Here is a 288,358-nt window from a genome sequence, read left to right on the forward strand (position 1 = left end):
CACCATAAAATCACATGTACGATGGTGGTACAATCTTTCCTGGTGATATTATAACCATATTATTTGTGTAAGTAAAAATCAGTATACTAGGTATACTTTGCAATGTTCTCACAAGGACAAAGTTGTTTAATAAGACATTTCTCAGAATGTACTATAATGATTACATAGTGTACAAATAATGATTACATAAACTGTGATTTTATAGTTCAAAGATGTAATTTGGGGAATTGATTAGAGCTTAAATAGTTATCAGTCAGAGAGAATACCTTGCATTATAGAAGTCCAAAGTTATGTGGAAGCACAGAGAAAAAAATGTTAATGGCTGTATATAAGTTAATAGACATATCTGTTTTCTTTAGGGGAATCCTATTCATCAACAACACGTGTGGATATTAAATACATGATTAAAAATTTAATGAGACTGTAAGGATTCATTATAATATTGCAATTTAAGTCTACATCAAATATATTTTAAAATTTTAACAGATAAATCTATACACTCAGAGCTCACCAATACAAACATAGATTGAATTATTGATTTTCAAAATGTAAGACAACAATTAATTCTATATACACCACAACAGCTAGGCTTTGTTGAAAAGAAAATTATAATTTGGGTGTTACAAAATTGATGACATTCTATTTCTTACAGTGAATTGAGAATTCTGATATTCACTTCATTACTCTTAAAATCAATTCCTTATCAATTTTATAATTTCTTGGTTATTTAAATATTTCAAAATCCAACAAAGATCACTGTAAAACAGAGACCTTGCTTTTGCAATGTGGAGAGTCCCAACAAGGTATCCGTTCTGCAAAGCATCTTATTTTTACATTTGCATTACATTCATTCTGGTATCTCAACAACACTGGAACATAGGAATTTTAATTACAGGCAACTTTGAAAAGAAATTGGTTTTCTTGCTTAAGTCTTCAAAAGCAAACTCTTTTTCTGTTAATAAGGATGAAAACACTTGCATCTGAAAAATAGCACTGACTAAAATTACCATAATATTAATTTGTGAAAGTTTTAGTTATGGTTATTTTAAAAATATTCCACACAGTGAGACTTAAGAGAAACCAAAAACAAGGAACTCATATTTTGGGTGAAACATTCATGACAATCTTAGTGACACACACTAATTTTCCCACAATGACATTGTGTTTCACAGTATCTGAATGACAGTGCTTACTCCCATTAGAATATCAAACCTAACAAGATTGCCTTAAAAATAACAAAGTCAAGCTTAATGGCCTGCTTTAGGGCATGAAGTAAACTAGAGAAATGTGAAGTGACAGATTCTTGCTGAATGTCTGACAGGGCAGCAGTCCTGACTGATAATTATTCCTGGCACCATCCTACTTTGAAATAAAGTTGTCAGAAAACAAATCATAAGTGCCAAATTTTATTATGTTGCCAAGCTTGTTTTTACTTTCTCAACCCTCATTTGTTCTTAAAAGTTAGAGTAAGAAAAAGTCTGACAAAATGTAGTGATTCTAGCATTGTAGCACTGCTTAATTTTGTCTATTATGAAATGTCTGTATTTATAGAACTCATTGATCTATCTGTATGATCTATCATCTCCTATATGCGGTTGTCCAGAACTACATTTTTAAAATTTTGTTATTCATTAAATTCAACAATATATATTTTTAGTTTGTACTAGCAAATTGAATTCTTCCCCTTTTACCTTGAGTCCCTATTTTTTTTTTGTTTGTCTTAGTTTTTTTTTTTTGTTTGTTTGTTTTTTTGTTTTACTTTTTGACCATCTCAAATTTTCTTGGATCTGTCTAGTTTCTATAATTTTTTCAGCGAAGTATATTCTTAAATAACTCCTAATTAAAATTTTAAAGTTGTTTCTTTAAGAAAAGTAGGTAAAACTGAGTAAAAACAACTCATACCAAAAAAAAGGTCAATCTCAAAAGATTGTCTTATAAATTTCTGTAGACTTTCTAAATGACAAAGTGATAGAGATAGAAAACAGATTTTGTTATTTCCTTGGTGAGAGTCAGTGAAGATACTTTTGACTTTGAGGAAATAGCATAGAGAAATCTTTATGATAATAGGATAGTTTTGTATCTTAATTGTTAATGTGATGCCATAAACTTATCTAGAGGAAAAATTAACATAGAGTTATACATAGATTTAAAACTTAGTTTTAATTTTCTGGTATTGATGCTGCTTTATTCTTATGCAAGATAAAACCAGTAGAGAAAGATTCCATACAACTACAGGTAAATATATAATTATTTCAAAAATAAAAATTTTAAAAAGTGACACAAAGTTATATAAGAAGACTGTTGATTATATTTTATTTAAAATAAATTTATTTTAACTGATGTATAAAAACACAAATTGTACACGAGACAGTAAGATTTTTTTACATAAAGATAAATTCTGTAAATAATCCTTTGCTATTAAATGTATTGGCATCTATATCTCCTTTTAAGAATATTAATATTTGATTTATATACTAGTGTGATTTGATATTGAAGAAATACATATTTTTTTCTTTTTCATGAATTTAATTTTCATCATATATAACAAACTTCTTTGTATTTTTTTTTACTGTCTTTTATTTAAAGTCTACTCTTTTTAATATAGTCATAAGTACACCTGCTTTCCTTTGGATCCCATTTGAATGAATCATCTTATTTGGAATACCGCTTTCAGGCTATTAATGTCCTTATAGGTAAAGTGTAGACAACATATAGTAAGGTCTTTTTTTCATTAATTAATCCTAAAATTCTGTACTTTATTGGAGAATATAATATAGCTACATTCAAAGAATTATCAATATTTAGTATTTTACCTCAAATTTTTCTTGCTTTTTAGATTTTTTTGAAATCTCTTTAGTTTTTATTTCTAACATTATTTTAGACAACTTTTGTGGTTAAGGGATTAACTTTAGAAAATACTTTGATTCCTTTACTATTATGTTTTTTTTTTCTACTATGTCTTTACTTTGTTGATACAATAGGCTTACTAAAATACATTTTGATTTTAATAAGCTATTCTGAAATGACAGCAAATTAACTTTATCATAAAATAGTAATAGTAGGAGAGAAAGAAATCATTAAAAGGAAAACTATACATTGAATCCATTTCTTCACACATTTTTAATTTTGATATCTAATTTTATATTTTTATACATGGTTTCTATAGTTTAGATCTTAAATATTCCCCAAAGGCCCATGTGGTAAAAGTGAAAGTCTTAGCTACTACCATGGCACTATTGAAAGTTTTAAAAATTAAAAAGGAGTGTAGTTGTCTGGGAGGGAGGAGTACAGCCTTTAATGTGGTGTGTGTGTGTGTGTGTATGGGTGTGTGTGTGTGTGTGTGTGTGTGTGTGTGTGTGTGTGTGTGTTTTCCTTCTGCCATGATATGAACAGTTTTTCTTCTACAGGAGATTTTGCCATTATGTACTGCACCACCCCAAATCCAAAGCAACATTTCCAATCTGTCAAACACTGAAACTTCCAATTATTTTAGGTAATCTTTTAAAGGAAAGCGTACATTAACAATTGTCTATTTCATAACATATTAAGGTAGTTAATAACTTTTATTTGTTTATTTAGTTTTTTGTTTCCTGGATTGAGCCCAGGGGTACTTAACCACAGAGCCACATTCCCAGCCCTTTTTATATTTTATTTTGAGACAAGATCTCACTTAATTGCTTAGGACCACAGTAAATTGCTGAGGCTGGCTTTATACTTGAAATCCTCCTTCCCCAGTCTCTCAGGTTGCTGGGATCACAGGCATTCAGCATCATACCCCACAATTAATAGTGTTTAATTGCTTTTTTAGTCTTCATATTAATGCTATGAATATTATTTTTATTCAATGTATACAATACAAGTCAACTAGAAAACCATTATGAATTGTTTCCTTGTATTTTGTTTGGTTGGTTTGGTTTGGTTTTTGGTGTTCCAGCCTTGAGCATCTTCTTTTTATATTTGACTTTTTAGAGTTTGATTATAAATGTCTTGGGTTAAACCTGATTGATTTAAATCTGGTGACATTTTTTTCTTCCTGTGCCTGGATACTAGGATATTTATCTAGGTTTTGGAAATTTTATGTTATTATATCTGTGAATATGCTTTGTATTTCTTTGGCCTTCTCTTTTCATTTTGAACCTCAGAAACTCCCAAATCTACTCATTTACTACAGTCTTATGTTCCTGTGAGATTTCTTCTTTCTTCTACATTTATTTTTTTTTTCTCCTGGGGGAATATTTTTCAATATCTTATCTTTGAACTCAATGACTCTTTATTCTGTTTGATCTATCTTGCTATTGATGCCTTCAGTAGTGTTTTTAATATGACTGAGTGTATTCTTCATCTTAAGGTCTTCTTTTTGGTTTGATTTTTTAAGAATTGATTCAATCTCTTTATTAAGTTTCTGGCAGAGTACTTGCTAATTTCTCTGTGTTTTCTTTATACTCATCGACTTTCCTTATAACATTTATCTTAATTTCTGTATTTGAGATTTATCCCATAGTGACTACTATCTGTTCAGTTTCTGGAATCTATTTTAAATCTTAAGTGAAGTCATGTTTTCCCAAAATTTCTTGATGTTTATTGTTATGCAATATGGCCAGGGCAATGAAGGATGTATTTTAGTATTCCTAATCTCTGTGTGTGTGTGTGTGTGTGTATTTTACTCTTTTACCTCAAATGTAATGTATATGTATGTGTGTGTATAAATAGATAGATATAGATATAGATATATTCTTAGCAGTTTGCCTATATTATCTTAGCCTGTAGTCAATTCCACTATTTCAACATCAGGTAGCACCCACATCCAGGTTTGCTGTGAGCTTTAAATAAATTGTCATGGTGTCAGCAATAAAGGCTGATTCAAGACTGTGTAGAATAATGAGTTGGATTACCGTCTTTGATTGCCTCAGAGTTGTAGTTGTACTTTGCTCTGGGAATTTTCTGTGCAAAGCTGCAGGACAAGATTGCCCAGGAGTTATGGTAATTCCCTAGCTAAGGGAGTTCTGTGCAAAGACTTGGAAGTACTTCAATCTCTACCTTGAGCTAGACAATAGCTGTCAGGAATAGAGATTCTGAGCATAACAAGATAACCACAATATCTTGCAAGCACTGCAAATTTTAAGCCCGACTTTACAGAAATTCTGAAAAAAATGGGATTCTTGGGTGCAGCAGGATAATAGCAGAATGTTCCTAGCACTGCAACAGTAGGATAGCTGCAAAAATTTTTCTAGCTCAGTAACATTTTAGTGCACAAGGAAGCCTCTTGGTAATTCAAAAGCCTTGAACAAGTTACAATGATTCTATAGTTTTAATTTCCTGATTATGAGTCCCCATATAATAAATTGTGTTGTGCTAGTTCTGAATCCCTGTTCCTCCATCAGATATCAGTGTCCCACCTAGCCCCAGCTTTCTCTTTGTAAATGTTTGTGTGTCTTCTTTAATTCCCCATTACCCCTCACTAGTTTTTAGTGTTTAGCCATGGAGGTTGTGGAGCAAGCTCAAGTTATCTCAAATTCAAAGTTGATATGTTGCTCAAAATTAACCATGAGAATGTCCAGAAAGGGCAGTACACCTCAACAAGACTCCATGGAGCCAGGGTAAGCCCAGATCCCTTATACATAGTATCTGCCCATAGGATTCTACTCAGCTCTTGGTTGAATCACCATGGAAGGACAATAACTAGGCTCCTATACCACAATTATTTATCAACAACACCAAAAAATTGTGCCACACCCTATGCTCATAGCCTGACAGAGCCAGCAAAACAGTTAGGTGGGACCAATGCCTGCATTGTTGTTCAGATGACTACCATTTACATTGGACATTTTTCCCTAGGCCACTGCAACCAGACAGTGGGACATTCAGTTCCAATGTATTCAGTTCCAATACACTGGAACTGAATGTTCTCATGGGCACTGTGGTTACTGCAGAGGATTTATCTATAAGCAGCCTTTACTATGAGATCCATTAGGATTTGCCCAGTGTTTGGTTTAACCCATCTGGAACTAAGGTCTAGTGCAAATTTCTGAACTTAGTCTGGTGTCCTACTCTCACTGAGTGAGATCTTGATTTATATGCTAAGATTAGGGTACTATTTGATGAAGGCAGTTCTTTTTTTTTTAAGAAGTTTTTTTGTTTTGTTTTAAATATCTTTATTTATTTTTATGTGGTGCTGAAGATTGAACCCAGTGCCTCACACATTCTAGGCAAGCCCTCTACTACTGAGCTACAGCCCCTGCCCTGATGAAGGCAGTTCTTTAGCCACCTAGGCTGATGATAAATTTAATTGTACCAGAATTTCATAACTCAGAATCATGCACAGTCTCAGTAGTTTATCAAGTCCCATGATGCAGCTGGTAATGATGTAGACCAAAACTTGAATCTCTCCCACTAGGATGCAGATTCCCTCCTGATATCAGGACAGGTCTAGAGATGTGTTTTGTCCTATATGTGGGACTTTTCATTTACATCTGGCGCTTCTTCTCACTATGGCAGACCTGGTAAATAACTCTGAGACAAAGACTTATGCAAAAATTTGAGTTCTGTTTCTGAGCAAGTGAGGTTTTGCTTCTCCTCTACTCCCAAAGATTTGGGAAGGGTTTGAAGGTCATCTCTTTGTTTCCTGGGGAACACATTTTCAGTCAGTCTGCAAGACCTGGCCCTGTGGTAGGAGTAGCATTGTTCTTTCTAGTGCTGGGTTTCTCCATAGCAAGCATGAATCTGGGCTTCAAGTTTAAGGTCTGAACTTAATTTTCTTTTCCTTCCACAAGTAGGAGGTGTCTCTCTCCACCCTTTAATGTTTGGAATTGGGAGAAATTGTGACATGGCAACTTTTACTTTCATGCATTCTTCAATGTCTTGTATTTCATAAAACTAACCTAAGCACCATGGTCTCTCTCCTGGTTTTCTCAGATCTTATGGAAATATTTTGATACCAGAAGATTTGCTCAGCTTCTTTTGTCTGTGGAGAGACCATTGGTGAAAGATTTTACTCTACTTAATTTGAAACTTAAGCAAATTACTAATAGAGTCTAGAGAATGAGTTTGATTGAAACACTAAAGATAATACAACTAGAAACATTAGGAATGGAACCACAATCCATCTAAATTAGATCATTGAGCAAAATAATTAAGCTAAAAAGTAATTTAAATGAAAAACTGTATATACTTTAGACATGAATTTTCAAATAAATTGAACAAAGATTTAGATATTTTTTTCAGTATCTAGCCTGTGACAAACATTTTGAGGTAGTTATACATCCTGCATTGGACAAATTTAGATTCTTGGAGGAAAAAAGTTAATTAGTAAAAATATGAAATAAATAGTGGATAAAATTAATTTGTGGAGATTGTTTCCTCACACCTATCAACTATACAAGATACTTAGAAAGATAGCAGGACAAGGCAAAGGAGGCAGTAAGTTTCAAAGCCTGAGAGCTGGAAAATCATCTGAAATTTTGAAAAATTCTTAAAATATCTTAGGAAAATATTGTCATACTTATATCTATCAAGGCAAGGAAAGACATGGAGGAAACTTACGTATACATTGCTAAGTGAAAGAAGCCATTGTGGGGAAAAAAAAGAAAAAAAATAAAAAAAGAAACATGTATAATGCCAACTACATGACAATTGCACAAGGCAAAACTATATAGTAAAAGGATCCACAGTTGCCAGGATTTCAGGATGATGCAGAAGGAGAGAGAAAAACAAACAAATGAGGAAAGGTTTTTCTTTTCTTTTCTTTTCCCTTTCTTTCTTTTTTTCTTTCTTTCTTTTTTTTAGAGCATATTTCTATTCTGTATGATACTATAATGGTGGTTATATGTTATTTTAAATCTGTCAAAACTGTAGAAAGTATGATGTAAAGAGGGAATTCTTGGACTATGGACTTTATTTATGACAGTGTATCAGTATACTCACTTATCAATTGCAACAAAAATGCCACAAACGCAAGGGGATTAATAACAGGAATGACCGGATGTACTGTGTGCGTGAGTACGCACACATTTTTATTGGGGGTGAGCACAGTATTTATAAGAACTCTTTAGTTTCCACTCACTTTTTTCTGTAAACCTGATATTGCTACAAAAACCAATTGATTCAATTGTTTATGACCAAGTAATAGGAAATAAGAAAAGATATACATTTTTTCCCTCCATTTATCAAATATTTAGGGAATGGTATTTATGGACACAGCAAGGTACTAATTATTCAAGTAGAAAAAAAAACAAGATAGATGTACTATGCTCTCACAAAGTACACAATCAATTTTGGCACTAATTACAGCTGAATTTTGCAAAAAATATATTTGGACTAACACTGTGTAAATTTTACTGTAGCTTTTGATGAAAGATAGGCCACCTAGCCAAATGGAACAATGTCTTTTATTTCAGTGATACAGAATCACTGACATTCTTAAGAATATGCTTACAAACATATTCTGACCTCTAGAATCACAGATCTGGAAGAAAGAGTTGATCAATAACTCCTTCATCAATACCTTAAAAAGAAAAAGTAAAGTCCCTGGAAATTAGTCACTAGCTGTAACCAAACTTTAAAAAGGAGGACAACATTACAATCAGATTAAACTGACAGACCTGGGAAAAATAAACAAAGACATTAACAGTCTTAAAGCATTTCAGAATGGTTTTTAAAATGAGCCCAGGAATTTTCACACATTTCAGGAATATCCATGAATTTTGAGTAATGAATGGAAGGGATTAGAATAAAGTAGATTGTTAATCAGGGGATTCATCTCAATGGCAGAAGCTTGTATTTATCTGCATAGTATTTCTCAGATAATTAATAGGGCTGTAATTCCTAGAACTGTATATTCTTTTGGAGGTCTCCAGGAAATTAATGATATGCCAATGGGAGTAAAAGAGCCTGGACTGAGAATAGAGATGGTAATTATGACAGAAATAGAATAGCAATATTCACTAGGAAGTGCACACCTTTTTATCCCTGTAATGAGCATGCAATATGTAATGTAAGAATATAATTGAAAGAAAGGTCATCTTTTTTCTAAAGTACTATATATTTCTTTAAGAGCGAGTTGGTGAGAAGTTCTATCCATAAGGCAAATATCACTAATAAAAGAAAGCAGGGAAATAAAATTGTCTGCAGTCACACATAAAAATGTAAATTATATAGAAAAACAAAAAATCAACACTTACTTGAGCACTAAAGTCTTTTTAAAAGTAAAGGTTAACCTTATTAGCAATAAAAAATTTAATATGCGGTTCCCTGCATGTAGTCTATTCTCTGGCCCTTATGCATTTGAATAAAATAAACTCTTTCTCTGCCTTCAATGACCTCTCTTGACCCATGCTATGTGAACCCATTTTCACCCCTTCAAATCTTAGCTCAAGGCTCCTTATCTTACTTAAACAATTTTCTTAGAAACAATTGCACATTTATTTTTCATGTGAACTTTGGGATTCACAACAGTAATACAACATGCCTGATAGAGCAACAGAAAATAGCCTAAACTACAAAGTCTCCATTAAGTGAAGAATAAAGTCTGAAGACCTGTATACAATCTTCCATGGCTATCAAGACTTACACATACCAGTAGTACATATTTCTAATTCTCTAGAATGTTGAGATTCTCAAATGAATTAGGGCCTTCTCCAGGCCTCGCAAATGAAAGATGTCTTTCTGTGTATGAAAATGTGTTACCTTGTGCTGGCTAAAGCCTTTATGTAGGCAAAAGAAGAACAAGCATGACAACATGTTACTTAAAAAAAGAAAAAAAAAAATGGAGCTGGGATATAGTTCAGTTGGTAGAGTGCTCGCCTCACATGCACAAACCCTGGGTTTAATCCCCAGTATCAACGAAAAAAAAAAAAAGAAAGAAAAGAAAAGTGCACACCTGTAATCCCAGCATCTAAGAAGGCTGAGGCAAGAGGATCAAGAGTTCAAATCCAGCCTCAGCAATAGGGAGGCACTAAGCAATTCAGTAAAACACTTGTCTCTAAAGAAAATACAAAATAAGTCTGGAGAGGTGGCTCAGTGGTTGAATACCCTTGGGTTCAATCCTCAATACCCAAAAAACAAAGGGGAAAAAAAAAATGATTATTTACCTTCACCTTTAAAACAAACAAACAAAATACACTTGGACAAAGCAAAATTTTCTCATCTAATTGGTATTATAACAAAACTTCATAAATACAAGTAACTGCATATTGTCAGTCTTTGAACACTAGAGAAGGTCAGCATAGCATGTTCTTACATTAATTTAAAGATTCTAGTATGTGATGTGCATGAATGAGTATAACAGTTACATTCTCTAGGGGGAGTTCAATAGCAAGGAAGGAAATATCTCTTATGTTGAAAATTCATTCAGTGGGGTTGGTGTTGTGGCTCATTGATAGAGTGCTTGCCTAACACATGTGATACCCTGAGTTCGATACTCAGCACCACATAAAAAGATAAATAAATAAAATAAAAGTATCATGTTCATCTACAACTAAAAAAATATTTTTTAAAGAAAACTTATTCAATAGCAAAATTTGCAGTTTTATATTAGGAAATACCGATTAATTGTAGCTGGTAAAAGAATTTTTTTTTCAAAAAAATGACAATATTTGAAGCCAAAATTTGAAAGCAATTGCAGTACATTCTCTGAGGCAGAAGGAAAGATTTTGGTAAGGAATTGCTCTAAATGCTTCAAGTGGAGAAACATCTGCCAAATCCTAAAGGTAAGAAAGTTAATTTGAGGAAATAAAAGGACTAGAGTTTAGTGGCAAGTGGCAAAGCAGGAAAGATGGCCAGGACAGGGTCATAGAGATAGAGTTAATAGTAATTTAGGAATTTGACTTGACTTGGGGGCTAAAGGACGCCTAAAGTTTTAACATGGGAATTACTTAGAAACAAGTTTAATTTAATATTTTGAGATAAATAAAAGTGGGGAAATCTAGATTAAGATCACTTAAGAATTTAGTATGGTAATCACTTTAGTTAGATTTATCATTGTTGTGACCAAAAGACCTAAACAGAACAATTTTAGAGGAGGAAGATTTTATTTAGTGTTCATGGTTTCAGAAGTCTTAGTCCACACACATCCAACTGCATTGCTCTGTGCCCAAGATGAGGCACAACATCTAGGAGGAAGGGTGTGGAAGAGGAAGAGCAGCTCAGGACATGACAACAAGGAAATCAGAGAGCTTCACTCTCCAGAGAAGAAACATAAACCACAAAGGCACTCCCCCAGTGACCCACCTCCCCTGTTTACTTCCTATGTGACTACAGATACAACCCAATTAATCCCATCAGGGGATTAAGGCACTGATTAGGTTCATAACGCAATAATTCACCTCTAAACTTTCATGCATGAGCTTTTGGGGAACATCTCATATTCTAAACCACAACAGTGATTTAAGATATAAATATCATCAGTTTGAAATAATACACTGGCAACAGAAAATGAGATGAATTTAAAAAGAGATTTGGTACAGAGTTTCCCAGAAGCAGCTGCAGATGAGGCAAAGATATAACAATGGAACTGAGGATGCACACACGCTATTAACTACAATGTGCTGGAAGCAAAAGAGACATTAAGTAAGATTTGGGATGGCTGTTTACACGTGTGTTTTTTTTTTAAATCTCATTACCCAGACATTATTGCAGATAAGCAACTAAACATGATATTTCAAGGATATAAAACTAATCCTCAGTTAAATGGCACCTGTGCAATAACCAACATTCAGAGCCAAATATTAAACCAGTTGAGCACTCAATCATTCCAATTTATAATTCTTCAATTGAAACCCCATACTCAAATCTCATCCTTCTTTCCTTTTTTTCTTTCTGTTTTTTTTTTTTGGGGGGGGGGGCAGGGCAGGGGTACCGGAGATTGAACTCAGGGGCACTCAGCCACCAAGCCACATCTCCAGCCCAATTTTGTATTTTTTTTTTAGAACCAGGGTCTCACTGAGTTTCTTAGCACCTGGCTGTTGTTGCTGAGGCCGGCTTTGCTCAATCCTCCTTCCTCAGCCTCTCAAGCTGTTGGCATTACAGGCATGTGCCACTGCACTTGTCTCATCCTCTTTCTCTGCCAACTTTCTCACTCAGTTATTTCCATCACACCTATTCCTATGCTTTGCTGAAACTTTCCAGCCCTGACCCTTTTGTATTTTCTGTGTATTGGAGTTGTTGTTTCTCTTTTCTCTTGTAGGTGTGGACTCTGGAGTCTGGTTTTAAATTCCAGCCTCCACTTACATCACAGAGCAAGTTACTAAAATTCTTGACACATTGACTTCTTCATCTGCACTTAGAATTGACAATTACAACCAACTACAAGAGTCAGTGTAAGAAAAAAAAAATAGAACAGGCATGTGAATACTAAGTAACTCAAAATCTTTTATGAAATCATCTGTGGTTTATTACACTCCAGGTACAACAGAGTATGGATTTAACTGATTTATAATGAGCTGAAGTTTTACCTGTGCATCCATAGCATCTCACAATTTCTCATCAGACAGATAGTCAATAACTATTTACTCAATGGATACTTTGCCAATTTACAGCTAAACCCATCATCCATAGGTTACTCTTTTTCTAGCTAACTTATCCCAATCATTGCAGCATATGTTGCTGTGGCTAAACCTTTTAAGAATGCCAGGCTTTTCAGTGTGTCTCAAGGGTTAACATAATGATGATAAGAGAACTTCCACAGGGCTTATGTGTATGTGTCGGTCTCCTTCATTAGATTGTAAATCCCTGAATTGAAGAAACTATATTTTATTCCCTTCTCTATGCTTCACAGCACCTCAACAGAGTACCTTGTATTTAATATGCCCGTAATACATATTGCGTTCAACTGAGTTATTCCCTCCTTCAAATTCCATCTCAGATGTCAATTTTTAAGCAAGACTTCCCTGAGTCTTCCATGCAAAACTGATCATTCTTCATGCTATTCTAAGGATTGGTTTTGACAGGGAAGACATCTAATCTGCCTTTTAAATATGAAAATTTCTCACCTACACATATAAATGAGCATATGATTTGGTTGAACAAACTATAGTTTCCTTTTGATAGACACACTTAATTTTTGCTTGGTACAAAACAATAATTTGACTGAACCCAAGCATCCTGAAGACTTAGCAAGAAAGAAAAAGAAATCAAGAAATTGAGAAGGATAGAGTGATCCAATTCCATGTTTCTTCTATGTATTTTTAATTCTTTGTGTATAAACATTATCCAGAATAAACTGAATTTATTTAGATATTTTGTAACTTGGAACCAATTTGCCTTCTCATTGATAATCACAAAACACTTTTTTTCTTTTTATTCTTCCTTTATTCCCTCCCTCCTTTGTTCCCTTCATTTCTCTATTTCTTCCCTCCCTTTTTCTTCTTTCTCCCTTTGTCTTTTTTTTCCCATTTTCCTTGCAATGTTAAGGAAATATAATTCATTCCTATTCATTTTACCTCAAATAATTTTTAAATCTACTTATTCACACCCATTTCCATTTCTCCCATTCTATCAAAAGTGAGCCCTCATTTAAACAAATAGATGATGAATAGATATAAATATATAAGAGATAACAGAAAATTATACTGTGCTCTCACCTTCTTCAAAATCATCATGAACTTTTTATTTTACCCAGCATGAAATTGAAGCACTTTATTTTGAATTCTGTATCTCTTGACAATGCGAAGTCAGCTTCCTGACTGATTTTACAACCCCATCTACTCTTTGCTTAAAGTGATTTAGCCACACTGGTCTTCCCTTTTCCCTTGAGCCCACAGTGCTCAACTCTGCTGTGTATCTTATCACCTTTGCTTCACCCTTACATGTTTATCATGAATGGCTTAGTCTCTCATTCACTTTGAATCCCTTTCACTGAGTGATCCCTTACCTAAACTCCTAACACAGGGTCTTAGATCCCTCCTGATAGCATGACTTATTTTTATTTTCATCATAGCCTGTATTTTCATCACTCCATTTTAATCTGCTTATTATCTAACATTATCTGTGTTCCTTCACATGCTGTTCCTTCACATCCCTGTCTTGCTCATGTTTGTAACTATAAAATAAAGCAAGATGACAGGGTCATAGTAGATCCTCAACAAATGTTTGCTGAAAAGAATTTACAAAATGCAATTTTAAAAACTAAAGGCAAAAGAATAAGATTTGCTTAAGATTATACAGCTTATAATTACTCTGCTGAAATTATAATAAAGTTTTATTTTATATTTTAAAACTATTGCTCTTATCTGTTATGCCCACATCTCTAGGGTTGCTAGTGAATCTCTCTGTATATACGTAGATTCACATGCCAGCTCTGCTCTTCTGTATTCATTTTGTATGTGCTATCAAAAAATGACATCAGGGCAGGTATATAGTTTGGTTGACTAAGTGTCCTGAGTGACCTCAATAGCCTGCACCCTCCATCCAGTATTAATACTTGTAAATCCTGTAATGCATTATGGTTATATAATTTGCCGAATTACATTAAATTGGACTTTCTCAAAATTTATAGAAACACTTTGAACTTGAGCACCAAAAAGAAAAATTCTCTGAGAAACATATTACCTCATCAATTTACATTATTACATTATTATTTTTTAATCCATATAATAACCTTCAATACCAACAAAATCATTTTATAATATTTTGTTCACCTCTTTGAAGAATTGTTATAAAAGAGATTAAAACTCAAACTTGCAATACACATATATAAGCTGAAGTTCACCACTTCTGGTTTACATGACCTTGAGGAAACTTCTAAATATTTCCAGCTATCATGACATTCATCTTGTTATGTGGATACAAACAGTATCAAGGCCACAGAGTGTCTATGTGCATTATGTATTGTGGGCAGATCTGTCAGTATTAAATATATAATTATATGGATCTATATTTAAGGATAAATGTTTGAGTCCCTCCCAGATCCCATGCTGAAACTTTTGGGATGTCATAAAAATGGAGTTTCCCCAATGAGATTAGAGTCTTTTCAAGAGTAGGAAGAGAATACAGAGCTCTCTCTACCATGTATGAATAAAGGGGAAAGGTAGCTATCTTCAAGCCAAACAAAGAGCCTTGACTTGGAATCAAATCTACCAGCACCTTGATCTTGACCTTCTCAACCTTCAGAGAACTGTGAGAAAATGTTTGCTGTGTAAAGCCCCTCATCTATGTAAGTAGCTAAGATGACTGAGACTGTATTTTAGGATTTCTAGTCACATTTTACAATAGTCAGTATTACATATTTAATTGTAGGCTATCCCTAACTTGCTGGTACCCATGCTGTGCCTACATGGGGACCTAGAAATTATGGAAACATGGCATCTCTTTGGAATACCACCCTTCAGGTTTGCTTAATGGCTATGGGATTACTTGATGTGTGACTTCCATTTCTCATGGTTAATATTCATTAAAGGCACATGTTCTATGTCATGTTCTAGAGCAGTCCCTCAGGATTATTTTGTGGTAGTAATATATACAATATATACTACATCTTTCTTGGCTCTGTTATCTTCCCTGTGTCATTGCTATACTCAATTGCGAGTGTATATAGAACCCACAAAATAACTTGTCTTTGTTCTTGCTCTTAAAGTGTGGATGAAAGCAACCACTGTAACCAGAGGAAAAAACTTACCGTATTCTTAAAACAGCACACCACCTCTCCTACCTCAATATTACTTTCTTGTTAAATACTGATTTTACTGCTATTAATTCTATGACTTTGGAGAAATCATCAGAATCCACTGAGTTGTAACCTCTTCTGTAAACTAAAATTATTAACATTAAAATTACTAAAGTTTAAAACTTTAATGAAAATATTTCCAGCAAAAACCAAGCAAGATAATATAAATCTCTACTGGGTTGTTGATAAAAATATCACACAAAAAAAACCAAGTTTGCAAATGGCAGTATGAAATAGGAAATTTAGATTGTCTTTCACATTTGTAAATTAAACCTGCATTTGCTTACCAGCACCTGTTGCTGATACTCCTTCATCATATTCGTCATTTTAGTCAAGTGTCACCAACTGCTGAATCACACCTACAGGACACCAGGTGCATCGGGAAGAGTACCAAATACAGAATTGCCAAAGAAAATTTGGAAGCTGAAAAGGACACTGACTCCAATGCTCACGTCGAAATGTGGCTCTACTCCCTTTCTGGAATGATTACTGCTGGCCTAACCTTTCTAAATTCACTGATTTAATACCCTGAGTATTTTTACCTTGTCCTAGAGAAATTGTCTTATTTGACAATTGTCTCAAGTATCTGTAACATCTGAAAGGAGTGTGCTAGGACTTGACTAGACAATTAATGCACAGAAACAACCTCTGCATGATTTAATGGCTGCCTAAATTATTGTAGTATTCCAAACATACATTTTAATGTATCACACTATTCATGACTTCCATGCTGACATCACTTTATTTTGATGTTCATTCTTGCTGGGAAGAGGCTACATGTGCCATTTATTCTATGATATGCATGATTCCACTATGGCAGAACAGTTGTATAACACATTAGGATAAAGAACTACTACAGTGCGTACAGATAGGTAGTGACGACATGCAGAAGCCTGGACTCAGGAGAAGCCATTCTACCAAGACTGAGGAGAGCTGCCTGGGGAGGATGGAGTCTAGTCTGCACATGTCACATGTCACTGAACCTGAGGAACACTAGGCACTACACTGTATTACACACTCGGCTAAACTTGGTTCACTGGGTTAAAGCACAGCAGGATACTGTCTTAGAGGGATAGGAAAGACCCTGGCTTTTATGGATCCTTCCAGCTTATTTTAGGAAACAGCATTCCCAGCACCTTCTACAGTTCTGAGAACTAGAAATGAAAGGAAGAGCAGAATCAGCAAGGGCATCCTTGAACCTGTCCTGAACTTCCTGTAAGCGAGCTTGAAATTATCTAAAAGTATTCTATGAGATCATACTGTTATTTAAAGAGTAATTATAAATCTTGATACAATAAAATCAAACACTCTATGGCTTAATCTGTTTGTTGGTTTCTTTATGATTGATCAACCAATAGGCCAATAATTTCAAATCAATAAAATGTTTGCTATGATTTTGGCTAACAATCTATTCACAATTTTAATATGTATGATTTGTTGATTTTTGTATCAAATAAGAACAGATAAAAGATTGCAATTAGCTTATCATAACTATGCAGACAGTCTAAAATTTTCTCTTGAATTTTTTTCTCTTTCTGAAAGAATGCTTATCATTCATAGTTCCAGAATATAGGTAATTCAATTGGGACAAAGCTTTCCTAGAAATAATATTTGTATATTTCATCTTTATATATCATTTTTAAGTTTTTCTCTGTAGAAAATACCAATCTTGAGGTTTTTCTTTATTTTTAATAATTTTAAGTAATATATTTCAATAAGAAGAAAGCTATGACTTAGGTGAAATGTAATTGGTAGAGAATCAGTTCAAGACCAAATTGGACAACATAGTAAAATTTTATCTCAAAAAACTAAAAATAAAAAAGGAAAGGAAAAGAAAAATATAGACTTATCTTTCTTTGTGGAAAATAATTTAGTTCTTCTATCATTTACTGAGATGTACCAGCAGTCTTTGTAAAACATGAGGAAAAATATGGCTTAATGCATGTCAAAATTGGAATTAAAAGATAAGTTTGTATAATAAAGATTCACTATTAAAAAGAAGGAATTTTATAACATTTAATCTGAGCAGTTATAGCTAAGTTATCACTGATAGCTAAGTCATCAGTGTTCTTGAAACAAACAAACAAACAAAAAACAACAACAAATAGCTTGGAGGATATATTTTATGTAATTAAAACAGCATATACAAACACAACTTAGGCACAATAGACATCATACAAGAGGTCATGTGACAATGTCATAATAATTAGTCAATAAGAGATAGATAAGGGCAATTTCATATAATTTATGCATTGGATAAATTGTTGAGTGAGATAATTAGTATTGGTGTAGAGAAAATACTCAGACTGAAAATATCTTCTGAGTTCAGCAGTTTAAAGGATTATTTAGGGCTGGGATTATAGCTCAGTGGTAGATCATTTGCCTAGCATGTGTGAGGCACTGGGTTCAATCCTTAGTACCATATAATAAATAAAATAAAGTTCTAAAAAAATATTTTCTAAACAAAAGTAAAAGGATTATCTAGTGATATATTGTTCCTAGTAATATAGAGAAATATTTCCTAAATAATATGTCACACCTGCAAATTACAGTACCTGAATTAAAAATGATTTTAATTGTAAGGCAATGAGTGAGCCACTCAGGGTTAGAATGAATTTTTTTAAAAAATTATTTATCAAATAAGCTGTGTCACAAAAAAGAGTTTTTGTGACCTACATATATAAACACAAAGTTTTTTCGAACATGTGACTACAATACCTTTAACTTCCAGAGTCACCCAATTATCTCCACTGAGATGGCAGAAGAATGAGCATGAAGATACACCAAGCCTGGAAAGCCCACACATCTTCAAAACTCAGTTCATTAGGTACAATTAAAAAACAGGAACAGAACAAATGTGAGCAAGCTTGAGAAATGTAATACAACTTCTGTCTAAGTAAAAACAAACAAACAAACAAAAACAACAACCTGCTTTAATAGCAATTTACTATGTTATTTTCTACTTTGACATATTTATTAACATTTTTATACTGTTTGCACCATATTTTTGTCTCTAAATTTTTTTTGAGAGAGAGAGAGAGAACTTTTTAATATTTATTTTTTTAGTTTTTGGTGGACACAACATCTTTTTTTTATTTTTATGTTGTGCTGAGGATCGAACCCAGCGCCCTGTGCATGCCAGGCTAGCGCGTTACCGCTTGAGCCACATCCCCAGCCCATCTATATTTTTTTGTAAGAAATTCATAGAAATAGAATCATACATTAAGTGTCATTTTCTGTCTGGCTACAATTTTTTTCTAGAATATTTCTTTTGAGAGTCTTCTTTGTCTTGTGTGCCTAAGGAGTTAATTCATCTGTATTATTGAATAGAATTCCATTGCATAGCTGAAGCAAAATCTGGTTAGTTAATGTACCAGTTGAAGGGACCGCAATTGATATAGTATAATAGGTATCTATATACAAATTTTAGGGGGAATTTGGCAAATATTTTGGAGTTATATCATTGCCTAGTATGGTAAGTATATATTCAAATTCACAAGAAACTCTCAAATAATTTTCCAAAGTGATTTATAATCTGTATAGGTAATTATTTTGGTACTAAAGAATAAACATCTGGGCTGGGGATGTGGTCCAAGCAGTAGTATGCTCACCTGGTATGCATGGGACACTGGGTTAGATCCTCAGCACCACATACAAATAAAAATAAAGCTGTTGTGTACACCAAAAACTAAAAAATAAATATTAAAAAATTCTCTCTCTCTCTCTCTCTCTCTCAAAAAAAGAATAAACATTAAATAAACATTATTTCATTTTAAAATCGGCTCTTTCCTAAATCAAATGTCAACTGTGCAAATCATATCATTTCCTCAAATAAATATTCCAATTTAGTTTTTATTCTGTTATCTGATATTGGTAAATAACTTAAAAAAATAGAAATGAAGAGAGAGAAACTGAAGTTTATTTGTCTTTGATTCCAAATGTTTGAACCACACATTAAAGAAGGAAAATGTGTAACGTAGACAGCTTAAAATATTTTTGTCAGATCAATCACAATTAAGTGCATATAAATGAAAAGTAAAAATAAAAGTATAATAACACTCATTAAAATTAGTCATAGGACAAATGTTACTATGTCAACTTAGATGTTTAACAAACATTCTACAAATGAATAAGGCATTCACATCATCACACAGGAAAATTCATTAGGTCTGTTAATGGTGTCTCACTAACTGCTGAATAAAGAGCTTCTATCACAATTGCAGTTTGTTTCTTTTATTTTTTTATTTTATTTTTATTTACATATGATAACAGAATGCATTACAATTCTTATTACATATATAGAGCACATTTTTTTCATATATCTGGGTGTATACACAGTATATTCACACCAATTCGTGTCTTCATACCTGTACTTTGGATAATGATCATCACATTTTACCATCATTAATAACCTCATGCCCCCTCCCTTCCCCTCTAACCCCTCTGCCCTATCTAGAGTTGTCTATTCCTCCCATGCTCCCACTCCCTACCCCACTATGAATCAGCCTCCTTATATCAAAGAAAACATTCAGCATTTGGTTTTTGGGATTGGCTAACTTCACTTAGCATTATCTTCTCTAACTCCATCCATTTACCTGCAAATGCCATGATTTTATTCTCTTTTATTGCTGAGTAATAATCCATTGTGTATATATGCCACATTATTTTTATACATTCTTCTATTGAAGGGCACCAAGTTTGGTTCCACAGTTTAGCTATTGTGAATTGTGTTGCTATGAATATTGATGTGGCTGTGTCCCTGTAGTATGCTATTTTTAAATCCTTAGGGTATAGACTGAGGAGACAGATAGGTGGGTCACATGGTGGTTCCATTCCCAATTTTCCAAGAAATTTTCATACTGCTTTCCAGATTGGCTGCACTAATTTGCAGTCCCACGACCAGTGTTGCAGCTTGTTTTTACAAGTAGTGAAAAATCAAATTTGGAAAATAAGCATAAGAGTCTGTAACGTAGTTTTAAGGGAATTTCTATATTAAATTTTTAAAACAACTATATTTTTTCATAGAAAATTACTCATTACTCTATTAGCGACATTATCTCCCTAATTCTTTCTATCACAGTCCAATCTCAGGACTTTCCCGAGATTGGAATTTCCTTTGGTCTGCACTCTTCCCTAGAGAGTTACATGTTCCACATCTACATTTAAGTCATGGTTCTTCACAAATTCTAACTTGTCACAAAAGCCTTTCCTTCATATCAATAAATACAACAAAAATTATTTCATAAAAATTTCCCAATTGATTCATACTATTTCTTATTATTTCTTAGCCACTCATACATTCCAGTAATCCAACAAATCTGACTTCATGAGTTTAGTTCAACTATCTTCTTCATCCACAATGAAATTTATGAATTACACACTAATTGTTTATTCTCTATGAGACAAATATTTCAAATGAGTTGATAAATAAGATCAATATCTAATCTAAAGATATAAATAATTTCTAACTATAAACAAAATAGATAAATAGAAAATGATTATGATTATTTTATAGTAAAATATAAATGCATTTGCTGATAAAACATCTTTTTGGCACAAGATAGACATTGAATAAAGGACTTTCACTAACATTTTGTTTAAAGATATATTCATTGTTATCAAGTCTCAAAACTAAGTTCAAGAAACAAGTAGGTCTAATGCAATACAGTATTGAACAAAAGAGTCAAATTTAGCCAGGCAAATCATTGTACAATTATATTACAAGTTGTAAAAATTTCTAAGAAGAAAGACACTTAAATTGCTATGAAGAAGCAACGATATGTGATTTTACATATTACTCTAAGCAGAAATATCTAAGAACAACATTTTTGTTTCATATTAGGAATAAAATATAATAAGTGAGGAAAAAATAGATCCTGAGGATTCCATGAGTACTATGTTTGGAGTGCTGAGTCAAAGAAATCTGGATCTAATGGGAACCAAAGCTAGGTTCAAAGGCTGCAGTTTGTTGAATGAGGTAATGCAAAGCATCATCAGTAAGTAGGAGCTGTAAGTCCTCATGTCCCCAAAAGAGAAATATTCTCTCCTCAGACCACTGAATTGATTCCATTGGTTTTAACAGAGGATAACTCTGTGGAATTATGGCAGCTGTACTAATGATAAAATAATAGACTATTGGTGGCAGTGGAGTTAGAAACATGTGATAGTATTAGAAATACAGTTTACAAAAACAGTCTATATTTGAGAGGATGGTCTTTAAATCTGATTTACTAAAGAACCAAGAAATCATTTTATAAAAGTATTAAATAACACAAAGACATTTTGTGCTTTTTTTAAAAAAAATGAAAATATGGAGAAAATGATATATGTTTAAATAAAACACCATGTACCCAAGATAGTTTCAACAATTACTAGCTCAGAATCAGTTGTGTTTCATTTATACCTACAGTGATAACACCCATTCCATAGAGGGATTAATGTGAACCAATCTGCAAAAAAACATGTTCAATATGTATATATCTTAGTGTACAAATGCAATTTTATTTTAGAATTTTTACACCTTATGATTGAAAATCAAACATGTACAGGGATCTTGCTGGTTTTGTAGAAAAATGTTTGCACAGCTCATTTATTCTCCTATCAAAGAAATGCACATTTCCAAATTTTAATGAAAATGCTTTCATCTTTGGAGGATAACACATTATTTTTACTATTTCTAATACATTAATCTTCATTAAATATTGAAATAAATGTTCAAAATTCACTGATTTTTTTTTTAAATTAAGCTTATAGATTGTGGTACATAATGTGACATTTTTGTAGAATGCATGCCTTTTAGATTATATGAAATATTTTTTTTTCCTTTCAAGGATATCCAGATCTACCCTTAAGCATTTTCCAAACAACTAATCTGATTATGGATTGCATTCTATTTTTGACACAGGGAAATTCATTAATGAATGCACTATTAAATTACAGCATTAACAGCATAACTATTTCAATTCCATGACAGCAAACAACATAGTATGATTTAAAATGTCAGAAAAGGAGCATGTGTATGTTTCTGTGTGTGTGTGAAGAGTGAAAATTTATGTCAAAACCAATAAGACAATATAATATCTAAAATACTGTATTTGTCAAATTCTAAATATAATATAAATTATTAATTACTTGAAGATCCAAAGAACACTATTCTTATGGTCATTTACAATGAGTGAGAAAGTTGAACATTGTTTTAAGTGCTCACCAACCCCATTTTTATGGAACCGAAATATGTCTCCAAAAATATTGTGGTCTCAAATATAAATAAATTGGAGAAGCACAAGAAAATAGCATCACAAAATAATTGTACTCCAAATTTTCTTCTTTATCATTTATTCCTTTTAAAATTGGATAACCTTCTATCAATCAAATAATTTAGTTTATTACCCATGCCTTCCTTGTTTCAGTCAAATATTTACTGAACATAATACATTGCCTATATTCCCTATCACTACTTCTTACTTCTATCCCTTTAACTTCTGGTTATATCTACATTGGCCCACACAAATCAGTTATATTTATTTTTAATTCTAGCCAAATTTAATTGTCATTTTAATAGGTTACTTTGGTATCAACTAAGTCATATAACATATGTTGTTATTTTCTACAAATATTTAGCCTCCATATTTTTGGTAATCTAATTACCTCTGTATAATATATAACATTATTGTGAATTATGTTTCTCTTAGTTGCCAAACAGTGAATTTATAGGTAATGCTATATAAAAATAATTTGTAAGATATAAGTTTCATTTCTTTTTAGGAAATCTAAGTTCACTGATTGACTCTTTAATGGAAACTAGTTGAACTAGCTTGCCATGTCCCTTCACGGTGCAATTTGTAATGTGGAATTCTGTGAATCACTTTAAGTTTTCTAGAAAGACTGAATCTTTCTTTGGTTTGAAATCAAATCAAAATAAAGAAACAATAACTAGCTTATAAGTGGAAGACGGTAACCAGATCTTACAAGTCTAAGAATAGCATGAAAACTATAAATTTCCCTCCCCTAGAAACGTATTTTTCTTTAATGACAGTATTGTTAAATATCAAAATTCAATTGACAAAAACACTTTCCTTGACCACATTTTAGTTAGGCTCTCCTGAGCACTTTTCTTGATGTCTTGCCTTGGTCCCATTCTTTTTGAACTCTGCAAAATCCAGATTGAGGAGGAGTCCCTCAGAGTTTAGGAGGAATGCTCCCATCCCTCATATCTGATCATCCTCAACGATTGACCAGACTCCTCATCTCTCATCTTTGTTTCTAGTCCTTCTGGGGCTCCTTTAACAAGAACCTTGCTAGGTAGATTTATCAAGAATCCCTTGACCCTTTACCTTTTCTTTTAGAAATTTTTTCCACCACTTTACTCAGCCTGCTCCTTGTCTGTAAGTTCTAACTTGCTCTTGTTCTAATCATAATTGGTCCTATTTCTCACCTATTATGATGGTTTTGACATCTATAACAATAGTGCTATACATAGTTACCCGCCTCATTTTAAAGGGTACCAGAATAAGTATTCTTTAGCACAAGAGAACACAATTAATAACCAATACACACAAAATATAAAGATAGAAATCTTGAAATTATTTTAGTATTATTTAAGAATTTCTGTATTGTTCTTGTGTTACTCAAGTATTACTGAAATACATATTTATTAGTTAGCAAAAGAAACATCACCATGCACAAGAAAATTCTAGACAAAAAGAAAGAATTCTTTTCATAACAATTAAATCCTGTACACGAGGCTTAGAATTGGTGAAATATAAATTAGATAGATCCACTTACTGCTGCTGAGTTCTTTATACATGGCTAAAGGAAACTGTAAATAAGCATTTTCATACACTTTAAAATATTATTATTCACCTACTTAAATTTACTCGACTCTATTCTAAGATTGCAAAGCCTCATGAATAGAACATAGAATGGCCAGTGTCCTCTCTGTTAACAGTTCTTGCACTTCTCTGTATCTGCTGTATCTGTATTGCTACTAATTTGTTTTGATGTTTTTAATCTTAAAAAATAGGAAATAATTTATTTAAGGAATTATGTATTTCTTTTTTCTTTCAAGTCTACTCTCAAATCCATTTTCTACGTCTTTATTTTTCAGATTCCTGAGTATGACCTTAGACAAATCTGCTTTAAAATGAAGACAAATTTCACTTACAAATTATTTCTTTGGACAAATGATATATATTTAGCCTGATTCTTCTGTTCTATGAAAAAAAGGAAAATAGTGTCCATCTCTTAACATCCAATCTACACATATAAAGGATATTAGGTGTGATCATAGGTACCTATAATCCTAACTACTGCAAGGCTGAGGCAGGAGGATTTCTGGAACCCAGAAGTTTGAGGGTACCTTGAGAAACATCACAAAATAACAACAAAAACTAACTAAGTAATGTGGCAGTAAAACTCATCAAAAGGACCTGCAAAGGTAACACTATGGGGTATCATAGGATCACAAATGGAAATTTCCTTTTTATTGTGTTAAAACTCTTTAAATTAATGTTCTTTTGTACTGGCATTTCTTTTAAGAAAGAGTTGTGATATAGTGAAAAAGAATTTAATGGATCTTGCACACATCTTTTGTGCTTTGGGCTGGGGCAGTGCTTTCCTTGCTTTAACTTCCTCTAAGACCTTGGACAGGAAACCTGGTTCAGCCCAACTAAAGTTGATTTATATTCAAAATGAGCAAGGTGAAAGTACTTTTCACTTCTGAAAAAAAAAAATTCCACACAATACTAGCTATAGAAGGTGTTGATATGAATTATTGAGGAGAACAAAAAAAGTTTTGTATAATGAAGAAATCGGGGGATTACAGATTTAACCAAATTAAGAATATTTTACTTTCTTCTTGAATTTGCAGACAGCCAGATTTGGTCTGTTTGTTCCCCGTTTTTTAGTTATAGAGTTTTGGGAAATTTGCTTGGCCCTTTTTGAGTCTCATTTTGGCATAGAAAGGGGAAAGAATGAATTATGGGAAAGTGTTGGGCATAGAGAATGGAGAGGGTGAGTTCTAGGCAGTGCAGAAGGGCCAGAACAGAGCAAGCCTTCAATAAAGAGAGTTCCTATGTTAGCACTGCCGCCACTGTTAGGGGTAGCTCATGACTCCTCAAAGGCACATTGTATTTAAAACAAAGATTTACATTTCCTCTTCTTTTTTTTTTTAGAAAGATCAGACAGCATTTCCCAAAGCAGAAAGTACAGCTTCCTAAGAACATATGAAATTTATTTTTCTTAAAATTCAAGTCTATAGGTAGAAGGAAAAGTGATAAAAATTCCACAAGAAGACTGAAATCCTCCTTCAACCTCATGGTACATAGAATGGTAAATAGCTAGTACTTCATGGGACCTAAATTATGAATTAAGACCAAGTAGTTTCCTATCCTCAGTTGAGTGTATTTTGCCCTGTTGAATACACAGTTCATTACCTCAATAGATAGATTAAAATACATGACTATTTATAGGGTTTTTCTTTATAACTTAGAATATATAAATTTCTAATCAAGTGTGAAATATGAATACAAGGTTATGAATAATTTTTATGGCTCATAAACTATCAGATTCAACAGTTCTAAAAGGTGATTAGTAAATTACTTAAACAAAGGAGCTACAACAGAACACTCACAAGCCTTTTGGACTCACAACATTGATGGAAATCACAACTGAATGCGAAATACATACTGATAAGCAAACATTTTAATGGTTTAATCTGCATCTCATTTTTGTTTTTATAACATTTTTAAAGAAAACTCCATTATTACATTTGCTTACTCACATTTGTTTCATTTAGCATTACTTTTAGCTTTTTCTTATAGCAGAGAAATTCTTAATGAATATATTTGCTAGCATTTATATCCATAAAAAGAAAAAAAAAGTACTAAACATGGTCAAATGTAATAGAATGCTTAATGTATTTTAAACAATGGAATCATCACTGGAATAAATGCCCAGACACACAGATGCCTCACTTAAAGAGAAAACAACTTTGACAATGTGACTCACATATCTTTTAAAACCTGTTACTTTGAAGTTATACATATTTATGGGAAATAACATGGAGAAAGATATGAACCTTGGGGTCAAGTTTAAGTGATTTTGGAAAAGTTCTAAGGCCTTCCTAGAACTCCTAGTTTTTCAAATGAGACTGATGATATCTAATTTGTGAGGTTGTTTTCTGTAAAAAATAATGATATATGCAAAACACCTGGCACAGAGCTCTTCAGCCAAATATTTCTACTTGAGCAACTGTGTGGATGGTGATGACATTTGCTGAAAAGGAAAAAAAAAAGTGATGAAGTACAAGTTTAGTTATTAAAAACAAGAAGTATAATTCTGGATATATTAAATTTAATGTATTCAGGAAATAAATCAAAGTGAACCATTTGGCATAAAGAGAAGTGAGATTCAGTCTGAGATATCTATTAAACAAAAACCATCAACATGCAGATAATATAAAAATTATGAAAACGGATGAAATGAAATAAAAAGAAAAAATGTACACAAATGTGATGCAGTCCTTGTTTGAGGCCTGGAAATGGTAATAATTGCAAATCATTATTAGGGAACACACAAAATTGAGAAGAAATATCTAGAAACACATAACTAGAACCAGTATAGGATTCTCAGCTAAGCCCAGAGAATAATATGACTCATATGGAATCAAGTACAAATTTTTGTTAGTATTTTTTTTAAGAGAAAGAGAAAGAGAGAGAGAGAGAGAGAGAGAGAGAGAGAGAGAGAGAGAGAGTTTTTTTACATATTTATCTTTCAGTTTTTGGTGGACACAACATCTTTATTTTTATTTTATGTGGTGCTGAGGATCAAACCTAGCACCCCACACATGCTAGGCAAGCGCGTTACCACTTATGCCACATACCCAGTCCCAGTACAAAGTAATTTTAAAAACTCAGAGGAGTTGAGAAAACCTGAGTAACAAAAGCTAGATAAGGAGAATATTAATTATTTGAAATTCAGAAACACAGCCATAGGGTGATAGCTGGAGAGTTTTACTGTTTGCATTTTTTTATATTTATGTATTTATTATTTTGAAAACATACATTTCATGCTATTGGGCTTTAGACAACACATATATTGAGATAAATGATTTAGAAATTAGAAACAATAGCAGAAAAAGAAAGTGAATTTTTTTTTTTTTAATTATGAAAGTCTCAAAATTTTTGGATCCAGAGTTGTGAAGCCTGACACTTTGGTAGGGTGAACTGCACATCTTCCTTTGGGGATTTTTGGAGATTTGAGAGAGGTAAACTATGATGAGTTTTTTGAAGAAATGCAGGAGCAAAAAAATAGTTATACTGGGAAAAAAACAAAGGTCTTGGAGAGTTTGAAAGCAAAATTAACAAATATGTGGTAGAACTTCCAGGCAATATAAGGAGTATATTTTGAGCCTGAACTCATGCAGCTGAAGAGAATTCAGCTCAGTAATTTTCTCCAGCTTATATCACAGAGCAGATATAAAAACTCAGAAGTTCAAGACTTTAAAAGAATTTATTCAGACATAACTAATAATGACAAAAGATCAAAATACCTAAACAGCATTTGAGCAAAAATATGGAGTCAAAGGAGCTGTCACTAATTTCTGGTGGCACTGAACAATGTTACAGTCACATTGGAAGATAGTTTGTCATTTTCTTAGAAAACCAATCATTATCTTACAATTCAAAGAAGGAATTGGGCTTCCTGATATGTGCCAAATTAGTTGAAAAATAATTTCCATACAAAAACCTGCAGAGCAATGCTTATGGCACTTTAATTCTTAATTGACAAACCTCTGAAGTAACCAAGATGTCTTTGCAGTATGATAATTAATAAATGAACTTTGGTGCATCTGGACATTGGGATATTATTCATTCCTGCAAAGAAATGAGCTATAAAGCCATGAAATGCCACAGAAGAAACTTAAATGCAAACTACTAAGTGTAAATAAAAGCCAGTCTAAAGGGGGCAAGTGTATGATATTGATTCCACGTATATGATATTCTTGTAAAGAAAAAACTTTGGAGACAGAAAGTGATCAATGGTTGCCAAGTGTTGGCAGGAGAGGGATTTGATGATAGAATACGGAGTTTTAGGACAAAGAAACTATTATGAATGATGCTATACTTGTGGAAACATACATGTGTTCAAACACTCATTAAAACCCATGGGATATAGGAACCAACAGTGAATGTGAATGTAAACTATAAAGTTTGGGTGATAATGACACACTAATGTAGTTTCTCTGGTTGTAACAAATGTACCCCTCTGATGGTGAGATGTTGATCAAGAGGAATTTTGTATGTGTATGAGGACAGATTATAAGTACAAAATTAAATGTTTTCCAATCAATGTTGTTACAAACCTAAAGCTTCTCTAAAATTGTGTTTATTAAAAATAGTAATAAATTTGGAGCTGATCACTTATGCAGATCTCTGCTCACACAGAATGATGTCAGTGGCTACATATTACTTATAGTCACCACAGCTGCTGTAAGAAACAAAACACAGTGTTAGTTTTCAGCTCTAGTATTTTAAATGGTGACTATTTCTGTTTTCTCCTGAGAAATGTAAACAAATTTATGATAGTCTTTAACAATGTCCATGTTCTAACTCCCCAAACCTAGAAATATAATGTATGACATATATATGACAGTCAGGAATGTGAAATGGGACTTACTTAAGGATTTGTGGCATAAAGTTACTTTTGTTTATAATTGCAAGTTCTAAATATAATCTTCAGTGTCCTTATAAGAGAGGGAGAAGATAACTTAATCTCAAACATAGAGACTGGATTGATGCTGCAAAGAATCCAGGGATGTAAGCAACACTACAAACAAGAGGCAAAGAACACATTTCTTCTATTACACAGGGAGGGAGCCAGCTCTGCTGACAGCTTGATATTAAGCCTAGCAAGACTAACTGTAGACTGTCCCTCCCCAGAACCATAAAATAATACACTTGCAATTTTACTTTTGTTGTTGTTGTAGTTTTGTTTCGTTTTTACAAACTTCTCTCTAACACAAATTCAGATGTTAGATTTTAAGATTGCTTCTTTTTTTAATTTTCTTTCCCCCTTTTTATTCGTTCTTTTAAAACACTGAATTTGTACTAATGTTTTACAGCAACAACAACAAGAAATATAGCTAAGACAATATTTCTGCCCCTGTGCTTTTCTCTCATATAGGTCATGTTTTTCTTAAATTCTTTGAACATTTTATAAGTGTTAATTCTCTGAAATCTAAGAACTAAAAGTATATGAAATCTCTGTCTGTGAATTTATTTTTCTGATCATAAGTAGTAATATATACATCTTTTTATGTCCAGTAGTTTTTCTGGTTGAAAACTAGATACTGTAGTCATGTTCAATGACTCTCAAATTATTGGGATGTGGTAGTATGAGGCAGTAAACTTGAATTGTCTCAGTCTACAGGGTTTGCTTCCCTTATCACATAAAAGAGCTCCTGTCTCCCCACTACTTCCCACTTCTTTTTTATTTATCACTTTATAGAGATGGTCTTTGCAACTTCTTGGTCTATTAGGAAGTTAAAAATTGGGGTAGATGTTCAGGTTCTTGGACTCGGTGTTTCCACAATTTCCTTACTTCTGGATCTTTCCTATATTCCAGGTCTTTCTTAAGAACCATCCACCACCCTTTGTCATTTAAATCCAGGAAGGCTTCTGTTTGTTGTCACTTGAGCTGTGTGTGGATTGTGTCTAATTTCTAACCAGGCTCCTTGGATCTCACATAACATGAAAAATTCAGCACTTATCAATGGATTAGCATAGAGTTTATGTGCAAACTTTGGATCTCAAAGTGTGATTCTCACTTCCAAAACATTCCATTTAATAACAAATGGTTTTGCTGCTCTGAACTCTATTGTCTGCCCCCTAAAGTTTGTATATTTTAATTTTATTTTTTTAAACAATTAATACTTACAAATACAAAAGTTGTACATATGAATGGGGTATCATGTTATATTTTAGTCCATGAACACATGTGTGATCTGTAAATAATCATAAGCATAGCTATGTCCTCAATCATTTATCACTTCTTTGTGGTGAAAACACTCATTTGCCTTTCTTCTAGTACATAACAATTATCTATAGCTGTTCTGCTGTGGAAACGTTACCAGAGAACTATCCTGTTTCACCTGAGGAAAACCCCAGTATGAAGACTATCCCAGATATAACATATATTTCTTACATAACAGAATATCAGTCTTTCGACAGTAAATTATTTTAATATTTTGCACTGCCTTTGGAGATTTTCAGATTCTTCAAATATTTATTTTCAATATGTTTTATAACATTATTTTCTCCAGGAGTAATTATTCTTTCTCTTCATGCCCCATTAGCAGATAATTTATACCAACCTCTACAAATGTTTTGGATGGTGTTTCAGACAAATTTAAAATAAAATTATCATTTTAATAACCATTATTTTAATGAACTATTTTAAGTACATAAAGATCAAAACATTTAACAACTTGTAGGAATGGTTTCTCCATGTAAAATTTATGAGCAGTGTTTTTTAATATCCTACTTTATTTTGTAAAACTATTATGCATTTTATGTCCATGAATAAAGATAATAAAAAAGAGTTTGACCAATAAGAAAAATACACACACACACACACAGTGCTACTGGCATTATTTTATGCTACTTCCAGATAGATTTTCCATTTAATTTTTCAGATGGAAAGATTTCCTTTACTAAAACTATCAACAATACCAGGGTGATAAAGTTCACCCCTCTCCAGGAATTGAATCTATTTGGTGTCCCCAGACTCACTCTGTGAATTTTCCTCAGTCAGGAGTCACAATGATGCCTTCCCACTAGCATCCAGATGCTATGATTATATTTATCTTCTTCACAGCTAAACACATAGCATACTTTTATCTTTCCTACTGTTAAATAACAACTTCATGCTGTGGCATACTGAATGCCTTGGAGAATTAGGAGACGATAAGAATCCAAAAGATGTATTCTGGACTTCTAGCAATTACCCAAATTATTGTGGTTTTGTAAGTCCTTCATATTCTACTCATTAGCACAGGCATTAAGTATTTCAAATATACATATGTGTAACTTTCAAGTTATGGATTGACTTAAAGCAGCATTGCATATGAACTGAAACAACACTTTTATGTTTCAGGACATAGAAATTTTAGGTAAATAAAGGAGATATATTTAATGTGGTTCACAAAGGATAGCTTCAGTCAATTGTAACTTGAGTCATACTGAATACAAAAATGAAAGATATTTTTGGAGTCTCTAGTCATACACCTTAACAAAAAAAGACAGAATTCCCTGTTAGAAAATTTCTGAGAAAATAGATACTTTTTGCTCATGACCCCAGTAGACACAAGCTTTTTTCAATTACTAAGTCTAAAACTAAAAAGAAGATGGAATAAAGGAATTGGCTGATGTTTTTGAGGCTCTAGTTCTTTATTTAAAATGAAAATCAATAAACTAGTGCTCCTTTCCTTTCAATATTAAAGCCTTTCATTTTGATCTTTTTAATTCATAAAACAGTATGAAATTCCAAACACACAATGTGGAAAATATAAAAAAGATCATGTTTAATAGGCCATTTATTTGGTCTCAATGCTTCACATATTTGAGTTCTGTTTTATGTTAAACTCACTGTGAGATTCATATTGTTAAATCTAGGTTTACAATAACTGCAATGATTTTTACTGAGTTAATTGTATATAATTTTAGTCAAATAACCATAGATTAAAAAATGATAAAATGTTTTATATCTATATATATACCAAAAGTGGAATTACATATAATAATATTTCTGTGTTTATAATATGTAGAGATATTTACCATTCTGTTGTAGCTCAATAGTTAATTATAAAAAGTCAATTACAAAATGCTCTATATACATTTAAAAAGAATCAAGCATTCTATTACATTTAGGTCACTTATTTTAACACAGCTCTGCTATTTCCTTTTTGATTATATCTAATATATTAGGTAAATAATCTAAAAATTATAATGTTGAAAGTTTCAAAGAGACTTCCTATGGTCTACATTAGTTCTTCTGATTCCAGAGATAATTGCTTTCAAACCATGCAGCTATTTTAATTGGTATTTACCTTAAAATTCCTAAGTGGTTTTGTTCTCTTGACTCAATTTTGTATAAGAGATATTTCTTATTACTATGGCAATGGAGTTTTAACTCAAATTGTATAAGCTCACTGCCTTATACTCTCAATAAATTATGAAGCATAAAATAAACGACCAGAATCTGTGTTTTGAGGGAGGGGATGAAGAGTCTGAGAGAACACTACTGGTTTTCAATATAAAATGATCAGTTATCCTATCAGTTATGTTCAATGCAGGTTATAAAAACTCATTTGTAAATAGGAAGGAATTTGTAAAGATTAAGTACTTAAAATGCTGTGTGATTGTATGGATGCAAATAAGGCACCCTGATTCTTTGGATTATTTATTTTAAGAGCCTATGATATATATCATAGGCTCTTAATAATAACACAATAATCAGTCATGTTGTGCAAACAATTCATATGTCTACAATAATGGTGATTAGATACTGTGTCCTGACATAAGGATGCCACAAAGTCCTTCTCAACAACTGTATTTCATAATTGGTATTTCTATACAGCATCAGTAACTAAAAAAAATCACTTCCATCTTATATATACTTCCAAAAATTTAGTAAATTTTGGAGTGAAATTTTCATCAAGAACTTTATGTACAAGGGAATGTTGCTTTTAATTATACAAGAAGAAACTCAACACAGAATATTTCACTCAGGTAAAATTATACAGACAGGTATTTTTGCTGTGGAAAAATCCTCTAACTTGTTTCCTACAATATTCAGAATTTATGTGAGGTTAAAAACAAAAACAAAAACAAAAAACAATGTGTATCTATTTTCTCTGGCTATAACAAAATAACTGAAGTTAAATATTTAGAAAGACAAGAGATTTGTTCAGTTTAAAACTTTAGAGTCTGAAATTTCAAGATCAAGTGTCCTCATTTGTTCAGCCTTGGGTTAAGTTTCCTTTTGCACCAAAACAGGTTGGAGAAGTGGAAAGAAAAATGAAACATGAAAAAAGGACCAATCACATGAGGAGGTCTCTATTTATAACAATTTGCTCTTGTGTAAGCTAATTTACAGTGCAAAATCAGTATAAATATCTTCTTGGAGCAATGCTCCCATGGCTTAATTATCTTTTAGTAGGTCCCATCTCTTGAAGTTTGTACTGTCTCACACCATCACCAAACCAGGAACCAAGCTTTTAGCACATGTACCTTAGAGACAATCCACATCTAAAACATAGCAGAGAACTGGTTTCCCCACCTTTCAGTGATATTCACTCCTACCTCCATCATGGCATATAACTGTGGCATTCTCAGCACCTTTAAGTTTCTTACAGAAAATGAGGTTGGTCTCTTGCTTAGCCGATGTGCTTTTCCTCAACTGTGCAACATTTAATGTGAATATAAAGATACACTTTATGTGCTTTCAAACAATCTGTTTTTTTTTCTTCACCATAAATGTCATTATTTAAATTTTCTTTGGTAGAGGAAGCCCCCAGTTCATGGGCCATTGCTCTACTCCATAGGGTAAGTCAATTCATACATACACATTTTATTTTCCTCATCATTTTAGTATTTCTAACATTATGTTATGATTTGAGAAAACTGACATCTCAACTTTTCTTCAACTATAGAACAAATGATTCCTTTTCCTTTATGTTCTTTTAAGATGAATTCCATGAGGAAAAAAAATGTTTTATAAAATTTCCACTCTGACATATTAAACACAGATACTGCAAAATTATCCTTAGATTTCAAGGTCATTCTATGAAGCTGGTGAGTGAATTAGTAGCCCAGATGAAGAATATCAGTCAGAGAGTATCCATATACATTTGCAAACTTAGTTTGATCATTTATTTTAGTGTATATTAGTTTTATATCTAACAAAGATGGGGTCCATCATTTTGAAACAGCTTTAACAATACAATTGTTCACAATAAATAATTTAATCCATTTGGAAATATATAACTACAATGTGGGGCTGTGGTTTTATGTTTTGACATGCATATATTAATTTGTGTAATTTTTGAAACTAACATTTGTTCCTTTTGGAATCTATTTATATACATATATATGCACAATTGTTGGTTAGCATATGCCATAAACATTAAAATTAAATTATATTTGCAATGTGGTGAGCATAAATTTTAAGCTAATACAAAAATACATACATTATATTTTTTTAAAAAATTATATGCTTCGATGTAGGGGACAAACAGTATGACTATCTTTGGACTTCTCACTCAAGGTACCAATCATAGTGTTCAAGTCAATATTCTTTTATTTTATTTTTTATTTGTTGTGGTGTTGAAGATCAAATCCAGGGCCTCAGGCATGCTAAGTATGTACTATACAAATGAGCAAAACATACAGCCCAGTATTGTTTTTACCCCATTTTTAAAGAACTTATCCAGAAGAATTCACAGTTCAACTTGAAATTCAGAGTTTGCTATTCACAAATAGCTCATTTACCCTTTCCTAAAACTTTAATCATAGGATTTATACTTAAAGAATTTTGGATTAAAGTATCAAACTCATCCTCCAATAATTTTATGCTCTCCTTGTTTCCTTCTCATTTAATTGGATTCTCTTGAGTTTAATTAGGTTTAAAGCATAGTGATTATAGGAAGACTATGCTTGTTTAATGCACACACTCTCCCAAGTGGTCTTTTCCAATTCCCCAATTTTATTTAGTGGATATTCAATCACCTTACTAATTACTGGGAAGAAAACAGCTCAAAGCACATTCCCTCCTGATGGTTAGCTAATACTATCATCCTATTATAAAAAAAGATAGCATAATTAAGCTAAGAAGTTAGTAATGCTTACAAGATAATTATTTTCCACTGTTTTTTTTAAGGAAATGAAGTAATATAATACTTATCACATACTTACAGTTTTGTCCAAGTATAAAATCAGTTTGTTAATATTGCTTTAGAAAATCAACTCCAAACAAATGAATTGGAATAATCCAAAGGACCTACAAAGTCATAATTGTTTTATGAGGAGTCTGCATTCAGGGAAACACTTTTTCTTACATATTTCAAACATATATAAAAAAACATAAACATACTTTTTTTTCTCAATGAAAATACAGTGTATAGTGGAGAGAGATGAAAAGTCTCATTAAATACAATACCTGATGCACAGGGTAATTTTTACCATGTTTTTGTATTTATGGATATTTGTTGATTTGTTTGGGCCTTTTGAAATATCATTGTTAGTTTGCAGAAAGTATTAATAAAACTCATGAATGAAATTTTGAAGTTTGACTGTTATCTAACCATAAATTTTGGAAAAAAAAAAACAAGACAAAAGAATGTACATTCTGATAGCAAATGTAGTTTAAAAATCAACTCAGATTGATAAAAAACAATTCCATGAATGTTTGAAATCTGAAAAGAAAAAAAATAGAAATTAGCATATGTTTTGATATATTATTTTAATTTTTGTGTCATTCTGTTCCTAAAACCCCAATAACTTTTTTCTGTTTCCTCAGACTATGATTAATAATGGAATGTGATATTCAAAAAAAAAACTTCTTGTAATAGTCACTCTTTTTTATCGTTTTATATTTATATATTCTGTAAGACAATGCTTTTTAAAAACTTTCTGAAGATTTTCTTCATAACCTCAAACAGATTTTCTTAGTATCAAAACCCATCTATTCCTAAATTGCTAATTGCAGAGATTTATGATATCAGATTGGTCATATTTATTTGTACTTGTTCAAAACTCTCATAACTATGACTAATTATGATGAATTCAATCTATTAATTTCTGAGTCTGTATAATTCTTTCTTTTTTTTTCTTTTTGTAATTTTATATTTTTGTGAATGTTCATTTGCTGTGGACTGAATGTTTATGCTTCCCCCTACTACAAAACTCATATGTTGATGTCCTAACCCCAGTGTGGTGACACTTTGGATGGTGCCTTCAGTAAGTAGTTAAGTTTAGATGAAGTCATGAGTTTGAAGCTCTCATGATGAGATTAGAACACATACTATGGAGAGCTTTCCCTCTCCTCAGCCACATCTGGTTGCAGCATGAAGGTGCCATCTGCAAACCAGGAAGAGAATTGGGGATCAGATTGCAAAATCTGAATCAGCAAGCACTTTGATCTTGAACCTCCAACCTACACAACTCTGAGAATTAAACTGCTGCTTAAATGATTCCAGTCAATGATATTTTTTTATAAAAGTCTAAAATGCCTAACACAATATTATGAGGTTCAATATTAAGATTTAAATATTTTATTAGTAAAATTATACTTTTAATATTAAAATATTTTCTTCTGTACAATTTATAACTTTTTTCTTCTTCAGTTTTTTTTCATTTCTTGCATAATTGATTAAGTGGGTAACTGTCAGAAGTAATGAATTTACCTACCTTTGAAACAACTAAAAATCCGAACAAAGCATGAAATAACAGTTGTCAGACCTTGTACATCAGGGAACAGATAACAGTGATCCATGAGACATGGGAAACAAACCCAGTGAGCTATATGACTCCAAGGAGTTTCAAGGTGATCAGTGCTATGTGGCAGGGTCTGTAGCTGCTCTTGTTGTATTGGGTGTGAGGCTAAAAAGGAAGACTACCTTTGGTTCTACTATTGGCCATTGCAAAAATGTTGAGTTTACTCAGAATGAAAAAGGCTGTGTGTGAGCATTATTGATTAGAATTAGCATGATCTTATTCATATGAAAATAATTAGTAGTTTATGTATTTATTCATTTACTTATTTTTGCAAGGAAGATATCTGAATTCCTACATTGAATTATATGGGGATAATTTTTGACTCTGGAAATGCAATATAGGCCAGGCTGTGTAGGAGCTATGGTTACCTTGTCAGCCAGGTGAGCAAGGCCATCTGCTCCAAAATGTCTCCCTGGTGCAAAGAAAATAGTTTGGGATGTGGGTCACAAATATCTTGATCTTCTTTCCCATCTATACTACAGTTCCTCCTCTCAGGACTTCTTGTTAATCAGATCTAATGCAAGCAGTAGAGCAAAGATGTCAGAAAGAAGATGCCCATAAAAATAAACTTTGTAGGGCAGGGTGCAGCATAGGAATTGGATAGTATAGCTGGATAGTGCATGGAAGTCATCTGCCACAATTCCTATTAGCTATGCTGTATGACAGTAGAATCCTGTTAATCTTTTCACCATAGCTCCAGCTATAAAGATAATTGAGTTAGTAAGATTTCCATTGCTAAAAGGAGGAAAAGTTTACTTTGGCTCTCAGTTTCAAAGTTTCAGTTTGTGGTCAACTGACACCATAATTATCTTGTGTCCAAAGCAAGGCAAAAAACATGAAGGAAGGCCAAAGAGAAGGAAAGTTATTCTAAAACAGAGAGAAGGGGCTTCAGGGAAGATGAACCCTTCTAGGGAACACTCTCAGTGACCCACCTCTGCCAGCCATACTCCAGCTGCCTACACTTACCACCCAGTTAGAATGGATCAATTAGGTTACAGCTCACATATTCAAATAATTCAATACTTTGAAATGTTCCAGCACTAACACAGAAGCTTTGGGGGGACACCTCATATCCAGGCCATAACAATAATGCATAATGAAAAGGTCCTAGGAGACGTCTCTGATTTCTCTACTTGAAACAATCTTTTTCATACACATATTCAAATATCCTTTATTCCTTGAGGTGCAGTATAAATACCATCTCTATTAAATGTTTATTAATTTCCCTGTTCTCCTTTCATTTCCTCATTACCAATGCCTTGTCTAGGTTAAAAATAGGATAGTTTGCTTTTTCCTGTTCTTACATACACTGTCATATTTACCTCAATTATTACAATGTACTTCTTGATACACTGTAGGATATATATATATATATATATATATATATATATATATATATATATACATATATATATTTGTTGATAGGCCTTTATTTATTTATTTATTTTTATTTATATTTACATTTTTTATTTTTTTAAGAGAGAGAGAGAGAACCTTTTTTTTTTTTTTTTTTTTTTTTTTTTAAGATAGACACAACACAATGCCTTTATTTTTTTTATGTGGTGCTGAGAATCAAACCCGGGTCCCACCCATGCTAGGTGAGCACTCTACCGCTGAGCCACATCCCCAGCCCAATAGGCCTTTATTTAATTTACTTATTTATATGATGTGTTGAGAATTGAACCCAGTGCTTCATACATGCTAGGCAAGCACTCCACCAGTGAGGTACAAATCTAGCCCCTGGAACTTGCAATCTTGATGCCTCAGTTTTTCCAGTGACTAGGAATTCAGGTGTATACCATCATACCCAGCCTTGCTATTTCTTTCAGAGACTTTAGCCATCTACCATATTCTCAAAATAATTCAACTCTGCTCTCCACCTGCAGAGTAATTTCAAATTAAAATTTTCTTGCTTGTTTAATGTTTTTGTCTCTTTGCTCTAGTCCCTCCAATGCGATCATAAAGCTGAGCTGTGAATATTATATGATTGATTGTATTCTACGTAGCAAGTGTCCTCCCACATACATATGCCACTACCTGAGGAAAAGCCAAGTGACTAAAATATGCACAAACTTTTTATTCTTAAAATTCACCACATGTAATGACTAAAATAGGAATTAAAGTTTTATGTGAAGGGATGACATCTTTAAATATATAAACGAGTATTAATTCCCATTAAATAAATATATGCCTTATATTATAAAACTCAATACAGCATATTCCACAATAATACCACTAAGGGGATTGCTCAACACAAATATTATTAATATTATCTATTCTCAGATACCATATTTATGTATCTGAAAAATACAAGTTTTACAGTGAAAAAAGAAAATCTAGTATTTAGTAGGCTGGCTACTGGGTTTTTCATTATCCTAATGCATGGATACATCAATATTTTTAGCTCTCTAGAACTAGGAATACTACTAATCAAATATAAAACAAGAGATTGCTACTGAATGACATGTTCAAAACAAAACCAATGTTAACATTTAAGTGTCCTCTAAAAGAAAAAATCTTTTTAATCATTTGAAAAAAAATATTTTCAACTTATTTAAAAACAAATTTATGAAAGTTAGAAATAACAATTCCAATATCAAAATTTCAGTCTTGTGACAATAGTACCAATTGAATACGCATATAATGTCACTGAAACCCAATACAGTGTTAATTCTGATTAGACAGGGCCACAAACCAACTGTGAATAATGTGGTTCTTCTATCTTGGTGGAGTGATCGAAAGAAACTATTAGTTTCTTTTGTTATAAAGGGAAGGGTATAAAAGGGGACAGTTAATAATGCTTACTTCAAAGAGTCTCATTTAGGTTAACTTAATAATATTTTGATTTGACAAATTGTAATGACAGGCCAATATGAGGTATCTAAGAAATGTGACTATTTTTTCAAGATAAATAATTTCTTCAAATTGGACTAAAAATATAACTCCCTAGATTACTCTTTTCATCTAATATTAAAATATATTAGATATCTTTCGAATTTCGATGTTGACATTGTGATTTTACAGGTTTCCCATTCTCCATTTTCAAATACATTCATACATATTGGTAATTATTCTGTGAGAATAATTATTCTGTGAGAATGAGAAATTACCTATGTTTATTCAATTCTTCAATAGTTCATAAACAGAACACCTTCAAAATAAGTTATTTTAAATCCCATTATTATTATGTAGGTAAAAACTGAAACCAGGCAAGACTGGAGTTTATTCAATTCTGTGTAAGGTGAATTCTGGGTAAGGTGTGAGTCTCTGTAAACTAAAAGTGCTGCAGCTCTTAATGGGGGGCCAACCCCTCCAATGTTGCAGCAGACCCCAGGAGCTCACCATCAATTTCTTCTTCTTCTTCGTAGGTCTTTTCTTCTGAATTTGCAGAATGAACTCCACAGACCAGAATGAATGAGTCTAACATTAGGATTTATTGAGGAACAGGAACAGAATTTTGCAGTGAAAGACAGCATCCAAGAGTAGGCTTTCTATGTCCAAGTGTGCTCCTTTAGGAGCTTATAAAGCACTTGATTCATTGATATCAATCCAAATTTATGCTAACTAGGGTTCAGAAATGTAGTAACAATATTGGTCAATTCTTGAGTCCCAACTTTAACTCAAGTCTTCCCCACTTACATTTTATCCTGGCAGGTCAAGAAGTGGGAATTGAAGTTCACAGGATGGTGTTGCATCACTATAGGGGGTACACTTCTGCAGCAGTCATCCTCACTGTTTTTGGTCCTTGCTGCACCTAGCCCCCTCTGTGCCTATTTGGTTCACTCCACAGTGATCCTCTGATGCTCGATCACTCCACTAATGGGTCATTATATTTGTATAGTTTCTAAAATCCCCCCAATAATGCCAGCCTCAATTGTAAAGCTGAAATGTATGAATTTCCTTCCCATGTAACATAGCACTTGCATGTTGAATCAAGATATCTCCAACATTCATGCAAATTGGAATTATCTTTCCTGTAATAACTGAGGATACAAGAAGGGTGGGGTATTTAAAGCAAAAACAATAGTTCACAGGCATGTTAGAAAACAGGATACATGTGATCATTATATTGTGGTTATTTTATGTTAATCACCTGAGCCATCTCATATTTCCAAGACTAACTCCACTGGTGCAGTGTTTATTTCTTAGGTTTGAGAATGCATCATTATATTCCAGAGGTAAATATGTGCCTGGACTGGTAATAGGTTTAGACTGAATTGTTTGTGATATTTTCTACTTTCTCAGAAATGATTAGAGTAACTTCCAGTAGCATTTCTTTGACCACTTGCTTCTGGTAGACATTGGGTAGCTGTGTGAGCTCTTTATTTCTATTCTTTATGATTAAGCCCACGGAAAGATAACTTCTGAGGGGAAGCACAAGCCTTTAACTCTCAATGTCCTCACTGATGATGCATATATGACAACAATTTTCTTTTGGAAAATCTGAAATAACAATGAAGTAAAATAAGAAATTATATAGAACATTGCAACCTATTTGTTTTAGCATGGGGTATAATCCTAGAACAATATAAAATAGATGTAGGTGATACTGAATCTTCTTGCCAGATATCTGTAAAGAGAACATTGAAAAAAAGCATAAATAACTCTTTGGCACATTAAAGAATTTTCGGTATTGTATCTAAATCTAAAAGTGTACCAAATTTTGTTGGTTTGTGGTATAAAGGACTTTAATAAAATATGGATATATAATGTGTACACTTAGTAGCGCCCAAAATTCAATAACTGCCATGACAGGGTTCTACAAATGGTTTATTTTTGAAATGACTTTGTTTTTCATTATTTCATTTGAGTGTAGTTATCAAATGCATATGATGAGTAAGAATACAAATTAAAGCTATCTTCTTAATCTACCAGACAGAGAATACTGAGTGTTATGTTTTGAGGTAGTCAATTAAAACAGTGAGCCAAACTAAATTAATAATTATACCATTTTATATTTTGTTGTTTTATGTTTTAATTTCAAGTGACACACTAAAAGATAAAAGTTATTCACATTAAATGAATACCATATAATATTCAATACACGAGCACAAAATCACTACTGTGTCTGTTCCCTTGTAGAGAGAAATAAAACTGTATGGGACATAGGCTGGCTAAGTCTTAGCTGAAACAATAGGGAACCACATATTTTACAAGTTTTATAATGCTTCTTCACTTCATGGGCATGGTAAAACATCCCAAGAGGAGTAAGAAATGTCCTTCAAGTACAGAAGTATTTTTTCAAATTTATCCTGAATTCACATTTCTTAATTTCCCTCTAACTTCTAACTTTTTGTGTGGCAATTCAAATATTGTAAGTTGAGAAAAATCAGAACTATTTATGAGAGTGGAAAAGCTATGGTAATTTAAAAAATATATTTTAAACATTAAATAAAATCTCCTAGATATAAAAGGCCATATCAAAATTATCTGACTAGTGTAGAAATACAGAGGGGCTCAGAAATAAGATAATATACCCACTTGATTATAACCAGCAAGGAAATTAGTTGAGGTAGAACCAACATCTAAGGAAGATTATTTATCACTTCAAGTGAGAACAATTTTGTTTATGTAGAGGATAAAATCAGCTATTCTGTCCAAGGTAAGATAAGATTCTTGCTAAGGCTTGGATCTGAAAAATTCTCCAAAGCTCACATGTTGAAGGCTTGGTTCCAAATGCAGCAGTGTACAGAGAAGACCTTTTGAAAAGTGAGTGCATCATAAAGGCACTTATATCATAAGAGATTTGATCCATTGAAAGCTGAGTGGAATCCTGGCAGATTCTGGAAACCATAAGCAGGTCACTGAGGGTGTGTTCTTGGAAGCTATATCTTGTCCCTGGTAAATTTACCTGCCCCCCACTTTATGGTTGCCATGAGTTCAGCAGGTTTTTGGGGTTTTGGTGTGTTGTTTGTGTGTTTGTTTGTTTGTTTTCCATGCCCTTCTGCCATAATGTTCTGCTTTATCTGAGCAATGAATTACGGAAACAATGAAGTCAGTCAATCAGGGACAGAAACTTTCAAAACCCTGAGCCAAAATAAATATTTCCTTCTCTAAGCTGTTTATGTGATGCATTTTGGTCACAGTGGCAAAAAAAACTGACTACTCTCTTATCTTTCTATGTACACCTTCAGTTCATGAAGGATAAGGAAATAAATTAAGTCATGAGACTGCAGAACTTCCTGATCTTAAAGTTTAACAGTCTTTCTACTTTTACTTTAAAAAAAGCCAAAAAAACCCAGGGCATATATAAGAAATTTTAAGCCTATAAATTGATTCTTAATACCCAGAGTAAGTGATGATCAAAGATACTTTTTTTTAAAAGAGAGAGAGAGAGAGAGAGAGAGAGAGAGAGAGAGAGAGAGAAATTTTTTAATATTTATTTTTCAGTTTTCGGTGGACACACATCTTTATTTTATGTGGTGCTGAGGATGGAACCCAGCACCCTGTGCATGCCAGGAGAGCCCGTTACCACTTGAGCCATGTTCCCAACCTGATGATACTTCTTTTTTTCTCACTAGTACCCACCAATCTTGCTTAGATATTTAGTGTGCTGGAGAATTACATTTACTGGGTGAACTCCTAGGAACTTAGAGAGGTTTGTTACCATAGTATATCTTAACCCACAAAACTGTTATGAGACAGAAATCAGCACCTACAGGTCAAATATTGCCATAACAGCACCAGAAAAATATATAGTAACAGTTGGATAAGGGAATTTTGTTTTGAATAACAGCACCAGTAAATTTCAAACCATTAGCATATATTTGGTATCGTTTTCAACAGTCATTAATAGGAAAGCTGATGATATACTTCATGAAGTTGGCTGGGAAGTGAGAAATTTTCAGGTTTACTCCATGGTTGGTTCCATTGTTTGTGGCTGAGGAAATGAAGGCAGAACATCATGTCAAAAGGTCATGATAGAAGAAAGCTTCTTACTTCATGGCAGCTCAGGAGCAGAGTGAGTTATGAAGAAGCTAAAGACTGGAACAGATGGTTCCCAAGAGCATGACACCAACAACCCACTTCTTTCAACTAAGTTCCTGTATGTTATATCAATTTCCAATAGTCCATTTAGTTTACAGTTGATTGATGCACTGATGAGGACAGAGGCCTCATGATCCAATCAGCTCCCAAAAAACCTACCTCTGAACCTTGGTGCATTGGGCATCAAGGCTTCAATACATGAGTCTTTCAGGGTACCCTCACATTCAAGCCATACCAGGATCATTTACAAGCAGGAATGAAAAGGACAAGAGAGTACATACACATTTCAGGAGTAACAGAACAAGAAGAGGCAAGTGTGCCTCTGCAAAAATTTAGCAAAAAGATAAGTACAAAATTTTTTGAAGCAAATAATTCATAAGAAAGGAGTAAAGTCAACATAATAGACTTTATGCACATTGCTAAAATGACTGTGTTGATTATGGTGGCATCTATTTAGTTACTTAATTTGAAAAATTTGTGTCACACAAAAGTGACTACAATATGTATCTCCCAGGGAAATCTGGCAGGTGTAAGACACTGACATTAAGTCAAAAGACATAAAGGTGTAGTACAATAAGGAAGATATGGAATATTCTCAGGATGGAATTCTGGTGATTATCTGAGAAGGTATGGCTATTGTCCCTAAAGATGAAATGGAGTTTCAAAAAAATTCACTGATGGGAAACATTACACAAACATAATTATGAAACAAATAAACACATAACACATAAACTCATAACCAACAATACTTAAGTGATACATGAATGTTTGAACTCTAAAAATAACTATGAACTCAAAGCACCTAGGAGTAGAAGACGGGATTGGGAAAAATATTCAATAACTAGCAGGCTTTATTCTCTAATACCTACTGCAGATTAGCTCTGTGTAGATAGAAAATAAAGAACTTCCAAGAGGATGAAATTAAAGAGTGTAAAGAAAAATGGTTAGCAAGTATCTCTCAGATAATTATTGAAACAAATCAAGAGACCACTAAGACACAGAGCTCAAGAAATGCCTTCTCTGACTCAGTAACTCTGCTGCATTGTGTCCTATTGTATAATTTTTATCAGACTTTTATTTAGAGGGCAGTAAAGGGTGCAAACAGATATCCTTATATTTTATTCATAAATATGCAATCATGGAATGCTATCCCAACTCATAATGTAGATGCTGATCACTGCACCTGATGTAAAGACTATGTGCATCTTTCAAAGATCACACACTTTGAGGTTGGTAATGTGTCTGAGAATATCACCCATGAAACGTTGCCAAGTATACTTTTGAGCATGATGATGAGTGATATTTTGTAAGTAGAGGTGCAAATAATTATCAACATTGCATAGGAAGATTATCCAAATATCTCTGCTCTGTTTTAGACATTGGTGGTGTGGAACTTTCCTTCACTCTTTGCATTAAAGGTAACTATGTGACTTCACTTGGGATATGAAATTTTAATGGAAGTGTTTATAAATTATTTGAGCTGATATAACAAGATACTGTAAAGTGGGCAGTTAATAAACAAGAGTAATGCATTTCCAGAGAGTAATGTTCTGAAGACAAGGTCACCCAAGATCAAGTGTATCTAGAGAAGGTCTGCTTTCTGGCTTAGAGACTGTCTTTTAGCTACATTCTCACATTGTGGGAAGTGTAAATAAGTTCCCCTGGGCCTACTTTATAAGAACACTAATCCTATTAATGAAGGCTATAGCCTCATGACCTAATCATCCCCAAAAGACCTCACCTCATTACATCATAACTTTGGGGGTAAGGCTTTTAACATGCACTTTGGGAGGACACAGACATTCTGCCTGTAGCAGAAGATATATGCATTAGTCTCTGGAGATATGCATTACTCCCTGGTTTTCTCGCTCTCAGCTCTATACTGGTAGTGGTCACAGAGATGACTGAGTAAGCATCAACACAGAACACTGATTTATTCTGTATTCAATATAGAAACTTACCCTGTGTCTTTGGAAAAAGCAATCTTAGTAGAATGTTAATTACAGAAAAATCTATCTAACAATTTATTATATAATGGAGCTATCCATCAGTGCAATATTTTGTGAACTCTTATTATTTTAGCCTTAATATACATGATCAAGTTGAAGAAAAGGAAAGCTCGCCCTAAACTTTATGAGATGATGCATGTGTAATTTCCTTTTAATTTAATGCTGTGTTACTTTTATTGAATGTTTCATTAGGAAGGGTAATAATATGCCAGAAAGAAAAGAGTCCTTCAAATAACCACTTAAATTTAAATAATTCAAAACTGCTGCCATATTTAGTGAGAAAATATTTTCCAGATTTCAAAATCTTATTTTATAAGAGCTTCACCACAGAAATTACCTATGTCTGGGTAATTTGAATCATTTTATCTTTAACAGAGATTTCTCAAAATAAAATAATAACTACATGGAAAAAGAAGTACATATGAAAATATTTAGCACATCTTTATTTTTAAAAAAGATATCAAGTTTTATTTATAAGTATAATATCATGTTTAAATCAGTACATAATTTGATTATAATACTTATTGTATTTTTTATTTTAATGATTACAATGTGATTAAAAACCACATAATATTTATGAGAATATTATAATATTCGATATTGTTTATAGCATAAATCCCATAATCCTGGCTACTATGAATGATTATAATCCATTTTTTAACTGACACATTTCTTACCCAGGAGAAATTATTTTAAGTTTGTTCAGAGAGGTGTTCTTCTAGTTTGATTTATTATTTACTCAAATATATCCCTTAGGTATTCTTTTTGCAATACAAAAATTATCACTTCCTTTTTCTCTCCTCTAAACTTCAGATTTGTAATTCTAATGTGCAGATCTCAAATTTTCAAAAGTTTTCTGAATTAATCTTAAATATATCTCTACCTCAATGTATGTATATACCTCAACATATATAAACATTTGAATTACATAAATATGGTAAAGGAAAAAAGAAATTGTTTAAATGAAATTCTTTCAATTCCATTGGGAATTTTTAATATTTTTACCTTACTAAGAACATAATCATCAGAAAATAGCATTCCAAGTATTTCTGGAACCTTTAACTGTTCTACACATGGTCTTTGACTTTACACACAGGAACAGTGTGTGTCCTACTAGAGAGTTTCTTTGCAACTGTGTGCTTCAGTATAGGATTCAGTAAAACCATTACTCCAACTCTAGATCTATAATTAGTGTGATAAATGTTCTAGAAGGATATGCTGCATTTGAAGGAATATCAATTATATTTATCAGTGCTATGTACATTATTATCTATTCAATAAATGACTTAAATTTTTAACTCTTCAGAGAGGTCAGAAGAAATCACTTTTGTTTGCCTAGGAAGAAACACTAAACTTCTTTCTATTACAGAAGAATTATAAAAGCATTTCATTTCCTTTATGCTTTAATCCTGATAAAATTAAGAAGAAAATGTAATGAGAAAAACAGATACATTTCTTCTAAACTTATGACGTTTATAATATGTTGAAATTAGAAAGGAAAATATTTGCCTATATGTTGTCCAGAGTGAGTCTTCAGAACTCAGGGTATTTGGGATTTAAAAGGGGAAAATTTTAGACCCATTTCAAAATCCTTTCAATGATTTCTTTCCCTAGAAAATTGAATCATTGGCAGCTCTTTTTCAGGGGCTGGATTTAATGAGCACCCACTGAATCAGCTGTCTTTGGACTTGCAGTTGAAGTAGAGTGTAATCAAGCTATTTTACATGTGTGAATATATTCTGGTGCTTTTTCACAGTCACAGTTCTTTGTTTGTCAAATAACCATTTCCTATAATAAGAGAGCAGGGTGTAAACATGTTTTTCAATAATTTCTCCATCTTTGGCTGTCTGATTTTTGCTGAGGATGAACATGACATTTGGATGAGTTTTGTAACTGCACAGTATGTTTCCAATAAAATACTTAATGAAAGCAAAGTGAAAACTGAAGAGCGATATATATATATATATATATATATATATATATATATATATATCCAATTGGATCATTTTTCTGGCACATTTTCTTACTTTCAACATGTCACTGAGGAGAATACTATTTGTAAAGGAGAATACTATTTTATTTTACTTACAAAATTTAAAGGTCCCATTGCATGTTACTTTGTGTATGCTTTTTATTTGATCTTTAACTTTGCATCAGTATTTTCAGAAAAAAAAATCTCATATTTTATAATATCTGGCTTATATATGCCTGCTAAACTTTTCATAAGAAATAAAACTAACTGAATAAAATAACATCTAAGATTTTATCATGAACTTAATTTTCCCAGAATATCAAAACTACTACCCTCCCTCCAGCCTCATTCTACTGTTTTCATCTTTGTCCTGTGGGCTTCTCTCACCTGGACTTTGCCTTTCATTTTGCTTAAAATATTCTGATGTCTGAAGCCATGTGACCTCTGAGATTGTTTAATCCTGCTGAAAAATTGGTCTTAGACTTATACCCTCTAGAAATTTTAGAAAATGATTCTCTGTTGTTTAAGTCATTCAGTCTATAGTACTTTATTGTGGAAGCCCTAGCAAACTAGCAAAATATTATGACATTTAATAATTATGTGAAAATGCCTTTATATAATTATTTGTCTTCCATATTTTCCTCCAACTAGAATTTTCTAAAAACAGCATTTTGCCTAGTCCTATACACTCAACAACTAGACAATACTTGGTCAAATTTGATGGTCAAAGAATATTTGCTTGTATACTTATTTGAATGATTACTGTGAATTGACACTGTGAATTGAACACAAGTCCTAGCGACTCCAATTTTTCCTCTCAGTACTATGGGCTTATATGCAATATGTTTTATATTCATATTCATTATTATGAAATATTTTATTCTCATTCATTTTCATTAATGATTTCATCAGAATTTTCGTGGAACATGTTGTTAAGAGACTATAAGATAGGTGTTGGGGCTGTAGTTCAGCGGTAGAGTGATTGCCTTGCAGGTGTGAGGCCCTGGGTTTGAACTTCAGCACCACATAGAAAGAAAGAAAGAAAGAAAGAAAGAAAGAAAGAAAGAAAGAAAGAAAGAAAGAAAGAAAGAAAGAAAGAAAGATAGATATTGTGTCCATCTACAATTAAAAAAAAATTAAAACGATAGAAGAACTATTAGAAAGATGGATGAGGACATCAGATAATATTGGGAGTACTGAGAGAAAAGTGAATCCACAGAATAATTCACAATAAGTCCTACCAGTTTGGATACTGTGCACATAGATTTTAGAATTAAAATTACCATCTTCAAAAAAGCATAGGTAGGGGTGTGTGTGTGCTAATGCATTCCATTTGTTGTTGTTATTAATCTCTGTGTATTGAAACTTGGGAAACTCTACCAGTGAATTATTTCCACAGCCCCCCCCCCTTTTTTTTTTAATTTTGAGGAAAGATCTTGCTAAATTTCCCAGGCTGAAATCAAACTTTAGACCTACCTGACTTAGCCTCCTGAGTCACTGGAATTACAGCTGTGTGCCACTATGTCCAGCTGATACTTTCTATTTTTAACTAATCCTATAATTTAATTATCTAAAGGAAAACAAATATCCCTACCAATAGTATTTTGCCTTTGAGGTGGACACTCAGTTGGGTCAGGAATATAAATTCTTGGATAACAGATAATCTTTATTACTACGTTTCTGAGGCATTCAATGGCATTCACCTGGAGAACTCATATTCTCTCTTTCTCTTCCTCCCTTCCTCCCTCCCTCCCTCCCTCTTTTTCAAAACCTTTATATACCTGAGAATGCTTGAAGTGTATATTGGAAAGAGCATAGAATTTTAATACAAGTATTTTCCCCCAAAATTAATTGAATCTGACTCTGGATTAATGATGGACTAAATATTAGAGGGACAGTTGTGAAAACAAGATAGACACCTTCCAAGAGTCATACCACCTGACTCTGTTCATGCCCCTTTTAAATTTACATTTCCATGGTGATAATATTCATAGTTTTTTATTATTATTATTTATGCTAATTTGTTATATATGACAGCAGAATGCATTACAATTCATATTATAAAAATAAAGGGCAGTTATTCAATCTCTGGTTGTACACAAAGTAGAGTCACATCATTCCTGTTTTCATACATGTTCTTAGGATAATAGTGTCCATCTCATTCCACCGACTCTCTCTTAGTTTTGATTTCATCTGTGAAGCAATAATTCTGACAAAATCTACATGTTGATTATAGTTTGGAAAGAAATTATGTAATATAGCCCATTTTAAGCTGCAAAGCACTATCAAAATTTCTAGGGCAATTATATCAGGAAAAAAATTTAAAATGCTCTAATTCTGAGATGTGGTTTAGAGGATTGATTTTTTAACCAATTTCAAAGTTACCTTCAATTTTAGTTACAAGTATAAAGTTATTCAAACACATAAATATTTTTATACCTCTATTTTGTTTACTTGAGGATATAACCCAGTGTGTCATGCATGCTAAGCAAGTGCTCTACCACCTAGCCACAACCCTAACCCAAACACATAAATATTAATTTAAAGAGTTGTTTATAATTTGATAGTACATATATTACATTTTAATGCTTTCCGAGAAAAGTGAGAAAAATGATGAAAGAATTGAACATTGTAAAGAACTACCAACATAGAAATTATGAGCATTATTTTTAGCAGTATTGAAGGCAAGGTTTTTCATTAATTAAAATGAAAAAAGAAACATAAGCCCAATTTTTATCCACTTGCCAATTTTTGTATCCTTATAAATATGAGCAGAATTTATTTTGCTGGTAAACTCCTCTAACTGAATTTCTGAGCTCCAGTAGGTAATATATCTCTAATCAAAGCAGAATACTGTTTTTGTGACCTTGACTAGTTTATTTGACTCTCTGTAGCAATTTCTCTTGAACTGGAAAATTAAATCTAAGTAGAATCTTGGTGCCAAACAGATGCTACCTTTGGCTTGAATTGTCTTGGGTGAATTATAAAATAATAATTAATAACTCAGAGTCAATGCCCAGAAATTATGCAGGCATATCCATTACCTCTGTACATAAACAGAATCAATTTTCATTAAATATGTTAATTCCATCCAGCATCACTAGCAAAGCTTTGCAAATGCTTGAGTAGGCATTATGCCTTATTTTCCAAATCAAGCAAAACAATTTTTCATTATTTGTTTTGATTATCTTCAATATGGCCCATCCTAATTGTGTTGAGAACAGGTGCATTTGTGTTGTTAAAAAAACCAAAATAGCATTCTGAATATGAACCTTTTACATGCCATGTGGTCCAATTATTTCATAAGGATACACAGTGGGAAGTATTTTCCTGATAGCACACTTAATGCAATTATAGGCTAAATAGAGAAAAAAAGGGAGCAGGAGAATTATAAATCATAATTTACAAGAGCATCTTCTAGCTCAATCAATGAGTGTTAATAATTGTAGATATTTGAAAAAATTTTTAATTGAAACCACAAATTACTTAGAATATATTTCCGCTTCATAATTCCATTTTGGGAGGGTAAAACATTTTACAAGAAATATTCTAATTTCAGAGTTTGATTAATTCATATGTCTTGCACAATTAATAGGAATTTGCTTACTTACAAAAGTATAATATTGACATAATCAAAAAGGAAATTTAAAATGATTTCTGCATTAATTAGATAAATGGATTTGGAATATATATTGATTTTAATAACAATGGTAGTTGATCTATAAAAGATACCTATACTGATATGCATGATAAGTGGCTTATAAAATCTTATATCAAACATAAAATGACATTACTATTATTCACATCTGAAAAATCAAAGCTCATTTAAACAAAGTAAATTGTAAAAAAGCACTCATTTAGAAGCAAGACAGTTCAAATCCATTTTCAAAATGGCAAAATCTGAGCTCTACATTCTGTATAAACATATTCTTCACAATGGCACAATATTCATATTATTAAATGTCACAGGTCACTCAGGCAATAAACTTTCATAAAGTAGATGTTAATGTTTTGCAAATGTTACTTTCAATCACTTAAGTTACTTGTCTTTCCAGTTATAAATTGCTTTCTTACTTTAAATGTTCAATATTAAAGTTTACACTTCAAACTGTAATAAATTATTAGGACAGTAATAGGAAATCATACTCAAATCTTAATTATGTATGATTTGTGGAGACTAAGATGATCAAATAATAGAAAAGAGTAGACACATTAAATGCTCATCTTACCATGTGTTTCTAGTTTCTTTCCTCCATACAGATGATATGTCCCACCAGTCATGAAACCTAATTAGCTAATTTGTATAATATATAGTGTGTTTTGTTTGGTAGTTCAAAGTTGAAATGGATAGTAACTGATTTATTTAACATATAATTTTTACTTAATGGATGAGGTGAGTATGTTTGTTACAGTTTCACTGAGCTCAATGGACAATTCAAAAAAATTACTTGAAATGAAAAATAAGACCTGTTTGCTTTATCATTGTGATGTTTTTGAGTTAGTCAAGGGTGACTGGAATCTAAACTGCTCAGTATCTCATACATCTCATTGAATTCCTTTAAATTTTTTTGACCAATTCAAACACATTTTGGAGTTTGTTTCATATAAATTGGGTGATTTTTTAATTATTTTCCCCTCTGACTCATCATATATCATTAGGGAATAAAATTTATTCAGATGTTCTTTCAATAACTAAAGTTTTCATGGAAATCTCACCTTGTTTCAGACCTCATGTTTAATTGCACTTGAATTTGTAGTATATCCACATTTGAAATATACTAGTATAAGGATTATAACATATACATCTGATTATTATTACTTTAGTGAAAAATGCCTTATCTTTGAGTCCCCTGATGTAGGCATATTTGTAGTAAGTAGCACATGGTTAATATGTATCAGTAAATATCTTAAGCCTTCCATATATGATTTTTTAAAAATCTTCAGAATCACCATAGATGGGACTGGATTTGTTATTCCAAGTAGTAGAATTGAAGCTTTGTAGAACTGTTAAATAACTTTCCTCAAACCTACATGGAATTTGCGGGAGCTGTACGTAAGAACTGGTCTGGAAAATGCCAAACCAGGTGTTTAGGACCCCCAAATTCATTAATGTTACCTGTTGACATGCATGCAGAGCACCAATAATGGAGTGCTTAAGAATTCATTACTAAGGTATAACGTCCTAAAGAAGCTGTTCTCAAACAGAAGTGAACCTGTTTTAAAAATTATTATTATAAATGGCTTATTTATTACTCTCTGTGAGTAGCAGATTATTAAAAATTATTTTCGGGACTGGGGATGTGGCTCAAGCGGTAGTGTGCTCGCCTGGCATGCATGCGGCCTGGGTTCGATTCTCAGCACCACATACAAAGATGTTGTGTCCACCGATAACTAGAAAATAAATATTGGAAAAAATTCTCTCCCTCTCTCTCTCTCTCTCTCTCTCAAAAAAAATAAATAAGTAAACATTATTTTCATCATTATACTTCTTGTTTCAAATGGTTGAAAAAGAAAAAAATGTATTTATTTTTATTCACATTTCTTGATACTATTGCAACATACAACCTTGGTAAAGTTTTAAACTTTTGAAATAATTACAAACTTTATTTACATATAAAGATTTATAAATTAGCATGTTTTATGAAGTACACACATTTGAAGTTTAAGAGTTACATCTGTTTTAGTCAGCATGCTAAAAATCATTTACTTATAAACATTAAGTCATGGTGAAAAAAATAAGAATTTGAAAAATTTGAGAAATCAAAAAGTAAACAAGACAGTTGGTAATGTTAGAGTAAATAAAAATGGGACCATTCAGCACATCATGTGTTAACCTGGCTTTATGCCAAATTCAACTGAAGAATGGTCTCTCAGAAGATGATTCTCAGAAAGAATATATAAAGAAACTTGAGAATATGTTCACTGAATAGTTGAAATTTGATCTATAATCATTTCAAGAGTGAGTGAGATATCACCTAACAAGCCAAGGCTAGTGAATATATACCAGGGTAATGATTGGGTATACAAGAGTCATTAAAAATCATTCTCCCTTAGGCACTTGTTTCTGCATTTAAATAATCATTTATTCCTTTCTTCATTAACAAACAATTAATTAAACTCAAAGTGTACAAACTGTACTTCAAACTAGTTGCTCCATACTGGAATAAGTAAGAAAGGCCTGATTGTATACTTTATGAAGCTTATTGACAGACTGGGAAAATAGCCAAGAAAAAATAATGATTTGTGTTTATGAAATTACTAGTGCTATGGAATAAGGTGTAAGGCTAAGTAATGGATAATACAACAATGCCTATAATAATTTAGAAGTTAAGGAAGCATTCTTAGGAACCTGATGATTATGCAGAGACTTGGAATTAGTATGTGAATTGCTGAAGAGCGAAAATCACTGTGGTTAGAAGCTCATGTTCAGTATCTGAGGTATCAGGAAAGAAGATGTGCACTAAGTTTCAAATGGCTAGAAAGAAGGGGCTGTATAGACAATTCCTTTACACCACTTATTTTATTAGTAGGAAGCAGATGATTGATGTGGTCTAAATTTGATTTCAATATGCATTCTCTGTTTTGTGGAGATTGGATGTATTCATCCACATGTGCAGTGGGAGGACCACATAATGGAATATTTCAGCACTCAGTTGGGGCATGCAACAGGTTAGGGATGACAGGTGGACTTAAATTCATTATCAAAGGTGGCTACAGGTAAAGGTATTTTTAAAATGTATTCTTGTCAAATTATTTTCTATTTTCAGGTAGCTGTGGTCCTTTTGAGTTAAGTACAAGAAACAATGTACCTCACCAGTAAAGTTGGCAACTTAGACAAGAGAGATTAAAAAATAGTAAACACATACTAGAGATATGTATTAGGTAGAATTTCAAAGTGATAATTTTTAAAGTCCTCCAAGATTTTAAATGTGCTATATTGAAAAGTGTGGTGATTTGAAAAGAATTTTTGCAACTGTATTCACTATTTATTCAAATATTTAGAAGAGTATCTTGCACTTAGTAAGTAGTCAATATTTTTAAATGAATAATTAAGTGAGCAAATGGATGGATATTGTATTTAATGGATATTATTAATTGTAAATGATACACACATGATATTTATTCCAGACAATCTTAAGTATTATTACTACAAATGATTTGAAGTTATAGATTGATGAAGAGACAACATGCTGACATTAAATGCAGACTGAAACTTGATAAAATGAAGATGAGCAGCACTGCTTTACATGTCAAGTTTTCTGTTTTAAGTCTTTACATCCAGGTAAAGTTGAAGTTGTATTTTGCTTGTTTGTTGTTACTGTAACCAATTGTACTGGTTAATTTTATATATATGTAAATATTTTTAAAAATTATTCTATATAGTATTATGAAGGTGTTTTAGTCTGATATTATAATTTTTGTTTGTTTTGTAAACTTTTCCCTAGGTATATTAAGCTACAGTTGAAAATTGTAAAAGTATATATTTTCTGTACAACCTAACATTTTGTTATACCGTATAAAAAGATTAAATAAAACTAATATACACAAACTCACACACATACACATCACTGCACTTCACATACTTATATTTTAGGAATTTTTAAGTAAACATCACATTATTAACTATAGCTTCAAATCTGTAAACAGATCCCCAGAACCATTCATCCATTTTTTAAATTTACATATAACAGCAGAATGCATTAAAATACTTATTACACATATAGAGCACATTTTTTTTATATCTCTGGTTGTATACAAAGTATATTGATACCAATTCTTGTCTTTATACATGCACTTTGGTAATAATGATAATCAATTTCCACCATCAATTATATCCCCATTCGCCCTCCCTTCCTCTCCCAAAACTCTACCCTATCTACAGTTCATCTATTTCTCCCATCCTCCCTCTCCCTATCCCAGTATGAATCAGCCTCCTTATATCAAAGAAAACATTCGGCATTTTGGATTTTTGGAATCGACTAACTTCACTTAGCTTTATCTTCTCTAACTCCATCCATTTACCTGCAAATGCCATGATTTTATTGTATTCTCTTTTATTGCTAAGTAATATTTTATTGTGTATATCGCCACATTTTTTTTTATCCATTCACCTATTGAAGGGCATCTAGGTTGGCTCCACAGTTTAGTTATTGTGAATCGTGCTGCTATAAGCATTGATGTGGCTGTGTCTCTGTAGTATGCTGTTTGTAAGTCCTTTGGGTATAGACCGACTAGATGGATAGCTAGATCAAATGGTGGTTCCATTCCCAATTTTCCAAGAAATCTCCATACTGCTTTCCATAGTTTCTGCACCAGCTGCTCATCTCCATTGTATCAATTTGCAGTCCCACCAGCAGAGCATGAGTGTACCTTTTTCTCCACATCCTCACCAACACTTATTGTTGTTTGTATGCATAAGAGCTACCATTATGACTCAAGTGAGATAAAATCTTAGAGTAGTTTTATTTGCATTTCTCTAATTGTTAATGATGTTGAACATTTTTTTCATGTATTTTTTGATTGATTGTATATCATCTTCTGAGAAATGTCTGTTCAGGTTCTTGGCCCATTTATGATCTGTAATGTAGTTCAAGGCCTGGTATAATGATGCCATGGTTTTTTGTTTGTTTGTTTGTTTTGCTTTGTTTTGTTTTGTTTTCATTTTTGGTGTTTAGCTTTTTGAGTTCTTTCATATCCTAGAGATTAGTGCTCTATCTGATATGTGAGGGGTAAATATTTGCTCCCAAAATGTAGGCTCTCTATTCACCTCATAGGTTGTTTATTTTGCTGAGAAGAAACATTTTAGTTTGAGTCTATCCCATTTATTGATTCTTGATTTTAATTATTGTACATTAGGAGTCTTATTAAGGAAGTTGGGGCCTAATTCCACACGATGGAGATTAGGGCCTACTTTTTCTTCTATTAGATGCAGGGTCTCTGGTTTTATTCTGAAGTCCTTGGTTCATTTTTTTTTTTTTTTAAACAGAGAGAGAGAAAAGATTGAGAGAGAGAGAGAGAAGGACAATTTTTTAATATTTATTTTTCAGTTTTCAGTGGACACAACATCTTTATTTTATTTTTATGTGGTGTTGATGATCGAATCCAGCGCCCCGCACATGCCAGGTGAACGCATTACCGCTCGAGCCACATCCCCAGCCCCCTTGGTTCATTTTGAGTTGAGTTTTATGCATGGTGAGAGATAGGGGTTTAATGTCATTTTGTTACATATGGATTTCCAGTTTTCCCAGCACCATTTGTTGAAGAGGCTATCTTTTCACCAATGCATGTTGTTGGCACCTTTGTCTAATATATGATAATTGTAATTCTGTGCGTTTGCCTCTGTGTCCTCCATTCTGTTCCATTGGTCTACCAGTCTGTTTTGGTGCCAATGCCATGCTGTTTTTTGTTACTATTGCTCTGTAGTATAGTTCAAGGCCTGGTATAGTGATGCCACCTGCTTCACTCTTCCTGATAAGTATTGCTTTAGCTACTCAGGGTCTCTTTTTTTTCCAGATGAATTTTATGACTGCCTTTTCTATGTCTATGAGAAATGTCATTGGAATTTTGACTGGAATTGCATGAAATCTGTATAGTGCTTTTTGAAGCATGGTCCTTTTGATAATATCAATTCTGACTATCCAAGAGCAAGGTAGATCTTTCCATCTTCTAAGGTCTTCTTTGACTTCTTTATTTAGGGTTCTATAACTTTCATTATATAGATCTTTCACCTCTTTCGTTAATTTGTATCACAAGTATTTTTTTTTTTTTTTGAGTCACTTACTTGTAAATGAGGTCGTTTTCCTTGTTTCCCTTTCTGAGGATTTGTCACTGATATACAGAAATGCCTTTGATTTATGGGTCTTGATTTTATGTCCTGCTACTTTGCTGAATTCATTTACTTGTTCTAGACATTTTCTGGTGGAACTTTTAGGGTTTTCTAGGTATAAAATCATATCATCAGCAAATTGTGCCAGTTTGAGTTCTTCTTTTCCTGTGTGTATCCCTTTAATTTATTTTGTCTGTCTAACCTTTTATCCATTTTAAATGACACTTTACACCTTTTAAACAAAGGCTTCTGATTCTTCCCAGTCCCATTTCTTGACTGCAACCATTGTACTCTCTACTTCTATGAGTTCAACTTCTTTACATTCCAAGGAAAGTGAGATCATGCAGTATTTGTCTTTCTATACCTTATTTAATTTAGGAAATAAAATTCATCCTGTTTAAAAATGACAGTTTACTTATTTTTGAGGCCAAATAGTGTTCCACTTATGTATGTGTGTATCAGATTTTCTCTATCAATTTCTCAATCAGTGAACACATAATTAGGTGAAATCGTAAACACACTAGAAGAAAACATAGTGGAAATGTTTCAGGACATTGAAATGTAAGGATATTCAGGACAAGATCCCAAGCCCTAGTTAAAGGGAATTAAATGAAACTAAACAGAAGAGGGGAAATTTAAAAAACAGAAAATATAATCTATAAAAAAGCAGAGAATACTTAAAAATTCCACATCTGATAAAGAATTAATAGCCACATAAGTGAAGAACTCATACCATTAAACTACAAGAAAACAAATAATCCAATTTTAAAAATTTGGAAGAATTTGAATAGACATTTCTAAAAAAAAAAAAATACAGAAGTGACAAACAAGTATGTGTGAAAATGTCCAATCTCCAAATTTAACCAATATCACTGTATTCCAATCAGAATGGCTATATTAATAATAATAGTAATAATAATAATAAGACATATGTTGGACAGATATGGAGAGGGGAACATTTTTACACTGTTGCTGAGGATGAAAATCTATGCATCCATTATGGAAAAAGAGAATAAAATTTGTGCAAATATTATAAAATAGAACTGTTGTAGAATACAGCCCCCACTTCTGTGTATATCTAAAAAAAAAAAAAATTGAATTAGTGCATTGAACAGCTATCTACCTCCAGGTTCATTACAATGTTATTCATCATAGCCAAGGTGTGGAAATTTGCATTTGAATTGATGAACTTTTGTTGAACAGCTTTTGGCATTTTATATTGTAAGTGGGACTGCAACCATTGTACTCTCTACCTCTATGACTTCATCCCATCACTTAAAGTCATAATTAGAACATCCACAAAAAGATATTCTCCAGCAGACTAACTTTGGATTTAATCTGCTGCTCTTTCTTAAATACCTAGCCTACTTGTCTCTCCCAAATTGAACACTCAAAAGCTTTATGATCAGATTGGCCAATCCCTTACAATAAATATCTTTCTATACACATGAACATCTTACTTGTTCTTTGTAGAATACTAACATACCAATGACCATCAGAATCCAGACAACCCATACTTCAGAGTGAAGTCTCACACTTTTTATCACACAGATTGCATTTTACTTCTGTCTGCTAGATTTGACCTGACTTCTGATTGCTGAAGACACAAACTCCCAATTTTCCACTACCTGAGATGCTCTTTTTGAGGGAAACTATATTGAATTTATTACATCAGATAGAACAAAACAAAAATAAAGAACTCAAACACAATTCTGTTTTTAAAATATAGGTTATTTTGACCCTAACTTCTTTTCCATGACTGTGTACTATTACCTCATGTATATATGTCTTTGTCATTTTTGAAACTGTGGAACGGGTTTAAACTGACTTTCTGTCTGAATTTTTGACTCCTTCTCGTGCCTTCCCATCCCTAACATTGTAAGCTGTTTTTCTAGACCTACATTTTCCAAGTGCTCAGACTGTAGTTTTCAGTGCAAAGGATTTCCCCTGTTTTTAGTGAATGAGGAGCACTCTCAGGTGAGGAAGTTGCAAGCACAAATGCCAGTATGCAGGACTAATTTCTCATTATGAATCAGCATCCTTATATCAGAGAAAACATTCAGCATCTCGTTTTTTGGGATTGGCTAACTTCACTTAGCATTATATTCTCCAACTCCATCCATTTACCAAATGCCATGGTTTTATTCTCTTTTAATGCTGAATAGTATTCCATTGTATATATATACACCACATTTTTGTTATCTATTCATCAACTGAAGAGCATGTAGGTTGGTTCTACAGTTTATCTATTGTGAATTTTATTGCTATAAACATTGGTGTGGCTGTGTCCCCATAGTATGCTATTTTTAAGTCCTTTGGATATAGACCAAAAAGTGGGATAGCTGGGTCAAATGGTGGTTCCATTCTCTGTTTTCCAAGGAATCTCCATACTGCTTTCTATATTGGCTGCAGTCTCACCAACAATATATAAATGCGCCTTTTTCCCCACATCCTTGCCAACACTTTTTGTTAGTTGTATTCTTAATAGCTGCCATTCTGACTAGAGTGAGATGAAATCTTATAGTAGTTTTGATTTGCACTTCTCTAATTGCTAGAGATGTTAAGCAGTTTTAAATATATTTGTTGATTGATTATATCTCATCTTCTGATATGTGTCTGTTCAGTTCCTTGGCCCATCTATTGATTGGGTTATTTGGGTTTTTGGTGTTAAATTTCCGAAGTCTTTATGTATCCTAGAGATCAGTGCTCTATCTGACGTGATTGTGGTAAAAATTTAATCTCAACCTGTAGGTTCTGTATTCACCTCATTGTTTCTATTGCTGAGAAAAAGCTTTTTTAGTTTGAGTCCATTCTATTTATTGATTCTTGACTTTAATTCTTGTGCTATTATAGTCTTATTAATGATGTCAGGGACTAATCCAACATGATGGAGATTTGGACTACTTTTTCTTCTAATAGGTGCAATGTCTCTGGTTTAATTTCTAGGTCTTTGATCCACTTTGAATTGAATTTTGCAGATGGTGAGAGATAGGGATTTAATTTCACTTTATTACATATGTCCAGTTTCCCCAGCACCATTTGTTGAAGAGGCTATCATTTTTTCCAATGTATGTTTTTGATGCCTTTGTCTAATGTAAACTAACTGTAGTTATGTGGGTTTATCTCTGTGTCCCTGTTTGGTACCACTGGTCTACCAGTGTATTTTGGTACCAATACCATGTTGTTTTTGTTACTATTGCTCTGTAGTATTGTTTAAGGTCTGGTATACTGATGCCACCTACTTCACTCTCCTTGCTAAAGATTACTTTAGTTATTCTGGGTCTCTTAGAAATCCAGATGAGTTTCATGACTTCTTTTTCTATGTCTATGAGGAATGTCATTGGGAATTTTATTGTAATTGCATTAAAACTGTACAAGGTTTTTTGGTAGTATGATCATTTTCACATTATTAATTCTGCCAATATATCTTCTAAGGTCTTCTTTAATTAGCATTCTGTAGTTTTCATTGTAGAGGACTTTCACATCTTATGTTAAATTGATTCCCAATTTTTTTTGAGGGTATTATAAATGGGGTAGTTTTTCTCATTTCCCTTTTAAGTGGATTTGTCAATGATATACATAAACGTCTTTTATTTATGGGTGTTGATTTTATATCCTACTTCTTTTATGAATTCATTTACTAGTTCTAGAATTTTTCCGGTGGAATTTTTTTCATCTTCTAGGTATAGAATCATATCATTTACAAATAGTGCTAAATTGAGTTGTTCTTTTAGAGAGGATGTTTCTAATTTTTCTCCATTTAGGATGATGTTGGCCTGGAACTTAGCTTAGATAGATTTTACAATGTTGAGATATGTTTCTGTTATCCCTAGTTTTTCTATTGTTTTGAACATTGAAAGGGTGCTATATTTTGTCAAATGCTCTCTCTACATCAATTAATATAATCATATGAGTCTTTAAGTCTATTGAGGTGCTGAATTACATTTATTGATTTCCATGTCTTGAACCAAACTTGCATCCCTGGAATGAATCCCACTTTATTATTGTGCACTATCTTTTTGATAAGTGTTAGTATTTGATTTGCCAGAGTTTTACTGAGAATTTTTGCAACTTTGTTCTAGAGATATTGGTCTAGTTTTCTTTCTTTGATGTGTCTTTGCCTGGTTTTGGAATCAGGGTGATACTGGCTTCATAGAATGAGTTTGGAAGTGTTCCCTCTTTTCCTATTTCATGAAATAATTGAGAGCATTGGTATTAGCTCTTTCTCAAAGGTCTTGGGGTACTCAGCTTTGTATCCATCCAGTCTGGATTTTTTGTGGTTGGCATCTTCTATTTTATTGCTTGAAACTGATCTGTTTAAATTGTGTATATCATCCTGACTCAATTTGGGCAAATAATAAGACCATAGAAATTTTTCAATGCCTTTCATATTTCCTATTTTATTGGAGTACAAAATAATTATTTTCAAAATAATTTCTAATTATCTTTTATATTTCTGTAGTATCTGTTGTGATATTTTCTTTTTCTATCATGTATGTTAGTGATTTGAGTTTTCTCTCTCCTCTTTTTTAGCATGGCTAAGAGTCTGTCAGTTTTATTTAGTTTATCAAACAAGCAACTTTTTGTTCTTTTATTTTTTTCAATTGTTTCTTTGGTTTCAATTTCATTGATTTTATCTCTGATTTTAATTATTTCCTGTCTTCTGCTTCTGGTGTTGGTTTGTTTTTCTTTTTCTAGTGCTTTGAGATGTAATGTTAAGTCATTATTTGTTGACTTTTTCTTTTTTTAAGGAATGAACCCCATGCAATGAATTTTCCTCTGAGTAATGCCTTCATAGTGTCCCCGAGATTTTGATATGTTGTTGTCAGTATTCTCATTTACCTCTGAGAATTTCTAAATCTCCTCCTTAATGTCTTTTACAACCCATTGTTCATTCAGTACTATATTATTTAATCTCCATGTGTTGGAGTAACTTTTATTTTTTATTGTATCATTGATTTCTGGTTTCATTCCATTAGGATCTGATAGAATGCAGGGTAGTATCTCTATTTTTTTTTTCTTGCTAAGAATTTCTTTGTGGCATAATAAGTGATCTATTTTAGAGAAGAATTCATGCTGAGATGAATGAGTATTTGCTCAAAGGATAAAATATTCTATATATGTAAGTTAAGTCTGAGTTATTGATTGTATTATTGAGTTCCATTTTGTTGTTATTGTTGTTGTTGTTGTTCAGCTTTTGTTTGGAAGTTCTAGTCAGTGATGAAAGAGGTGTGTTAAAGCCACCCATAATTATTTTGTTGTGGTCTATTTGACTACTGAACTTGAGAAGAGTTTGTTTGATGAACGTAGATGATCCATTGTATGGGGCATATATATTTATAATTGTTATGTTCTGTTGGTGTATCGTTCCCTTGAGCAGTATGCAGTGACCTTCTTTATCCTTTTTGATTACCTTTAGCTTGAAGTGTACTTTGATATCTGGATAGAAATCTCTGCTTGCTTCCGGAATCCATGTGAGTTTTATGTTTTTTCCCTTTCCTTCACCTTCAGTCTGTGGGTGTCTTTTCCTATAAGATGAGTCTCTTGGAGGCAGCATATTGTTGGGTCTTTTTGTTTGTTTGTTTGTTTAATCCAGTCTGCTAGTCTATGCCTTTTGATTGGTTAGTTTAAGTCATTAATAGTCAGGGTTATTTTTGAGACATGATTTGTATTCCAGCCATTTTTGTTTATGTTTGGTGTTTAACTTGATTTGGTTTTTTCTTTGATTAGTTTTTCCTTTAGTTTAATAACTCCCTCGGCTGTTTTTCATTGTTGTTTTTCATTTCCTCTTCATGGAATAATTTGCTGAGGATATACTGTAGTGTGGACTTCCTAGTTATAAATTCTTTTTTACTTTTGTTTATCATGAAGGTTTTTGTTTGTTGTTGTTGTTGTTTTTTTCTATCATAAAATATAAAGTTTATTTTGCTGGACATAAGATTTTTGGTTGTCATCCTTTTTCTTTAAGAGCTTGGTGTATGTTATTCAAGGGTCTCCTGGCTTTGAGGGTCTGGGTTGAAAAATTTGCTTATATATGAATATGTTATCTGATTCTTCTCTCTTGAGGCTTTTAAGATTCTATCCTTATTCTGTATGCTAGGCATTTTCATTTTAATGTGACTTTGGGTACATTTGTTGTAGTTTTGTACATTTGGTGTCCTGTAAGCCTCTTGTATTTGATTTTCAAATTCATTCTTCCTGTTTGGAAAATTTTCTGATATTTTCTCATTGAAGAGATGGTGCATTCCTTTGGTTTGAAACTCTCTGTATTCTTCTATCCCAATAACTCTTAGATTTGGTCTTTTGATGTTGTCCCATCATTCTTGGATGTTCTGTTCATGGTTTCTTACTATCTCTACTGTGTGGTCAACTTTATTTTCCAGATTGTATACTTTTTCTTCATTATCTGATGTTCTGTCTTCCAAATGATCTAGTCTGTTAGTGATGCTTTCTATTGAATTTTTTAAATTTGGCTTATTGTTTCTTTTATTTGAAGGATTTGTCATTTTTTTTTCAGAGTCTCTATCTCTTTTTTGAAGTAACCCCATGTTTGATTTCTTGTGTCTTTGTTGGTTTGATCCATGAAAAACCTGTATTTGCTCTCTTATCTCTGTTGAAATGATTAATTTTTGCCTGTATTTGCTCATTTATGTAATTCCTTAATTCACAGATCATTTTAGTTATAAACTTTCTGATCATCTTCTCTGATATTTCATCAAATTAACTGTTCATAAGTCCTGCTTTGCAGTATCCTGCTTTGTTTGAGGCTCTTTGTTCTCTTATTTTTTTATGTTGTCTATGTGTCTTCCTTTCTTGCAGTGTGGATCTGAGATATTATATTTTCTACCTTACAATATTATAATCCATACAGATTATCTGTACCTGACCTTGATGTTGGGCTTCCAGACCCTGCTGGAGTCCCACAATGGACTATATATAACTAATTATATATACACACACTATAACTAATGGTAGTGGTGGCAATAAGTGGAGATAACTTGAGATTACTGTAGATGTTCCCCAAGATGGATATAATGTTTTTCAGAGATGGGGCTAAAAGAGTGCACCTTACGCTGGCTTTCAAATTCCTTTTCCAAGATGCAGATGTTTTGTGGTCATATCTGTTGTCACAAGATAAAGGCTACTGTGTGTGGAAGGCAGTGTCTCAAGATAGAAGTGGGTTAGGCCTGGGCTTATAGGTGGGATGATGACGGACTTGGGCCTACTCTGGGCCTGTGCTCCTACCAATGTCCATAGTCTTTCCAGTGTAAATTCTGTGTGATTAAGTTTCATTTAAATTGGCAGTAACCTTCTATGAAATAGGTTAGTTTCAAATTTTTTTATTTTGGATCAAGGCAAATTTAGCATTATATACTTGTACTTGAAATTCTATGAAACCAGTTTTAGTTACATCTGCAAAACTTTTCAGAGCAAGTAGGAGATTTTCCCTTTATTATGAGAAACAAGGTATTCAGATACTGAGTACATTGAATACTGCATTGCAGACACTGAGTATATTGAATACGGCATTGCTTTTCTATCTTGGGACAAAATTCATATTACACATGTTAATTTCCTATGAGAGACTTAGAAAAATATGTTTATATTTTTACTTTGGAGAGGCAATTTGCATATTTCTGGCTTACCAGTGGAGCAGACAGTCATATCTTTTGAACAATCTCAATGTCTTAAAATTCCAACAACATGGAGTAACATGAAACATGTTCTAACACTCTACCCACAAATCCCACTGATCAAATGAGAGAAGGGTTGTATTGATGTTGCAACACATAAAGAATCAATTGATTCCATAGAACTGTAGAATAATCAAGCAAGCCCTTAGCTATAGTACCTGCAGGGGAAACCATCTTTGTGGTTTGAGATAAAAAATTCAAAATTTGCTCTGAATAAGTTGATTCAGCCATAGACATATTTATTAATCAGGGCTGTGTGCTAGGGGTCTGTTATGATAACTAAATACCTAAAGCAGTGTAATTCATCACACAGGAGATTCACTTTTTCTCATAATTTTGAAAGATCAAGGTTGAGGGACCACATATTGAATCGTTTTCTTGCTGGCAGGGCACCAATTTGACCTTGAGACAAGTGTCAGAATATGTATGCTGTCTCTATCTTCTTACAAATACACCAATGTACAATCATGGGGGCTCTGACAAATGAATTGTCTAATTCTAATCATTCCCCAAATGCCTTACATCTGAATTTCATAGCCATTTTAAGTTTCGACCTTCTTTTTTCATTTAATATGTTTTTGTTTATTTATTTTTTTTACTTGTAGATGGACCCAAATACCTTTATTTTCTTTTACTTATTTTTGATGAGGTGTTAAGGGTTGAACTCAGTACCTCACACTTGCTAAGTAAGCATTCTACCACTGGGCTACAACTGCAGCCCTGGTTTCCACCTTCTAAATAAGTGCCTTTAACATATGACTTTGGGGATTAAACTACTGCATGAATATCAAGAGACAAACCATATGCAAAGGATAGCACATGGCTTCCTATAGTAGAATTTGGTCTCTCACCATTAAATCTATGTACTCATTCACAGAAATTTGATCTCAATGTTCTAACTTTGGAACATTGTAGTTTAGATTTTTTTTTAAAACAAGATTCACAAAGAACACAATAAGAATTCAAAGATTCTGCACATTGAAATTGAAATTTATACTTGACAATTTTGAGGTTTTTATATCATCAAGGAAAATATTGAAAAGTGAATTGTGACTTTGTATTGGGCAGTTACTGTTTACTATCTTATGTAAATACACAATCAGTTTATTACATAATATTCATGGAATCTGACAGATTTCCTGCGAAGGCTCTCAGTAAATATATCCAGTGTCAAAAGTTAATAAAAGACAATAAATTGATTATAAGCTGAAAAATCAAGGACTCATATCCCTTAGGAATAAATGTTAGAGATGGGGTTTTGGCTCAGTGGGAGGGTGCTTGCTTGGCATGTATGAGGGCTCTGGGTTCAGCTCTCAACACCATAAATAAATAAATAAATAAATATCCACAGACAATTAAAAAAAATGTAAAAAGGTAAGGGTCATCTCACTGACAAATAACTACAAATTTAAAGGAAGTATAGGACAGCTACTGAAATTCATAAAATTTTAGTCTTGGATCCAGTTGCTAAAATTAGAAATATGTCTTATACCCTCTACCTATTCTTTTCTTTCATTATTTGTTATACCTTCTCAACATAGGAACAAAGTGAAACTAAAGAAATTAGACATATGTGAGAAAAGCTAGACATGGAATTGGTCTTAGGGCTGGAGGATACTGAATTAAATTTTCTTGACAATAATTGGGTCTTAAGTATATATATACACACATTGTGAAAATTTGGGGAAGTTGCATAAATTCTAGTGTGAATAAACACAGGAAAGTTGCTAAGTACACTGTTAAATTATTCAACCTCTTTCCTTCCAATAACTGACACTAAATTTCCACTTGTCATAGTTGCTATGAAAGCAATCATTCCCTAGTAGCTTCTGAAGGTGATTGCAAAATGGTTTAAGTTAATTACTATATCCTGCTATACAGTTTACCATAAAAAGATCAGGGTTAAATATTGGACCCAGTTCAAGACTTGCAGAAAATAAAGAAGATAGCTGACATAATGTCTTAAAGAAAAAGTAAAATCTCCAGAATATGTTCTCTATCCTCTGGATGTGACTAGAATTCAGGTGCCAAGGACTTACTGAGTATCTTGTTTTAAAATTAGAAATAGCTGGCCACAGTGGCACACACCTGCAATTCCTGTGCCTCAGGGGGCTAAAGCAGGGAGATTGTACCTTCAAATCAAACCTCAGCGACTTTGTGAAGTCATAAGGAAATTAGGGAGACACTGTCTGAAAATTTAAATAAATAAATAAATAAATAGACAGAGATGTGCCTCAGTGTTTAAGTGACCCTGGGTTCAATGTTTGTCACCAAAATAAATAAATAAATAAAGTAGCTGATTAAAAATAAATCAGAAATAAAGTTCATCCTACTTTGCAATTGATCCTTAAAAAGGGAAAAATAATCTCATCTTGGTGATATGACTGGATGACTAAAATATGACTTGCTTAAAGTCTATATTTTCTTTCACATTTTTAGTTCATAATCTGCATAAGTCAATACCTATGTTTATTCTAAAATTTCAAAAAGGAAGTTTTCTTCTAATTGCATTGTAAGGAACCACATTGTCAGTATCCCTCAAGGAGAAAGAATGTGGAAGAAATGATTTCAATGATTCAAAATAGAACTTTAGATCATCACACTCTAATCCAAGCTCTTAATATGGAAAAATAAATTGGAACAAGTTGTAGGTCCTACAACTTTGTGTCAACACGTATGTACTCATTTTGCTTTTTATGTACATTTCCATAGCAACCACATAATTATAATTATCTCTCTGTAGAGGTGGGAGTCATTTCTTAAGTCAGATTTTTAAATCAGTCATATTCTGTCACTTTTAAAATGACCTCTATAAGAATACTATTAATTCAAACATTTTTTAAAAAATGAAAATTTAGAAATCAAAAATACCAACCTAACTTCCTAAAACACTACTTCCTTCAAACACAAATATTTAATTTTGAAATTACTCAAGATTTTATGGATGAAAATCAATAAATATATTCCTCTGGCTTCTATATCCATCTAATAGATAGAAAATTGATAAATAATATAAAGAAAAATATTATACTACACAAAAAAAAAACTTTTTAAAAGAAACTTAATTTCTCCCAAACAAAATTTGTTATACCTTCCTATCTATCTATATTCTACTTATCTGTAATTTAATTCTGAGTCTAGGAATGAAAACAAAATCAATATGTATTTGTTGATTTTAAAGGTCTATACATAATATCCAGCTTCATAATTACCTTTTTTCCTGGATCTGTGCTATGATGATGTCTTCATTAAAATGGACACAGTTTAACCATTAAAATTTTCAATATTTTATCTGCTCCATCGTAATATTTTCTCCTAAAATATACCTATATATTAGGTTTTTTTTTTTTTACATTCTATAGGTAATTTTATTTTTTCCCATACCTTTTATCCTTTTTGTTTTAGTTTGATGACTTTCTACTGAACTAGCTTCAAACTCACTCTTTACATCCTTGAGCAGGTTGAACCTATTGATAAGCCTCACATGGTATACTGTCATAGGTCTTTTGGTTTCTAGGACTTGGTTTTGATTCTTCCTTACAAAGTCCATCTCTCTCTACATATCAATGATCATTATCTGTATGTTGCTTGTTTTTACATGTTGTTATTACTGCATTATAGTTATAAATATTATCAAAGTTTAATTTGACATAATCATACATACTTAAATATAATTTCTTCCACTTCAGTTCCCAGTACTTCATCTTTCCTTCCCCTTATTCCTCCACCTGTTCCTCTTCATCTGCTCTACTGATATCCCTTCAATTTTCATGAGATGTGCCCTTCTCCCTTTCTCCTCTTATTTTGATGTAGCTTCTGCATATCAGAAAAAAAAAATGACTTTTGATATTTTTGGACTGGTTTATTTAACCTAACATGAAAGTCTCTCATTCCATCCAATTTCTAGCAAATGTAATAACTTTATTCTTCTCTACACCTGAATAAAACACCATTGTCTATACACCCATTTTCTTTTATCTATTCATGTGATTATGGGCAACTAAGCTGGTTCCATAAATTCACTATTGTGAGTTGAGCTTATGTATAAAATAAAAGCATGAAGAGAAAGTCCACAGAATGGGAGAAAATCTTTGTCAGCTGCTATTTCAAAAGGAGATTAATAACCAGAAAATAAAAAGAACTTAAAAAAAAAAAGAAAACACCAAAAAAACAAATAGAGTTGGGGCTGTAGCTCAGTGACAGAGTGATTGCCTTACACTATGAGGCATATGGTTTGATCCTCAGAACCACATAAAAATAAACAAGTACAATAAAGGCATGTAGTTCATCTGTGGGAGACCAACCTTGCACGTGACTGAGTCACACTCCCTGGCTGGGTTTTTTGAGGTGTCCAAGTAGCAGAAATGCAGCAGGACTTCCACACCCTTCTTGGGTTTAAGGGATGGCATCTTGCACATGGGCGTGTCTTGCTACAGCCCCATGGGTGGAGCTATGCTCACCTGTTTCTTTGTAATATTGCCCCTTACCCTGTTTGAAATAGAATGTTCCATGGAAATGACTTTTGTGTGTCCCCTCTTCTTACTGTCAACCTGCTGATAGCAGACATCATGAAGCTAGACTCAGCTCCTTGAAGCCTGACCCCTTGTCTCATTTAAATAGCTTCTCCTCTATAAAAGGGGTCAGCATGTGTGGACTCTCTCTCTCTCTCTCTCTCTCTCTCTCTCAACCCTTAAGGTCAGAGGAGCCATCACAGCAACCCCAAAGAAAAAGGTATTTCTGTCTCTTTTGTTTTAATTTCACACACCCTAGTCAGCCCAGTTCCCCTGGAGTGACCCCTGAGCATTTTAGTCATGAACAAAACCAGGCATCCATCTGCAACAACAACAACAACAAAAAGCCTAAATAGTCCAATCAATAAATGGTCAAAGAACCTTTCAAAAGAAGAAATACAAATGGCCAACAAATATATAAAAAAAATCTTCAACGTTTCTGGTAATCAGGGAAAGGAAAATAAAAACTGCTTCAAGGTTTATCTTACTCCAGTTAGAATGGAATTCATCAAGAACATGAATTATAATAAATGCTGGTGAGGATGGGCATGCTGGGAGAAGGCACACCTACACCCATTATTTTTTGTGGTATTGCAAATTAGTAAACCATTCTGAAAAGCAGCATGGCGATTCCTGAAAAGAATAGGAGTAGAACCGCCATGAGACCAAGATATCCTACCCCTTCACATTAATCCAAAAGAACTAAAATCAGCATGCTATAGTAATACAGGCTGCTTCCTTTTCTTTTCTTTTTATTTACTTATTTATTCATTTATTTGCTTACTTATTTGGTGTAGGGGTCAGTACAGGGGATTGAACTCAGGCTCACTCAACCATTGTGCCACATCTCCAGCCATATTCTGTATTTTATTTAGAGACAGAGTCTCATTGGATTGCTTAGCACCTTGCTTTTGCTGAGGCTGGCTTTGAAATCATGATCCTCCTGCCTCTGCCTCATGAGACATTGGGCATCACCCTGGCTGGCCTTCCTTTTCCTCTTAGAGCCTTAAACCTATTGTTTATTTTCCTAGGGCTGTTACCATGAAGGTCCATAAACTAGGTAGCTTTTTAGAAGAAAAACATATGCTCTCATGATACTAAAGGCCAAGGATAAAAGATTAAGATATCAGCAAGATCATATATATCTGAAACTTGGTAGAATTTATCCTTTTTTTCCCCCTGCTTATTTAAACAATGCCCCTCAATTCTTTGCTCTGTGACTAGCAGCTGTATGATTTCTGTTTCTGCTGCAATGCTTGCATGATAATCTCCTCTTCTTTCTTCATGTTCTGTCTTACTCCTCTTGTAAATTCAGGAGCAATATAGTATTTAGAGTATCTTACTGATATCTTAAGTACATGAAGATATTTATCAAATTAAGATTACTTAAGAATTCCAGAGATTAAAATCTCAATATTCATTTTAGAGAAACACAATTTAGCTCATAAAAATCATTCTCTTTGGCCACTTAAAAAACACATAATTTTTTTCTTTTTTTCTTTTCTTTTTTAGAGAGAGAGAGAGAGAATTTTTCAAATATTTATTTTTTAGTTTTCGGTGGACACAACATCTTTATTTTATTTTTATGTGGTGCTGAGGATCAAACCCAGTGCCCTGCGCATGCCAGGCGAGCGAGCTAATGCTTGAGCCACATCCCCAGCCCAAAACCACATAATTTTGATGTGAGAAAAATACATCCATCTTACACCAACATCCCCCAGTGGTGTTTATCCCTATCAGCAAGTCAAAATCAAAATCTCACATGAATACAATAACTCAAAAATTTCAAATCTCATTTTTTATATTGCCAAAATTAGGTGTGGGTAAAATATTGAGTATGGACAAACTGCAGGTTTAATTTCTCTTTGTCATGTATATAAAAATCTAGAAAACAAATTTATTTGCTTTGAGAATTTAGTAGTAAGACAAGCATTATATACTGTACTGACCCCCCATCAAACAAATAAGTAAGTAAATAAATAAAAAGAAAGAAAAGGAAGCAGCATTTTTACTATAGCCTGTATAAAATACACACACACACACACACAAACACATACATATATTATATGTGTATATTTTATACAGGCTATAGTAATACATACAAACACACACACGTGTGTGTGCATGTGTGTGCGTGTGTGTGTGTGTGTGTGTGTATTTGGAAAGAGAATTCTCTTTCCAAAATAAAGAATTTGAAGAATTCAGAGGTTACCATGAACCAGGCCGGGTACCCCCATTCAAAAGACCCTTGCCATAATTAAGATTCTCTTCTTCTCAGAACGATCTTTACAAAGGGTATCAAAAGGATATCTGTAAAATTTTCTGCAAGGGCATTGTGGTATGAAGCTTCATTTCTTCCTATAAATGCCAGGTTTGCAGACAAAACTTTTGAAACTTCTCTCTAGCCTAAGAATATGGGACAAAGAGTAACTGTTATATAACCACCAACTGACATCATGTAACCATTCACTGAGTATAAATCTTAAAAAAAAAAAAAAAAAAAAAAATCCCAGACTCAGAATCCTGAGATATTTTTAGTTACAGCTAAAAATAAATCTACTTTCTGAAAATTCTTCTGGTATCCAGCTTCATCTGTCCTACATCAACTGGTTTTAACAAAGTTTACAAAAAATCAAGGGAAATTTTCATTATTCTATTTTCAAGCTGGAGAATAATTTTCTGTAGCTCCATGGTCTGTCCTTTTGAGACAAAAATCCAACTCTCAAATTAAGGAGATGGCCCTTCCCCTAAGCTTGTGTCCACTGGGACCATGATTATATGGTAGAGTTGATGGATAATACATTGTCCTTGAAATAATCCCATTTTCATTTACTCATCTCTGTCCCTTCATGTCCAGTAGGTTCCAGTTTCTGCTAATATAAAATTGTGACAAACACATTATTACTATTTCAGGGATGTCAAGAGGATACATGAAGATGCTGGGTTTCTTTGCAAATCCTTCCAGAATAATCACATCTAGATGCTGGGTTTCTTTGCAAATCCTTCCAGAATAATCACATCTCTATTCTTGATTTTAATTGAAAAGGTTGACTGGATTATAAAATTACGCACCTAGTCTTTTTATCAAAAGTTTTTAAAGACACACATTGGTCCTAACTCCAGAGAAATTTCCAAATCATCAAGTAATAGAATACTTTGCTTGGTGTTGTTTTGATTCTTGCTTGGCCATTATTTCCTCAATTTTACCCTTCTTTTGCAATTTTCTATAAGCTGCAAAAGAAAACCATCCTGCATCTTGAACATATATTTTTATAAAAGGACACAGTTCTACAATTGGCAGCAGCTCTCTGATCCCCCTCAAATAATACCCTTTTCGTGTAAAAAAAAAAAATGCATGGGCCCCATATCAGCATTCCTAAATTTCTTAATCCATCTCAGCATCAACACTACGTTCAAAATCTTCCTTCACAAACTTAGGTGTGGTCTTTAAAAATGCATTGAAGACGTAAATTCAGATGAGTTTATTCTAAAATAGTCTGGTAGGCCCTTAACCTTTTATCTCTGATGAACTGAAAAGAAGGCGTGATGTTAAGTAAGGACACGTCACAAGAATGCCATGTGTAGATAGAGGTGGAGTTTAGAGAGATGCAACTGTGAGCCAAGGAGACCTAGGGATTGGTGGCCATCCCCAGAAGGTAGGAAGACACAAGCATTCTGCCTAGAGCATGGCCCTGTTGACTCTTTGACTCTGGATTTCTAACCTTTAAAAATGTACCAAAAAAAAAAAAAAAAAAAAAAGCTGCTTTAACCCACCCAGTTTGTGGTACTTCATTATGGCAGCCCTGAGCAAAATGGCCTGGTGTTGGTACTGGGAAGTACCAACAAATGCTCTAACAAATACCTAAAAATGTGGATCTTCTGTTTGATATACATACAGTTAGTATCTCAATATTGCTTCAATAAATTAACAGATTTATTTAATAAAGAAAAACACAATTGCTACATTGTAAGGAAAACAGGAAGTAGAGAAGTGAGATTTTAATCTATTAAAATTAAATAAAAAGCTACAACTATATTTTCTGCTCCCTAGGTAGAATGGATGAATGGGAGATTAAAGTACAGAGTAGTGCCATCCATATGGATGTTATGGAAGTAAGAGATTTTTGTCTCCTGTTTTATCTTTTTTGGGATAAGTGATAAAAGGTAAGAAATTGTCCATTTTTCATGTTATTATTCATTTTCATTTTGTTTACTAAATTAGAGACTAGAAATTTCCTAAAATATTTTGAAGATGGAGAGAGCTTCTGACCTGACTAAACTTGAATTACATTCTTCTGAGGTCTCTCTGCTCAGGTAGGCCTGAATTTTGGGTTTCTGCAGTTTTCCTTACGTTATATAATTGTAGCTAAAATCATGTGATGTCAGAACCTCCTACCCTTGATGACATCTGATCACCCTCTATTGCTGACCCAATTCCATATCTTTTACCATGTTTCAGTTAATATCTGATCAACTTGGACGGTCCTCAGCAAGGATTCTATTATGTATGTTCAGCCAGAATCCCCTTTACTCCTGATGGTTCCATTTAGTAATTACCCATCCACTGATCTCCATCCTATTCCTTTAGGTATAAATCCACATTTTCTTTGTTGAATTCAGAAATGAGCTCAATCATTCTACTTTGCTGCCAATACTCATTCTAGCAGTTCCTGAGTTATCTGTTATCATTTAAGGAGTCATTACCACACATTAGATTTTTTTTCTTTATTACACCATGTAAAAATCTCTGAACTTTCAGTTTTCAATACTAAACATTCGAAGATTGAGCACCCTTACTTGACCATTTACCATACATGTAAAAAGTATGAAGGCTTTAATCTTCTATCATTTCATTGATTTTACAGACAGCGGAAATGTCACTTGACAATGTTAGTTATTTAATTGACTGATAGAAAAAACAAAACAAAGCAATAAACAAACAAACAAAAAACCCCACAAAGTATATGCACACATAATTTCTCACACATTGAATAGTTATTTTTTCAAACTTCTTTAGGACACATGTAGATTGAGTGTAACAAGGTAGAGTAAGAAATTCCATCCAAATGGAATTCAAAAGAAGAAAAGAGTAATCATATTTATGTTAGATAAAATAGATTTTAAATTTAAAAAAGTAAAATGAGAATGAGAACCAAAAGCTCTTAGTATACTGATACAAGAATCAAATTAGAAGAAATAAAAATTCTAAATATATATTTACCCAATATCGGAGCACCCAAATATACAAAGCAGTATTAATAGACTTAAAGTGAGAGATAGACTACAATACAATAATAGTAAAGAAGATTATTACCTCACTTATAGCAATTAATGGATCATCCAGAAAAAAATAAACCAACATGGAAACAGCAGGGTTATATTGTACCCAAGTCCAAATCGATCTATCAGACATCCATAGAACATTCCAAAACTGCTGACTACACATTGTACTCAAGAGTGTGTCAAACATTGTTGGGACAGATCATATGATGGTCTAAAAAATTTGTTGCAATGAATATAAAAAACAGTGATCAATGCTTTTATTGAAAAAAACAGGAAGATCCCAAGTGAACAACGAATTGCTGTATCTCACAACATTAGAAAAAGAACAACAACAAAGGAAAACAGAATTAGTAGGAAGAGAGAAAGAGTGAAGACATGAGCAAAAATAAATGAAAAATATACAAAATATGTAAACTAAATGAGAGCCATTTCTTTGAATACATAAACAAAATTGACAAATTCTTAGCTAGACTAGGAAAAAAGAAAAGACTCAAATAAATAAAATCATAAAAGACACACACATTGCAGTTGATATCATGGAAATACAAAGAATAATTAGAGATGGTTATAAACAACAAATTTCATAACAGAACAGGACAACTTCTTGTACACACACAGGCTAACTTACCTTCTGCTTCTTCTTCCAATTTTTACTCAAATAATACCAAGAAATTCATCACTAAACACCCATGTAGAAGTTCAATAGTTTATCACTTATGAATAGTACTCTGTATTCCCCTTACACTACTGTACACGTTTTGCTTTTGTAAAGCAATTATCACATTCTGCTATCTATTTTGTATACATTTACATAATTTTTATTGGTTATCTTTTAGACTTTTTTTTTCTGGAATTTAATCCATAAGAGATCAAGTATCCTTGTTTATTTGGTGAAAACACATATCTGATTTCTGGGATAGTACCTGGCACATTGTCAGTGAAAATAAAAATATTTGTTGAACAAAGTAATCTCCTCTTACTTACTAAAAGAGTTTTCAGTTTAAAGAGACAATATGTGATTTTAAAATGTACATTTCAACATATGTATTGTTAATAATGTACATAGTATTTGATGGCTAACAAAACTTAATTTGCATAAATAAGTCAAGAGTAATAATACACATAACATACATAATCATAATCATCTGCATCAGGTTAATTTTTTTTACCTTGTTTCAGTCTTTCAATTTGGCTAATGTTTGTTGGTCTTGATTATTTGCTATTTTCAATAGACCATTGTCCTTTATTCAATAGCCTCAGATACAGTGAACATTTCTCAGTTTTCACAAAAGTTTCTTCTATTATTAAAATTACACTTTTTATTTGAAGTGGCAAGGTAGGAGAAAATATCATACAGCAATCCTGGCTGGAACCCATACAGATGTTTCCCGGGGAGATAAATTAACAAGTAACTACATAATAGGCTCATAATTTTTTTTTAAATAAAGTCAGTCTTTAACACAATAAAGTTTTTCTGTTTATTTTCCTTCTTGTTTTAGCAATTTGTTTCCCAAAGCATAAGATTTTACTTTCTTTTCCAGAGAAATATAGTGGCTTCAAAAGACTTTTCATATTTCACCATAAACTACTAGAGACTTGGAGGTCACAAATTATGTAGAGGGGATTGCTTGATATTTGACTACAGTTCATCCTGTTTTTAGCTTGCATTTTAATCGTCCTGGGAGTTTGTTTTGTGTTATTTTCTATGAAAACTTGGTAATTTTAAGTTTTAATAATAGAAGCAACACACCAAGACATTCAGTGATTTCTGTAAGACATTCAGGGACTTCTCAATTTATTGAGTGAGCTTGTTTTCTAATAAATTTCTAATGAACTGAATATATTCAAGATTTTAAAGCACTTTTAGATTCTTTCAGCAAAGTTTTTATTCTTCTGTAAAGTGTTGTTTTCATCTACTATTTTCTACAATAACACACCAGTTAAAACATAAATATTTGGCATATCAGACATATAATAACACACCAGTTAAATCAAAGCATAACTATTTGGCATATAAGACACATAATAACACACCAGTGAAATCAAAGCATAAATAAATAGCATACCTGACATATAAAACACCTTAACTTAAAACATAAAAATTAACGATTACCATAAAATCAGAGATAGTACCCTGCATTCTATCAGACCCAAATGGAATAAAATTATAAATCAACTATAAAATTAAAAAATAGAAGCTACTGTAACAAATGGAGACTAAATAATACACAAATAAATAATGAATGGATAGTAGAAAAAATCAAGGATAAAAAAAAAAAGCCTTAGAGGTAAATGAAAACACAGATAGAACATCAAAATCTCTGGGACACTATGAAGGCAGTACTAAGAAGAAAGTTTATTACATTGAGTGAATTCATTCAATAAAAGAATAAAAAGTCAACAAATAAATAACCTAACAAATCAACACCCAAAGCAGTAGAAGATAGGAAATAATACAAATCAGAGCTGAAATTAATGAAATAGACACAAAAGAAACAATTGAAAAAATTGTCAAAACAAAAAGTTTGTTTTGTCTTTTTGAAAAAAATAAACAAAATAGATAAAACTCTGGCCATGCTAAGAGAGAAAGCTTAAAATACTAAAATGTGAGATGAAGAAAGAAATATCACAACAGACACATCTGAAATACCGAAGATAATTAGAACCTATTTTAAAAATTTATACTCTAAAAAATAGAAAATATTGAAGACATCAAGAACTTTTTAGAGACATATGACCTACCCAAACTGAATGAGAAGGTCATACATGATTTAAACAGATCAATTTCAAGTAATGAATTTGAAAAAGCCACCAAAATCCTACCAATGAAGCAAAGCCCAGGACCAGAAGGATTCTCAGGTGAGATCTACAAGATGTTCAAAGAAGCATTAATATCAAAACTTAACAAAATATTCCATGAAATAGAAAAGGAGAGAAGCCTTCCAAAATCATTCTTTAAGACCAGTATCAACCTGATACGAAAACTAAACAAAGACACATCAAGGAAAGAAAACTTCAGACCAATATCCCTGATGAACATAGATGCAAAAATTCTTAATAAAATTCTTTCAAATTGCATACAAATCATATTAAAAATACACTGCACCACAATCAAGTGGGATTCATCCCAGGGATGCAGAGTTGGTTCAACATACAGAAATCAATAAATAGAATTCATCATATTAAAGATTTAAAAATAAGAATCATATGATCACCTCAATGGATGCAGAAAAAAGTATTTGACAAAATACAGCACACCTTCATGTTCCAAACACTAGAAAAACTAGGGATAGCTGAAACACACCTCAACATTGTAAAAACTATATATGCTAAACTAAAGGCCAGCATCATTCTAAATTCAGAAAAAAATGAAAGTATTCTGTCTAAAAACTGGAACAAGACAAGGATTTTCTCTTTCACCACTTCTATTCAACATCATTCTTGAAACTCTAGGCAGAACAATTAGAAAAAAAAAAGAAATTAAAGGAATACAAATAGTTAAAGAAGAACTCAAACTATCAATATTTGCTGATTACATTTTTCTATATCTACAAGATCCAAAAACTTCCACCAGAAAACTTCTAGCACTAATAAATGAATTCAGTACAATAGCAGAATACAAAATCAATACCCATAAATCAAGCTCATTCCTATACATCAGCGATGAATCCACTGAAAGAGAAATTAGGAAAACTACTCCATTCACAATAGCCTCAAATAAAATAAAATAAAATACCTGGGAATCAAAAGAGGTGAAAGACCTATACAATATAAACTACAGAATGCTAAAGAAAGAAATTGAAAATGTCAGAAGATGGAAAGATCTCCCATGCTCCTGAACAGGAAGAATTAATATTGTAAAAATGACCATACTATCAAAAGCATTATACAGATTGAATGCAATTCCTATTAAAATCCCAATGGCATTCTTCATAGAAATAGAAAAGGCAGTCATGCAATTCATCTGAAAAAGTAAGAATCACAGAATAGCTAAAGCAATCCTTATCAGGAAAAGTGAAGCAGGAGGCATCACAATATCAGACCTTAAATTATACAACAGAGCTACAGTAACAAAAATGCATGGTATTGGCATCAAAATAGACTGTAGACCAATCGTACAGAATAGAGGACACAGAGACAAACCCACATAAATACAGTAATTAATACTAGACAAAGGTGCCCAAAACAATCACTGTAGAAAAGATATCCTATTCAACAAATGATGCTGGCAAAACTGCAAATCCATGTGTAGTAAAATGAAACTAAACCTCTGTATCTCACCCTGCACAAAAATCAACTCAAAGTGGACCAGAGATTTAGGCACTAAAACAGAGACCCTGTGCCTAATAGAACAAAAAATAGTACCAAATCTTTAATTCATTGGCCTGACATCCTTAACAAGACTCAGAAAGTGCAAGAAGTAAAATCAAGAGTCAATAGATTGGATGGGATCAAATTAAAAAGCTTCTTCTCAGCAAAGAAAACAATTAATAATGTGATGAAAGAGTGTACAGATTGGGAGAAAATCTTTACCACATGCACCTCCAATAAAGCATTAATCTCTAGGACATATAAAGAATTCAAAAAACACCAAAAAACCAAATAACCCAACCAATAAGTGGGCTAGGGAACTGAACAGACACTTAACAGAAGAAGAAACACAAATGAACAGCAAATTTATGAAAAAGAGTTCAACATCTCTAGAAATTAAAGAAATGTGAATAAAAACTACTCTAAGATTTCATCTCACTTCTGTTAGAATGGCAATCATCAAGAATACAGGCAACAATAAATGTTGGCAAGGTAAAAAGCAAACTCATACATTTCTGGCAGGACTGCAAATTGGTGCCACCACTATGGATAGCAGTGTGGAGATTCCCCAGAAAACTGGGAATGGAACCACCATTTGACTCAGCTATCCCACTCCTTGGCTAATACCCAAAGGACTTAAAATTAGCATACTCTAGGGGTGCAGCCACATCAATGTTTATAACAGTTCATTTCACAATAGCTATACTATGGAATCAATCTAGGTGTCCCTCAATAGATGAATAGATAAAGGAAATGTGGTATATGGAATATTACTCGGCTTTAAAGATGAGTGAAATTATGGTATTTGCTAGTAAATGGTTGGAGTTGGAGACTATCATGCTGAGTGAAATAAGCCAATCCCACAAAACCAAAGGCTAATTATTTTTTCTAATATGCAGATACTAATTCACAATAAGGAGGGGGGCACTAAGGAAGAATAGCAATACCTTAGATTAAGTAGAGAGAAGTGATGGGAAGGGAGGCAAGGGGATGTGAGCATAGAAAAGATGGTAGAATGAAACAGACATTATTACTGTATGTATATATGTGACTATACTACCAATAAGATTCTGCAACATGTACACTCAGAAAGATGAGACATTATATCACATCTATGTATGTATAATATATCAAAGTGCATAAATGCATTCTACTGTCATGTATAACTAACTAAAACAAATTAAAACTAAATAAATACATATATAAATAAATGCTGGCATGGTACAAAAAAATTACCATGCTTTCAATAAAGTTTAAATCCACTGAGAACAAATTTATTGCCTTCAATGATAAGAAAATTTGGAAGTTTAAAAGTACTGTGTATAGAAATGTTACCAACAGTGGATGTATTAAAATAAAAACACTATATGAGATCAATCAGTATTTAACCTTATTTCACCTTGCTATTTCGTTTCTGAGTGATTCTGAGAGTTTGGCTTGAGATTTATCAACTGTTAATTATGTAAGCTATTATACAACTAAATAATTATTTGATAGATACACTATAGAATTATTATCCAAACAAAACAAAATGATTAAAGTAGAAGAGTGATCAGAGATGATTGGGGAAGAGATTGTTTCAGAAAAATGAAATTCTGTGAAATAGCCTAAGTGCCCAAAGCAGGAGAATATAATTTAAATGCAAAGGAATCACAGAAGGTTAATCTGTAATATATCCTCGTTATGGTGTCGGAATGTGTCATCATGGCTAGAGGAAATTATATTTTCCACAGTTCTGTTCCATGTATGTGTTCCATTAGGGTTGGCTAAAGGGAAGATTTTTGTGATATTTTGGGGAGTTTTAAGAATATAGTAGCTATTATACAGCTGCACTTACAGCTGCTGATCTGCTGACTTAATTCATTAGAATGAGGCAGCAACTGAACTTCCTTCTGCTGGATCCTCCCTCACCACGCAGACTTCTGCGTCAGGCAAGTATAGCCAGCTCCTTGAGAAATGATCTGGACTTGCACAGGATCCATTCATCACAAAACTCAGTGGGGCAATAAGTTGGGATAGATACTCCAGTCCATTGTGGTAGGGTATCAGGACAGACTTTTATGTTCCTACCACTATTCCAAAATATCTTTCCAGTTTACATCAATACCTAATAAGAGATGAAAGAAACAACTGTATAGTAATCTGCGCCAGTCTCACAATTATATTGGGCAACTTTCTTGTCACAAATCTCATACTTACCTGCTGGTTCCTTTCACTATTGAAACATGACTGATAAATACTGTTAAACAAGCTTTGAAAAGTAGGTAACAGAATATTCAAATATTACAGATAAAATCAGGAAAGGATGTTGAGATCATGATCAACTGCAGATTGTAACATTACTATAACTGAAACCTAAAAAAAATTATTTTAAGAAGAGTAAGATTGGACTAGATAATAAAAACTATTGCAGAAGTTAGGCAAGAGATTATGCTTAGGGAAATGATCATTATGTAGAAGATATATAGAGAACATACCTTAAAATTGATAAATTCATAATGGTAGGTAAGGTACTATTGTCTGGTATTAGCAGAAAAAAAACTATGAATGCAATTGAATTAATGATTTATTTGGAGTGGAAAATTTAATTCATCTTATCATCAGGAAGACTTCATAAATTCTAGTCTTCCACAATGAATTTGAGATAGTTTTGAGGTATGCATGGAAGGTACTCATTTAATATTTCATTACTAGGAAATGTGATGAGTAGAAAATATAAAAAGGAGTCAGCCATGTTTATGTGGTAATTATGAGCTCAACTAGAACAAAGTGGTTAAAAACAAGTAGACCTTTCTAAGAAATTTCAGGCTTATTAGCATTACCATTCTGAAATGGTTTGACTATATTTCTTAACAATTGATGGAATTTCGGGTTTGTTTATGAAATCATGAATCATTTCCCTATTTGTAGAATTTATGTGATATTATGTGCAGTGAGTATATCTGAGGCATCTCATTTCATGTGCATCATAATCTAAACTTAACTGAAAAAAATGCATTCAGTTGAATATGATGAAGTACCCATTACTATAAGATATATCTGGGGCTGGAGCTGGAGCTCAGTGGTAGAGTGCATGCCTACCACAAGTGAGACACTTGGTTCAATCGTTAGCACCACATAAAAATAAATAAAGGTATTGTGTCCATCTACAACTAAAAATATTTTTTTTAAAAAAGTATATATCTGGTCTCCAAGTGTGGAATTTTTTTTTGCTAACATATTAATTGTAAACTATCTCACTATTAGTGTTCTAAACATAATATCAGATAATAATTTTAACTGGAAATATACATTCAATTAAATTACTAATATAGTTCTGCATGGTAATAATTAGTGGTAACATAATACATAAATACATATAATACTTTTTGGTCAGAGTTCTATTTAAGTTTCTGGTGGGCCAAGTGTTCTGGCAAATACCTGAAATGACAGCTACTTTGGAGGCTGAGGCAGGGAGGTCACAAGTTTAAGGTCAGCCTGGATACTTTAAGGAGAACTTTTCTCAAAATAAAATAAAAAGAGTTGGATATAGTTAAGAGGTGGAGAGTTTCTCTAGGATACAGGAAGCCCAGGCTTGAGCCCCTAGCTCTAAACTCTAAAATCAGAGTTTTTGTTTTGGTTCTTACTTATCAGATAACTCACAAAATATATTATTGAAAAATGACTTTAGAAACATATTTAATATATAATTTTTAATTTAAAAATTATTGTACATACATGTGTTACTGAATATGAGAGGTCACACAGAGCAATTATAAATAATTATTTTCATCTAGCAGAGAGTAAAACAGGATCATAAAAAAAAGTGTCACCGAAGAAACACATGGAACATTACTCTTGAGTGGTGTTACAAATTCTTCTCCAGCAAAACTACACATAATGCTTGCAATCATGCTATCCTGTGATACCTAGGAATCTACCAAACAGACTCTGAGCAGCATCTCATCATCGATCCCTCACTTGACCTCCTTTCATGGTGCCCTCCAGGTGACTTTGTGCAGTGAGTATATCTAAGGCATTTTATTTCATATATATCATAATCTAAATCTCTTTCTATAGAGTGAACGTCATTGAACCATGGATTACTTAGCTTGCACTCTGGTGCATTTTGCTCTAGGAAAGTCTGCAATAATTCATATTTTCCCATTTTGCCTGTTTTTTTAAAGCACAAAAGTGCTGGGCAGTGGTTTGCAATGGCCTCTGTAGTTCTACTATTGCAATGAAGATCAATCAAAGACTGTAAACATGCATTTTTTTCTTTCACATATGCTCAAACTGCAGAACACAAATCAAATCAAATAACAAAGAAAAAATATGATTTTTAGGTTGATACATTTTTGAACAATCAAAGAACCTTTAAAGCCAGTTTGATGACTCTTCTTCTTCCTCTTCCTTGTTCTCCTCCCTTCTCCTACTTCTTTGCTCTTATCTCTTTAAGCATAGTTTTAAATTTTCATATAAAAATCCATTTAACTTAAATAATGTTCAGTTTAAAGATGTATTTTTAAAATTATCCAAATAAAACCTCTTTAGGAAGTTAACAAATTAAAAAAGAGGTACTGGTGGGAATACTTTAGGTATTCAAAGATATTATAATGCATTTGTGTAAAGAACAATTAGAAATATCACCTCTATTTTTATATCAGTGCTCTAAAAACATTGTAATGTGCATAGCAATCACCTAACTCATTGTGAGAACTTAAGTTCTGAAACAGTAGTTTGAGTTTATAACCAAAATTCTTAATTTGTAACAACTTTTTGATTGATACTAATATTCCTAGATTGCATTGTGAGTAGCAAAGAGGTACATTGTAATGATGAAAATCTGTAATGTAAAATGAGATACAGAGAGCAAGGATGAGTTCTTGAAGTGTAAAACCAAAATATAATATCATGAGACTACTGTATGTCAAGCACTGATTGATAAAATTATATGTGTTCACTCATTCAACAGTTACAAGAACTATCAGAGACAATCACCCTCATTGATTACATTTACAGATGAGGAAACTAATGTACAAAATAGTATGTTACCAAAATACTAGAGTCCCATTTTTAGAATCTATGACATTTTTAAAAGACATGTTCTCTCTTATAAGTAAAGTAACACTATTGCATTTAGCCATAATTCATCACAAAATTTAAACAAAACAAAAAGAGCTACTACTGAATAAATAATATATTTAATCTGCTTAAAATTTTAATTCATTTTAAAATGTGGTAATAACATGCTCTTTTTAATTTTTGAATCACTTTATTGCCTAAATACATGCTTAAACCAAAGATCTGATGTAATGAAAAATATATATATATATAAAACTTATAAATACAAAAATAAATATTCCATATATATATATATATACATATATATATATATATGTATATATATAGCAGAGACCTCTAAATCACAGATAAAAAATTTTAATTATTTGCACACTAGCAGTATTACTGTTAGTTCCAACAATATCCTGAATTACATTTGGTTCTAATGAATTTTGAGGAAATAAGGTGCCTATGGAACTGCCATGAACAAGCAGAGTACCAAGGATCCAGAGACTTCTGTTCCATGCTCTACTCTATGTGGGGATATCTTCCCACCTCACTGCAGATATCACAGAAGAACAACAGCAACACCAGTGTCCAACCACAACATCGGTGTCTTTATTTCACTCTGTGTGACAATGGTCACAGTTGTGCAATCAGAAATAATTAACTTTGCAGTGTTTACTGCCCTATTTATACAATTGTGTGTAACAATTTGATATTTGAGAGAAATACTAATAACAAGAGGACAGTTCAGATTATGGACAAAATCTATGGAAGAACTAAATATAATGAAGATTTTCTCCATGATAAGGAACAGGAGTTTGTTATACTACACTTCTGTTAGTCTAAAAATACAATCAGTGTTTTCCAAATAGTAACAGAAGATTTCTGAAGTGCTAGAAACTGTACAAATAGTGACATAAAGATGTGAGAAGTTGGGGCTGGGGTTATGGCTCAGTGGTAGAGAGCTCTCCTCACACTTGCAAGGCCCTGGGTTCGGTCCTCAGCACCACATAATAATAAATAAATAGATAGATAGATAGATAGATAGATAGATAGATAGATAGATTAATTGATTAATCAAAGTTATTGAAAGAAAGATATGAGAATGTGTTCTTGAAATTGGACAGGACATTCTGGCCAAATAAATAAATCATAATTAAAAGAAATGAGGGAGTGAGAGCTCACTATTTTTAGAACAGAAAAGAGAAGATGCAATTTTGTCTTTTTCTTGCTAAGTATAGTTTAAAATCTGTGGCCATTGCACAAAACAATCAAACACAAAAGGGCTTTACAAGCTTGAAAAAAGAACATTATTTTGTGAGTACATTTAAATACTCAAACTATTTTGTATACATTGACTATATGGATTATAGAAGATTGACAATTGGAGTAAAAATAGGCAAAGTGTGCAGCTTATGAAATAGACCTTCCATAAGAAAATTAATTATTGAGAATAATATGCAAAATGAAAGAGAGAATATGTAAATATCTCATTAAATTTCAAACAATTATGAACCAAACAGAAAAGACCTGTGATTGATTAATGGTCATAGATTTTTTAATTGATGGGATTATTGTTTGCTAACATTCTTAGTGGTTTGTGTGTCCTAGATTATCTACATGGACACATATCAGTATATATATATATATATATATATATATATATATATATATATATATAGTATATATATGTATATATATATATACTATAATACTAACACCACTTAGGAAAGAAGATAAATGTAGACACCAGCTCAAATGGAGTTGATTTTCTATGAATTGCTTTTCCACCAAAGGATTCTAATCAAAGAGGAGAAGAAAATGCATATTTATGTGTTTTATAGAGAATCATTTCTCAGGATATTTCCTCAAATGAATTTTGTAGCAAATAATTCAAAATCATTGGGGTTAAGATGTTATTTTCTATGAAAAGACCTGATTGTGAGTTTTGTAATTTGAAATATTTTACTTATAAAACATTGTTAATATATTTTTTTAAAATTTTCACTTTGACTTATAAACAAATATTTGTACATTTGCTGGTCAACTAATATTTAGAAGACTTCATCATTTTTTCTTTATTTTTTTATTCATCTTACAATGCACAGATTTATATCATGACTTTTTGGAGATGTCTTTGAGTTTACCATATAAGCCCCAAATTGGAAACAGCAAAGTCTATACTTAATCAAGTGATAATAATTATATTTTAAGCTTAAAATGTTTTTATAATTCAGACAAACAAAAGGTTTCTGATGAAATTTTGAAAATGCGCTCATTTTCTCCCTCTTTTTTCATTCACCTATCTTCTAATTCTTCTATTCTTATCCAAAATTCATGAATTATATTTGCAAAGCTATCACTTTGGAAGCCTTCACCTTCATCTTGTATTGGAATTTAAAAGAATTATGATATATAAATAATATGTGAAATATCTTTGTTATAGGTTTTTAAATATTGGAATCTGCTTCTTGTGTAAGATCCAAGTATAAAGGAAAAGTTAATCATTCTCTTAATTGCTGCTGTCCGGCTGGGGGGGGGGGCGGGGTGATGAGCAACTTGTGTACATTGATACAGCAGGAGTGGGAGCCTATTGTAGGACAGGAGGGGTATACATACATTCCACACAGCTTATCTAATTAACATAAACTAGATAACTAGATACAGCAGTCAACCAATAAGGAATCTCCACACTTAATGGCTTACTGTTGTTACTTCACAAACCACTCCCTCTGGCAAAATGCCAGGCGCCATCCTGTCTTGTTCACAGACCCTAACATTTACCCCTTTTGTTTAATTTAAATAACAACCATAGTGGCTTTTACACAAACACCATAAATAATCCTCTACAAGCAGAAGGGGAGGATACAAAATGCCACAATACCAAGCCAATTGATGGCTCCATGCAAGAAGCCCTTGGAAAAATTATACCAGCAATGACACCCTTAGCAAAGATACTGAGTTACAATTTGTTGTAGATTACAGTTTGTTGTCTCAGTCCAGGTAAAGCAGTGTCTCAGTAGATTAACTCACAGTCCAGGTAAATCACAGTCCGGGTAAGTTCTGCAGGCAGCTAGCTTGATCCAAAGTCTCGTCAGGTTCTCAGCAACACTGTAAATTCTTCCACCTTGTCCTCACCGGCACTGGGACAAAGGCAGGAACTCCGGCAATGATGCTAAAGAAAATCCTGTAGCATTCCACTAAAAAAACAACCTTCTGAACAATTTAGTACATTATCTCAAGGTTTTTTACATTTGAAATAGGCCTTAATAGTACTCATTACTCATTAGCTTCCAGGTGTGGGGGAACCATTGTAGTTACTGGCCTTGGAAATGATCAAACTTCAGGGACGCAGCAGTCTTCTGCCTGCACCATCCAGGGAAGCCACAGATGGCCCTACAGAGAGTCTCCTCGAACTCCTGGGGAGGGACCCAGGGAGAGTCCGGGACTCAAACTGCCACCAGGCACAGGGAGCAAGAGCTTGCGAGACTGTGCCTCCAGGTCAGGTCTGGATTTGGGCTCTCACAGTGGCATCCAGCTCCCTGGGTGGGGGGCAGGGAAGAGCGACTGCCTCCGCTTGGAAAGTCCTTGCTGCGCCATGACCTGCTGGCACACATGGTAGCCACAGCATCGATTCACGCACCCTCTGGTAACGAAAAGTATTCAGTAATAGTCTTTTGTTGCAACTTTTTTCCTGATAATCCTTCCTCTTCTGAACTTTCTTCTTTCTGACTAGAGTTCCTGGGCTTCCATCAACACATGCCCTAACTATTCTTGGTTCCACTGGGGTGCTTCCTTCCCTTAGTAATTTACTTCTCACCCCTTCCATATTTTCATCACAAAGACAATACAACATTTCAAGACAAAACAAGACACAAACATACTGTATCAATCTTCTCCATTTTCTCAAAATGGCCATTTTTTCTCTTGCCCTATCTGCCTAGGGACGAGCAGATTTGCTCCCGTACTATCTAGGGACGGGCAGCTTTTTTTTTTCATCACTTACCCCCGAATGTCTCGGGGCTCCATTATGGGCCACCATCTGCCGCAGCCCGGTCTGGCTGGGCAAACTAACCAGGGGGGTGACGAGGAACTTGTGTAGATTGATACAGCTGTTTATTGTAGGACAGGAGGGGTATATATACATTCCACACAGCTTATCTTAATTAACATAAACTAGATACAGCAGTCAACCAATAAGGAATCTCCACACTTAATGGCTCGCTGGTGTTTCTTCACAAACCACTCCCTCTGGCAAAATGCCAGGCGCCATCCTGTCTTGTTTACAGACCCTAACACATAATGAACAATTTTTCTCTTACTCTTGATTAGATATTAACTTTAATTATTTTGAAAGCTTCATTATTCTCCTGAGACAAGCTGTCTCAAGTTTAAACCAGATTTAAACCAGATTCACTGTTCTTATTTTGTTTTACTTGTTCTTACTCTGTTCTTTCTTTTTATTTTATTTTCCATAGGTCTTAGTTAAATCCTCTTGAATTTTATGTCCTTCAACTACCAACTGAAGATAATGCGACCCTCATCTCTCACAAGTATTTTCTCTTTATACAGTCTTTTAAAAACTAATGGTGATATCTTCAGTATAAATGTTGTCATATTTTTACTAAAAGAATGTTAATAGCATCATTGCTCATTATAGACCCAATATGGAAAGTATGTAAATGTCTATGAATAGTAAAGTGAATAAATACATAATAGTATATTGATGGCATAGTATGTTTTAGTGAGAATAAACTATAACTAAACTTGAAAATATAGAGAAATTTCAATTTGCGTAAGTGGTAGGATTATATTTATGTGATTTTCAAAAATATATTAAGGGTTACCCTTTACTCTTAGTAACTTTATTATAAATTATAAACTTTGAAATGAGTATAAACTTAAATAGAGGCAAAATAATTATTAGGAAGGAGATTCTGTGATGAAGTTGGCATTTTATTTTATTATTCATTTATTTTTGCAATAAAATTCTTAATACACCATTATACCATAATTTATCATATCTCTGATTACATATAAGGTATGTTGACACCAAATTCACATTTTCACACATGTATTTTGTATAACGATGAGGGTCTCCTTTCACCTTCCATACAATTCCCCTTCTCCCTCCCTTTCCCTCCCACCTCTATTCCCTATCTAGTGGTAATCTTCCTCCCTTGATCTCCCTCCCAACCCCATTTTGTGTCGCCCCTCCTTATACCAGAGAAGACATTCGGCATTTTTTTTGGGGGGGATTGACTAACTTCACTTAGCATAATCTTCTCTAATGCCTTCCATTTACCTGCAAATGCCATGATCTTATTCTTTTTTATTGCTGAGTAATATTCCATTGTGTATAAATGCCAAATTTTTAAAATCCACTCATCCACTAAAGGACATTAGGTTGGTTTCACAGTTTAGCTATTATGAATTGTGCTGCTATAAACATTGATGTGGCTGTGCCCCTGTAATATGCTGTTTTTAAGTCCTTTGGGTATAGTCCAAGAAGAGGAATAGCTGGGCCAAATGGTGGTTCCATTCCCAGTTTTCCAAGGAATCTCCAAACTGCTTTCCAAATTGGCTGCACCAATTTTCAGTCCCACCAGCAATGTATGAGTGAACCTTTCCCACTGCATCCTCAACAGCATTTGTTGTTTGTCTTCATAATGTCCACCACTCTTATTGGAGTGAGGTGGTATCTTAGAGTAATTTTAATTTGCATTTCTCTGATTGCTAGAGATTATGAATATTTTTTCTTTTATTTGTTGATTAATTGTATATCCTCTTCTGAGAAGTGTCTGTTCAGGTCCTTGTCCCATTTATTGATTGGATTATTTGCTTTTTTGGTGCTTATCTTGTTGAGTTCTTTCTATACCCTAAAGATTAGAGCTCTATCTGATGTGTGAGGGGTAAAAAATTGTTCCCAGGATGTACGCTCCCTATTCACCTCACATATTATTTCTTTTGCTGAGAAAAAACTTTTTAGTTTGAATCCATCCCATTTGTTGATTCTTGGCTTTAATTTTTGTGCTTTAGGCATCTTATTAAGAAAGTTGGGGTCTAGCCCCACATGACTGAAATTAGGTTTTTTTTTTTTTTTCTTCTATTAAATTCAGAGTCTCTGGTTTGATCCCTAGATCCTTAATGCTACGTCCGGCTATGGGAGCCGAGCCCGGCGAGGGACGGAGAGGTTAAGAAATACACAGGACACCAAGGTTCTTCATCCAGGAGGAAGCGTGTGCGCCCTTTATTGCCAAATTTGTTCCCCTTATATATCTTTAGAAACAGCTGGGGAAATGACTCAAAAGTGAGGAGGGAAGAGTAATAACTGCGTCCTTGGGTTACCGTCATCGTCCCCTATCAGGAGGCTCCGAACTGGTCAAGATGTTCCGAGAGACAAATGCGCTCAAGGCAGATAAACAGGAAACCGCAAACCTGCATCACGACCCTGTGAGCTGGCCACTTTGACATGCAGAACAAGGAACTGGGGACTGGGCCCCAGAGGCCAGGGAAGGCCTGCTACCAGCACCTTGATCCCTTGAGTTAAGTTTTATGCATGGTGAGAGATAGGTATTCAATTTTATTTTGTTGCATATGGATTTCCAGTTTTCCCTGAACCCTTTGTTGAAGATGCTATCCTTTCATGGTTTTGCATGGTTTTGGCACCTTTGTCTAATATAAGGTAATTTAATTTTGTGGGTTAGTCTCTGTGTTGTCTATTCTGTGCCATTGGTCTACTAGCCTGTTTTGGTGCCAGTACCATACTGTTTTTGTTACTATTGTTCTGTAGTATCATTTAAGGTCTGGTAGAGAGATACAGCCTGTTTCATTCTCCCTGCTTAGAATTGTTTCAGCTATTCTGGGTCTCTTATTTTTTCAGATGAATTTTATGTTTGCTTTTTCTATTTCTATGAGGAATGCCATTTGGATTTTGATCAGAATTGTATTGAACCTGCATAGTGCTTTTGGTAGTATGGTCATTTTAATAATATTAATTCTGCCTATCCATGAGCAAGGTAGATCTTTCCATCTTCTAAGGTCTTTTTCTATTTCTCTCTTTAGGGTTCTATCATTTTCATTGTAAAGATATTTCACCTCTTTTTTTAGGTTAATTTCCATTTTTTTTTTTTTGAGGATATTGTGAATGGGGTAGTTTTCCTCATTTCCTTTTCAGAGGATTTGTTACTGATATAAGAAATGCCTTTGATTTATGGGTGTTGGTTTTATGTCCTGCCACTTTGCTGAATTTATTTACTAGTTCTAGAAGTTTCTTTGTAGAGTTTTTTGGGTCTTCTACATATAGAATCATATCATCAGCAAATAGTGCTAGTTTCAGTTCTTTTTTTCCTATAAATATTCTTTTTTAAAATTTTTTTATTGGTTGCTCAAAACATTACAAAGCTCTTGATATATCATATTTCTTACATTAGATTCAAGTGATTCATAATCCTATAAATATTATTTTAATATTTTTTTGTTTTGTCTAATTGCTCTGGCCAGTATTTCAAGAACTATGTTGAATAGAAGTGGTGAGAGAAGCCATCCCTGTCTTATTCCAGATTTTAGAGGGAATGCCTTCAGTTTTTCTCCGTTTATAATGATGCTGGCCTGAGGCTTAGCTTAGATAGCTTTTACAATGTTGAGGTAAGTTCCTGTTTTCCCTAGTTTTTCTAGTGTTTTGAACATAAAGGGGTGCTGTATTTTGTTAAATGCTTTTACTGCATCTATCAAGATGATCATATGATTCTTATCTTTAAGTCTATCGATGTGATGAATTACATTTATTGATTTCCATATGTTGAACCAACTTTGCGTCCCGGAGATGAATGCCACTTGATCATGGTGCACTATCTTTTTGATATGTTTTTGTATCTGGTTTGCCAGAATTTTATTGAGGATTTTTGCATTTATATCTATTAGAGATATTGGTATGAAGTTTTCTTTTTTTGAGGTGTCTTTGTCTGGTTTTGGAATCAGGGTAATATTGGCCTCATAGAATGAATTTGAAGTATTCCCTCTTTTTCTATTTCCTGAAATAGATTGTAGAGTATTGGAATTAGTTCTTCTTTAAAGGTCTTGTAAAACTCAGCTGTATATCTGTCCAGTTCTGGGCTTTTCTTGATTTGTAATCTTTTGGTGGCTTCTTCTATTTCCTCACTTGATATTGGTCTGTTTAAGTTGTGTGTATCTTCCTGACTCAATCTAGATAGATCATATGAATTAAGGAATTTATCGATGCCTTCACTATCTTCTATTTTATTAGAGTATAAGGTTTCAAAATAATTTCTAATTATCTTCTGTATTTCTGTAGTGTCTCTTGTGATATTGCCTTTTTCATCCCATGTGCTAGTAATTTGGGTTCCCCCTCTTCTTCTCTTCATTAGCATGGCAAAGAGTCTGCCAATCTTATTTATTTTTTCAAAGAACCAACTTTTAGTTTTGTCAATTTTTTCTTTTTTGTTGTTGTTGTTTCAATTTCATTGATTTCAGGTCTGATTTTAATTATTTCTTGCCTTCTGCTGCACTTGCTGCTGATTTGTTCTTCTTTTTCTAGGACTTTGAGATGTAGTGTGAGATCATTTAATTGTTGGTTTTTTCTTCTTTTATGGAATGAACTCCATGCAATGAATTTTCCTCTTAATACTGCATTCATAGTGTCCCAGAGATTTTGATATGTTGTGTCTGAGTTTTCATTTACCTCTAAGAATTTTTTAATTTCCTCTTTGATGTCTTCCTTAACCCATTGTTCATTCAGTAGCATATTGTTCATTCTCCTTGTGATGTAGGAGTTTTTCTTCTTTATTTTATCATTGATTTCCAATTTCATTCCATTATGATCAGATAAAATGCATGGTAGTATCTATCTCTACTCCTTTGTATTTGCTACGAGTTGCCCTGTGACTTAATATATGGTCAATTTTTGAGAATGATTCATATGCTGCTGAGGAAAAAGTGTATCCGATTGATGTTGGTTGATATATTCTATATATGTCAATTAAGTCTAAGTTATTGTGTTATTGAGTTCTATAGTTTCTTTATTCAACTTTTGTTTGGAAGATCTGTCCAGTGGTGAGAGAGGTGTGTTAAAATCACCCATGATTATTGTGTTGTGGTCTATTTGACTCTTGAGAATAGTTTGTTTGATGAACATAGTTACACCATTGTTTGGAGCATATATATTAATGATTGTTATGACTTGTTGGTGTATGGTTCACTTGAGGGATAAAGAAGTATGTAGTGTCCTTCTTTATCCCTTTTGAATAACTTTGTCTTAAAGTCTATTTTATTTGATATAAGTATGAACACCCCTGCTTGCTTCCAAGGCCCACGTGAGTGGCATGATTTTTCCCAACCTTTTTCACCTTCAGTCTGTTTATGTCTTTTCCTATCAGATAAGTCTCCTGTAGGCAGCATAGTTTTAGATCTTTTTCTTTAATCCAGTCTACTAGCCTATGTCTTTTGATTGGTGAGTTTAAGCCATTAACATTTAGGGTTACTATTGAGATATGGTTTGTATTTCCAGTCATATTTGTTTATTTTTGTTATTTAACTTCATTTGTTTTTCCAATTGATTAGTTCTTCCTTTACTGTACTACTTCTCACTGTTGGTTTTCATTGTTATTTTTCATTTTTTCTTCATGTAATGTTTTGCCAAGGATGTTTTGAAGTGCCTGTTTTCTAGCTGCAATTTATTGGCATTTTATTTTTTTAATCTGGATTTTTTTTAGATGAGTTAACTCAATTTATGAAAATCCATTGAACTCTATAATTATAACCATATAATGTTCTTCATATTATCTATAGTTCAATAAAAACTCAAAGCTGGGAGCAGTGGTGCATGTCTGTAATCCCAGAGGCTTGGGATTATAAGGCCTAAAGATTGCAAGTTCAAAGACAGCTTCAGCAATCTAGTGTGGTCCTAAGCAACTTAGTGAGATCCTGTCTCAAAATAAAAATGAAAATGGACTGGGAATGTGGCTCAGTTGTTAAGTGCCCCTAGGTTTAATCCCTTCTACCAACATTAAACAATCACACAAGATATGCTATGATATGGCTATATTGTCAATTACTTGTTGTCTATACCTTCAGTGTCTTTGCCCTTTAAATTATTTTACAAATGACTCAGATGAAAGTTTGGATTACCTGTCAACTTCCTCACATTAGAATATAAGCCTGCCTAGTCTCTGGAATTCAGCTGTCTACTTTATTTTCCACAGATCTGGTAAAAAAGGAAGTTCTGCCTGGAGGCATTTTGTGTTGTCACTTTCACTTGAGATCAGGTTTTTAGGTTTATCATGTGCTCAAATTGTCATATTCCCTTTAGTATCTTTGCATATTCTAGTGAATAGATTTTAAATTTATTGTCACTAAATGAAGGAAATATGTAATTATGTAAAATATATTATTGTTTATTTCCAATCACTTTATTTACATGGAACAAAATAAATTGGGCCATACTCTATTTAACTCAGGAATAATCTTCTCAAAATTTGACTTTGTATAACATTTAGTTATGTTGAGAGAGGAAGTGTTACAAACATATTTACATGATTTGGTTGTAAAGCTAATTGTGGAATAATTTAGAATGGCATCAATTTTGACATAAAATCTTCATTTCACATTTAAACCTGAGAAATTATAATTGACTTAAAATTTTAAAAGTTTTGTGTATGATGATAGATTTCTATTTGTGATGTATTTCTCTATTCCTTTGGTGGCTCTCTGTGTTAAAAAAATATTAAATGTAGGGCAATTTAAATCGATGTCCTCAGAAATAATTTTATATATAGTTAACATATTCCCATTGTCATCCCTCCATTTTTCTTTGCTTGATTTGATAATAATCTCATTCCTCATTCATTTTCTCACTGTTCTTTAATTGTGATGCTATTTATTTTTATATTTTATAATATCTCCATCTAGACTCCTTACATTAATTTTGAATTTTAGACCAAGATAGATAACAATACCTAACAGATTACTTAAGTGACCACAAATAACACAGAACATGAACAAACCTGAAAAACTTTACTGCTATCACTTTTACTCCTTCTGTGTTGCAGAATCTCTATAGATATCAGTAACTTCTGATGTTGCACATTTGACTATCAATTTGCCCTTATTTAAAATATTCAATAAATTAACATCCTATATTAATTTTTTTCATAAAATTTTTCCTTTTTCAAATTTACTCATCTTTTCTGGATTCCAGTTAGCATTTTATGATACCATTTCACTCTCCCAAGTCATTATTAAAATTATAGCCTGACTTTTTTTCCAGATATGAATTGTGATTTTTTTCTAATACCTTATCAATACATTTCAAGGATGCTCATTACAAGGATATTTTTCCACTTTAACTTGTTTCCAATTTTTAATTTCTCTCCAATAACTTAGAACAAAATGGAACTCCTTAGTATGACACTTAGTACCTTGATCCTTTTGCCTACCGACTAGCAATAAGCCTGAACTATTGACCTTTATCTCTCATCTAAGAATTCCTGAACTATAGTAATCTTGTACGTACACAAGTGTGTCCTGATCTTTATGACTTCCTAAATAGTATGATTTATGAAGATGGGTACTTACCCTATTTTTATTCATTTCTAAAATATCATGTGAAATAACACTTGGTCCATCATCACCTTCTAAGTCCAGTGTGAGAAATCTCTGGAATTATTTCTAAGAACATCAGTGTTTTTCCATTGCTCCATTCTCTCATCAAAATTAATTAGAGAAATTAAATATCCCTATGTATCCTAGAACTACTCCCCCACAAATACTGGAACTTTCTGTGTCACTTATAGTGAATTATCAGTCTGACACAGTTATGTTTTCAAAATTTACTAGATTGAATAAAGGAATAAAAACTTTGATTGGGATAAAAACTTATATTTGGGGATAATTGTGAATTTCTACCTTGAATGACAGTGGAAGTCATTTTAAATTTTTTTTATTGAGGCCAAATTTCTGAAACATTAAATTTATGCTGACATTGTTTATGGTGTTGGCTCATGTTCAATCATAGTAGTTTAAAGGCTGATACAGTAATCGGCAGCATTTTGAGAAGTCATAATACTTCTAAGGTGAAAAGAATGCATAACACTTCCACACAAGCCATTTATTCTATATATAATGAACAACATTATATATATTATACTATATATATTATATTATATATATTATTCTATATATAATGAACAACATTAGTCATAATCATTGTGTATGTGAAGTTTTATTTTTTTTCAAAATTCTAGTGAATGTACACTTCTGACACCCAACATGTATTCACATTTTGCTATAGATGCTCTACTTTGGCTAGGTAATATTTAGCCTTAGAGGGGCTGGGGTATGGCTCAGTGATTGAGTGCTTGCCTAGCATGCACAAGACACAAGGTTCAATCCTCAGCACCACATAATGTAAAATAAAGTTATTGTGTCCACCTAAAACTTAAGAATAAATATTTTAAAAAAATATTTAGCCTTAGAACCTTAGAAATTCAAGCCTTTCTAGGTTAAAAATAAATAGTTTTCATCAAGAGACACCAGTCCCAGTCTCATATACCTACATGGAATCAGCTCAGTTCCCATTATTTTCTTCATATCTTAGTTAATTTACCACTTGATGGGAGACTGTTTAAATTTAAATGATTATTTAAACTAAAAGTCACGGAAAAAATTAGAATAACTTTATAATCATAATATTATACTCTCCCTATAAAATTATGTGCCTAATTATCTGTATTATTCACCAGAATGTAAATTCCTCAAGATCTGCAATTTTGTCATGATCACTATTATATTCCCCAAAGGGAACAAACTCAAGTAGTACTCAACATATTATTTTGATTAAAAAAATATAGTAAAGAACTGCTATTGAAAAGGTTCAAGAACTCACATTGGAAAACAATATAGTACAGAGAAGAATCTTGATAAATAATACAGTTTCTGTCTTTAACGTATTTAAAAAAAATATGTTAGCCACAATACCATCAATATTTCTCAAGAAATACAAATGGGCAGCAAATAGATGAAAAATGTTCAGTATAATTATTCTTCAGGGAAATGAAAATCAAAATCACATTGAGATACCAACTTGTACCAGTTATAATAGCTATTATCAAAAATAAATAAATAACTATTGGCGAAGATATGAAGAAAATATACACTCCTGTCAGAAGTATAATTACTATATCCATTGTGGGGAACAATATGCAGGTTCCCCAAAAATCTGAAATATATTTGCCATTTGATCCTTCTATTCCACTTGTGGTTATATACACAAATAAAACAAAATCAATATACCAAAGAGGTATCTTGTAAACCGTGGGGCCTTCAAAGGATTAATGGAAAAAAAAATGTGATACACACATGCACACACACACACACACACACACACACACAATGAAATATTTCTTAGCCACAAAGAGGAATAAAATTTTGTCATTTTCAGCTAAATGGATATAACTGAAGGTAATTGTGGAAATAAGCCAGAGACATAAATACAAATACCACATGCTCTTTACCTTCTGTGGAAGCTAAAAATTGTCAACCAGAAAGTAGAACAGGGATTATTATAAATTGGGTAGGGTGCAGGAGTCAGGAAATGCTGGGTTGAAAAAGGGTGATTGATTTAAGTCAGTGTATATCATAAGCATCTTCAGAATTATCACACAGAATATAAATGTATATTTATTAATATACATTAATGTATATTAATAAAATTATAATGGATTTTTGTTCTTGTTATTTTTCTTTATCAAAGAGATTGAACCCACTGGCAATCTAACACTGAGCTATATTCCCAGCTCTTTGGTTATTTTTAAGTTTAAGACAAGTTCTCCCTAAATTGCTGAGGATGGCCTTGAACTTCTGATCCTCCCAACTCAAACTTTCAAATTGTTGGGATTATGAAAATGTTGCTGTGCCCAGTCAAATAATGAAACTTAGAATTTGTATTCATATTGCTATAAATTTATGATTCTTATATCATTGTGGTGGCTTTTATAATTATAATTATTAGTAATATTCTTGACAAATATTTCAAATATCATTTTTAGTTATGTATATGAATAAATGTTTGTTATTCTTTGCAAGAAACAGAGTGTTCTTTCTTTTCAATTAACACTTTCTAGATGCAGTTCTTTAAAGCAGTACATTATTAATCTTCATTTGTTGATTGATGCAGAAAGAGTTGATTTGAAAAGCTCTCTTTGTTTATACCTACTTATTATTCCTTTTATTATATATAAATGCATTTTTTTCTTGATCTTCAATATTTTTATAAAATATTGATGCTTACTACTCTGTTCATGTATATGAAAGAAAATGAGCATGTACATATTTTTGTGTGTGTTATAATTTGAATGATAATTTGAATTAAAGTGAATTTAGATACCTACATTTAATTCTTATTGAAGTCTAAATGTGAAAATTATATTCTACAAATCTTTAATACATATGTGGAATTCAGGCATAAGTCTTAAACTGTTTTCTTGCTCATTCCCAAGTGATTTCTTTTTTTTCCCACCTTGCAGAGAAATAAATCTTTATAAATTATTTTTCTTCCTGCTTGTTAGTAAAGGCTGCTTTTATCTTTCTATATTAGTTACAGTTAAACCTTAAAATTACACTTTGTAAAATAATTTTGGAATTAAGTAATTTAGGAAGAGTTCTTATTTCATAATAAATTTCCTCTTTTCTAAAATTTGATCTTGTTCTTTTTAAGCCTGTGTTATTGTTTTCTTCTCTAAACACCATCTCTTCCTTCATTTCATGTCCTTGACAAAGTAATAATAATCACAGTGGTGCTCCTTCTGAATAGTAAATTAATTCACTGTTTCTATTGTAAAATCTTCTCTGTCAGAAACAAATATCTATCTCAGCAACTTCTCATTGTTTATACAAATCTTCCACATTCAAGTGCACTTGATTTTTCCTCTTAATTATTTTCTGCATGAGTGATTATTTTCATCTTAATTATCATACTTATTATAATTTTATAATACTAAGGATATGTTTGGAAAATGTTGTTTTGCCAAAAACACAATTTGGTAAGAATAACAAAGTGATTTTGAATTATGTTTCCAGTGAGACATTTCACCTATAGAGAATGGCAAGATCCTGAACATCGAAAAATAAGGGTTTTCTTGAGTTTAGTGCTTGAACTGAATTCGGAAAACCATATATATTGCTGGATTAGTTTCCACATTTTCAGAAGTTTGAAAGTTTCAGAAGTTCTGAATATATATAGTTTTGGGAAAAAGAGAGAGGGAAATAGAAGAAATCATTTACTCACCACAAGTCTTGGTGCTATAATTTTCCCAGCCTTGAAGTTGCCTTGTCCTGAGCAACCATTCCGGGACTCGGGGTACAGCTCAGTGTTAAAAGAGTGCTGGCTTAACATGAAGGAGTCCTTGGGTTGAACTCAAGCCTCACAGGCATGTGCGCGTACACACACACACGCGCACACACACACACACACACACACACTCACACACAAATCCTTCAGAGTATGACCTGATGATTGAAACAAGTGGCTTTTCTAATAACAGAGTCTTCCCACATAAAGTATGTGAGGTTTGATGAACCTGTGTTCTGCAGGTAACTCATTGCTTTAGCAGATTTTTTAACCATTATGTGGCACAGAATACTGGAAATAAGATCCTTAATAGGGTCTACATAAGATTATTGTGAAGACTACAGGAAATAAATTTTGTAGAAATCCATTGAAAAAGTATTGTATTATGGTACTTATTCTTTTTTTTTTTTCTTTCCACATGGGGACATCTTCCTGACCCACTTTTTCTACTTATAAAATTGTATTAATAAAGTGAAATCATTTATATTCTCCATAAAGTAATTATTAAAAGCTTAGATTTAACAGGAAGATCCACTTACTTTAAAATTGATTTTTCTTCTCAGCTTAAACCAAATAATATTATCTATATTATATACATTCAACGTGTCCTGTTGGGCTTAGAACATATTAATAAAAAATATATATTAAATATTTTATTATAATGAATAAATTTTTGTATAGTTATGTTTTTGTTGTTTTCATTATTTTTGTGGGTATACATTCATCTTAAAATTAAATCAAGTTTCTATATTGATTTGTGTATTTATTTAAAAATAAACTTTTTATGACATAAAATTTTATACATAAAGTGTCTATTTATTCATATCTGAAGTTATATCTACTTATGACTACTTTTATTCTCAGTATTCTTTCAGCAGAAATACTACTGATAAAATATCTGTCATCTTGAAATACCTATTTAATTGCCTACATTCATCAATGGAGATTTCTTTTAGATATCTTAATTATTTTTTTCTTTAAAAAAAAATGGGACTTCATTATTTGCCATATGTCAGGCATTTTTCAGGATCTTGAAATAAAAGTGAAAACATGCCTAATTCTCCAGGACATTATAGTTTAATGGTAGTACACAGGTTACAATGTTATAACAGAATATACTATGTAAAATTTTAAAGGCACCAGCACCTTTAAAGTTTATATATATGTATGTATGCATATATATCACATACTTTATCTGTTTTATATTTTCAGATTTATATATGAAATTTTAAATTTACATATTAAATTTATATATGGTATTGAAAGGGATTGGTAATAAAATCTAGATCAGAATTGCCATCATGAAGAGATGGAATTGAATAATGGTAAGACTTTAACTGTAATCCTGGATAATGACAAAACATTATTCAAATAGATTAAAAAAACTGGACATTTTGAACTGGTATATTGGTGCACTCCTATAATTCCAGCAACTCAGGAAGCTGAAGCGGGAGGACTGTAAGTTTGAGGCCAGCTTGGGCAATTTCACAAGATTCTGTCTCAAAATAAGAAATAAAAAGGGCTGGGTATTTAGCTTAGTGGTAAAATGCCTTGGGTTCAATTGCTAGTACAAAAATAAATAAATAAATAAAGGAAGGAAGGAAGGAAGGAAACTCATATGAGATAAATAAAGAAAGGAGGAAAATGATAGTCTGATTATAAATGATGTTTTCTCTTTAATTAAATAGGTGAACGAACTAAATAATTTAGAATACAAAATGCACAGATGGAGCTTGACCAGAACTGCACTTTCAAGGCTGATCACATACAAGTCACACAATCTCTTGTTGATTCTAACTCATCTTTTCATTTTATCAAGTTGACTGCTGTTCCACTTACCAAGCAATTCTTTCTGAGATTCAAAACTAAATTTCTGAATTCTGGTTTGGTGTGCTAAAACTGGAATTCTGCAAACTAAAGGCATATCAAATGTGTACTTCCATAGGAAGTACAAAGGATTCCTATGCAGTTTCTCATTCTGTCAGGCAGTTCAGCAATGCCTCCCCTTGACAACTGCAAGTCACTTCTAAATTCATGTTCACTTTTTCCAGCATTTGCATAACTAATGTCACTGAGTCTCACCTCAAAGACAACTATCAGTCAGTTGCTACTCAACCCCAGAGATATGATTGCCAGTTCTATAGGGTAGGGGGAGAAGGTTCTTATAATCTGCTGAGGTTCATTAATACCAGCAAGGCATTTCCAGCTTCAGTGGCCCTTACCAGAAGGTTGTGGTTCAATAATTGGAACTTCCTTTATTTCTCTAGTACTAGAATTAGTGATTATTTTACAGTTGATGCTCTCGTGATCTTAGAGTATGTTTTTTCCCCCAATTATGTAGATAGTAACCAAATACCCAGTTAACAATTCCTTATATTAAATATTTTCCCTCTCTCTCTCTCTCTCCCTCTCCTTCTGTTTCTTTCTCTTCCTCTAGTTCTCCTTCTTCTCCCCCTTCTTCTTATTTACATTCTCCCTGTTGGGAGTTGCCCTGGCTCCAAAGACTAACTTCCCCATCCCCCAAGAAGAGCCGTCCAATGGTAAGCCCTGCTGACTCACATGATCTTTACCCACTAATTAGAATGCACCCCAAGCCAGCTGCCCAAAACCATTTAATTGTTAAACTGTTTCAACAGTCAGACCACCCAGGCTCTATAAATATGCAGAGCTGCCTCAATAAACGGGCATTTTTCTCCAATGGCAAGCCTTGATCATTCTTTCATTGGTGCCAAAACCCAGGAAAGGGGAATTCCTCACTGCTGCTTGAGGGCTCCTTCTCTCAAGGCTTGCCATCCTCATCCACTCTTTGGAGTACTGCTTACAACACCAGATCTTCAGTAGGTGAGTTCCCCTATCAGGTATCCAACTTCAGACAGGCTACGCAGGGGCTTTGACCATGATCATCCAGCAAACCTCTGCAGCCCAATCGGGAGGAGAGAATGCACCCCACCACGACCTTCACAATCACCATGGACTCTCTGCAACCCAGCTCATGAGTGAGAGGTCCTAAGGGGTGGAAAAACAGGCACTCCTCTCTCTCTCTCTCTCTCTCTCTCTCTCTCTCTCTCTCTCACACCACCCTTGTCCCTCTCCTGGCCTAAATAAACCAAAAAGCCTAGTGCCAGGTGGTCCCTGACTTCTGGCCTTTCTGAGCCTGCCAGCTGGACTCTACCATCCTCCTGGCCCCGACTCTCCTGAGTCATATTGGTTGAGCTCCCCTTGCGGGGATGCCTGTGAGGAGGCTTATCTAATTCTGTTCTGGTCTGGACCCTTCCCACCTTCCCACTTCCTTCTTAGGGACCATTATGGGGGCCTCTTCTTCCCTTCCTGCAGACTCCCACTTAAAATGCCTCCTGGCTAATCTGGATCGGCTATCCCTTACTCCTGATATAAATCCCAAGACTCTCATGAAATTCTGCACACAAGATTGGCCTGACTATAAGTTGGACAATCAAAGTCAATGGCCACCAGGAGGATCCCTAGATCCCACAATTCTCAGAGATCTGTTTAACTTCTGAGAGCGCTCGAAAAAGTGGAAGGAGATCCCTATTTTGAGGTTTTTTCTCTTCTTCGTTCTTACCCAGACCTATGCTTTTACCTTAATGACCCGGATCGACCCTCCTTTTGATCCAGCAGATGAACCCCCACCCCACCAACCTCCCTCGTTGGCTCCCCCTGACACCTTAAGTCCCCCTCAAATAGGTCCTGCTCCCTAGTCCCACAAACCATGGCCCTTTAAGAGAGGTTGGTGGACCTGAGAGCATTATCCAGGTACACTTCCTGTTCTCTATGAATGACCTCATGCAACTAGAGCGAAGGTTGGGCTCATTCACCACAGATCCCACCACTTACATTAGAGAGTTTTAATGGGTCCTCCAGGCTTATAGCCACACTCACCATGGTGATAATTGGCTAATACTCTCCTTCTTGAGGAACTTACCAGAGTCTGGGAACTTGCCAAAGCCCATGCGGTTGAAACTCACTGAGTTAATCCCAGTCACCCTCTGGGGCCACTTGCTGCCCCAGATCAAACTCCCAACTGGGATTATAATACACAAGCTGGCATACAGAGTAGGGACCAATTCTCTGCATGTATTGTTGCTGGGCTCAAAAAAGCAGCACATAAGGCTGTCAATTTCCAAAAATTACAAGAGATTACTCAAAAGCTAGAGGAGACCCCATCAGAATTTCTGGAGTGGCTTACGAAAGCCCTTCAGCAGTATACTAATCTAGATCCCGAAACCCCAGATGTGCCGTCATTTCCTTATGACATATTTCCTCTTGCAGAGCTACCCCGACATCCAGGCCAAACTAAAAAAGCTCAAACAAGGCCCTGCCACCCCCAAGACTGAGATCTTGGTGGTAGCCTTTAAGGTTTTTCACAACTGGGATGAGGAAATAGAGTGCCGCAAGCACAAGGCCGAACATGATAAATTTCAAATGCTTGCCCAGGTGCTGCAGGGTGCTTCCTTGGGTTACTGCCCATCACCGAAAACCCCTCTGGGTGCTGCTTCAAGTGTGGCAAGGAGGGATTTTGGGCCAAGGCATGCCCTGCACCACTCACTCCACATAATCCATGCCCTAAATGTCAACAACAAGGTCATTGGGGTTCTAAGTCTCCTAGATTCCGTAGGAAGCCTTGATTATTCTTTCACTCCCTCTCCTTCCTTTTCTTCTTCTCATCCTCCTTCTTCTTTGACTGCTATGGTCTCTATTTCTGATTTGGTACTGCATAACTGATGCTCTCAGGACTGTTGAATATAAAGATGCAAAGTTGTCTTTTTTCATTTAAAAATTCAATTAAAAAATTAATTTTTTAGGGGTAGATGGACAGAATGCCTTTCTTTTATTTATTTATTTTTATGTGCTGTTAATGATCAAACCCACTGCTTCACATATGCTAAGCAAGCGCTCTGCCACTGAATTTCAGCCCCAGCCCCAGCCCCAAAGTTTTCTTTTTATAAGTATTGACAGTATCACTTTATAATCTATGACCATTCAAATTAAATTTGTTGGAAGCATGAGTGGAAGCTTGGTGCCCACTTTCAAGACATCATGTGAGAGATATAAGGGTGAGTCATAGAATCTGGGCTTCATAATTAAAGAAGCTATTACCAAGTATAAGAATAGAGGATAAAGGAAATGGTTTCATAACTATGTCGGTGTTTGAAAAATGTTATCTTCATTTCTAAATCATAATACACTATTTGTTTTACAATATTTTTACATAAATATCTGTCTCCCTATGGGAATGTATACTCTAGAATGACAGAAACCAGTTACTCTGCTGTTTTTCTAAAAATAAAAAAAACAACTATAAATTTCACAATCAATTATATATTTGCTGAATTTTTAACAAAGACTAATAAATGTATTTACACATAGGTACACTTATATTCATGTACATACATATACATGTGTGTGTGTATGTGTGTGTGTGTGTTTCAATACACTGCTTTGTTTATAATATAAATTGATTAAACTATATGTGAAATGTATATGGTTTTATTATTCATCTCATCTGGATTGGGTTATGTCACAAGAGACATATAACCACAAATTATGAAGATTCTACTTAAAAAGAACATGTGTTCATAATATTCTATTTGATATCAAATTAGATTTTTAGTTAATTCTAGAACATACATATTCTGAGGTTTTGTTGGTCTCCACAAACTCTCCATCTGAGCCAAACCATTAAAATTTCTTTTTAACTTAACTGTGTTAACATCATTCCTAATTTATTCTCTTGAGCCAAAAGAGTCTCCTACTGCTTGTCTGTTTTAGAATTTAATTGCTTCATAGGCTCCTGAATTGAATTCTAGAGCAGTTTACTTTGCTCTCCTGCTAAATCAGTAAGTTCTCAGAATGATTTAAACAAAAATGCAAATCATGACATGAAGAGAAATATATATATTAATAAGTCAAAAAGCAGAGGTTTCTAAAACTGTCCATCCTTTGACTCAGTTGGAAGCTAATAATGAAGTAATTAATATAAGTAATAAAAAGAAATATCAGTTCCATTTCAAGGAGGTCAGGATTGAAAGCGCTCATATTTAAGGCACACCTTATTCAACATTTCCATATCTGTGTTTTCCTACCAGGAAGAATGACCATTTCCCTTTTGTATGAATGATTCATTTCAATGATTGTAGGAATGGCCAATTTTTTGTGCATAAAAATTTCAAAATACCCTTTTCATATTTTTATTAAAATTTAATTAAACTGATCAATAAAAATGCATTGTACTATATATTTCTTTATATAATTATATACATTGAGTAGTGTAAGATCTGGAGTTTCAAGTATCAATGCCACCAAATTAAAGAACTAATAAGATATATTTCAAAAAATACAAATTTTGAACATAATAAGAAGTTTCTAAATTTTAATCACAAGACTATGAAATAATACATTTATAATGGAAAAATGCTTAATTGAAAACTATAGAGTCATATTTAATATTCTGTGTTGTGCATGTTCTCTGAATCAGTCTCTAAAATTAATAGAACAGTAGAATTCTAAATTGATGCTTCATATTCAGAACTAATTAGAAGTTAATTTACTTTTACTTACCTGGAGCTATAGTTGTCAATCTAGGTTTAAAGAGTAACTGCTAGGCCTGAATGGATTTTTTACTCTTTGGAAGTCAAGGTCTGCCATCTGCTGTACAAGAATCAACTAACCTGAAATTCATAGATGTTAGGTCAGTCTAACTGAATGACTCTCAAAAATTTACCATTAAAAAAAAAATTACCATTTGATAAATCATTTTACCAAATGATAAAGAAATTTTAATCAGTAAAAATTTATGTAAAAAGTGAATATTGATTAAACTTGTAAATATCAAACATAACTTTGTAATCAATGCCTGATTACCAATTCTTTCCATTGCTATTTCACATCATTTTAATTTTGAATATAGATATTTATAATATTTCAGAAACTATGGAACAATGATGATGTGCACCTAATATCTTAAAAATTGTAGTGACTTGAAATCTTATTAATGCTCTGCTTTATTAGAAAGCACTGCAAAGAGGAAAATGTTTAGTATTTTCTCCGTTCTATTCCATAGTTGCTAATGACCTGTGAGTACTGAGCACTTGGAATGTGGCTAGTGTGACTGAAAAACTAAGCTTCTAATTTCACTGGACTTTATGCAACTTAAACATAAATATTCTCATACATATGATTCATAGTAATAGGGGGTGATAGTACTGAACAGCTCCAGAGCATTGCTAGATGACTTTAATATTCTTTCCTGTTCTTCAAAAGTTCTTATAGACTTGTTATATCTGATAAAGTGTACAGATTTCTTTTCATTGATTGTTTCATTAAAACTTCCAAAATTTGAAGTTATCATTAAAGAATAAGGATGCTCACTTTAGGTTTTAGAAAATGAAAAAAGGGAGGGGAGAGAGAGAGAGAGAGAGAGAGAGAGAGAGAGAGAGAGAGAATGAATATGAGTGTTAGGGGAAGGAAGGAAGAAAGAAACTAAGTAGAAAAAGAAAGAAATGTAATTTATGTGAAGCAACAAATACATCACCAATGAAGTTTGTTAAGATTTTTAAAGTATTTTTTCCACATTGTTCTGTATATCACACAATAGATGCAATCTGAAGTAATTTTGTATAAAACAAAAATTAAATGATTGCATACATATTGAAAGTGATCATAGAAATATAATTATGAAAGGATTTATCTTTGGCATATAGAATTCTTTAATTTATATCTTTTCAAAAAGACACTCAAAGCAATTCATTCAATTTATTTCTGAGTTGTACTCAGTGGAAATGAAATCTCCAAATTTTACATCTGATTAAATCCGTTAACCAATTGAGATGACTACTTTAATTTCAAAGACAGGAATTAAATGAGATCTCATAATTTATAATAGAATTGTCTTTACACATGACATGCACGTGTATGTTCCCGAGCTCTATGGTGAACAGACTGTACCCATATTCCCCTGTCTCCCTGCTCTGAGTACTTTGGGCTTAGGGTGATAACCTTTGATTTCATGCATATTTTTGGAAATACTTTTCAAATTCTTACTTTGTAAAATTCAAGATCTGATCACAGACTCTGCACTGAACTATAATTAAGTGGAATAGAGTTCTCTTTTCATTTAAATGGAGGTAATTTCATATGTTTAAATATGTATGCTTATATAAACATACAGTATATACATACATTACATATATGCCCACAAAGATATGTTCATACATATAAAAATCTGATATATTATAAAAATAATATGTCACAGTGACACTTATGTGAAAATGGAATGATTAAAACATTGTTTTAATAGTTTTGTTTTATAAATTAATTATAATAGTCTTTGAAAAGAGTGACATGTGGGAGTCAAATTTTAGGTTTAAGACTCCAAAATAATTTTCTCTAATGTGAACATTTAAAAATATGTTTCAGTGTCTATGGTTGAAAGATCATGAATGTCACTGAAGCTAAATGTAACTAAAAAATTAATAAAATCAATAATTTGTTTGCATAAATTCTTTATCAAATATTACATTAAAAATAGGAAGCAAGAGTAAATTTATTAATAAATTCACCATAAAGAAATAAACATATATAACATTTATTTACATATACAGGCACTGATTTCAATGTTCTACTTCCCAATATGATTTATATGATAAATTACCTAGTAACTTAATTTAGGTATACTATTTGTTTTTAGTGAGTTTATTTCATTATTATTCAAATAAGAAACAGAACTTTTATTAAATCTACAAATAAATTGCAAAAGAGTGCTTTCTTATGTGGTTTTGAAAAAAATTTCACCACATTAAATTATTAATAATTAGTATCATTATCAAAGAAATCTTCTCAAGATAAGGTCAACTCATTTCATTAAGGTTTAAATATCCTTAAATACAATATTTGAAAGGATTCATATATAAATAATGGCTATATTTTTAGAGTTCTAAATATTTTTGCTAGTTGATTCATCAGCAACCCATATTGGTACTTTCTTCACCTCTTGCACAGAACCCCTTTCCCATCATGTTACAACCCTACCCTGGAATGTGAGTTAGCTTTATCCTGATCCAGAAGTTGAAACTAGTCAATATGACAAGCTAAAAAGAATAGCCAGGATCAAGAGACATTTCCCAACCCCCTCCCTCACCATTCACACAGTGTTGAATACAACCAATCTTTTCCAAGGAATTTCTATGTAAGTTAAGGTGAGCTATTTCTGGTCTGAATGGTTAAGATATTGATGAGCCTTTCCACACATACTCATCTGACATTTTTGTGTATTTCCACAACAATTTCAGAAGCCATAGGTTTAAAAGGCTGAGAGACTCAAGCAATTTATGTTATCTTGACTACAGTAGCACATTTGGTTTTCCTGTCTATACTATCTTGCAAATACAGTGTCATTTAGACTCACAAGGTACATTCTATTTTCTTGTGTTTTGTTTTAATCATATTTTATAAAAATCAGTTGTGTGATTGAAGTTTTTCCTAAAGAGTGTAGGGTAATACATGCAAATTATTTAGCCAAACAGGAAAAGATTGTTTTTAAAAGTCTGTTATCAGTTGCTTTAACCAAGAAAAGGTCCTAAATATTGAATATAGATAGTTTAAGTACATTTGTTTTGTTTTTCAATATATAATGGTTGAGAGTTTTTTTTTTTTTTTTTTGAAAATTGGTAGATTGAACAAACACATGATTTGAATTGAATAGAATAGAATAAAGGTTTTAAAAAACTGTGTATAACAGTACATGTATGGGTGGATATGCTCATTTTCTGGTCCTGCTATTGGAACTTCTATTATTGATATTTTGCAGAATATAAAAAATATATATAATAATATATGTTTGCTTGGAAAATCCTCTATAAAAACTCTTAAATGTATCTTTTCTTGAAAATAAATTCTTCAACATCAATAAAAATAGATGCTCCAATTCTTTTATTTGTGCCAAGCATTTTAGATTCTTTGACCTTTAATTTTAGCAAAAAGTATGCTAGCCAGTGTAAGAAGCAGAAATCTGTAGCATTTTTATTGCAATTTGTCTTACTGAAAAATTACCTTCCTATTTACTGATATTAATTTGTCAAAGGAAGAACTTGGGAAAAGAACTCTTCCAACAATGTGATAGTTTATACTTAGATTAATCTTAAAATGTCATGCTAAGTCCTTCCCTTGTTCTAAAATAAATATACAAACTTGCAAAAAAAGATATGATTAAAGGATGAGTAGTAGAAACTTACAAAGCCAATTTTATTCAGAGATGCAAAACCATCAGGTACCTCTCCTCTCTTTTCTATTGTAAATAACTTTTTACTCCTGTATACCCATTCTTATTTTTGGGGGGAGTGGTACCATGAACTGTTAGTATAACAGTAACATTTCTAACTGATCATAAAATATTGAGTGTGTTATCATAATAAGATTATCTATTTGTGGTTAATTCTTCTCTTCACTCTAGTAATATTTTATTTAAATTTTGTTACTTATGTTGTGCAATTTGGGCACAATATTCCTTGTGCTTACCATATCTTTCTTCTATTGAGAACATCCCTGTCTCTATGTGTTTATTAACTGAAAAATTTATAAACTTTGCTTTTATGTTTCCATCTACTTGAATGTCTGTACTTTAAGGAGATTATAAGTATGTGTGTGTGTGTGTGTGTGTGTGTGTGTGTGTGTGTATACATTTGAACATATATATGGGTAGACTATAAACAACCACATTTTATATATATATACATAAACACACACACAAGATTTTTTACTTTCTTTAATTTTTTATTATAAAATAAATGCATCATAATAATAATATATTCACAGAATTATGCACACAGAAAATACTAGCACCCTAAAGGTTCCCTTTTTTCTATGAGAAAATCCAAAATAAATATGAACAAAAATTAAAGGATTTAGAAAAGGAAATGTGCAAAATTTATGTATCTAGATCAATATATAATATAATTTTATATCCTTAGAAAATAATTTAACATAATATGAAATCAATGAAAAATCTGAGACAATATAAAAAGAAAAAAAAATGTTCCAAACTGTATTAGTACATAGATATAAGGTAAATTTCCATTTAGTTACTTTTAAAGAATCTCTGAGTTCTCTATATTTTGTCAACATGTGAGCAAAATATATTTTAAGATTGTATTAAAATTATTTTATTTCATTTTCCTGCCAGTTTGTTTCCATTTTCTTCTTTCTGTTGGGTTGAATCTTGCTTTTAGTTTGTCTTCTTTTTTCATTTTCCTTTTCACAGACTTTCTGTTTTAAAACTTGTAGAAGTGTGAAGACAAAAATTTTATTAAGAGATTCAAGGTTTTTGTTTTTCCCTCAACACTCCAGTCCCAACAATTTGAATGCCAGCAACTTAGTCTTATAAATTTAGAGGGTTCTTTTCAGAGAGTGTAATGATGCCCTTAACCTAAGAAGGGCCTTAGCCTAAATAACTCAATTTTAAAAATAAAACTGCAGTCTCCACCAGGTACTCCTATGGAGTCCTCTAATAATGTTATCAGGCATAGCCTGATAAAAGCAAGTCACTTTCCACAAACCTGATAAAAAGCAGAGTGAACTCACTGTCATTTGTTGTAACCCTGATAAGAATCAGAAGTATGATATCAGGGTGGAAATCACCAGACATACATCTGGACTCAAAGAGGCAGGGTGTCACTAAGAAACCTGGTAATAGCCATAGAGACCCAAAGGGCAAACAGAAGCTCCCAAAGTTTACTATAAATAATAGACCAAAAAAAAAAAAAAAAAAAAAAACAGACTTCAGCCAGCCTACACTGATGCACACAAGCCTGAGAGCCTGATGAGGACCTGGACTGACAGCCCAACTCTTCTCATGTGCCTGATCCTCTGCTTTATCCTCACTACTCTTAAACTCTACAGCAGCCTCTTGACTCTGGTGAGAAAAAGACTTCTACTTATGACCATATTCTCAGCCAGCCTTCAACTCCACCCCAGGAGAATCCTCTGTAGGTTCCTGACTTGCTCACTGTCATCTGAGAGAGTGTGCATCTGCTGGACATGAGACCTAAGACTTATGACTTTAAAAATCTAGCACTTATGCTTAGCATGCAGAGAGAATGACTGTAATAGGTCTGTCATGATTAAGTGTGTTTGCAGTGCTGAGAGTTAACTTAGAATTGTTTGCTTTGAATTGATTACATCTATTGCAATGCTCAGCATTAAGGATTGTCATTCCTTAAGTACCTATAGAGTGAAATTGTATTAAGTGAATTGAGTGAATAAAACATTGAAAAGGGCAGAAACACACGAACATTCTTTCTCTCTCCCCTCCACTGCATATGTCACACTTTTGCCTATCAAGACAGAGAGGCATGAGCTTTTTCTCTTTTATTTTTTCTTTGGTCACAGGCGAAAACGTGATTATTGGTTTTCACCAGAGATTAGCTAGTATCAGTGCAATGCTTCTGTATTCCTACTAAAACCACCTTAATTATTGCTAGCATCTTAATTTGCTTCTCATCACTTAATTTTTAAGTCCCCTGGACTGCTGGGAGCCACAGCCAATTAATATGATGCATGGCATTTTTGATTGAAAGGTGATGCCAGCTAGCCATTGAGATGATATGATTATGTTAAAAATTACATTCATATGGATACCGGACTCCTGCTGCGGGACTCCTGGAGAGTTCCCATTGGTTGGGAAAGTACAGTAGGAGGGAATTCCGGGGAGGCGCTTGCGCTGGAGTTCCGGAAAGGAGCAGCAGAACGCCGCGTGGGTGGATCGGGAAGCTTCCCGGGCGGACGTGTTATTGGCGGTTCTTTCAAATAAAGTTTGTTCCTGTTTGAGTGGCTCGTGATCTTGTGCCCAGCCAGACAGCGGCAACTGGTGGCCCTGTACGGGGAGCGCCTGAAGCTTGGAGGTGGGTAAAATTGCTCGCCCCTGAGGGAAGGCGACAGAATGGGTGACCATTTCAAAAAACAATGTGTTCTTCTTTTGATTTATTTTGTTTTTGTTTCAAGCTGCCTATCCCTAGAATTTTCTCAGGCAAACTGGGAAAAATGGTTGGCTCAAGGCTTGAAGTTGTTTGGCCCGGAGAAAGAGAAAATTGATACAACTATTCTTTGCTCCGTTTTTGTTTCATTCTGTTTCGGGTTTGTTTTATGCTACCTAACTGGGTTGCGTTACCTTTATAGTAGATTAGAAACTAGTAAAAAACAAACCGAAAAACTGTTAAGTAAATTGTTAGAGGTCCAAACTGTGGTAGAAAACATGTCAGGTCAAGCAAAAGAGAAGGTCTCTCCAGCTAGTCAGACAGAGGAAAATTTGAAGAAAGAAAGCTTAGAGGAAAAACGACCATCAGTTGGGGAGTTACAACAGGAGGCTGCTACTAACTCCGTTCTATCACCAGAGGGCGTAAGAGCTGAGCGGCCCTCAATTCCTGTAGTTAATGCACAAAATCCTAAGGCAAGATCCCAAAGACTAGCATGCCCTGTACTTGAGCAGGCAGGAGGGCAACGAATTCATCGCGCTCTAGATTTCAAAACAGTAAAGCAATTAAAAGAGGCTGTAACAACCTATGGCCCGCAAGCACCCTTCACCATAAGCATGGTTGAATCTATTACCAACTTAGACATGACACCAGCAGATTGGGCTAACATGTGTCGATCTGTGCTAAATGGAGGACAATATTTGTTATGGAAGGTTGCCAATGAGGAATTCTGCATGGAGACAGCTAGGCGAAATACAGCAGCCGGTTACCCTCAAAGAAATCTGGAGATGTTGTTAGGAAAGGGACCTTATGAGGGTCAACGGCAACAAATTGAATATGATCCTGGTGTATACGCACAAATTGCTGCAGATGCAGTTAGGGCATGGAAAACTTTACAGGGGCATGGAGATTTACAAGGACAGTTATCTAAGGTAATACAAGGAACTAACGAACCTTACGCTGAATTTGTAGATAGGCTTATTCAGACAGCTTCTAGGATATTTGGAGATGTAGAACAAGCAATGCCATTTATAAAACAACTGGCTTATGACCAAGCAAATCGTTGCTGCAGAGAGGTCATTAGACCATGGAAACATGAAGATTTAAACACATATATTAAATTATGTAGAGACATTAATGAACAAGGACAAGTCTTAGCAGCAGTACAACAGGCTTTAGATGCCAGGCCAAAAACATGCTACAATTGTGATCAGACAGGACATTTTAAAAGGAATTGTCCCATAGGAGGAGGGTTTAACAAAGCTAGGTATCAAAGAAATAGAATACCAGGTATTTGCCCACGATGCCGTAGAGGGAGACATTGGGCTAATGAATGCCGTTCTCAAACTACCATAGAGGGCACTCCGTTATCAAAAAACGGACAAGGATCAAGTGTTTACCCACGATATCGTGGAGAAAGGCATCAGGCTCCATTGCCAAAAAACGGACTGGAGGGCCCAATGCTCCGGGGCCCAAAACCACAAATATACGGGGCAATGGAGGAACCCAACAGCACCATCAAGGTAGTGCCCAGGACACATTATCCATTAAATCCCTCATCAGACAAACTAGAGGGAGCGCAGGGCTGGACATCTGCGCCTCCGCAAGAGCAGTACTAACTCCAGAGATGGGAATTCAAATTATTCCCACAGGAGTAAAAGGACCTCTTCCCCAAGGAACGGTAGGCTTATTATTGGGACGCAGTTCTTCCACACTAAAAGGACTTATGATAAGTCCCGGGGTAATTGATCCCGATTATGAAGGTGAAATAAAAATTATAGCCAGTTCTCCAAGAGGCATATCAGTTATCTCACCAGGGGATAGAATAGCACAGTTACTAATAATACCCAGCCTACATGATAAATTTTCTAGTCGTACTGTAGAAAGAGGTACCAGGGGATTGGGCTCCACAGGTGTAGATTGGGCTATGCTGTCTTTAAATTTAGATTCTCGCCCCATGCTAAAACTAAATATTCAAGGATACGACTTTAATGGGCTACTGGACACAGGTGCAGACCTTAGCATCATATCTAGTCAGGAATGGCCAAAACATTGGCCATTACAACAAGCCACTCAAACGCTTCGAGGCCTAGGAGTGGCTACTAATCCCCATAGAAGTGCAATGGTATTAGATTGGAAGGATCCTGAAGGATGTGAGGGAACTATACAGCCATATGTATTGGATCATCTTCCTATAAATTTATGGGGACGAGATGTCCTAGATCAATTAGGTTTAACGTTAACAAATAACATCAATCCTAATGCGCCCACTACTAGGGCTAAACAAGGTTTTAAAAAAGAAAAAAGATTAGGAAAACAAGGACAAAATATAGCAGCACCAATTCAAATAGATCAAGGAACAGACAGACATGGGTTGGATTTTCAGAAAGGGCCACTGAGACAATAAAAATTACTTGGAAATCAGAAAGACCAGTGTGGGTTCCTCAGTGGCCCCTGACTAAAGAAAAGATACAAGTAGCCCATGATCTGGTTAAACAACAATTAGCGAAAGGACATATACAACCTTCCATATCTCCCCATAATACTCCCATTTTTGTTATTAAAAAGAAATCTGGTAAATGGAGATTATTACAAGATTTAAGAGCCATTAATAATGAGATGGTTATTATGGGACCTGCTCAATCAGGGATTCCCCAATTGTCTGCTTTACCAAAAACCTGGTATGTTTTAGCTATAGATATTAAAGATTGTTTTTTTTCAATTCCTATTCATCCTGAGGATAGTCCACATTTTGCATTTACTATCCCTGCACTAAATCATGAAGGTCCTGATCAGAGATATGAATGGAAAGTACTCCCTCAGGGGATGGCTAATAGTCCAACTATGTGTCAAATTTATGTTAACAAAGCAATCCAACCACTTAGAAATCAAAATCCTGAACTACAAATATTTCACTATATGGATGATGTATTATTGGCACATAAAGATAAAAACATATTGCTGGAATGTTATGCCACACTTACAAACTTATTAAAAAATTATAATCTAGAGATAGCAATAGATAAAGTACAATTAAATCTTCCAATTAATTATCTAGGAGTCCTGTTATCCTCAACCATGGTCCGTCCACCAAAAATTCAAATACGAGTAGATCAACTCAAATCACTTAATGACTTTCAAAAGTTATTGGGAGACATAAATTGGATAAGGCCTTATCTAGGCATACCAACAGGAGAGCTAGGACCTTTATTTGATATCCTAAAAGGTCCATCAGATCCAAATTCACCCCGCATGCTAACGCCTGAAGCAAGAAAGGCATTAAAAATCATTGAAACATATATGGAAAATATGCACTTGGATAGAATTGATATAAGTTTGCCTTTATTATTTATTGTACTACCAACAAAAAATATTCCTACAGGAGTATTTTGGCAAGAAGGTCCATTATTGTGGATACATTTATCTTATTCTCCTAATACTATTCTTACTAGATATCCTGAGGCTGTAGGACAATTAATACTCAAAGGAATAAAAGCAGCAAAGGGAGTGTTTGGGATTTCTCCCAATAAAATTATTACTCCATATACTATGGATCAAATTGATGAGTTAGCCAATGAGTTAAATACTTGGGCAATAATCATGTGTAAATCTAATGTTTCATTTGATAATCACTTGCCATCTAATCCTTTGTTGTCTTTTTGGTCTAAGCATCCTGTAGTTTTTCCAAAAATGACAAGAAAGACCCCTATCATGAATGCTCCAAATATATTCACTGATGGGTCAAATAATGGTACAGCAGCAGTAGTTACCCCTGATCAAACTTTTACATTTTTAGTACCCAAACAATCAGCTCAAAAGGTAGAGCTTAATGCAGTATTACAAGCTTTTATGATGTTTAAAGATTCTGTATTTAATTTATTTTCTGATAGTCAATATGTAGTTAATGCTATAGTATCCCTTGAAGATGCAGGTAGGATTTCCCCTTCTTCTACTGTTTTCTCTTTGTTTTCCACTATACAAAGTCTAATCTGGGACAGAAAAGATCCATTCTTTATAGGACATATCAGGGCACATACAGGATTGCCTGGAGCCCTTAGTTTAGGCAATGAATTAGCAGATAAATCTACACATGACATACATATTTTCTCCACAATAGAAGAAGCTATAAATTTTCATAAAAGGTTTCATGTCAATGCTAATACTTTACAAAAACGTTTTAAAATAACTAAAGAACAAGCCAGACATATAATAAAACAATGTCAAAATTGTGTGACATTTTTACCACAAGTTAATCTTGGAGTCAATCCTAGAGGACTGATACCTAACCATATTTGGCAGATGGACGTCACACACTTGCCAGAATTTGGAAAATTAAAATATTTGCATGTTACAGTTGATACTTCTTCTGGATTTTTGATGGGCTCCCTTCATGCCGGAGAAAAAACTAAAGATGTTATAGCTCATTGCTTACAAAATTTTGCCACTGTGGGCGTTCCAAAACAGTTAAAAACAGATAACGGTCCCGGTTATGCTTCTACCTCTTTTAAACAATTCTGCTCATCATTTGGCATTACTCACATAACAGGAATTCCATACAATCCACAGGGACAAGGCATAGTTGAAAGAGCTCATCAAACTATTAAAATGTACTTATTAAAACAAAAGGAGGGAATTGGAAAGGGGTATATATCCCCCAAAGATAAACTTAAAATAACCCTCTTTACTCTAAACTTTTTAAATTTGGATTCATCAGGACTTAGTGCTGCGGAAAGGCATATGTATCCAAAAAATGTGCATAAGCCTAAAGTTCTTTGGAAAGATATTCTAACAGGACAATGGAAAGGTCCTGACCCAGTAATTGTCTGGAGTCGGGGCTCTGTTTGCGTGTTTCCACAGGGAGAACAGCAGCCGATTTGGATTCCAGAAAGACTAACTAAAACGATTTCTACAGATCAAAAAGAAGATAATTTGACTCAAATCCATAACAGCTGATATCCAGAACTCCAGCTTGGCCATTCTTACATCTGCGACTGATTAACCAGGATGCTTTTTTCAATATCTATTTTATTATTGCATTTTTCCATATCATAGGTTCTATTTTATTTTTGAGCTCATACAGACCTAGGTTGATGTTTTTCTGATCAGTTTTATTTTTTAACTGTGGAGTTTTTAACATTGCAATGGAGATTTCACCTAGGTGAAACTACAAGGCCTTTACTATTGTCTTATGTGTTGTATGTTATATGTGCACACTTCTGTTTTGTGTTATGTGTCTATATGTGCGTATGTCCATAGATCATATATGAGGAGTGCTCAAAAAAAAAAAAAAAAAAAAAAAATGGATCCAAGTACTTTTTATTATTCACGTCATTTTAATGGTTTAATTTAAATTGGGTAAACAGCTGTTAAAAATTATTTTAATATGTGTACAAATAAGCAGGTTAACAAATCTGTTTGTTTATTTTCATCTTTCCTTTTCATTATATTTAATAATTCTGTTCAAGATAATGTAAATTGTTCTAAAAAAAAAAAAAAAAAAAAAAAAATGTTTTCTTAGTACCTGTTAAAATGTTACATTTTTTTTCTTTTTCTCTTTAACATCATTGTCAGAATTCTTATTTTTCATCCCAGTGCCGGTGAAGACAAAGATGAAACCAAACTACAACTTCTTCGATAATTATCACAACAAACTGTATAAACTGATATATCAATGATCTTGGGAGGAAATGGACATATTGATAGATTCCTCCACTTTGAACTGCTTACAAAACTTGCCTGGACTATGTATCACTTGTATGCACTGTGATCTATCCGTTGATACAACAAATTATGGTAATGCTGGCGTATCTTTGCTGATGTGTCACCAGTGATGCAATTTTCCCTAGGAGTCGTCAATTGATGTGGTGTTGTGGCATTTCTGTATCCTCCTCCCTTCTACTAGTGATGGTCTAATTTTGGGGGCCAACAGAGGTGAGGCAAAGAACCTCACCCCCCCACTGGCACCAAGGCCAAATCTGGGGGCCAACAGAGGTGAGGCAAAGAACCTCACCCCCCCACTGGTGCATAGGCCTATCCACAATTATGGCTATTTGCTGGACCGGTAGTCAGTGACGGGTATGATCCAATTGCAATGGTATCAACCTAAGACAGGAGGCTGACGCCTAAAGGTCAGTTTTCCAATGACGGGTAAGAACCATATGTTGAATTGGACAAACCTAACAGGCACGGTCCCTAGCCACATTACTTGCTTCTTAATTAAACAGAAGGGGGGAGATGCTGGGAGCCACAGCCAATTAATATGATGCATGGCATTTTTGATTGAAAGGTGATGCCAGCTAGCCATTGAGATGATATGATTATGTTAAAAATTACATTCATATGGATACCGGACTCCTGCTGCGGGACTCCTGGAGAGTTCCCATTGGTTGGGAAAGTACAGTAGGAGGGAATTCCGGGGAGGCGCTTGCGCTGGAGTTCCGGAAAGGAGCAGCAGAACGCCGCGTGGGTGGATCGGGAAGCTTCCCGGGCGGACGTGTTATTGGCGGTTCTTTCAAATAAAGTTTGTTCCTGTTTGAGTGGCTCGTGATCTTGTGCCCAGCCAGACAGCGGCAACTGGTTGATACCTTCTGGGCTTCTTTGTGTCCTTTGTATGAAAAGTTTTAACTTTGTCAAAGGTATCTTTCTAAGAGTGTCTACAGATTTCTCTGCCCACTTCTCTGAGGTTCTGTTCAAGCCAGCTCTCTCAGCACAGCCACTTTTATGGAGCCAAATTCCATCCACTGTGTTTGTGCAATGATATCTCTGTTGCTTTCTGCCAGGACTCTATGGCTCTGTTATCCAGCTGCCCGAAGGGACTTGCTTCCTTTTTCTTGGGAATTCAACTTTATGGAATCTTTGCAAACATACACTCCTGCACATTGTATAACTCCTTTCAATGAGTAAATTAGTATAATTCAGAATACTCTGTCCTAGCCAATACCAGAATTCCCTCTGTTAACATTTAAAATATAATTACATTTAAGTATTCCAGGAAGCTGTATTTCTTTTCCAGTTATTGCATTTTAAATTGACCAGCCTGCTACTTTATTGACACTTTGTCATACCCGTATAATTTTTAGGAAGTATTTAAGAGCTAATTTTCAATGGGAATTGTTTCCTGTGGAAGCAAACACATCTCTTTTGGGGGTTGTATGCATTAAAGACTCCGCTTTTTAAACAGTTGTGATTCACTATATCTATGAGTATTTGCTGAGTGCTCCCAAAACATGCACACTGTGCATCTGGATCCAGTTCCCATGCTGGCAAGGAGAAGAGTTTTCTCATGATTTTGGCTCAATGAAACTAAGTTTTGGCTAGACTAAGAACTTTAAGGTCCCTCTCTTCTTCTAATAACCAGAAGCTATTTTGGAATCAATGCTTTCTTGCCAACCTCATTTTGAGTTCCCTTTGTGTCTCAGATATCTAGAAATTCTCTTCTTCATTGTGTATTCAGTGACATAAGGAAATTGCAATTTTATATTTAATTTAACACATTCATTGTTGTAAAGCAGTATTGAGTTGGCTCATGATCTCTGTTCAGTCAACTATATTAAGAAGGAGTCGTAATATGAAATCTAATTAAAATACATTCAACTACTTTTCTTTATAAAGGATTGGTATGCAAAGTTAAAACAGTTATTTGTTCCTTTCTAGTCTTAAGATATATATTACTAAATAAAAAATTCTATGATAACTCTTGTGTTAATCATATTAAGGCAGATATTTAATATCATCTTGTATTTGTCTCAAAAGGTAAAAAAACATTGGTAAAAATGTTGATTAACAGAAGTGATCATTGTTTTTTTTTTTTGAAATATATAAAAATTCTTCATTGAATGCCTTTGTAGGCAAATTATTATCAGTTCTTTTTCAACAAGTATTTATTTTTCCTGGTCCTTTGATCATTATATATACATTTAATTTTTTTTAAAAAAAATGTGCTTCTACCTGTGAAAGTTATGCAGGGTAACAAATTGTTAAAACTAGAGATTCTCTTGTTTTTGGTTAGCACTTCAGAGCTAAGAGTAAAATCACCAAATCTGATCATCTTTAGAGAAATTAAGAAACAATATGAAACTCAGTGGGTAAACTAGAACCTTACTTTGATATTTTTATATTGTGAAAATAAGAGGCAAAGCTTCTGTCCATAATGGATTGTAAAGAATGAATAGTCAAACTGGGCATGGTGGTGCACTCCTATAATCCCAGCGGTTCTGGAGGCTGAGGCGGGAGTATCAAGAGTTGAAAGTCAGCCTCTGCAATTTAGCAAGGCCTTAAGCAACTCAGTAAGACACTGCCTGTAAATAAACTATAAAAATGGGGGTCTCGGGATGTGGATCAGTGGGTAAGCCACACTGTGGTTATACTCTCTGGGTTCAGAAAAGTTAGAAAAGTTACTGTTGTATCAGTCAAGATTGGCTGCTATTAAAAAATACTACAAAATAATTAGCTTATATACAAAATTTATTCTCACAGATATGGAAGTTGTGAAGTCAAAATTCAAAGCAATAACAGATCATTGTCTTATGGAAATCAGTTTCCTGGTTCATAGATGAGGTATTCTGGCATGTATGAAAAAAAATATTTGACTCACATTTTTGAGGCTTGAAAGCTCAGGATTCGGCAGCATTTTCTATTCGATTTCTAGTGAAGACCCCCATGTTGTATCACACATGGAAGAGGAGGACAAAGGGAGAAGGTCATTTTCAGAATGGACCAACCTCATAGGTAGCTTTATCATAACCTACTCCCCAAAGAATTAACTTGGTCTTGCAAGAATTGCCTCCATTTTTTTTTTTTTTTTTTTTTTTTAACAAGGGCAATGCTCTCACAACATAATTGCCTTGAACTAGTGGTCAGATCTTAAAGATTCCACCACTACTTCAGAACACACACTGGGGACTAAGCTTCCAGTATTTGAACTTTTAGAGTCAACAACATCCAAATCATAGCACTGAATAGGGATTGGGCTTCTGAGGCTATAGAGGCTCCGTTCCCCAAGGTTTTGCAGGGCACAGAATTGCTACAGCAGCCGTTAAAAGTTCCTGTCAGGTTCCTGAATCTCTTCCATGAAGGAATCATATCTGGGTAACTTGTATTGGTCAGGAGTCCAGGAAGCCATCTTATTCCTATAGTTCCAGTGACCACTGTTTTATTAAAGATTCTCTATGTTGGATTTATATTCACAGTTACTCTTTCTCTGGCTTGTGCTTCTAAGATTCCAGATGGTTCCACTCTTCAAAATCTAAGTTGGGAGTAGTTACAGGCCTCACAACTTTTTCAGTTAGTGGGCCAGCAGAGATGACATCAGGAGAAGGCCACCAAATTTTACCTCGTATGAACTCCAATGGGTGATTGCTGTAACTCATGCCACTCCTACCATGGCTTAGAAGCACTGTAGAATATCGGTCCTTGAAAGAGTCCTACCTCAGTCTCTCACACACTGGGCCTCTTTTGGAAGAGGCAGATCCAATGAGCTCCAAAGTGACCCAAGTTTGAACTTCCATTACTTTGTACAATAGGTCCTGTCAACTCATTCACATTAAGTGACCTTGATGGATAACTCCAATATTTTGTTGAAAAGAGCAATCCAAACTAACTTCATGATCTCTTCCAAAGAAGTTTTCCCAATTTTATCAATAAAGGTAGACTTAGAATTTATTTTTTTTAATTTTTAAAGCTTTGTTTCTCTTTCTGATTAATAATTCCATCTTTAAGTCATTTATCTCTTCTTGTATTTTACTGTAAACAAAAGTAGTCACATTTCAGTGCATCCTTAGAAATTTTACCTGATCTTACTGCTCACAACTTAACAGGATACCAAACATTATAAACAACAGAGGGTTTTTTTTTTTTCTTCATAGTGATGGAAGCAGGGACATGTAAGACCAAGGCACCAGCTGATGTAGTGTGTAGAAAGGGCCCAGATATTAGTTCACAGAAACCACAAATCAGTAGGGCAAGAACACAATTCTGCCAAGTTTTTTCCTGTGGAAAGAGGATGGATTTTCCTTCAGTTTCAAATAACAAGTTTCATATTTTCATCCAAGACCTCATTCAAGTGCCCCTTGTTTCATAACATTAATTTAGGTATTTTCTAAAAAGCTGAAACTATCTCTGTAGCTCTCCTCGTTGTTTCTGTCCCCTTCACCAGAATCACCCTTAGCAATCACATGGCTACAGTGTTGGTGATATTAGCCTGCACCTCAACATTGTTCCAGTATCTATTCATTACCTCCCAAGCTGCTTCAATGTATTCAAATGGCAACCTTATTTCTGGTACAATTTTTGTTCATTATTCCGTTTGGGTCCCATAACCATATACCATACCTTATAAAAAACGGAAGTACATTTTTTTTTTTTTTTTATGGCTATCAAGGGAGGGGAATCCAAGACCAAGGCAGCAGATTTGGTGTGTGGTAAGGGCCAGTACTAGTCCACAGATAGCTTTTTCTCACTATGTCCTCACGTAGTGCAAAAGGCCAGGGATCTTTAAAGTCCTTCTTATGGGGCATTGATTTTTTCCGGAGGACTCTATCATCTTGACTCAATCACTTCCCCCAGCCTCTACCTCCTAATACCATTAAAATGTAAATAATATAAATAAAAGTATAGGTTGAGAGAAGTGAAACATTTCAATCATATTACCTTTTCTAAGCAATAACAAAGGATGTGATCATTTCCTTTTGGGATTTAAATAATGCTAAAATTCTTATATTGTTCCAGAAAATGATAGGAAATGTAAGTGTTTTTAAATAACTTGATGGCATATTTTCAAAGTTTGCATAAATACTACAAATCAATTCATTTTAAGGTATTATGAATAAAAAGAGTTGAGATATTATAAACCTCATAAATCCAACAGAAATAAAAATAGGATAAATAATCAACTTAAAACACAGAAAATTGCACAAAGAAGTAGAAATTAACAAGGTTTTATACATAAAAGTACTTAATTGTTAAGTATAATAAAGTAATGTTTAAAAATCAAGTATGAAACTTAAAGCATATGAGTTAATTAAATAAAAATATCATTACATATAAAATCAGAAGAAAAAATAAGAAAACAATATGTAACTTAAGATTAAAAATAGATAAAATTTCAAAACAAAAACATGACATGAAGATTAGAGAAAAAAATGAATGTATCAAAGCCAATATATGCAGACATTCTTCATTTTAATTCACTTTCCTTTATTATATGTTCTAGATATTGCATAAGTTGCAAAATAAAGATTTATAACAACCCAGCATCAAACAAGGCTATTGGCACAATTTTTTTAACAAGCATGTACAAAGTTTTTTGTTTCTGTGTCACTTTTTGTTAATTTGTGATATTTTAAAAAAGTCTTATTATGATATTATCTGTTATGGTAGATAAGACAATTTTGAACTTGGTCCTATTAATTATCTTACAGTAGTTTCTAAGTGTGCAAATAAAAGGAAGAGTTCATGTCTCTTCTAAATCAAAATTTAAAAGTGTTCAAGCTTAATTAAAAAGGCCTGTCAAAAGTTTAGTTTGACCAGAAGGTAGGCCACTTGTGAAAGTTAGCCAAATGGTGAATGCAATTGAAGAGTTCCAAAGGGAAATTGAAAGTGCTACTCCATTGCACACACAAATGATAAGAAAATGAAACAACCTTTCTGCTGACATGGGGAAATTTTGGTGGTCTGGATAGAATATCAATCAAATCAGCCACAACATTCCCTTAAGCCAGAATCTAATCTCAAGCAAAGCATTGATGCTCTTCAATTCTATGACAGTTGTGAGAGGTGAGAAAGCAGTAGAAAATAAGTATGAAGCTAAAAGAAGGTGATAAAGGAGATTTAAGGGAATAAGTCATTTTTGTAATGTAAAAGTGCAAGGCAAAATAGTGAAGTGCTAATTTAGAAGCTAGAACATAGTATCCAAAGATCTAGCTGGAACCGTTAATGAAGGTGTACTACACTATAGAGATTTTCAGTGTAGACAAATAAGCCATATTTTGGAAGGATATATCATCTAGGATCTTTATAGTTAGAGGGGAAAAGTCAATTTCTGGCTTCAAATCTTCAAAGAACAATATTACTTTTTTTTTTTTTTTAAGATATACTATGTCTCTGAAGTTGCTAGGACTCAAATTATCAGTCTACTGGACTTGTGCTTTTTGTAAACAAAGTAGCTATGCCTGGATGAGAGTAACTCCATTTATAAAATGGTTTACTGAATAATTTTAGCTCATAATTGAGACATTGTTTGGATAAAAAGATTTCTTTCAAAATATTACTGCACATTTGACAGTCATTCACCCAAGAGCACTGATGGTAACGTAAAATGAGATAAATGCAGTTTTCATGTGCCCTAACACAAAATCCATTCTGTAGTTCATGGATCAAGGAAAAATGTTGATTCTCAGGACTGATCAGTTAATAAATACATGCTGTAAAGCTTTAGTTTTTATATATAGAGATTTATCAGAAAAAAACTCTACAAAGTTAATTTAAAACTTTCTGGGAAGGATTTACCATTCTATATTCTATGGATATTCATGATTTAAAGAAAGTGGACAAAAAAACATTCACAGGAGTTTGGAGAAAGTTGATTTTAACAGTTGTGGGTGACTTTGAGGTATTCAAGTCATCAGTGAAGCTAACTGCAAAAACAGTGGAAATATCAAGAGAATTCGATTTTGATGTGGAGCTTGAAGAAGTGACTGAATTGCTGCAATTTCAAGATAAATCTTGAATTATATGTGATTTATTCTCATGGATGAGCATAGAGAATTTTTTCTTGAGATGGAAACTACTTCTCATGAAGACCTTGTGAACACTGTTGGAATTATGCAAAAGGTTTAAAATACAATATAAACAATCAGTAAGGCAATACCAAGTATGAAGAGGACTGACTTCAAATTTAAATGATGCTCTACTATGGGTAAAATACTGTGAAACAGCATTGCATGCTCCAGAGCAATCTTTCATGAAAGGAAGACTCAACAATATTTTTAATGGAATATATAATAGTGAATTTCCCAAAGGTTTTATATTTACTTGGAAGAGATTAATCAGAGGAATATCTATGCTTGGAAACTAAAGCTTTAAAACATATATCTTTAATCAATAAGAACTGAAAATCAAAATTATTCCTTGCTCTATGAGCTACAGAATAGATGTGTTAGGGGGCATAATATGCGATAATGTCAGTCAAAATTTCATTGTACACTTCCTTAAGAAATCAAAATAGCCACCCAACTTTTACAAACCATGTGGTTCCCTAATGAGTGAGCAGTTATCAACATCAACACAAAATCACACATAAACAAAGGATTACATTTTGCTAAAGTTTCAGACTATTATTAGCATTTTTAGAGTATTTTTTATATGGTCAAAAAATTATTTGCATTTTTAAAAAGTAGAATATATTTAAATACTGTCAGAATATTGTATTTTAGACACAGTACTATTGCATATTTGCAGACTACTGTATAAACTTAAATTGTATATACACAGGAAACCCAAAAATTCATGTGATTGGCTTTATCACATATTTGCTTTATTATGATGGTCTATAACTGAATCTGTAATATCTCAGATGTAGGCCTGCAATTGAGAATGTATGCCAAAAGAGGAAAATAAATATTCCTAAAAAATTGAACACTATCAATAAATAGTAATATTTTACAGAAATAATATGAATTTTTATATTCAATCTAGAGAAATTGGGATACCAAATCTTGCATGAAAATCAAAAATATTAGAAAACAATGATATAGAAATAGTGGATGCACACAAATCAACCTGCACAGAGAACTTTCTGAAAAATTTAATCTATGTGATTTTATTCTCATGAGGATGTAAAGGTTATAAGAAACAATGTCACATCACATTTAAGTTAGACAAAGTACAACATCTCTCTATACAAAAATTTGCAAAAAAATTAGTAAATGTGACTAGAATATAAATTCATCAGTTTTAAAATCATCACAATAAAATAGGTATATTTCAAAAATGATAAATAATCTTGTGAAATTACATAGATTTTACCACATTAAGACATGATTTTCCATTATGAAGCATTTTCTCAATTTGTGACTAAGTACATTGTTCATTGAGGGCTGAGTCAAATCTCTTTGATCTAGTCATTTACTCGGGAGATGCATTTTCATGGAAACTGTTGATCACAAAGAAATTACAGGTCCACAGAGGACACAGAAGAGAAAGTATTTGGGCATCATCACCCATATCCTCACATCTGATATCTGAGACCAAGTGAACTGGTCTTTCAAAATTGTAGAAACACATGTCTGATCAGTATGCTTATTATTTTATTTATCTGTTTCTATTGTGTGTATTTAAGAAACAAAACATGAATTAATCAATTATTTATTTCTAGTGAAATGATTACTACAAAAATTTAACCTGTTTATCACCTTCCATAATAGTGTGTGTTTGTTTATCTTTTATTCCCTTTTGTGCACCATATTGATGGATGTGTGTAAATTAAATTTGCATCAGAGATATACATCCAATTAGGTCATAGTGTATGTTCCTTGTATATGCCATTAAATTTAGTTTACTGGTATATTATGGAGGAATTTTGCATCAATACCTGAGTTGGAGTTATTGGCATGGATGGATTTTTCTTTATTTTTATATGTTTCCCTGACTTTGTTATCAGGGACTCAAAAAATGTTATTTTGTTATTTTGGACTCAAAAAGTAAGTCTGAAATTTACATCATCTACTTTTTCTTTGGAGGAATGTAGAAGAATTTGTATTAACTCTTTGACTATTTAATAGAATTCAACTCAGAATCCTTCTGCTCCTGTGTTTTTATTTGTTAGATTTTTGATTACTACTTCAATTGCTATTGGTCTGACTTGTATTTCTATTTAGTTGTGATTCAGTCTTGGTAAGATATTGTTTCTAGGATTTGGTCATGCCTGGGGCAATGTAAATTGTAATGGCATGGAGATTTCACAAATAAATTAAAAATTGAAATACCATACAACTCCAAAATCCCTCCTCTAGTTATATACCCAAAGAAAATAAAGTGAAATTACAGAAATATCTATGCTCCTATGTCCATTACATTTCACATAAGGTATGGAAACAACCTATATGTCAATTGAGAGATAAAGGAATAAATTACAATATACAAATAATATACAACACATTACATACATTTATATTCCATATAAAAATACCAAGGGAATATTATTCATCCCTGACCAAAATATGACCTAGAGGACATTATGCTACTTAAATTGCCCTGGTTTAGAAATAAAACCAATAGAAAATAAAAACTAATAAATACAGAAAAAGCAAATGAAAACCGTGAATATCTTTTCATGATTAAAAAAAAAAAAAAAAAACAGAAAAGAAAAACCTCAGAAAACCAACCGAAAAAAGAAATATTCTCAATGTAATAAAGGTCATTTATGTAAACCTAACAGCTAACAGCATAATCAATGGGGAAAAACTGAAAGATTTTTTCCCTATAAGATTTTATTGAATGAAAGAATACTCAGTCTCACCAATTCTATTTAATATAGTACTAAAAGTACTACCAAGTACAGGAACAGCAAAAATAAATAAATAAAAAGTTCTCCAAATAAGAGAAGTAATTTTTTGTTCTGATAGTTAGTTTAAGTCCATTTAATTCTCACATCTTAAAAAATAAAAATATCCTATCACTTACAAAGTCTTAAAGTGGGGTTTATTAAGGTAAATTTTTATCCGTATTTCTAATAAGAGTGGAATACAGATTTCTTGTTCCTAGATAATACAATAATTTGAAATCTCAGTGGTCAAACTCCAAAATTTTCATTTTTAAATCCATTAATTAATTCTTAGCTGACTTTTGATATCTCCGGTTATTTGTGAGCAGTTTGGTTTCCCCAAATGTTTTAGTATGAACATTAGAGAACCATCCAGGCAAAAGTATAAAGTAGATTTTATTTAGAAATAGTAACACAGACTTCTCCCAGGAGGGTAAAGAGAGCAACAGCTAATGTCCTGGTATCCTAAGAAGTGGGGATATCATTCTGCCCCTTTTCTACATTTTATAATTTCTTTGTTCTCTTGCCCTCTTCCTCCATATCTCTCTTCTTCCTGTGTACAAGACTAGGCCCAGGAGATGTTGGTGGGATGGCCAAAAGGGGACAAGTAGATGGGCAGGGGGAAGGGCCAAATAGAGTGATCCAGGCAGCTCAGGAGGTGTTAATTAACAACCTCCTGTCTGCAACCTTTAGAAAGGGGTAGTGAAGGCAAGTAATCTTGGTAATCAAAGCCCTTTAGATACGCCAACATTCCAATCTCCCAGGGGGATCTCCAACTTCCCACACTTGAATTGACTTCTATTTTTTAGATCAGGCCTGATTACCTATCTACACAGACTGCCTGTCTTTAATTCTTGCTTCACTTTGACCCTACCTAGAATTGGAATTTGTAAAATTATTACTTAACAATTTTGATTTTATGGTGTTAGAAAAGTGCCTGATCTTTTTGATGCCTTTCTCTATGTGTTTCTTAGAGTTCCTTGTCTTTCTCTGTAAGTACTCTCATTATGTACATAAAGGTAATCACTCAGAAAATGGAATGACTTTATAAATCAGCCAACTGATGAGTCCAAGAAAAGGTAAACTTCCAAGTATGTTGAATCCCATCTCATTTGTAAATTAAATTTCTTTAGTGTTTGAAGTTAAGAAAAGCAATGTAAGAAAAACCTTATACTAAAAATCTATCTTAACTGTTTTTCTCTGAAAAAAACAACTAAAATAAAACCATTGGTCTATAGTTTTTTCAGCACATTAGAGTAAAAGGTGATGTTAAAATATTACAAATGGTTTAGTTAGCATTTCTAAGGGCAAGATAAGAGATCTTAAAGAAATATGCCTGTACCATACCTGAATACAATTCAGTTTCATTAACATTATGTCAAAAATTTCTAGGTGTCAATAGCCACATATGGGCCACAAGAATCTTATTTCTGAAAAAAAAAAAAATGTAAAAGAAGAAAGAAGAAAGTGATAGAACCTGTAAAATTTTTACTACCTTTTAAAAAATATTTGATATTAGAAAAAGTCTGAACATCATTAAATCACCATACATTACTTAATACTGATCATGTGAGTGGACATTATTATCAACTTTATGCCCTTTCAGGAAACAATGAGATTCTTTTTAACATTTATGGCTCCAGTCACCCTGAGATCAACACTACCACCTTGGTAAATGCCCCTGCCATATTCATTAATAAAATAAACTGTTTGGGGGGCAGTCATCTCACATAATCTGAAATTCTTGGAAAAAAAAGACATTTGAGAAAATCTTACACATAATAAGATTCAAAATTAATTGTGTTTATGTCTCACTTCTTATTTTATTGTTTTTACAAGTTTGTTTGTTTTTTTTTTTTTTTTTTCTGTTGCCCAAGCTGGACTCTAACCTCTGGCTCAAGCAATCTTCTCCCTCAGCCTCTGGAATAGTTGTGTCTACAGGTACTTGCTTCCATGCCTCAACATCCTCTTTCACTCTTATAATCACACATTTGCAAATCATGTAACAAATAATCAAAGAAAAAGCAGCAGTTAAGTGATTACTAAAAACCTAATAATGATAATCAGATTTGTATATTGATTACAGGTATGGATTTCTGTCAACAAAATCCCTGTGAAGGATCTTTATTTTCACTCTGAGATCTTAACTATACTATTCAAGTGTCATTATTGGCCTCATTATAATTTGTCTGTTTGCTTCTAAATATTTAATTATTCTCAATTATGTAACCTAAGAGATTACATTTAAAAATATACTAATATTTTAATATTAAATATCTAAAGTACTGCATGGACAATAAAACAATAGAACAAAGAAGTATTTCAACAAAAGAGTTTAAGATAAAAATTAAATTTCAGCTATGTAAAAAATGTATATTCTCTATATAAAAATGCTAATTTATGAAAATGTAACAGACTACTTAGGTATTTGTCCTTCCATCCCTAGGTTTTGTGGCAGAGGGATAACACACTTCCTGTCCATCATTTATTGTCCTGTGTGCAGCACAGCTAAGGCTGAGGTAGTTATGTAGCTAGGATTCTGATCATGCCTGACACACAGCAATGAACCTTTTCCCGTAGGTTGTGGAAGACAACTAGGGAACCCAGCTGATAACACACCTGGAGGCAATGAGGCATTTTATGCCTCTTGGCTGGTGCTGTCAAAAACAGCTAAATGGACAGTAAATGCATTTGTTATCCCTCAGCAGTAGTGAACTAGCAGGCAATTTCCCCCTTTCCAGCCAGTTTGTCATCAATGGAGGATTAGTAACAGAGAGCCCTTCCCACCTCCATGCCAACAGAGGCTGAGTGAAGAGCTTGGACTTCCAGAGGCAGACTCTACCATACCTGAATACAATTCAGTTTCTTTAACATTATGTCAAAAATTTTTAGGTGTCAATAGCCACATATGGGCCACAAGAATCTTATTTCTGATGTGATAATTTAGATGGGTTGAAGAACCGGGCATAGTATGAAAACTTTGACCCTACACAGTAATCCTAGTATTTATTATAACTCTAAGCCAGACCTTTTAGAATTGAGTAAGAAAAGAGGTCAATACACGACAACACTGAGACAGAGGTTAGAATTATAAGAATTTTAAAGTAACCATTATAAAAATGCTTTGCTGAGCATTTATGAATGCACTTGAGGTAAATTAAATGTTAGGAAGACACAGGAAAAGTAAAAGTGGATTCTCACAACAACAACAAAAATGTAATAAGTAGAGAATACTCTCAATGACTGGGAATGGCAGCAGAACCTAAGGGACCAAGTAAAGCATGAATGAGCTTGGGAACAGAACAAGAATGAGCTTGGGAACAGAAGCCACCTAACCTTAGCTGCAAAGGGCACAATGCACAGAGACTCAGGAAGATGTGGACCTGTAAGAAAAATCCTGGTAGTTTTGATGTTGAAATGCAGGATGGAAGGAAGAGTAAAGCCAGAAAAACAACAGATATTTGTCCAAATTTAGCACATGGCATAATCCCACAGATTCAAGAAGCTGAGCAAACAACAAACAGAATAAACCTTTGGAAATTTTTAAAACACAACATCTTCAACTTTATAAAATCTAAAGCAGAGAAAAAACCTTGATACCAGTAAGATAAATAACACTTTATAAGATTATTCAAATAACAGTGTATTTATCCCTAGAAACCTGGAAGTTTCCTCCTCAAAAAATAGCGTAACATTTTTTTTAAATGTCTAAATGTATAATGTCCAAGTATCAAAGTAAAGCACTTTTGCCCCATTGAAAATATCTTTTTAGGAAAAACATGAAATGAAGACATTATTGGGTGAAGAAAAACTAACAAAATGTGTCCCCTGTTTCTTAATTGAAAGAAAATGATTTTTTTTTTAAAAAAAGCATATTGTAAATTGGAAACAAGAAGATGGTAATACATAAACATATAATTAAATAATATACAACATTTGCCTTTTTCTCTTGAGTTTTCTAAATATTTGAACATGTAAGTAAGGGAAAATTCCTCCTTATAATAAAGAGTATCTACAAAGACACCTGTATAGCTAATATCTTATTAATGATGAAAGACTAAATTCTTCCTCCTAAAATATAAATGAATCAAAAGAGTCACTTGCACCACTTCTATTCAGCACAGTACTGTAATTCTAGCTAAATTATTAAAGCATGAATGAACAGTGAAAGATACAAACTGGGACACGACACAATATAACTGTTTCCATTTCCAGATAACACCACTGTCTTCATATAATAGCCCACAGACCTTAATGAATAACTTGTAGATTAAATAAGTATATTGTTCAGAAAGAATGCTAGATACAATATAAAATCAGGATATAAAACCCAATCATATATCTATATTCTAACAACAAAGTATGGAAAGCACAATATATATTTGTATGCATATAAATATTTATATATATTCATATATTTGTGTATCTGTGCATGAGCATATGTAATATAATTTACTTAAAAACTGTTAGTGTAAACCTAAAAAGACATGCACAAAACTTACATACTGAAGAGTACATAAGTCAAAGATGAATTAGTTAAATAAAAACTGATCTAAATATATCATGTTCATTTAATAAAGGATATACTATATAGTAAAAACATTTGATTAACAGGTTTAATTCAATTTCTATCAAAATACAAGCAAAATTGCCTTTGTATAGGAAGATGCCTGTGTGAATGCACCATGGTGAATTCCACCCTTATGTATTCTTATAGAGTACCAATTTATAAAAACAATAAATAGATCCTGAAGGTCGGGAGGAGAAGAGGTGAAATGTGAAGGGAGAAAGAAGGGGAGAGAGGAGAACAAAATATATCCCATGCTTATGTGATTATCTCAAAATGAACCTCACCATTATGTATAGCTATAGTGCACTAATAAAAAATGAATTCTAGGCTTTATATGAGATAACAAAGGAATTACCACAGGTAAAGTATGGTTTAAAGAACACAGAGTGGGTTTGATAGCAGATTTAGAGACTAATTTATATAGCTACAGTAATCATAAGTGCATGTATTGGTGGTGAGATTGACATTTAGATCAATTGTTTAGAATGGAGAACTGATAAACAAAACTCTACGTGTATATGCAATTGTCTTTTGACAAAAATGCAAAAACAATTCAATTGAGGAAGAACAGTTTTCAACAAATGGGGTAGAGCAATTGGATACCTATAGACAAAACAAAACAAGATAAAACCTTCCAACTAAAACACCTTTTACAAAAACAAACTCAAATTATTTGTATATTTTAATGAAAAATCTGAAATTTTAAAATATTTAGAATATAATAAAGGAGATAATCTTTAGTATCTAATGCTAGGTGAAAATTTGTTAGATTGCAAAATAAACAACTTGCAGAACAAAGCAAAAAAAAATGTAAGTAGGAGTTAATTAAGTTGTTAATAAAACTTTCTCTTACAGACCTTGTTATTGAAGAAAAGCTGTAGACTAAGGAATAATATGGACAAAACGCATAAAGAACAAATAATTAATATCTGGATTATAAAAGGAATGCTCGAAACTCAACAAAAAAACAAAAATCCAATATAAAAATGGAGAAATAATGTGAAGAGATATTTCACTTCAGAGGTTGTCTTGCTGAAAGAATAGAAACTTGTTTAACAGCAGTTATTAGGCAAATGTGCATCCAGTTCCTGGAGTAGAATCACTACGCATTTATTAAAAAAACTAATACTGGTATCTGTGCATATAATAGGAATATACTAAATGTGTGAATGTAGCAAATTTGAGTTATAAACTGTTGGTGAGAATGATAGTGATAATGAAAATCAGTGTTAGAATTTCTTTAAAAAAAAAAAAAAAACTAAACAAGCTTAACATGCACAGTGACCAGTGATTTCCAAGTTGTGACACAACTTGGCTGTGTCACAGAGTGCACTCATATGATGTAAAATACCGTTCTAGGTGTGCCCTGTGAAGGTGTCTTGAGGTGAGATTTGCATTTGAATTTTTAGTCTGAATAAAAAAGAGTGCTTTTTAAAATATGGTTGGGATTCATTTCACACATATAAGCCTGAAGGGAACAAAAAACCTGAGGGGAAAAAAATTCTGTGCTCTGTCTGACATTTTTCAAGTTAAGCATTAATATTCTCTTGCAGTTGGACTTGGAACTTAAGCTGAAACTACCTTATACTATCCTAGTTCTCTAGTCTTCAGAATCATTGGAAACATAGCATTGAATTTAATGGATCTTCAATTGGACACCTGCAGCAATTTAGTATTTTTCTACCTTCACAATTGTATAAGCCAATTCCTTTTATTAAGTAGGTGTGCACACACACCCACATACCCTATTGAAAGTTTTTCTAAAGAACTCCAACTAATCTATATATTTGCCAAATGATTTAGCATTTGCATTTAGACTGTTGGGTATATATCACCACAAAACCAAACTTGTTTACACACAAAACCCTGTATGTATGCAACTTTACTTGTAATGGTCAAAACTGAAAACAACCCAAACACCCTATAATATGTGAAGAGATAAAGAAACTCTGCTATGAGTACTACTCAACCACAGAGGTAAAAACTGCTCATATAGTTCAGAAATTGGATTAGTTGGAAGATTACTAAGTGGAAAAAAGAATTCTCAAAAGATTATACACTGTATGCCTCAGTCTATATAAAATTCCTGAAATGATTTATAAAGATGAAAGAGATTTGTGGTTGTCAAGATTTAGGGAGGGGGAGGGTGAATGTGATTTTAAAGGAGTAGGAATAGGAAGTTATTTTTGGTGATGGAATAAGAATAATTCTGAATCTTGAGTGTACTTTGGTTCCACAATCTATACATGTGACACAGTACAATAGAACTATATACAAACCATTGAATTTTGATTTGATATTATATATAATGTGTAATCATATGTAAAAAGATATATAAAATGTAACCATGAGAGAAACTCATGGAATCCTATAAAATCCCTCTCTATAATGTCCTTCAAATAGACAATTATTTAAAAGTAAAATTAGAAATGTGAATTTAGTATTTATTAATTTGCTTCACTAGACTAGGTATTACAGCAGATAAATTACATCCATCTTGTTCATATTTTCCAATACAGAATATTTTCCAATAATATTGCTCAATAAATATTTGTGTTAGAATTTTCCAAAGAAGCAGAACAGAATCTTCATGAAAAATGAGATTTATTATGAGAAATTGGCACCTACAATTATGGAGACTGAAAAGTTCCATGATCTGCCATGTGTAGAAAAAAGATCCAGGCAAAGCAGTGGTGTAATTCTGTTCCTATGCAGAGAGCCTATGTACTAGGGGAACTAATGTTGTAAATCCACATGCTAGGCAGAGGAAAATGACCTGACATGTTTCAGCTCAAACAATAAGGCAGGAAGAAAAACAAACAAACAAACAAAAAAGTGAGTTCACACTTCCTTTGCCTTTTGTTATATTTGGAACTTCAATGAATTAAATGATGACTGCCCATGTAGGTGAAGGAGGATCTTCTTCATGCATTCTACTGATCTGACATTTTTTTTTTCATCTAGAAAAACCCTTATGAACATACTAAAAAAAAAAAAAAAAAAAGTTATCCTAGCTGACTGAGCACAGCATGGCTCATACAATTTCACACATAAAATCAACCACCACAGTAATGATTATACAAGTAAAAACTCAAAAGCTGAAGTATTTAGTTACTATGTAGGTAAAGCTATAGATTAGACCTACAAGAAAGAATGAGGAGAATACTCAGATATTGAAGATAAATATGGACAAATATTTTCAAAGAAAATTTCAACACTAGAAAAAGTTTAGAACAAAGAACATCAAAACTAAAAAAAAAAAAACCTAAGTGATGGCACTTCATCATGAATTTTGTGAAGAAATTGACTTAAGGAAACAAGTTTCACAGCAGTGACTATGTTGTCATTGGTAGGATATAAGTTTTATTAGGAAAATGAATCATAATTATGGAGAGCCTAGAGTGTTATATATCAAAACAAAACTGAAGAAAAAAGAAATAAAAAGGAAGAAAGGAGGGGAGGGGAGGGGAAGAAGAAATGCGAGGGAAACTTTAAACTGAAAAGGAATCAACACTGATCATTTGATTAAAATTAATAGAAGAAGAGATATAAAAAACAATACTTCTGCAAGATTAATGCTACTTTGGGTTCAACAACACTTCAATCAATCAGAAGTTATTGACATAAACAATGAGGGAGGTGAACATGTATGTAATCTGTGGGAGAAATGATAATGCTGAATTGCCCCCAAGCAAGTAATTGAAAATAATTAGCAATGGACTAGAGATTTAAAAGAATTACATAAATATGATTGATACAAGTTTGGTGTGAATTTTGGAATTGAGAACATATTTAGTCAAAGAGATAATTTTGTTACAATTGTAACTTTATATGCATATAATAGTATACATTTTATATGTGAATTTTATTCAGAAATTTTCTGGATTGATGCATCGATTGATTTTTTAAATAAGTTTTTTTTCTCCAGAAATTATAATTAGAGAAATAAATAGATGTTGGTTATACTCTGAAATATTCTACCCAAACTATTTTTTAATGGCAGTGATCCCATGAAAATAGCATACAACCTGAACTAAGTAGGTTGACACCCACATAGAAATATTTATTAATTTATTATAAAAGAATGCAAATTCAATAATTAAAAATACTCTCAACCTTGTATTTACCAACTATTTTGTCTCATAGACTTTACCTGTCACTAATCTTTTCAAACAAACACATAAATGATTAAAAACAACAACAACAAAAAACTCTTAAATCCCAATCTCTGAAGGAAGGGTACACAACAAGATCACAGGTTGGTAAGAAGAAAATGTATCTACAGAGTGTTTGGTGAAAAGAAGCAATTAAATGTAGTAATGCTCATGTCCAATACAAATCACAAATACACAGTATATAAGGCCTACAAATACATCAAACTATAAATCAAAGAACAAAGCAAATAATACAGTTTTCAGAAGAGAGTTAACAATCCAAACTGAGTAAACTTTTTCTATACATAAACTGGATGATTAGATAAGGTTAATAGATATAGGGAAAAGATGTTGATAATCTTATGAACTAATTATTCTTCCTATATTATCATTCTTCAATCCTTACTAGGTATCTGCCTTAACATCCTTTTTCTTGAAGCATCTGAAATCTTGTCATTGTAAATTATCTGTGTTCTTTTGAAATGCATATAAGGTTTCTGGGAACTTCATGCCAGTTTTACAATCCAGGACACATCTTTCTCATGGAAATGGGGAACATCTTTCTAAAAGATTCACATGGAAGGGCATCTCTCCTAGTGTTTTGCAGGGTAGGAGGCTAACTGCTAACATTTGGCCTCCAGAGATGGCCTAACTATACAGAAAAAAACATTTTCAAACTCAAGAATTACTAATTTGTCCAGCTATATCGTATTGACCAACTTTTCTTTTAGGTGAACTTCTTCACTAGTTCACCCCAGCACTGGAAATCCCTAATGTCTTCTGTTTTGTTGGAGTTGTGTTCAGTTACTGTCCCCATTGCAGTTGCTTTAGAATAAAGTCTCCATTGTCTGTTTAATTTTTGCTTAGAAAAATGTGTGCTTTGAGAAGAAGATTTCAAATTAGATCAGAGAGAAAGAGAGTAGTCACTACTACCAAAAACTTTATTCAAAATCCCTGAAACTATACTTATACTGCATATCTTAATGAACTTAAAAGTTGACCAGGTAAGATTACCAGATTCATTACAGAAAATGAAAGATTGAAACAAACATCCTGGAAGGGGACCAGACAAACAGAGTACAATTTCTCGTACAATCAGTCTCTTTAGACCAGGATTTTAAAACACCTGGTCAATGCCAACAGCATGATGAAAGACATAATGAAGAAAACTCGAGTTATTTTGCTTGTATTTTCCTTTAATCGTGTGACTTGTATGCTTCTGAGGTCTTAGGCATTTTATTTCATAGAAATCAAGATAATTCAGAAACAAAGAATAAGAATATAAAAGAAAATCTGAGATCAACAGTTTTCATAGTAAATTGAATGTGGATACTGTTCAGGTTGATCAACAATGAATAGAAAACAATAAAATGTCAGAATATTTTTCATGTTTGTTTTAGAAAGCTGGATTGAGAAAAAATGAAATTTCATTAAATAATGATACATTCTTAAAAACACATAGAAAATTTCTACTCCAAGTTTAATTTGAATAAGAAATCTGGAATGTATGCAGATAGCACAAAGATCTAAAGTTGTGTAATGGACACTAACTTATAGTGTGAGATTTGAGGTAGGGATTATATCAAATACCATTACATGATTTTTAAAAAGCATGTTTCTGTACATATTTATTTGTTTTTTTTTGAAAATAGTCTCAAAATATTTCCAGACTACCCACCAAAATATCATAAGAATATACAAATGCAATTAGATAACAATTAATAGAATTGACTAAAATAGATTTATGTGTATGTGTGTACACATATATGTATACACACACACATGCACACACACATATATATGCACACACACACACACACACATATATATATATATAAAATGTGCAATGGATTGAGCAATGATTCTCAGTTTTCTGAATACATGCCAATAACTATGAAGGTATCCATTTCTAAGAAGTAATTTTTGCCATCCTTCCCTTGTAACACCAGCACATGATTCTCAGAATTAAGTGAATACTGGTCTTTTAAAAAAATAACAATCATGTTCTGGCCTCAGAAAAAAATTACCGAAAACTAATAATCTTCTATAATTGTTTGATTTTGAGGGAAGTGTGCCATAGTTTATTCTGGGATATGTTGTGTGTGTTCTTCACTCAAAAATTCCTATATATAATACAATATTTTAAATTGGCAAATTTCATTGTTTACTACAGATATTAGAACAAGTTATTAATTTTATTATGAAAACAATACAATCACTAAATTGTTGAAATTAATAAAAAATCATTTAAACTACATAAAGCATCAATTAATGAAGAATATGGCACATTAAACTGCTGTCAGGCAGAAATACTGAAAATCTGCCAGTAGTTGCACATTAGTTTTTTTCAAATTTATTAACATTATGCAATATGTTAAATTCATTTTAATCTATTTTCCATTTATTCAAATAAAATGTTAAGAAAATATTGACCAGTGTAATTTACTTCAACTCTTGAGCCAAATGTAAAATTGCTTAGAATTTTAAAATTTCCCTTCTTAAGTTGATGCTTTGAAAAATATTAACATTGTTTAGTTTCAGTCAAACTTTTTGCATCTTTTTAAACATAGTATTCCAAATTATAGGATATATGACATGGTAAATGAATTGTAGGGGTGTGTAGACCTGTATGTTATAAAATTTTAAATCCATGAATAGATTAATAATTTTAACATTGTGCATTATATTCTAAAGGGCATTAATAAATTATCTATTTTTACCTAGTTGTCTAAGAACTTAATGAAATTTCATATGGCTAGAAATTTATTTCTTTTCTGAAAAGATCATCTCCATAAAACTTAAATTAGCATTAAAAATTATGTTAGTTATTCCTTATTTTAATTAAAATTATTGATCAAGTATCTTTATATGGCAATGATATTAACTTCAACAGGAAATGATATTCATTTTCTTTTTTCTTGCATGTAACAATGATATTAAAAATCCAATATAATATTTTCAGTTTATGAGGCTTCTAAAATCTAGTTAATAGGAACATTTATTTTAGAAAATCATTTAATAGAATTGGTTTTATTTATAATGCCATCAGCTATATTGTTTAGTTTCTAAACATTTTTTATATTTGAATTCTTAGGAAACTGAAAAACAAAACAATAAAATAAAACATAACAAAGGCAGTTTATTCAAGGCTGGCAATTTTTAGAAAATGATCAAACACTTCAACTAGGCCCTAAATAACATTAAAAGAGTTCATATTTCTTCTACCTGATTCCTTCTGCTGGAATTTGCATATAAAAGCAGTTTGCTGGGAAATTACTTGAAACTAGAATAAACTGATATGTAAAAGAAAAATATTGTGTTTTGGAAAGTTTTCAAATAAGTGACATTTTTCAGTTATTCAAGTTATAAATTCTTTCAGAAACATAGTCAACTTTTCTATTATTTTAGAACTTTTACGTTTTATAAGTAAAATTTTGATTTTCAATAGAGTTGAAATGGCAACAAAATTATACTTCTTAAAAATGTATGATTTTCAATGAATTTATAAAGTTCCTCTAACTTAAAAAAAAAAAAGACCTTCATGTTTCTGTAACTTCATCAGTGATATCAGCACTGACTTTGGAAATCACCTTCGTTAAGTTTTCATTGATCCATAAAGATTTAATTGCTCCATATGTTGCGAATTCACTGCTAACTGAAGTGTAATCAGTAGTTTGCATTTTTCTGATTACCATATTTCTTTGGGAATATTTCATTAATGTTTTAAAATAATTTAAAACTTTTTTTTTAATTGATAATGGTTCCCTTCATCCTTTATTTCATGGTCAGCATCCCCTAATGTGCCACTCCATATTATGATTATGGACCTCAGAGAACACTTAGACTGAATGATTTTCTAAAAGCTTTATTTGCCCAAGTCAAGTGAATTCTATTTTAATATATTTTCACTAAACTAAAACAACAAAAAAGATTTTGTAAGAGACTATCATTTTGATGACATGTATTTTCACCATGATTAATAAGAAAATTAGTATGATACTAATTTTAAAGTAAATATAATTTCCACTATATTTGTATTACCCAATGAGGCTTATTTAGGATTCTATGTTCATTAAATGCAGAGCACCATATTGTAAAAATATTCTAACAGTAATTATGCTACTTCTATGACAACCCCAAGGAAAGTATACCTAAAGGATTTCTGTGCATAACTAAAAATCATAAGAATGTATTTAATTTTGTATATCTCCTTTTATTGGTGTTTCTTTTTGTGAAACATATACTTTAGAATATGTAACTTGAAAAAACACTAGAAATTAAAGGAAAAAAAATAAAACTTACCTATAACATTACTGCTTAATATTAAATTATTTTAACAATATAGCTTTATGTCTCCTTTGACAAAATTATGCCTTCACAACCCAAGGTGCAAAGTGCAAGAATGAGCTGTGGTCCTATCTTCTACCAACATCCACACTACTGTTTGCACAATTGAAAAGGAAGTCTCAGAGGGCTAATATGTTGGATGACTTCCTTCCAAAAATATACCCTTCACTTGGTTGTGAATAAACACAACAGTGATTTTAGATCAAAAACAACACTGAATGTTTTAATAATCTAGTGGAATGTTCAGGAAATAACAGCCTTTCCTCCTTCTTCCCCTACTGTTGGGAGCTGACACATAGGAGCTGAGTACTTCGGAAATGTGGGGTCTGGCTTCCCTGAAGGGGAAGCAGGTGGATCTCCATCCCTGCTCAGCAGAGGAGAAAAGCTTTGGGAGTGGGCGTTACCCAATGGGAGTGGGCTTCCCCTTGTAACATTACCCCTCTGCCTTATATGAATGGAATGCTCTTTCAAAGAGCCTCCCCCAATAAAAACAGGGTTCAAGGGGTAGTCTGACTCTTTCAAACAGACCTCTAAAGGTCACAGAGCCATCCCAGGTTTTGAAAAGTTATTTTTCTGTGCTTGTGTGCTTTCTTTCCCATTTTCTTAAGTTATTGAAGTAGTCAGATTTCCTGAACCCAGCATAGGTTGCCAGATCGACTAGATGGCGATACTCCACCTGCCAAAAAATAAAACGTAACAAAAATGAAGAACATTATTATTATACTTTGCACCTATTACTGCTATGAAGAACACATTTTAGAAAGATTTTTGAGATCTGAAGCCGTCATATTTCACACTTTGAATATAGCCTCTACACATTTACTGAATGAAATTTGAGATTTGAGTAGAATCTGGTGAATGAATTAATTCTGAATCAAGTACAGGTTGGAGTGTAGGCAATTCTATACATCGAATTGTGTGAGTCATCTATTATAGTCTTAAGATATCTGTGGTGAACAAAATTCCATGAAAAATAAGTGGATTATTTGCTAAGTGCACACACATATATACACACAAAATAAACTTAAGAAAGTTCTGTGAAAAGGTCTTGTTTCTGCCCAAGAAAATGGTAAAGTATTTGGAAAATAGCCTCTGATGTGACCCTGTACCTAATTATGATGGCACATTTAGTTGAAAGGGCCAGGTGTTCAGAACTGGGTTTGGTCATACCTGCAGTCTCACAGATTCAGGTAAAACCAGCAGAAATCAATTGAAATATGGAATTTATAATCATAGATTGAACATAAACAATTTACCATAAAATAACCAGAGAATGCTAGTCTTCTGTTCTCTTAATCTTTTGTTGTGTAATTCACAATTTGATAGCATAAAGCAGACACTACCTGGGGTTCTCGATGATAATGCAGATCAGGAATTTGGACAGATTGTACTGGGAGTGACTTACCTTGCCTCCATTGGGCCAGTATTCTCAAAAAAAAAAAAAAAAAAAAAAAAAAAAAAAAAAAAGGAATACTTTCACTGTGAGTGTGGAATCATTTGAAGGACTGTTTGCTTTCACATATAGGGTTGGCTGCTGCTGCCTACAGTGGGTATCCTCAAATCTCTCTATATGGACCTCTCCATGTGATGTCTACACCTGAGCCTGTTAATGATTTTGCACTACATTAGCAGTTTCTCACTGCATAGCTACTGATTTTCCCCAAACATCAGGCCTCTTAAATAGAAAAGTTTAATATTGGAAGTCATAATTTCTACCTTGTTCTCCTGATTGAAACTTTCATAAGCCTGCCAGGTTCTAGGGGCTGAGAAGTAGACTCTAATTCTTACTGCAAATTAGTATATTTCAGAAAGAACATGTGGAATTGGATACATAGTAATGACAGCATTTTAAAAAAAATCTTTAATAATATCCTGGGGCTTTCAGACCTGTAATTTAGAATAATCTTCAGCAACAGTTATAGTGACTATTATACCATAGGAACAGAGACAAGTTTTTTTTTTTTTTCCCCCCAGGTGATTGATTCTTCAAATTGTTGGTTCAAAATTCCTTACATTATCCTGTAATATGTGAACAAATGCAGAGGCAAGGCTTGGGAAGTCAAGTGATCAAAGATCTCACTATGAGGTAGAGCTGGCCCCATCTGATAAGCCATTGAGATCAGCAGATGCTTTATCAGTATGAGGCAATCTAGAATGACAGTTAGCAAAGAGACATGATAAGTATCCATGGAAGATTCAACTGTTTTGCACTCTTCTCTTACTCATGTCAGTTTTCCCTGGGAAAGAAAGGAAAAATTAAGGGAGTTATCCACCTCAGCTCTATGTATGGTGCAAAGTAGGTGGTCTGAGATAGCAAGAAATGGTTTGTGGTATATTGCAGTGGATTTGGTAGGGAATTGTTCACACCTCCTAAAAAGGCCGAGAAAGTCATTCCACCAGGCTTTGGGTCTCTTCCTGCTAATGATTTTCAAATAAAGAGAATATTTTAATATAAAGCTCCCAGGGCTGGCCAGTGGCAATAACTGAATACTGTTTGAGGTATGCCTGAGTCAGACTGATGGTGCTGCCCTACCATTTAAATTTTATCTATCTTTAGCCCTAATTCCATGACTTTTCCAACATTTATTGTAGAACTGCAACATTCTTCCTGCCTCCACTTAAATTTCATAGTCTGTTTTCCACAAAAGCTAATTTTGGTTAAAAACACTAGATTAAATAAGAAGACATTGGATAAAATTGTGGGAGTTAGTTCTATGAGAATACTGTTAAGTTTTAATAATAGTTAAGAAAATCAGCCTTTCTCAAAATTAAATAAGCAGTATAATCCAATAAAATAAAATATAAAGAAGTTTGTTGGGTGTATGCATTACATAAACAAATGGAAAATTATATCAGAATACATACTGAGCCTGAGAAACTGATGTGACTCCATTTTTGAGAAACCAGCCTGTACATAGGAGTAAAGCCTTTCCAAGGAAGGGGGGGTGACCTTTGTCCTTGGAACAACCCACAGAGCACTCCTAAGCACATACCCACCCCACTAAGTTGTTTGTCTACAAATAACAGGAGAGATCTGCGGTGATGACTCAGGCTAGGTGAGGACCCATAGCTATCCCCTAGCAACCACCAAGCAGCATGAGACAGGGAAAATACCTGGGATGCCAGATGACCCCCCAGTAGTTTATAGTGGTTGATAAGACAGTTGGGAAACAATGTAGTTTAACATGTACACCTCTCGTGGCCTAAACCAATCAGTTAAAAGGAATCCCCCTCTTATACTAACCAATCACCCCTCCCCAACTTGTTCCCGCCAGTGAATGTGCTAATCAATGGTAAGAGTTGTTGTTTGACTTTCCCTTGATGTGAAATGATTTGCTGTGTGATGTATAGAGTATCCCCTTAAAAGCTATAAAATCTCACTGAACAAAGGGCCAGAACTCACTCCCAGGGACCACTGCGTCGGGAACTGTTGTGAGTCCAGGCTTGAGCTTGCAATACAGACTCTTGTGTGATTGTATCAGATTCAGCTCCTGGATGTCTATTGGGGTCCCAGGAATCTGGCATTACAAACCCATGATAGATTATGCATCAGTCTTCCAGGAAAATAGTAAGCCCAGGTCAAAAGGGAACTTCCAAATATTCCAAGTTCTCAGACTTTAAAATTTATTTGATTTTCAAAATGTAATGGAAAGGAAAGTGAGGAACTGGGAGATGGTAGATCGAGAAATGAAAGACAGAGACAGACAGCCATACACATGAGAGTTTATTTGTCAGACCTAACAAATAAAGCCATCTCTACATAGAGAGAGGCCACACAGGCTTAGGGTTGAGACTTGGAGTAGGCTCAAGGATTAGGGCCAGGTGGATCCTAACATAAGCGATCAAGGGTGGGGTTGGTACACCCTTGAGTGGGAAAGAATGGAGGAAAGCAGGCATGAAGGTTTGGGTTGGTATGAGGGAAAAGTGAGCTCTTCTCAGAAAGGCCCTTGGGCAGGAAAGCAAAATTCTACTTAAAATGACCATCCGATGCTAAGCAAGGATCTTATAATGATCTGGCATTTTTAGTTTTTCAAATTAAGAAAAACAATACAAAAAGCTACCCCTTTTGAAGAAGCAAACTCTCCTAGGTCAATAAAATGTTTTCAGGCTTCTTTAATTTGAAAGTACCACATGCAATAGTGCTCAATAATATGTTCTGAGACTACAAAGTAGAAACAAGATCATACCCCTCCTCATGGAGAACAGAGTCAATTAAATCTTCTCTAGAATGTCATTTAAAAATATTAATGAAAATGTAGTAATTTTAATAAAGCAGTACATTATTATAAAAGTCATTTGTTAGAAATAAACCTTTAATTTTTAGTAATAATCACATAAATCACACATGCTTTTCTACTTCCTCTCTCAAGAATAGTGAAAAAAGCAAATTGTCATAGTGAATACTAAAATGTTACTTTCAAACAAAAATCACAGCATCAAGTTATTATGAAATGAAGGTAGAATTAACCAGTCTTTTTATCCAAACCTTTTGTAAGACATTTCAACAATTCAAAGGTTATTTTCACATCACACGTATACACAAATGCATACAGAATTGCTCATATACATATACTTACTTACATTCCTTCATTTTCTATTTTTAGACTTTGCATAATCTTGTAGAACTACCAGTAAGTGAGAGTTGATTATGCATGTGCTAATAGGATGCCTTTCTAAATGTAAAATGTTCAGTGTTTGTAATAACCACCTTCCCAGCATAAATGTGCAGTACACTAATTTTACAGTCTGTGTCACGGAAAAATGACAGGTGGTATTGTGCTCTGTGCTGCACTTGAATAACTAATCTACATAAGCACAGTAAGAAAACTCATTACACAACAGCATATGTGGACACATCATTTCAGGGAGCCATATGCTTCTAAGACACATATGAAATAATTAACAAAACTAGCCCCACACCATGTCATGAGTGTTTCACTGAGCTTTAGCTAAGAGGCTTGATTATTCCATCTTCACTCCATTCCTTTTATATCCCTTCCCTCTCAAGTGATTGTGACTGTGTTCTCATTATCACTAGTAGTTTTGTTTTCTACCAATAGTCTTTTCTCCTTGTCCCTGGCACTAGAGAAATGAAATAAATTATTAGTTCCTTATCCATTAACCATAACTTTTATTTATTGCTCTCTTGGAAATCTTTATTTATTGTAGAATGTTTTTATAGATGTTAATTTCCTTTCCTGATTTTCCCAAATAACTCCCCTTTTAATATTTTTATGCCTCTAATTTGCCTTTTCTTAGAATCTAACCTATGGCAGCATTCAAGTACTATTTGAACACTGAGTTTGCAAAACAAACAAACAAACAAACAAACAAAAAACAAAACAAAGCTCTAAAATGCACATTCACACAACCTAAAAAATATGTTGTCTAAAAATTTGCAAATCAATAAGTCAAAGAGAAACTTATACTTGCACATTAACTCTATGGCAATTTATCAAAACTCCAACCATGGTTGACTACTGGATTCACACTAGGAGTTTTAGCATTTCCATTATTATGTAACTCTTTCATTTTAGGTCACAAAATCCTGAAATTATACTCTGCATACATCTGTTATGTTTACTACCAAACTTGATCATGCTATATAAATTTCTTATCCTCAGAGGTAAAAACATCCAGCACTTAATGGATAAAGCAAGTGTCTGTGAAAAATAATTCTTCTTCTGATTTATTGTTTTTTAATCTTTTGTTATAAAAAATGTTAGGAATCCTTAAGTTTGTATTCAGTTAATTGGACATTAAGGATAATTTGTAATAATTCACTATTGATTTCAAGCACACAATTGGGAAAGTTTTCAAATAATTGAATGTCACTGCTTAAATGGATCCTTTTTATTTCCACTTACTGACTTAAATTTTAGTGCAAAAAGATTACCAGAAACATTGTAACCAAATAAAGTCAAATTTCTTGACTTGATTTAAGAGGAGAGAAAATACCCATGCATTTTGTCTTATTTGTAGGAAAAAAAGAGTTACTTGTTGGTGAAATGTTCAGGAAAGGAGGGTTAATCATACAGTGGTACTTGAATGGACTAGTCAGAATCTGTAAACTAAGGAATTACTAATAAAGCTATGTTGTCTTCTCTTTAGAAAACTTAGGTTCAGCAGGAGTTGCAGTTTATCTGGACATTATCTTGGAATATATGGGTAAGGGTGAATGAGTGTTAAGAGGATTCAAGCACATCATGGTTTGATTGTGAAAAACTGATTTTTTTTTTTTTTTTTTTAGTTGTTGATGGGCATTTATTTATTTATTTATTTTTAAATTTTTATTAAATATTTATTTTTAAGTTGTAGTTGGACACAATACCTTTATTTTATTTATTTTTATGTGGTGCTAAGGATTGAACTCAGGGCCTCACATGTCATAGGCTAGCGCTCTACCACTGAGCCACAACCTGAGCCCTTATTTTTAATTTTTGTTTTTTGTATGTGGTACTGAGAATCAAACTCAGTGCCTCGTGCATGCTAGGCAAGCACCATATCACTGAGCCACAACCCCAGCCCTGATTTTTTTTTTTTTTTTTTTTTTTGTCTAATTGAATAATCTGTTTGGAAAAGTCTGGTTTAAAACTCAATTTTGACTCACAAATTAAGATTGAATATTTCATTTTTTTAGTATATTAGCACCTTTTCCTTTCAAGTCACTTTTCACCTAAATAGAATCATTATACCGTTATTTTTTTGAGTACATGAATAATCTGGAGCAGTACCATTCCACTACTACATTGCTGTTCAGGGACTAGCGCTTTAGCTGAGTGTTAGAACATTTGTCTAGCATGTCATGTTTCCTGGTTTCAATTCCCTGTACTGCAAACAAAAAGAAAAAATAAAAAGTCTTGTTAAGAGAATCTTGCCCACAGTTGAACAAAAACAGTTCTCAGGATTTTTATTGTTATAGGTTCCTGTAAAAAATAAATAAATAAATAAATAAATAAAATAAAAAAATGTCTGGGAAGCAGGATTTTAAACCACTGATAACCATACACTTACCAAATTTTATAGTAACAAAAACATTAGGACTGGTTGTATAGTTCAGTGATAGAGGCAGAGGACTTACTTAGCAAATGTGAGCCTCTGCATTCAATATCTAGTACTGAGAAAGGAAAAAAGAAAAGAAGGAATCATTTATCTATATTATCCTATAATCTACTTGGATATGAAGGGTTCAACTTTGATATTATTTGAAGAACTTGTCTGATTTGGTGATAGTCATGTATAACAGAATGTCACAGCAATATCTTGATAAAGGACAAGCATAAATGCTTCCAGCCTCCACTTCATCATAGTCGATAGGAAAGAAAATGACCATGAGGATGAAGAAAAAAAAAACACATGTAAGCTGGCGTATTGGTGCATACCTATAGTCCCAAAAGCTCAGGATGCTGAGGCAGGAGTATTTCGAGTTCAAAGCCAGACTCAGCAACTTGGTAAAGTCCTAAGCAATTTAGTGAGACAGTCTATAAATAAAATATAAAAAAGGGCTGGGTGTATGGCTCAGTGGTTGAGTGTCCCGGGTTAAATCTCTGTTATAAAACAAACAAACAAAAATATGTAAAAGAGAGAGACAACATGTGAAATGCATGTGTTTGTGCTCTCACTCTGATGGTCCTATTCTCTCAGGCAGAAACAGTCACATATCCATGCACATAAGAATATGCTTCTTGGGCTGGGGATGTGGCTCAAGCAGTAGCTAGCTTGCCTGGCATGCATGTGGCCCGGGTTCAATCCTCAGCACCACATACAAACAAAGATGTTGTGTCCGCCGAAAACTAAAAAATAAATATTAAAAAAAAATTCTCTCTCTCTCTCTCTCTTTAAAAAAAAGTATATGCTTCTTATTGAAAATATATTGTGAAATTACTTTGAAAACCATCAAGCCTACAGATTCATAATTATTAATAACAGATGTTAATATCATTCAATAATCCATTTAAACCCCACCTCACTATTATAAGTGAGGAATTATTAATATTTCATACTTAAAAATTTCATATTTGTCCCTCATTATTTTCTATAAATCTCAAAAGTAGAATCTTTTAGAATCAAAGAACACTTATTTTAAGACTTTAAATAAATACTTTAAAAAATGATATTCAGAAAGGTTATTTCAATTCACACTCCCAGAAGGAATATTTATACAAACCATCACACTTCCAAGAACCATTAATTAAAGTTTATCAATGAGTTTAGGAAAATTATATCTGGTTTTATTTTACTTTCATTAAATTTTTGTGAGAATAGATTTTTTAAAAAATAATTTTACACCACCAGTATATACACTTGTAGAATATGATTTCTCTCTCTTTTTTTATTATGAGAATTTTAGTGTTGTATTTATTTTCAAGAAATGTACAATGTTAATGTCAATAAAACAATTGTTGGAGAATAATTTTATTTATATTCCTGTTAATATTTTTGTTTGCTTATCTTTATGGGTGATTGTTTTTATTTTAGTTTGAAAAATTTTATTTCTAAGTTTTCAAATTCATTAATGTATTCATTAAAAAACATCTGATTAACATGAGGTTAACAGGCTTTCTCCACCATGCACTCCCTCCATGATGTACATATTGCCACAAGCCCAAAGCAACAAGGCTCAGTGACCATGAAAGAAATCTGAAATAAACCTTTACAACACCTTTTTAGTTGATTATATCAGACATTTTTTTTTACAGCAACAGAAAGCTGGCTACTATAATCATTACTCTATTTTCTTCATGAATAATAAAGCAGCCAAAATAATGACTGTACTAAAACGCAATAAACAATAGCTAATTTATATTCTAAAAAAAAAAAAAATCTGATCGTGGGTACTTCTAGAAAAATTTCTTATTTCTAAAAATTTATAAATATTCTTTTGATGATTTAGTGTATTGATTATTGTAGTGATGTGATTCTGTTATAAAACATACATATATTCTATTATAAAATAGTGTGACTACTAAGCACTAAAGGGGAGGTACTGGGGAATTAATTTTATGAAATAAATTTTGTAACAATAAATTAACTATTATCCATAACTATAATGCACCCACAAAATAGCATTATGTGATATATAGGTATTTGTTACCTATATAATAGAAAGAAAAGTGAAAACAATGAAAGTATAAAGAAACTAATAGTAACTGCCTCAGGCTTAGCATTAAAGCTTTTTAATGTTCATGCTTTTACATAGAACACATTTTTATAAAATGTTATTTTGATAAAATATAAATAATAAAACTGAAATAATTATTAAAATATGATTAAAAAACTTGAAAATATATAAAGTTCCTTCCTTTCAAGTACTTAAAATGTGGAGACTTTTGAGTGATATGTTTTTTATGACAAAAATACGTAGATACATTGTAGAGGAAAAGCAATTAGCAAATACAGAACAAAGTTATCAGAAATGTGTGCTATAAGACGTGAGACATAGTTATATTAAAACAGGATTAAGTGCAACATTTTCCAATTAGATTACTAAGGGCAACATTCTAAAAAGTGATATTAATATCTAGAATTGAATGAAATAAAGATCCCTTCATGGAAGTTTTGGAGAAGGTCTCTTGCAGCTTTGTTTAAACACAATCCAATATAGTACAGAGCAAGCCTGAAATCTCAGATTGCAAAACAAACTATCATGTACTGCTTTTCCTATGCATACGTACACAAATTTCATGTCTTTTTCTTAACTAAGAACGCATTGCACATTGTACCAAAACCTTTGCAATTTCTGGTAAAACAGCAAAACTAGCACAAACTGCTTTTTTCTTTTTTCGTGATTTCACAGATAAAAAAATACACCTTAGCAAGTTCAACAAAGGATTTCTTTTTCTTTTCCTTATTAATTCCAGGAATTACATCTTTTCACTTAAATGAAGTGCTTTACAGCTTCTCTTTGGCATATACAAACTGGCAACATGACTATTTTGTGCTTTAGGACTATTATTAAAAAGGGGGGGAGGGTTTCCTTGAACAGAAGCTTTGCAACCAAATCAATATAATAACTAAGATAGCTATTAAGTGACTGATAGGCTGGGTGTTCACTTAGAAGTCAATGGAAAAAGCACGTCTTTGCAGGAAGGAGTAGGGCAGCGTGAGAGATCATCTGTCTATTCAGAAGGACGTGTAATTGAAAACTTACGAAATGTTTATTTCTGAGATAATCAGTTTCGTATTTTTTGATTGAGGCTGACCTTGGAAAAATAAAATCACAGAAAGTGAAATAGTAGATTTTAGGAATTTCTGTATCATGGATGTGATAAATAATAACATATTAAGCAGCAATCCCCTCTTGTCCTTTCCTTGAGCCAATGAAAACCATTATCACAATTTTTTTCTATGAATTGACTAGTTTAGATTTTTTATACAAATGGAATCCTGCTTTGTTTGTCCTTCTGTGATGGCTCATTTCATTCAGTATGATGTCCACCCAGGATCATCATCCAAGTTGTTGCAAATGGTAGGCATCTTAGCTTTTTCAGCTTGAATAATATTCCATTGTATGCATATTGTAAAGTAGAAAGGGCGCCCAAGATCAGGAACCATGGAACAAAAGTAAGGCACCCAAAGAAGTTTATTGGGGCTGGGGTGGGGGGGCGTTCCTGGAGGGGTTCACCCGTCCTTGAACAGGTGAGGGCTGGGGAACTTGGGGATAGAGAAAGGCAAGAATGATCCTAATAAGAGAAGCTGGAGGTAGGCAGACCTAGGCCATCTAGATCACAGCTACTGACAGCAGATTGGCCCACCCGAGTTTAGGGGCATCGTGTCTGTCACTGGTTGGTCAGAGCTGATGTGAGTTGTCAGGGTCCTTGCTTTAGCTAGTGAAACCCTTCGTGATGGGGGTCCAGTTGCCAAGTCAGCTTCTAATCTGCCATTTCGGGTCTCCTCAGCCAGGTGGAAAGTCCCTGGCCACAGCCTCCATGAAAGGGGAGGGGAAGGGAAGGCTGCCAACGTAGCACATATGACACATTTTCTTTATTCATTTCTCTGTTGATGGGTTAATAGGCTCTAGAGATCTGCTCTACAACATAGATAGTACCTACAGTTAACCATATAGCGTTTTACACTTTAGAAAGTCAATCTCAAACAAAGTGTTCTTACCACTAAAAATAAAACAAAACTAAAACCCAATGGACAGAAGGAGAATTTAGATGTGATGCATGTTCCTTGTCTTGATTGTAGTCATGATATGGTTGTTGTGTGGTTATGTTGAAAACTCATCAAATCATGCACATTAAATGTTTATGGTTTTTATGAACTTCACCCCAATAGTGTTATTAACAAACTGATGAAGAACTTAAAGATTTGTTCCATTTCTCTAATTTAAAAAAATAAAGCTTTGTATCCCACATATATAAAGTTATCTTTTAAAAGTATACCTTTTATAAAACAGCAATTTTTTTATTGAATTATCTAATAATTACAGAAAGAAGAAAAATAATTTTTCATTATTCCTTTAAGATACATGTTTTTAGTTCTTAACTACCAATATGATTATGGTAAAATGAGGTTCAAAGGTAGGACCTAATCCAGTTGGGCAGATGTTCTTACAAGAAAAGGAAAAGAGAGCAGTGAGAAGTGTGTCACTTCCCATTAACAAGCCAAGGGGAGAGTCCTCAAAGAAAACTAAGTTTGACAGAACATTGATCTTGGGCTTCTGTACTTCAGATAATTATAAAATAAATTTCTGTTTTTTTTTTTTTTACTATTGATGATATCTTACATTAACAAGAGTCATATGACAATTACTAATTACAGTAATTCCCCATTTTTAATTTTCATCTTTACTACTTCCTAAAAAGACCAATAAAACAGACCACTTATATAGATACAATTCTCTAAATACTTAGCATTTCAATTTAATTTAGCTTTAAGCATTAGGAAAAACTTTATGAACTCTCTTTTCATCTTATGGGAAAGAAGAAAAGGAAAGAAATCTCTTTCTGATATCTCAAAAATGTACATACGCTTTTTAAAACAATAATTAAAAGTTATTGAATAAATCTATTATTTTGTATTTATAGTCATACCATATGAAATAACAACTACTTTACATTTTAAATTCTTCTAAACTTGCTCCTTAGTCCTAAATATTATTGTCTATAAAAATATATATGCAATTTACATCATTAGAAAACAGATGTTTTATAGCAATGAGTACAATATTTTCTATGTGTTAATAAGGGTAAATTCATCATTGAATATTCACATATTTTATATATTTTACAAAAAAATGTAGTTTTTTTAAATTCAGCTATTACTACATATTTAAATATCACAATATGATTTTGGTGTTGCCTATTGACTTTCATATTTCCAATAAATCATTCTACAAGTGTTTAAGACTGTACTACTAAAAGTGTGCATATTCACAGCTATTACATGTTCTTATATGGCTCAATGATTTATCACCTTGAAATATCCACTTTCAATTCTAAAGATATCTCAAGTGCTTCAATCTAAGTATGTGATATTATCATAGTGACATTTACTTGTTTACATTTGTATTTTGTAGTGCATGCTTTCATTTCCTTTTAATTTCACCTTTCTGTATTTTAATAATGTATGTCTTTCCAAGCTAAATACATTTGTCTTTTTATCAAGTCCATCCAGTTTTTTCTTTACAAAATTGCATTATGAAAAGTAAAGACATATATTAGATTAAATATAATGGTATTAAAAATCCTTTATAAAATGATCTACATTCAATAATTTTAAATCCATTGCCAGTCTTATATGTTACTCTTGTGTTGAGAAATGTTTGTATTGCTTCCATATTATCATTTTATGAATAAAATGATTTGTATATAATAATGTAAGTTCTTGGTGGATAAAGAAACTAATTTTTGACTATAAATATTCTTTGTATTTTAAATGTTCTTAGAATAAACAAATATCTAGCATTAGTACATTTTGAAAAATCTCTTTCCAAGCAGCTTTTAATTAATTTATATTTCTATCATCAATACATGATGGTTCCAAGTCCTCCACATCTTTGTCAACACTAAATATTGTCAGGTTTTTAAGATATTTAGTTATTTTGTAATACAAGCTTATCTCTTTACAGTTTTAATTTGCAGGTTTTTTGAAGGACAAAAAAATCGATATGTTTTTCATGACTTTTATTTGGGGGGGGCAGGAAGTGAGACACAGGTTAAATTCAGAGGCACTCAACCACTGAGCCTCATCCCCAGCCTAATTTTGTGTTTCATTAGGCAACATTACACTGAGTTCCTTAGCACCTCCCTGTTGCTGAGGCTGGCTTTGAATGTGCATTCCTCCTGTCTCAACTTCTGGAGCTGCTGGGATTACAGGTGTGTTCCACTGTGCCTGCCATATTTTTCATCATTTTTTAAAAATATTTATGGAATATTCATTTTGTATATGATTTTTTTCTGATCTACATAATAGTATTTTGAAAAGTAATAAATCTAGATGCTCTTTATATTTGATTCTATTTTCTTCACCTTTCTCTTATAACTCATATTTCCTGCCTCTGCATTTCTTATACTTACTACGTAAAAAAATACTCTTAAGAGACTGAAGTCTATGATGTTTAGACTATCGAGTTTCAATTTTCTTCCACTAGACCAAGAAGATGAGAAGTCTGAAAATATCTAACCAGTCAATTAATGATCTGAATCAATTCTGGATGCACTGTTTCAGTTTCATTAATTTTCTAGGCTGTCCCTAAACGCCTGAGGTGATTTCCTGGTCTTTTACATGATAGCCCAAACATGAATGCAAATGCCATAACCCCATAACTTCCAACACTCACTTCAAGTGTGTCATTCAGTGATCTTTTTTTTTTTTTTAATTTAAATATATCCACAGAGTTTTATTAACAGCATTAATGCCAAATTCCAGACCTGATTTGTTACCTTAAAAGGAGAGAAGTGGTGGTGGTTATTGAAAAATTCTTCACTGTACTTAACATTCACTACATTACAAATATCTGACTTTATATATATTCCCTCAATATGGTAATTTATAAAAATAAATAAGTCTCCTTTCCCCCCATAGTCACTACTACAAATTTTTGATTTTTTTTTGTATTTGTCCAATATGGCTATTCTATACAAATGAAATTACATAGTATATTGTACTTCCTGACTGGTTTCTTTCCCTTAGTCTAATGTTTTCAGGGTTTATTTATGGCGTAAAATCTAATAGTACCTCATACCTTACTTACAGATTGTTTTTCAAAGCTACTCTACTAGTTTACATTCCTACTAGTAATGTAAGTTTCTATATTTTCCACATTGTTTTACTTGCTATTTTTCTTTCATATTTTATTCGTTTTGGGGTAAAAATATTTTATTCATGATTGTAGTTTTTATTTGCTTTGTCCTAATGACTAATGGTGTTGACCAACTTTTCAGGTGCTTATTGACCTTTTGCATTACTCTTTGGTGAGATGTCTTTTAAAGTCATTTGTACAGATTTATGCGTTGCTTTTTAATCACAAATATTATTTCTGCCAAATTTGTAATTTGTATTTGAGTACATGCAGAATGGATTTATATATACCCAAAATAACATAGAAGCATGGTACAGAAGATGGGAACATTTAACAGGAAATGCTCATGTTCATGTATATAAAATCAAAGAAAAATTTTTAAAAGAGCAGCACAGTGTTAGAAAATGAATGCAGTTGCATGTATTCCTAAAGGACAAGTATTCTGGAAAAGGTTAAGAAAGCAGCTATTAATGCAATGAGAGCCTTTAAAATATATATTTAATGATAGTAAAAGTTGACCATCTCCAGTAGACTGTATCCATGCAATTGCTTATAATCGATCCCTTTAGTATACTTTGGACTTTTGTATGTTATGTTTTATCCTATCTTTCCCCACTATTTTAAATTATCAGCATTTTATAATATTTTCTATGCTACATATTAGTTTTCATCTCATTTTCTATCCTGGGGTTTAAATGTTAAAAAAAAAACAAAACAAGACAAAAAGAAAAACTTTTAATTTGTTTTGGGAACCATTTGTGAATTTGACTCAAAAAATTATATTATCACAGCAATAGCTCTTCACAATCATCGTGCATATATTCAGAAACAAGGACCCTTCCTTTGTAATTGAAGAATGTCCTTTGTGTACAACTGCATATATGAAAGATAGTTTCTGGACATCTTGAATCTTTGGGTGACTGCATATGTGGTGGTAACCAATAATAGACTTTGGTCTTATAATAGACATTGGTTGTTAAGCACAGTATTTCAGATTACATTAGTCATAAATCCAGGGACAAACAATTACCAGCCATAGTCATGTTTGTACAATTCACTTTTTTACCTATATTTCTATGAATACCTTTTAACATTCATAGCCATTATATCTGTTTGACTATTGTTATCTGAATGTTTTTGCTGACTAAATATGTTATGTTTGCCTATTGTATAACATAATTTATGAAGCGTTCAGTCATGTTGGGGTGTTTCTCAAACAAAAATCTTTTCAAATTATACATGAAAGTATATTAAAGAAATTCATTTGCGTATTTTAAATGAGTTATGCTTACATTGTTAAAATGCAAAGTAAATATTCTAGATCCTCAAGGGATTCTGATAGGAAATCTGACAGATTTCCTTTTTTGCTTTAGTTCCAAGTTCATATTCTTTATAAGTTTGTTTACATCAGCACCATAGGGTTGGGGATTTCAGTCTGAATAGCTGACTTAGCTCAGGCCCTTCCTCAGGGTGTATCCTGTTCACACTTATTAAAATTGTAGATTTTCAAAGGGTTTGGGTCAGATATTTGGTCTCTTCTAACAAAATAAATATAATATGTTCAATTTTTTGAAAATACATTTCTCATGCCCCCCCCCTTTTTTTTGAACAGTAAGTATCTTTATCACAGAACTGTGCTCCCTAAACACTGCAAACTCATTTCCAACACTGGTGCAATCAGCACTTAGAATATGCCACAGGAGAGGGGAAAAAATAGTCTAAGCCTTTGGTGCTTGACTAAATTCCTATCTACCACACTAGATAGTAAAATGTGTCAAAAACTCTATTGGAGCCATGTGTAGTGCTGCAGGCCTGTAATCCCAGTAGTTGAGGAGGCTGAGGGGGTGGATTGCAAATTGAAAGCCAGTCTCAGCAACTTGGTGAGACTGGTGAGATCCTAAGGCAACTCAGGGAGACCATGTCTCTAAATAAAACATAAAAGGGCCTGGGAATGCGACTCAGGGGTTAAGTAACCCTGGGTTCAATCTCCCTACCTCTATTGGCTTTGATTTCCCAGGCTTCCCTGTCTACCTTTACCAAGAGAAATTGTCACACAGTGAGCAGAATTCACAAAAGCAACAAGTAGAAAAATAACAGGTAACCTTAGTCATCACAAACTGTCTATATTAATTGCATGTGTTTCACGTTTCACTTTACTCCATGTTCTTTGGTCACCAATATTACAAGATAAATAAGAAGGGTAATTTACTATTAAAAACCTTGGACCTCATCAGGAGGGTAAACATTCTACTAAATAATTAGAGGACTACACATTCTAATAGAAGCTGAATATGCTCCCCTGGATTCAAGTCACAAGCACATTTTCAGGCTTAGTAAACTGTGTGTGTGTGTGTGTGTGTGTGTGTGTGTGTGTGTGTGTGTCTGTGTGTGCGAGAGAGAGTTAGAGAGAGACAGAAAGAGAAACAGAGAGATTGACAGAGTCAGAGAGTCAGAGCTAGAGAGCAGTCAGTTAAGTTGCACAGGAAAAAAATTATATTTTACATAAGATTCTGATGAAGTATGAAGAGAAATGAAATGGTAAAGAAAAGGTTGACAAGAGAAAGAGGACAAAAAATATGCTTCTCTGGATGTTAAAGGATTTATGAATTCTCATGCATGTGCTTTTGTTAAATGTGTATGTTATTCTGAGTCCATTATTTGTATAATCACTATCTAATGTTGTTGCCCAAGTGCTGAGAGGTCTGAAAAGTTAATTAAACAACACTCCAGAGTATGTTGCAAATGCCTGAGATTTCACTACTTAAATAATTTTAGAAGTTCATAGCAATAAAATAATTATTTTAACCTTACTCTGGACCTTATTTTGCTCATTAATTAAGTGAAATCACCTTTCAGATGAAGAATTACATATTTACATAACTTGAAATATATAATGTAGAAGTTATTACTATATAGAATGCCAGTTTTTAAGTCTTTTCTTTTTATTTTACCCTTTAGTTTGATAAGTTCCTGGGCCTATTTTCTTTAACATTATTAATATGACATAATCATGACTACATGATTTCTGAATAGGTGTTTCAGTAGAATCAATGAGCTAATATAATTAGAATTTAGAATATTGTATCTTCAAAACATGAGTCAGAAACATCAAGATACCAATAAAGATGTGTGAACTCTGCTTTTCTATCATCCAAACTGGACATATTTATATGCATTAAAATAGTGTAATAAGTCTAAAATCTTAACAAGTATACCAAAATGAAGAGAATGAGATAGACAAAGGCAGTAGAGAGAGATTTCTAAATATTAAAAAACTGAAATTAAAAATATTAGTAATTTGTAATAGTGTAATGGAAAATGTTGTGAAGTCTGTTTTATCAACAAATATTTTAAATGTAAGATCTATTTTTTTTTAATGTAAATGCTAGTACCTAAACATTCATCTGATTCACTTCTAGCAAGGTGTATTAAGTCACACTGACTATAAATCTTCTTTCTTAATATATTTTTATGCCCATGTGCTGCTTCTCAAAGTGTATCTGTTTTTATTTATGTATGCATGTCTATCTGCATAGATCTACACAGAGAGGCATATATATTTGTGCATTGAAAATAAAACAAATTTGGAATATACTTAAAAAGATAATTTCACAGAAGATTTGGAAGTTCTATAATCTCAACACTCAAAGAAAAACATCATCATTCAATATAATTTTAATTATTAACATAATATTTTGATACTTGATCTAAAATACATATAATTAATTTTGCATTTATACTAACATGAAGTTTGCTTTCTTTCACATAGCACTGTTATGATTACTCTAGCACCATTATTGTGCTTGTTCTCATTCCATATGCATATATTGTATTTATTTTCAGTATTAACATTCTAACCACCTATGTAAAAAGATCACAATAAATAATATTTGATTAATTTTCCTCCCAGAGAAAAATATGTAGAATTTAATATTGTCAAAATGATAATTGTTATTATAGGACCTTTATGATTTTATTCTGTAATGTATGCTAATGATTTAGGGATCCCAAATCTGTTCGGTTTAAGCATGATTTTTTAAATGCTTTTTAAGAAATTGTGATAGGATCTCCCTTTCCTATCTCTTGAAAAAAAACATGAAATTCTCATAGTTTTAAAATATCACTTTGTTACTAAATTTCCATTTAAATTACTACTCATATATCAAGACTGGCAATATCTTTAGGAACCAAGAAAGTTCCTTTGGGTCTATAACTAACCCATATTCATTTACATAAGTAACCACTGACTTCTCTTCTATTACTATCAATGTATTTGGCATATGTTGTAGTTTCTTATTAATAAATCCTGCATCATTATTCTTTTGTATATAGATTGATTCAGTTAATATTATTCCTATGAAATTCATTCATTTTGTTTTATATTTATAGTTTGTAAAATTTGCATGTTGTGACTTCCATAGGAACAGACAAACATTTGTTTTTTCATTTTCTGTGCATGGGCATTTGGAATATTTCAAGCTTGGTGATGTTGAGAATTTCCTTGTTTATGTTTGCTTAACATACTTAGATACAACTCTCCCTGCACGTAATTTTCTTCCTTATTTTCAGTATTCTATTAAGTAAGAAATCACTAGAAAGTTTAGAAATTTACTTTCAGCATGCCCTTGATACTGCTGTTTATAGATGATAATTTAAGTAATTAAAAATGCCATCTACTTTCAATATTTCTTTTACTGCTGAAATAGAGACACCAATGCCTTTAAATCTAATCAAATAAGAACACCAGAGAAGCTTTTTTCATTATATTCAGTTGTTTATGGACTTTTTCTGGTATCAAAAGTTGTTTTATGTAATGTTGAATCCAGAAAATAGAAAGAATTTGCTTCTGTCTGATAATGTAACTGATGATCTATTATATCAACATTTGGGAGGAAAAGAAAACTAGATGCAGAATACTGATTAATGCTGATAGTAACCTACAGAAACAGATTTGTCATCTCCCAACATGAAAGGAAGCAGAGACCACATGAAAGCCAATAATATCTTAAAAATTTTATCTTGGTTCATTAGACCACAGTGACATTTAGAAATGTCAGCATTTTTGGTTTTGGAAATGGTTATGTGGACATCAGCATTTAAAAATTTCAAGGATATGATAGACAATTATTAGTTCATTCATCAAGAAATAATTGAATGCTTAAAATGGAACAACCAGGGTGCTAGTCATGTGGAAGGATAAAAAGCCAATTCATGGGAAGACAGCAGTCATCAGTACAGCAAAAATGCTACCCTACTTCTTCCTTCCATTTTTTATGCACCTTTTTTCTTTTTTAATTTAACTATAAATGGGAAATATGTAGGGAAGGGAATTCCTGGAAACAGTAGTTGTACTTTGTTCAATCTGACATGCCACAGAATTGAGAGCTGAACAAAAATTTGTAACATATCTTAAATACTTAAAATAAATTACATAAAATATTAGTGAATTAAGGTTTTTGTCAGATTATAAGCACAGGGTTACTTGCATTGACTCCTATAATGTCTGCATATTTATATTATTAATGTAACTAGAGTACAGTTGGTCATTTAAAGGTTTGATGATGAATAAGAAAGTAGAACTTACAACTAGAGATCAGATTTAATGAAGAAACTTCATAGAAAAATAGGTATCAATAGAAAATCTTTTTTATATACAATGAGTTCAACTGCAGGCATAAGCAGAAATTGTAGTTGAGAATATTCACCTAATAAAAGGAAGCAAAGAACTGAATTGAGGTTTAGCCTAGTAAATCTAATCTGTTTGCTTTTTCAAGAAATGCTGACATCTAATCAGAAACTTTGAGGATTATTATATTTTGCAAAAATATGCTTACATAATGTATAATCTTCTTTCCTTTTGATAAGAAAGATTGTTGCTTGAAACATATCTTTGTATCTGTATAGTTAATCTTCTGATGGAATCATAAAATGACTTTCCCAGCAAGAAATTATGTCAAAGTCACTTTTAACTTTGCATCAATTGAATAATAAACATAAAGATTTAAATATTTCTGGGAACACAAAGTTTTCTGTTTTCAAGTTGATCTTTCTCAGGGTTGTTCACCAGGGATATCATGACAGTGGAACTGGTTTTGAATTCTTAGGGAAATAGAGATATCATCAGTTTTCAATTTTTAGAGTGATTATAGTTTGTTTTGTCTTTCAAATAACTTTACAAAACCATATACCCTGTGAGCAATAAATATTTTTAAAATTGGCACCTAATTACAAAATCTGTACATTTACCCCACACTAGAAAAAAGTATTTTGTCCAACTATACTTACTTTATAATATGTGTTGTTAAAAATAACCTTTGGACTTTTTGCAAAATCCCATGGTCATCATTATACTCATAGCCTTTTTAGAAAAAGAGTTTATGAACATAGAACTTCTAGATTTTATGATGCTAATCTCTGGACTTTGTCAAATGAGATTATAACAGCCTTATTTTTTTTTCAGATGAGGTCCATTCTCAAATATAAATTAATAATTTCAGTACTGATGGTTTCTGCCTCTCTGTGAATTGGCTTTTTATTTTCTATACAACTAGCAGCCTGGCCAGCCTATATTAAGCATTCAGTTAATGAATTAATGGTGAATAAACTAATATATTTCTATAGTATACTGGGAGCTTAGAAATGCTGAAACCTACACATCTATTTCTACACAGAAAGTGCCTAGTGAATACTTAGATTTAAAATTAAAGCCAGTGGACTTTTGTTATTTTTTACTCATATAAATCCCATATCCCTAATTGTCTTTTGAGTCTGGAAATTATTTCTTACATGGATTTATAAGTTTTAATTAAGCAATGTTTCTGTGAAATTGGTGAGAAATCCAAAAATGCCAACTATGACAAATTAATTTTTCTTGACCTTTTGTTATAGTAATACCATGCTTGAAAAGGAATTTCAAATCACCCAACCCAATCCTATTATATTCATGTGAAATCTGTGATCTGAATCATCAAATATTTCCAGGTCTCAGTTTCCTTCCTCTATTTAGAAATGTATCCAGTGACCAACACTCAGATGAGATAGACACTGGTTAATAAACCAGCTTTAACACTTTGGTTTATGGCCATATGTATGAAACTTTGATTAATCTGAAATGATTTATGGACTTTACATTCTACTAGTGATAACAATACTTTGGAGTACACTACAAAAAATATAAGAAATATTAAAATTTTACTCATGGACATAAACAGACAAAATTATTTTTTGTTATGATTTATTAAGTAAAGTAATAAGAATGAGTGTTTTCTCCTTATATCAAAAAAGTTGCACATCATTTCAAAATTTCAAATTTCTGTAGCTTCTGAAATATTGTTTAGCATAACTTTTATCACTACAGTATGGTACATAGGCTTTCATTTGCATTATCTATATAACTCCATATTTTAAAATGTGAACAAATTCATCTTTCACTTGTGTCCATGCCACAAGTTGCAGTTCTGTGATATAAAATAGTTTTTTCTTCTGTTAAAAAAATGTGTATTTTTACATGTACCAAAATGACTCAAGACTATTGATTATTCATTAAGTATCTTAGTCAAATTTAATTTAATAAAAATCAACATAGGCTTACTACTCCTGGTTTATAAAATTTTCCATTATGCTTTTTTATAATAATATGAATTTTACGTTAGTGTTATTTTTCTAATTTCTCTCAAATTAGAGGGTCATGACATTATCTTTTGTTTCTCTTTCTTTCAATCTTTGTTTCTTCCTTTTTCTTCTCCTTTCTTTTGATTTTTAAGCCAGAGACTAAAACTTGTTATACAAACACTCTTACATCAATTTATATCCTTAACCCTTTTCTTTTATATAAAACCAATTGTGACTCAAAGTTGTTAAACATTGCAAGTGGTCTATAATTTGTTAAAACTCATTTACAACTGGTATATCTTATGTTTAGGTTATGAAGTGTCCCCCCAAAAGTTCATGTTAAATAATGCAGAAATGTTCAGAGGCAAAATTATTAGATGATACAAGTTGTAAACTAATAAGTAGATTAGTCCATTTGATAGATTAATAATTTGAAATGAAGACAGGATTGGTGGTAGCAGTAGGCAGGTGGGATGTAGCTGGAGGAAGTAGGTCACTGGGAATGTGCCATTGGGATTACTTTTTTTCCTGACCTTGGTTCTTACTTCTTGTGCATGCACTCTCTCCCTCCACCCACCCCCCAACCCCATCTGGTTTCAGACTACTATGAATTGAAAAGCTCTCCACCACCATATTGTTCTGTCATGATGTACTGCCTTACTTTAGGCTCACAGCACTGGACTCAGCTGAATGTGCTGTGGATCAAACCTCTGAAACCATGAGACAAAATAAACTCTTCCTCCTTTAAGTTGTTCTTGCCAGGTATGTTGGTCACAGCAACAGAAAACTAGCACAGCATAAATTAAGTACATTCTGAAACTGATCTGTAATTGTTAAAAACTTACATATAATTGGTGTCTGTTATGTAAATTCTCATTTATCTTACATGGTATGCATAAATGTGTTTTCCTGTTATTTAAAAAGTGGTTCTTTATTTAGGTACATTGGATTTTAATTTTATTAATATGGATGGTTCTGAATTTCCAACATAGTGTATCACAAAGACAATATGCACACAGAAAATAGTATATAGGTACATAGTTTTTCTATTTTATGAACAAAATATGCATAATAAAATAGCACAAAAATGTAAACATAATACAGTATATTACATAACATAAACATAATACAGCATATGTGTTGTATGTGTATGAGAAACACACACATACATGTATACTTATATGTAAATATATATATATATATGTGTATACATATAAACACATAACCCTGTATTCATATACAATATTTCCTGATTCTATTAACTCATTTTTGTAGCAACTAATACTTCACTAGTTGATTAATTTGTGCCAGATCCTATTCTAAATATTGAGCATATAGTAGTAAATAAATTGTAAATTGCTCTTGTAACAAATTACCAAACAATTTTATAACACAGGACAAATTTATTATCTTACAGTGATGGAAATAGAAGTATAAAATGAGTTTCGCTAGTCTAAAATAAAATGTTTTTCTTGTTTGTCTAGTGGAGAATCTACTCCCCGCCCCTTGGAACTTCTAAACTCCACCTTCATACCTTGAATTATAGCATGTACATTCATCTTTACAACCAGGATATTTACAGTATATATTTACAGTATATTCAAATCTCACTCTGAACTTTTTACTTCTCTCTTTTACTTACAAGGGTAGATATGCTTTCACTATTCACATCAGAATAAGTTAACATACTCTGCCCACCTCAAAATCTTTGTTAATGTAACTAATGTAATGTAATGTAATGTAATGTAATGCAAAGTTCCTTTTGCCTTGCAAGATAAATGCAGTTTTCTTGAACTAGAATGTAGATATATGGGGAATCATTATTTTGCCTACTGCAAGCTACTGCTTATAAACAAACAAGTCTAAGATATGTAATTCTTTTTACTGGTTCTTTTTAGTTGTATAGTACAGTAGAATTTATTTTCATATAATTGTGCAAGCATGGAATATATTTTCTTATAGTTAGGACCCCATTTTATGAATATACATGGTGATGGGATTTACTATGATGTATTTGTATAAATACACAGAAAAAATATTTTGGATTCATTCCACTGCCTATCTTTTTCCTATCCTCCCCTCCCTTACCTTCATTCCCTTTTGTCTAATCTACTGAATATCTATTCTTCCCCTGTCCACCCTTATTGTAGGTTAGCTTCCACAAATCAGTGTTGGATTTTGGGGGATTGACTTCTTTCACTTAGCATGATAGTTACCAGATCCATCCATTTACTTGCAAATGTCATAAAGTCATTATTATGACTGAATAATACTCCATTGTGTATATTTACCATATATTTTTATCCATTCATCTGTTGAAGGGCACCTAGATTGCTCCCATAGCATAGGTATTGTGAATCGAGCTACTAAAAATATTGATATGACTGTGTCACTGTAGCATCTGATCTTAAATCTTTTGGATATAAACCAAGGAAGAGACTAGCTGGGTGAAATGGTGGTTCCATTCCTAGTTTTTTGAGAGATCTCCGTACTGATTTCTAGAGTGGTTGCACCAATTTGCAATCTCACCAGCAAAGGATGAGCACACCATTTTCTTCACATCCTCACCAACATTTATTCTTACTTGTATTCTTGATAATTTCTCTGACTAGAGTGAGAAGGAATCTCACTGTGGTTTTAATTTGCATTTCTCTAATTGCTAGAGATGCTGAAATTATTTTTCAGATATTTGTTGACCATGCATAGTTCTTCTTTTCAGTAATGTCTATTCATTTGCCCATTTATCAAATTTTTTTTAAGTTTTTGAGTCCTTATATATCCAGGAAAATAATGCTCTATCTGAGGTACAGATGGCAAAGATTTTCTCCCATTCAGTAGGCTCTTGATTGTTTCCTTTGCTGAGAAGAAGCTTTTTGATGAATCCCATTTGTTGATTATTGATTTTCCTTCTTGTTCTCTAGGAGTCTTGTTAAGGAAGACAGTTCCTGAGCTTATATGTTGGAGTGTTGGGCCAACATTTTCTTTTGGTGTGTGCAGGGTTTCTTATCTAATTTCTAGATATTTGATTGACTTTGAGTTGTGCTTTATGCAGTGTGGGAGATGAGGGTTAAATTTTATTCTATTGAATATCAGTTTTCCCAGCACCATTTTTTGAAGAGGCTATTTTTTCTCAAATATATATTTTTGGTGCCTTTATCAAGATCTTTTCCTAAAGTCTATAATTCTAAAATAGTATGTTTATAAGAAAGACAAAAAGCCAACCCATATTTTCCTTCTTTCATTCCTACTATGCATTTTATTTGTACCTTCTATATTTTTCTTGATACCATTTCCCCCCAAAATTACCTATGTTGTAATCTTTTGCAACTAGTCAATTTTTATCTTTGTCAACACACATTTTTTCATGTTTAAGTTTATGTATATTTCTACCTTTTTTTTAATTTAGTTGATTGAATTTGCTCTTCTTACCAACCTCAGTAATGTGTATGTAATGATCAATATTTGTTAATCTTCTTTATTTATGTAAATATTTAATATTAATAATTGCCTATTTGTATGGATGTGGTAGCATGTCATCATTATCAAAAGTGATATTTTAAAAGTATTAAAGATAAAAGATTTGTCTAATTTTTACTTGAACCATAAATTATTGATAGGTGTATGAGAGAGAGAATTTCCAAGAGTTGGTATAATTATTTTGTTGATGCAATTCTCATTAAAGAAAAATACACATTACAGTATTAATTAGTTTTCAAATGTCATGATAAAATGCATGAGGAAAACAAAGGAGAAAAATATTATTTTTCCTCACAGTTTCCAATCCAAAATTGCTGGGCTCCATTGCTATGGTCTAGAGTAAGACATAAAATGATGGTGGGAATGGTGTAGTGGAATAAAGCTGATCATGTCAATATGTCTGGAAAGCAGGAAGAGAGAGAAAAGGGGGAAAGAAGGGATTGGGATAAGTTGTATCCTCCCAGGGCCAGACCTCAGTGACGTAATTTCTCCAAATTGTGCCTATGTTTATGTTCATGTATATTTCTATCTTTTTTTAAATTGATTGAATTTGCTGTTCTTACCAACCTCAGTAATGTGTATGTAATGATCAATATTTGTTATTCTTCTTTATTTATATAAAGTTTACACCATTTGCCACCAATGCCAACAAATTATGAATATAAGAGTAGATGAATCTACTGATGAAATTAGAGCCCTCATGACAGAATCACTGACCCAAAGCCCCACCTCTGTACTATGGACCAAGCTTTCAACATATGAGCCTTTCGGGGATATTGTAGATCCAAACCACAACAATTAAAAGAAACTATTCATTTTAAGAGTGCCAATTCTGTGTCATTAAACAAATTCAAAATATTTTCCAACTATCATTTCTGGAAACTTTCCAACATACTCAAAGCCCCATTTGTCTTCATATCACCTCTTGAAAATCTCTGGTTTACTTTCTGTTCCTATGAATTTAGCTACTCTAGCTAAACAATATTTGTAGAATCACACAATTTTTAACATTTTTCCTGGCTTATTTAACTTAGAATAATGTTTTCAAAGTTCAATTTAAAGGAATACCAGCTTGATTTAATTGTGTTAAAAATAAACTTTATCTGTTATGATACCATTAAGAAAATATATTGAGGTTGTTTTTTCACTAGTATTTAGTCATATTCTACATTTAATCTCTGTGTATTTGTGATTTACCAAATTGTAAGGATAGATGAAGATTGTAATTGTCTTTTTAAAATATGATATAATCTTAACAGTATTTTGACCTTTAGGGAGAAAATTAAGTATGTGCACTGTAGCGAAGCTATAAATATTAAATGCAACCTTTTCCTGACATACCAAAATATATTAGAAGGAGGTGTTCTTTAACATGTAATTTTTCAGGAACATTATTAGAATTTAGAGTTGATTTTGTGATTTTTTTTCAGTCAGGTCAATCAAACTTCTTTTTGTAATTCACATGATTTGACTCAAGTTGCTCTCCTCAAACTTCGTCTCTTTTTCTCAGATTCAATCCAATTTTTAAAAAGACATACACACATATATTAGATACTTTGAGATTTCTTACTATTTACCTTCCTTCATAATATATTGACTTCTTACATAGACATAACTACACATTCAACATACACAAACACCTATATAATGAAAAAAAAAAAAAACCTGAATCTTTCACCCTGTTCTCAAATATGAATTAGGATTCTATTTTGCCAAATTTACTTCATGGCATAATTAAATACCTCTCTACCTCCTGAAAATATACAAGCTTTGCTTTACTAAGTGAGGATTGAATAAAACTAGGCTTTCTATATGTGTTTATTTCAAAGAGCTATATATTCAAACCCTCAATCTAGTAATATTTACGTTGATGACATTGACATAGTTTATCATGGTAAACAGAATAATGACCCCTGGTACAGTAAGGTCCACAAGACTCTTATTTTGAAGGTTTGGTTTCCCAGTGCAGTAATATTGAGAGACAGAATTTTTGGAAATGATGGATCATGATGACTCTAGTCTCATCAGTAAATGATAGTCCATTTGATGGATTAGTAATTTGAGTGAGTTACTAGAGGTAATGGGAACTGTAGACAGAAAGGACATGGTTAGAGGAAATATATAACTGGGGCATTCCTTTGGGGACTCTGTAGTTTCTCTGGCCTCTTCCTCACTCTCTGCTTCCTGCTGCCATGAGTAGAGCTCTTTTCATCTACCATGCCCTCCCACCATGCTGTCCTGATTCATCTTAGGCCCAGGGTAATGGGAACAGCTGACCATGGGCTGAAACCTCTGAAACTGGGAACCAAAATAAATCATTCCTCCTTTAAGCTGTTTATAACAGGTATGTTGATCACTATCACAGTTCTAAATTCCTGGAAATTTCAAGTATATCTTATTACTTGTATACATGAATTTGCAGATGTGATTAAAATCTGGAACTATAAAATAGGGATTTTTTTATCTTAGATTATCTGGATGGATACATCTAATTTCATGAGTTCTTAGTTAACAGAGTTCTTTCTCTGTCAAGAGAGATGTGAAGAACCAGATTTCCCATGTCTGAGAAGCATTTAAAGAAGAGTTCTGTCTCTGGCATTTATATTCCCAAATTTAAATAAACAAGAAAGAAATTCGATAGATGGAAGGGTCTCTGCTAGTTGGCAGCCAATAGAAAATGGAATCCTGGTCTGAGAACTATAAGGAGATGCATTCTACCAAGAATCTGGAGGAGTAGAGTGGATTCTTCCCAAAGCCTCTTTAGGTGAGGTCACTTGGGTGACTCCTTCATTGGTGTCTTGTGAAATACAGATTAGAGAAATCAGAAGAGCTAACTAGATCTTCTGACCTATATCACTGCAAAATATTAGTTTTGTGTGGGTTTAAACCAGTAACTTTGTGTTTATTTGTTATGTTCCATCTGTGTCTCAGGAAAGTGAGAAAAATTTTACTATTTCATAAGTGTGTATATGTATTGAGTATTCAAAGTGAACAATCAGTATATTATTTTTGCCATGCATATATTAAAATTAAAAATTAGATTATAAAAAATTCATTTTGTCCTTTGAGAGCGTGTGTGTGTGTGTGTGTGTGTGTGTGTGTGTACATGTGTACCATAGCAATCATATTTAATTACCCCAAGGGAAAAAATCTACCATCTGATTACTTAAGACTTTCATTGGTCTATTCAATTCCAATACAGAGAAATATCATAGGGCAAAGTTCCTGACATGATAGTCAATAAATAGAGACATGCTACTTCGAATGCAGTCCAAAGGAAAAAGAAAGATACTTCTGGCATACATAAATATACATTTTTATTCAAATTATCTTGCAAAATGTTAAATAATGTTCAAAAGTAGTAATACAATAATGAGTTTTCCACTTGTGTTTATTTAAAAAATAATCTGGCAACTTCAGCTTGTCTTCTGAGGTATTTAAGATGTAGTTATTTTAATAAAAATAGAATTTATACTTTATTTGATATTACAAAATATTCAAGTAAGTAGATTTATAAAGTATACTCTGATCCCTAAAATTATAATAGAATGTTTCCAGTTTTTTGTAGAAAACACACCAGAGGAGAGCTCACATGGTTTTAATAGGTTTTCAGTGAGCCCAATGCTTCAATTTCATTTTCACAGTTGGATATTTTAAAGCAAGAATGAACATGGTTTTCCTTTTAAATAAATAATTCCAGTTTCTTTTTCAGAACTTAAATTGATTTGAGAATGTTTTATCAAACACATATCAGATATAGTGCTTACATGCAGTGATGCCTTCTGGCATTAAAATGATTTTATTTCTTGCTTTACTATGTATTAGACAATAAATTGTATGTTATTTGATCTTATTCTCCTCTCCCTTTTTCATTACTGTATAGGATAGATTTGAATGGAGCAATATTTGCCTGAGATTTTCCATTACTCCCTCATTTCTCAGATAACATAATATATCATTATGAAAGATTGTGAACTTCATTTTACCATTTCAAAAAAAAATCACTTGAAAATATTTTTTGAAAAATTTTTTTTTTAAAGAGAGAGTGAGAGAGGGAGAGAGAGAGAGAATTTTAATATTTATTTTTTAGTTATCGGCGGACACAACATCTTTGCTTTTTATGTGGTGCTGAGGATAGAACTCAGGCTGCACGCATGCCAGGCAAGCACGCTACCACTTGAGCCACATCCCCAGCCCTTTTGAAAATATTTTGAAAAATAAAGTATTTAGTATGAAGTTCATTTCCATTTAGCCAAATAATTGATTTAATTTTTTTAAAAATGTATTTTTTTAAAATTTTCTGTGCATTTTCTTCCACTTTGAAATCCATATTCTGATAAATAGCATGAGTTTAGAAGAAAACGTCCAAAGAAATATGCATATAGACCCTTCTTAATGATTTAAGAGACATAGATCTTTGAGGTTAGTAATCTTCATTTCAGCTTATTGAAGTTCATTTGTGATTTATACAGGAACATTTTTCAGATTTTAATTTTGCATGCTACAGAAACATTTAATGGGTTGTTGAAATGTTGAGGGCATGGGGAAATAACTTATGAGTTAATCATCTCTACATCTTTCCTGAAGGTGTACTGACATTATAAGGATGACTTTATGATCAAAGGTAAGAAATTGACAAAGTAGATCACAAAAATATATACACACATGTACACATAAAGAACTTCATCCCACAAGAAAGCCGAGCAAATTTGGCTTTAATCTTTCAGAATTCACTAAATAATACATTTTTTTTCTCATCCAAAATAAAATAAAGTTTATAAATGAGAATCAGTTACTAAATTAAAAAAAACTGATACAAAATCTAAATAACAATGACAGATCTGATATAAAGTTCTGACAGAATACAACAAACCTGAGGAATATGGAGATAGGCAAAACAACAGATGCTGGCAAGAAAAATATTTTAGAAATTGAATAGTATAGATTATGCAATAGTATGTATATATATTATTTTTCATTTATTCTGAATGAAATGTTTAGAAAGCACATTGTTCACTTTAAAAATAATAGCTTAAGACTGTATTATAAATACACTTCCAAACATATCTCCTCATGTGTTCTAGTTACAGAATTAATAGAAGGTTAGTAATTTTTATTAAGGGAATTTCACATTACGAGAAATTTCATAGATCAATATGAACTATGGAATTCTAATAATGTAAAATGTTTTCAAAAAAATTCTAAAAATAAGCCAAAATCCTAATAAAATATTCTAAGGTAATTAATATTATACATACTACCAAATGTAATTTGTATCTTTGTCAGTAAGATTGCTGATGTGTTTTATGTTAAATTATATGTTGTGGAAAGCATAAAGCTTAATTTTAAAACACTATGAATGGGGCTGGGGATGTGGCTCAGGTGGTAGCGTGCTCGCCTGGCATGCGTGCGGTCCGGGTTCGAGCCTCAGCACCACGTACAAACGAAGATGATGTGTCCGCCGATAACTAAAAAAAAAATAAACATTAAAAAATTCTCTCTCTCTCTCTCACACACTCTCTCTTTAAAAAAAAAAACAAAAAAAAAAAAACCACTATGAATTTTGACAGTGAGTATGTACAACATACCATACCACCCTCAACTTCTTGAGCATTTCTCATTCCACAAGGGTCCATTTCAACTTTCCAGTCAATTTCCCCAGATCAAAGCAATCTGCTTTCCATTTTCATTAGTTTTCTCTAATTCAGGAATGCATGTAAGCAGAAATGATCTGTTATACTACTTCAATCCTCAATTCTTTTGCAGAGCATTATTTACTTAAGAGTTGTATATGACCTTGCATGTATTAGTATTATCTATCTATCTATCTATCTATCTCTCTCTCTCTCTCTCTCTCTCTCTATATATATATATATATATATATATATATATATATATATTTTTTTTTTTTTTTTTTTTTTTTTTTTTTTTTTTTTGATGCTGAGAGAGTTTTCATTGTTCAGGTATATAGCATTGTGTCTCTTCATTCCCTCTCAGTTGGATATTGTTTTGATTACAGTTTGGAGCATTTTAATACAGAAAATGCTGCACAAAACTGATGCAAATCTATTTGCAAAAAAACACTCGAATTTCTCTTTGATGTAGATATAAGGATAAAATTTCTAGGTCAGAATATATGGATGCTTAATTTCACATGTATGTAATCAGACCATTTCCAAGAAATGCAGTTTTACTTCTGTTTCCTAAAATGAATTTTTTCTCTTTGAAATCTTTGCCAACCCAAGGCCACAAATTTTATTCTAAATACTATTTTAGGAATTTCACAATTTTATATTTTTTTCATTTAATCTTTCTTACAATTCAAATAAATTTCAGTATATGGTATGAGACAATGGTTGATGTTATTGATGTGACAGAGAATTTGCCTAGAATATATGAGGCACTGGGTTAGATTCTCAGCACCGTATATAAATAAATTTTAAAAATTTCACTGGCAACTAAAAAGTGTTTTTCAAAAAAAGTATGTGATTGTTTTATTGCCATTTATTAAAGGAATATTTTCCTCCATAGAATTGTTTTGTGATCCTTGAAGGATAGAAACTGACCATGTAACTCAAAACATGTTGCTGAATTCTCCTTTGAACTGGTGATTTTAGATGTATATTTGACAATATGACGCCATCTTGATTTCATCCACTTTAGAGTAAATGAAGAAGTGTAAGTACTACAATTTTCCTTCTATGAAAATCTTTGTTATTCTAGGTTACCTCAGTATATATGTAAATACTTTAGAATCAATGTACTAATTTCTACAAATTATCTTATGAAATTTTGATTGGGTTTCCTTTTAAAATATATATATATATATATATATATATATATATATATATATATATATATGGCTAAACTTCAGACATAAGCATTTGAATGAGAATTTAACAAATATCTCTCTCTCTCTCTCTCTCTCTCTCTCTCTATATATATATATATATATATATATGCTTAATTTCACATGTATATAATCAGACCATCTCCAAGAAATGCAGTTTTACTTCTGTTTCCTAAAATGAATTTTTTCTCTTTGAGCATCTTTTATATATAGTGAAAGAGAGAGAGAGAGTGAGAGAGAGAGAGAGAGAGAGATAGATATTGATTTGTTAAATTCTTATTCAAATGCTTATGTCTGAAGTTTAGCCCATAAGTCTTTTATATTTTCAGGTAAAAGCTGAACTAAATCCTTTGAAATTTCAGGTCAAAACAAGTTACTCATATGGATAAAAAATCAGTTTAGCATCACAATTCTCAACAAAGTAATACTATAAGGCATCACTGGAGCAAGGTTATTAAGATACCCAAAGGTATTAGTCAAAAGTATTGTCTCTGAAATTATTTATTTTTTTTCATATTGCCAATGTAGTAGAAAAAGAATTTTAGAACATTCAAGCACTCAGGGTAGTTCCTTTTTGATGTTTGAGATATCACCCAGGGCAAACACTTTTGACTTTAAAGTTCAAATAATGTATATTTTTGGCAATACAGATCATTAGAACTCTGTCACATAAACTAAACTCTGCTACTACATTCTACTGCTGAATTCAATACCAGTCAAAGGAACTTGCTCAGTGAATTGTCATAGTTGATAATAACCAATAAAGGGTTATTTACCAAAATAGAAGACAATAATTTTCAATACAGTATGATGATTCTATCCTAGATCAGGTCTTGTCAATGTATTGTTCTCAAACTGACTTCAACAACACTGGTATGTTGACGGAAATTCATTTTACACTCCTCCCATAACTACTGAACCAGGTCATTGAATACTAACATTGACAACCACTAAGTTTTAAAAATCAGTTTTAAACAGCAGTAATTAAAGGAATATCAGCAAAATGACACTTGGTAGAAAATGAATGCATTGAATATAGATATATGGTAAAACAAAGTACACATGACTATGAAGTGTGCCCTAGTGAGATGCCACTGTAGGAAGGGCAGGAGAACTTTCTACTCCTATTTCTCCCAACAGAAGGAGCATTCCATCTGCCACCAGACCCAACACCTCCTCTGATACATGTAGAGATCTCTAGTTACTGGAGAAAGATCTGGAAGCCTTCCTGAACTGATAGCATTGCATTGAATATGAAGAATATGGTGCTTACCATTAAGGAAGAACAAGAATGCTAAAAAAAATTCCAACCTTAGACATGGACAGTCTACCCTCAGGGAAGGAGGAGTATGGGTGAGACATTTTCTGTGGTACAGGTGAGCAAGATATGTTGAGTTGTTGACAAGGCAGAGAAAAATGCTCTAGAACTTGATGTCACATCAACAACTTATAGTGAAGTTTTTATCACCAGATAAATTTAAAGCTTCTAATGAAGTGTGAGGAAAAAGAAAACAGCAACCAGATTCAATATAAGCATTGAATTGATAGATTCGATTTTTCCCTCAAGAGGAAGATTTTTTTTAAAAAAAGTCATACTTAGTTCTAGGTGAAAATATTTACAATAGTGTTTGGGTTTTTGTTTCTTTTTCTCTCCCCACCTCCTGTGTATGTGTGTGTGTGTATGTGTGTGTGTGTATGTGTGTGTGTGTGTGTGTGTGCACACTCGCGTACACGCACACTTGTGCACAAGCTGTTTGCTGGGATTAAATCTGGGATCCATGCCTAAAACATATGTGCCCTTTCACTGAGTACCACACTACTAGTTTCTAGTATGCATTTATGTACAATGTCTGACATTAATTCATACAACCCCAAAATAGTCAAGAAATAGGTTAATTGAAATAATAGAAAAGTCACGTTGTTGCAGTTGGGAAAATTCATCCTAAACATAAAAATTATAAGCAAGAAAAAAAATGTGATATATTCTTAAGTGCTTTTCATTTTTATATAAATGAGGTAATTTCAAACATGATGACACTGAATTATATTTTCTTCAGGAGTGTTTTAGTTTTTACAAGCTTTACTTGTTTCACATTCATGACAACACTTGGGATTGTCATGCTTAGTGTATGTCATTTCACATAGCATATGAAAGAATAATATTTCTCATTCTTTTAGGAAGGAAATCTATCATTTCTGAAAATATGTTAGACATAGAATTATTCCATTTGGGGTAAAAATATATATAATAAGAAATATATCAAAACACTGTGTGAACCAGTTGGGTGGTGCACACCTGTTATTCAAGGTACTCCAGAGGCTGAGGCAGGAGAATCACAATTTTGAGGACATCTGGGCAACTTAGCAAGATCCTGTTTCAAAATAAAATTAAAAGGCTGTGGCTGCAACTAAGTGGTATTGGTATAGCATTCTTAAGTTCAATCCCAGCACACGCGTGCGCACACACACACACACACACGTGCACACACACACATACACGTGCACACGCACACACACACACACACACACACACACACATAACTTCATGTAAATGTTGGATTTAAACTACCCAAGCCGATATTTTACTAAACGTTTATATGGAAATAGAAGTCTTATGAAAGTTTGTAAACATCAAGATAAATAACTTAAGCTATTTTTCAAGGTGTCATAGAGATAAATGATCCCAAAATTAAGGTATTAAGACCTTCTTTCTCTCTTTGAGTTAGGAAAGAAAATGAAGCACTCCACTAGATAGAAGTTATTTTTGGTCTTAGGGATTGAATATAAGGTGTCTCACCATGAGCTACATCCCAGCCCTTTACTTTTCATTTTGTAAGAGGGTTTAGATAAGTTGCTGAGCATCTCACTAAATTGCTGAGGCTGGTTTCTTGCCTCAGCCTCCAGACTAATCCCTGGAATTACAGCCTTGTGCTGCCACAACCAGCCCAGAAGTAGGAGGAAAGTCAGATAAATAATACATTACTGGAAGCAAAGAAAATTATTCAAGCGGGTTATTGTTAGTATTGTCACATGATTTTGAATGGCTCTATACTCATTAGTTTTTTGTTTTTATTTTGCTTGTCGGCTTCAAAAAGACATTTAATTTCCAAAGCTGTGGAGACTGATAACTCTGGGATGAGGGTTTTAGTGTGATCATGTTCTAGTAAAGACTCAATTTCTCCTTTGCAGATGACTTTATTCTCACTGTATCCTTTACATGATGGAGAAGCAGAGAAAGGAAGTGCCCTTGTGCCTTCCTGGTGTGTGCTAAATCCATTCAAGCAGGGTTCCATCCTCTTGATCTAGTTGCCTCCCAGATACCTTGAACCGTTCTATCATCACCATGGTGGTTTGTTATGTCGATATATGAGCTTCTGGAAGGTACAACCCACTCATTCCGTAACACAGGGATATAAGTTGAGACTTTGCACATATCCGATCCTTTGTGTTTTTACACACTAGTTTTTGAATCCATTAATGTTTTCTAACTTCATCAGTCTTTATTATTATTTAGGGTTCTGCCATAGAAAGACTAATTTTTCCCCTTTATTTATTTTTATCATCTGGTCTCATTATTCTTAAGTTTTCCAATAGTATGATCCATTACTATCTTTAAAAATAAAATTAGGCTTACATTGTCCCAAATTGGCCAATCAACTCTTTATCATTGTGCTTATGTTTCATTGACATGTCCCTGTCTTATTATGTTTAAGCTGCTATAGAAAAATGCCATACACTCAGTAGCTTAAACTACAGAAATTTACTTTCTGACAGGTATGGAACCTGAAAATATGAGATGAGGGTACCAGTATGGTCAGTTTCTGGTGTGGGGCCCCTTCTGTGTTATAGAAAGCCACCTTTATTCTATGTATTAGGATGTTGGATGTCTCTTCTTATGTGACCACAATATTATCAGATTAGAATCTGCAGTTATGGAGTGGTGTTGCTCCTAAGGTTTCAGGTGTTCAAAGCTTGATCTCTAGTGAGATGATGTAAGAGATAAACATAGGATCTTTAAAATGTATGTCCAACTGATCTGGCATTAGATTATTGGGAGTGTGACCTCAAAATGGATTAACATATTTCTATTGGGATCATCAGTTTACAGAATAGAGAGTTGTTATAAAACAGCCTATTCCAGATCTGAATACCTATCTCAGCATAGGAAATCTCATTATCGCATGTCCTCCCACCATGGTGTCAATGCTAAATAAAATGCTTCTATTCATAAAATTTTCTAGCCTCAGGAACTTTATTGGAGTAATTAAAACAAAAAACTAATTCAGGTCACCTATTCTCATCAGTTTTTGTTTTTAAATTTTCATTTATTATTGCTGAGTATAATGATGCACACCTATAATGTCATCTACTTTGTTTGCTGAAACAGGAGAATGGCAAGTTCAAAGCCAACCTCAGTAACTTAGTGAAAGCCTGTCTTCAAATAAAAAAGGCAGGGTGAGGGGCTGGGAATGTAGAGCAACGCTGAATTCAATCCTCAGTAACAGAAAACAAAAATAGAAGAAAAAGGCTACATTCATTTTTTTTATGGGTTTGTATAAATTCCTTCTCATATTCTAGATCCCATTTTTTTTGTTTCTGACAATTACATTCTTATCTATTAGCATATAATTATAAATTATATATGCATATTTTGTCTCATTTGTTTCCTCCATCATGATTTGGTCAAGGAAATCTATACTCTAAGTACTATGATTAGTTATATGACCCAAGGAAATTATCTTCATCATATTTTTTCACCTAAACAAGGCAAGTATATATAAATTAACATTTTCCCCGAAATCTTATTGAATCCCATTAGAATTAATTTAAATTATTAATAAAAAATTCTTATCAAATAACTTTCTTTAATGCCTGCATCATTAATTAATATAGTTTTGCCCTAGCATATGCAATTATAGTTCATTGATAGTATTATAGCTATTTTTAAAAGCTGCACGAGTGTTTGTTCCATATGGAAGTGATCATGCATATTCACACCAAATTAATTCAAGCATACAAAGAAAAATATGACAGTAGAGTTAATGAATGTACTAGAATAAACATCTAAGATTAGAGTTTTATAAAAGAGGCAATTATATTGGTCTGCTATGATTTATGATTAACTCTTGCTGTTTATTGCTCAACAATTGATTATCATCCAGATGTTAAAAACTCTTTATCCCTCTTTTTAATTTTCAATTTAGTTTGAATTTTTGTCTTATGGCTCCTCTCAAGGAAGAGCTTAATTTCCTTTCAACATAAGAATATATATTAAAAAAAGAAAACTCATCCTCTGAGATTTTCTTAATTCCATAATCATTATGCCTAAAGGAGGTTTTACCATAAATTTGCAGTACCCATAGTAGCAATAGCACGCTTGCAAAATTCCTACTATCTTTGGCTAATAATTCTTTCTTCAGGAACTATGTGCATATGATCCTTGAAAGACCTATTATAAATGTTTAAATGTTTTTATCTAGCAAGAATTAAGTAAATGCATTCATCATGACTTAAATTCAAAGTACATCTTATTTGAATAGATATTTTACAGCAAACAGCTTTACTGTTAAGAAAAACAAAGGTTATCCCCCTGCACCCAAAATGAAAAAAAAGTATCCCAGTCTGACTAATTTATTGAGTTTGATAATTTAATATGCATAACAATGGTTATGTCAAAAAAAAAAAAAGGAAGCAACAACAGAAGGGGCCTAGTAAATGTACATACACAGAAGTTGAAAAGGTATTACTATATTCTGGCTAAGGAACAAAGACAGATTTTATTTATGACTTTGGTGAATCTTCACAGGATTTTGGTTTACTCCATTAGGAAAATAGGTCTAATAATATAAAAATTAGAAAAATACTTGTACGTTATGAAGGAAAACGAGACCTAACCATTGAAAAATAAATTCAAGAACATTTTATATGCTTATAGACTTTTATAAGATATAAAACAAACATTTTTGCTTGCCATTAATCCAAGACACAATATATTTATGCATACTAATGGAAAAAATAAAAACCAAAAATAAATTTAAAAAGAAAAATGTAAATTAATTTGTTCAGACTGCCTTCAAAAAGTTTTTTATAGTGTTTTTAGATGTTAATCTAAAGACATACCACCTGATTGAGGGGTATTGTATAGTACTTATCTTCCATAAAAATTTTGTATGATTTTCATATTAAGGTAATTCTGGAATTCTGGACAAATAAAATCAATTAGAAAGCATTCACTTCCCTATTCAACAAGAGTTTGAGTACAAATGTTTTCTTAAATATTAACTATAATTAATGAAGGGAGTTAAGTTTTATTATTAACTATAATTATTGAAGGGACCTAAAATTTTTAAGTGTATATGCTCAGTTGCTTAATATGTACATTAAAAAGTTTAGATTAGCTTATTTATTTATTTTGTGTACATAACTTGCATGTTTTAAATAAATTTTTCATTTTTCAAAAACATGAGGATGAAGCACTTTTTGATTATATTTCCACATTATAATTAATACATAATTTGTGTTATCTTTTTTATTTTCTCTGCTTTTCCTTCTAAATTAACTAAGAAATATTTATATTTTTAAGAAAAACATTTTTACTTATATATAATTTAATGAATGATACATTTGGTTAATGCTTCTTTCTTCTGGAACTTTGTGCATATGATCCTTGAAAGACCTATTATAAATGTTTAAAAACATTTTTATCTAGCAAGAATTAGCTAAATGTATTAATCATGACTTAAATCTAATTACACTTCTCATTTCTATATTTTAGTATCCAGAATATATGTAATCAGTGTCATTATATACAAGAGGAGCTGGGACTGTATTTGTGCGGCATTGTTATTGAAAACTGGGATTTTTATTTATTTATTTTTTGATTTTAACTATCAATGGACCTTTATTTATTATATATATATATGGTATTGAGAATTGAACCCAATGCCTCACTCAAGCTAGCAAGAGCTTTACCACTGAGTTACAACCCCGGGCCCAAATCAGGATTCTATTACTAAAAAAAAATATATATATATATATACAAGAACAAAATCTCAGAAGGAAAAAAATCAGGAACCAATTCAAAGTATCTGCCTCAGCATACTTAAGTTTCTAGGTATGACATTCTCAGTACTTTTTTTAAACTAATGTACCAACTACTGAGTCCATCTATTGTCCATTTTCTTGGGAGAAGTACTGTTATTTGCATCTGGTCAGTATATGGCTGTTTATTTCTTAATGGTTGATAGACTGAAAAACAAATGACCTGTTCTATCTAACCTAAATTGTTGAGGTAGAAGCAAGATAACTGGGGGAAAAAATGAAGACGAAGAAAGAAAAAAGAAAAACAAGTCTAAAAACAGAAGAAAAAAAAAGACTGAAAAGAATTGTGAAAACATATGATATTCACTATTTCTTAGTAGGTATTAAGTTACACTGCCAGAAATTATGAAAACTTCCTGCTCTGAATGAATAGATTTTGATTATTATCCAATCTTTTCACTCCTAATTATATCCTTTTGAAATTCCCTTGGCCATTATACTGTATGGCCTCTAACTTTTCCCTGTAGAGTATTCTGTATAATCCAACATCCATTTAAAAGGGTCATTGAAGTCTAAAGATTGGGCAGTTTCTGTATCTTTTGGAATACAGCTCCTTTCAATGGATTTTCTTCTATATCCTTCTTTGATTTTGACAATACCAGATCACAATAGCTAGTCTCACCTTTTAGGACAGAGTGGCTGGGATGACCAGCTTAGAGCGTGTTGAGGAGTGCAGCACAACTAGTCTATTTTTTTGCAGCTCAGCTAGCTTCCCCTGTCTGGCATATAACTGCAGGCTCTAAGAATGGCAATCTTAAATCCTGCTACTTGGGTTTCAGAAGCACTTGACTTTTCCAATTCTGAGAACCCATAGTACCACATGCTGAATAATCTCAAATTATAAGTCATGTGCATAGGAATTTCCCTAGAATCAGGCTGAATTTCTTCAGTCTCAGTTTAGAAATGAACTGATTTTTGCATGAATCAGACACTTCTTTCTATTGCTCTCTTAGAACCATCAAGGAACACCAACAATTTTAGTTCTTTCATTGAAATACAACCTCAATAAGCACTTTCTGTCTTTGAAGTTATCATCAGTGACAGTTTACCACTAATATTATCAAGATGAAAATAACAAAATTTCTGTCCTATATTATGTATTGTACTCACATGTAAACTGCTAAGTCAGTGGCACATATTTTATATTTCATCATTAAGACAGCACGCAGCACCACACTTTTCAGCATCAGTTTTATGCTTAGTGGAATATAATTTAGGCCTTTTCAAGAAAAGACAGACAGATGGACATTTCTTTCTTCTTACATAAACAAGGACAAGGGATGTGATGGTCAAGAATGAGTAGAGAGCTGTGCTCCACAAAAGCACCTAAGTTCTTGGGAAAATTCTATCTTGTAAAGCACTCACTATGATATTACCCTGATCTGCACTGCCAAATGGTTCATTGTCTGTGTCTTATAAACTGTAGGATAAAGGGTTTGAAGGACAATCTTCTTTTTAAAGAGGTGGATTATAATATGTCCATATCATTTCTGCACATGGCCCATTGGCCATAATTATTCATAATTTTGCAATTCAGTTTTGCAAACCAAGCAGAAAATGTGCTTGCCAGGACTCAGTAGCTCTTATTACAACAAAAAAGAGAATTTTGTGAAAAGAAATAACAATCTTTTCCATATACTCTGAAATAATGGAATTATTGACTTTATGCTATGTTCCAAAATATTAACATCTACTATTATGAGATACTTATTATTTTACCCATATAGGAAATGAGTTACTTTAGTCCAATATTATGGACACAATGTCCAGATACTCATACCTAACTATAGACTTCAGAACTACAAAATCATAGAAATGATCACTGAGAATCACATAATTATACATTTTAAACAACAGATTAATGAATATTTACATTTCATCACTGTATAGACTAACTGTTATTTTAAAATGTAGCACACATATAAATAAATTCTGGGACTGTTGTCAGCGAATATGACTTTTAAAATCTTATTGCTAACTAAAATATAACTTAATTGGCTCATGCTTACAATGCTACATATGGAGATCATACAAGGAAACATTCTCACATGACAAACATGAAGATCATGGTATGTATCTGTACTTCAGAAAATAATAGTCACTACCAAAAAAATAATTACATAAATTGAAATTTTAAAAATATCATTAAAATAACAATACCATTGCTAGTTCACAGTAGTCACATCTCAAATGCTCCCATATTGGACAACATAAAGCACCTTCCTATCTTTGTATAAAGATATATTGAATATTACTGATATAATCAATTGACAAAGTTCATTGCATACAAAAATAAATAGTATCTATAAGATTTGTTGTGACTAACTGAATAATAATCATAAACGTGGGCTGGGGTTGTAGCTCAGTGGTAAAGCGCTTGTCTCACATATGTGAAGCCCTTGGTTTGGACTCCAATACAACATTACAAATAAATAAATAAGCAAATAAAAAGATACTGTGTCCATCTACAACTAAAAAATAAATAAAAAAATTTAAAAACTCATGAAAGTTTCAAGTGAAAAATGTCTGAGTGGCAAATGTAAATAAATTAAAATTTAATTAAAAAGTTAACTTTGCCAATAGGAAGAATATTTATCTAGCTATCTATTTATTTAATCTTTTCAAAATATCAATATAATCATGTGTCAATTGGATCGCTAATTCAGAAACTTTATGATTAAAATTTTATGACATTGCTCCTTAAGTAAAAATACGTGAAATAAAGGATGAATAAAATACATGAAATAAAAATTGAAATCCTTATTATTTAGTAACTGCTATTGTTCTTTTGAATTAAAAAATACATACAAAGCCAAAGTAGGAACTGTAAAGATGCAGAACATACAAAGGCAATAAAATCTAATTCCACTGTGCATACATACTAGAGATAACATGTCAATTTCTCGTGTTTGGACAAAAAATGAATCTTGATTTTTACTCTAAATTTAAATGTAAATTACTACATATTTTTGCTATTGACAATAATCTGTTTTGCGTATTTTTCTAAATGCTTTTTGATTGAGTTTAAACTTGTGAAATAATTCTATAAAAGGAAAACATGTTATTCACATTAGTAGTGGTAATTTTGTTGTCTGAACATATATTACATACATGATAAAGAACTAAATACAACCCCTTGGTCATAATTTTTTTATAAGAAAATAAATGAATCTTTTGTTTTTAGTTTTAAACCTCAGATTAAATTACTTCAGAATATCATAATTACATCTACTATATTATCCTTATTTTAATTCAGTGCCATGACCATATTTATAGAGATAATTTAAAACTAGTATTTTATATTTAAGATTAATTTTCCCTTCTATTTTTTTGTTTGTTTTTTGTTTAAGGTTTTATTAATTAGTTTTATAATTGATTTTCTTTATAATTATCTGAAAAGAACACATTTATCTTTCCTTCTTCTTTATTTAATTTTTTTTCTCTCTTATAAATATTCTTAAAATAAAAATTTCATATTTTTAAATAAATTAAATTTATGGTTCCTATTAAACTATGCTTAATTTATTTTGCTGGAGACATTGAGATTTGCAGGGAAGAAAGAAGTATAACTAAGTTTTAATCTTTCAGAAAAAAAAAATATTTCTCTTTATTTTGGATTTGATATTTCTTTCTAGTAAAGATTACTTTGTTTAATGTCACTGAGTCATCTTTGTATAACTGAAAAGTGGTTTATTACTATATGTTTTTCATTATTTCTTATTTCTTATTTTACTTTTTTCAGTTTTAATCTCTGAAAACTTTTATTAAATGAGTTGGACTGAATCATTTGAAACATTTCCAGCATATTAGTTTAATTGTATCTACCTTTTCCTTCAAATTCTTAAAAATACTTAAAACGATTTCTTTATACATGTAAAATTTTTGTATGCTACTTATAAATATAGTTTTTTTTTGCTTTAAAGAGCAAACTTGTTTATTTTATTTCATATTTTTGCTGTCACCCACTAATAGAAAACGTCTCTTCTCCACTATTGAATATAGAAAAGGTATATAAAAATGGTTATTATTATTTTCCATACTTTTGGTTGAAGCAAGGGCAAGAATTAATTTTCTGATGAAATCAGTCATTTAGTCCTTTTATTTACAACAAAGTTACTGCTTAACATATGTTAAGTGTTAGCTGGCATTAGTTTTCCAATTTAAACATCTTACTTTGCATTCTTATTTCAAATCTTCTCATTCTTTTCCGTTTGGTATTTCTTATACTGAAGACAGAAGAAAAAAAGAAATAAAGAAAACCTTTTGTATTTTCTGAGTAGATCCAGTTGGCTCCTATTTTTATTTTTATAATTTTTGCTATGTTCTGTCATATATTGTATGCTCAGAAAATATTTTAATTGATAAAGTAAAATATATTTTATTGATAATGTAAAAATATTTTAATTAAATGCTTATTTAAGGAAACACTTAGAATGGAAAGAAAGACAAAGAAAAATAAAGAACTTTAAGTAAGTCATTTTTCATACAATATTGTTATGCACAATAACAATAAACTCAAAAAACTTTTTTTTTTGGGGGGGCAAACAAACTTCTTACAGGTCAATGACTCATTTTTTTGAAACCAGTGAAATGAAGTAACTTTTTGAACTCCAATTTGTATTCTTCTCAGTGACAAAAACTGTCTTGTTGTCTTTGCTTTCTATGAACAGAGTCAAATTTACCTTTATCTAACCCCCAAAGATATAAATGACGATTTTTTTTATTGTTCTTAAATCCAATTTTCTCTAATTTTTTAAAATTTCTTTTTTTTTTAAATGTCAGTTATTACCCATAGTCTACTGGATGAACAGTGGTCACTGAAAAATCAAATAATTTCTTTCTGACCCAGTTTATCAGTTTCTAACAGTCATTCTTTACTACATTGTGTTTTTATAAAGACTAAATTCTCCTCATGGACACAAACAATACACCTTAATTGTCTAATTCTAAGGCATATAGAATCAAATCTAGGCAATTTTACCAAAAAAGAAGTATCAGGAAGTATGTAGATGATCACGGAATATTAGGAGAAAAATGCTGGGACTCTTGAGGTGAAAAGCAAAAGGAGACAGAGAGCAAGACATTGGCTCCTCCAAATGGAAATCAGACATAGAGATAGTCATTTGGAAGCCATGGGAACTTGAAGGTAGCTGTTCAAGCCAAAGATTGAACTTCTACCACAGTTCAGTAATCAGACAAGTGTATAAATAAAGATAAGAAAAGTAGAATAGTAAAATCATGAAATATGCTTATATCAGAAACTTTTGTTATTATTTTAAATTTGTTCACAAACAATAGATTTAAATTTTGGCATGGATTGTAATTATGAAAAAGATAAGTATGATTTCAATTATTTTTAATACTGAAGATCATTATATACTAATATTAGCTAAACATAAATAGATTTTAATTGACTATTGCAATTATTCAAAGAGAAAATGAAGTCAAGAATACTAGAAATAATATATAATTTTTCAATGGCCATGGAATTATTGAAATAACTTTTTATTGCCATAGCTAAAATTTTCCTAAAATTTCCAAGAAGTCTTTCCATCTAATATCCATTCTTTGTATCTTCCACAGAGGACCTGAGCTTTCCAATGTGACTCTTATGTAACTAATATGATTTAAAAATTTGCCCTGATATTGTCATAGACTATAGCCTCTATGTTTCCTCAATTTCTAAAGTCTCATTTTCACTGTATTTGGAGATGGGAAGTAAGTAAAGCTCAATAAGACCATTGTTGGAGTGGGACTGGGGTGGAATTCTCTTAATTGGGATTAGTGCTCTTATCAAAAGAGTCATCTGAGACAGGGGAGGTTCCCTCCCTGTGAAAGAAACAAGGAAAGGCAATAGGGAGAAGTTCCACATTTCCAAATCATAAATAGAATGCAGAGCTCAGAATTCCAGTCTCCAGAACTCTAAGAAGATACATTTCTACTGTTTAAACTACTCTCTGTGGTATTATTCAGTGACAACTTAAGCAAAGTTGTGAATGCTATTCTTAGTGCTAAGTTAACCATCTAAGGCAGTTGATGACAGCGACATCGGTCTCTTTAACAATGAAATATATGCAGGAACAATAAAAAATATGCAAACATTACTGAAGTTTTTAAATTTAAGCATGAAGGGGGAAATCACAAACAAGCATTTTTCATATGGTGTCTGCAGAATACTGTAAATTGCATAAATCTATAGAAACTGCTAATACTTACTTTGATTTATACTCTATAAATACCCAGACTATTAAAATATGTAATTTACATATTAAATAGTTTTCTACACTCTTTGCACATATACATAAAACACTTATGAGAGATTTGAAGGTAATATTTGATTGTATTTAAAATAATTTAAGCATTGTTATGCATGTTTCCTTAAACTCTAGACAACTATACTACTTCTATATCTGTGGAGAGTGGTGACAGTGATTGGGAGATCAGTGTCTGAGATTAAAATCCCTGATGACTTCATGGCTATGGCATGCTTGGTGCCTGGGAAACTTTCTGTGCAAAGGTACAGGATGCATGGTTGCTTTGGAAATGCTCTCCATGGGGAGGCTCTGTGCTAAAGTCTTATCATCCTCCACCCTGCTCTCAGACACACAGTTCCTGGAAATGAAGGAATTCTCTTTCTAAGACAGCTGCAATATTTTACCATTTCTGCTGTTCCTGAACCTGCACACATAATAGTAACTTTAAAGAATGGACTTTCTTGAGAGCTACACAATGCTCCTAACATTGCACATTGCAACTGTAGAATGTAACTGAGAAATAAACTGCATACTGTTGCTAACTCTGTAACTTTCATGAATACAAAGAATAATACTTGCATAGTCTTTAAGCTGATTAATAAGACATATATAATAAAGATTGCTGACATGATTCTTTAGAACCTTCTCCTCCATCAGAGAGCAGTGCTCCACCCAATATGAGCTATTTTATCTTCAAGATCTGTGTATGTGAGTCTCATTTCTTCCAATCTCCCAACACCCCTCAAGAGAACCTGCTAGTTTGGCCACACTGGTTGAAGCATATATCTACATACTTGACGAGATAGTCATGTTGAAAATCCAGAAATATGAAATAATATATCAGGATCTCCACTTGTGCCATAGATTTGAAAAAATTTTTATCTAGATATTCTTTAAAATTTACATAATCTTCAAGTCTTTATAATGCAGTTTTCAATGCCTACAAATATGACAGATCAAAAAATAATAATTCTATGAAAAATGGTAATGTACTCTCTTAGTGTCATGATGGTGGAACACTGCATACCAAGAAATTTTTCTAATTAGTTTGATAATGTAATGTGAATCTGATAATTGAATTGTTTGCACTCTGTATACACAAAACTAATTGTGGTAATCCAAGACTGAGCTGTATATCTTCCAATACAAAAAGTCACATGGCATGTATAGCATTGTCTATATTGTTTATCCCTCCCTCCACAGCCTCTAGTTTAAAAATTTTTGTTACTGCTTATTTTAAATACTGAAATTTAAGGCATGATAACAAAATATATAACTCTGCAAACACTATGGAATTACAACAGTAATAGAATCATTTTCCTGCTTTATCTGATGATAATTTAATTCCTCTGAAATAAAAATGTAAAATAATAAAACTAACAATAATCCTATAAAAAATAATTATATTTATTATTTCATTTTCACTTTAGGAAGAAGCTCTTTAAGGACCAGAATCTGGTAAGAATAAACACAGTGCTTGGAAGTATAATTAGGAGATATCTTCATTTACATAAATGGTCATTTCCAAACTTCAAAGGTATTTTACTGTCTTCCAGGTACTTAAGGCCAGTTCCAATAGCCCCTGTTGTTCTTTTAGCCTCAACTGATGCCATAAATACAAACAAATAGTGGATGTAACAAAGGGATTTATAAAATTTAAATCATTTTACATTATCTTCTCAGTTTAATAAACATAGCAATTGGAATCACAACTTCTCTGCTTGCTGTTTTTCCTGAAGTTTTAGAACACAGTGAAACAAGGAGTTTTTCATTGGCAGTGATTATGATAGACATAATGATATGGCATAGTATTGCTTGCCTAGAAATGCCCTGGAAGTTGGAGATAAACACTGAAAGAATTAAAAAGAAAAAGCTTTCTCATTTCTAGAGGTGAAGGGATGAAGATAGAGTACATAAAAAGCATAGATTATATATTACATTCAAATGATAATGAGTGCATGGAACAGAATAAATATTCTTAGGAATGAATTTTAACTTAATATTGATTGTCCACAGAAGGTTTCATAGTTGATAAATGAACAAGTACAATATTCCCCATTTTTGACTTTCAACTCATTTTATGAACCTCTTCCCATAATAAGCAAATTCCAGCAAGTCTGATATTAAAAGGATTTATTTTCCATTTCCTCTATTTTTTCAACTCTTTTCTTTCACAATTCAAATTTTATGGAAGCCATAGGATCAATTCCTTTAATACTCTATCAACTCATGTGCCATTTATTTTTTTTCTTTGCTCTTACTGGGAAAAAGACTTCATCCTGATTAAATTCAACTTCCTTATACTGCATTGCTCTCGTCCATTCAATGAAAAGTGGCCAAAAAGAACACACACACACACACACACACACACACACAATCACATGTGCATGCAGAGCTCTTCCTCCATCTAGATGAATTGGTTTCATATTCAATTTATAACTTGCCACAAGTGGGATGTTCCTTCTACTTAGTGAGTCGATAAATTTCTAATCCATTTATCTAATGCATTAAGCTGAATTTAAAAGAAAATAGTCAAGATAGAAAAGAAATTAAAGTATGTCTACATGACCACTGTACATTTCATTATTAATTTAATTTTGTAATCCCCTTTTAAAGCTCAACTTCACTCTCATGTAGTGTATTTTCTCATGGTGTATTCTCTAGATTGTTGACTTACCATTAGAATGATAAATTTGGTCTCTGTTTACAGTGATCATCTTTAATATGAATGGAGATAAGAAAACCTATTTGTTCAGTAACATTATAATTAAAGTGTTTTCTACATTTTATTTGATAACAAGGTTAAATTATTGTCCTAATAAATGATGGGGTCAGATGTTTGTTAATGCTTAATAGTTCTAACACATTTCCATTATATTTCTTAAAGTTAAATTCAAACCTTAATTTTATTCTTAATATTCTTATTTAAATATTTTGAAATATAATAAAATATAAAGTACAGCCACTTTTTGAATTTAATATTTATAAATAAGTAACAATTCAAAAAATATAATTGTTATATTTTTATCTTTTAAAGTTACCTGTAACTGAAGTAAAAATATCCAGAAGGCAGGAATGTTATTCTCATTTATAACTATGACATTTTTCAACAGAAAGCATAAGGCTAATCTTTAATCTCCTTGTTAGGGAAAAGATGATGAATCAGAACACAGTGCTAAATCTGTAATTTTGATATATTAAGTAGGATTAATACCTAGTTCAGGAAAAACTGTGTGTTTGCACATTTAGTAGATCATTTGAGGTATATAAAAGTTTCAGTCAATATATCATTTATTTAGCTTGTCAACTCTGAAACTTTTTAAATTAGATCTCTAAACTTCCAGTAATAATAAAGAATTAAGGGCATGGGATGAAGCTTAGTGGTAGACTGCTTGTCTGACATGTGCAATACCCCAGGGTAAATCCTTGATAAATAAATTATATAATAAATTAATAACTTATGCTTGTATAATCAACTTTAGATCTACACATCTTTGTTATGAAATAGAGATAATGGATTCCTTGAAAATATTTCACTTATTGCTTAGTATAGCTCCTTTAAGACTCTACATACAATTTTATTATCCCCCATATTGATTATGTACATAAATTGTTTAAAAATTGTATTAATTGTTATGTTAAGTGACATTGGGAAAGAAGAAACATGGTTGGGCACTGTGATGACAAAGATGTGAGAAAGAATAATGGCTAGGCAGCATGGAAGAACTATGATAATATTTATAAGGAATATAAGTCGAATTGTACATTTTCTCCTATGTATATTTCTTATAGGATTTATCTATGATATTGGCCAGAAATTATTGTGTATGTTTCCTCCACTATATCTTTTCATGGAGAATCCAGGTATCATCTCCTTAAACAAATTCCTATCCTTTGCCATTTTCACTAATATAAAGAAGCAGAACAGTTCAGACTCTATGAGCCTAAACTCTGAAACCAGAGTACCAGAGGTACTTTCCTATGGCCATTTGAATGGAAGCTTCCTTAAATTCCATGTGCCTCCATTTCTTCCCTTTGTAAATGTGGTAAATAAGAATATTTAATTTATTGAATTTTATCAGATAATTATCATGCTTCTACTTCAACACAACACAGCCAACCTGGGAAAGAGGTAAACACTTAAAAATGCAATCTTTTCTTTCAAAAAAATTTGAGAAGTTTTAAAATAAAATAAAATTACTATTCATTTTTACAGATTATATTGTGCTATAGAGGCAATGAACCAAGCTACCTCAGAAAAGCCAGACGTGTTCTGGGGTATCAGGGACCAGAGGATATTATTTTCTAGCACAAGCAACCTGTCCAGGGTTCTTCTGCTGTGGCTTCCACAGAATACAATTTAACACTGTACCCCATTAGCCCAGAAATTAGAAAGCACATAAGATAAATATGGCACTCAGGGCTTTGTCACTGCATGCTGACGTCAGCCAAGGATACTCCAGTAGACTTTCTATGCCTCATATATATTTGTTTTAAGAGTATCATAGACTTTTTTTGGTACTGACTTATTTCACTTAGCTTGATGGTCTCCAGTTCCATATATTTATTGGCAAATGTTGTAAAGTCATTCTTCTTTGTGGCTGAGAAATACTCCACTATACCATGCTCTTTTTATCCATTCCTCTGTTGAAGGGCACCTGGACTATTTCCTTAGCTTGGGAATTGTAAAGTCAGAGGGCAAATTTTTTCTCTGATATGCATAAGCTAATTAATCCAAAATGAGAAGGAGGGATTAAAAATATAATAGAAAAAAAAAACAGTAGATATATGGGATGGAAGTGGAAGGAGGGAGAGTGTGATAAGTAAAGAACAGTAAATGAACTTGACCTAAATTTTCTATATGCATATATTATAGAGTGAATCTCACCATCATATATATCCACATGACACTAATTAAGAAAATTATAAGTAAATAGTAGAAAAGTTGTAGAGTAGAGGAAAAGAAACTGGAGAAAGGAGGAAGAGATGGAAAGGGGAAAGGGAATACTGGAACTGAATTAGAACAAATTATATTCCATGACTTTATAACATGTCAAAGTGAATCTTAATGTCTTGTATAACTAAAAAAAAGAACCAAATAAAAGAAAAATAATAAAAATAAAAGAGTATTGTAGAAAAGACTCTTAAAATCAATAGCAAGTCTCATGATTTAGAAGCCAGGAAGAATGATATAACCAGAAATGTGGCCCCTAATGAGATCTTTGAGCTGGTTCAGTTACAGGCAACAGTTCTACATTTTAGTAGCTGTTGTCCCTTTTGATAATATTCATACTAATCTCCAAATTTAGGGCCCAAAAATACATATGGATGCTGCACATTCTGGATCTTAACTAATTTAATTTTTTAATGCAAATACATTCAAATGGCTTAATGACTGCATTAAAGGGATTTAAATTCGTTTAAATAAATTGAAATATTGTAGTTGTTAATAGAAAGTGAAGTTATTAAGTCCTATTAAATTTAAGCTGCTATAAAATTTTAATATTTAAGATAAAATTGATTTCTGATATATAAAACACAAATTTCAGATATTAATGAGCCACATATGAAGTTTCAATACATTATATACATTGCACAATGTTTAAATAAGATTAAATATATTTTTTTTCTTATTTGTCATCTAATTTTGGCAAGATCTTTAAAACTGCCTTCCCCTAGAATGCAAAGATGGTTCAACATGTGAAAATTAATAAGTACAGTTCACCACATAAATGAAATTGAGGACAAAAATCACAACATTATCTCTAAAGATCTAAAAAAGTCCTTGGATAAAATTCAGTACACATTTGTGTTTAAAACATTAAAAAAACTAGAGACAGGGAAAACTTTCTTAAAATATCATAAGGGCTATTAGTGACAAAATTAACATTATAGTGAGTGAGGAAAACTGAAAATATTTCCTCTAAAACTAAGAAAGAAGAGTATTTATTAACCACTCACATTTATTGTAATACTGAAAACAGCCAGAGCAATTAGACAAGAGGAAATTAATGGGATACAAATAGAAAAGCAAGAAGTGAAATTACCACTGCTTGAAGGTGATATGATCCTATAATTAGAAGATTCAAAAACTCCATGAGCAGACTTCTAGAGCTGATAATTTCAGCAAAGTAGCAGGATAAAAATCAACATACAAAAGTTAATAGTATTTGGGGGGCTAGGGTTATAGCTTAATGGCAAAGTGCTTACCTAGCATGTGTGAGGCACTGGGTTTGATCCTCAGCACCACACATAAGTAAATAAAAAATAAAAGTACATCAATAAGCAAAAATATTTTTAAAAGAAGTTAATAGGGTTTCTATATATCAATAGTCAATCAACTGAAAGAGAAATCAGAAATATAATTCCAATCATAATTGCATCAAACTGAACTGAACTATAATACCTAGGAATAAATCTAATTAAAGAGGTGAAATGTCTCTACAAAGAAAATTATAGAACATTGCAAAAATAAATAGAAGTCACTAGAAGATGGAAGATCTCCCAAGTTAATGAATAGTCAGAATTAATATTGTTAAAATGATCACATTACCATAACAATCTACAGAATCAACGTAATGCTCATCAATATATCAATGGAATTCTTCACTGAAGTTTTTTTCTTAAGGCAGTCTTAAAATTAATATGATTGAATAAAAGACCCATAACAGCCAAAGCAAGACTGAGCAAAAATGTCAATGCTAGAGACATAGCAATACCAGATTGTTTTTTCACTTTATATATTTTTTTGTTGTTGTTCTTTTCTAGATATATGTGGTGGTGGAATGCATTTTGACATATTATACATACATGGAGTAAACTTATTCTAATTTTATATTCTTTAAAATTTTTGAGAAATAGTAGCTTTAGTTGATGTTGCACTATTTGGCTTCTATAATTTGCAAAATTTGCTACTTACACATTTAGTAATTAAAATTAAAATTTTATATAAATTGCTTGAATTTCTCATTGTTGTTTCAGTTATATAAAATCAATGGGGCAAGTATCTTTAGAATAATTTCCAGGTGACTAACTTGTATTTAACTTATAACAGAAAACAGTTTTTTTATTGATTTTTTTTTTTTAAATGACAGCAGATTGCATTGCAATTCTTATTACACACATACAGCACAACTTTTCATATCTCTGATTTTACATACAGGAGTAACAAAAACAGCACAGTACTGGAATAAGTTCAGATATATAGACAAATGAAGAAGATTTGAAGACAAACCCACAATTGTACATTCATCTGATTCTTGAAAAGGGCTTCAAATAGTGTGTTGGAGAAAAAACAGACTTTTAACAAGTTTTACTGGGAAAACTGGATATAAAAATGTAGAAGAATGAAAAATCCCCACCTTTTACACTTCACTGATGACAACTTAAAGTAGATCAAAGACCTAGGAATTATACCAGAAGCTCCACAACTTCTAGAAGAAACTATATGAGCAATGCTACAACATTTATGTATAGGAAATGACTTTCTCAGTATGAATCTTAGAACATAGGAAAAATACAAAAAAATAATAAATGAATTAATGAGATTATATCAAATCAATAAGCTTCTGTAAAGCAAAGCAAAAAATACAAATAATGATAAATATTGATGGGGATGTGAGGGAGAAAAACTCATACACTGCTGGTGGCATTGTAAATTAGTATAATCACTATGGAGATAAGTATGGAGGCTACTCAAAAGACTAGGCATGGAAATAAAAATAAAACTAGGCATGCAACCACCACATGACCCAGCTACACCATTCCTCAGTATTTTAAGAAAAATCAAATAAGCATACTATAGAGATATATGTGTAGTCATATATGTAGCATATATAGACATACTCATGAATGTAAATATATGTATAAATAAATATATATATATATGTCTATATATAATATCAACACATGCATGAACACGCACACATATATATGTGAGGTTTTATTTATCTATAAGGAAGAATGAAATCAAGTCACTTGAAATTAAGTAGAAGTGAACTGTATCACGTAGAACAATGTAAGTCAGATTCAGAAATTCAAAGATCATATATTCTCATATGTAGAAGCTAGAGAGAATAAAAAGTTTTAAAAAGATCACTTGAAAACAGAAAGGAGATCTTCAGAAGTGACAACAGAGATAAATAAGGGTGGAAGGAGGTACTGGGGAGATGAAATTGATACAATTATATTAATGAACCAATATGTCACAATGAATGCCACTATTATAGATAATCATAATGCATCAATACAAATACTTTTTTCTAGGTTTATAAATGTGCCTTTTATTCGTAATAAACCTACTATGCAAAAGCATATCAGAACTTCTTGTTTTTATCTAAGTTCAACTTCATACCCAAAGACCAACTTTTTACCATTCCTCCCTTTCCCTCTTCAATCTGGCCTCTGGCATTTCAACTTCAAACTTTATGAGATCATCTTTTTTTTTATATTCCACATATGAATTAGATCATCTGGCATTTTCTTTTCTGTGTCTGACTTATTTCATTTAACATAATTATTTGCAGTTCTATTCATGTTTTAAAAATGACAAGATTTAATTCATTATAGTGAATGAATAGCATTTAATTGTGCATTGGATCACATATTCATTCTAAATAACACTGATAATCATATTAGAAGACTGAGCTGCTATCAGCATATATCTATGTATTATTTATTGAATTTATGAAATTTAAGTCTAAGTATATATTGCCTTGTATTTCTAATCTTCTGAAACCTTCCTTGGCTCTACTACTGTTCTTGAGGCTGTTGGAATTCTACTTCTTCAAATTTCCCCTAGACAGCAAAGCTGACGACAGGCTACAGTTCTATACAGTGAGATTAAAGAAGGATTGGCTGTAGTCACTCCTATTCCCATTATTTTCTTGATGAATTGAGTACCATTATATAAACTAGAATTGTGTCAGCTGTCTTGAGACCATGAGAGAAAGACTCGAAAATCACTGAAGCATTAAATAGGCATTGAGATCAAACTGCCAAATAAATGTCATTAAATTAGCAATTCAGGTCTCCTGAGTTCTTGTTTTATGTAAAAAAAAATTGTAATTACATGTGTGTAGGACTTATAATTTCTATCACAACTGTTTCCTGCACATGCATATTCTAGAATAATATTTTTTGTTTTCATTCAAACAACCATGAAGTGAACATATCTCATTTTAAGTAAAGGGTATAAAATATTTTGGAGTTCAAATAAGTTGCCTAAAATCACAATTTATAAGTTGGAAAACTGGGAGTTTTACAAACATTTGTATGTATCCAAAATGCAAATTCTTAGTCTATCCAGAGATACTGAGGCTCACGCTGTGGGAGACCAGGCGATGATATAATCTAGTCATCTCAGTCTATTTTTGGTGAACTAAATCTACTCTGCTGAAAACAAGCATATAATATTCATTACAGATATTCAGGGACTTAATTATTTAGACAATGCTTTTGAGGTATGATTGCTCTATAGGTGTTCAATATACGAAACATCTAATTTCATATACTCTTACATCATGTTCAACACTTAATTTAGGGGACAGATATCTGATAATAGTTTACTATCTTTTGTAGAAAGTAGAAAAAGGTGTTAATTTGTGATAATTTGTTTATCTCTGTTGATTGGTGATCTTTAAAAACTTTTATGTAAGAAGCATTTGTTTGTTTCACTTACTACTCTAACAGTGCAAACAGAAAGTCTTTACTCTTTCACACACAATGAAGAAATCACTGAATTTTAGAAAATCATGTCTACTCTCCAATGATTTTTATTTCTAATTTTCACACTCAAAAAAAACCAACAAAAAACATATACTTACAGGGAGTTAATTAATTTAAGAAGCAGTTTTTTCTTTTAATATTTTTTCTATTTTTTTTTTTTTGTTAGCATGTAAATCTTCCTTAAGGTTTATATCTCTTGGTCCAAAAAGAATCAATAAGAATACAGTTTCCCCTAGGGAGCATCTCCTGGGAAGTGTGCAGAGCATGGCAGTACCACAGAGCCAACAACTAGTACCATCAATCAATATGCAATGACAGAGGTAGTGAATTTTCATGGCCAACCTGAATTGATCTCACTGTGTTTCCTCTGTCAGTATTGCCGTCTCTAATGATCTAGCCTTATTATAAGTTTTAGTATGCTGCATGAGATAGTACCTCACAATATTTTACTTCATCCAAGGTTATAAAATCCTGTCATTGAGAAAGCTTATTAAAGTAGCCATCATGCCAACTAGAAAAAGTGTGCTTATTCATCTGTCACAAAGCATATCTACAGAGCATGAATCCTGGCACAGTTGTTTCTAAATCATTTTAAAAGTGGAATAGATAAATAAAATGGAAAATTCCAAGGATAGCAGTTTGTTTATCTCCCTCTTTCTTTTTTCTACACATTTCAAATCAGAAACTATAATTCAATCCAATTATTGAACCACAGTGGTTACCAGACTCTAATCATAAATCTTAACCAGTTGTTTGGAAAAATGCAGATATTGTATGTCAAGTCTCAAGCTTGTTGGGTTATTCCTGTCTTACATTAGTTTTTCTTAAAAAGTTTAACTTCAAAATATACTATGTTATTAAGTTAATAATGTGTCATCTTGTACTTATTTTTTCTATAGTACTATAAAAAGTTCTAAACAAGAACCAACTATTGTTTTGAAGACATCTGAGGGAAATGTGACAAGGTTGAAAGCAAATTGATGGAAAAATTCTACCACATGTGGCTGAACATTATTGCTTATTTGTTATACATAATTAAGACTACAAAGACATACTGTGCAATTCAAGCAGGTAATTGAGCCAGACTACCTTGATTCACATGCTGACTCCACAAATTTCTATTTTAGTGACCATAAGTTAGATTCTCCTCTGTGTCTTAGTTTCTATTTTATAAAATGGGTGGTATAATACAAATCATCTCACAAGATGGTTGGGAGGATCAATTGCTGTGTATAATATTCTGTAAAAAGTCCTGTCTCTGTTCTAATACATTTTAGTTATATATATATATATATATATATATATATATATATATATATATATACACACACACACACACATATATATGTGTGTGTGTGTGTGTGTGTGTGTGTGTGTGTGTGTGTATCCCTGTTGTAGATTGTAACATCTTTCTATGTAGATAAAATGAGTTTGTTGAGTCTTTTTTTTTTAAACCAAGGATTTAACCCAGAGGCACTTAACCACAAAGTTACATCCCCATCTCCCTTTTTTATATATTTTATTTAGAGACAGGGTCTCACTAAATTGCTTAGGGACTCACTAAGCTGCTAAGGCTGGCTTTGAAATCCAGATCTTCATGCCTCAGCTTCCTGAGGTGCTGGGATTACAGGTGTAAACCACTATTTCCGGCTTGGCTTGTTGAATCTTCATTAGCAAATAGAAGGACAGGTGTAATTATTCACCAGCCAAATCCTATGACATTATCCAGTGGAGGATAAATGGGAGAAATCCTGTCAATATTGTTACCACTTGCCTAGAAAGCAGTACTGACAAAGAAGGCTAATTTAACTGGGTGTTAAAGTAATAAATGGTAAAAAAATGGAACTTGCTGCAAATAGGAAGTAATTCATGAGACCCTCTCAGGGGAATAGAATAATATGCTCTCATAATCAATTTGAACTCTGTTAGCAGTATACTATAGATTTGGTGAATTCTAAAATCAGAAACATATTCCTCATAGTGGTGATGGCTACAAAGTCCACAATCAAATTGATAGGATATTGAGTATCTAAGAGGACATTCCTGGTTCATAATGGCATTTTCTCATTCTATCTCATGTGGTGGAAGGAGCAAAGTATATCTCAGGTCCTCTCTATTGAGGGCACTAATTCATTCATGAGGACTCTGGCCTCACATTCTAATACCCACATATTGGCCTTATTTTCTAATGGCATCACATTCGTAATTAAGTTTCAATATGTGAACTTTGGAATGACACAAACACTCAGACAATAATAATATTCTAACATAATTTTCTAAGATTTGGTGCTGTCAACCACCTTATGCTAAAAAAAAAAAAAAAAAAAAAAAAAAAAAAAAGCAACAAAAAAAAATAGCCTAACAAACTATTCCTTTTTCCAGAAAAAAAAAGTATAAATATTAGTCCTCTGCTTGCATGAAGTGTCTGCCTGAAGATTGCATTTAAACAGTCTACATTTTGGATGTGGTGGAGCATTCCTTAACTAATGATTGGCTGGTCAGAAGTACTATTTGCCTCATGATTGTAAGATTATTTTTTGTTAGGCACTAGAGAGAAATATTACCTTTGAATCACACAAGATAAAGGTTGCTGAACAATTGAGCATATGCACACTGTGTCATTCTGAATTAAGTGACAATTTGCCAAGAAAGATGTCTGGATACAACAAAAAGCAGATTTGTGTCACCTTCCAAGTTTGTCACAGCTTCAGGCTTTTGACTACTCTAAATCTACTTTGAATGGAATACCTTAAAGAAAATAGAAAATGCATACTAGATAATCTCCAAGAGAAACGTAATAGGGATGATGTAGAAGCCAACATCATTGGCCTTTATCTTTCTTTCTTTGTATGGGCAAATTGTGGTATATGTTAATCATCTTTGTTTACTATAACCAATACCTAAGATAATCAACTATGAAGTGGAAAGGTTTATATTGGCTTATAGGTTTGAGGGGTTATGCCTATGACCAGTTGTCTCCATTGCTTGTGGTCTCCATTGTTTGAGACTGTGGTGTTACACTACATTATGGTAGAAGCATTTGCCAAATTAAGCCTGTTTACCTCATGAACACATGAGAAAGCAAGAGAGGATGGGCTGGGGTTTCACCATTCCCTTCAAGGGCATGCCCTCCGTGACCTACTTTCCTCCTGTTGGGCCTCACTTCTTAAAGAGAGCTTAGTGATGTGGGCTGAAGATCAAGATTATAACACATGGATCTTTGAAGTACATTTAAGGTTCAGACCATAGTATGGAGTCCTGTAGCACAAATGGTTTGAGTGGCCTTTATAAAAGAATATGTTTCATAGAGCAACCAATGCTATGGTGTCTTTATTGTGTACAAAAAATAAACCTATGGGAGTAGCAGGAATGCTGGAATGTAATCAAAACGGACACCATTAATTCATATGGGTCTTGAACATATAAGAACTAGAGTATTTTTGGATCATTGTGTCATCCATTCCAAATTGTTATTCCTGGATAAAAACACTATGCTTACCAGAAAGGAATGTTTAGGGGGTCTATTCTAAGATCCTCTCTGCAACTGAGAGACAAACATTATGAAATGAGTCATGGGTGGACATGACTTATTTCCAAATGATCAATGTATCCCATTCATCCACAACATTGGAGTCTGTCTTCACTTTCACTGTGGAAAGGGTATTAAAGATATACATCACTATGAAATCTTAGCAAGTGGCCAGGAGTCCTTGAGACCAAGTCTGAGACAAAGGTAAAGGTAAATTCATTTATAAGAACACAATGGTAGGCCTAAACAATGTTAAAAAAAATCACTGAAGGATGTAACTTTAATTGAAATATGTAAAAAAGTATATTCCGTGGACAAAAATGACTTTTCCAGGGGATCATACGAGTAGTTCAAAATGCTACATGAAAGTCTGTTTTCATAAACTTATAGCATGTTTATGTCCACAAAGTGGAATATAGATTTGTTAGAACAATGGTTTCTTGTTACCACACAGTAACTACAACTGTATGTCTCATGATAATTATTCGGTTTTTATCAGAAGTACAAAAATGATCCTGGAATTTTAAAAGACATCTAAAGAGTCAAACATTATTTTAATAATTATGCTATGAATATACATAGTGAAAAGGCATTTTCAAGACTAATGATAAAAATAAATGGAAATCAAACTTCTTTACATGATGATCACCATGATGGTATTCAAATTTATTTTTAAGCCTATTTGAGGTGCTCACCTCATGTAATAACTAATAAATTTAATTGACTGAAAGAGTAGTATAACTGACCTCACAAAAATCCCATGCATCCATTAATATGTAAGAAGAGCCAAACAATGATAATAAGAGAAATATTATAGTTAATGATGCAGGTCAAATTTGATCTGGTTAATTTGATCCTTGACTTCAAATCCAGTACTTGATGTAATTATTAGTGCCTCCCTTTTTTGATTACCCCCTCCTTTCTTTTTTTTTTTTTTCTTTGCCTGGAGTGAACCCCCAGGGACATTCATTTTACCACTAATATACATCCCCAGCACCACTACTTCTTCTTCTTTTTCTTTTCTTTTTTTTTCTTTTTCTTTTTTTTTTTTTTTTTTTTTTTTTTTTTTTTTTTTTAGATAGGGCCTCAATAATTTGATAAGGCTGAACTCAAACTTGTGATTTTCCCTGTCTCAGCCTCCTGAGCTGCTAGGATTATAGTCATGTGCCTGCACCCAACTTGCTATTGCCTGTTTTTCAGTGATCTCCTAACACAAAACTCAGACAAATACAATGTATACACCCAAACTCTCTCTCTGACACATAAACACCCCCCCCAACACACACACAATAAATAAGCAATAAATATCCCATGAAGTTACTGCTAAGTGATGTAGCCTGGGCCTCTACTACTGTTAATTTTTCTAGACTTATCTGGATTTTCTCAGGTGTTTGATGTTCAGCTAGCCGTGAATAGGAAAATTGAAGGTGACAACACTTGACTCCACATAGTTCTGCTTTTCTAGTTGATTAGCTTAGGGCTGTACTTACACAATAGAAAGAGTACAAGACCAGGAAAAGTCCCATCATTCAAATGATATCAAAATTTCTGCTTTCAACATATTTGCTAAGATCACTGTTAAAAACAATATACATGTTTAAGCCAGAAACTTTATATTAGAGGATGATATTGAAGCCAGATTTAAAGGTAGGTAGTTAGTGTCGTTAGGCAAATTGGGTCTAATATTGAGTAAAATCGAGAATGAAGGCCAAGAATGGGGTCCAGGGAAATAGGAATTGAAAATGTCCCCAAGGCCCAGAGCCCATCCCAAGGAAATGTTAATAAAGCAGCTCCCAGCAAACACGGAGATGCTAATCCAAAAGTCCTTCCTGCTCAGATTACTCCTAGGCCCACCTATCCCCCACCCTTTGGGCCTTTCCACTTTCATTCCAACACTGCAAGATAACAGAACAAAGGACAGGAATGGGACAGGAATTCAGGAAACCTGAAAGAAGACCTTAGCTATAAAAGAGGGAAAACCTCCGCCTTCCATGGATTTCACCTCTTGGGTCCCTTTCTTCCTCGAGGGAGAAGTCTTTTCTATTGTCCTTTAATAAAGCCTCTACTTCCCACTCTAAATTTGCCTCGGTGTGCTTCTCTGGTGTTATATTTCAGCATTGGGGAAGCACAGACTCGTCACAGGTAAACAACGGTAACAATATCAGTATATAGAAAACTATATATATAGGTGTGTATGTGTGTGTATGTGTGTGTGTGTGTGTCCGTGCGCGTGCATAGACACATATGTTAGTAGGTAGGTTGGTGGGTAGGTAGCATTATGTTCTACCAAAATTCATGTGAAGTCTTAGCCCCCCAAAATATGACTGCATTTTCAGATACCCTTAGAGAGTATTATAATTTAGATATAAGGTATCCCCAAAAGCTCATGTGTGAGACAGGGGAAGAAGGTTCAGAATTGAAATTATTAGATTATGAAAACTTTACTAAGTGGATTAATCCACAATATGAATTAACTTGCTGGTAACTATAGGCAGGTAGGGTGTGACTGGAGGGCATAAGCTACTGGAGTCATACCCTTTAGGGTTTATATTTTGTCTCCATTGATTGGAGCTCTCTCTAATTCTTGGTTGTTATGTTCTGATCTGTTTTTTTTCTTCCACATCCTTCTGCCATGCTGTTCTTTCTTCCTTGGGTTCATAGAGTCAGCTGACTGGACTGAACCTCTGAAATCAGGAGCCAAAATGAACTTTTCCTCCTCTATGTTGTTCTTAGATCTTTTGGTCACAGTGATTAAAGAAAAAAAAAAAAGCTAGCAAAAACAGAGAGGTAATTACTTATTTGAGTTATTTGACAGGTCATAAACTGTGATAACTTGCATTCCTATAAGATAGAGATTTGGACACAGACATGTACACTCAGAAGGACAACATGAAGATAAAAGGACAGGAAGCCATTCATAAGAAAAGGACAGAGATTTCACTTGGAATTAAATGGAACCTACATATGCCTCACTTTCAGACTTGGCTCTTCCAGTACTCTAAGAAAATAAATTTCTGTTGTTTAAACCACCCAGTCTATGGCAGCCTCTTATGGCAGCCTTAGGAAACTAATACAAAGAGAAATAAGAAATGCATTCAAGGGGCTGGGGATGTGGCTCAAGCAGTAGCACACTCGCCTGGCATGTATGCGGCCCGGGTTCGATCCTCACCACCACATACATACAAGGATGTTGTGACCGCCAAGTACTAAAAAATAAATATTAAAAAATTCTCTCTCTCTCTCTCTCTCTCTCTCTCTCTCTCTCTCTCTCTCCTCTTTCTCACTCTCTCTTTAAAAAAAAAAAAAAAAGAAAAGAAAAAAAAAAAAGAAATGCATTCAAAATATGCTCAGTACCAGATCTTGGCATCTAAAATTCTTATGCAAACACTTTTTTGAGCTCAGAGTACAAGAATGCCTGGGTCACACAGGATATCTAGATGAGTTTACTCTTAGCTGATTTACAAACTGAAGTAAATTATAGGTGCCTCCCTCACACTAGATGATTGACAAGGGGAAAGGACAGGACAACATCAAAAGGCATCTCTACTCAAAAAGATACAAAAGAGTCTGTCTAGAAAAGACTTCTGAGGACATTTGTTGCTCCCTTTTAGTCATATTTTTGTTGCTGTGAACAAAAGACTCAACAAGAACAACTTAAAGGAGGAATAGTTTATTTTGGGTCACAGTTTCAAAGAGTTAGTCTATGGTCAACTGACTCCAGAGCTCTGGGAGCAATGTAAGGAAGAACATCATGGAAGAAGGACATGACAGTGTAAAGAAGCTCAGGATATGATAGTCAGGAATCAGAGAGAGTGCTCCACTCACCAGGGAAAAAATATAAACCCCAAAGTTACGCTCCCAGTGACCTACTTCCTCCAGCTACATTCCACCTGCCTATAGTTACCAGCCAGTTAATCCATACCAGTGGATTAATCCAGCAATCAGGTTACAGCTCCTATAACCCAATCATTTCACCTCTGAACATTCTTGCATTGTCTCACATATGAGATTTTGGGGTACACTTAATATCTAAACCATAACATTGTTCAAATCCTACACAAAGTCTTATTCCCTTTTCCTAGCACCTGGAGATGACACCTGAGTCCCTGGAGCATATTCCTGATAAAAATATCCTTATGAACCTGAAGATTTGGGCCAAAACAGCTAGTTTATTATAACATTATTATGGTAAATATTATTGTGTGTGCTTGAAGGATGTCAATGTTTGAATGAACTTTGCTGGTTGGCAACACTGTGCACATGTTAGCATATACCATTTCTGTGGGATCTAGACAATGTTCATACAATCTACTGGGAGGAGACAGGTGGAAGGTGGTGTCTGATTTCTCTAGGGCTCTATCCTCTTTCTCTTTTCTGTTATTTATTTTTATGTTTCCTTTTTCTGTAACTAAATTGAAATTGTGAATATTGTGATTTTTTTCAGTGCTCTGTGAGTTTACCTAGTGAATTTGGGAGATTCAGTGCAGTCTGTGGGATCATGCCAAGAAAAAAAAAAAAAGTGTGTAATGAATTTTTATGATAAATCTCAAAATTGGCAAAATTTCTTATCCTATATCTAGTGACCAAGACAGGTAATATTGATGCATTCCATTCTTCTGGGTGTTATAACAATTTACGACAAACTCAGTGACTTCAAATAATATAGTTATTTTCTCAGCCAAAATACAAAACAGAATTATTGAGACAAAATAAGTGTTGTCAGGACCATGTTTCCTTTAGGGACTTTCAGACAGAATCTCTTTCTTGCTTTTTCAGTTTTTGGTGGCTGCCAGAATTCTTTCTCCAGAACGAAACCATTCCAATCTGTCTCCGTGACAATTATCTCCTCCTTCTTTCTCTCAAAACCCCTTCTACCTCTCTCTTTTTAGGATATAGATGATTGCATTCAGATTTCAATAGTATAATCTAGGACAAACACTTCTTCCCAAGATCTTCAAGTTAATCAAATGTTTTGTCATGTAAGGGTCTGGTGTTATAATATTGGCCTTCCTTTTCTGGGGCTACCATTCACTCCACAACATTTGGTGGGAAACTGACACCATGCATAATAAGAACAAGGGAATACTAAAATGTAAAGACCGAAACGTTAAAACATTTGTAGAAAAATTTGCAATCTCTCTCACAATTAGTCATACTAGCGTATTACCATATGAAAACCTGCAGACAGTCATATACAAATGTTCCTTTCCCTCCATTTGAAAGGTTTCTAAAAATATCATTTAATTGTGGCATTCAGCCTCAAAGGCCAGGTTATTATGATCTAGAGAGAGGTGATGCTTCATTTATATTAACTCATTACATTTTTTTAAAGCTTAGCATAATCCAACAAACACTCTCATTTTAAAAGGGGAATAAGAGGAGGTATGTACCATACATTGTAAACTTTGTGAAATCCTACTGCAAAATTTTATTTGGTCTTGAAATGTCCCTTCTCTTGATGAAATTATTTTTTCCCTGAGAAGGGTTCCTCCAAACATGTTTATTGGATGTTTGAATTCAGTCTCTTGGAGAGCTACCTTCCCTATAAAATGCTGGTCATTTAAAGAGAACACTGTAAAAATATGTATTTCAAAAAATATTCTCAGAATACTTCCTGAGAATGGTGGGGGTATGGAGCAGAGACATTTTTAATCTTGTGTATTCCCCATCCTTTTAACTCCAGGCTGGCAATACTTTTCATAATACAACTTCCTAAATCTTCATGAGCTGTTTCAATTTTTAATCCAACTCTGCTTCCCGTAGGAGAAAAACAATTCATTGCTCAATATCTTTCTCTCTCTACACTTGGTCACTTCAATTATGGTTGTATCATTGCCCATACCAGTCCTAAAGTATACTTATCAAGTTGAGAGAATCTTCTGGTAACTGCCATAAATCTTTTAGAAATTGCTATGGTTTTACCCTGGAATGTTCCTCAAAAACTCATGTTTTGAAGTCATGGTCCTCGGACACAACAAGGTTCAGTGGTGTGTGTTTTAGGCAATGATTAGAAAATATGACTTCTTTTGTTTTTCAGGCCTTGGGCTGAATTTTTCTCCCCAAAATTAATATCGGGAAACCCTAACATTTTTAATATGACTACTTAAAAGGAGGAAGTAATTATTAAATGAGGTTAAAAGAGTAGGATCTTAATCCTATAGGGCTGATAACTTCAAAGAAATAGAAAAAAAAATCAGAGCACTTTTCTTTCAAATCAAGCCATGAGAGTACAAAGAAATATGGTGGCGATATGAAAGACAGAAAGAGAGTTTTACCAGAAATTGACTACACTGTCACCTTGACCTTGAAACTTGTAGAACTGTGGGAAGATAAATTTCTGATGTTCAATTCATACCGTTTAGAATATGTTTATGGCAACCATAAAAGACTTACTTAAATCATTACCATTGTAACTCTTAATTTGATTACTCTTATAATATCCTAAGATATCTTATATGTTTTTTTCTTCTTCTTCTTCTTTTTAGAATAGGAATTGAATCCCAGGGCTCTTAATCACTGAGCCACATTCCCAGTCCCTTTTTAAATATTTGGTCTAGAGATAGCATTATGCTAAGTTGCTCAGTACTCTGCTAAATTGCTGAGGCTGGATTTGAACTCATGATCCTCCTGCCATATTCTCCCAAGCCACTGGGATTACAGGTGTGTACCACCTGGCACAATTTCTATAGGTATTTGATTTAGAGTTTCCAATGGTGTTATTTTATATTATCACATCATACAGTGGACAATCACTATTTTGTTTGTATTCTTTTTATTATCTATACAAAATGAGAGAAGATCCTGTGTTTTATTCACAATTGTCTCATTCCAGTGTAAACAGTACTATATATAAACTTTTCAATAATTATTATTTTATTTATGAACTATAATCCAAAGTGCTTTAAGAATAAGGCTTTTCATTATTTTAATTGTAGTAATGATGTTTATAATTGTTTTATTGCTGAATTGATTTAGGAAAGAATTGACAAGTCTCATCATCATTATTCTCCCAATCTCTATAACGTGCATATTATAATACTGGCAAAGAGTCAAACCTAAGCAAGCAAAATAAAATCATAAATAAATAAACAAACAAAGAAACAAAACCCACATGGAGCAACATTAGTACAAATGCAGAGATTCAAATGATGACTATCATTTTCTTTTTCCTTTTTTCTTGATTTTCTAATATTTTGTTTAATAAAGGCCCATTTCTATATTTTAATCCAGGTTTAATAGAACACTTAATTCAATGATCAATACTACCAGAGCCCTCTGCTGTATTCTGGAGATATAACAATAGAATATGATTGCTACAAATGCACTAGAAACAGTACAGGAAGTAATGTGCTTGTAGCTACTTTCTTTATGTGGCTAAAATGCATAATCATAGGCTATTCAGAGTGTATTACTATGGCTCCATATTTTTGAAAATTAATTGCTGTATCTAACTAGATTTTTCTCTCTGGAACTGCTACTTATAAAACAAGACTTTGTATATGCAGAAAAGATACAAAAATAAAAATCTTCACTCCTCTTCCCAGTTTCCTTGCTGATTTCTGTACTAAATATTTTCTTTTCCTAAGTACAAGAGCTTTTATTCATTAACTTTACTTAGTTAATAGACTGAGTTTTTCTATTTTGAGTGTATTTCCTAACACATTACAAGAGTCCTCATTTGCCTTCTCTTTCTCTCCCTTCCTTCCTTGTGTACCACTACTGTAAATAGGGGTTAAAAGAGCAAACTTGTAAATCCAATTCATTTTGCATTGCAGAAGTGACAAGATGTGTCAAATAGCATTCCTCTTTCACAGGAAATAGGAAATGTATCAATCTTGTGCAGTTTCTCTATGATTGATGAACTTTAGACAGAATATATTCTCTCTGATGGGGTTGCACATATTAATTGAGATGTAGTATAAATAAATACAAATAGTATAAGTAGTATTAATTGAGAATAGTATCCTCACCTTTCTTCTGAAAATTAATGATATTACATTACCATTCTGTACAAAACTCAGAAGACTACTCTTTTATGTGTTCAGGGTCTACAGTTGTGTTTCTATGTCTGTATATTTAATGCAATACATTGTTATTAAACTTTATTTCCCATCTAGCGGTTGTGTTAATAAGTATTAGTGTTTAGACTGAACCCAAACAATTCTAACTGTTCATTAATATTCTGGAACATTCACAAAGTAGAATAATTAATAAAGGACTCAATATAACCTAATATATTTTGATAAGATTGAGTTCTCCATAAAATAAAAACGATTGCATTTTAAAGTAATTCCTGCAATACAATATGTGTAAAATCCTATATAAAATATACAAGTACATGTATAAAGACACAAATTGGTGTGAATGTACTTTGTATACAACTAGAGATATGAAAAATTGTGCTTTATATGTGTACTAAAATCGTAATGCATTCCACTGTCATATATAAATAAAATAAATGAATAAATAAATAATAATAAAATATAAGCAGCCAGTAAATTTTTTTGATAAAACATACCAAAAATTAATCTTTTATGTGATATAAAAACTTTATGTGAATTAAATAGTACAAGTTAATTGTATAATATTTATTGTCAATATCTTAAATACATCAATTCATTTCAAAGTATAATATTATGCTAGTATGAATGCTGTATACAGGATATTCTAGAAGTATTAATTAACTGCATTTTAGAATTACATTAATATAGATTTAACAATAGTAATATTATAAATTGATCAGATTAATCTTCAATTCTGGCAAAGTGGTAAATAATATTAATAAAAGAAATAGAATAAAAAATAAAATATCCACAAAAACTGAAATTCATGTTTCCTTATGCAACAATGAATTTCAGTCAGATATTCATTCTTAACTTTATCTAATTAAAATGCTGGAGTAGGAAAAAAAATTGAAAACAAGACAAACCTTTCTCTACTATAACAAGGATAAGATATGACAATCTTCCATAGACTCTGGTTCCTAGATCAATTTAAGACACTGAACTTCATGTTGTTTGGAGATTTAAATTTACATGTATCTGGGCTCCCTACCCAAACTGATTTTTTAGATGTAAAATGTATTCTTTGTAATTCCACAGAATGTCATATTACCAGGCATTTTTAAAGAAAATCAAACCCACTAAACATAAACAAAATTTGTAGGTGTCAAATCAAAAGCACAGGGAAAACAGAAGAAAAAAGAGATATATGGGAGTAAATTAAAGTAAAAAGTTTCTGCAAAGTAAAAGAAACAGAGAAGCCAAAAATGGAATCTATTAATCAGAGAAATAATCACAAGACATTTACATGATGAATGGTAAATATCAAAATACATGTGATAAATGCAACTCAATGGAAAAAAAAACCACAAGTAACCCAAGATAGGAACAACAGACTTGAGTAGACATTTCTCCAAAGATGAGGAGCAAGTGGCTACCTGGCAGATGAAATCGTGTTAAACATCACTGACCATCAAATAAACGCAGCACACATGGAGACATCATAGAAGCAAAAATAAAATGGAGTTTATCAGAAGCAGGTTATAGAGGATAATGGACTTTGATGCTTAATGGGTGTAAGTTTTTTTTTTTTAAATAATATAATATCGTGACTTCAACATTTGTTAAGAGAGTAGACCTCAAGTTATATGCTTATAATGTGTGTGTGTGTGTGTGTGTGTTTGTGTGTGTGTATAAAATAAGGCTACAAGGAAATTATTAGAAATGTTGTATATGTTTATGTCCATTACCTTGATTATGCTTATAATTGCATGAGTACATGCATATGTCAAAATTCATCAAATTATATGGACTAAAAATATATAGATTTTTTCTCATATATCAATTATACTTTAATAAAGCTATTAAAACTTTAAGGTGGGCTGGGGAGGTGGCTCAAGCAGTAGCATGCTCATCTGGCATGTGCGGGGCGCTGGGTTCGATCCTCAGCATCACATAAAAATAAAATAAAGATGTTGTGTCCACCAAAAACTAAAAATAAATAAATAAATAAATAAATAAATAAATAAATAAATAAATAAATAAATATTTTTAGAAATTCTCTCTCTCTCTCTCTCTCTCTTAAAAAAAATTAAGGTATCATAAAATGCCTATGAAAACATAACCCACCATAACAGAGTTGTGAATGTAAAAAAGAAATAAAACATGGAAAATATAAAATACTGCTTAAGATATTAGAATATGTGAAAACCTAGTTGAATGTCTAATCAGTATAACAGAACAATCTCAGTAAGAAAATGAAAACCTAATGATTTTTAAAACAAAAGTAAATACAACATATACAGTTGTATAACAGAATCTACATTCACAATTTTCTCTGAAAAATAATTTTTAAGATGTTCTTCGTGAAGGCAAAACTAAAATCTATTTTAAAAATAATAAAATGTAAGAAATTATGGGTAAAGAATTAAATTGTCAAATGTGTTGGTATATATAAATATTTTACTTTTTCTTCTTAAAGAGTGAAAATCTTAAAACTAAAAGTTCAAACATAAATTGTAAACCATTGGGGTATGAGGAAAATACAGAATATATATTTTATAGAAATAAAAATTGCAAATTAGTATGAAAAAGAATAAAGAAAAATACTTAATATAATACATGGGGGATAAAGCAAAATGAATATCAATGAATTAGATATTAAAAATCAACCTACATATTCAGCAATGAAGTTTATTTAATGTATGTTGGGATTTTTTTCATGTTGGATTCAAATACCCATGTAATCTAGGTTTTTTTTAAATTTTTTTTTTAGTTTTAGTTGGATACAATATCTTTATTTATTCATGTGGTGCTGAGGATTGAACCCAGGGCCTCATGCATGAGAGGCAAGTTCTCTACCACTCAACCGCAGCCCTAGGTATTTGTTTTTATGAGCTAAAACCTGTCTGCACTGGAGGTTGAAAAATGAACTGTTGCAAGGTTTACTGAGATTAGTGTTATTTTAAAGTAAAGAGGACTAAAACTAAACCAAAATGAAGATAAAGAACTTATTGTTTCACCTATGAGATTTCTTACTGCAGAACTAAAAGGGAAGGGAAATGAAATGGGGGTTCTTAATTAAGGATTGACAATCATTGGTTTCAAATAACCCACTTGAAACTTCTCTAAATTGTGTTTTCCTCAATTGCCAAAGTAGGCATTTATACTAAATGATCTCAATAGTCCGTTCACTTTTAAGCATGTACAATTTAGCTCAAACAAGTCTTTATTATTTATGCTAATTGTGTGCTTGTAGTAAATAAGATTAAGAGATAACCATTTAATCCTCTAAACCCATTCTGTGCTTTCTTCTTTATTTATTCATAGAAAGCCTTTAAAACAATCATTTACTAAGAATAAATTTAACTGCTATTGGTTTAAAATTCATTCATTATTTTCCCTCTTAGAATTCCTTGGTCGGGATAACAATTATCAGTAAGAAATAAATGGAAATATAAAAGGACAAAAGAGTTAAAAGTAAGCTACAACTCACAGTTATTTTCTTGTTTAAATAATACAATTAAAGGAGAAGGAGGATTTTGTATTCATTTGGTAAATACTAATTGAGCCCAGCTGCATTCTTGGCATGGTTGTGGGTACTGAATGGACATAATATTTCACTGTTTACATATGTTGAACTCTATGTTCAGGAATATTGTAAAAATACTAGCTCAAAAGTTAAAGATATAACAGGATTGCATTGCCAATCTAGTGTTTTTCCTTTGCTTACCATTATAGAGGAAGGTAATAGCCACTTTACTCAAGCAGATTAATCCAAATCCCCAAGTACTTGGTTTCATAGTGTAAAAGCACATATTAAAGTAAATATATGTGAGAATCATGGTTAAGTGTTTATAGCATTTTTATGTACCGTTTTTGGTAAGAACTTGTGATCATCTTAATTTCAACTTATTATAATGTCCTTCATTGGTCATCTTCAATATTTCAATCAAAGAAATTCTACCACTTCATATCCCAACAATTGTTTGGAATGTAAGAGATCAGTGTGTGAAAAGTCACTTCAAATTGAATATTAAACTCTACTGTGCCAATGTTAAGTTTCTGCAATTGTTAATAATGGATTTTAACTCAATAACCTTGATGATCTCTTGCATTAGATCAGAGACGTGCATGTTGCTCAGTCACTTTGTCTTAACTTACACAAAGTCCCTTCAGAGTCCTTATTCAGCACTGTGGTGCTCTAGAATGTTGGGCCCTACACACTGTTCCTTGCTTTCATTTCTGAGTATGCTCTCAACTGAAGTGAGAGGCCTTATACAGGTATCTCCTCTCCTAGCACAGAGCTCCCAACCCAGCTGCTTGCCACAGGATGGTAAAGGACCAGGGCTTTCCCACGCCTGCAGGATCCTATGGAAACAAAGAGTTGAATTATCTGTGGGACTTCACATCAGTTCCATTTCTTCTCTTGCTTAACCTGTTTTCTCATCCTTGACTTTACTTTCCAGTGTAATGTGAATTAGAGGAAAAACACTGGATTAGCAATGCAATCTTGGAATTTTGAGTTACTCTATTGAATTACCTCCATACAAATCAGTATAATTTCCAATGTTTCCTATGGAAGACACAAAAATGCAATTGGCACCAGGGGTTATCCTAGAAATCACATTATAAAGTGAGTTGTTAGAACAAATTATCAGATAGCTAGTATTTGAGAACATCGTTATGTATAAGAAAAATAACACTCCAAATAGCTGTGCGTGTTTTTCATGACAGATGCAATACTAATAAATGCTTTATCTTCTTAAATATTTATGATAATTATTGAAATTACAGGGGCTGGGGATGTGGCTCAAGCGGTAGCGCGCTCGCCTGGCGTTCGGGTTCGATCCTCAGCACCACATACAAACAAAGATGTTGTGTCCGCCTATAACTAAAAAATAAATATTAAAAATTCTTTCTCTCTCTCTCTCCCTCTCTCACTCTCTCTTTAAAAAAAAAAAAGAAATTACAATAACCCAGTGTATGCTCATGAAAAATTTTTAAAGGAAAAAGCTGTAAATAAAGCTGATAACATGTTTCAGTTCCAGAAAAATAAAAATGTGTGTTTGTGTGTGTGTGTGTGTGTGTGTGTGTGTGTTCATTACCCAAATAATTAATTTTATATTTTGTCCCTGGGTTCAATGTTTTTCTAGAATAAAACAGAACATATGTGCTATTATTGATTTTATGATGAAATAAAATTCCAGGTGATTATGAAAACAGAAATGCACTATGATATTGAATATAGACTTTCTGATATTTAATGTTTACATTTCGAATTCTTTCAAATCTTGTATTAGATGAGCCCCGTTGACCATAATGATGTGAAGTTGTTGTTTATCCCATTTGGTTTCTGTTTTCATTTGTATGGTTTGCATTATTCTTTGACTCTCTTCTTTCTAATTTTCTTATATGTGCAAGGATAATCACTTTTCAAAGAAATGTATGCACATTGTCATATTCTATTTTACTACTGAATATTAAAGAACATTGTATTCCAAGTACTATGCTATTGTATTTACTTAAACAATTCTGATAGTTGAGGAGAATTCAATTTTACAATATATTCTGGGTACAGTACACTGAATTTATTGGTACATTTTTCTAAATACCTTTGGTTTCTCTTCCTTGAGTAGAATTATTGCTTTTGGCTCAATGGTAATGATTCCTGCAACAAATTCTGTCTTCACAAAATGACATTTATACAATGTTGCAAATCAGCCCAAACCATTTAATACTTATCGCTCCTTTAATTTATTGAAGTGTAGATTCACTTTCACTGATTTTTATAACACACCTTTTCTGAATAATATCATTATTTGTTAAAGATTTAAACATAAATTTAATACCATGAAAATATGTGGCATACAAAAATCAGTATTTTATAAGAAAGTAGAAACTGGCATGGCAGCACATGCCTGTAATCTTGGCAGCTCCAGAGGCTGAGGCAGAAGGATCATAAGTTCAAAGCCAGCCTCAGCAAAAGTGAGGCATAAGCAACTGAGTGAGAACCTGTCTCTAAATAAAATACAAACTAGGGCTAGGGATGTTGCTCAATGATTAATTTCTGTTTAATGAACCCCACACCCAAATGCAGAAACTGAAGTATATTTCTAAATATTTTATTCTTCCATGTTCTTTAAAATATCCTTTCACACTTTGTTTTTATCTAAATGCAATTCTTGAAGTCTTTGAAAATGTCTTTGGAAATATAACCATGAGTCAGTTTTGAATATATATATATATATATATATATGTATATATATATATATATATACATATATATATATATATATATATACACACACACATACATACATATCCATAAATAGTTGTGTAATAAACACACCTGTTTTATTTTAGTCCAGTTTGGATGTGTTATGTGTTTTTGTTTTGACTCTTCTTGTTCTCATCTCCCTACTTCCATATCCATGTTAAGTTGCTAAATCATATCCACTTTCATGTTCATCTAATTATCTGAAATAGATTTATATTGTCTTCAAAACTTCTAAAATGACAATGGAGAACATTTGATTAGGAAAAATAATTGCACAATGACATTGTAAATCCTTGAATGAAAAAGACACAAGAGAAAATAGAGCATACCCTTTAAATAATTATGTTTGATATAAATTAATTTTATCTTTCATGCTTTACAGTTTCTTTTCCTTTTGACTTTTGCATCAAAGAGAAAATGAGTTCTTAATAGTATATCAGAAACATTTGGCAAATGCAATTTGTGATAAATTTTCTTCTCCTGCAGAAAGAAAGCATGCACCTTGAACATCACCTTGCTGTCCAGTTGGCTTCTGATGCATGGTGACAGAAAAATAGTAGAATATTCAGTGCATATTTAGTATGAGGGATATTTTCTAGTAAGAAAAATGAATTCTTTGACATGTTTATTCTACACATCTCCCAATGTGTCATTGTGAACATGCACAATAGCTCTACGTGGCACTTATGGACAAGTATAAGATTTTAAGACTTAATAATAGCAAAGATGACTATAAAAATATGTTGATTGCCTTTGTGTTAAATTAGGAATGCAAGTAATTTGTGTTTGTTAACATTCTTTTAATGTAACATATGCACATGGCATGTCACTGGAAAATATATAATTAGAAAAAATAATTATACAATGAGATAGCAAAGCCCATTGATCAAATGACTCGGATGACCCCATGGAAACATGCACTAGGAAATTATTCCAATAAACTTTAAAAATAAAAAAATATGTTTGCATTATGTTTTAAAATCTCAAAAACATAAAAAGACAGACTACATGAGTTAAATCTAAGCAATGTTCCAACTTAAAGTGATACAGTGGAGACCCCAGGCCCATAGTGTGAGAAGTGTAATTTTTTGAGGTCTTTGATATTGAAAAACTTTTTTTATTTCAGTATAGGAAAATGTAAAATTACCTAATACTTAAGATGATAAAATCAGTTTCAAATTTATGACTCCACTATTAGCTTTACTATGTTTAGCAAGTAATTAAACTTTTGCGTACCTCAGATGCTTCTTCTCTAAAGTAGGACAGTTATAGAAAATAATAGCAGTTCCTGTAAAATAGCAAGAATTCATATGTATTCATATATGTTTATGTAGGAAGCATTCAATATGGTTTATAGTTAAAGGATTTTGGTAAAGAGTGAATCCTACAGCAGAGCAGCTAACTTTCCCTTTATGTTAGGTCTGTGAAAAGGGAGAAAGACACAATTTCAAACTTTGGTAAGAGGTTGGAAGAAGCTTTAAGAGTGTATCCAATGCCACATGTTATGATAAGCATACTGGTCAAAGAAGGGAAACTACAAAATATAAAGTAACAATATCAAAGTTCAATCAAAAATCTTGGAAAAAAATATGACAACAAGAAATGAAAAATAACTGTGCTGCTGTTAGGGGCCACATCTCAATTTTCAGACTGCTGTTCTGTTTGGTTAAAAGTGTCTGTGAGTGTGTGGCAGCGGACATTGGAACAAGCTAAAATCAGGATCCAGACAGAACTTCCCAAATCTGCCAGGATAGACTTGGCATTAGAGAATGCTAATATTTAATACTCATTTTTTTTTCTCCCTAAACTTGACAACAAATTCTGGTAAACCATGAAACACTGGGAGGAACAGTGACACTAAAGGTAATCTAAGTCAAATGCATCCATCACCAAAATTTGAGAGGCATACTTCCTGAAATGCACTAGATTAGACCCTGAAGAAAATCCCCCCAATTTTAAGAGTGATATTATTATCCTTTTATAAAACCAAATCAAATTTGTTCTTGAGAGGTTGAATACAGTTTTCAGGTTGTCTTAGTTTATTTTCTGTAGCTATGACTGAATGATATGGACTGACTGACTAACTAAACAACAGAAGCTATTTGGCTCATAGGTCTGGAGGTCTGAAAGTAGAAGACATGAGCTCAGCATCAGCTCAGCATCTGATGTGGGCCTTCTTGCTGCCTCAGAATGTGACAGAGCATCACATGATGAGATAGGTGGGCCCTCCAGGTCAGGTCCCTCTTCCTCCTGTAAAGCTCTCCGTGCATTTGTGGGGTTCTACCCTTACGGACTCATCTCATTCTAATTACATCCTAAAAGCACTGTTTCTAAATACCATTCATATCTAAATTTGGGGATTGACTTTACAGCAGATGAGAATTTGGGGAAACAGCGAAACCACAACACAAATTTTTACCTTACTTCTTTTTCCCTGTAATGAAAGACATGTCAACAAATGCATTTTCAGCCTCAGTATCTGGGTTTGGCATGTAGCCAGTTGGACAACTGGATGAAATGATCTCTACTTGTCATGGTCACAATTAATGCACTATACAACCCTCATCATTTATCAAAGTGAAATACACTATGAAATTACACCAGTATTAGCATTGCACCCTGAATATGATCACATAGATAAAAGAAATTAAAAAAAAATGAGGGATTTCAAGATGTGTCACTTCTATAGCATTTCCATTGTATTTTCTATCTCCAAAAGTCATTATGAAATTGCAATCCTTTTCAAATCTCACAAAAGTTAGATTTCTGTTAGCCCAAAATAGTAAGGCATTACCCACTCCAGTACCCATGTTGCATGTATGTACCAATTAATAATAGTTTTAAAATTGACCAAATGAAAACCTTAAATTTCCTCAAATTCGTGACCCATATTCTAACAACTAGCAACGGAGATTAGTAAGACTGAAGAAAGTCAAATATAAGCTGGAATTAATTTTTCTTCCAGTTTAGGTAATCTTTTTATTTTTTTCTTTTATGTGACATAAATACAGGGTAAAAAGACATATAGACAAAAATCAATATAATAAAATTAATCAGTGTATTTCTAGTTTTTTCTTTCCTTTTTTTTTTTTTTTTTTTTTTAGAAAATGTATTCTGCATCTTTGTCTTTAAATTTGATGGCATTCAATCTTTTCTGTGAGTTTCATCTTCTCACATCAATGGCCTTCCCATATCAATGGATATACAATTTTTGCATCTTAGCCTTTTTGTGTGATTGTTTGTTTGGTATTCTGCTACCTTTGTGCACAAGACCTTAGAATATATATCCTCAGTCATAATCATATGCAAACACCTTGAACATCCTTGAGAACTAGGAAAACATCCTCTCATCTGTCACTTCCTTGTCAGTCTCTCCCAAACTTGTACTTCTACTGGCACTCCTCTGTTAGTTGAGCCTAAGCCAAACCACCAAACTTGACTTGTATTCCACAATCTGTCTCTTCTACTCAGGTTCAAAGTCTTTTTCACGACTCTTTAACTGTATGTTTCTCACCCCTCCTGCTGTGTGATAGTAATAATATGGAATATGAATGAAGTGATTAATGGCTGCTCTAAAACATGCCATTATGAACCATTACCTTAATAATTGTAATCAACTCTATTGTCTATTACTCCTCAAATTATACAGAGGTTTTACATAGATAAGAATATTCCATTTCTAAACTACAAATAGGATAATTGTTTGGCTTATCTTTCCGATTTCTCTTTGAAATGAATTTCCTAAAGAGGAAACTTCTTTATGACCTTCATCATGGGCTCTGTGTGAAAAGAGTCTCTTGACTTTCAACATGGTCACATGATTTGCTAAAGAAAATGACATATGAAAGCAGTTGAATTTAGTATAATCCAACTCCAAGTCTAGGCTTGAAATATGTTCATGTTGTTTCTTATCAGAATCTTGGGAGCCTTTATATCATGACACACACACACACACACACACACACACACACATGCACACACAAATAAATACACACAGAGAAAGAGAGAGAGATAAATAGATGCCATGCATCCAGGAGTAGCAGAGTTGTGTACTCCAGAGCCATCAGTCCATCTATCCTAGTCAAGACCTGTATGGAACAGCAACTGACCAGCAATTATACAGACTCTTAGGAATAAAAAAATGAGTGCTGTTACAATACACAAGTTGTTGGATGATTTTTGTAATAGTTAACTGACTTGATTACATTGTTTCATTAAAATTACAGGAAAATAAGATTTCCTTTTTAATCAACTCTGAGTCCCATTACTTCCTTTATTAATAAATAAACACTTTAATAATGAATATAGTTTTAATTTAGCTCTACATTATTAGCATGTGAACCCATCCTGTAAATACTAAAAAATATAAAAGCACTAAGTACTGTTAAATATATGAGATATGTAGGAAATTAAACAAAGGGTGACTTTATATCACAAAGGATAAAGGGCTTATAGGTTAAAAATATTTAAAGGAATACGAAACACTATGTTTACTTGCATAAAATTGTAGATAAGTTTTCCTTTTGATCTTTGAAATATGAAAGCAGGTCTCAGTCCTCCCTGGAAAAATAACGTTATTGGCAATCAATTATGGTGGAGGGACAGATAATTATGTGATATACAGTATGCTCCTAAAATATCTTTCTTTATATTTTCATCACAAGCAAAGCAATCTTTGGTAAGTATGATAAATTGATGTTGAATTGTGTATTACCTGAGACTGTGAAGAGAAAATGTCCTGTAATTAAGCTTTACGGACTCTCATAAATTCTTCCATGTAAGGGTAAAAGTATTACATACCTCTGCCAAGAAATTCTAGACGTGAGCTCTTTGTGATCCATTAGAGCAGGCAGTACGCAAATCACATGAAGGCTCTAAGGTTAAGGGACAGCAACTATTTGTCAATTTATTTATATTCAAATGCTATGACATATTTTAATGAAGAGTGTGTGCCAGATTTCAGCAATTCTTGTCATATGTGAAACAGTTTACAGCTCTTATTGCCTGACCTCAACTGAAACATGTGCATCAACGATTCCACTTACTTTTGGCTAAATTGTCACTTAATTCATATTCCATATTAGTACTATCACCATTAAGAGTTAAACATGTTCATCAAGGTTGAAAAAAATATATGGCACAAAAATCATGCAGTCTTTTAAATAATGATACATCACAGACATTTTTCAAGAAACAGAATATAATATTGTATAAGAAAAAATTAAAATGTTATCATATTAAATTATTTTCTTATGCATGAATTATCAGTGCTTTTTCTCTTTTTATACTAGGAGAAATAAGAGTGTGTCATCATATGTCATCATACTGATGACATATATAATAAAATATTTTTAAGAAATTTTGCTGACATTGCCTTTGAAGTATAAGTTTCTGAATCTAAAAGTGTACAAGAAAAATTGAAAGAAAGCATGAATCAGAAAGATATGAAATAAGAGGGGAAATTAAATAAATATTATATCATAGAGAATAAAGATTTTTTTAAAAATTGAATATTTAGTGTCATTTAAGTATATAGAAATAATTATAAGAAAATTATAAAAAACACATAAATGCAAATTATGAAACTAACACCAAACTGTAATAAAATATGATATTAAAGTACAATATAAAGTATTATTTTGTAATACTATTTGATTAAAAATAGATAACAAAGTTGAGTATGAATTTTTTAAATATATGACAAAATAAATTTACAGAAAGAAAAAGAAAGCAAATTACTAACACTCTTTTCCAAAGCACTATTATAGCGATAATAAATATTGCAATTTATCTTTCCACATCTTTCATTATGTTTAAAAATGTATGACTCATCCACACAAGGTTGCATTTTTTTCCTTTTTCTCTCCTTTTTTAACCTTCTTTCCTCCTTTCATCCCTAACCCTCTACCTTACTTTATTCCTTCTTTTCCATCAACTTTCTTCCTGCTTTCCTTACCTCTTTCCCTGCTTCTTCTTCCATCTTCCCCTACAGTAATGATGGAAAAAAACAGCACTCATAAAATATTTTTGAGTTTACATATAAAATATTAGAATCACATACAACTCTATATTTTCAATTTATATACATTAAATATGTTTTGCAAAGACAAAATATGCTTTCTTTTAAAATGGATTTTTATATTTACAAATGATTTTTATTTTGAAAAATTCTCCTTTCAAGTTCATTTTTTGAAAATTTAATATGTTTAAATTTGTCTGATTTGTCTTTGTTTTCTACTCATAACAAAACTAACAAAATAATCATTCTAACCATATATATATAATAGATTGATAGATATTCAGAGGAAAAATGAGTAAGTCAATATAAGTTTATACATGAATATTAAAGTATAAACGATAAATTAATGTTACCTATTCAAAAACAATATTCACTATATCTCAATTACATTATAAAACATTATCATTAATAATACTATTCTCCATTTTTTCTATTTTATTTAGTTTATTTCTATTTTAAGTATTCTCTGAATTTTGTCAAACATTTAGATGTATATAATGTCAAAGCAAAATTTTACCTCCATAATGGAAAAAATTACATTGACATTTTAGCAGGTTGCAAATTAGGAAATTAAGATAAGAGACAAGTATATTTTGTATCTTTTAATGAGACTGGTTTGATAATGAAATACATGAAGCATAACTTTACTAAAGAAGATTTTAATTTAAATTATTTTATAGTGGCAGGATTATTTACATTTTTTTCTATTTCTGTTTTATGAAAAAAAATCATATAAGGAAAAAAGTCAAAATGAATCCATTTAAACAAAGATTTAATACAACTTTCTCACCTTTATTAGTTTAGCTACTTGAAAAAAATCGATAAAGTATCTGTGTTTTAGATTCTAAGCTTCTGAAATAGATATAAAATTTTAGTGGGGCATTTAAGTAATAAAGACTTCAGATAGTTCATATTTAATTTTCTACCAAACATTGATTAGTTTATTGTAATTTATTATTGTTGTTGTTTTTGTATGTCTTATAGCTAATCATTAACCTTACATTAAAATAGTCAAAAAACTTTAATTATTCTAATCATTTCAATGTCTATTAAAAATTTGCTATTTTTTCCTTAATCCTTAGCCCTCTCCCTTCTACTTTTAAAATTTAGTAAAATAATTAGAAATATAAATAACATTGCCTATAACTTTGTTATTAGAAAAATTTATTTATTAACTTATATGCTTATTTATTTCAGCCTTTCTATATTGTCATTGCATGTTGTTGTACATTTCTAGGGAGTGACATTCCCCAAAATTACTTTTTTTTTCTTTTTTTTTATAAATATGCCTACTGATAGTTCTTTGTTTTTAAAACAGGATTTGATAAAAGTTCTAGTGGCTTATGTTGGAGAACGATAATGTAGTCACAGAAATAATTAAGAAGTAATTAACAGTCATCAAACTAAATAGTAAAATTAATGAGCAGCAGGATAGAGTATCAATGCTGCAATTACTGATATGAAACACAAAGAGATGTGTGTTTGAAGGCTGCTCCACAACTCAACCCATCTGGTGGGGTAAGCAACATAGTTTCTTTAATCATGATTTTGGTTTGCTGGTTTTGAAATCAGTATATACAAAGAGATCCCAGACTATGCATAAATGTAAAAAGGAATCAGAGATGAATAAGGTAAGAGAGTTACAAATTGTACTGGTGAAAATTAGTAGTTATTCAGAGAGAACCAGAAAATCAGTGTGGCTATAAAATAGGGACTGATATAAACAATGAAAAGTGCTATTTGAGAGATGGGAAGTCATCTCAGAAAAATCATTAGATAATGCCAGGATAAAAAAGGAAAATTTAGAGATTTGAAGGATTAAAAAAAAAAAAAATCTCTCTTTTGTGCCAGAAAAGAGGAAAATAATCTTGATTTATATTGTTCAACCACAGACATTCCCAGGGCTCTAAGAATAATATATTTATCTACTTTTGAGGAAAACAATATTTAAAAATTAAAGTATTTTGATTGTACTGTGTAGCCACAAAAAAATTGAAGGACAAATTATCAGGTTCTTTACAAAATATCTGTGGAGTGTCCACACGCTTTTAATGCATACCATTTTTTAGCGATTTCACATGATCTTTTGTTACTGTCACCATTGTCCTGGTTGCCAGATATAATTTGCTTAAATATTATAAACCAAGACTTCCACTAAACACCTAGAGAATTCTAGAAAAAAAATCATTATTTTTAAATTATCAAAAGCAATTTTATGTATCAACAAATGAGTAGAATTGAAATTTAAATTCACAAGACATTTAACTGAAAGCTCACAATCTATTTAAAAATGATAAACTTATGTTATTATTGTTTCTGTTTTTTTTTTTTTTTTTTTTTTTTAAGCTTGCTTTCTAAGAGGAAGAAAAAAAAAAGCAGCACTTTAGCTCCTCTATGAGCTTTACAGGTCTGTGCCTTCTATCACCACAATCCCATCCATCTTCCACTTTACTTCCTCTCCACCTTCCCCACATGTGCAGGTGCAGCTCCCCTCACTCCAAACTCTAAAGCATATGTGATATCCACAAGCATGGCTCTTCTCAGAGAATTACACCTTCTATTTTCTCTGCCTGAAACTTTCTTTTACAGATTACTGTTTACATGTTTCCTTAGCATCCTATTGGTCATTATTTGTTCATGGAAAGGTAAATCAACATAAATGATAAATTGAACTCTGCCTTCAAGTGATCTATGGACCAATATTTTATTAGTATTCTCTACCACAAATTTACAGTTCTCAACTTATTTTGAATTCTTGTCATCTGACCCCAGTTCACCTCTTTCGCCTACATTTTTAGCCAATTATAATTTAAATTTTTTTTTGTGTTTTTCCATGTTATATCTTAATGATAACATATCATCATAAACAATGCTACATTGATAATCCAGTTAAATTGTAGCTTTAACCCTTACTTAGATTCTCTTTTCCTTTTGGTCTGAATTGCTTAGTGCCTAGCTTTTGCTGAGGCTGGCTTTGAAGTTGCCATCCTCCTGCTTTTTAGCCTCCTAATTCATAAACATTTTAATTATTTTTAAATAATTCAGCTAAGATAATTTTGTTTCTCTGTGTAGCAAGTTTGCAGTAGATTAACAAAATAGTTCAAAAATTTATGCACCTATCAACTTACTCTAAAACTAAAATAAATAAATAAATAAATAAGTAAACAAACCATTTAAAATATCATGGAAAAAGTTATTTCATAGTAAAAAGAAGTGGACAAAAGGTTAAAACTAATTTATATGCTTTATTTAAAAATGGTCAAAATATTTTAATCAGCTTAAAAAAATTGATAATTTTGTAATATAATGTGGAAAATAACACAAATGAACAATTCAAAATTTTAACCATCCTTTCTCATCTATGGTGGAAAAAGAATATGTAGAAAATTTACTGGTAATGTGTTTGCCTGTGTGGTGAAATTATAAATACTCCATTTTATGTTTTGAGCTGTATATTTAAAACAGTTAATTAGATAATGGCTGTTAGATTTAAGTCAAATCTTACAAAAATATGCTAAACAGTGTTCTAACGTTAAACATATTTTAATAAAAGTATGAGTTATTATAATTGAGTTAAAATGATAAGCCTCAGTATTAAATATATCAATCTAAAAATAATTTTTTTGAATATAAACATGAATAAAGAGATCTTATAAAGTGGCTAAATATACATTAATTGTTCAACAAAAATTAGCCTAAAGAGATGTTAACATACAATTTATCAAGTGCTATAAGAATTGAGTTTAAATTGTATATAATTTCATAAAGATGGAGAATAACTTAATTTTCATCAAAAATTAAGCATGATGATCTATAGGCACACACCCCAAGAGATAGACAGGGAGAGAGAGAAAGAGAGAGAGAGAGAGAGAGAGAGGGAGAGAGAGAGAGAGAAATTAAGATTTCTTAAAACCTTTATGACAAACCTGTGGACCTGGTGATCAATACATACAGATCTGAAATCAATGTTTTACATAATATTAAATTTTTTAAATCACAGAATGTTTTCAACTTTAAGAAACTTTTTAAAAATTGTAATATTATTTCTTTACAAATGAAAATGGATAATTAAAATAATTGTACATATATACTTATACTTCAGTTATGATTTATTTGATTTTTTGACATTAAATTGAAAATTTACAGTAAATTTAAATTTAGAAAATTAAACCTTAAATTTTGTAGCAGACCTGGAAATGAAAATATTGTTCAATGTACATAAAACAAGATAAAGTCCACAAGCAAATATTAAGAAAATTTAGAGATATGAAGGATTAAAAAAAAATTCTAAAGGGTGTAAGACATGAGCTGAAACCTATGAACTGTGGACTGTAAGTGATAATGATGGATCATTGTTGGTTCAACAATTATATGAAAAGTGTCCCTTTGGTGTGAGATGCTGATAACACGGTAGGATATATATGAACAATGTGCATGTGCGAACAACCTGTGTATCTTAATATCTTATTGTATGTCTTGAACTCCATAAAAGCCCAAATATAAAGACATTTTTAAAAATCTTAAACAGAGAAACCATTACTACTGACATGAAAATCTAAGGAAAATGAAAGAAAAAAAGATGAAGATTATCCTTTAAAAGAACAGATGGAAACCTAGAGACATAAGAAAATGTATCCAGAGTGTAAGATCAGGGAGAATGACAAGAAAATGTGCAGTATTGCCATGGATAGCTTTTGGCATTTTAGACGTACAGAGTATATTTTACAAATGGATCCACATTCCTGTTACCATGTAATTAGAATAGTATGCTGGCAAAGTCAAGTCCTAGTTCAGGATCATCTTGAGAGAAAAGGTAATATTCATATTACATCACTAGGAACAGATATGTAAGAGGAAAAAATATTAATAGTTCTTTTAAACTTTTATGTATTTTGTACCTTAAATTACCTTTATTACCTTTATTATTATATGGGTTTTAATATCAGTTGAGAGTACCAAGATGAATCTTTTTTTAAAAAATAATAATTTTGCATTAGTTTTATGTATGATGACTCATCTGAGAATGAGGTATTACTTCACAAGCAGATTAAATAACTAGCATTTCCTTCAGAAAACTGCTAAATTTCACAAGCAACAACAAAAAGCATTATATAAATGTGAGTGCCATCTAAAGCACAATATCACATCATTCACTGAAGCCATAAAGTAAGTGGTAAATGATGCTTGCTATTTCTGAGGAATAGAATTGGCTTTGTATTTTTCTTTCTTCCTTTTTTCTTTATTTCTTATTTGAATCATCCAGTGAAATGTAGGTGGTAAAGATATTTGGAAATCTGGAAATTCATATTGGCCCATGTCTTCTAAGACTCTTTTCTAGGTTCTTTGTGATGTCTTACAGTACTCTTTATCCTTATACACAGCTTAAAAAGAGGCACACTAGTTAAATGAGATATTGGTACATGGGAGTTATGAGAATGACATATGCTTAGTGTAGCATGATTTCCAAAATGGGTAATGCAATTCACTATAACCTTGAAATTAATCTATGCTTGTAAGTCAAATGTTCTGGAATGACTTTATACCCTTGTGTGAACTGGTTTCTGATTTTGGGTGATTTTTTTTTTATTTGTATTGGGAATTGAACTCAGAACTCAAGGGCACTGGACCACTGAGCCACATCCGCAGCCCTATATTCTATATTTTTTTAGAAACAGATTCTCACTGGGTTGCTTAGCTCCTTGCTTTCGCTGAGGCTGGCTTTGAACTCACAAACCTCCTGCTTCAGCCTCTCAGCCTGCTGGGATTACAGGCATGTGCCACTCACTCAGCTCTGATAATCTTTTAAAAACTACTACATTTATATTTTTATATAAAAGTTGAAATACTCTTTAAAATACACACACACACACACATAAACACACACAGGAAATCACAAGGATACAAATTATACAAAGACTCAAATGAAACAAAGACAAAAAGATTCAGTTTTCATCAGTGTCAAGCAATTTCTCAATTCTAATATTTAGAGGTATTTTTAAAATATTTCAGAAACATTTTAATATGCATATATAAATTTAAATAGATATAGACTCTTATAAAAAATAACATAAATGTGTTTTAAATAAACAGGATCATACTTGAATATTTCTTTAAAACACTGTTTTCTATATAAAACCAGTTTTTGATTTTTAGCTTTGGAGCATATAGAAATTTTCTTGATCATTTTATGGATTTCCACTGTATGGTGTATTTAAATTTAGAATTTATTTAATTCAAACTATTTCTGTAGTCATTAAAATTGTTTCATCCATTTGGGCTCATGGACACTTACAAAGTATGTATATAATTATACATACTATTATTGATTATAAAACTATATCAGTAATAGTTTTCTAGTAATATTCAGTAAATATTGTAAATAATATTTCAATGTTTATCTAACCATCTATGTCATAGCCCATTATGTGCTTCTATAACAAAATATCCTAAGACTGAGTAATTGATAAAAAGGAGGGAAACTATTTATATAGTTCTGGAGATGGGGATTTTGAAATTCAAGAGGCATCTCTTGACAGACGTCTTGCTGGATCCTCTGTAAAGGCAAAAGTGTAAGAGATGACTAATTCCTTCCATCAGAGACCTTTTATAACAGTACAAATTCATTCAGGAGGGTGAAATGATCATAAACTAAACACCATTCAAAATGGCCCATCTCCAAACACTATTGCATTGGGAATTAAGTTTCCAAAATATGAATTTTGGAAAACATGGTAGATCATAATATTTGACTCTTTCCCACCATAATTCATTTTCTACTACAAGCAAAATTATATTCTTTCCATCAAGTAGCCCCCAAAGTCTAAATTCTAGTACCACCTCAAAAGTCCACAGTCTGATATGAACCAGATTCAGGTGAAACTCAAGGCACAATTTGCTTTGATGAAAATCCCCTCCAGTTGTGAGCCTATAATTTCAAACAAGTTATGTGCTTCCAAAACACAACTGTGGAATGGGCATAGGATAAACATTCTCATTTCAGAAGGGAGAAAAAGGAAAGGAGAAATGAGTAGCAGGTATGAGCACAGACAACATGAAAATTAGGGCTTGAACATAATCTTCTTTGACTTCATTTCCTGCCTTTTGAATAAACTGGATTAGAAATTCGATCCCTTATTTCCTGGAGACCTCCACCCCAGCTTTCAGGGGTTACAGATGGAGGCCTGTGATTCTCCTAAGCTGTCATTGTGTTCCAGAGGGGCTATAATTGTGGATTCTTGGGGGCAGATTTAGCCCATGACTCCATCAATTCCATACTTAAAATCCACAGATCACTGAAGCATCTTTTAAAATATGCGTTGAGTAAAGTATGCTTCCACACCTCTTACATATAAACATGTACAGAATAAGGACCACATAGATGCCACCAAGATCCAACGCTTGTAAAACTCTGAGTTCCACAAGTGTAATGTAGGTCTGTGGTAGGATCAAGTATCAACGGAATGCCTTCAGGGCCTTCTCCAGAGTTCTGTTGAATTGTATGGGAGTTTCTCTATTCATATTTGTCACATGGGAGTTTCTCTATTCATATTTGTCACGAGGCATCCATGGGCTGTGTGTGTGAGACCTGTACACATTTGAGGGTATGAGGGGACTAGTCTGGCATTGCACACTGTTTGAGTTGTGCAGCACATATGTCCCTTTCCTCTTGCTGTGCTGTGATCCCACATAGCACCTGAGATGGGTGTGACTTGCCAAGGTGTTAATCAATCTGCTGACCACAGACATTACCAAGCAAGACTCCACCTTTTGAAACTCTACCCCTTGCCTTATTTGGGTGGAATATTCTATCTAATATCTTCTCTTCCATAAACAAGGGGGGCTTCAGGTGTGATCGTTCTCTTGCCTCCCTTGCTCCCCTTGACCTCCAGCATGGGAGCTGACAACCGAGGTCTCAGAGCTGTCCCCTACCCCAGTAAAAGATATTTCTGTGTTTGTGTGGTCTTTTTGTTGCCAGCCCAATTCACCAGAAGTGACCTGGAATCTATTGCCCACATGGAATATGGGCGACACATACTAATTTTCTTATAAAGTGGTCACTTTGTCATATACTTGCTATTCTTTCCAAAAGAATCTTATTTATTACAAAACCAGACTGAGAATCTTCAAAATCTTTACATTATAATTGTTTTTTATTATAAATTCTTGCTTTAAGTCATTTTTCTCCTCTCACATTTTACTATAAGCAATTAAGCAGAGGAATAGCACAGTGAATTTAGTGTTGCTTCGTGGTATTTACTTGCAAAATACACTAGTCCATTACCCTTGTGTTCTGCCTTCCTTAAAGTCTTAGCATATGGACATAATTTAGCAAAATTCTCCACCACTTCATAGCAAGGATGGACTTCCCCATAGTTTTCAAGAGATATTCCTCATTTCCATTGGAGATTTTATCAGAATTCTTTGTATTATCCATTTTTCTACCAAAATTTTGGTCACAAACACTTAAAAACTCTTAGAAGAATGGACTTTACCCACATTTCTTTTCTTTGGCTCAGCTCCCCTCTAAATGACCCTTACTACTCCTTTCAAGGCAATGTAGGATTACTCTGATTAGCTCCTTTACATTTTCAAGTCTCTGATCATAACTGAGTTTGCTATCTACTTCTATATTTTTAGGTATTTTGCTGTACTCATACTTGCTTTGTCTTACCTATTTCAGTCTTAGTACATTTTGTGCTGTTATATTATAATAAAAACAAAATCATGAAGACCAAAAATGGTTTTCTCACAATCTAGATATTAGGTAGTTCAATACTGAGGCACTGGAATCTGATGAAGAGATTCTTGCTGGACCTGCACATAGTGAAACTGGAAGAGAAAGAGTATCAACCAACTTCTTCTCTCAAGTCTCTATCATAATAATATTCACTCATTCATGAAGTTGGAACCCTTATGACCTAAATGTTTTGAAAAAGGACCACCTTTCAACCAACACTAATCCATTAAGTATAAATTTTCCAGAGAATTAAAAAATGAACCTTGGGAGATATCTGCATAATCTATCAATTTATACTTGTGCACCTTCTACTTCTGAAAGTAGAAGTGAAAATTCAATGTCCAAGATATAATATTGGTTACCTTTCTTTTCCATGAATAAAAATATGAGTAAGCCCAGAAGCTAGGCCTTGCTCTAGTTCAGGTACTACACTCGGAAATACACAGGACATTTGTTAAATACCCATATACATTTGACATTGTTGTTGATACTTTAGATTACAAAATTAGATATAAAGTCACTTCAGCCTTTTTAACACTAATATTTTTCTTAACAGAAAAACAGAGTAGATTTTATTCTACTCTGTGATATATTATTATGTGTACAAAATTGTTACTGGTATTTGTATGATTATATAATTTTATATATAAATATATATCTTCTTATTTCACATTTTAGGTGTTCTGATGAGTTTTTTTGCACAGCATTTTTGTCAATGTCTTTGAATTTCAGCAACTTTATTATGATGTGTGACTTTCTTTTCATCAATTCTTATTAAGATTTATTGAATTTCTAGAATGTGAAGGTTAACACCATCAATTTTGGGAAATTCTAGGAAGTGGTGATCCAAATAGTTTCATTTAAATTATATATATTCTTAATAAAGAATAATAAATATGTGAAAAATACAAAAAAGTGTTTTTTTTTCTACATCCAATCTACACCCAAAATGTAATCTCATGCTCTGATCTATCTCATGTTCTACAAGCCCACAATTTTCTTCTGATCAGTTAATGTCTCAACTTGGTATCAACTGAAACATCAAAATAACATACATATATTTCAATTCAAAATTTTACAAATTTTCTCCACTAAACTTACTTTTTCTTTCTTTCTTTCTTCCTTTCTTTCTTTTTTTTGGGGGGAGGGGCCAGAGGTAGGGTAGGGACTGAACCCAGAGGCACTTGAACCTTGAGTCACATCCATCATTTTTTTTTTTTTCTTAATTTTAAAGCAGGTTCTCGCTAATTTGCTTAGGGCTTTTCTAATTTGCTGAGGTTGCCTTTGAACTTGTGATCCTCCTGTATGACTAGATTTGCAGGTGTATGCCACCTTACCAGGCCCCCAAAAACTATTTTTTTGGCTTTATCTCCTTATACAACTCAAAGCACTTTCTCAAACCTTCCCATATTTTGTCAAGGAAAATTATATTTTTACTTAATATAAAGGTAAAATTTGTCACTCTTTATTTTTTTTCATTCTTCCAATGTTTTAAATGCAATGTAATTGTTAATCAATCCGTTCACTTATATTGGTATCCTTATTTATCAAACAAGTTGAAAATTGGTGTTTCTTCTTTCAGTGATAGTCTCAATCTGACCTTGTCTCACCTTTCAACTCATATATATCTTTCATGAACAATCCTGATAAACTTATTGGTCTTCCTCCATCCCTAGATTGTACTTACTTCTCACACAGGTGCATGTGTATACTCACACACATACTGATATAAACATATAAATATATAGATATATAGACATGGATACATATAATTCTTCCTGAAGATCATCAAATTGATCATGAGGACAAAGAATGGCAAACCCCAGAGATAAAGCTGAAAATCCTAATTTTAAAACTGTTTAATACAAATATGCCATATTTTTAGTAGACTCTAAGAAGACTCTTACTGGACTTGTGTCATGAAAACATGTTTGTGTACAATTATGCCAACTGTTCAGTTCAAGAAACAAAAATATTTGGAGACTAGAGACCATTATTTTAAGTGAAACATGTCAAAAACAGAATGGCAAGTACGAAATGATCTCATTCATGTGAGTCTAAAAAAGTTGATCTCATGGAAGTTGGAGTAGAATGATGGTCACTAAAGGCTTGGAAGAGATGGGGGAACCAGGGAAACATTGGTCAATGGATATTCAGTTATAGATAGGTAAGAGCAATAAGATCTGGTGTGTTATTAAACTGGAGAGTGACTATAGATAATGATACTGTGCTGACATTTGAGAAATCTAGAGAAAATAATTTTGAAATTTTTCACCATGAAGAAATGTTGTTTGTTTGAGAAGATAACTTGGTTTAACCTGATTTATACATTATAAAATACATACACATATAGCAACATTACATGGTATACCATTAAAATGCACATTTTTTATGTTTGTATATGTCAGTTAAGAATAAATTTTCAATATTTTTAGAAGAATAATATTTCAGGAATTGCACAAGGTGATAAGTGGGTTTCCTATTATCCAGGTTCTTGTGCTACAACCATAGAATACTGAATTCAATGTCTGAATATCTAAGCCTTAATGATATTCAGAATATCACTATATCCTGACAAAGAGATCACAAAACCCAATAGTGAAGGTTCAAGAAATTGAATCCTTTGAGCAGGTTCAAGAAATTGAATCCTTTGAGCAGGATATATCTTTTGCAGAGAACCATGTGTCCCATAAAAGTGTTATCTTTATTATTAACCTGGTATGAAGCTATTTGAAGCAGTGAAGATTTTAGGGCTATCCAATAAAAACTCTAAGAACATTAGTGAAAAGAAAACAATACCTTGGAAAACAAACTAGTGCATCTCAAATAATCAGTTTTATGGCTTCTTTCTTTACTATGCTTATCTTTTCAAATATGATAGCATGCAAAAATTGCTTAACTAAAGAAATGCAACAGAATCTTAAACTAATGGGTATGATGTGCTATGCTTTAACTTAATGATGTGGCACTTTTTGGACTACCCCACTTTATATGTAAATTTCTGTAACCCTTGTAAATGGAAAATCTCATATAGACTAAGTAACATCATTGTGTAGCATAAAAATTATATCAAAATGGGTTTTCTTGATGACATGCATCCATTAGAAGGAGCCCATAAAATGTTATAAACATATTTGGATCTGCTAGGTGATGATTTTTTTCTGACAAGCTAATGTGCTTTGCTGTGAGTGAAGATGGAGTAATACTGTAGAAAAGAACAAAACAACTCCACTGCCTTTGTTGCAAAGAAAACCACAAGAGGAATAGCATACTCTCTATAAACAGAGCTGCTGAGTAACCCTTTGATTGTTTCAAGTTTCGCCTAATAATTCTTGCATGTTCTTTCTAGGTTGATAGGAAGTGCATTGATAAGGATACACTTTTCTTGACCTCACATTTACATATGTAGCTAAAACTCACAGAGATTTCTGTAGTAACCCTTTCCCTGTGTTTTCTTTAATTTGAATAGTAGCTTTAGAGAGCTAAAATTGTGGAATGCACATTTCAATTTCCTATAAATATAATCTTAAAACTTCCTCTTATTTATTTTTAATTTTTTGTTTTTATTGGAGATATGTATGTAGGATTTAATGTCACCTTGACACATGACATATCCTGGAAATCTTGACCAAATTTTTGTAGTCTAATAAGTAATTGAGTAATCAGTCATTTTTTGTCACTGAAACATAATATTCAGGTACTAAGAATACTTACTCAATTAAAAGCAAAGATTGAAAAACCTATTAACCAGACTGTGTAGAAAATATTAAACACTTTTAACAAAGAAATAATTTCTGATTCAGTTCATGACTATGAATAGAAAAATAGAAATTAAAAGGAGTGATATGTATGGAACATGACAATTTTAAATGATTTCAGACTTTAAAAAAACTATTTATAATGCTAGAGTATTAGATCTAGCAGTAGCTTTAGTTCTGAAAATATACAACGTGATCCAAAGTAGATGCTTATTGTGCATACAAAACAATGTTTTTCATATTTCATATGTATTTAAATTCTATTTTAAATAATTCCTTTTAGAAAACAATTTCATTTAAAAAATAATTAAGTGCATTTTGAACTTACTTGATGAAGAGGACAATTAAATGTAGAGACAGAAGACCATGAACCAAGGGAATATGTTGTGGAAATTTTTTAAATTTCATACTTGTGGCCACAGGCTGGAATTTAAGACAAATAACAATTCAGAAATATGAGGGTTGGACCCAAGAATTCTCTGCACTTAGGTAACCACAATGGGAAGTGAAGACTATGGGAATTTTGTTCTGATTGATAAGGTGAAAGATTAATAATTGAAAAATTAAATAACTTAAGTCCATAAAAGTTAACTTGTTTGTAATTCTATTCAGCAGAATTGAAAACTACACATATTTTAAAAACTCATTAGGAAGTATAAGCACAACATATATTACCTTCATTGACAGTGAGTCAAAATGTGTATCAACCATGGAGGTAAAAGGATATTTAGGCAGAATAAGCATTTTGAAAACTAATTCTAGACTGTAATGGCACAAAGTAGATGAAATATAAACTAAAAGCTGAGAGAGAAAGTATCTTTCTAAAATTTGCTTTAGATGAATTTTAATTTAGGTTTTGATGCACACAAAACTGTAATAAAAGCAAACTAAAGACACAAGCTTACAGAGTTACAGTTACAGTTGTTCAATCTTCCATGCACATTGAACAACCACCTTTTCCTGTATTAACTAACTACTACATTGCCCTCTTTACAGTGTCCATTAAAAGTTTTCATAAGAGAGACTCCAAAGACTTGGAAAATGAAAAGTAATTAGCTCTTAGAGTACTTAGATAAAAAGGATCTGTCAGCATTTTAAAAACTCGTTTATGGGCAGATTTTTTTTTTTTTTTTTGATCCTGGGGATTGAACCCAGAGGCACTTAACCACTAAGCCAGAACCCCAACCTTTTATAAATATTTTATTTAGAGAAAGGTTCTCACTATGTTGTTTAACATATCACTAAATTACTGAGGCTGGCTTTGAACTTTCGATTGTCCTGCTTCAGCCTCCCAACCCACTGGGATTACAGGCATGGAAGATCAATCATGCCTGACTTACAGGGCATCTTTATTGAAATAGATATACTACTTGCCCTGGCACCTGAAACAATAAACATTTTTTGAATATATTCAAAGATGGTTGTTTTATAGACAGGAAAAAATATAACAACAATGTATGAATAATGTAGTTAATAAATATTAATCATCCAAGTCTATTAAAAAAAAACAATACTACCAAGACATACAGTAAAAAGAGGAAAGTTAAACAATAGAATAGAATTGAAAAGAGTTGTATTTAAAGACAAAAAAATGCAGAAAAAAATTTCCCTTTTTTTTCTTTTCTTATCAACAGACCACAAGCATGTATAAACTAACAGGTTCCATTTTTATCTACTGGTCTTCATTAATTCTGTACAATATTTTTTAAATTTATTTTTGTATTTTATGTACCATTTTGTATTTTTATTATTCTACAAAGAGCAATCAAGGACTAAAATACCTGGTGCACACTTGTAATCCCAGTAGCTTGGGAGGCTGATACAGGAGAATGGAGAGTTTAAAACCAGTCTCAGTAACTTAATGAAATCCTAAACAACTTAGCAAGAACGTGTCTCTACATAAAAGTTAAAAAAAAAAAAAGGTTCTGAGGATGTGGTAAAGTGGTTAAGTGCCTCTTAGGTTAAATAACCCTATATACAAACACACACACACACATATACACACACACACACAAGAACTAAAATAACTTTTGTATTTGAAGCATTAGGGGTATTGAAAGCAGAGTTTTTGAGAACATACAAACCTCACCAAATTTAGGAATGCTTAGTAAAGTGTATTTTTATTCTGTAGTTTCAAGATTCTACTAACAGCAAGAGTAGGAATAAATATGAATGTAAAGCAGCCCTACTTACATGACAAAACTTAATGAGGATTCTGTGCCAAATTGAGCAAAAATAAATTATAGAGAGGAAACAACAACAACAAAATCCTCTAGATACAAATTTTAGACAAATTTAGTAAAATGCTGTTACTCAAGTATGAGCTTCAATATGACGAATATACACTAACATCTCTTGTTAGAATAATATAAATAGATTGTACAAACAAAAGCAATCTTCATTGATGCATGTCATCACAGAAGAGCAAAAAAATCATAGGTAAGAAGAAAGTACACAGTGATGTTAATATATGCATCAATGGGTCTGGTTTAATCTGTTGATATAATTGTGATAAAATACATAGATTCATTTCTATCTTATTATTCTGCATTATTTGTATCAGACATCTTCCTTCTTTATTATTTGCAGCATATCTTTTCTTTATTTTCAGTACTTTCATCTTCTGTTTACCCATTTTTCTTTAGTATTTTGTCTAATTTTGTTCTTTGAATGGCTACTGATAAATTAAGCATGTTTTCAAGCAATCTATCTGCTCTGTGAGCAATACTAAGAAAATATTTGATTTAAATTGAATTCACTGCACTGGGAAAACTGGAAATCTATATGTAGTAGAATTAACATTTAATCCTTATCTCTCATCCTGCACAGAACTCAAAGTAGTAAAAAACCTGGAATGTAGACCAGAAAACCTCCACATACTAGAAGAAAACATAGGCTGCACACTCCAACATATTGGCTCAGAAACTGACTTCCTTAACAAGACTCCTAAAGCTCAAGAAGGAAAATTAATAATTAACAATGGAATGATGAAATGCCATCAGACTAATCAAATTAAAAACTTTCTTCACAGAAAAGGAAAATTTTTCAAAAGCATTAAGAGATAGCCTACAAAATGTAAGAAAATCTTTGCCCCTGCATATCAGGTGGGGTGTTAATTTCCAGGATATATAAAAACTCAAAACCTTGACACCAAGGAAACAACCCAATCAATAAATGGGCTAATGATCTGAACAGACACTTCATAGAGTAAGAAATACAAATGGCCAACAATTATATGAAAACAGGTTCAATATCTCTAGCAATCAGATAAATATAAATTAAAACTACACTGAGATTTCATCTCACTCTAGTCAGAATGGCAATTATCAAGAATACATGTAATAATAGATCGTGGTAAGAAAGTGGGAAGAAAGGTACATCCATATATTGCTGGTGGGACTGAAAATTGGTGCAACCACCCTAGAAAGTCATATATAGATTCCTCAAAATACTAAGAATGCCATGACCATTTGACCCAACTATCCAACTCATTGTTAAAAATTCAAATGATTTTAAAATCAGCGGTCTACAGTGATGCAGAACGTTGATGTTTATAGAAGCTTAATTCATAATTGCTAAGCTATGGAGCCAAACTAGGTGCCCTTGAACAGATGAATGGATAAAGAGATTGTTATATATATATATATATATATATATATATATATATATATATATATATATATACATACACACACACACACACACATACATATACATATGATGGAATATTAGCCACTGAGAAGAATGACTTTATGATATTTGCTAATAAATGGATGGAATTGGAGATTATCATACTAGGTGAAATAAGCCAGTCCCCCAAAAAGCAAAGGTTGAATATTTTCAAAGATATGTGGAAACTAACAATAAGTGGGTAAGAGGGGAAGATTTGAAGTTCTGAAAGGAAGGGAAGGGGGACCAGATTAAAGAAAGTAGAATGAACCTGATGTAATTTCCCTATATACATAGGTGAATAGACCACCATGAATCCCACTGTAGTGTATATCCACAAGAATTGGGGTGCTAATTAGAATATATATATTCCAGGCTTATGTAATCATATCAAATTATATTATACTATCATGTATATAATAGTTCTTATGACTGTTTTGAGATTGAATATTAAAATATAAAAGTGTTCCCAGATGATATGACTGACATTTCACTTATGACCATGACATTGTGTACTATGTTCACAGAATTCCAGTTTTTCAGTCATTTTTCTGCCTGTATATTTTTTAAAAATGTATCTCTTAGATTTGGGATTTTCTGATTATTATAAACCAAAAATTTTCAACTTTCCTCTGTATTACAATAATTTATTTTATTATAATTTATTTCTTCGTTTTGTCTAGTCTTTCATTTCATAAGTCATTTTTAATTTTTTTCTGTTTTTTCAAAATTATTTTATGTTACTTATTTTTACATGGTGCTGAGGATCCAACCAACTGCCTCACACATGCTATGCAAGTACTCTACCACTGAGCCCCAGCCCCAGCCAGAGTTGTAATTATAAACATACCATAGTTTTTATTAAATTATTAACATAATAACCCTATATCATTTATTTATTTCATCTTAATGATGAATAGTTTCTAAAATCTGAAATTATTAATTATTGTTTAGAAATTAAAACATGACATTTTGGATGGATTTTCACAACTTATTAGGGAAATGATGCAAAAAACAAAATTTGGCTGTATTCTTTTAACAATGCCACCAGATATTTTTTATCTTCATCACTATGTGAACATTCATAAGATTTAAAAATTTAAATTTATTTTTTACTGATACATAAAAATATGAAATTCTACATATCATTGTGGCCAGGTTGTTTCAGTACATGTGTACATTACGTATCTAAATCAAGTTGAACAGGGCTCCTCGCACATGTGTCATTTCATTCGAAAACTTTCAAATTTATTTCTTATCTCTCTGAAATGCGTGGTACTTTAGTCATCCTCTGTGCAACAGCGCCCCAGAATTTCTTGCTCCTAACTGTAAGTTAGTACGCACTGCTCAACTCATGGCTTTCCTCCCCCTTCGCCATTCTCCTCCGCCTCAGGTAACTGCCATTCTAATCTCAATGTCCATAGGTAAATGTTCTAGATTCCACATGTGAGTAAGATCATGTGGTACTTGTCTTTCTGTGCCTGACTGATTTCACTTAGCATAATGATCTCCATTTCCATGCAGGTTGCTCAGAATGTTAGGATTTTGTGCTTTTGTATGACTGAGTAGTATCCAATGTGTATGCTATATTTTTTATGCATTTTTCAGTCAATTGGCACATAAATTCTTTCTATTTCCACATTATTGGGAATAGTGTTGCAATAAACATGGGAGTCCATATACATCTCTAAGGTATTGACTTCATTTACTTGGGAAATATACTTAAGAGTGGGATTGCAAGATCTTAAGTTAGTTCTATTTGTAATTTTTGGAGGAAGCGCCATACTATTTTCCACACTGGCTGTACTAATTACATGCCAATTAATTTTGACCCATAATTTGACGAAGAAAGTCAAAAGAAAATCAGAAACTATTTGACTCTACACAAATACAAAAATTTTTAAAAAACTCAAAATTACTTAAAGATAAAATAGTAAAATATTATTTTAATATTAAATGATATTTTCAATCATATATATAGTTATCTCTATGCATTGAATATCAGTGATCTACCCCATCTTTTTATTAAATGAATGCAAGCTTCAAAATAGTAAGTAGGATATAAAAATATATTTTGAAAAAATAGAATTATTAATATAAATGACTGCATTATGTAAAGAGTCTTATACTTGAAAGTAAGAAACCTTAGCCATAAATTAGACCTATGATGCTTAAAAAGGCACTTACGTCCTCTATGCCTCAGTAAACACATTTATATGATGAAGAGTGTGTACTTTTAGTTTGGTAATAAATGTTACAACAGATGTTCAGGTATATAAATAAATCAATTCAAGAAATACATCTAAGCATTCATGCTACATGGTCACCTTCTATGATAAGGAGAAAATAATTTTAACTTGTTACATTCAAAGGATGTAATTTGAGGTGTAAACAATTGCACTCATTGTTTCAGCTCCGAGATTTAGAGAGCTGGAAAGAGGATTTGCCCTGCCCCTACAAACAGGAAAACAATCTGGGAAACTGTAGATTTAAGACTTTTCTTGAATCTATTTAAGCACTTATATGATAAACACCTAATCATTCAAGAAAAAACGGGACCATAAGCAGAATGTCGTATAAGTCAGGTACTATGTATGTTCGTAAGATTAAGCCAGAAAGTTCAATGAATTGATCAGATATTCTTCCAGAATGAATTCATTTTATTGATTATATTGAAAATAGAGTTTATTTGTATTCAAATTATTACCAATTGGTAAAAATTTAAACAAAATACAAAGTATATGACTCTATTTTTATAAAAAGTAACAAGTTGCTACTAATATTAGTAGTAAGTTTACTTGTGATTTTAGAAACTTAATATTGTAAACTTGTAAATGTTAACCATATAAGTTCTAAAAGTTTTAAATGCATTTTCATGCATGCTAGAAGACATAAAGTCATTTTGAAGACTACTTTACTAATTATTAACTATGAAGTAGTGACATAAGTAAAATAGCATGAATTGCTGCTACTAAGTCCCTGAAAATCGAACCTGTTATGATATTTTGTTTAAATAAAAATTATACTCCTGAGTTTTTCTGCAATTAGGCTTTCCTCTTAGATAATTGTTCTAAATACATCTGAAAAATAACCGAGACTTTCAGCCAATCATAATCTACTTTTATGTGTATTCCTTATCTTAGTTTCACTTGTTTGTTTTTGATACCCTTGGATGTTTTTATAGCTCATTCTGAAGTTCTTCAAAGCAGTTATGTAAATTTGTTAGAAAAAGAAATAAACCCCATATTTCAAATATACTTTTGACTTGGGGTGAAATTTACTGAACCTCATAATTATTTTTAAAGTTTAAAACTGGATTTATATTGGATCACATTAATGCATTTAAAGGTCTCTGTGATATTCTTCTAGCCATGAACTGAATGATTTCATCTTAACTATGCACTGTTAATTTCATTGCAGTGATTAATAAACCCTGTCAGTTTGCATTTATAAACCTGCTATTTTCAGGGTTGCATTTATTGCTTGCCTTTTTTCAAAGTGCCATTTCATAGGAGCAGTTTAACAAATGTTAAATTTCAGAGACAGATAATAGATAATTACAAACATTTAAATGATGGATGTTAATTTGATCCTAATAAAATGTCAGGTAAATTAAGGTCATGTCTACAGAAGACAGTCCTTCCAAAGTAAATTTTATTATTAGATAATAAATATGTCTTCACTTTTGTGTTCTACCCATACAGTAACCTACTCAGAATTTAATATGGTTTTTAAATAAGGGTTAGATATAACTAAATAGTTCTCATTACTCATGGATTTGAAATGAACTGTTGAATAAAATATTCTAAAATACTAGAATGAAAATATTAAAATGAAACATATTCTAAAATAGTATTTAATAAATTGAATAATCTATTTGTAACAGACATAGTTAAAAAATAATAGTTTTTCCACTTTATAAGTAAGATGATTTTGGCATAAAGGAATTTAACAACCTTCCCGGAGCAATGACAAAAGTTTTGTAACCAATTACAAACTCTCGACATGCACACTGGAAAGTTATACTACAAAAAATTTTGAAGAATTATGTGTAATTGTAAGGGTATTATTTTCCAATTAAAAGAGTATTTTACACTGGACACAATGGTGCATGTTAATAATCCCAAGAACTCAAGAGGCTGAGACAAGAGGATGGCATGTTCAAGACCAACCTCATCTACTTAGCAAGACCCTAACAGCTTAATGAGAGACTGTCACAGAATAAAAATTAAAATGACCTGGAATGTGGCTCAGTGGTAAAATGCCCTTCCAATAAATTCCCACTACAAATACCTACTGATTTGAAACTCAGACAAGTATAACTAAATGGAATGAATAATTTGCAACTACTCTCATTTTTGCCACCTTGGGAGTCTCATATGAAGCAGACAGTAATTCATAAAAATTCTGAGACCTGATTTAGGGTCAGGGTGCAAACTTTGGTTAACTCAAAAAATTCCAAAATTATTTCCAAAATATATAGGAAGAAGTAACTTCAGTCATATTGTAACATCCTCTATCCAATTCATATCTGACAATATTTTCTTTCATTTCCTATAAAGAAATCTATTTTAGGCTTGAAGGAAAAAATACACTATTAAACAAAATGAATCAAACAATCCTAATACTAGATGAGAACACTTTTATGTCTGAAGATATTTTAAGACAAAGTGGAAAAGCATCAAAAGAATCAGGAACTATAAAAACAAAGTTGTACATTGTGATGATGAATGTATGAACTCAAAAAGAAGGAATGGTATGATTTCTCATGTAATTCAGGCACCATATATTAGAAATATTTTGGGCAGTTCTCTGTTCATTTTTATCACATATTATTACAAAAATGCATACTTTTATAACCTGATTGTTCATTTGGATAATTTTCTTAAGAAAAGTAAATGGAATAATTTTATGACGTCTTAAGGCTTATATGTCAACATATGTAAGAATAAATACTTTGTGTGAAAGAGCATTTTGTGATTTTGTTTTTGCACACTCCTACAATTAATCATGAAAAAAATCTAAATTTTAACATTATTTAAAAAATAAAGTGCAAAAAGAAAATATGATTGTATAAACACCTTTTATTTCACATATTTTCAGGAACATACTATACAAAAAAATCAGGAATTTTATATAATCATATTAATATTTCATGATCAAAAAAACAAAGAATTCCTCCAAACTGAAAACATGTGTCCTTTTTATCAGACATAATAATGTTTGAGTATGCAATTTTAAGATTTCTAGGAAAAAAAAATTGCAGAAAAATGGATGGAGCTAGTGAGCAAAATAAGTCAGAGTCAGCAAATGAAGAGTCATATGGTTTCTCTTATATTTGAAAGGTAGAGAGAAAAAGGAAAACAAAGGAATCTAATGAAACAGATAGGAGACAAATAGAGCAGAAGAAGGGGATCAGAGGGACGGAAGAGGAGAAGTACTAGGAAAGGAAGTTAATGCTATGTGCAGGTGCAAACGGACCACAATGAAACGTGCTGTTCTGTATAATTATTATGCATAAATTAAAAAAAAACACATAAATGAAATTTCATTAGAATATTATGAGTTTATTCACACTAAAACTAATGTATTTTAATGATCAGTATAGTTCATCTATTTTAATTAATATTTAATTTATATCCTCCATATAACCCACCGTCAACCTGATAGAACTATATTGTATTATAAAGTGGAATATAATAAACATAATGCCATTGTTAATAAGCAGTATCCATGGAAATAATTATGCTGATATCACTTTGATTTGGTTGAGTCACTTGTCTTTTTGAATTTTGATTTCCATTTATTTTATGGATGCCTAAAACATATGTTTCAAGTATTATAAGAAATGTTTTCATTGACCTAAATGATTTTGATTTTATTTCTTTATATTTATCTGGAAATATGTTTGTGTTAGGCAATTGTTTAAATGCACTAATATCCTGATGTTCACAGAGATTTCTCCTTTATTAAAATATTTACACTTTGGCCAAAATTGAAAAATTAACATTGTTGTAGGGTGCTGTGGTGCACACCTGTAATACCAGTGGGTCCAAAGGCTAAGACAGGAGGATCACAAGTTTAAAATCAGCCTCAGCAACAGTGAGACACTAAGAAACTCAGTGAGACACTTTCTCTAAATAAAATACAAAATAGGCTGGGGATGTGGCTCAGCAGTCAAGTATCCCTGAGTTCAATCTTGGTACCCACCTCAAAAAATTAATATTATCTTAATATAGTCAAAAACTTGTTTTTTTTTTAACTTTCAATCTACATTTTTTTCATTATTTTAAAGAAGAAGAGTATTGATCCTCATAATCATGATCCCAAAGGAGAAGTGAACAAAACTTTCACACTGTGAGAATGCATAATGCTAGCAAAACATAGCTTTAGTGGAAACTTGAGTATAGGTACAATGTTAGTGCTTGCAAATAATTTCTTAAGTAAACTATTAAGTTATTATTAAAGCACTATAAAACTAAAAACTAAAATTATGTAATGAAAATGTAAGATGACAGTGAAAACGACTGGGATATAAAAGACTTCATAAAAGGTCCTAAATAACGAATGATGATAAGCAGGGACATTTTTTTTTTTTTAGTTTATATTTTATTTAAATTTTCATAACATTCTTGTCAACTTATATGAGAACTTTGTACACTAATTAATATTTAATTTTCAGCTTAATCTATTTTATAAACCTCAGTCATTTCACCAAAGTAGACCCTTAGTTTTCTTTAACATCATCACAGGAACAAAAAAACAAATAGCGACTGTCTAATTGCAGAGAATACTGTCACATTGACTAGACATGTACTCAAACTTAGTACATATTTACTCTAGAGAAATATCCTAAGGGGCAGTCTCTGAAACATAAAAGAACAAAGTCTTAAGAACTGAGGACATCAGAGTATTTGCTATTTTAATTATAAAAACTCTTATCTGGCTAGCTTGTTATACTCATTAAATAGAACCCCTGATGATGGTTTATACATATTGCACATTTTTCTTTCTTTCCTTTTTTTTTTAAATATCTTCAATGAGCAAAAATAGTGAGATGATTCTTTCATTATAGTCTCAACATAAAGGGAGGAAGAGGTATCAAAGGGATACTTGCTGTGGTTGTTTTTGCCTAATATTTTCAGGAAATAATGAACAGGCTTTTAAGGAGAAGGACATATGGAGAATGAACTAAATCAGAGTTTCCCTAATCAAGCTTTAGAAGCCAATTCCAATTAATTTAGAAGAAAAAGGATTTAAATTTTTTTTTTGCAGCTTAATTGGTAGCTTCTCGAATTCATGTGATAGATGAAAAATTGGACTTAGAAAAAAAGCAAACTAATGGCACAGTTGAAACCAAAGCAATGTAAAGACATGCTTAGAGCAATGCCACAGCAAAATCACCACAAATGCTCTAAACTTATCCCTGGAAATATCACCAAAAGAAAGGGCTATGGGTATGCCAGAGCTGTACATCTAGAAGTCTCTTGTCTCTCAATTCTGGGAATAATCTTTTGCCAGTACCATAATTATGTGTGAATCTCCCAATGTTAACTCTCAGGAGAGAGACTTATAATTCATGCTTATACATTCTTACATTTTGAAAAGGGGAGGGAGTACAGAAAGATATATATCTCATTTTTTTTTAAAAAAAGTAGTTACAACCTCCCACTAAATTTATAGCATATAGATATAACCTCCTACATAATCTAGTGATTATGTTCCAATATAGGAAAAGGGCTGAGATGCTGGGTTGCTGAAACAGTAATAAAATTGTACTCGAGTAAAGTTTGTTATTTCTTTTTACATTGATTTGATTGTCATATTTTGTAACTCTTAGATACATTTTAACTAATTATGAAATACTACATTGATGCATAACTAAAATGCATAAGAATTTCATAGAAAATGTTACCCAGTGTTTGAAAGACTGAGAGTAACTTAGTCTGTCTGTTCTGATTATCTAACTTTTCAACGTACATATTCAATTCATTCTCCAACATTTCAATGTACTCTTTTTTCAAATGAACTCTCATATAAAATAATAGATGAATACATTCCTACATATTCAATTTTAAAATTATCTAATATTCCTTTCCTGTGAAGTTCATTAGTTCCCTGGGCTTGTGTATCTGAAAAGACTTTGTGTCACAGAGTTTTAAAAGCTCTGATTTGTCCAATCCATTCTCATATTATCAACATGGAAACGTTGGAGACACAGTTAATAAACTGTTCAAGGTAAAGAAATTGGGATTATAACTGTAAATATAATTCACAGGGCTTTTATAATACATGCATTTGGACTGAAACTTAATTTTTTTTTGTTGCATTTCTGGGTATTAATATACTCATGCTTCAGGGAAAAATCTTATAAAAGTCTTTGCTCACTTTAATATATAGATATGAAAGAAAATATTTATATACACAACTATGTTTTTCAAGAATAAATTATCCTTGAGTAGAAGTCATTCTTTAAACTGAGTAGACAATGCTTTATAGCTTGAATCCTTTAAAAAATAAATACTTTGCATATGCAAAGATAAGTTTTTCTAATTTTACATGGCAATCTTATCATACACAATTGCAGGAAGTTCAGGTACAATACTTAGAAATAAAGAGGTAACAGGAAGTTACCCTAACTTGGGATTCTCATGATTTTGTGATAACTGTATTACTTTTTTTCTTCATTCTACTGCTCTCTCAAAATTTTATCTTATCTGTCTCTAGGTATTATTTTATTACTTTCCAGTATGCTTTGTTCTTTTAGTCTACAGAAACTTAAAGTTTGGTTCTGTTTCATGGGAGATGATTCATTCTCTTCTCAGTCCAAAACCAAAAAAAAAAAAAAAAAAAAAAAAAAAAAGGAGGGAAAGTATAATTATTTATATGTAAATTAGGAGTCCCACTTACAACTGTTGATCATTCTATTGCTCAGGGAAAATTCTGTTAGAAGACACTGAATGATAAATGCTTTTCAGGTATACTGCCTGGCTAAAATCACATACATCACCAATTTTTCCCAAACATAAGTATTTAACAAGGTTTCCAAAACCATGATCTAACAAGGTAAACCATGTATGAGTTTGGATTCTATTTTCTTTCACAATGATAACAAGTAAAACTGACAGCTTTTGATATTCAAATACAGAATCAAATGGCTATTTGAGTGTTGTTTAATAGCCTATGAAACCATCTTTTCAAGCAAGTAATAATTGAACACATAAAATAATTAAAATGCTATGATATTTAGGGCATTAATAAAAGAAAAAAAATAACCTAGGTCTTCCACAGGAAGGGAGTGTAGAAGCTAGCTAGCTACCCCTGGAATTTTCTTCAAAAGATTTCAGTTAAATGGGGGAAGAAACAATGTGGGAAGAATACTGAAAAGATTCAGAGGTAACAAAACAGAAATTGGAAATTACTTAAATTAAAATAAAAAGAGAATTTATAAATTCTCAAAATCTGGGTTGTAACTCATACATTGCAACTAAAAATACACATCTTAGCAGAGAATAAGGCTGAACTTGAATCCTCTCCATCCCAATAGTATTTAGGTAAGCAGAGGTGCTAGAGTAGTTTGCTATTGCAATTGTGAACATTCTGAAAGGAGTTAACATCTTCAAAGAACTAAAATTACCTGAGATACATAAAATACACAGTATAGATAAAGTGCATACAACTGGCACATTTGTTGATTCCAGAGCTTGGCTGTTCCTAAGAAAGTTGGTAGTAAAAGGCAGGAGCAACATGGAAGTGAGGAGTGGCCTTAGCACATCTTCTTAACTTGTGCAAAAATCCTGATAGTTGAATGTAAAAGATAACCCCAACAAAATTCCTGGATGTAACTGGTGATCACCTAGAAAAAATGAATCACTACTTATTAATATTCTCATCTCAATAAAAAATAACTACTATTTGATGTATCAATTACTTCTCCATCCCATTTCCTCAAATCACAATTTTCATGGTTTTTATAATATTATGTCTGAACTCTGAGATTTAACCATGCCCATTCTCCATTCTCACAAATCCAAGGCCTATGCTAATCCTGTCTTTAACAGAAAAGACTGTTGAAAGATTATTTTAATATCTACCTGTTTATGCAATTCTGCTTGTATATTTCAAGAAAATGTTCTTTAAATATAACAGAGACATATTATCTTGTTACACTGCTCATGGTGTAACTTATATTTAAAAATCACTTAGAATTTTAAATCAAAAATGTGAATTTTTCAGTCCTATAAACATACTCATTTGAGTATGTTGATATATTTTCATAAAATACATATTTATATGTATCTTATCAATACTCTACCAATATTATGTCTTTTCACAACATAGCCTATTGTTACTTATTTAAGAGTATCCACTCATCAAATAATCATTTCCTCTGCATGCATTTTCCTATGATAGTTAAAGTTTTGGGGAAAAAATTGAAATTTTTGCTTATAAGAATATGGACACACTGAACTATTTTTCTTATATATGCAATGGGTAAATACTGTGCTAAAAATTTCTAAATGCTAGTGAAGATAATGTTTTTACTTGTGTATGGATATTGCTCTATTATTTGACTATATTACTGACATTTTCCATTATTATGAAAGGTATGAATTAGCCTTCTGTTTAAGTACATAAGTATACTGTGTGCAATTCAAGACATTTCTTAACTTATCAATCACTTCGCATAGTGACCATTTTCTTTTGTATGGTAGGAACAATTGATACCTATGTTCCCGACAAATTTTAAATACAAAATACTGTATTTTTTAATGAAGTTGTTATGCTGTATATTCTGACTCTATTAGTTAGTTCATCTTATAACTCAAAATTTGTGTCATTTGATGACTTTCTCCCTTTGTTTTTAATCTCCATTCTTACCCACTGATAAAATTACTTGTAAGGTTGGGGATATAGCTCCGTTGGTAGAGTTCTTGTCTCCCATGCACCACACACACACAAAATGTAAATCAATATTTTTTTTACATTTTAATGAGCTATTTTACACTGTGTAATAAGCAAACTCTTAACTCTCAGTGGCTTTTAGCAATATTTGTTTCTTGGCTCCCATGTGTGAAAGGAAGCTATTGCTCTAGCCTTGGAGTCAAGTTGTTGACTAGATCTTCTCCAGTAATTCCCAGTTTTATATACTACTACTCATGTCACTTTCTTCTGATGGCAGATCACTAAAAGACAAAGAGGACAATCCTCTGTGGTGTGTGTGTGTGTGTGTGTGTGTGTGTGTGTGTGTGTGTTTGCTGAAGATCAAACACAGAGCCTTGCACATGATAAGTACTTACTCTACCAAAGAACTGTCCTCCCCTTAGCCCCCAGAATTTTAAATAAGGTACAACTTGAACCTTCTGAAGTTCTCATCACAATTATTTTGTCTGAAAACAATTTAAATATTGAAATTCAAAAATTTTATTGAGGTTCATCCAGTCTAAGATATGTTGTATAAATAGATTTTAACTTAAAATAAGACAAGTTGTATAAACTATAAATAATTGAACATCCTGAACCAATTAACAAAGTGGGGTATAGGTCCTCTCCTTAATTCCTATGCTAGGAGAGGGGCTAATGTCAGTAAGTGCTTAAATTGTTTGAACAACTAGGTAGGCCACAGATTTCTAAAATTATTTAATTTACTGAAGATTGCCCAGAATATTTTAAGTTAAACTTTAATTTTTGATGTATACAGTTGTAATGTACCATCTTTAAGTGTCCAATTTGATGAATTTTCATAAACATATACATCTATACAGTTATCACCAAATGAAGATATGGATCATTTTAATCACTCTGGAAATTTTCTTCTTTTTTAAGCTATAGTCCCTGAGCTTACCTCCTGTTAACCCCTTCTGATTCTGTTGTTATTGTTTTTAAAGATTTGCTTCTTTTAGAATGGTGCACAAATAAAATGATATTGTGTCTTTATTTTTGTTTCTGGACACTTTCATACAAGCAACTGTTTGTGTTTACCTAATAAATTCTGTTTTGTATACAAATGTCATTTAATTCTATAGAAGTTACCTATCTATTCACAGCAACTTTTTACCCATTTTTAAGCTGATGGGCTTTTGGATTGATACCAGTTTGTTATTATTGTATATAAAATTCTCTCAGTTTTCATATTCAAATATCTTATGGATATGTGGTTTTGTTTTCCTGGGGTGAATTCTAGAAATGGGTCCTGGAGTCCCCAGCTGATGCTCATGTTTTGGCCAATCCTTCTCAGAAGCATCTTGCTCTGGAACATTCTGTGCAGCACTTCTGGAGGGCAGGCTTCTTCTTTTCTTTTCTTCATCCACACCTACTAGCCCTGCAGATTTGCTGTGTATTTGCTCTCCTTGTTCTTGTTGCTGTTTAATTTATTTTTATTTTAACCTTGAAAATGAATATGTTGGAGTATATCATTGGAATCTCATTTGCATTTCTCTACTAATTAAAGTTGTAGAAAAATCTCTGTTCTTTTGGTTCCATGTCCATCATTTGTAAAGTGCTGTTTAAGTTTTTGTTCTTTATTATATTCACTTTTGTCTTTTCATTTTTTAAAGTTTATTCCTTTTTCCCCCTTTCATTTTCTATAGCATATAGCTGGCCTCTTCAGCTTAATAATGGTAAATTTTGAAAAGTAAAAGATTTTAACTTTGATAATTTATCATATTTTTTTAGCAGTACACTTTTGTAGTTGTGGATAAACAGGATATTTTTGTTTATTTTTATGTGGTGCTGAAGATCGAACCATCTCACACCTGCTAGGCACAGGCTCTACCACTGAGCTACAGCCCCAGCCCCTCATTTATCACTTTTTAAATAAGGTTTTCTGAGAAATTTTGGAATATCCATCGTAATAAAACATATAATTTATTCCGGAAATTTTATAGTTAGCTATTATGTTTAGAACCTTTTTTAAAATATGTTCCAGATATAATGCACTGAGTAAAAGTAAAATATGAATTAGAGTTTTCTGTTTTTTTATATAACATATTAATTCAGCATCAGGATTTGAAATGACTACTATTTCTTTATTAAATAAATTGGCACCATCACAAAATTTCAATTGAGAGTATGTATATGAAACTCTTGTAAACTCCCTTTTTAGTTTTTTTTTTAGCTTCATGCAAAATATGACATAAATCTGCTTTAAAAATACTAAATCTTATAATTTTGTTTTACCAATCTGTGATTTCTTAAGAAAATATTCTCCAAAATTTGAAGTCATCAATGACGGATTTATTGATATGTCTCTTTATGATTTACTGGCATTCATATATGTTATATATGTACCAAATTTTTCATTTGTATTGTTGGTTCTTATTCTTTATGTTTTATTTAATCATGTACAATTAAAACATTAAGTTTTCTTAGAGTTTCCTTTAGCTGCACACCTCACGCACCCCTTAATAATGTTGTACGTAAGCAACAAATATGACCATGTGAATTCATTCTTTAAAACCCATGTTGCTTTTCACAGTTAATAACTTCTTTAAAAATCCTTAGAGATCACTGTATTGGTAGCTTGAAAGACATTGCAACAAAATAAATGAAATAGCAATTTAACTTAAAAAAATCTATATTTTTAAATAATCATAACTTTCTTTAACAAAATTAACTTAAAAATCATAAAAGGATTCTACTTGTATAATATAAAAATAGGAGTTGAGGGCAAATGAACAATCACAATATATCTAGAAACTATAAAAATGATTGCTATATAATTGCTAATTTATTATAATTATAGTAAAAGAAATAATAGAATATAGAAAAGAAATAATAGAATGGCAATAATGACTATAATATTCTAAAGTAAAATAAAAAGCAGATGTGCTTTTCAGCCATAAAACTGCCATGCTTTAATTAAAAATTTAAGAACTAGTCATTCCAACAAAGGAACTGAGGAAAGTGGCCCCCATTCAATAAATGTTGTTGGAACCATCAGTTCTCACAAAGGATAAGGAAGATAATCTGGACATATCTGGCTGTAAAATGATATAAATCCCAAATAAAGCAATATATCCTACTAAGAACAAGAACTCCTGTGTAAGGATTTATGTGCTAATACCTACAACATGCTGTTACCTGTTGTAACAACTATAACAAAATATCAAAGCAATATGATCAAACCAAAATAATTTAAATGCCTATTTTGAAGAGAATGGTTGGGTATATTACTGTATATTTACATAACTGAAATATATGCATGTACATTTTTTTATGATCACTTAAAAGCTGCACAATGCTCCCTCTCTATATTTGTGCATTTACTAACTGTTTATTCACGGCCAAATATATGCCAGAATGTTCTAAATATTTGAATTACAGACAAGAGTAAAACAGCCATTGCTTTATTTATTTATATATTATAGTTTATCTTCTGTAGAGTAGAAGACAATTTTACATGAAATATATATATTCCTGAGTTAAAAAGCTCATAGGCAGTCAGGAAACAGGTCTCAGGGAAGAAAACCATGAGGCCACCATGCCATCCTAGCCTGGAGAACATTCTATAGCTGTCCCCACCAGTTTCAAATTCAATGGCTGTATCAAAATCACCCCTACTCTTCCCCCTAGCAATAGACCACCACAAAATCTTCTCAAAAGCACTTCCTCACCTCCACCCTTTTATTAATAAAGGCTTAAAAGTTTCTCTCACAAGATTTTTTAAAGAAGACAAAATTGGCCCCTCTCTGAATCCTGTAACCCACCAATCTCCTATAGGAACAGATCAAGCCCATAAAATCCTCTAAAAACCAAACACCCTTGACAGCCCACTCTTGGGACCCCTCACTGTTGGGGAGCTCTGCTTTCTTTCTATTACTCTAATAAATACTGTTACTTTGCTCTTACCCTTCTTTCCCTGAATTTCATACTTCAAATTTGCACCCCTTCATGCTTCACATTACATTAGCATTCTTAATATCATATGTGTGTGTGTGTCCTGTGTGTTGCTAAAAGTGGCATTGTCAATACTAACATGATGAAATTGTGAAAATTGTGAATAAAATTATATTATTTCAATTTTCTAGACTTTATCATACCTTCCAATAATCAGAGTTGTGCATGGCTTCCATGATAGGGCAATAGTCATACACTTGTCATCATCATCAACTTACATCCTAGTCAAGAACCCACAGTTTTCCTTAAAAGCCTATAGTTTTATGAGAAAATGCCAAACAATGAGTTAAAGTTTCAAAAAAAGAGATTTTGTAATCCTAAATAAATTATCAAAATACTATTTTTTTTAATGGCAAGTTCCCCCTTTCTGTCAATAACTCCTTATAGCTCTCTATCTTGCATGTAAATTTATTCACCATGATTTCTATCATTTTCTTTATGTTTTTATGAATACTTTGAGTAATTAAAAGATAAAGATGAAATATTTCTTTGGAAAAAAATTTGTAAAAAACAATAAAACAATTTGACCTTTTGTGAGTAAGTATATCAAGTATAAAGGCTTCTTCATTTTTTAATCTGATAAAACCATATGAGGGCTGGGATTGTGGCTCAGCCATAGAGTGCTCACCTGGCACAGGTGGAACCAGTGTTCGATCCTCAGCACCACACAGAAATAAAGGCATTGTGTTGTGTCCATCTACACCTAAAAAATAAATATTAAAAGAAAACTCATATGAGTCAACAAACACCTGTTCTTGGTTTAACAAGGACTGCAGAACAAATTCATGTATGAATTACTTTGAAATATTATGGTTGCTGTCATGTTACTATTTACAAGATTTTTATTTCATCATCCCAAGGTGAACATGATTTAACACTTAGGCAACCATGCATTTAGTATCTATGCTTCCTAATAATCATCCTGGAAAATAAAGTAATTGTTGAAAAGTACCCGAGGGCTAAGAAAAAATAATAGGCAATTAAATCAAATTGGTGCCATGAAATTATCTGAAAGACAATGTCCTTTTTTTAATTGAAGCAAAGTTATAATATTTTCAGGTGTAATTTGCATGGTATCCATTGTTAAGAGAAAGAGCTGAAGTTATAATGAGTGACTTCTACTCCCTTTAGTGTCCTTCTTTTAGTCAGGATTATTATATGAAGAGAATTTTCAAATTTTAAACTTCAATCTTCACTCAAAGACAGATGCCACTTCTTTCTACCCTTTCACATATTTTTCTTACTACTTAGGATTAAATAAGCATCACAAGGAAATCTTTGAGACAGTCAAAGAAAAACACATTGTAAAGGACAGGACACTTCATAACCTTTGAATATGTTTGTTGACAAAACTTTTGCAAAGATTACATAGGTATAATTTATGTGCTTTCTCGTATTTTTAATAATCAAACCTCATCTTAAAAGTGTATTCCCAGGTTTAAATGATTCACCTTGTCTCTTAAATTTTAACTATTTTTAAAGGAAGGAGTTTTAAAAATGTATAGTAACTGTGAAATTCCTCTTCAATAAATTAATTTTTAAGAGTCAGAAGGTGTTAAGATGATTTATTTAAAAATATATGTATCTAGCAGGAATATCAGGAAGCTACAGCTGTGCTTGCTATCAAAAGATGTGTTGATATTTCCTTTTTCTTTTTTTATTGATTTTTATTTATTTTAATTAGTTATACATGACAGTAGAATGCATTTATGCACTTTGATATATCATACATAGATGAGATATATTTTCTCATTTTTTTTGAGTATACATGTTGCAGAATCATATTGGTCATGTAGTCATATATATATATATATATATATATATATATATATATAAATAAATTAATAATCTCTATTTTATTGTACTATTTTTCCTATCCCCACATATCCTCCCTTACCTTCCCATCACTTCCCTCTACCTAATCTAAGGTAACACTATTCTTCTCTAGTGCCCCTTTGCCTTCTTAGCAATTAGCATCTGCATATTAGAGAAAACATTTGGCCTTTGGTTTTCTGGGATTGGTTTATTTTGCTTAGCATGATATTTCCTGTTTCAAGGGGAATAAAAGTTAAAGAAAGAAAAATAATGGAACCCTGGAATTTAGGTGAAATAAGACAGGGGTAATTCCAAAAGAAGGAGTGTGCAAAATAATGAAAAAAGAATTTCAAATATCAAACTTTATGATTTATAATATCAAACTTTATAATTTACAAATCTTTAAAAATATTTTAAGATATTTTAAGTCAGGTTGCAGGATATGAAAACATGGAAAGCCAGAGTTAATTGAAAATGTTGTATCTTATAGGTATATAAGTTGCTAATAAAATTTAACAACCTAAATTTGACAAAAATCAATTATTTTACCTTTCTATAAAAATATAAAAAATGATATTTTCAGTATAATAAAGGAAGCTTAAGATTTTTTTAATAAGAAAAAAGTAAAGTATTTTCAGTGCAAAGATGCAAAGGATACTAAGTGCCCACCGATATGAAAATTACAGATACCAAATATGTAAAAACATAATGTATCATGTAAGATACAAAAATTTAAAAAAAATGAAATGTTAATTGGAAAGAATAAAAATAGAAAATGACTAGGTTTTATTCAGAATCAGAGTGTTTCTACCCTAAAATCAGTATGAGAGGACCTCAAAATATTGTACCATATATTTCATTTATACATACACCATAATCAACTAATATATTTTGAATGTTATTGATTAACAAATATTTTAGATCAGATTAGAGTTTAAAAAACAGAGGGTGCATGGTGCATACCTGTAATCCCAGAGACTAGGGAGGCTGAGGCAGGAGAATCACAAGTTCAAAGCCAGACTGAGCAATTTAGTAGCCATTAAGCACTCAGCCAACAACACCCTGTCTCTATGTAAAATTTAAATAGGAAGAGGTGTGGCTTAGTGGTTAAGTATCCCTGAATTTAATCGCTGGAACAACAACAACAAAAGTTTAAAAAATAATAATTCCTGTTAATTTTGTTTAATCCTTTTCAAACATATATCTCTATTTCTTGGGGGACAGAGAGTGGTTCAAAGGATTGAACTGGAGGCACTTGAACACTGAGCTACATCCTCAGTTCTATTTTGTATTTTTATTTAGAGACAGGAGCTCACTGAGTTTTTTAGCACCTTACTTTCGCTGAGGCTGGCTTTGAACTCCAGATCCTCCTGTCTCAGCCTCCTGATCCACTGCTGTTACAGGAATGCACCACCACACCAGGCTCACACTTATATTTCTTTACATAGATTCCTGTGTCTGACATATAATTTCCTTTCTCATTGAAAATTTTTAAAAATTAGTTGTCTGGCAGGTTTGCTACTAATGAAATGCCTTAATATTTCTTTCTTTCATTTTTTTATCTGAAAAATTCCTTTTTTTATTGGTTATTCAAAACATTACATAGCTCTTGACATATCATATTTCATACATTAGATTCAAGTGGGTTATGGACTCCCATTATTACAGATTGCAGAATCACATCGATTACACATTCACGTTTTTACATAATGCCATATTAGTATCTGTTGTATTCTGCTACCTTTCCTATCCTCTACTATCCCCCCTCCCCTCCCCTCCCATCTTCTCTCTCTATCCCATTTGCTGTAATTTAATTCTCTCCTTTGTTGTTTTTGTTTGTTTTCCCTTTTCCCCTCACAACCTCTTATATGTAATTTTGTATAACAATGAGGATCTCCTTCCATGTCCATGCAATTTCCCTTTTCTCTCCCTTTCCCTCCCACCTCATGTCCCTGTTTAACGTTAATCTTTTCCTCTTGCTCTTCCTCCCTGCTCTGTTCTTAGTTGCTCTCATTATATCAAAGAAGACATTTGGCATTTGTTTTTTAGGGATTGGCTAGCTTCACTTAGCATAATCTGCTCTAATGTCATCCATTTCCCTGCAAATTCCATGATTTTGTCATTTATTAGTGCTGCGTAATACTCCATTGTGTATAAACGCCACATTTTTTTTTTTTTTATTCATTCATCTATTGAAGGGCATCTGGGTTGGTTCCACGGTCTAGCTATTGTGAATTGCGCTGCTATGAACATCGATGTGGCAGTATCCCTGTAGTATGCTCTTTTAAGCTCTTCAGGGAATAGTCCGAGAAGGGCAATAGTTTTATTTTAATTACAGGAAAAATCACAATCTCTTTACACAACAGATCTTAGACTGAATGAACCTCAACAAAGTTTTTGAATTTCCACCTTTATGTTGAAACAAAATAATTGTGACAAGAACTCCAGATCTATAGCTAAGGTGCTTAAGATGTGTCTTATTTGAAATTCTAGGTGTTAGGAAGATACATCTTTTTAGAGTGAGTACTTAGCAGGTGCAAGGCTCTGTGTTTGACCTCTAGCAAACACACACTCAAACATACACACAATTCTGTCACTCGGTGGTCTATTGCCTGGCATTCATTTTGAATCAAGGATGTGTCATTAAGCATCAAAATAACTCAAACATTTAATTACCTTCTGAAAACAACTAAAAATTCAACTGTTGGTACAAGTTTTAAAAATGGAATGATAATCACCTATGTGCACTCATGTGCATACTAAAATTAAGAAACAGATCTCAGTAAGATAACATGCATGAAAAAGATGGAATATTTATCAACAAATATTTACTCCCTTCTTCTATGAATTTGAGATTGATTAACTTTTTTTGGCCAAAAGAGAGTGAAGAGGTGAGACATAAGAAAAGTTAGATGGTATAAAGGATTGTCCTTTTTGTTATCTGCCATCCAGAAGAAAATGACATGTGTAGCAGTCACAGACTTATACAAACTGGGAATTACTGGAGAAGATTTTCTCAACAGCTTGACTCCAAGGCCAGAACAAAAGCTGTCCTTCACACATGGGAGCAGAGAAACAAATATTGCTAAAGGCCACTGGGAGCTAAGAGTTTGCTTATTACACAGTATAAAATAGCTCAATAAGATGTAAAAAAAAAATTATCGATTTACATGTAATTTTTACAGTGGGTAAGAATGGAAATGTTTATATTATAATTGCATGATAATTATATACAATCAACTAATTAAAAGGTGAATAGTTCTTTTTTATCTAATATATGAAGCAAAGTTTTGCATAACTCTCACAATGATTGAAGATAAATAAAACTGTGTTATACTTAAAAGGGTTTTCTATATGGTTGCTCATTGAATAATTGCTGTGTAGTGTACAGAGCATGAACTTGGTCATGGCAATATTTATTAATTGATAATTATAAATATTCAAATCAGGAGCTTTTTAAAGCAGATACATTAAGAAAGAAATGTTGTGCAGATGAAAATTTCTATTTCTTCAAAAAAAGTAATTAATCACTATTTAATTTAAAAATAAAATCAAAGTTTTTCATATATTCTCCAAATTTATACTTAGAATATTATTTAAGAATCAAATATTTCACTTATAAAAAAAAGAAATTTATTTACAGAATCCTAAAATCTACCATGGAAACACCAGCATTCACTTAGACTTCAAACATACATGATTTAAACTTTGAAAAGTTTTTCTTTTAATATTGTATTTTTCTACATTATCTGTCCTATGCCACATTTTTTAAAATTTAGACTCTATTTTTTTTCTGCAATCATAGGAAGAGTGTGTTTACCTCCAAACAGTATTCTCCCTAATCATTTTTAAATTTCCTCTCAAAGAAGTTGTCTATTTCTATAAGTGTGAAAGAAATTCATACAAAGATCTTAATTTCTGTGCAATATTTAAGCTAAACAACTATTTAACAGAATTCTATTAAAAGTAGATAATAGTATAAAATGACAATGTAGTTTAAATATATTTACTTTTACAAATAAATATCTTTCAATGTTGTTTTCCACATCCTCTGAATCATATTATGGTTGCTACTACTACTTCTACGTTAAAAAGAAATGATAGGTATTTTTTCATAATTAGTAAAGATGCTATTTATCAACAGGACATACCAATTCTATAAATTTGTACATTTCATAAAACAGCTTAAAAATACATAAGGCAAAAATGAATTAAAAGACCCAAGAAGTTGATAAATTTTTAATTATAATAAAAATTTCAAATTTCAAAATAGCTCTTAGTGTAACTCTTATAGAAGATACAAAATCAGTAAAGACATAGATGATCTCAAGAGCAATCTCAATAAATTTGACCTCCTTGGCATTTATTGAGCCCTTCATCCAACAATGGATGGAGATATGTTCTTTTCAGATGGAAAAGAAGATTTGTCAAATTAGTACATATTATTGGCCCTAAAAGAGTCTTTATAAATATATGAAGAGTCAGTCAAATAAGTGTAAATAAACATGTGCTTAGAGCACAATGGTATTGAATTAGAAATCAGAAACTAAAATATATATTTTAATATACATAAGAGTTTTTAAAATGACTGATGAATAAAAGAAGGAATCAAAAGGAAGTTAAGAACATATTTTAAAACAATGAAAAAATAGTGAAATATATTTACATTTAAAGAAATAGATAAAGTTGGACTTAGAATGAAATTTAAAGCGTCAAAAGTTTACATTAGAAAAATATTTCCAATTAATGAACTCTGCTTCCCTTTTAAAAGCTACAAAAGAAGATTTAATATAACATAGTGCAAGTAAGAAGAAAGGAAATAAGGAAGATCAAAATAGAAGTTAATGATGTGGAGAAAGGAAAAAAAATAGAAAATAAAAGAGCTGAAAAATTTAATCTGAAATGCAAAATTATGAATGGAACGCTGCTAAAACTTATTGGAAGATGTGTTTTATCAAACAGGCAACTATAGGTAACAATAACATGTGTGCTTCATTTCAAAAAGGTAGAAGATCGTATTTGGAAAATTTTCATCATAAATTAGTAGGCATTGGAGAGAAAGAATCTAAACATTGCACAATGTATAATTCTATCCAAATATCATATACTACAATATTAAAATATATAATTTTTATGTTAGTGTGCATGAGTATGAATTAGTTAAAAATAATTTAAATTAAAAAGTATTTTGAGGGGCTGGGGATGTAGCTCAAGCGGTAGCGCGTTCGCTTGGCATGCATTCAGCCCAGGTTCGATCCTCAGCACCACATACAAAACAAAGATGTTGTGTCCGCTGATAACTAAAAAAAAAAAACAAAAATAAATATTAAAATTCTCTTTCTCTTTCTCTCTCTCCCCTTCTCTATAAAAAAAAAAAATGGATTTTGAGATATCACTTCACTAATGCTAGACTGGGTAGTGTGGAAAAGACCAGAGATGATTAAATATTGGAAGGATTTAGAGAAAATGGATTCCTTGCCCTTTATTTGTAGGTATTTAATTAATAAAGCCAATATGGAAAACAATGTGGAGGTTCCTCAAAAGCTAAAAAATACAACTCCCATTTAATTGAGCAGTCTCAACACTGAATAAACACACATTGGAAATAAAATCACTATGTTGAAGCAATAACTACACTCCTGTGTTAATTGTAGCATTATTCACGTTAGCCAATATATGTAATCAACTTAAATGTCTGTAAACAGAAGAACAGATAGAGGAAGTGTGGTATGAATGAACACAATGAAATATTATTCAATCCTTAACAATGATATCCTTTCATTTGCAACAACATGAATGAATCTGGAAAATATCATGTTAAATGAAAGATACCAACAGAAAAAGACAAATATTACATGATCTCAGTCAAAATGTGTAATGAAAATATCTGATTGCACAAAGGTAGTGAGTATAAGAGTGATTGCCAGAGGTGATGGTGATGATGGACAGGGAAGTTTGGAATATGTTTGTCGAAGGATAAACATTTTTGCTTTTATAAGTTTAACATATATGAGATCTTTTATAATGTGTGGTGATTATAGTTAATGATACATTGCATTCTTGAAAAATGAAAAAAGGCATGAATGTTAAGTGTTTTTATTAAATAACATCTATGAGAAGATACATTTATTAATAGATTTAAACATTCACCAATGTTCGCATACTTCAAAAACTCAGGAACCTTATGTTACAAGCAATAAATTGTTAAAATTTTGTTATTTTTTAAAAAATAAATGATTGGAACTAAAAAAAAGTGTGACACTATAGACATTCTCAAACAGAGTTATAAAAAAAATTTAAAACATTGGTTATTGTTCACCATAGAACAATATCAGAAGAGAGAATATAGGCACTAAAAAAAAAATACAGTAGGAATGTACTTCTTTATTATCAACATCTATTCTAATTCTTCCATGAAATATACACTTCAATAATTGTCTACAAATAAGTTTTTATCTGAACCAATATGTGTCAGGCATCTTAAATAATCAAGTAAAATAAAATAGATAGTCTTAAATTATCATTAGCAAATGCATGTGTTGTTTATTTTTTATTCTTAAAGATAAATATTTCATATAAAACAATTACATTATAATTTTAAACCTCTGTCAAAATCACTACTTTTTCTAGTTTTCCCTTTAAAAACATAATTTTTGAGTATTACAGGTTTATATATTAAAAGGAAAGGTGGTGCCTTATTTATAACTGTCAACAAAAGATGACATTTGTAATTAGAAGACTTGATTCTTCACAACATGTGAAATCCTTAATCTACCTAAAACAGTTTTATGATATCAATATAGGACCACTGGAGTCAATCTGACTTCATTCAATTAAAAATCATATTTTATTCCCTGCTTCAAAATGTAATCTGTCCCAATAGAACCAATTGAATTTCTAAAATCACATTAAATTCAACCTTTTTCCTACATCAGACAAATTATATTTTCTGAATTCTGTTGTTTTATGTTGTATGTCATTTTGTCTTATTTTGGCTCACAGCTATGTATACAGTTGGAATTTCAGTACACAATTCTAACCAAATTTCCTATAGCACTTTAAACAGTGTATTCTCTACTATATGAAGTTTTTAATAAATGCTTTATTATTATGTTTATAATTGAATATAAACAGTAGTAATAACCAGAAATAAGAAAGAAATTCAGGAGATATGGTGTGATGATTTTAGAATTTAACAATTTTTACTTATATATATTTCATTCCCCCATTAAAGTGAGTGCTGCAAAATGTATCTGAACCATATCTTCAAAGCTTTCATGCATTTTTTCTTTAAAAAATATTTATATTATGGCATCTATCATGAGTAATATGCAATTTTTAATTCTCATATATTGTAATGTATGAATAAAATTATGGTGACAGTATTTGGTATTATGGATCCTTGAAAATCTAAAAGTAAGGGCATAAAGAAGTTTCAGGAGAAAACAGAAACTGACCTGGATTTTGAAGATAAAATGTCAAAGTTGGGCTATACATACCAATGGTGCAAAAATTGATAGGGGATCAGGATCAGGAACAACTTACTGAAAAATGACAACATACATTTCTCAGTCAAGAATTGTATTCTATGATAACAAAATTTATATCATTATTAGGATACTAAAGAAAATTGATATATAATGGAACTTATACTAAAATAGAATATTACTTTTATTGAGAAGTTAACATAACACTTTAAAGACAGCAGAGATGGAATGGCATCATCTAGTAGGTTGTGTATGCTCCAACTCATGTTCCAAAATATAGTACTGTTTCTCCCATACCCAGGATTCAAAGTTCCAGAAAATGGGGAATGGAAATGGAAGAGGCATCACTAACCATTAACAAAAACTTTGCTTCATAATTCTGTAAAGTCTAGAGTCTGCTTCTGTTCACCTCTATTATATAGTATAAAGAAGTTTAGTCTTCTGCACTATCTGATTCTGTAGAAGACTTTGTTCTGAAGGAAAAAATACTTCTACCAGAGATACAACACTAATTCCACTGATGGAATAAGATTTCCATTTAGTTATGTTGGGCTTCTTATATCTCTGAATATACAAGCAAAGAACAATTACTTTCTTGACTGGGATTATTGATCCTGCTTACCAGAGATAATTTTAACTACTATACCACAATAAAGGTGAAGAGAAGTGTATTTATAATATAGAGTATTTCTTTTTACTACCACTTCTTATGATTAATGTCAATGGAAAACTGCAACAAGTCAATTCAGGAAGAATAACTAATGCTTAATAGTTTGGAACAAAAATTCTTAGTACTGGACTTTTTATTAGAGAAATAAATGTTAAGATAGGAGTTTTCTGGTGGAATTTTTTGCATCTTCTAGATATAGAATCATGTCATTTAGCAAATAGTGATAATTTGAGTTCTTCTTTACCTATTTGTATCCCTTTAATTTATTTATTTTGTCTAATTGTCTGGCTAGAGTTTCAAGGATGATGTTGAATAAAAGTGGTGAAAGTGAACACCCTTGTCTCTTTCCAGTTTTTAGAGGGAATGCTTTCAATTTTTCTCCCTTCAGAATGATGCTGAGCTGGGATTAACATAGCTAGCTTTGACAATGTTAGGTATGCTCCTACTATCCCTAGTTTTTCTAGTGTTTTGAACATGAAGGTGTGCTGTGTTGTTTTTGTCAAATGCTTTTTCTGCATCTATTGAGATGATCTTATAATTCTTGTTTTTAAGTCCATTAATATGATATATTACATTTATTGATTTCTGTATGTTGAACGAACCCTGCATCCCTAGGATGAATCCCACTTGATTGTGGTGCACTATCTTTTAAATATAATATGTGATTTGACAGAATTTTATTGAGAATTTTTGCATCTATGTTCACCAGGGTTATTGGTCTGAAGTTTTCTTTCCTTGATGTATCTTTGACTGGTTTTGGTATCAGGGTGATATTAGCCTCATAGAATGAGTTTGGAAGGGTTCCCCCTCCTTTTCTATTTTATGAAATACTTTGAGGAATATTGGTGTTAATTCTTCTTTGAAAGTAATGTAGAACATGACTGAGAATGCAACTGGTCTTGGACTTTTCTTGGTTGCTAGGCTTTTGATGGCATTTTCTATTGCATTACTTGAAACTGATCTATTTAAATCATGTGTGACCTCCTCATTCAGTTTGGTAGGTCATAAGTCTTTAGAAATTTGTCAATGTCTTTGATATTTTTCATTTTAGTAAAGTATAAATTTTCAAAATATTTTATAATTATCATCAGTATATCAGACATGTACATTGTGATATTTCTTTCTTCATCTTATATTTTAGTAATTTGAGTTTCCTCTCATTTTCCTTTTGTTAGTATGTCCAGGGGCTTACTTAATTTATTTATTTTTTCTAAAAACCAACTTTTTGTTTTGTCAGTTTTTTCAATTGTTTCGTTTGCTTTAATTTCATTAATTTCAGCTCTGATTTTAATTATTACCCACATTTTACTGCTTTTGTTGTTGATTTATTCTTCTTTTACTGGGGTTTTGAGATGTAGTGTTAGGTCATTTATTTGTTGACTTTTTATTCTATTAGTGAATGCACTCAATGCAATAAACTTTCCTCTTAGTACTGCTTTCATAGTTTCCCAGAGAATTTGATATGTTGTATCAGTGTTCTCATTTACCTCTAAGAATTTTTTAAATTTTATCCTTGATTTCTTCTACTATCAATTCATCATTCAAAAGTGTATTATTTATTCTCCATTTGTTACAGTAGCTTCTATTTTTTTAATTTTATCATTGATTTCTAATTTCATTCCATTGTGGTCTGATAGAATGCAGGGTATTCTCTCTGTTTCTTTCTTTCTTTCTTTCTATTTTCAATGAGTTGCTTTGTGGCATAAGATATGGTCTATTTTATAGAAGGAGATATGTGCTGCTGAGAAGAAAGTATATTTGTTCATTGATGGATTAAATAAATCAAGCAAAGTAGCAGGATATAGAATCAACACCCATCAAATAAAATACATTTGTATACATCAGCAAAGAATCCACTGAAAGAGAAATTAGCAATAACTACTTCATCCACAATAGCCTCAAAAATAAGTAAATAAATAGATAGATAGATAAAATACCTGGGAATCAATCTAACAAAAGAAGTGAAAAACCTCTACAACAAAAAATACAGAACACTAAAGAAATAAATTGAAGAAAACCTCAGAATATGAAAATATCTCCCATGCTCCTGGGTAGACAGAATTAATATTGTCAAAATGCCCATATTACCAAAAGCATTATACTAGTTAAATGCAATTCCTATTAAGATCTTAATGAAATTCTTCATAAAAATAGAAAAAAAAGCAATTATGAAATTTATTTGGAAAAATAAGAGACCCAGAATAGCTATCACAATCCTTAGCAAGATGAGTGACGCAGGAGGCATCACAATACCAGACCTTAAACTGTACTACAGAACTATGGTAATAAAAATGACATGGTATTAGCACCAAAATTGACTTGTAGACCAATGTACAAATAGAGGATGCAGAGACAAACCCACATAAATATGATTATGTTTTACTAGACAAAGGTGCCAAAAACATTCACTGGACAAAAGATGCCCACTCAACAAATGGTGCTGAGAAAACTGGAAATCCATATGTAGCAAAATGAAATTAAACCTCTTTCTCTCACTCTGCAAAAAAATCAATTCCAAGTAGATCAAAGATTTAGGCACTAGAACAGAGACCCTGGGCCTAATAGAAGAAAAAAATAGGCCCAAGTCTTTACCATGTCAGCCTGGGTTCTGACTTCCTTAATAAGACTCCTAAAGCTCAAGAATAAAATCAATAATTGGGATGTATTCAAATTAAAAAGCTTTTTCTCAGCAAAAGAAGCAATTAATAAAGTGAGGAGAGAGCCTACATATTGGGAGGAAATCTTTACCACACACAGCTTCAATAAAGCATTAATCTCTAGGATATATAAAGAACACAAAAACTTAACACTAAAAAAATAATAATAGCCCAACCAGTAAATGGGCTAAGGAACTGAACAGACACTTCACAGAAGAAGAAATGAAAGTGATCAACAAATATAGGAAAATATATATCAAAAAGTTTTCAACATCTCTAGTAATTAGAAAAATGCAAATCAAAACTATTAATCTCACTATTGTCAAAATGGCAATCATCAAGAATCCAGGCAATAATAAATGTTGCTGAGGATGTGGTGAAAAAGGTTTACTCATACATTGCTTGTAGGACTACAAATTGATACAGCCATTATGGAAAGCAGTATGGAGACAGACATTATTACTGTATGTATACATGTGACTGCATGACCAATATGATTCTGTAACATGTACACTCAGAAAAATGAGAAACTATATCCCATCTGTGTATGATAAATCAAAGTGCATAAATTCATTCTACTGTCATGTATAACTAATTGTAACAAATAAAAAATTTAAAATAAAAAAATGTTAACATAAAGAGAAATAAAGATAAGATGGAGAAAATAGATTTGTTTTGCTTGACTCTTGAGATTATGCGTGAGTCTGAAATTTGCAAGATGGCTTGCAGAATGGAAATTCATGCAAGAGCAAATGTTGCTTTCTTGGGTTTGAATGAATACAGTTTATAGGAAAACTTAACTTCTCTTCAGAGGACCTCAGTTTTTCTCATTAGGCTTTTTACTGATTTGACTTCATGGAGGGTAATTTGCTTAATTCAAAGTGTATTTATTTAAATGCTAATTATTTCTGAAAAGTACCTTCCCAGAAACATAAAAACTGGTATTTGACCAAACTGGATCATAGTCAAGAAGACACATAAAGTTAACCATCACATCCTGTTCCTCTAAATCTTGACCTCCATCACAAAATAAGAAATCTTAAATTTTCTAGTTTCTCAGATAAAAGTTTCAAAAATTTTTATTATCAACAAGTAATTACAAATCACTAGTAAAGAAATGTCATATATCATTTAATGTTTCTGATTATATAACTTCAAAACAGAAAGATAGAAATAGCATTATGATTTGAAGGCATAGAAATAATTGGTATTTTCATGCAGCTTCATTTTACAATAAATATTTAATTAGATAATTTTTATGTTTATTATCTCATCAGCAAAACTTTGCTTCAAACTTAGAAATGATACCATTTAAGTGTGATAATTCTGTCTCATATTTTCAGTTAATGCATTTTGGTTTGCTTCATAGTAATAATATCAGGTAGCAAGTTTTTCTCCCCAAACTAAGATGGCAACCTAAAAACAGATGAAGACAACTTCATATATTAACAAGTAGTATGTTCTGTTGGGTATAAGTAGAACAGTCCATCCTATCGCCCTTTATGACCCTTGTGGTTCACAGATTGAATATGTTAGCCAACTTTTCATCACTGAGATCAAGGTACCTGACAAGAACAATTAGAGGTAGATTTTTATTTTGAGCTCACAGTTTTGCAGATTCCATTCATGATCAGCCAACTGTATCAGCATGGTCCCAAGGCAAGGAGAAGCATCATGACAGAGGTGATGACAGAGGGAAGTTGCTCACCTCATGGTAGTCAGGAAGCAGAGAAAGAGAGAACAGCTGGTGGACAAGATATAATCCCCAAGGACACACCCCCAAAGACTTACTTCTGCCAACTATATTCTTCCTGCCTACAGTTACCACCCAGTACAGTAGCCCTTTCAAATTATTAATCCATCAAGTGGATTAGTCTACTGATTAGATTATAGCTTTCAACATCAAATGATTTTGCCTCTGAACACTTCTGCATTGTCTATAATATTAGTTTATTGGGTGACACCTCATATCCAACCTATAACTAAGTACTCTGTGTAGGAAAAAAAAAACAAAGATGTAGAAATTGCTAGAAGGAGAGCCATAACTAACTGAGCATCAAGAACAGGATCCTAACTCTATAAAATAGAGGCAACTGTGTTGAGAGGTCAGATTGCTCTTTTATCTGGAGTTTCCACAATTGTTTGAATAGGAATTAAAAAAAAATAGTTGTCTTCTAATGGGTGACAAGAACATAAAAAGTCTATTTCATGCAGAAGGTTTTAAGTATGTGAACACCAGGTGCCACAACTTCCCATGAGGGTATTTTTCAGTTTCAGCAAAAAGATTCTGAAAGGGTTGAGAGGAAGAAGAGAAACTGAAATATGTGTGTCAGGTAGAGTAAGAAAATGTTGTCTTGCCAATGAGAGTGGTGAAGAGATATCCTCCGAAAACTCTTGGGCATGGAATTTGTTCATTGGATTCATATTTTTAAAAATGTAAATCAAAAAGCCACCCACTGAGAGCAGCAAAGACCTCTAGTTCTTCTGCCCTCTTTCCCTTCCTCCTTTAATTTTTTTTCTCTCTCTCTCTTTTGGATTTCTTTGAATGTTACTTAAGCATTGCCATAATCACTCTTTTGTACTTTGAGTTGAAAAGTACATTAATAAATGAATGTAAACTATTTACTATTTATCTAATGAAACATGAATATTTGGGTTATTTTGAGGTTCGCTATTAAAACATTTCTTATGAAAGATTCATTTTTCTATATTTTGGCATTAATATATTTCTATTTATCTCAATTAATTTAAGTTTGCCACAGTTGAAAAATGAAGTGTTCTGTTTTTTCATTTATGCACAAAGAAGCAAGGAAAATTTACAACAGTATTCATACTGGTTGATCATATTATTATATTGACTACAATTTGAACAAATAAATGCATGAAAAAAACATTTATAAAAAGTTACTACTGAAAAATTATTAAGGGGCTGGGGATGTGGCTCAAGTGGCAGCACGCTCGCCTGGCACGCATGGGACACTGGGTTCAATCTCAGCATCACATAAAAATAAAATAAAGATGTGTCCACTGAAAACTGAAAAATAAATATTAAAAAATTCTCTCTCTCTCTCTCTTAAAAAAATTTTTTAAAAAATCACTAGCATTTCCTGATGAACCAAGAAAATTTGGGACTTAGTAAAATAAACAACATATGTATATATGGACATATATATTTGTAAAGAACGGTAGCTGTACAATATAGAGATAAATAAATCAGGAAGAAATAAGAACAGATTTAATGAATATAGAAATTTATAGATTAAGTAAAAATCACAAATGTAACAGATAATATCAGGATAAAATGCAGAAATATATAACAAAAATCACAAATGTAACAGATAATATCAGGATAAAATGCAGAAATATATAAGAGCAATATAGAGATAAATTGGATAAGAGGTTTAAAAAGTAAGAAGTTCACAAATACAAGTAAATACAGTTTAACAGATGCAGAAAATTGTGAGTTAAGTGGAACCTAGTCATGAAATATCATGATTAACAGGGAGCTCAAGGATAGCATCTTCCTCCAAACAAACAGGCACTGAGTATAAAGAACTCTGAGACCCTAGTGCTCTAACAATATGTGGGAGATATCTCATGCCAAGGAATGTAAACTGAGTGTCAATGGCAGAAAACACCTTTGCCATTCAAAAGCTAGAACTGGCATTATTGAAGTCAGTATCAGCCTCCCAAGAGTCTCACAGGATGCTGAGGTAGACACAGTAAATAGGATCAGAATTTGATTTGTAAGAGCTAAAAACATGGGGGTTTTCTATGGTCAAGTTCTGATACAAACAATATGACAAAGACTTGGTCCTCGATGAATAGACAAAATATGACAAAGATTTGCTCCTCAGTGAAACTTTAGTACAACTCCATTGAGTCCTCTTCTCAACTAGGATCATGAATTGGCCTGATCCCCTGCCCTGGCCTGCCAAGTGCAGTTTAGCAAAGATTTTTGCTAGGTCAGATTAGTAAGAAACACCAAACGTGTGATGTGTAAATCTTCCAACGTTAGCAAGAATCTGAATTATGCCAAATTACCCTTGCCTTTGAAATAAAGATATTTCATTCATTAGCAAGTCCTTTGACCTCTTTGATCACTTTTCCATAGATAGATAGATAAATAGATAGATAGATGATAGATAGATAGATAGATAGATAGCTATAGATATAGAAACACTAGGTGCCACAACTTCCCATGAGGGTATTTTTCAGTTCAAGCAAAAAGATTGTAAAAACATTCAGAGGGAAGAAGGGATATTGAAATATGTGGATCATATAGAGTAAGCAAATGTTTATATTTTATATATATATATATATATATATATATATATATTATATGTATTATATATTATATATATTATTTATTATATAATATATAAAATATATTTTATATACACAAATATATAGACATTTAAACATATTATATATTATATTATAATATATAATCATATATTATATATTTTATTATAATGTATAATAAAATAATATATTATATTTTAATATATATAATATTATATATTATAATATAATAAGATATATATTATATTATATTATATTATTATATATATTATAATATAATAAGATATATATTACGTTACATTATATTATTATATATATTAAAATATATATTAAAATATTTAATATATATTAAAATATATATTATAATATAATAAGATATATATTATATTATATTATATTATAATATTATATATTATGTATTTTTGTTGTTGTTGTTTTTGTTGCTGTCGGGGGCATGGACTGAACTAAGGGGCATTTAAATCACTGAGCCTCATCACCAGACAGGGTTTCTCTAATTTGCTTTAGTCTCTCACTAAGTTGCTGTCCCATAGATATTTTATATATTTGCCAATATACATATATAATATCCATTTTAAAAATAAAGTGTTATATAATACAGTTTTCTTAAAAATCTGTTTTTTTCTGTAACTTCTTATATTTTACAGTATCTCCATATCACTGAATATGAAAGTGATTTATAATTTATAATAATTCTATTCAAATACATGAAGGCACCATAATTCATTCATTATTTTTTCTTCAAGGGCATTTAGGTTGTTTTCTAAGTTTTGTTTTATTTCAATGCAATGCTTTATACATTAATCATCCTCCTCAAGTGACACTTTATCAGTAATATAAATAACAGCACTCTAGCACAAGAATGATGTGCATGTCTTAAGTCTGGTAGATATTATCAAACTTCACAGGTTGTACAAGCAATGAAGAGTGATTGTTTACATCATTTTGGACCAGTGTACTCCATTTTAATAGTCATCTCCACTCTAATTAGCAATAATGGACATTCCTTAATGTATATTTAATAACACCCAATAAAAACATTTGAGATTAGTACTGTTTTTTTTTTAAGTAAAAGAGGATTTTTAAAAATTTATGGCTTGGATTTTGTCTTCATTTCACTTTATCTTTTTCTTTTAAGAATACATTTCATTTTACTTCATTTCTATCATCTGGAGATAGTTTTAGTAAATTATACAATATTTTTTAAAAAAATTTTTGAAACTATTGATGATTTTTTTTTTTTTTTGAGTGGTGCTGGAGATTGAACCCAGGGCCTTGTTCATGCAAAGCAAGCATCTTATCAACTGAGCTATAGCCCCAGCCCATGAAATTATTGAAATGTGACATCATCATTCTCTTTCATTTTACTTTAATTGCTTTTTTACCAATTGTTACACATTTGTAGTACTTATGCATTTTTGCATTTTGTAAAGTTTAATCTATTTAAGGACAATCATTTTAATTATTTTGTGTTATTTATTCTGATTTATATTTTATAAATTTACTATTTTTATCATTTACTGTTTTATCTTCCTTAGAATTGTATTATTTTGTTTTTTGGATAGTTCAGTTGTTTGCCCAAATCATTTAAGTTTTGGTTTTTCTTCTTTAATCAGTAAACACCCATTGTAATTTCTGCTTTGCCATTGTTTTTTAAACTCGCTCATGCATTTTCTTTCTTTTTTTGGGTTAGGGTGGGTATATAAGTACCAGGATTGAACTCAGGGGCACTCAATCACTGAGCCACATTCCCAAACCTATTTTGTATTTCTTTAGAGTCAGGATCTCACTGAGTTGCTTAGTGCCTTGCTGTTGCTGAGGCTGGCTTTGAACTTTCAATCCTCCTGTCTCAGCCTCTTGAGCTGCTGAGATTACAGGTGTGTGCCACCATGCCTGGTTCACCTATGTATTTTCATATGTAGAAATTTTTTATTTCATTTTCTCTTTTATGATAGAGTAACTAATTCCTGAACAGCCTTCCTGTGAAAATAACTCATAAAATTACAGAAATTATTTTGAAAACACATTTCAGGAACTATATACCAATTATCTGTGCTCTGTGAGAAGAGAAAATTCACAAAGTAAAATCACTGTTTTCCAAGATTATTGATAAAGTACTAAGAACTAGAATCTCTGGAGTTGAGACCAAAACTATGATACTGGAGTTTGAACTCTTGTGCTTGACAAGGGCCCAAGTGTGTGGGAGATGGAAATTGTGATATGGAAAGTAGGATGTTCTTAACACCCATGGCTACTGAACTATGAAAACAGGTTAGCCTTAAAAGTAAAGACAGCACTGTGTAGCTAAAACATACTCCAGAAATTAAACAACACTCTTCTAAACTATCTATGTTTCAAGCTGCAAATTGGTACAACCACTCTAGAAAGCAGTATGGAAATTTCTCAAAATACTAAGAATGGAACCTCGATTTGACCCAGCTATTTCAATCCTCAGTATATATTCAAAGGATACTACATAGCCACATCAATGTTGATAGAAACTCAATTCACAATAGCTAAGCTATGGAACCAACATCCTAGGTGACCTTCAACAGATGAATTTATAAAGAAAACATTACACACATGCACACACACACACACACACACACACACAGGAACATACTTAGCCATAAAGAAGAAAGACTTTATGACATTTTCAAGTAAATGGATGAACTTGGTGACTATCATGCTAAGTGAAAGAAGCAAGTCCCAATAAACCAACAGTCAAATGTATTCAGTGATATGTGGAAGCTAACCCATAATAAGAGGGGAGAGGGAAATAATGTATATTCAGAAGATTATACCAAGGGCATGAAGGGAGAGGGGATAAGAAAATGAAACAGAGTGTAATGAGTATGGCATAATTTTCCAATGTACATATATGAATAAACCATAGTGATCCCAACATTGTGTACATCCATAAGAATGGGGTCCTAATTAGAATTATACATATCTCATGTTTGTATATTTCTCTATCATGTCTAACTAAAAATAACCAATGAACATCTTGTTTCAAAGAATAACTCAAAATTTAGACAGTATGTAACACTGAATAGTAAATATGCATGTATCGACTTTTATAGAATTTGTCTAAAACAGTATTTAAAGGAAATTTGCAGTTTTAAACACTTAAAACAAAGAAGAAAGTTAAAAGTCAATCATCTAAATTTGCTCCTAAGGAAGACAGAAAAAGTAAACTGGCAAATTATAAAACATTAACAAATTAAATAATAGTTTAGAACCATGGGAAACAAAACAGAATTAAATTAATACAAAAATTGTTCTTTGAAAAGATGAATAAAATGAATTAGCAGCTAGATAGAATTGAATGGAGCAAAAATGATGATATAAGAATTGCTAAAATCAGAAATTAAAAAAATGGAAGATATCCTTCTTGGAGCTGTAAATATTAAAGAGTAAATTAAGGAATAGCATAGACTGTTTTATACCACTAAATTCAGAATAATGTTATGGCTCAGAATGATACCTTGTCCTTACCAGAGTTAAGAAAGCATTTGATACAATTCAATGTAAATATTTATGTTAAAATCTTTCACCTAAGTCAATACTGAAAGAATAGCCTTATAGTTTTAAAGGCTACCTGAAACCTCCATGACAAGTACCAGATTTAATGAAGAAATAATGAATAGCTTATATTAGATTCACAAGCAAGCCAATAATGTTAATTTATTTTTAGTGACATTCAGATTTACTCAAGTGATATGCATTTTCTATTCTGTATGTTACAATAGGTCCCAGGCAGTCAGTTAATTTAAGACAAAATTATACATATCAGAAAATATAGAGAAGAATTTTGTCCACAAATGACATGTCTTTTATGCAGAAATATGATGTAACAATAATAACCAAAATAAGGAAGTGTCTAGAATGATTGTCATGTGAACAAAACCACAAGTTATGAGGTACTATAGGAGCCATTAATTTTATATCCCTATACTTGCAATAAATCATTGGAAATATCATTTCTAAATACGATTTATATTAAAAAAACATGAAAAGTAAAATGTTTCATAATACATGTAGTGAAACATGTAAAGATCTATAAGTAAAAATTATAAAATAATTCAATTGGAAGTAAATGAAATTCAAACAAGTGGATGTGGTTGTCAGGTTTTTAGGGGCGCTCATGGTTTATATTTATGGTGTATATACACTTTCCCATAAATTTGAGCTGGATCCAGGACCACAGAGGAATATTCTCACCTTTGATAAGCTAATGACATAGAGTAAAAATTGTTTTAATGAAGATCTCAAATCAATTGATTTCAATTCTTTATTAAGTGAGGTACTTTTTATCATTTGCCCTTCTTGGATTAGATTAATGTTCCTGAAAATGGCACTGGGCCTGTCTGAGGAAAAAGATGCTCTCATTCTGGATTCATTGATTCATACATTTTTGAGGTACTAGGGATTATACCCAGGGGCACTTTATCACTGAGCTACCTCTTCAACCTTTTTATTTTTTTGGTTGAGACAAGGTCTTGCTAATGACAAAGGCTGGAAATTGCAAACCTTTTTTTTTTTTTTTTTTTTTTTAAGATGCAAATAATCATGCTGTGAGCCCCCTGTGGAGATGGGCACACTGCAGTATCTGAGGAAATCAATCCAACAATATTTGGAATTAAATCCTGCCAACATTCTGAAGGAGCATGAAAAAGGCCTTAGCTTCAGATGAGAGGAGAGATTATCCAACATCTTGATTTCAGCCTTGTGAGACTCTGAGCAGATGACATAGCTAAACCATGCCAGAGTACCTAATTATAAAAATTTTGAGATAATAAATTGACATTACCTTAAAATAGCAAAATTGGAGAATTTTTTTGTAACAATAGAGCTAGTACATTAGAGCTATATATTACATACACAAGATGAAAGTCTACATATTATTATAATTTTAATCTCCATGTTAATTGAAGGAAATGCTAATGAAAATCTCAAGGTTTATTGCAAAAATTAGAAATTCCACCTGAAATATTTCGAGAAATATAAAAACCTAAAATTTCCATAATGAATTTTAAACATAAAAGAACAAACTTGAAGGATTTACCCTCTCTATGTTCACAATTTACTATAAATCTAGAGTCTCAATCATAATATGTAATTCTATCGTGATTAATATAGAGACCATAGCATAGATCAAAAAGTACAAGTAAAACATCATCAATTAACTCAACAGAAACACTAAACTGATTTAATGCATTTTAAAATGTTAAAAGAATTAATGCTAAACAACTGCATGTTTATTTGTGAAAATGAATTTCAATGTTCCCATAAAATAGCACATTAAAACAACTGAAAAATGACCAGAGACAAATTTTGAAATTATAAATATTGAATATCTTGATGTAAATGTAGAAGGAGATCTACACTCTTGGAATAGGCAAAATGTTAGTAGAGAGGATACAAAATGCACTCCCCAGAAGGACAAATTTGGTAATTTATATTCATTAAAATAAACCATTTCTTTTCTTCAAAAGATACTATAAAGAGAACATAAAATTGAAAGTGTAAGTCATAGTCTGAGAGAAAATATGACAGAAAGAACTCCCACAAAGTAAACATATATAAAAAAATTAAAATTGGTGAATATCTTTATGAGACACTCCCCCAAAATAATGTATGACTGGAAAATAATCACTTAGAAAAAACATGAAATCCTTGATCCTCATGGCAATGTGAAATAAAAGTCTTCAAACACATTGCTCATATTCACAATAATCAAGGTATGGAAGTAACATACATGTCTGTTAACTTATTAATGAATATAAAAAACATAATATTTATATAGCATGGAAGTCTATACTACAGCATTTAGAAAGAAAGGAATTCTGTCATTTGTAACAACTTTTTCCTGTGGAAAAAAAATAGTTTTATTCTTTGTGACTGAATAACACTTTATTGTGTGTATATACCATATTTTTTTTCTAATTATCTGTTGATGGGCTTTTAGGCTGATTCCATATCTTAGCTATTGTGAATAGTGCCATAATATACATATTATACAGGGATCACTTTTGTATGCTAATTTTATTTCCTATGTGGACTTATCCAAGAATAGTTTAATTAAATCATTAGTTGTAGTTTTAGATTTAAATCATTAGTTGTAGTTGTAGTTTTAGATTTCAAAGAACCTCCCCATTGTTTTGCACAAAGTGTTATACCTTTGATATGAAGTGTTCCCCAAAAGCTCATGTGTGAGATAATGAAAGAATCTTTAGAGGAGAAATGGTTCAGTTATGAGAGCCTAATTCAATCAGTGATTAATACTGTGATGGGAATAATTGAATGCACACTGAAGGTGGATGGATAGGGTGTGGCTGGAGGAGGTTGGTCCATTGAAGGCATGCCTTTGAGGCACATATTTTATATCCCGAAAGTGGAGTCCTTCTGTGCTTTCTGATCATGATGTGAGCTGCTTCTCTCCACCATTCTCTTCTAACATGATATTCTGCCTTCCCTGAGGAATGGAGTTGGCTGTGTATGGACTGAGACTCAAAACCCTGAGATCATCAATAAAATTTTGTTCCCTAAAATCATTCTGGTTGGGTCTTGTAGTCAGAAGAAAAGCTGACTACAACATAGTCTTTACTATTTTACCTGTTTGCCAAAAGTATGTAAAGGTTTATTTACTTCACACTCTCATCAGCAATTTTTTAAAATTTTTGATAATTGCATTCCAGCTGGAATTGCATTCCAGCTGGGGTAAGATGATGGAATCTCAGTGCAGTATGATTTGCATTTCCCTGATGGCTAAGCATTTTTTCATGAAATTACTGGCCATTTATAATTCTTCTTTTGAGAAATATCTGTTTAGATCATGTACCCAAATTTTATTGGATATTTTGTTCTTGTTGGCTTTTTGAGTTTTGTTTATATTCTAGATATTAATTCTCTCTCAGATCCATAGCTGGTAAATACTTTCTGCCATCTTGCAGATTGTCTTTTCATTCTGCTAATTGCTCCTTTGCTGTTCTGAAACTTTTTAATTTGATTTACTCCCATTTGTTAAATCTTGTTTTGGATTCTTAAGTCATTACATTCAGGAAATCACTACTTGGTCCAACATCTTAGCCTGCTTAGGCTTTCTTCTACTTGTCTTTCTATCTCCTGTCTTATATTAAGGTCTTTGACTCATTTTCAGCTGATTTTTAGACAGTGAGATAGAGGGTTCTATTTTTAATTTTCTATGGGTTGATACCCATGTCTACAAGCATCACTTGTTAATGAGGCTGTCTTTTCTCCAATGTATGTTTTTGACATCTTTTTCAATAATCATTTGACTCTAGAGGCATGAAATTTTTTTTCCGAGGACTCTATTCTGTTTCATTGGCCTAAATACCTGCTTTTATGTCAATCAAATTTTGTTTCTGTTACTTTGGCTCAGAAGTATATTCTGAAGTAAGTTATTTTGGTGCCTCCAGCATTGCTCCTTTTTGCACAGGATTGCTTTGGATCTTCTAAGTATTTTGTGCATCAATATGAATATATATATATATATATATATATATATATATATATATTTTTTTTTTTTTTTTTTTTTTTTCTAAATTGGTATGGTGGCACTTAAGAGGCTGAGAATTGCAAGTTTTAATCCCACCTGGCCAATTTAGTGTAATCCTCTCTCGAAAAAAAAATTAAATTAAAATAACAAAATAAAAGAGGACTTAGACTAGAGCTCAATGGTAAAGCACCTATGGGTTCAATATTTAGTATAAATAAATAAATAAATAAATAAATAAATAAATAAATAAATTTCTAAAGTTGTATTTTCCCCAGTTTTCTGAGGAATGTCATTGATATTTGATGAGAATTTCATTGAAATTGGAAGTTGTTTGAATAGAGTAGTAACTTTAACAATAAATATTAATACTCCTGATATCATACCATGGAAAGTCTTTCAATCTTCTAGTGTATTCTTCAATTTCTTTTTTCAATGTTTCATAATTTTCATATAGAAATAATTTATGAAGTTTATTCCTAAATGTTTTTTGAGGGTATTGTGAATGGGATTCATTTCCTGATATATTGTTCAGACAGTTACTCTTAATTTATAGAAAAATGACTCATATATGTTGATTATATGTGTGTTTATGCATATACATATATATATGTATGTATATTAAATAAAGTAGTCATATTATGGCTACTTTGCTAAATTCCTCTATTTGAGAAGTCTTTTGGTGCAGTCTTTAGAATTTTCTAACTATGAAAACATCAGCAAAAAACAAAATCTTGATTTACTTCTGCTCCTACTCATATCCCTTTTCTTTCTTTTTCCTTGCTGTGCCTAAAATTTCTAGTGCTGTGCTGAATGAGAGTGATGAAATTGTATACTCTTGTTGTGTTCTTGAAATTTGATGAAATGTTTTTAGTTTTTCTTCATTCAGTATGATACTGTCAATGGGCCTTTCATATATGGTCTGTATGGTGTTGGGGTGTGATATTTCTATACCGAATATATTCTGTGCTTTTTTTTCAAGAAGGACGTAGAATTTTACCAAAGGTTTATTTCTTTTTCTAATGACGTTATCATGTGCTCTTCAAACTTAACTTCTTATGTACATTCATTAATTTCTGTATATTGAACCATCCTAGAATGCCTGGAATGAAATCAAATTGATCATGGTTTATGATCTTTTCAATGTGCTGCTGAATGTAATTTTCATCTATTTTTTACGTTTACGCTCATCAGTGATATTAGTCTATACTTTTTTTGTTTTGAGTTGTGTCTTTGTCAGATTTGGGTAACAGGGTAATACTGCTTGTGTAGAATAAATGTGGCATGGTTTCTTCCTTATTTTATGGGATAGTGTGTTAGCTTTTTAAAAGTTTGGTGAAATTCAGTTGTGGATCCATCAGGACCTGAGGAGTTTATTACTGCTTTTTATTTATTTATTTGTATTCTCTTAGTTTAATTTTATGAGGTCAAATGTGTCCAGAAGTGTTTCCACTTCTTCTATAGTTTCCCATGTTTTGTCATAGAGTTTTTTTTTAAAATAATTCCTAACTATCCTTCAAATACAATGTTATCTTTTACCATGCTTTACTTTTTCATTTCTAATTGTATTATTTGTGTGTGTGTGTGTGTGTGTGTGTGTGTGTCTTTAGGGTGGGTTAGTTAAAAGTTTATACATTCTGTTCATCTTTTCACAGAACCTGTGCTTTGTTTCATTGATATTTTATATTTCTCTTTTAGTCTCTAATTCATCAATTTTTGCTCTGAAACTTATTATTTCTTTCTATTGATTTGGGGGTTTGTTTTATTTATTCACTTATTATTAAAATACGTTTAGATGTATCATTTGGTTATTTAGGTGAACTTTTTTAAAATAAAGGCATGCATTACTACAAATTCCCCTCAGTAATATTTTGCTCTATCACAGTGTTGTTTTATGTTTTGCTTACATTTTCAGTGGCATCTAGGAAATTTCAAATCTTCTCCATTTCTTCAAAGACCCACTCTTTGTTCAAAACTTTGTTGTTAAATTCCATGTGTTTTCATACTTTCCACATTTTCTTTTGGTATTGATTTCTAGTTTTATACCTTTGTGATGTGACATAATGCAAACATCTTTCTCCAATGTTTTTGAATTTTTTTAACATTTGTTAGCATATGATCTACTGTGAAAAACATTCCAATTTATTAATGAAAATAGAAAGTATTCTGCAGCTATTATATAGAATATTCATAATCACCTGTTAAATCCTTTTGATCTATAATTTAATAAAACTTTAATGTTTGTAGGGTTTTTTTGTCTGGATGATTTATTTATTGGTGAGGTGGGAATCATCTGCTATTATTATATTGAAAACTGTATCTCCCCTATAGCTATCTGCAATAGTAAAAATTGGAAAGAGAAAAAAGAGAAAAAAGAAATTAAAATGTTAAAAAAGAAATGAGAACAAATAAACATAAAAAAGTAACCACATTAAAAAAAATACAAATTAAAAAACTAAAAATTTCCATTACACTGAGGTGATAGATTGAGTGGGCAGGAGTGGACCTAAGCCACCCATGTCAATCAAAAGGTTTTCTCCATGTCTACTTTTTGTGGCTAGAGTCCATTGGGATAACTTTCAGCTCCCCGGATAAGGATTTTTTTCCAACTTTATTTAGGCTGTGAACTCTGAGAGTAGACTAGATGATAATGCCATAGCTTGTCAATGAGCTAGGGCAAAACACAAAGGTACCCCAAATTATCTCTGGAGCTCAGAGGATAAAAGTTATACTGGCTCTGTGAAAAGACCATGTATGTTCCTGAGGGTGAACAGAAATTGTGTTGCCTGGAATATCTGTGCTTTGGTGGAATTCTGGTGGGTTCCACACAATCCACTGCACATAATTCTGGTGATCCAAGCTTTGGCTCCTTTGTGTAGACACATTATTCACTTTCCAGGGTTCTGATAGCTAGCCAGCTAAATGGACGATTCCAAGGGGAAGCACTTGTCATTACCCTAGACTGCACAATCTGGTCTTCATCCCCAAAGAACTCTCAACAATTTTGTCAAGAGTCTTTCCTCTGATCCAATTCACATGAAGTCACTGCCCATTTAGTCAGAGCACTGATACTTCATAAGGTCCCAGCAATAAGAAAATATAGAGGCTTTTGTGTACTGAAGCAGTATGCTCAGACAATAAAGTTGCAGCACTGTGGCAATATGCTAGACAGTGTTGACAACTTCTTCAGGTCTAGTTCTTCATGAAAACTCAACATCTATTATGTGTTTAGGTTATATGTCTTCAGGGTGCTAAATTATGTGCCAGTAGATCTCACTGGGCATCTCTCTCTTTCACCTATATCCCTGTGAGTAGGATATTTCCACACCCTGCTTCACTTGCATAGAATTAGTGCTGGGGAGCTGTGTCTCACTTATTCAACTGCCCAAAGTCTCAGAAGGCCTTAGATGTGTGTGACACAGTGGTAGTGTTTGACTAGTTAAGGTGAGTGCTATTTTTAAAACTCCTCTCTGCAGAAAAGAGGCATCAACTAAATGATTTTGATAAAATATTATTTAGCACAAAATACAATAATTTACCTGATATTAATATAACTATGTATAAAGATAAAATGAAATTAAATATACTTCTTTATCATAATACATGATTAGTTATTGTATGATATTTTATTTTTACTATTAAAGACTTCATGGATCATGTTTTTTTTTCTGTTTCTTGTTTTGAAATTTGTTCTTTATTATTATTTTTAATTGTGCAGAAATCTTGTGTATCGCTCTACATTCAGAGATACAAGAAAGTGTGTCATGCTTTCATACTTGAAAACAATTATTTTTCCTCCAAATATGAAGATATTTCCCTATTTTCCAATATGTCAAAAGTAAATATTATTCAGAACATAATTTGTATTATGTTACACAATACATTTTTACCCAACCACCATAGAAAATGTTTTTTAAAATTAAATATTTTATTGTACAACTAATTTTCATTTTTTTATACTTAATAGTTTGCATTGTTTTCCTGAAATTTCTATGTTGGTAATTATTTTGATTTAATATAAAAACTTACTACCAGCTTAATTGTTCAAATATTTAAATCTGTATTTAAATTTTATGAGCTTGATATGGGTATCTCAAGTAGATATCCTGGTTTTGTTTGAACTTTTAATTGAATAGATAATTTTACACATATATTTTATAATACAGGCATGCTTGTCCTCATGAGCAATTCACTAGTGTCTCTTGGTATCATCATTCAACAAATTCACTGACAATTCTAAGTGAACACTGAATAAATAAGGTAAGTAACAGCATATCTACAGGGAACGATATTTAGAGTTCACATTTCACAAGTCTTATTAATCAAAGAGTAAAACATGCAAGCATAATGAGACTAGTAAATTAGTGATAAAAAGGCAAAAGGAACTAATGTATCTAATGAATATCATAGATCATGACATGTTATTTCCAGGCTGTTAAACATGACCACGATGAACAATTGCAGGTGCTTAAAATCTCCATGACTTCATAAAGCATTAATTAGACAGTGAGTGTCACAGGAAATTCACTATTGTATTTCCCACAGGAAGGTGAATGACCACCTGTATCTGAACCACCCTCCTCCTGAGATGGATAAAATTGTAAATTTGTGTTAATTACCAGAGGTTTATGAATTGGAATACTAAATGAATATGTTTGAAGTTTCATCTATTTAGAAAATCTCCCAAACGATTCTCTGCACATTACTGTTCTGTGAGTCACGTTTCATTAAGAAAGAGAAGCTAGGAAGAAGTCTTTGTATCCATGGTGATGATTAAATTCATATGTCAACTTTGATGGGTGGGCCTTAATGCCCAGATATGTGGACAAACATTATCCTGAATGATTCTTTGAAGCTGTTTTTGGACAAAATTAACATTCAAATCAGTATATTTGGAATAAGGCTGATTACCTTTCAGAACATGAATGAGCCTCATCCAATCAATTGAAGGCTTGGGTAGAACTCTGCCAACAAGTAGTCTTGAAACTTAAAATGCAACATCAGCTCTCTTTGGTGTTATCCTTCCAGCCCACTCCAAAAATTTAGATTTGCCAGATTATGTAATTGTCTGAGCCAAATCTTAAAATAAATCCATTGGCTCTATTTCTCTGAAAAGGCTGAGAAATACAACCATGATACTGATTGAAATTCAGACTTCATTATATTTGCCCCATATTAACTTATATTCTTATTGAGTCTGCATTTGTTTCTATTTGAGAAGAAAAACAAACCATATGAATCCAATCAGAGATACTTCCCAGTTACTGCTTAAGGCAGAAAATCTTACTAACTTGAGTAGTTAGAGATCAGAATGCTGGCACAGCTGAAAATTAAGGGACAGATTAACAGAAGCTATGGACAGGAAAAGAGCCCACACATCTGCAAAGGGTGCTCTTCAATATTTGGCTAAATATTAAATTGTGCACATTTAGAGTCAGCTCCAGAGTTCCAGTGTAGGATGACTAATCAGAAGCTTTAGGTACAATAAACACTGAACTTCTCATAAAGCAGAGATGTAACAGTTTTGAATGTCAATGAACTTTTGTGGCATTAGTTATTGAGCACCAACAGAATACACTTTAGGTACAATGATAAATGAATACTGCAAAAACTAAAGGAGATACCAGACTCACCTAAACAGGCACAAAAAGAGTACATAAAACCTTCTCCCATAGTCAAAGTGAAAGATACATCCCTTGGACAAAAGAGAGAAATTTGCACTTATATAGGAGGTTAAATTTCTGATGATAAATAACATAGCATGATGATAATAGTTAATAATATTATTACTTTTCAAATTGTTATAAGAGATTATTTTAAATGTACTTACCTCAAAGAAATTATGAAAAATATATTAGCCTGATTTAATTTTTCCATGTCATAAACATATATTGAAATATCTTATTATAAGCCACAAATAGAATCAATAATTATTTTATATTAAAATAAGACAAATAAGTCTGCAAGGGAAACATTAACAACATTTACAGCAGGATAATAAAATCCAAATCTGAATTTGACCTCATAAAATAAATTGACCTCATAAAATACAATCCTCTTGTATATTTTGGTGTATTTTTGAAGAGATGTAATAAATTCTTTTTTAAATATTGGGTAAAATTCATCAGTGAAGCCATATTAATTTGGAATTTTTCTTGTAGAACTTTTTTATTATTAATTGGTATGATTTGGATATGAAACGTTCGCCAAAGATCAAAGACGCATGTACCAAAGTCTTGCTGCCCTGAAAGCAGCAGTATTAAGAGGTGAGCCATTTCGGAGGCAATTGGATCATGAAGGTGGTAATTTTATCAAATGATAAATCCACCAAAGCTGAACAGACTATGGCAGCTAGTGGAAACTTTAGAAGTTTGTGCTCAATTCAAGCATGCCCTGGAAGGCTCTATTTGGTCCTTGACCACGTTCTCTCTTGCTCTTTTTCTCTTTGCTTCTCAGCTATGTGAGCTGAACAGAGTTCCTCCACAACATCCTTGCACCAATTTGTGACTGCAGAGAAATCAGCCTATCCCAGACTGAAAACTCTGAAATCATAGCCAAAACAAATCTTTCCTCATTTAAGGTGTTTTTCTAAGATATTTGTCACAGTGACAATAATCTAACATACATATTTAATATTTTAACTTATGTATACCAAGGTTTTCTATTTTTTTGTTGTTTAGTCAGTTTCAGTAGTTTGCTCTCCCCAAGTATCTGTCCATTTCACACAGGTTTCAAGTTTTCAGGCATATATATTTTTATAATAGTCCTTTATCTACCCTTAGTGTTCTCTTCCCACATGCTTTCTCACATTTTTTGCTATAAGTGGTTAGGAATATCCAAATCACTCCTTCAACACTTCGTTTAGAAATCTTTTGAGCTACATATCCATTTTCATCATTCTACTTTCATCATTCTATTTCATCATTCTATTTTCCACAAAACACAAGGACCTGATCCCAATTTCATTAAGTTCTTTGACATGTTGCGGCAAGCATTACTGTTTTCCCATTGCCCAATATTTTATCTTCATTTTCATTTGAGACCTTACCAGAAAAGCCTCTACAATCCATATTTCCACCAACATTTTGTTCAGATTACTTATTATTCCTTAAGAAGATGGACATATTCTCTCTAGTTTTTATCTTCCTGAGCCATTATCAGAATCACCATTAATATTCTCACAGTGGCACTGTTAATTTTTCCTACCACATACTTCAAAACTCTTCTATATATGTACCTACTACCTGAAACTGAAGCTGCTTTTTATATGCTTTAAGCATTTGCTACAATACACCTCACTTCTCAGTATCAATTTCTTCCTCACTTTGGGTGGCTATGAAGTACCATATAATGAGAGACTTATAAACAGTACAAATTTATTGTTCATCATCCTGGAAGCTGAGAACTCTCTTCCCTTCTATGGACTGTTGAATTCTTACGTCCTCCCCTGGAAATATAACTAATTATATCTCCAGTTTCATTATAGGGATACTAATCTTCACTCATGATGGCTTCATTCTTGTGAATTAACTGCGTCCTAAAGTTCCATCTCTAAATATTATCACATTTGAATTAGAGTTTCATTATATGAATTTGGAATGAAAATATACAATTCATTGTAAATGGTCATATAATGTAATGGTCATATAAGTCTATATATTTTTATATTTCACATGGGTTAATTAGTTCAGATGAAGAATAGTTACAACAAAAACTATAAATTTTCTGAATCAGTTTATAAATAAGACTACCAAGAAAATGAATACTGTATACACACATAGGCATGTATACACATATACATATACACATATGTATGTATTAATACACATATATATTAATTATTCTCACCTAACTTTTCAGGTTTGATCACATGAAGTTGTCAATTTTATGAGTCAAATAATTGCCAACAATTTATTGATTTACCTTATTTAGAAAACTGCTTTTAATTAAATATAATGAAATGCACACATGCAACATATTTTTACATTTATAAAAATCAAAGTTATATAAGCAAACTTTAGGAAACATATGAAACCTTCACTGATATATGAAAGATGAAAAAATATAAAATATTCTACATAGATGACAATAAGAATAGCAAAGAGTCATATGATATGCTGAACTGAAAAAGAATCCAGTGTCACTAATAAGTGACTTTATTTATAAAGAATTTCAATGGGGAGACCATGATGGTCTGGTACTGTGAATGTCTCAAATCAAACAGTGAAAAGGATTTCCTTTCAGAGTGTAGGGAGGGAAGTAGAACTAACAAGGATCTTATAGGGAGTAGAATAAACTGGTGAGCAGGTGGTAAAACCCAGGTGAATCAATGAAACTATACCTGTTTGGGGTCAGTAGGTTCTTGGAAAGGACTAATCAAGGGGATGTTGTGCACTAGTGCTTGCTTAACCTTAGAATGAGCCAAAGTTTAGGGGCTAATGAGGAAAGAAACCTGATTCAAATTAATTCAAGACTCATCAATAGGTAAAGAATGGGTATTGGAAGTAGCCAGTCAGGAACATTCTAAGTACCAGGCACTGTCTTATATTCACAATAAATATTTATTTGGACAAAAAACATTGATATCCCCTAGACAAAGAAATTTGCCACATTGTGGCTTTGGGGCCACAATTTACTTCAGAAAATAGGAAGGTGATAGTTTGAGAGTGATTAATAATTGTTAAGCATAGCAAATGATTATTTCATGAACATAGTTGACATCTTAGGTGAGTCACAAAATCTCCAGCAGGGAAATGGAAAGAGGCGATCCAAAAGCAAATTAATAAGTAGGGATGTAAAAGAATGAAGCTAATTAAACAAAACTTTTATAAAATTAATTATTATCTTAACACTTCACACATTATATCATATATTCCAAGTTTTCTAAAGCATGTACATACTGCTTTCCAGAGTGGCTGAACCAACGTGAAGTCCCACCAGCAATATACAATTGAACATCTTTCCCCACATTCTCACCAAAGTTATTGTTCCTTGCATTCTTGATAATTGCCATTGGGACTGAAGTCAGATGGAATCTCAGTGTAGTTTTAATTTACTTTGCTCTGTTAAATATGTTGAACATTTTTTCATATATTTTTTGACCATTCATGTTTCTTATACGGTGAAGTGCCTTATATGGTGAAGTTCCTTGGCCCATTTGTAAATTGGGTTATTTGTTTTTTGGTTTTTGGTGTTTTTTTTTTTCTTTTTTTTTTTGGTATTAAGTTTTTTTGAGTTCTTTATCCTGGAGATTAATGTTCTATCTGAGATCTGAAAGGAAAGTGACCACAACACTCGGAGCAACAAAGAGAAAGGAAAGAAGGAAAGAAGGAGAAAGAGAGAGAGAGAGAGAGAGAGAGAGAGAGAGAGAGAGAGAGAGAGAGAGAACACAAGAGAGACAGAGAGTGCAAGAGAGAGAGAGAGAGCAAGAGAGAGGGGGGCCTGGCAGGAGGGAATTTTTATAGCCCAAATCTAACGGGGCCTCTGGGTCTGCAAGCTGCCTTGTTGGCCCAAGGCGGGGTTAAGTGTACAGCCTTGAGCAGGGTTGAATGTTCAGACTTGAGGCAAACAGGTGATAAAGGACCAGATAGAGGGGGGTTTGAGTGCATGGGCTATCTTGCAGCCAACATCTGTTCAGCCTGCCCTGCAGACAACACAGTTTAGCCTGCTCTGCACCCAACAAGGTCCAGGTGGCAAAGATTTTCTCCCATTCTGTAGACTCTATTCATATTCTTGATTGTTTTCCATTGCTTTGAAGAAGTTTGTAGTTTGATAACATCCCATTTACTGATTCTTGACTTACTTCTGGTGCTTTAGGGGTCACTTTGAGGAAGTCAATTTGTGAGCTGATATGATGGAGAGTTGAGTCTGCTTTTGTTTCTAGTAGATGCAGGCTCCCTGGCCTAATGCCTAGGCCCTTGACCAAACTAGGTGCCCTTCAATAGATGAATGGATAAAGAAAATGTGGTACAAGCATGCATGTAATATTTCTCAGCCATAAAGAAAAATACAATTATGGTATTTGCCAGTAAATGGATGGAACTAGAGACTATCATACTAAGTGAAATGAGACAATTGCAAAAAGAAGAAAAATAAAACAAAACAGATAAATGTTCTCTTTGTTATGTGGATGATAACCCACAAATGGGGAGGGTAAGGAGGGAAAAAAGTTCATGGGATTATAGAAAGGGAAATAACAAGAAGGAAGATGAGAGGAAATAGGAAAGACAGTAGAATGATTCAGACATAACTTCCTTTGCTTACCTATGAATACATGACTAGCGTTACTCCACATTATGTACAACCACAAGAATGGGATCCCAATTGGAATGGGTTGTACTCCGTGTATGTATGATATGTCAAAATGCACTCTGTTGTCATGTATATCTAAAAACAATAAATAAAAATATATTATATATTTATTATTACTTCAGACCATATAGTGAATAGGGACCTTATGTGGCAATGATCAAACATTATATATAGGATGATGTTCCTTCATATTTTATCTGTTATTATTCTTTAAGTCTCTGTTGGTTCTCTTTAAGTGATCACATATAAGTGACAGTCTTGAAATTCTAATAACTAAAATTAAAATGCTTTAATACATGTATGTTAATACTATGAGGAAAACAAACATATGCAGTCAGACCTATAAGACATTCATAAACCTTCATATAGTGAAGATAATATTTTCATGTAAAACAATATAATCTTCAATCATTCTCTGAATTGTTTTTGTCAATTTTTTATAAGTTTGAATCAGAAATGTGGATATATTAGTTTGAAAGGAAAAATCACTATGAAGTAAAAAAAAGCATTATGAAAAGTATTTAGTATAGATAAATAGGCAAACTTTGTATAAAATATGTGTGCCAACACTCTATGAAAAAAGAAAAAGATAATGCCTCATAGCAATCTTGCTATTTAAGTTTGAATAACTTGTGCTAATTTTAAAATAATGCACATTATTGAAATGCACTTTATAGTGCATTTCCAAACATTATATTACTTAATATTATTTAAAAATGACTCACCAGAAAAAAAGAAAAGAAAAGGTAGTTTTTGAGAATGCAGAATAATGCAGCTATTTCCTCAACTTTGGTTATTCCTCTTACACCATCTTCTGGTGACTTTTGAGAATGCCATGAATTCCCCCATGAAATCACTTGCTGTTTAAAAAATAAACCAACCACACTTTTATTGACAAAAGTTTATGTTCTTAATTTTAATTAAACTGACTTATATAATCAATCATTAACTCTAGAATAAATCTCTAAATTTCTATATCTGTCCTTCAATTACTACTCGTTTTGGCACTTATAATAAACATTAGAAAATTAATAACATTTCAATCCCCATGAGTTTAGAAATTATGTAGATAAAATAATTGCTAATTAGTAATTAAAATGAAGTGAGTTGAAATCAATACTTATGAAAAGTTCTGATATGTACTATCACATGCATTGTAGTTAAGTTTAGCTTTATATTTTAGTTTTATTAGTTGCATTAAAATATGATAAATGTGGGGAAATGAATATTTTCTGGCAATTTAATTAATTTGCAATAACAAAGTAGAGGAGACTGGATGGCTTAAACAGTAGACATTTATTTTCTCACAGTTTTTAGGATGTGAAGGCCAAGGTCAAGGTACCATCAGGGCCAATGCTGTTGAAGTCTCTCTTTCTGGTTTGCACTTGGGAGCCCTCTCACCATGCCATCACACACCATGGGCTTGAGAGACACAGAATTAAGTCTAGTGCTTCTTCTCCACCTTAGAATTACAATGTTACTTTTGGTTCAGAGCATCATTTCTATGATCTCATTTAACCTTTTCTTATTTTATTTTATTTTATTTATTATTTGGTGGTGGGAATTGACAGGGCGTCCTTCATGCTAAAAAACCACTCTATCACTGAGATACATT

Source organism: Callospermophilus lateralis, chromosome 5 (assembly GCF_048772815.1).
Source record: "Callospermophilus lateralis isolate mCalLat2 chromosome 5, mCalLat2.hap1, whole genome shotgun sequence".
In the NCBI taxonomy this organism is placed as follows: Eukaryota; Metazoa; Chordata; class Mammalia; order Rodentia; family Sciuridae; genus Callospermophilus; species Callospermophilus lateralis.